Source organism: Amblyomma maculatum, unplaced genomic scaffold (assembly GCF_055883805.1).
Source record: "Amblyomma maculatum isolate TAMU_Amacu unplaced genomic scaffold, ASM5588380v1 scaffold_27, whole genome shotgun sequence".
Lineage (NCBI taxonomy): Eukaryota > Metazoa > Arthropoda > Arachnida > Ixodida > Ixodidae > Amblyomma > Amblyomma maculatum.
The window spans coordinates 250,803-539,160 of NW_028146752.1; the positions used below are offsets into that span (position 1 = coordinate 250,803).

General features: G+C 46.7%; 3 protein-coding genes, 1 long non-coding RNA gene and 2 pseudogenes across 7 annotated transcripts; 1 reads left to right on the top strand and 5 right to left on the bottom strand.

The window, feature by feature from the left end:
* Window positions 1-13,252: 13,252 nt before the first annotated feature.
* thoc7 (THO complex subunit 7) lies at window positions 13,253-48,322 on the bottom strand. The gene is made up of 6 exons (XM_084586684.1): window positions 48,081-48,322; window positions 47,845-47,968; window positions 42,222-42,349; window positions 15,969-16,055; window positions 14,102-14,296; window positions 13,253-13,616 (listed from the first exon to the last, which is right to left on the bottom strand). Exons 1-6 carry the CDS (start codon window positions 48,097-48,099, stop codon window positions 13,576-13,578), a joined length of 594 nt encoding a protein of 197 aa, XP_084442810.1. The 5' UTR covers window positions 48,100-48,322; the 3' UTR covers window positions 13,253-13,575.
* A 7,872-nt stretch (window positions 48,323-56,194) lies between these two features.
* On the bottom strand, window positions 56,195-63,507 carry LOC146170920 (uncharacterized). Of its 2 annotated transcripts, none has more exons than XR_014703062.1 (3): window positions 63,083-63,486; window positions 61,592-61,717; window positions 56,195-57,053 (listed from the first exon to the last, which is right to left on the bottom strand). It is a non-coding gene; the product is annotated as an uncharacterized LOC146170920 (long non-coding RNA). The 2 variants fall into 2 exon arrangements; XR_014703063.1 differs by lacking the exon at window positions 56,195-57,053 and adding an exon at window positions 59,080-61,140 and having other exon boundaries at window positions 63,083-63,507.
* A 5,799-nt stretch (window positions 63,508-69,306) lies between these two features.
* Raf (serine/threonine kinase raf oncogene) lies at window positions 69,307-174,546 on the bottom strand. 3 transcript variants are annotated; one of them, XM_084586672.1, is made up of 19 exons: window positions 174,372-174,546; window positions 166,918-167,019; window positions 166,005-166,167; window positions 165,838-165,914; window positions 165,085-165,188; window positions 164,427-164,532; window positions 151,203-151,366; window positions 150,351-150,597; window positions 145,582-145,621; window positions 130,327-130,527; window positions 125,407-125,549; window positions 124,125-124,242; window positions 110,896-110,980; window positions 110,058-110,234; window positions 105,147-105,193; window positions 98,319-98,437; window positions 97,423-97,554; window positions 82,908-83,042; window positions 69,307-69,687 (listed from the first exon to the last, which is right to left on the bottom strand). In XM_084586672.1, exons 1-19 carry the CDS (start codon window positions 174,477-174,479, stop codon window positions 69,508-69,510), a joined length of 2,448 nt encoding a protein of 815 aa, XP_084442798.1. In that variant the 5' UTR covers window positions 174,480-174,546; the 3' UTR covers window positions 69,307-69,507. The 3 variants fall into 3 exon arrangements, with proteins under 3 accessions (XP_084442798.1, XP_084442797.1, XP_084442799.1); XM_084586671.1 differs by having other exon boundaries at window positions 125,407-125,555; window positions 174,372-174,545; XM_084586673.1 differs by lacking the exon at window positions 130,327-130,527 and having other exon boundaries at window positions 125,407-125,555; window positions 174,372-174,545.
* Window positions 75,613-77,818, bottom strand: LOC146170922 (uncharacterized; annotated as a pseudogene).
* Window positions 174,547-177,087: 2,541 nt separating the features above from the next.
* LOC146170923 (formylglycine-generating enzyme) lies at window positions 177,088-228,445 on the bottom strand. Its single transcript, XM_084586666.1, has 9 exons — window positions 227,931-228,445; window positions 225,509-225,711; window positions 214,272-214,346; window positions 207,300-207,382; window positions 198,021-198,143; window positions 195,544-195,658; window positions 179,895-180,008; window positions 179,410-179,469; window positions 177,088-177,972 (listed from the first exon to the last, which is right to left on the bottom strand). The coding sequence occupies exons 1-9, from the start codon at window positions 228,223-228,225 to the stop codon at window positions 177,841-177,843; spliced, it is 1,200 nt and encodes a 399-aa protein (XP_084442792.1). The 5' UTR covers window positions 228,226-228,445; the 3' UTR covers window positions 177,088-177,840.
* LOC146170924 (uncharacterized) lies at window positions 198,315-205,504 on the top strand (annotated as a pseudogene).
* Window positions 228,446-288,358: the final 59,913 nt, after the last annotated feature.

Genomic DNA, 288,358 nt, shown 5'->3' on the forward strand with positions numbered 1-288,358 from the left:
CGAGCAAGAACATCTCCTCGCCCGACGGCGGCGTCAACGCACGCCCTCTCAAAGCCACCTCTCTCCCCCATGCTCTGACCCCTCCGCCACCACCTTTCCCTGGTTTCTCATAGATGTGTAGCCTGTTGCTGCACCACGCGATCGCGAAACGTTTCACAGCTTCAATAGGTGGTGTCCAAAATTTGGCTGACATTGCGTCACGGCGAGGATTTGTCACGTGAATTTCGACTTCTGGGTCGTTTATGTGGTTTGGTTTCTGCTGGCATTGCTTGCAGGCGTGCGGTTTCGACCTTTATTCTCTTGATATTTGAGCTCAATTTGCTGAGAATGCGGTATTATGCTCGGCTTCCAACTACAGCAACTCAACTAGAACGCGATACAAGATGTTCCGAGTGCTGTCGAGTTGTGAACGACGAAAACTAGTTGGCTGACCGTCAACGGCGAGCTGCACATGGAACACGAGGCTTTATTTCTAGTATTTTATCAATGGCAAGTGTTGGATAGCGCTGTGAAAGCTAAGAAGTTTTGTGAAGTAGGTTGTTTGCTCTCGTTCAAGAGCACAGAGTTCTTGCTAAGGCAACTTTGGCTATGCGCTACAGCTGTTTTCGCATGATGACGGTAGCAGCGAGCGGTCGTTCCACATGTTCAAAAGGTTCGCAAATTGTGTTGTTTGGCCTTCGCCAGTACAGCGTGATATGATATTACAAGTACTCAACAATTTTCTCCCCTACCATTTCTGCTAAATGAAAGTTCCTAGAACCGCGGTGAGTGCTTACCACTCAGCTGTCGATGTTTGTTCTCGTTGCCTGGCTAGGCCAGCGTGTCACCGTTAACAGTTGTAAGATTTAAACATTGTTGTGTATACATTGTCATGTAAGCAATTATTTGCTGATTTAACTTCAGATAACGAAACATGCTTTCACTAGCAAAAGCAGTCAGCATGAGCACGCAGAAATTGCGGAGAAATACGAGCAAGATTAATAAAGTTTCCTGCTCGTGCTGTGGCGTCTATTCTTGTCTTGTGTAGAAAGAGAGGCAGTTAGACGTTAGACTGTTGCAGGGATAAAAATTAACAGCATATTTCTATACTCTGGGTCAGAGTCATGAAATCTTGACTTAAAGATAGCAATTACATTATCCAGCTATTGTTCAACTTTCATTTTATATATGGCTCGTAGAAAAGCTGACAGCCGAGATACATGGTATAAAACCAAATTTTGCTGTTCAGGAAAGCAGTTTATAATGGCCTAGGTGCTGCTTAACGTGTGCATGCGAAAATTAAATGAATGCATCTTGTGATGCAATGCAAGGTGCTGTGCATAAATGAAGTTTATGTGCTATTTTCATTCTCTACGTGGCCTTCAGATAAAAAACAAGGTGCTGGTGACCATTGGCTATCTCAAGAAGTGCAAACTTCTGCAAGGCAGGCAGAGGCTGGCCTAGCTAGCAGCTTTTATGTCTGTAAGGGTAAGAAGCATGAATCTTGCCAAGGCAAGATTTCTGTGCTCTACATAATGCATTTTCTTACAGCTTGCTATTACTTGCCCACAGGTCTATTGAAGCTCATTTCTACAGCCTGTACTAGGCATTTTGTCACAATTTACTATTCCTCACTCCCAGCTTTGCTTGGAGGCCATTAAGCACATGCTGTGAAAAATGTGCTGCAAATGTTCTGCAGGAGAAAGTAATATGAGCAGTAATTACAGTATGAGAATGGTTTCCTATTTCCAAGAATCTTTCATGGCTGTATAATAAGTACTAGTCACTTTTACCTTTGACTATTTTTTTGTGCCCGACTGTTTCTCTCGGTGCCCGTAGCAAAGCTGTGCCAAGCATTGGTACCTTGCTTTCAATTGATGTTTTCATTATGAAAAACTACAAGACAAGTTGATTTACGCCCGACTTTTCGTATTTGACTACTTTACATTGAACACACTGCATATATAATGCGTAGATGTTATAAATTCTAACATTTCAGTATGCATGCATTAACAGCCTAGGTGCCTACTGGAAACACCTGAAAGTATACACAATCTAGTTTTTCTGTCCAATCAGACCCAAAGCACAAAGTACACAACAGCAAAATAGTTACAGGCTCTTCTCACCAGATTGTGACAAGCTCTCCAAGAGATGGGAGTTCCAATTCACATCATCTGTCTCCTCAGGAACCTGTATGAAGGGCAAGATGCTTCTGTCCGAACTGGGTATGGTCTTACTGATTGGTTTCCGATTGAGAAAGGAGTGAGACAAGGCTGCATACTGTCGCCCTGCCTATTTAACCTATATACTGAGTGCATCATGAGGAAGGCTGGTCTGGATGAGTCTTCAGCTGGAGTGAAGATTGCTGGAAAACATATCAACAACCTTAGATATGTGGATGATACCACTTTAATGGCAGAAAGTGAAGAGGAACTCAAGACACTTCTGATGCGCGTACAAGAAGAGAGTGAGGAGTTTGAGCTTAAACTGAACATTAAAAAGACAAAGATCATGGCGTCCTGCCCTATCAAGTCCTGGAGCATCAAGGGACAAGAAGTGGAAGCTGTGACAGATTTTCTCTTCTTGGGCTCCAAGATTACCCCGGAAGGAGACTGCAGCCATGAAATTAGGAGACGCCTGCTTCTGGGAAAGAGAGCCATGGCTAGCTTTGACCGCCTAGTAAAGAGCAGAGACATTAGTCTGCCAACCAAGATCCGTACAACTCGTGCTAGGGTCTTTCCAGTTGTGATGTATGGATGCGAGAGTTGGACTGTGAAGAAGGCTGACCGCAGAAGAATTGACGCGTTTGAATTGTGGTGCTGGCGGAGACTCTTGAGAGTTCCTTGGACCGCCAGAAGATCAAATCAGTCGATATTGTTGACAATAAGCCCTGACTGCTCATTGGAGGGTCAAATTCTAAAGTTAAAGCTCGGCTACTTTGGTCATCCGACATGAAGAGAGGAGTCGCTGGAGAAAGATTTGATGTTGGGAAAGGTTGAGGGTAACCGGAGAAGGGGTAGGCAGCAAACGCGATGGTTAGATGGCATGCTTGAGGCGCTGCAGATGAAGTTATGTGATGTTAGCAAGATAGTGAGAGACCGGAAAGCGTGGCGTGATATGGTCCATAGGGTCACGAATAATCGGACACGACTGAATGACTGAGCTGAACTGAACTTCCCAGCTTTAATTGGAAGAAATAATGGTTTCGCATACTGAAGTTTCTGGAGGTTTCAAAACAAAGCTTTTGTTTTAGTACTTCCCTTTTTTGACCGACATAATGCAGCAATCAGTATTAGGGAGTCAAGCATGGAAATTTCATGCATGGAGAGCTTTCACAGTTGTATGTGAATGGCACAAAATGTCCCACACACTATGCTAGTTAATTTTGTTTATGAGTGGGGTTTTCTTGCATGCACTGTAGCCTCGGCAAATGGATCTGTCTCTCCGACTGAATAGCTAAGTTACTAGTCGACCCAGGCCCTCAACAAGCATTAGTAGAGATTTTTGGCCATGTAGTCTTGGCTACATACATGTTGGGGAATGATGCATGTGAAATGAATACAGCAGTGCTAAAAATGCAACTCATACACCATGGCGTTGCAATTCCGTAATACAACTCAAGTAAAAATCAAATGCTTAAGAGAGATTTTTTTTTTCGTGATCCTCCTAATGTTTTCATTGATTGACAGTATAATGTTAACCATGATACAGTTCTTTGGCATTCTACCTCCTAAAGTTTTCAGAAAAAAAAAATAGCACATATGTAAAAAAATCAGCTGAGCTGTCAAGAGAATATGTAACTTAATATAGCAACGATTGTGCATACGTCTAAGGTTTCGAAGCACTGGTAAGTAAATCCAGATCTTCTGAAGGAATAGCAGAACAGCTGTTAGAATCGCATGTCACAAATTTATATATATTTATATATAGCGGCGCACTGAGAAGCAGCAGGAGCAGCAAAAAAAGAAGTGGAGGAAGCGAGGCGCACGCAGACTGTTCCGGGGTTTTTCTGAGCCATGTGCGTCCGTTCACCTGTATAAAAACCATTTCATCCGTTACATTTGGTGCTAGGCGCTGGGTAAAAACGCTCTGGATCCGCCAGCACCTCGTCGCAGCCGTCGTGTAGCAGGTTTGCCACCTTTATCTCCTCAACAGTACATTTCAATGGCTACCACCCGCACGACGTAGACTCATGAACAGTGACCTGAAGAGACGACGGCCTTTCCCTACCAGCAAGAGCCGCGTACGTTCCATGGTGAGCCCGAAGATGACATTGAGGAATGGCTCCGACATTACGAAAGATGCAGCAAGTACAACCGCTGGAATTCAATCGCACGTCTGTCAATGTTGTCTTCTTCCTCGCTGGCACAACCCTGACGTGGTTTGATAATCACGTAGAAATCCTGACAACCTGGGACCGATTTGTTGAAGAAATTACGAAGTCCTTTGGGGATACCCTTGCGAAGAAGGAACGCGCTGAGCATCAGCTTTCCCAGATAGCCCAGCTGCCCGGTGAGACATGCACACATTATATCGAAGAAATATTGAAACTTTGTAGCATTGTAAACCGGCAGATGTCAGAAGAAGATAAGGTAGGGCACCTTCTCAAGGGGATTGCTGAGGATGTGTAAACTTCCTTATTTCGCAGGACACCCTTGCCACAGTTGCAGATGTCTTCAAGCAGTGCCGGGCATTTCAGGCATTAAAGGCACGTCGCATAGCGCCCAAATTTGGCCGTCCTTCAAATGTGACAACTGTTGCCGGTATCGACATTCCGGAGGATGAAGACATCGCTTCTATGGTCAGGAGGATTATACACGAGGAGCTGGATATTCAGTGGCAACATACAAATTTCGATGTACCCTACCACCAGACATCGAGGTCCGTATGGGAACAACGCACGCCATGGGCTGCACAAAGTAACGGCCAACCATCTTACAACAACGGCATGGAGCGGACCCTGCAACCAACATCGCACCCTTATTTCCAGCAGCGTCCAGCCCATCCGGATGAAGTGCCTCGTGGTGCTCCTCGTCACCCTTCTGTCGCCCCATCTCGGCCTCCAAGGGATCCTGAGGTGAACTACCAGAGCCGCCAGCCACCCGTATGTTACGGCTGTGGGGGCAGCGGACATATCTTCCGCTTTTGCCCGCGTCAATTTACCCGACCCCCTGTCCAACGAGCACCGCGCTTCACGAATGGTGCCCAGTGGGAGCAGCAGCCACCCGCTACCTTCTATCGGCCCTCTTCCCCTCAACGCCATGCACGGAATGACTCCCTGTGTCCGATCGCAGCATCACTCCCCCGCCGCAGCGACAACCCCATTCGCCATCCCCACGTCGCCGTTTTGTTTCTCCACCGCTGGGAAACTAGGTGGTGCGACCGATGAAGGTAAGGTCGCCGGACGGTCAATTTCACGCATACCTCTACCTATCGTCATGCTAAAGAACTAAGTGTCAGTGTGTGTAGATAAAGTTAAAACGGATGCTTTGGTTGACGCTGGTGCCGCTGTGTCAGTTATGAGCCTTTCATTTAAGAACCGCCTTCGACAGAAAATTGTGTTTGTGTGGGACAAAAACACTACGCTTTGTGGAGTTGGGATGAAACGTTAGTTCCAGTTGGCCTGTGCTCAGTTTCAGTTGTAATTGGTGACGAGTGCTATAGGACAGAATTCATTGTATTGAGATGTGCCACGCATGACGTTATCTTGGGTGTTGACTTTTTGCGCGAGTGTGGTGCGACTTTAGACTTTAGTGCCGGTGAAATTTGTTTGCAGCCGAACATTATCCCCGCATTAGTAGATAATGTCTCGGAGTCATCAAGGAGTTCTCACCTTGAAGGAAGATGTGCTGCTGCCTGCGATGACGGCGACATTGCTCCCCGTGAAGTCATCTGAATCCTTCATGGGTAAACATTCAATAGTTGTCGAGCCAGATGTCTCGAATGAAGCGAAAAAAAATATTTTGGTGCCACGCTCCATCGTGGAGGCGGAGGATGGTCGCGCATACCTCTGGGCTGTGAACGTGTCAGAAGAGCCTGTTCGTCTTCCTTCTGGTTTGACACTCGCGAGATTTGAGAATTATGTGACTCATACCGTTGGAATTATTTCAGATTGCAGACGAGCCGCGAAAGGCAAGTCTGAATATTGTGCTGAGTTTGAGGGCATGGTCAACAAATCGCTCCCATCTAGTGAACGTCGCATTCTGCAAGACATTTTGAGAACTCATGCCCAAGTATTCGACTTTGCCCCAAATGGATCGGGTAGCCATTTCCCAGCTTCTCGGCTACAGCACAAAATTAACACCGGGAGCGCACCCCCTATTCGCCAAAAACCTCACAGAGTCTCCCCGGCAGAGCGCAAGATAATTCAAGAACAGGTGGACGAAATGCTGCACAAAGGAATCATCCGAGAATCTTCCAGTGCGGGGGCCGCACCTGTGATTCTGGTGCGAAAAAAAGACAATTCTTGGCGATTTTGTGTAGACTACCGTCGTTTGAATGCGGTAACAAAGAAAGACGTATACCCGTTACCTCGCATTGATGACGCTGTCGACTGTCTGCATTCGGCGTCATATTTCTCCTCTGTTGATTTGCGATCTGGTTATTGGCAAATTCTTCTACATCCATCCGACCATGAGAAGACTGCTTTTGTAACACCAGATGGTTTATACGAATTTATACGAATTTAATGTAATGCCCTTCGGATTATGCAACGCTGCCGCGACGTTCGAGCGATTTATGGACACTATCCTTCGTGGCCTCAAATAAGAAATATGCATGTGTTATCTTGATAATGTTATCATTTTTGGAAAGACCTTCCAAGAGCACACTGAGAGGCTCCATAAAGTTCTTGAATGCATTGGCAAAGCGGGCCTCATTTTGAATTCGAAGAAGTGCCATTTTGGAGAGTGACAAACTTTAGTTCTTGGGTTCCTGATACCATCCTCATTCCTCGAGGATGGTATCAGGCCAGATCCGCAGAAGATTGCTGCAGTACGAGACTTGAAACTCCACGCAACCTAAAAGTCTTCGGAGCTTTCTTGGCCTCTCTTCTTATTTTTGTCGCTTCATTGCTGGTTTTGCGCAACTTGACCACCCCCTTACTTCTCTACTGCACAAGGATTTGCAATTTGTGTGGACCCCAGAGTGTGAATCCTCTTTCAATTGGCTCAAGTCTTCTCTAACGTCAGCACCACTGCTGCGCCACTTCGACCTTTCTACTGTGACTGAGGTCCACACTGACGCCAGTGGCATTGGTCTTGGGGCGGTGCTTGTGCAGCTGCATAGTGGGGCTGAGCACGTTGTTGCATATGCCAGCCGCACGTTGACAAAATGTGAACAGAACTACACAGTTACCGAATTGGAGTGCCTCGCAGTTGTGTTCGCTGTGCACAAGTTCCGACCATACCTATGGACGCTATTTCACCATAGTTACTGACCACCATTCGCTATGCTGGCTCATCGGACTTCGCGATCCATCTGGTCGTCTGGCGCGCTGGGCATTACGCCTGCAAGAATACAACTTTGGTGTCGCGTACAAGAGCGGACGACATCACAGTGATGCAGACTGCTTGCCATGGCACCCATTGCCGACTTCTGTTAATGATGAAGACGGATTCGACGGGTGTTTAGCCTCAATCGCTTCGACGTTTCCTAGTATGGCGACCTTTAGACGAGAACAACGCAACGACCGGTCACTACAGCCTCTTATACAAGAGGCAGAAGGAAGAGCAGAGTCAACGCAGTTTACTATCGAAGATGGTGTTTTGTTCAAGAAGAACTACTCAGTTGACGGTGCTGCCCTCCTTTTGGTCGTCCCAAAAGGTCTCCGTGCACAAGTTTTGCATGCCATGCACGATGATATTACCTCTGGACATCTAGGCTTCTGTCGTACCCTGCACCGAATTCGCCAGCGTTTTTATTGACCACAAATTTATAAGACCACCAAGCAATACGTTGCGACATGTGAAAAATGCCAACAACTTAAGGCACGCACCACCACGCTGGCAGGACCTTTACAACCCGTCAAGCCACCTACCTCACCTTTTGAAAAGATTGGAATTGACCTGCTCGGTCCTTTTCCAAAGACTGTGGAGGGCTGCCACTGGGTTATTGTCTGTGTTGACTATCTTGCCAGATACGCGGAGACCGCTGCTCTCGCTACCGCAAAAGCTGCTGATGTTTCGTCGCTTCTTTTGCATTCCGTTATTCTTCGCCACGGCGCACCCGTGTTATTATAAGTGATCGTGGTCGGCAATTCACTGCTGATGTCGTGGAAGAGATGCTCCAACTTTGTGGTTCACACTACCGACACTCGACACCGTATCATCCGCAGACCAACGGTCTCACCTAGCGCACCAACCGCACCTTGACAATCATGTTGTCCATGTACGTCTCCTCTGACCATCGCAACTGGGATTCAGTGCTACCGTATGCGACATACGCTTATAGCACTGCAAATCATGAAGTTACCGGCTATTCTCCTTTTTATTTACTCTATGCAAAGAACTCCCCACGTTTTCTTAGACACCATCTTCCCATTTTCCCCCAACGACTATGCGTCTGTTTCACAGATACTATGCCGTGCCGAAGAAGCCCGTCGTATAGCCTGCTTACGCACACTGGCTTCTCAAAACCGCTCAAAAGAACACTACGATCTGCATCATCGTGCAGTTGCTTACTACCCTGGAGACTATGTCTGGCTTTGGACACCTATTCGCAAGCGAGGATTATATGAGAAGTTCCTCTGCAAGTATGATGGTCCCTTCGTAGTGTTGGACAAACTGAATGACGTGAATTACGTTATCACCAAAGTCACGACAAATAACCACCGATCCCGCAAGACACAAGTTGTTCATGTGGCTCGCATGAAGCGCTGCCGTCTTCGATCTACCTAATTTTCTCGAGGACGAGAAGCCAACCTGGTTAACTTCATATCATTACATAACGCAATAGCTCTTGTTCTGCAAACTTTCTCTCTCTTTGAAGAGAGAAAGTTTTTCCGGGACTCTTTGAAGAGAAGGCAATAATTGCAATTGAGAAAAATTTTGTTAAAGTGAAGAAGAAAGTTTGCAGAACAAGAGCTATTGCGTTATGTAATGATATGAAGTTAACCAGGTTGGCAAAGGGGATCAGTGAATGCAAGAAGGCCTGTTTGGATGTGTTCTTCACTATTAAGACTCATAAACCGGACTCGCCTTTCAGATGTATTGTGTCTGAACGTGATGCGTGGCAGCAGCAGATCAGCCGATATCTTCTTAAACATTTAAAAGGTTTGGAGGTTCATGATCCCTTTGCTACTAAGAATTCTTCAATTTTTTAAAAGATCAAACTAATCTTGGGTACTTTTTTTCTATTGATGTAGAGGATTTGTTCTATTCGGTGCCACATTTAGAATTGTCTGAATCGGTGCGGGAATGCATTGAAAGTAATGGGACTATAGACTTTCAGAACTCTGCTGGTGTCAATGTGGACAATTTTCTAGCCCTACTCGAGTTTTACCTTAAGTCCACTGTTGTGTCGTTTGGGTCTGATTTGTATGTGCAGAGAAGGGGCATTTGTATAGGGTCATGTGTTGCCCCAGTTCTATGTAACATCTTTTTATCCTGTGTTGACAGAGCAATTTATACATCCCTTAATGGATCAGGTTTTAAAATATTTAGATATGTTGACGATTTCTTAGTCATTGTGGATAAGGGCTCTGCAGTGAGTCTAAGTGTGGAAAGTGTGCTTTCTATTTTTAAGCTACAAGGAAAAGGGCTTACTTTTACTCATGAGCTACCGGTCGATAACAAATTGCAGTTTCTTGATTTAAATATGAAAATTTGTAATAGGGAAGTGTGTTGGAAATATTTTCCCAGGGCTAAAAAAGAGCTACTTCCATATGAATCAGCCCATTCTAAGACTATAAAAAGAGGGATAGCTTCCTTTTGTTTGGAGTCGGCCTTGTTAAAATCATGTGTACATATGGCAGAGGAAAGCTTCAATAATCAATTACAAAGGCTTCAGGTGGCTGGTTTCCCGGTTACGATTATATGTGGGGTGGCAGAGTCTTTGCTTCAGAAAATGAAAGGGAAAAGAAGATCGCCAGATAAGTTGAGAAATAAACGACCACAAGTGATTCCCTACACTGCCTCAAAAAGGTGACTGGTAGGTTTGAGGTGCCAGTTGTGTTTTCTGCCCCCAAAAAACTGGGTGGGTTATGTGCATTAATAGGGAGGGAAAAGAAAGGCCAATGCGATAAGAAGCATGCTAAGAGTTTTATTGGATGTCGAGTGGGAGTGATTTATGAGGTTCCTCTGACGTGCGGTAAAGTATATATTGGGCAAACAGGAAGATGTGTTAATGATAGAATGAGGGAACACGGGAAGTCCATAGAAAATGGCAAAGGGTCAAATTTAGCCTTGCACTGCCAAAAGTGCAAGTGTGAGCCGTTCTTTAGCAAGCTAAACATTTTAGGCAAGAGTCGGGATAAGATGGCACGCGAAATTTTAGAGGTGTATTGGATACAGAAGAAAGAAGAGAGATGCATTAGTGAAGCTTTGTTGAGTTTACGTAGAAAAGAATTTAATTTTATTGAGCAAACCTCCTGAGTAATGCAAAGAACGAGATTACTATCGGGCCTCAAGCTGTTATTCTTGGCCTATAGTTGTTATTCTTGGACACAAGTTATGTGGTGTGGATGGACATGACCTACTGGATATGCGTGGCGGTGGTGTTTAGTGTAAGACTATGTGACAATGTGGTGATATTTGCTTGTCCAGCGTGGTATGAGTTACTGGGCAAAGCAGAGGTGTGCGGTAACAAGACAGTGAGGATTTGTGACTGTAATGTTTGGAAGAGGTATATGGTCTGTGAGGAAGAAAGTGCCACTATCCCCCTGATAAAGAAGAGGAAGAAGAGAAGAAGAGGAAGATGAGATTGGTCAATACCATGTTTGGACGATGTTAAGGTCTGCGAGGAAGAGAGTGCCATTATCCCCTTGGCAAAGAAGAGGAAGATGAGAAGAAGAGGACGATGAAATGTGCCTGAGTGTAGAAGAGGAAGTGTTTTCAAATTCTACTTACAGTTGGTAGTGCGCGTGTGTTGTGTATCTTCTCCTGTGTTTGTGTTTTTTGCGCCACATATCTGAATACGAAACGTTAAATAGGGCCATAACATGTGTGCAGATCATTATGACCTTTTCTACGACCTCATTCACACTTATACAACACGTGAAGAGTCGAATTTAAGCTTGTCGATGCCGAGTTTTAAGCACAGCGCAGCAGATGCACATCTCGCAGAAAGACCCAGACGTCTGAATTACCCAGCGTGCTTTGCGGCTCGTTCAGATTGGACACCGCCTATGTGTAATTCTGATTTATTGTAAACACTTTCAAGGCGCTTTCCTTACATTCTTCATATGGCTTTCATTCTGCATTGTCCTCTTCACATGAAGACTGCACATAACGAAAACGAATGGACATTTTACAATTTCATTATATTCAGGTTTAACTGCATGTGACATATGATGGGGACTTAGAATGGGCGCAGCTAGGGATAAGGGTAATCTGCGATTCGCTGATGACATTGCCTTGCTAAGTAACCCAGGGATGAACTGCAAATAATGATTCATGTTCTAGACAGCAGTTTAAAATAGGCAGCGAATCACTGGAAGTGGTAGGCGAATATGTCTGCTTATGACAGGTAGTAACTGCAGATCCAGACCATAAAAGGGGAATAAACCAGAGAATAAGATTTGCACAAAGTGCATTTTGCGAGCACTCACAGATTATGACTAGCAGCTTACTGGTATCGCCTGACAGGAAGTATGTAAAACCTGCGTCTTACCTGTAATCACCAATGGCGCTGAAACGTGGAGACTAATCAAGAGGGCTCTGCTTTTAAGCTGAGGTCAATGCAGAAAGCTATGAAGCGCAATATGGTAGGTGTAATATTAAGAGATAGGGAGTGTGCAGAGTGGGTAAAGAGTTAATGACATCCGAGTGGAAATCAAAAAGAAGAAATGGGTATGGGCAGGACATGTAGTACGAAGAGAGTATAAATGATGGCCGCAAAGGGTAACTAAATGGATTCTAAGGGAAGGGAAGCATAGCAGCGGGAGGCAGATGGGTGAATGAAGGTAAGAAGTTTGCAGGGATCAAGTGGATGCAACTAGCACAGAACCAGGTTAAACACAGGAGTAATGAGGGAGAGGCCTTTGCCCTACAATGGGTATAATCCAGCTGATGATAATACATGATGATGATGATGATACAAAAGTATCATAAAGGAACCTACAATTGGCTTTATAATGCACAATGAACTACCTAGAAGTTATGTAAGCATAAACAGAGTTAGTACATCTACATGATGTTTAGTTTTTCCCAAGCTAACACACTTTATTACTCATTACGACAGCTACAACTTTCTCTCTATTTGTGCCAAGGATATGAAACTTAGAACATACTCTAACCAGGGGAACATAAGCTAGCCCTGAAAATATTATCGAAATGGGTGCAACAGTTCAAAAGTTGGCTCTTTAGCCTCGCATCCAACCTTAAGTACAGAACATTTTGTTTGGTTTATAAGGTTTAATGTGCCAAAAGGATTCATGATATCATGGATGCCATAGTGAATGGCTCTGGGAGAAAGGAGATTGCCTTTTAGCAACATGGCACACTTGTTATTTCTTGAAAGCCAAACTAAATGTGACTGTAGGATAAGTGGTGATACAAGTGATTACATATTAGACAACATGTGTCTGCATTGTAAAAAATGCTCCTGCACAAACCACTGGACTGTTTCGCCTGAAATGCTGCCTATAATATAACTTTTGATTGTCCACATTATTTGACAATATTGGAACTTGCCTGCATTTTCTGTTACCAGTGAAAAACTGCAGTCAGCTGCTGCAGGACTTTTTGTAGAGGCGAGCGGCGCAGCCTATTTGAAAGGCTATGCCGTCTGGCAAGCTGCAAGGCCCGCTCCTGCTCTAAACAGGACATTGGCTACCTGATAGTTTGCCAGACGGTGCAGGCATCCTGTCAAATTGGCTAGTCTACTTGCTTTAACGAAAAGTTCTGTCATAGCCAATCACAGTTTTTCACCAACTCCAGAAAATGCTGGCAAAGTCATAAGTTACATTACTTACATGAACCATGAAAACCTAACTTCTTGAGCCCTGATAACCCAGTAGTTAGTGCAGAATTTTTGAAAACCCAGACCAATAAATAGAGAACATGGTGTTACAGCAAATCACATTCCATGTACTACCATGTTTGCCTGCAAAGTATCTTGCTGACAAAGAGCATGTAACCGAAATTTTTTATTTATTTTTGCAGCTTTGGAAAGCAATGGGGTCAGCAAGTGGATGGCTTACAAGTAAAAGCATCTTCTGACGTCTCATACAGAGGCTTGTTCCCACGCAGTCATGCAGTGCACAGCCTGCATGCTGAAACTAAATCACACCAGGTGGACAAAGCGAAGCCCACTCGTGCTGTATTTATTTTCGCAATGCAAACTGCAGGTCAACTCACTTCACCATGTAGCTGTTGAAATGGCATTTAGAAAGAAAGTGGTGTACACAGTCATACTTGTGATGTGAGCCCCACAATGTCACGTGGTGTCCATGGCTTGGGATTCTGCATTCTCTTCATCTGCAAACCACAAGTGACTGGCATCAGCAAACCAGAGTGGCCCTGTGGACCTTAATAGCTGACAATGCTGGTAAGATAAACTGTCAAGGCAACATCCGAGTCAACCATAATTAAATTCAATGCTCGTCTCAAGTCCCGCCCACTAAAACCTTTCATTGATGTCATGCTGGTCACACTCAGTTTGCTATATCTTATGTACAGTTCATTATAGGAGGCATATTCCATGTGCACTATGATAAGACAGCTTCAGGTGCACAAAGCATAATTAGTTCTACCGAGGCTCAGGTTTGAAGCTGCACCGTGTCTCCTTCCAGGCGTTTGTGCAAGTTACAGCAAAGAATCGTGGTGACAATCAGCTTATTTGAAGGAACATGTTTTACACCAACAACCTATGCTTTGAAACAGTGCTTTCAAACATTCGACAATGCAGTCACTGCAGTTGCTGACAGAATGAAGAATGCCGATGAAAGTGAAGCTGGGCTTACCCTTTAGAATGCGGCCCAGCTCGTGCACCGAGCTGAGCAGCACGTGAAACTGCCGCCGCCGGTGCTCAAGGCGAGAGTCGAGGGCCTGCTGCGAATCCTGCAGTGACCGGATCTCCTTCTCGAGGCACTCAAGCTGGGCAAGCATGCCTCGCCTATCTGGCTGCGTCGCTATCACCTTGGCCAGGGCATCATACTCTGCGTGAAGAAAGAACTTTCTAGCCATGCATGGCAGATAGCCAAGCCAGCAGTGCTTCAGCGAACACTGCAGGCTTTGTCTTGCACAGTGCTGCAAATGTTTGGTCATTTTTTCTCTTCCCTATTTCTCGCTGCACTTTTATTCTCTTAAGATTTCTGAGCACCACCTTCTTTCCATGTTTGTAGCCAGCTTTACTTATTTTTGCCCTATGCACCGCGTGCTTTCTGTCACAACTCCAAGGCTTACGTAAAGTATGCTTCTCCGCACAGCTGATGAGTCTGGTGGTAAAGCCATTATTGTTACTCTTTTTGTTAAAAGAAAAATTTGCCTCGGGATCCTATTAACGTGCGTGCTGTGATGTCATTTCATCAGAAGCACATCACCACAGTCAGGCCAGGCGCACTTTACTATAACAGCCTTTTTTTTTTTTTTAATGCAGACTGTCTTTGCTATAGAGGAGAAAAATGTACACTCGTCTATGGCAGATGAACTGGGACTTAGTTTCACTGTACTATATCACAGTTTACTATGGGAAAGTTCTACTGTATAATGCGAGCATTATGTCTAAGATGGTAATTGGGAGATATGCATTCAAAAGAAAGTATTCTTTGGTGCGCATTCCCAGGTTATGAGGTCGAATGGCTCGTAAATATTGCGTTCACTCGTGAAGGCTCTTACTGGTCGTGCAGGGGATCTGGAAATAAACATTATGGTGCAAAAAATTTATTTGAGTGAGAAATCACGTGAAAAGGGGGTATTTATCATGTGGCTCTTGTGAGCACATCCAAGTGTCACAGTTGCACAGCACATGAGAGGTGTTGCAATTGCTAGCAAGCATTGTGGGAATAGGCCCAAGCACCCTCACGTTTTCCCAAGTCCTGAATCTGAAGAAAATTTCAAAATAACCACACAGGAGTGAAACGAATACAAGCCTCACATGATGTAAGAAAAGGGCATAGAGCACGCCAGAATTCAGTAAAAGATACATTCTACCCTTTTTATTATCATGGTAGCAGTTAAAGAAGAACCTGACCTTAAGAAAATGCTCAATTTTTCTGTTGTGGGGGACAGGAACCACGAATTCAAACAGGAAGAAGAAAAGAACTTCCTATTCCCTGCAATAATGTCAGACAAACTGGCCAGTAGTACTTACCTTTGTTCAACCTAGTTTTTCTTTTCAGACCGTAATTTATACAGGAGCAGTTCTTAAATTCTTTTGCCTCAAAAAACCCCAACAACCTTTAACACATAACACGGAATCCCCTTTTCACACCTGCAGTGGTGGGGGAGGGGAGGGGAGGAGGATCCTTTAAGAAATTCCAATAAATGCTTACTATTTGTCAATTTCTTTATGTTTTGATCAGTTCTGCTTGCTGAACAATTCTCGCATCCTGATTTGGCTTTCAAACCCCAGTGTTTGAATTGAGAAAGCTCTCTGCAACTGCTATCTCAAAATAAAAAAGGAGTGACAAAGCCTTAATAAAGATGATGTGGCGATTTAACAGACTTTCATCCAAATGAGATTCCTAGGCCAACTGATGCCGAGGGGAAGCAGTGCACAGTAGGAACTGGCTATTCTGGTCAGACAATGCAAGACGACAGTGTAGTGAAGTGAGCATCAGGAGCAAGCATGTGCACACAGTGCATACAGACCAATCCAAAACTGCTCACCTTGCTTGTTCTTTCGAATGCTCTTGGCCTTCTGCAATTCCAACTTGTTCTCCACAATTTTCTTCTGTGCATTAGTGATGCCAACCTCTGGGAGAGAGAGAAGACAGGGCAACCATCGGTGGCTGTGTGTTACGTGCACACCAGTCTTACTCAAATGGTAAAGTACTGCCTCTGCTAATACACACACGCACATGCAAGTCCCTAAAGCTCAAAGCTGTTGAGCTGACAAGGAAAGGGAAATAAGCGGCTCGTATTCATGAAGAAACCAAGAAGGGCAAAGGAGAATGCCCGAAGTAGAAGACTACACAGCCGCAGTCCCAGCTCGGTCACCAGAGCACTGTACACAACATGAAGTGCTTGTGGGTTCAGATGCCACTGCAGCATGTAGTTTTGAAGTGAAAGCTTCACTAAGCCAGTTTTTCGAGCTGTCAGCGTAGCACCAGTTTTCATCTTCAAGTGACCTTGACAGATACTACGTCTTTCCTTTCTTATAAACCAATTTACAATGTGGTTTCTACGTGGACATAGGCCACAAACCACCGCGGGTTCAAGCGTCGCGCGAGCCGAAGCCCCGATCAGCCGTCACCACGCGCACACTGAAACACCGCAGCGCGCACTCAACCTCCACCGGGAGGAGAGCACTTCGCTGCAAGGACACAAGCCTCCAAGTTCACAAAGGAGACGTTTATTGAAACGCCATCCTCCAGCGGCACACACATACACACATACACATATATACAAATGCACATACACACACATACTCAGTCACCGTGTCAAGGGAGCGCGCGAGGAGCAAGGCTCCCCTGCGCGCACGAAGTGACACGGAGTGCGCGCCGCAAGCACGCAAGGGCGTGCTGTGATCTCTCTCTCGCAGTGACCAAAGGGTTCCTTTGAGAGAGAGTGGGCAACCACCACAAGGTACGCCTGTCGCGGATCGTTTGATCACGATCGACAGGCTCGAGCTGCGCTCTCAGGTACGACCCGGAGTGGACGAACTCGAGTACACACTGGTCTGCGCGGACAAAGGCCGGCAAACGAGAACAGTTGCGTACGCACCTTGCGATGTCTCGGAGGGGTCTCTCTCAGAGCTCCGCTCAGATGGTCGCGCAAGCGCGGCCGTCGAAGCGGTGCCGTGTTCCCGCCAAAAGGCGCCAATGAGAACAGCCACTGGGACGCCAGGGCGGAGCTGTGGTCCGAACGACAGTGACAAGTCGTCCGAGCCCCTCTCCGCCGCCTCAGGTGGGAGAAAGGGAACGGGGAGAACAACTGGGAAGCGGGCGGCGGCCGCGCAAAGGGCAGCCGCAGCAAGCCCGAATCCCACAACAATGGAAGCGAAAGCTTCACTAGGTTGGGTATGGCAGGTAAATTAATTTAGTGTATGACACTAAATTTGCCCCTCACGTGACTTTTACCTAATTATGTGCGGGTTTCCATGATTTCGTGGTATTCACCCAAAAGTACATATACGGTGCCTTCCTTTCCCCAAAACCTAACTTAAACGGAGAGGCAGCTCTGAGTTGTGCGATGCCCGTGCACGTTAAAGGCCCAGAGGTGGTCAATTTACTCCCTAGCCTTCCACTACGAGTCCTCTTTATCTCCACCTCCACTCCCATCTTCCTTCTCTCAAGTCTCGCAGATACTGCACCTTTCTTCTTATGCACCTTTCTTCTTTTATAAACCAATGTATAATATATATAAGAAAAAATATGAAAACATGATCTTGACTTGGTTAGGTGTAGGTGTCCACAAGCCACAGATTGAAAAGCGGGTGTTAAAGAGGCAACATTCACAGCTTTTGCTCTATCACTAGGTTCAAGCCATGCTCAAACCCCCACAATTTAAGGCAATTTTGAGCCTTTCTAGGCTCATGGAACGAAATCCAGTGTGTGAGAGTTGTGCGCGGGATCTGCGCATCGGATCTGTGTGCTGATGTGGCACTTTCTAACAGTGGATGTCTGAGGAGAGAAATTAGGAATGAAAACAATTGATGGTGATTGCTAATGAATAAATGTTATACCATTGATATCGATAGAATTAATGAATAATGATGACTAACAAAATTATCATAAAATGACTACAGAATGACCAATATGTCAAACGATGACTAGTAATGGCTGCAACTGACTGGAAATGAGTAAACATGCTTAGCTGTGAGCGGTAATGACTACAATGACTAGGCATGACTAGGCATGACTACAGAACGAAGAATACAGTCGGTCCTCGTTAATATGATCCCCGTTAATATGGACGACTCTAATTATGGACAGCTTTCCTGGGGACCAATCTTTTCCATGCATTTATGTCCCGTTAACATGGAAACTCGCTGTTTGGACAAGAGACAAGGAGAAAATGCACAATTACCATTAGGGCCCATGTTTTTTGGTCGCATAATATGGCCAGTCATGAAAAGCAAATCTTTTACACTGCTTCAAAAATATTTCTCTTCTAAATTTTGTTGACAGACACCACATGAATGTAGTGCCAATGATTGATTGCACATTTTGCTTATGGCTTCGTATTTTACACTGTGAATTTGCGCAGTCAATGCACATTACAATTTTTTTGTGTTGCGTGAATTCACTTGACAGCAGCTTGCGCCTTGTAGAAAGTTGGATTCAGCAACTTTTAGCCTACTGAATGCTGATACATAGCAGGGGTTCGTAGAAGATGAAAAGTAGAAGTCAAGTAATTTATTAATGAAATGCCATGGAGAACAATATGTGAATGCACTGCATCATAATGCCTTCAACTGCATCGCACTTGAAGCATAACGGTGACACGGATAATGTTCTTGTAGCTCCTAATGCCAACTTCGCTAGCCTACATTATGCTCTAAAGCAGATCTTATTCTCAGCCTTTTTTTTTTTTTTTTAGAAAAAATATTTATTCGTTATTACGAATGACTCGCTTTGTGGACAGTATTATGCAGAAACCAAGGCGTCCATATTGTGAGCCTTCATGATCTTCTTTCATTTGTACATACCATCGTCATCGTTCCGCAGTGCCGGCTCCGGCATGCTCCTGGGTTCGTGTTCAGATTAAAAACGCTAGATAAGGCATCGCTGGCCTTGCCGTCTTGACCTATCCTTCTTTCACAAGTGGTGGAGGTGAAATTCGATCCCCTTGCTGCCTTGGGCCCTGGCTCTCGCTGAAGCTACATTCCGGTCACCGTTTGGCAACTGCCACCATCGTTACATCTACAGAGAGTACCCACGAACAGGCCGGACCCTCTACCTCGGCTGCACTACCCCCTCCGACTGTGCCCACATGACAACGCGATCCGCCGCTGCTTGCTGGTCATCGCGATGATGTCGATGACTGGCTCAACACCTATGAACGCTGCGCAGTGCCTACAACCGGTGGGACGATGCTCTAAAATTTCTCAATGTTTCTTTCTATCTCATTGAGGTTGCCAGAAACTGGTTTATTAATCGCGAACCCCGCACCATTAACTGGACCACATTCAAACAGCAGTTGCGCCAATACTTCGCCAACTCGGCAGTTCGGACTGAGAAGAACAAGCTCGCTTCCCACCTTCAAGGTCCTGATGAGTCATATGCATCTTACATAGAGGCCATACTTGCACTTTGCCGACGTAGTATTAGTCTCATCATGCCGGAACCTGATAGAGTACACCACGTCTTGAAAGGAATCAATTCCATGGCTTATAACACCCTAGATGCCCAGAATCCTTCAATTGTCGATTCCAATATTACGACCTGCCAATGCCTCGACCAGCTGCAGTCCTCCCGATTGCAGCCCGCAAACGCTACTGGCCCGACCTATGCTGATCTCGATCAGCGGGCACTTATTCGAGCCATCATCTGCGAGGAGCTCCAGGCCCTCAAGCCTGTCTGTCGACACGGGTGCGATCATTCTTCCGTAACTTCTAATGACGCCGATCTCCGCAGCATCATCAAAGAAGAGCTGGCAACAATCACCCAACCTATGGCATCTGACTCTCCTGCACCCCGCCCAGTACTGACTTACGCGCACGTCGCAGAATGGTCCTTTGGTTCCCCCGCCCCCACCTGCACCAACCTACAGTCACGTCAATGCAATGGCGATGGCTCAAGCTGCACCACCCTATTACGCACCTTGGCACCCCTCCCGACTAGTTTGTCATCACTGTGGCATTAGAGGACATATTGTAGCCGAAGAAGACAAAGTGCGAGCGTTCGGTGAAGAAAGAAGACGCTGATGCGGGCGATCCTTTCGGTGTTCTGGTGTCGCCGTCGCCGTAGCACTGGTTTCTGTTGCTGCCCTGCTTACCTGCGGTCGCTTACATCGTCCCGTCCTTTGGCTAGGACGTGACATTCGGTGGAAGTGCGGGGTACGAATCCCATGCAGCGCAGCCCTACATGTAATTCGAGCCTGGTCTTAAGCCCAGGCCGTCGAATTTTCTTAGAATCTGCTGCAGTACCTGAAAGCCGCGCTAGTCAACGTCAACAAGGCCAAGCTCCGGAGTTCGGACTCTTGCCCAAGGGGAAGACCGCCAGGGCTCACGTCAACATGGCCTTCCAGTCGCAGCAAACCGACAGTGCGGCTGCTGCGCGGATCATCTACGTGACGGTGACACCAAAGACTGTCACCCCGTTTCGTGGTGATGGCCTGGATGATGTTGAAGACTGGGTTCAACATTACGAACGGGTTGCGCGCCACAACGGGTGGACCCCCGAACAGTGCCTTCAGAATATCTACTTCTCTCAAGAGGCAACAGCACGCTACTAGTTCAAGAACCAGGCTTCGTTGACCTCTTGGGAACTCTGTATGAACGAATTGGTGCGCACGTTTGCCAACCAGCACCGGCGACAGCACGCCGAAGCTCTCCTTCACGCTCTCAGGGCCCTGCAGAAAGTGTGAGAAGCTTTGTAGAGGTCGTGCTGCGCCTAAGTGCTCGCACCGACCCACAGACTACTGAGGAAAAAGAAGTGCGCGCCTTGATGTGGGGCTTCCGAAACGAGATCTTTGGCGGATTTATATGCGATCCGCCGATTACAGTAGCCAGTTTTGTGGCCGAAGCAACTAACATTGAGTGCACATTGGCCATAAGAACAAACCACTATCAGCGGCTGGACACTTACACGTCTTGAGCCTTGCCTAGTCTGGCCATAGTGGTGCTGGCCTACCGACATCCGCGAAATCATTCGAGAAGTCGAGCGCGAAAAGCGCCGGAAGTTTTTCCCAGCTTTTGAGCAGCCTTCACCACTATCCATAGCTACGGCCGTTCATGAGGAAGTGCGACAGGCACTCACACTGGAAGCTATCTCTACTGGGCTAATGGTTGCTGCTCCAGAACAACAGCCGGCTGAAGGTTATGCTGCCATTCTCCGCCGGCCTCCGCCCGTACCTCACCAGTACCAACGGACTGCGGATTCTGGGCCTCGACGCCGTGAATTCCTGGCGCAGTATGACATATACTCGAAGCCGCAGAGACAACGAAAAGCCGACATCTGGACAACTATGGAGAACGGCCGACCGTTGTGTTTCCACTGTGGTGAACCTGACCACATGTACCGCCGCTGCCCATACTGAGATCTCGGCCTGCGAGGATTCAGCCGGAGCGACAGGCTACCTCGTTACGGTGAACAACCCCGAGAAATCCAGGAGTATCTTCGAGGCACTTCATCCCCGATGTGAACAGATGACAGTGAATATCTTCGATGCTCTTCATCGCCGATACAAACCGGTGACCGTGTATCCCGCTCGCACTCGCCACGCCGCCCTCCCATGCCTCCTTACGGGTCTCGCCGTGAGAGCTTGTCCTCTTCCTCATCGGGAAAACTGAGTGTGGCGACGCCTGGAGGTGGCGTTGCCGAATTCGACCTAAAGAGCCTCCACGTACGTTTGACATCACGAAAAACGGCACACGCGGAAGCGAAAATGGTTTGGCGGCCTCTAGTAATGTAGGCGTTATTATCGATGACCACGCGGTCACTGCACTCGTTGACACTGGCGCCGATTACTCGGTGTTCAGCGGAAAGTTATGTCGCCGACTTCGCAAGGTGACCACCCAGTGGGATGGACCTCCGATACAAACCGCAGGAGGTCACCTCGTTGTTCCAGTTGGAAAATGCACCGCACACGTCGAAATTCACGGTGAGACATTTCCCGCCAAATTTGTGATCTTAGAGAATTGCTCCAATGATGTTATTCTTGGAATGGACTTTCTTCGTAAATATGGCGCAGTCATCGATGTAGGGCAGAATAGTTGACCCTGCAAGCACGTTCTTCATCGCCGAGGTTTCGTAGAGCCACCCCAGTTGCACTTAAAGTTGATGCCGAGCATGTTAGCTTGCCACCGCTCTCGACAGTATTTCTACCTGTTCAAGCCTAGACCCCTGCATGTGGCGAAGGCCTCCTGGAAGAAGTGTACAAATGTTGCGTTCGAAGGGAATTGGTGTTGCGAGAGGAATAGCCGATGTACAGGGAGGACGTGCCAACATCTTGGTGACAAACTTTAGGAACGAGCCGCAGCACGTGACAAAAGGGGCAGTTATAGCCCATATAGAAGAGATAAGTGACGCTTGTGAGGCTGTTGTGCTGCGTGAGAGGGATATTCCGCCAGAACCACACGAGGAAGAAAAACCCTTGCAACTGAACATCGAGGAAAAACTTGAGTCTTCCAGACACGCGAATTACTCGAACTTTTGCATCGTTACCGCGATTATTTTTCAACGACATCCAGGGTTCGCCAGACGCCCATCGCGAAATATAGAATTATTGTCGATGGCGCGGCCCACCCGATTCACCACCTGCCGTACCGAGTTTCTCTGAAGGAAAGAGAAGCAATACAGGACCACGTGCGGGAAATGCTACATGACGATGTCATCCAGCCTTCAAACAGTCCGTGGGCCGCACCTGTGGTGCTGGTAAAAAGATAAGATGGGACGCTTCGGTTCTGTGTGGACTACAGGCGACTCAACAAGGTGAAAAAGAAGGATGTATATCTACTGCCGCGAATCGACGACACCCTCGATCGGCTTCGTCACGCCCGCTATTTTTTGTCTATCGATTTGAAAAGTGGATACTGGCAGATCGAAGTGGATGAGCGAGACAGAGAGGATTGCGTTTATAACACCGGATGGCCTTTATGAGTTCAAAATGATGCCGTTTGGATTATGTACAGTGCCCGCGACATTTCAACGCGTCATGGACACTGTGCTCGCCGGACTGAGGTGGCAGACGTGTCTAGTTTATCTGGATGACATTGTCTTTTCAAGCACCTTCGTTGACCATCTTGTGCGCCTCGAAGCTGTTCTTCGTGCTATACGGAACACCGGACTCACGCTCAAGCCTTCGAAATATCGATTCGCGTATGGTGAGCTGAAGTTTCTTGGGCATATCATCATCATCAGCCTGATTATACCCACTGCAGGGCGAAGGTCTCTCCCATATTTTTCCACTTAACCCGGTTCTGTGCTAGCTGCATCCACATGACCCCTGCAAACTTCTTAATCTCATCCGCCCACCTAACTTTCTGCCGCCCCCTGCTACGCATAGTTAGCCACAGAGGCGTAAAACCAGATCCCGAGAAAACAGCGGTCGAGGCGTCCTTCCCGGCGCCGTCAGACAAGAAAACTGTCAGAAGCTTTCTTGGTCTCTGTGCTTACTTCAGACGTTTCGTTCGCAACTTCGCGCAGATCGCAGCGCCACTTATCCACCTTACGAAAGACAGTGTCAACTTTGTGTGGAACGAAGAACAAGATTTAGCATTCAGGCAACTAAAGCAAGCCCTTTTATCACCACCTATATTAGGCCAATTCGATCAAAATGCCGACACTGAACTGCACACAGACGCCAGCAACAAAGGACTAGGGGCAGTGCTCGTACAATTCCAGGATGGAGCTGAGCGGGCTATTGCGTAAGCAAGCTGAACTCTTTCCAAGGCGGAAGGCACTCAACAACAGAAAAAGAGTGCCTCGCCGTCAAGTTTCGGCCCTATCTGTACGGCCGCCCGTTTAGTGTGGTCACCGACCACCATTCGCTGTGCTGGCTAGCCAATCTTAAGGATCGTGCGGGCCGGCTGGCGAGGTGGAGCCTTCGGCTACAGGAGTACGAAGTCATGATCGTACATAAATCCGGAAGAAGACGTGATGATGCTGACTGTTTGTCTGGAGCACCCGTGGGACCGTCGTCAGGAGGCGCTGAGGATGAAGACAACTTCCTTGGGGCCTTGAATCCGGAAGATATGGCAGATCGGCAACAACATGATCCACAGCTTTGTCAACTGATGGCGTATCTCGCAGGAGACGAAGGCGGGGCACCTCGGGTTTTCCTGCGTATTCTCCCTGCATTTAAGATCCGGAATGGTGTCTTGTACAAGAAGAATTTCGACAGCAGCCAGAGATCCTGGCTTCTTGTTGTGCCGGAAGACCTACGCAGCGAGGTCACTGAAGTGTGCCACGACGATCCCACCGCTGGTCATCTAGGATACAGTCGAACGCTTTCGCATATTCAAGAAAAATATTACTGGCCAAAACTCGCAAAGTATGTGCGTCAATATACAAGGACCTGTCGCGAGTGCCAAAGGCGAAGAACACTTCCTACTCGACCGCCGGGCCTTCTCCAGCCAATTGAACCACTGAGTGCTCCGTTTCATACCATTGGACAGACTATCTAAAGCGCTACGCGAAGTCCCGCGCACTTCCGTTGGGGACGGCTGCCGAGGCAGCGAACTTTTTCATCGAGAGCATTGTCCTCCGGCACGGTGCTCCAGCAGTGCTGATTACTGACCGTGGCGCCGCGTTTGTGGCACAACTCACTCAGGAGATCTTGCATCCAAGCTGCACCAGCCACTGTCGAACGACAGCGTATCATCCGCAAACTAATGGACTAACGGAGAGGTTCAACAGAACTATAGCCGTCGACCATCAGAACCATAGAACGTCGACCATCAGAACTGGGACGAGGTACTGCCCTATGTCACGTTCGCTTATAATACCGTAGTCCAGGAGACCACCCGTATGTCCCCTTTCCAGCTAGTGCATGCAAGGCAAGTCACTACCATGCTTGACGCAATGCTGCCTCCCGCACCACCAGACGGCGTAGCTGATGATGCTCGGCTAGTATGCGAACGTGCAGAGAAAGCTCGGCAACTAGCCAGACTCTACATATGCCAGCAACAGCGTGCCGATGCTCGTCACTACAATCTCCGGAGACGTGACGTCAATTTCCGTCCTGCAGACAAGGTCTGGGTGTGGACACCGGTTCGCCGCCGAGGGCTTTCAGAAAAACACATGAAGTGGTATTTCGGGCCGTACACAGTTGTTCGTCGCATCAGTGAATTGAATTATGAAATGCTGCCCTGTGCAACGCAGCCGTCGTCACACCATTCCTCGTGTCCTGAAATTGTGCACGTAGTGCAGCTTAAGCCGTATTACCAGCGATCACAGAGAACCTCTCCTTTTAATAGCAAACGTTCCGAGACCGTGTGCGCTTCTGCGCAGCAGTTAATTCAGTTTGTGCTTAGCATCGGGACGATGATGCTTGTTTTCGGAGGGAGGCAGTGTAGCCGAAGAAAGCAAAGTGCAAGCGTTCGGTGAAGAACAAAGACGCTGATGCGGGCAATCCTTTCGGTGTTCTGGTGTCGCCGCCGCTGTCGCGCTGGTTCCTGTTGCTGCTCTGCTGACCAGAGGGTTGCTTTCATCGTCCCGTCCTTTGGCTAGGACGTGACAATATATCCCGCTTCTGTCGTCGCCGCCTTCAGAACGAGCGCCATGGTTACGATACCTTTGAAAGTGACATGCCTTCAACTTCATATTATCGACGCCGGTTTATTTCAAGCCTACCTCGACAATCCTCCCCACCTCCAGACTCCTCGTCTGAGCCTCGTGAGAGCCATGTATCCCGACGCCGTTCCCCATCCCCATACCGCCACTCAGTTTCCCCTCTCCGACCCGCAACAACTCTCCCTGTCCGCCATCCAGAAAACTAAGTGTTGCAGTTTTCAGAGGTCAAACTGCACTCTGCGAACTTACTAAAAGTCCTTCTGATCGCCTGTATAATGTGATTTCTGTTTTTGCTGAAGGATTACCTCCTGTAAAAGCTGATACAGGGGCTGCAATTTCTGTCATTCACGCTGATTTGTGCTATAGTTTGCGAAAAGTGACGACACCATATGATGGGCCTGAACTCCGTGGAGCCAATGACGTACCTTTGTGCCCTTCAGCGAAGTGCAACGTACGAGTTGTTATCGACAGTGTCCGCCATCATGTGCAGCTTGCTGCGCTCTCACCTTGTGCGCAACTGATGATTTTTGGATGGGATTTTTTGTCAACTGCTTCGGCGTTAATTTCTTGTGGCGACTGTGTTATCCATATGACAGACAGTGATTTTTCATCTGACTTTTCTGAACGATATCACCCCTCGTTGCCGCCGCTGATACTGTTTTGCCTCCTTAATGCGAAAAACTACTTACTGTTGTTTCTGACCACATCACTGACGGGGACATACTCATCGCACCATCTTATCGTCATCTTGCACGCGGCATCACCTTTCTGTCTAGTCTTGTCCGGTTCCGCAACGGCTCAGCGACAGTAGCGGCCACTAACACTTCACGTGAATCCCTCGTGCTCCCAAAAGGCACTTCTCTCCCTTGCATGATGAATGTTCAACCTTTGTCCCTGATGGTGCTCACCGCCCTTCTGCCTCACCATCGTGTTTCGTCAGACGTCTCTCTTTCTGTTTTCGCAAAGACTATTAATCTTAACCTCACACCAAACCAACGCCAAGAACTGCTGACATTGCTTCGACACCACCAAGCCATTTTTGATCCACTTCCCCACCATTGGGACGGACTAGTGTGGTGCACCATCGCATCATTACTGAAGGTAACTCTATCGTTCACCCAACGGCATTATCGGGTTTCCTTCTCTGAACTAAGTAATTGAAGAAAATGTAAATGACATGCTCCGTCACAATATTGTTCATCCCTCAAGAAGTCCATGGTCCTCCCCAGTAGTGCTAGTTAAAAAAAAGAACGGCTCGGTATGCTTTTGTGTTGATTACCGCTCACTCAACAAAATTACCCGCAAAGATGTATACCCAATGCCGCAAATTGATGACGCTCTTGACTCTCTCCAAGGTGCCGAATATTTCTGAACTTTGGACCTCCGCTCAGGTTATTGGCAAATACCTATGCACGAGGACGCAAAGAAAAAACCGCTTTCGCAACTCCCGATGACCTTTACGAATTTAATGTTATGCCTTTCGGACTTTGTAACGCACCAGCAACATTTGAAAGAATGATTGAAACTGTACTTCGTGGCCTAAAATGGAGAACTTGTTTATGTTACTTGGACGACATTGTTATCTTTTCGTCAACTTTTAATGACCATCTCACGCGCCTGAATGAAGCCCTCAGTATCTTGCTTCAGCGGGCCTTCAGCTCAACATCAAGAAGTTCCACTTCGCACAGAAGGAAATTAAAATATTGGGACATCTGGTCAACCATGATGGCATTCGTCCAGACCCTGAAAAAATCATCGCAGTCTTGAACTTTGCTCGTCCACAATGGACTGCAGATTTGCGCAGTTTCCTTGGCCTAACGTCTTATTTCCAGCCTTTTGTAACGCATTTTGCAACTATTGCTGCTCCACTTCATGCACTACTTAAAGCACGCAGCCCTTTCGTATGGACTGAACAGTGCAAAGCTGCTTTTAATGACGTAAAGCACGCCCTTACATCAGACCTGTTCTTGGCCACTTCAGTGACTGCGCTCCAACCATCCTGCACACTGATGCCAGTGGTCACGGTCTTGGCGCTGCAGCGCGATGCAACTTTGCATGAGAAAGTGATTGCCTTCACCAGTCGGACTATGACTCCACCTGAGAAAAACTACACCATTACTGAGCAGGAGTGTCTTGAGTGCGTCTGGGCTGTTTAAAAATTTCGCCCTTACCTATACGGTCGGCACTTCACAATTGTGACCGATCATCATGGCTGTCTTCACTCAAAAATTTGACAGGCCGACTTCACCGTTGGATTCTACGCCTGCAAGAATACCATTTCGATGTCACTTATAAATCGGGTCACCAACACCAAGATGCCAATGCTCTTTCTCCCTGTCCACTTTCGGAATCAGCTTGCGGTTTTTCATCCCAATGCATTTCCACCTCTGACGACAGCGGACCATCTCTTTCCCCAACATATATCACAACAGTTTCTTTTGACGACTCTGAGAACAAATATGCTCTCCTTTCGCAGCAATTAGCCGATGCCTACTGCCATCCCCTTATCGACCGCCTTATCGGCGCTTCGGACCCACCCAATGCTCGCCTTCGCCGACAGCTTCGCAATTTCAAGCTCGAAGATGCAATCCTACGCTGCTTGGATTGCCCTGATGGAACTCGCTGGATCCCAGTCGTGCCGCGTGTGCTTTGCCCACATATACTGGCGGCTCTCCACAATAATGCTACTGCAGGTCACCTTGGTTTTGACAATACCTACGACTGCATGAAAAAAACTATTCTTTTGGCCCGGCCTATCTTCCAGCATTGCCAAATACATCGCCTCTTGCCCTCTGTGCCAACGTCACAAACGGTCGGTTTCTTCGCCCGCTGGCCTACTACAACCTCTTCCCTGTCCCGCCACTCCATTCGACGTAGTCGGCATCGACTTATATGGTCCACTGCCTCTCTTCGATGGGGGCAACCGTTGGGTTAAAACAGCTGTCGACCACCTCACACGCTACACTGAGACAGCCCTTGTACCGAATGGTTCCGCTCAAGAAGTAGCAAATTTCTTTTTGCGATCAATTGTATTGTGCCATGGCTCTCCTCGGGTGCTCCTAAGTGACTGCGGGACGGCTTTCTTTTTCTTACTTTACTTTACTTTACTTACTTATCTACTTACTCACTTACCTACTTACTCACTTCACTCACTCACTCACTCTCACTCACTCACTCTTACTTATTTATTTATTTATACCTCAAATGCCCCTGCTGGGGTATTACATGAGGGGTGGGCTGTTACAGTTCATTGGCGAGTCTTTCAATGAATGCTTTGAAGTGTGCTGGATGAGCGAGATGAACTGCGTCGGCAGGAAGGCGATTCCAGTCCTTTGCTGTCTGGACGAAAAAAGCATTTAGTTGTGCAGTGGTATTTGCGGATGGCGGGTATACTACTTTATTGTGATTAAGTCGATGGGATACGCGGTAACAAGGCATGATGGCACAGTTTCCTAGTGATGAATGGTAAAATTTATGAAAAAGGCACAGCCGGGCTATTTTGCGGCGTGATTGGAGGGAAAGGAGATTAGATTTTGTCTTCAAATCAGTAACACTTGAGTGATATGAGTAGTCTGAATGAATGAACCTTGCTGCACGATTTTGGATGGATTCGAGGATGAGGGAAAGGTTAGGCTGGTGAGGGTCCCAAACTGCGCAAGCGTATTCCAGTTTGGGACGGACGAGTGTTAAATAGGTCAGCAGTTTGACAGAAGGAGGTGAAAGTTGCAAGTTACGGCGTAAAAACCAAACGTGCGATTGGCGTCTTTAGCAATGTTAGAGACGTGAGTAGACCAAGTGAGGGAACGGGTAATGGTTACACCAAGATATTTATAAGAGTCAACTGCGGAAATTTGAGAGCCAAATATATAATACGAAGGTGAAGGAAAGGACTGTCTACGGTGGAATGTAATTAATGACGTCTTATTTGTGTTTAGGGACATGAGCCATTTGCTACACCAGGATTCGATGTAATACAAGTCGTTCTGTAACAGTTTAGTATCGTTGCTGTTAGCGATAGGTCGATATATTACGCAGTCATCCGCAAATAGTCGTATGTTAGAAGTTATATCAGTAGCAAGGTCATTAATATAGATTAGGAAAAGTAATGGACCGAGCACAGTACCTTGTGGCACTCCAGAGGTGACAGAGCTTAAAGGTGAGAAAAATTAATTAGCGTGTACAAACTGCTTACGGTTAGTGAGGAAGTGTTCTATACAAGTTAGAATGAGTGGGTCAAGGTTCAAACGTGAAAGTTTAAGTAGAAGCCGTCTGTGGGGAACTTTGTCAAAAGCTTTCTCAAAATCCAAGAACAATGCATCAACTGGTATGTTGTCATCTAGGTTAGAACTAATGTCATTAATAAATAGAGCTAACTGTGTGTCACATGACATTCCTTTACGAAAACCGTGTTGGTTAGGGTGAAAAAAATTTACAGATATAAGAAAATTTGCGATGTGTGTGTAGATAACATGCTCCATTAACTTTGAACAAATGCTTGTGAGGGATATGGGACGATAGCTGTGGCGTGAAGATGGCAAACCTTTTTTAGGAACTGGAATCACCTTGCCTACCCTCCAGTTTTGTGGCAACACTCCAGATGATAACGATTGCTGAAAGATATGTGGTTAGGTCGTCCGTCTCGGCTGCGGGAGGTGGTTCGTTCGAAACCCGCCACCGGACACCCACCGGTAAAAATGGGTACAAGCGTCCCCCGGCCTGGCGCCCGGCTCTCACAGGGGTGTGCGCTTGGAAGAGGCTCCGCAAACCCCGCTGCGCTCCTTCTGGGGCAAAACAGTTTCGAACACTTTAGCCTACAAAGGTGGTTCGAGTTACCGTGTTTCACTAGGTTCAAAACTGAAAACGAGTCGTGTCCTGCACACGCGAAAACTCAGAAGAGCCTTGTTTCAAGTGCGAAACGCTTTAAGCCAGTGTGTCGAAAGACGTAAAGGTTCACTGTCACTGATGAAGTTCACTTCTCAGAGATCACTGCAGTCCCATGGCAAGTCTGGATTTCCGGCCTGTCTGACTTTGCGAGAAAAAAAAAGGGCCACATAATGGGCTGTTGCCGCGCAAGGCGGACTTATTGTTGTCCGATGGCGGAACGAATCACTGCCACATCGGCGCAACTATTTGGGCCGTGGCACCTTTTCCCAAGCATTTCACCCCAGAAGAGCCGAGCACCAGGCCGGGGGAAAGCTTGTACCCATTTAAAAACCGGTGGGTAACCGGCGGCACCGGGGATCGAACCCAGTACCTCCCGAATGCGAGGCGGATGCTCTACCGGTTACTCTCCACTTTTCCTCGTTTATGGCCGTCCTCCCACTACAATTCTCGACACTTCCTTCTTCTCTACGCCTGACTTCTTATCTTGTGTGGCCAGATGCCGCCATCTTGCCCGCCTCAACACAGCAGCGTGCCAGGAAGACCGCAAGAGTCGCTACGATTCTACGCATCGCGTGGTCTCTTTTCACCCTGGTGACGAAGTACTACTTTATACACCACTGCGCACCCCTGGCCTTAGTGACAAATTCCATCACCGCTACTTTGGTCCCTATGAGGTCATCAGCCAAACTTCCCCAATGAACTACAAAGTCACGCCTGTTGATCTCCCAGCCGATCTACGCCACCGTGGAACTGAAATTGTTCATGTTTCTCGCTTGAAACCATTTGTGCACCGCGGTACATCGGTTAGATAGGAGTGGCCAGGCTGGCCGCTTCCCCCCCAGGCTGATTGTGTGAGCCTTCCATGGATCTTCTTTCATTTGTACATACCATCGTCATCGTTCCGCGGTGCCAGCTCTGGCACGCGTCTGGGTTTGTGTTCGGACTAAAAACGCTAGACAAGGCATCACTGGCCTTGTCGTCTCTACCTAGCCTTCTTTCATAATATTAACGAGGCACATCTGCGAATGCGAAACAACAACTTGTAATGGCCGTAACTAACTGAAAACGAGTAAACATGCTTAGCTATAAATGGTAATGACTAGGCATGACTCGGCATGACTAAAGAACGACCATTACAAGTCGGCTTTTGACATACTGGTCCAATATGTCAAAGGACGACTTGTAATGGTCTTAACTGACATCAAATAAGTAAACATGCTTAGCTACGAGTAGTAATGACTACAATGACTAGGCATGACTCAGCACGACTACAGAACGACCAGTACGTCAAACGACAATTTTAATGGCCGCAACTAACTGGAAATGAGCAAATATGCTTAGCTACGAGTGGTAATTGGTCTGCTGACGTTGAACTGAGACAGTTGTCAGCTGTAAGAAGTTGACTGTGCTACACTAAAAAACACCAGTGCTTCACCAGTTGAGACACCGGAGGCTGTTCTCGGAATCTCGGACAAGTTAAAGTCTATTAAATCGCGCTGCGATGACGCAGAAAACCGGTTGCGCCGTTCTAATCTACTTTTCTTTGACCTACCGGACACCTCTGACGAAACCTGGTCATCCGCGGAGACTAAAGTAATAAACTTATGCTCGGAAACCCTTGGTGTGACAGTGGAGCCGTCTCAAATAGAGCACGCACATCGCCTCGGGAAGCATCAGGAAGGTAAATGCAGACCTATTATCGTAAAATTTGCCCTGTTCAAAGACAAACAGCACATTCTGGAAAAGGGGCCCAAAATCAAGAATACAGATTATGCTGTACAAGAAGATTTTTTGATAAGGACACAGATAGCTAGGAAACACCTACTTGATTTTGCAAAGTCACAGAACGCCTCGTATAAACTTAACGTCGACAAACTGCACGTTGGTGACAACACCTACGTATTCAATGCAGTATCTGGGAATGTCGTATGATCCAAAAGATAGCTCGCACGAGAAAAGGTGACTGGTACAATCGATCTTTCTAACTCTTCACGTCGTAAACACTCGCCATTACAATTACATTTATCATGCACTAATATTCGTAGTCTGCTACCAAAACGTGTCGAACTAACTTCGTATCTGGAGAACAGTGAGTGTGACATTTTAGCATTAACTGAAACTTGGCTTAAACCTGATATTTCTGACACTGAAGTACTGCCCGATACTAACGACTACGTAGCCTACCGCAAAGATAGAGAAAACAAAAGGGGAGGAGGTGTCTAATAGCCATCAGGAAGCGTGTAGTACACCAACTAGTTAATTGAACCAGTCCTCTTGAGATTATTTGGATTTGCATCAAATCATCACTTGTTCATTCAATAATAGGTGCATGCTACAGACTGCCAGAGAGCTCCGATGTTTTCATTTCTCAGTTGCGCGATAGCCTCAGTGGCATACGAACCAAATTTCCTAAAGCAAATATATTTCTAATGGGTGACTTTATTTACCCGGATATTGACTGGTCTAACCTCACCTCTAGCTCTCGCTGCTCTAAAGAATTCATTTATTTAATTTTGGATTTTTCCCTAACTCAGTTAGTAAACCAACCCACACGCGGAACTAATATTCTCGACCTAGTTCTGATGTCATGCTCTGAGAACTCAAGCACCATTTATACTAGTGAGGGATTCAGTGATCATCAGATTCTTAATTTTACAGTTAGCATACCATCACAAGTGTGGCACCTCAAATCAAAGCTCATCTTCAACTATAAAAAAGCTGATTGCATCTGACACTCGAAAACTAGCTTATCAGACGTTTGTCCGCCCACAGCTTGAATTTGCTTCGCCCATTTGGTCACCTCACCAAAAGCATCTAACACACAGTCCTGAATCTATACAGAACCGTGCTGCACGCTTCATCGCTCGTGATTTTAACCGTCATTCCAGCGTCACTAACATCAAGTTATCGCATTCACTTGCGTCTTTAGAATCACGTCGCACTTCGTTGCTTATTTCATAAAATGGTTTTCAGTCCTCACAGCCATCTCGTACATCACATCGTCACCACAATCATAGCAGCTTTGCGCGTATTTTTGGTCGTACTAAAACGTTTAACATGTCTGCCCTTCCGCGTGCCATAAGTCATTGGAACAGCCTTCCTGACGATGTTACCAGTCAAACCCGAATATAACGAACTCGGATAGAGCGAATTATGTTTTATATCGAACACTCGAATTTCCGCTAGCATTATGCATATAAAATGTATTTTTTATAACGAACTACACATCGGATATAGTGAACTCAGCGCGCGCGATCGGTCGCCAAACGCCCGCCAACGGGCGGGCCTTTGTGCCGGCTCCGAGTTCTCTCCGGGCAGCCCACGCTGCCGGGCCGCAATACTTCTAGCGCATGCCGTTGTCAGATGGGAGGGGGATTGGCGACGGCTCCGTTCCCCAAGGTCTCACACAGCGCATACGTCATCACGCGCCCGCTAGGGTGCTTCTGCTGCTTCTGCGCCGATGCCACGCTTCCGTAAAACGCAGGAGGGGCTCTCTACAGCAGCTTCCACGAGGGACCCTCCTGTACGCATGCGCGGCCGTCGCCCGGAGTAGCGTGAGTAGCCTTTAAAATCCGCGCCATCGGCCAGCCTCTCTTTGCAGCACTCCTATTCGGCAGCTGCCTACCATGTGATCAAAGACGTTCGAGCAGCTCCGGACCTATTGCGCTTCGAGAAAGAAGCAACACCGGCCAGAACTGGTTTCAAGTTTGGGCGAAGGGAAGGCAGCCTCCGAACAACGAACGCGTCAGTGGCGAACTTTCCCGCATCCTCGGAGCTTTCTTTGTTCGCGTTTGCAAGTCGTGCTGCTGCTATTCTCACGATTCCGGACGTGCCTACGTTGCTGCTGGCTTGCATTCCGGCGCTACATCCTGCAAGATGACGACGAAGCAGCGGCGTGCCCTACCGCTTTCCGACAAGCTGGAGACAATTCCCCGCGGCCTGACGTTGCCGCGCATTTCAAGATTCCGCGGAGCACGTTAAGCACCATTTTGAAAAACCAGTCGGCCATCAGAGGCAATGCACAGGAACGACCAAATGGTGACAGCTTTCGCCACCGCAAGCCGGCTTACGACCAAGTAGAGAAAGCGCTGTACCGATGGTTCTTGGACGTTCGCGCGCGAAATCTGCCGGTCTCTGGCCCCATACTACAACAGAAGGCAAAAGATTTTGCCTTCGTCCTGGACGTCGAGGGGTTTACAGCGGGCAGTGGTTGGCTCCAACGATTTAAAGACCGCTACTCCATCACCGGGAAGGTGGTTGCAGGTGAAAGCCAAGCAGTGGACGCTGAGAGTGCTGAAAAGTGGGTGCAAGACGTGTGGCGTGCTGTCACGGAGAGATACGAACCGTGCAATATTTTTAACACCGACGAGACTGCCTTGTTTTGGCAACTGCTGCCGAGCAGAACCTTGGCGCTAAAGAATGAGAAGTGCCATGGCGGCAAATTGAATAAGGCCTGAGTCACCGTTCTTCTCACGACAAACATGGACGGTTCATCAAAGCTGCGGCCGCTTGTCATAGGCAAGTTCAAGTCTCCTATGTGCCTGCGAGGATGCACTTCACTCCCAGTCACATACAACTCAAATTCTAAGGCCTGGATGACCAGAACGTTGTTCGAAGCGTGGCTGCGTGGCTGGGACGAGGAACTTGCAACGAGCGGGCGAAAGATTTGCCTCCTCCTCGATAACTGTTCTGCGCACCACTGCGGCGTCACGCTCAAGAACATCGAGCTTTGTTTCCTGCCACCGAACGCAACAGCGGTTTTGCAGCCCCTCGATCAGGGGATCATCCGCGCTTTCAAGCTGGGCTACAGGAAACGCGTCGTTGAGCGGCTGTTGGTGAAATTGCGGGTTAACGACGAGCTCAAGATTAATTTGCTGGCAGCAATAGAAATGATTAACCGTGCCTGGCAAGACGTGACGCAATCCACAATCCGCAACTGCTTCCACCATGCTGGACTATGTCAAGAGGATGCAGAAGCTGCTAGTGAAGCGCGCACTGTGCAAGATGACAGCGATGTTGCCACGCTGTGGGAAGAACTCGCTGATGTTCCGGACGCTGTGCCCGAAGAAGTTGCCCTGGAGGATTTTCTCACTGTTGACGGCAACGTAGCCGTGACAGCGAGCCCGTTGGACTCGGAAATTGTTGCCGACATGCTGGCATCTGGTGCGAACGAGGAGACCTAGGAGCCGCCGCCGGAGGACGATCGCCCTCGCCCGGCATTGCACGAAGCCCTCGCTGCTACCGATCTGCTGCGCCGATACTGCTCCGGAATACAGGGAAGCGGACTGGAGTTTGTGGAAATGATGTCGCGTGTGGAAAGTGCGATTCTCGCTGATGGAGTTAAATGCAGTGTTCAGGCGAAGATCACTGCCTACTGCAAATAAGTGAGCATTTATCTGCAATAAATTTCTTTTGTAGATTCATGGTGAGCGGCACGGTTTTTCTTTAGTTAGTGCGTTTCCGCTGCGCTGTCTGGACATCGTGTATAACGAATTTGGTACTGAAGTTCGTTATAAATGGGTTTGGTTATAGCGAAATACTTTATATAGCAAACAAATTGCGTTGAATTACGCAGTTCGTTATAACCGGGTTTGACTGTAACACCAGAAATCCTGCCACGTTTCGAATATGATAACCACGATCCTCACCTAATGCCATGCTTTTGTGTGCTCTTACGGAAAATCACTTTTACTACTGTCTAATATGAACAAAATTATGCTCTTTTAAACACAGTGCCGGATTGTGTTCCTTTCCCTGTTACCACATTTTGAACGTTGTATGGTTATTCTATATTGTATAATAATAACCAATGTATCACTTGTGTTTTTATCTTAAAGGGAGGGACAAAAAGCAGGGAAAGATTTAGTGTATTCTGCTCAGTACTTCTTGCTAACTATTGCATAACGCTTCTCTCAAATCATTGTTTTGCTCTGTTTATAACTTCATGTATGTACCGCCCCACTCACACAATGCTCCCATGTTGAAGGGGCCTGTGAGTAACTTGAATAAATAAATAATGACTAGGCATGACTCAGCATGACTAGGAACAGACGGAGAATGACTACAGAGGAAGAGGCAAATGATGAGAGGTAAATCATAGGAGAGGAAGGGCAGGCTTTCGCCATTCTCCTCTTAAAGGCCCACTGTTCACCCTCCGGTCGAAAATATTTTCTTCCCCGGTGACTGTGAGACTTCGCCCCCAGAACACAAGGCCGCAAAATGTTTTTGAAAAGAGTAACTAATAGCGCAGTTACAGCCACCGCAATCACCCGATTCTGTCGTGTTTCTCTCCTTCCGTTCCCTCGCAAAGGTGTTTTACTCTCCTGCCCGGTCGTCCTTCCGCAAGACAAATTCCCCTTCCTCCTCCGTGTTTGGCAAGAGGTGGGGCGTGGCACTCTGCGTGTGCGAAAAAAACAAAAAAAACAGGCGAGGGGTAGGCGTGCTGCTGGATTCAGTCTGGGCGAGGCAAGGGACAAGCGCGCACGAGCGGTAGACACCCATCCTTCACAGACAGCGAGATGGACCAATGGATGTCGTGCTCGAGAAATACGTTACAGCTGCGGCTCGACGGGCCAGCGCAGGGAACGGGAAAGCTGGCTTCCCGAAGGAGAGAATGAGAGAGCTTTGATTTGTATTTTCGTTGCTTTGCGGCGCGCGTCACTGTAGCATTTTGCACAGACTATCTTCGGTACCTGATCGAAACACTGGGCTCCTTTGATTAAAAGGTCCTTCCCTGGACAGTGGCCCTTTAAGAGATATCTAAGAGACCCTCCTATCTTTTTGCTGTATGAGTGTACTTAACGGCTACATTTTCAGGATTCTTTTTTTGTAAGCTTTGTTTGTCCATCCAGGTCTCTTTCCCTAAGGTAGCTGAATGACATCAAAATTCCTAGTGTTGCCTATTTCCTGCGAAGTTTAGTCCACGGTAGTGTCAATCTAAGCTGTGCTAACTACGCAAGGCGTTATAATATCACCTGCAATAACAATGCTGTGAAGGCTGCCTGTGCGTTATAAATGTAACAGTTGTACTGGAAATCTGGCAAAGGTTCCAACGTGTGCCCATTGGTGGTATGTGGAGTGCAGCTCTGCAGCTCATGTAAGAATCGCCATAAGGGTACCAGATGGCTGAGCTAAGCACATGACTGCCCTGCACTTACATTCTGCAAATTTCACTCACCAACAATGTTGCTATGACCTGAGGCAATGGCATTGACATAGACGGAACTTCCTTTATGCACTACGCCAATGTCAACATGATACATCACATGAGGATATTGGACATTCCGCTTGTCATTTGTGGGGACTTTAATGTCAACCCAAAGCAACTGAGGCAGTTACTGTAGCTTTAAAACAATATTTTGGAGTCCATGCACTAACTTCTCAAGTCCCGACTACAAAATACCCTGCCAAAGCTGTCACAAGAAGTGGCGCTTGCATATGCTATGGCTGTGCAGGATATGTTGGCCTGACTAGCGTGAATTATACGTCATACTTCAACTACCACATGCCTTTACTCGCTGCCATCACTGACAATGCAAAATGAACGCAAAAATAAAGCTAAATTTCCACAAAACCCGCTGTTTGTTTATGAATACAAAACAATGAGACGAGTCACTGCACAGTGGGGAAGTCTACATGGATTACACTGCTACTCTCCTTCAGCTACTAAGCTCTGAAAAGATTACATTAGTAATTTCATCAAAGACATGTAGAACAACTTATTTATACTTTCCGCAGTTTTGGTGATTATTGACCTTCTTCATACACACAACCTTTTCTAAGTTTTTTTGCATTCGAGTAAGTGAAGTGGTTACGGGTACATAACAACAGTAGATATTTTCAGCAGGTACATTATCATGCCATAAAGTAAGCCACAGTACTGTGAGCAGGGTGAAGAAGTGGTTACGGGTACATAACAACAGTAGATGTTTTCAGCAGGTACATTATGATGCCATAAAGTAAGCCACAGCACTGTGAGCAGGGTGAAGGACTCTCCCATTTTCCTCCAATTAACCCGGTCTTGAGCTAGACTCATCCACGTGACCCCTGCAAACTTTTTAATCTCATCCACTCGCCTGATTTTCTGCCGCCCCCTGCTACGCATTCCTTCCCTTATAATCCAGTTGGTTACTATTAGTGGCTCTCTCCCCACTACATGTCCTGCCCGTGCCCATTTCTTCTTGCTGATTTCGACTACCTCTACTTCTCTGACCCACTCCTGAGTAAATCTGGCCCCTCTGCTTTCTAAATCTGTGCAACACATAGTTGGTGACCCAGGACAGCCCTGAAATGCACCCACAACTAGCACTTTGCAGCCCTACCCTTGCCATGGACCTACTGCAAAATGAATGGCATCAAACTGTGCACTAGGACCTGCACCAACTACCAATATTGCCTTTCTGCCTTTACAGCCCCATATATGCTTCACACAAACGAAGGCCCAGCTCTACGTCGACTCAGATTTGCCACCTCCTCTTGATCAAGAGAAAGTTGCCTGAAGCAAGATACACCTTCTCTCACCAGATGACCACCTGTTCAATGGACAGAAGGAAGAATTCTTAAAAAATGTTTTTCAATACCTCTCATCATTACCCTGCTGCCAGCAATACGTCACCTCCTTGGGCAGCAGACATGAAACGGCTCTAAGCTCTTGGCTTATAAGTAACTCCTCCTCAGACTCACTCACATGCCCTCAGAACTGCACCAGTGGCTGTGATGGACCGGCTCCTTGGTTGCTTCTCTACTCTGGGGGCTGCCATCATTTTCAGTGCTAAGTTCACTGGATGTTCCATGCTTGTCTATGGCGAGTTCTAGTCTGCTTCATGTTGCTTTGATGAAGTTATGCTTCACATAGTCTGTTCAGTTATGCAGAACTGCCTGGAGGAATCGTGCCCAAGGAGTAAGATATACTTCGCTGGTAAGAGGAGTTCAGTTCTGGTATGCGAGAGTTGGACTGTGAAAAAGGCTGACCGCCGAAGAATTGACGCGTTTGAATTGTGGTGCTGGCGAAGACTCTTAAGAGTTCCTTGGACTGCCAGAAGATCAAATCAGTCGATATTGTCGACCATAAACCCTGACTGCTCATTGGAGGGTCAAATTCTAAAGTTAAAGCTCAGCTACTTTGGTCATCTGATGAGAAGAGAGGAGTCGCTGGAGAAAGATTTGATGTTGGGAAAGGTTGAGGGTCGCCGGAGAAGGGGTAGGCAGCGAACGCGATGGTTAGATGGCATTCTCGAGGCATTGCAGATGAAGCTATGTGATGTTAAGAAGATAGTGAGAGACCGGAAAGCGTGGCGTGACATGGTCCATAGAGTCACGAAGAGTCGGACACGACTGAACGCCTGAACTGAACTGAACTGATATTGCAAAAACCTTGGCAGGGCCAAATGACACTTGGATTTGACAGAGGTGCTGACACAGCCACTAAGTACTGCAAAAACCGTATAATACAGTTTTTCCCAATTTTATCACATCAGATTTCCACCTCGTATTATATGTGGATCACAAAAAATTTCTGCCTAAATTTGCAGTTTCGGTCTTGTTATTATTCAGTCCTCTCAGCGTCAGGATCAGGCTTCCAGTAGGGTGCCTCGATGCAGCGCCGTTGTTCCCTAGATTCCAGCTAGAGGAGGAGTCATCTAGCAGTGACGTTGGTTGACTACGAAATATTACAGTGCAAAGAACGGGACGAAACACGAACACGGGCACTGCGCCCATGTCCATGCTTCTTCCTTCCGTGCTTCGTCCCATTCACTGCGCCGTTATATTTCGTTATGCAGCACCAACTAGCCCGGCATCTTCCACTTGTTGGTTGACTGTTGGCTTGCGATGCACACATGACCAGAAGAAGGTCGATCGCACTTCGCGTGATGTAGCAATGACGAAAGAAGCACTCAGCATTTTGCAGCAGTCCTCTCCCGGGCATGCTAGACATGTCCTACAGCCGAATCTTGGATGCTTGACTAGCATTTCTGAGGTCGCGTTTTTAAGAAATGCAGGTTAACAAACACATTTAAAGGTGCTGAAGACGGGTTTCTATGGCAAGGTTTCTCTAGCAAAGGACTATCGGCAGACAATATGCCCGACGACAACAATCTCGAAAACACCGAACCTGAAAACACTTCTGGGGCGCACACATTGCATGCCTGCGCGCAGTGCTAGACGCGAACAAGAGGACGCGAACAAGAGGACGCGAACAAGAGCTAAAGTGGTGCATGCTAACTGGCAGCTCGTGTAGTGCCGTTCCGCATCCAAGCTGTCTTGGTTTACAACAATAAGAGGTCCATGTGGCTTCCAAGACTTCTGGGACAAATGTGAGATGTACTCCTCATGAAATTCTCTGGTTAAGCATATTGGTGCAAGAAGGGAAGCGAACCAGCACAGGAAGTGTGTGGTACTATTCAACACCTTGCACTGAGTAGCATTGGATGCAAAAGCGCACAGTGCATATGTCATGTGCAGCAATAGCGAAATGTAGTGCAAATAAATACTTTTGCTGAACTTTCTTCGCTCACATTATATGCGGATGAAAACTTTTTTCCCCGTTCTCGCTCTCCTGAAATTACACCTCATATTATATGCAGGTCTGTATTGTACAGGGATTTTTACATTCCAACCACACCGCTGCTTGGTCAGTTCCAGGTTTTGTGGTGCAGGTGCTTCCTACCCTACTTGCATGGTTGTGGATGCCGTCCACTTCATAGCCCTGCACTAGTGCGTCGCCCGTTTTTCTGCTTTGGTGACCGCATTTACCTATGCAGATATATTTCACATCTGCTCTTTGTTTTTTCTTTTGCTTTTCATGAGCAGCCTTCCAGTAGTTTCAGCACTAAATTGGGGAAACAGTAAAATATGTAAGATTTAATGTCCAGCCTCTGCCTATGGGCTAACAGAGAGACCGTAATGGATAAGCATATTTTGGGGCCACTAAGGGTTAAAGTGCACTGACCCCTTAGAGTGCACATATAATATGCATTACATTTGGTACCGACTGCCATTGTGCAACAGCAAATGGAGCCGTCACCGATACCTCTGTTTTTCCCTCGGGAATAACAACAGCCCTGTGAGTTGCATTCACCACAGCCATAGCTGTGTGTGCCATCTGATCGAGTCAACTGTGACTATGTTCTGAACTCCTGTCTTATCTCCCTTGCCAATGTTGGCAATATTTTAGCATTTGTCCTCCTCACTCCTGCCAACACCCACCTAGTGCTCGCACAAGCTCTGTCTCTGGTGGCTGCGACAGCATCATGCCCGTCATCAGCCTATGAGATCAGTCGCTGACCTTGTACCCAGACTGCCAACCGTCTTGACTCACGATATCAGGCAGTGGATGATCCATGGATATTTTCTACTTTATCGCTCTGCGTGTACCGCAACATTGTGGCAACTCTCGTTTGCTGCAATGTAGACAAGCACAGCACATCGAACTTGCATCGGCTACCCAATGGTCTTGCACAGGCTCACTTATCTGAACTCCACAAGGACTAGAAAAAAAATAATAAATGTGCATTTGTCCCAAAGTTCTTGCATCCATATTTATCCCAGAACTTACTGAATGCCCCTCAAGTTGTCTCATGCTCATTCTACAACAGAAGGCAAAATATTTCTATTCATTACTTAAAATGAACTAGCTCACCAATTTCACTGTACAGCTGCTCATAGTTTTTCATCTCTGCATCGTTCATGGCCAAGACATGCTGGGACTTGGCAATGGAGAACTCACACTGGGCCAGCGTCATCAGCATGCGCTCGTACACCATCCGGCTGCAAGGTTGGAATTTGAACACACATTCAAGGTGTGCCTACCAAAAATAGAAGGATACAAATCAGCTTGCGTGCTTTAGAAGCAGAGAGAGCAACCACACTAAACTTTTGAACAGTATGGACTCAGTCATGTAGGAGACATACACAAACGTAGGGCATCAACCTTTAAAACAAGCTGCAAACGAGTGGATTCTGAGACAGTCTGAAGGCAGACAGCTTTTAATGGGATGCTGCTCATTCTGCTAACATGTGTTCCTAAAACAGTCACTCACTTTAACTGGTCGTGATCTGGCATAAACAAGATTAGCCAACAAATACTCATCACAAAGTTGACCCATAGCTATGCCTAAGCTTAGTGGAAACTCTTACAGAAATGCACCAGTTTGATCTGTTTAGTGAACGAATGCCAGCACAGTAATATCATACAAAGGTTATTTTTAGGCCATTCTTGCTGCACTTCTCCCATTTTTCCTCATCTATCACACAAGTCAACAAGCACAGTGTGAAGGGCAGTTACAGCAAAGAACATTCCTCAGAATAAAGAAACAAAATAAAGGTGGGCACCCTTGACTCAGCATAAAATCATCCCTCAGAACACATATGGCAACAAAATCAGTGATGCAAGAACCATTTTCAGTGGGGAGCTGGGAAAAAACTTTTTGTTTCTTTTATTCACTTATTGCTTAATTACTTGAAAAGTACTCCCCCTATGTCCTTTCTTGCATTTTATCAACGATACCAGCAAGCAAGTTATGCCGCCGTTTCACATGATGCGATTCTCGCCGCAGCAGTGTGCGATTTCAGCCGCACAGCGACAGAAGGGCCCGCCGCTCCCATCGCAGAGCGGCTGCGACAGACTTCCAACATGTTGGTCGCATGCCACTCCTGTCGCAGCGATCGTTGCGAACGAGACGGTCGCCAGCCTACGGAATTCAGCCCGATGTGACTGTTGTACGTAGTTGCGTACAATGTCTATTTTGCATAAAGTGGTTTATATTTTGATAAAAAACAAATTAAATACTACATTTAATCTTATGCGTGTTCTATCTTTATTGTTGGTAAAATATGATGATGCTGCTGCTCGTGCCGCACCGACAGAAATCGCTGGTGCCACAAGCATGTGAAAGGGCTGTTGCGATTTGCGCCGCAACGACACTGCGACTAGACCGAAATTTTTCGTGCGCGTCGCATCGTGTGAAACAGCCTTTAGTGTAGTACCCGCCCCAGCCTGTTTCTTCTATAGCTGAAACTGCTGTTTTAAAAAAACCAAAATGATGGCAAGCAATTCTTACCAGGATACTTTCTTGGGCGAGTTGGTACTTATTCATTATTAATATAAACAGCGCGAACACGAAGACAAAGGACAAGATACACGAAAGCTACAGTACAAGCGCTGACTCACAACTAAGCCTAAGCCCTTTACTCCAAGGCCCAGAAAAAACAAACACGAAGAAAACGAAACGGTCACATGAAACAACCCCTGGGTTCACCTACTGCATAAAAAAGTTACTTTAAAAAATCACTTAAAAAAGACACCTCTTTGCTTGAAAGAGCAAGAGAAGTCTTGCTGACACACTTATTGTCCGTTGAAATAAAATATGCTTCCACTACCTCTCTCGTTATCTTCTCTTTGTGGCAATATAAAATCCTAACACTGTCAAATTTAGGAGTGCACTTCTTCTCTTTCTTCATTATTTCACATGACTGGCAATGTGATACCAGAAACGTTTTGTCCTTTCCACTTTCCAAGTTGTTCCGGTGTTCCTGTAGTCTCTTATTAATACATCGTCCTGTTTGTCCTATATAACTGGCTCCACAAGAGAGTGAAGCCTGTACACAACACCTGTCTTGCATCCAGCATATGGGTTCCTATGTTTCACCCCACATTCTTGCTTCTTCGCTTCTCTTTCCCTTTGAATAGCCGGGCAGATCCTCTTCATCTTGAGCGGGGTGGTCAATGTGACGTCAACATTATATCTCTTGCCTACATTTTTGAGGCCATGCGAAATTCTGTGCACATACGGTACTACTGCAACTTTCCTCTTCCTCTCACCCATGCTGGGCAGGGATTTCAGTCTGTGCGTTCTTTTAAGGCTCTTCAGTACCCGGCAACTGGCCTCAATTATAACTGAATCCCGATCATCATGTTTGTTGGGAATACAACCCGAGATCGATGAAGCCGTTGCTGAGCTCCAATTCGGGACATTCCAAATTAGTGAAGAATGGGATGATCAACACATGCTTATTAAATGCGTTGAAGAAATCTTGTTACCACGGCATGGGCAAGAGTTTTGAAAGACAAGTGACAAGAATTGCAAAGGCCGGTTATCGGGATTCAGTTATAATTGAGGCCAGTTGCCGGGTACTGAAGAGCCTTAAAAGAACGCACAGACTGAAATCCCTGCCCAGCATGGGTGAGAGGAAGAGGAAGGTTGCAGTAGTACCGTATGTGCACAGAATTTCGCATGGCCTCAAAAATGCAGGCAAGAGATATAATGTTGACGTCGCATTGACCGCCCCGCTTAAGATGAAGAGGATCTGCCCGGCTATTCAAAGGGAAAGAGAAGCGAAGAAGCAAGAATGTGGGGTGAAACATAGACACCTATATGTTGGATGCAAGACAGGTGTTGTGTATAGGCTTCCACTCTCTTGTGGAGCCAGTTATATAGGACAAACAGGACGGTGTATTAATAAGAGACTACAGGAACACCGGAACAACTTGGAAAGTGGAAAGGACAAAACGTTTCTGGTATCACATTGCCAGTCATGTGAAATAATGAAGAAGGAGAAGAAGAAGTGCACTCCTAAGTTTGACAGTGTTAGGATTTTATATCGCCACAAAGAGAAGATAACGAGAGAGATAGTGGAAGCATATTTTATTTCAACGGACAATAAGTGTGTCAGCAAGACTTCTCTTGCTCTTTCAAGCAAAGAGATGTCTTTTTTAAGTGATTTTTTTAAGTGATTTTTTTAAGTAATTTTTTTTACGCAGTAGGTGAACCCAGGGGTTGTTTCACATGACCGTTTCGTTTTCTTCGTGTTTGTTTTTTCTGGGCCTTGGAGTAAAGGGCTTAGGCTTAGTTGTGAGTCAGCACTTGTTCTGTGGCTTTCGTGTATCTTGTCCTTTGTCTTCGTGTTCGCGCTGTTTATATTAATAATGAATAAGCAATTCTTGCCTGTTATCGTGTTATGTGGGTGTCATCAACATAAAATTGCCTACATCGTGGTTCCAGTGTCCCTAAACAAAATTATTGGTTTGGTTCGGTTTACGGGGTTCAACGCCTCAAAACAACCCAGGCTATAAGGGGCATAGGTCCGCACCATGAGGAGGGCCTCACTAAAACTCACAACCAGTGACACTTACCTCCACTCACACCCATGGGCCCGCTCATGCTCACATCCCCTTACTCACACTCATTGCTGTTCGCACTCTAATCCACACACTTGCATCCACTCACTCGCACTCATCGCCACTCCCTCTTGCATTCACACTCATGTCCACTTATACTTGCACTCACGGCCACTCCCACTTGCACTCACGGGTGCGAGTGTGAATTAGGCAATATGAGTGCGCCGACCTATGATGAGGGGTGCCGTAGTGAAGGGCTCTGGGTAATTACGGCATTTGAAGTTCTTTAATCTGCACTGACATCACGCAGTACATGGGCAGCTTGCACTCGCCTCTCATAAAAAGCAACTGCAGCAGCCAGTTTTTGAACTCAGGTTTTCGCCTAAGTAGTCTAAGCACCCTAACTGCCAATTCGTAGTGAGAGCTACACTGGGCTGCCAGTCAAGCATTTTGCGTTGGCCAGGAGAGGCCAGTTGTACACATGCGCCGTTACCATGGAAACCAGAGAGGAGCAGGAGGTGTGGTGCGTGCTTCGCCATCGCCACACGCCCACTCTACCGTCGGAGCCGCGTGTGACGTCACGCGGATGAGCAGTAGTGTGCATGCGCCGATATCATAGTAACCATAGTCCCACAGGTGCACCACATGCTTCGCCACATGCTTCGCCACCGCCTCGCTGCTCTATTACCCGAACCGCGTGTCGCTCACGCAGCATTGCGATGAAAAGCAGAGATGAAATGGGTGGCTGTATCACAACATTTAACATGGATGCAGAGAATGAGAGTCTAGCCTCTGCTAAATGGTGGTATAGACAAGAGAAGATTAACTATTCTGATCCTGAGGCTGCCTGGCACTTGGCAACTCAACAAAGAGAGAATGAGCAAAAAAAGAGGGAAGAGAGCAGCATAGACACCCGAACAGAGAGGAATGGCTTGCCAAACAGATGCCAGACTGCCGAGTGTAATAGACGGCGCATAGCTACTGAGATGGAACCTATGGAAGACATCAGTCAACAGGAACCGACAGAAGAGGACGTGAAGGGTGACAAAAATAGATTTTGTCGGAAATTTCAGGTAATAATGGCCATCACCTTCGTAGCTGAAAAAGCAGATTTTCACCAGGCCCTGTCTAATGCTTTGACTACTGTTTAGACTCTGGGATGTAGTAATGAGGTATCCATATGTCATCAACTCTCACCAATCGATGTCAAAGGCCCTGCGAGCTGCAAGCAATGACTGATAAACATTACCTAGAAATGCTTGCCCCACGCAGTTTTGGTTGATCGTCTCATCATGGAGATACCTTCTGCTAATTTACATTAAGAATATTTTGCATTCTAGCAAGGTGCCTAGTTTCAGCTACTGCGCAAACTTTCACTTGGCTGTTTTCCATAAAAATATGTTGAATATTTAACATGATATCACGTGTCGTGACCACCATGGGACATGAACAACATAGTTCATTTTGAGTTAAGTTCACTACATTTAAATTTTCAACATGCTTAGTAAATGGTCTTCAGTGATTATGCAGAGTCCACACAAACTTCACTAAAACTGACTTCAAGTTGGCCAGTCATCCAATGTTAATTCTGAGCATTGTGCGAAATTCATCATTTTCGCGAGAATCACCGCACAGCTCATTTCAAATGGGTGCCACAAAATTACCAACAGTCGGTGTTGTCAAATTATACAGGTACAGACACATGTACCTACGTGCGCACACACGCGCACGCACACACGCACGCGCGCGCGCGCACACACACACACACACACACACACACGCACGCACGCACGCACGCACGCACGCGCGCGCGCACACACACACACACACACACACACACACACACACACACACACACACACACACACACACACACACACACACACACACACACACACACACACACACACACACACACACACACACACACAGAGAGGCTAAGTTTCATCTTTGCATCCTTAGTTTCTAGTTTGTGGTACCGATCCTGCATGCTTACATACGAACGAACATGAACAGTATATACTGCTTTGAAACTGTTTACGGGGATTACTCAGCAAAAGAAAAGTCGCCTGAAAGCTGATTGCAAGGTAATAAGCGGTTCCATTTCCTACTGCTAACCTATATCTGAGCAGTCAGTTGCACGTACTTCTCTTCCTCGGTGTCGTCGTCGGTCATGCACCACTTGAGGAACACCTTGAGCAGCATGTTGAGCCTTCTGTCGTCGCCCATACCGTCTCCATCAATCAACAATTTCCTGCGGATAATCTCATCTGCAAACCGCGAAGGAGTCATGTCACGCCAAGTCTCTCTTACGACACAAGCACTACCGAGCAGCAACACTCAAACTGAAACACGCTGTACTCAAGGTGGTCAGGCGCCTACCTTCAGACACAGGAACCATGGCAGGGTCCCCGAGCTTTCTAACGCTTTGCGCCAGCGCAGGTGCTATGATTCCCGTGCTATGATTCCCGAATCCAACAGGACGCGATATATTAATCAGGTATTCAACAGCTTTGTTTCTATATGAGCAGAGCTAACAGCGAAATTAAAGGCGATATACAAGGCAATACTCTTTCGAAAACAACGCCATCAATCGATTCCGAAACAGATTGCGAAATGGATTGCCTTGGATTCCACATTGATTCCATCGGATGCCACGATGAATGGATGGATAGAATATAGAAGCGTCCCCTTTGAAACGGGGTGGCAGCAGTAGCTATCATTGTTTTAGATTAGTTAACTATACCATAATTCTAGTTATTAAATTTTTGTTTGTACATTACTAACATTATGTCACTTCTTTGCTTTTGGCCACCGATTTACCAGTCGTTTTTTGCTAGCTACCACCGCCGGTTTATTCACCCGGCCACATGGTATCCATGTGATACATGGTAGAAGAACATAGACCGTGTGTGATATCTCTAAGGCTGTGGCTAAAGGTACGTCCGACGGACCCGATCAATGGTCTTAAAGGTACGTCCGACGGACCCGGTGCGTTTTTCTTCGGGATCCGTCCGACGGATCCGGGAAATATTTTTCAGAGGTACGGCGGACGGACCCGATCGGTAGGGATCTTCCGACGGACCCAACGCATTTTTCTCCCATGTGGGCCTTGGGATCCGTCGGGAAAGCCGGATGGATCCGAGACCCCCAGATACCCCAGATGTGGTTGTAGTTGTAGCAACAACATGGTAGCCATATGTAGCCAAATCGAAGTTGGTATGAGGTGTACGTGCGAGGTGCAAGAAGTATGTACTACATGGTGCATGCGTGAAATGTGAAATTACAAATAGTACAGTGGCAAGAATAGTGCCTAGAATGGGTGATATACTACGTGATGGCATGATGATAGGTTTACGTGAGTTGGACCGCGGCAGGGTGGCAAGCACGACCAGAGCGCAAGCGCATGTAATCGCGGTGTTGACGGCCAGCCCGCGGCCCGCACGCCCGCTCATTTGGTCCTCGTTATTATGTGGATTAACGTCTTCGACGGTCGTTATGTAATTATGTAGTTTTGATTCTTCAAAGTTTCCTCACTTCCATCTGTGATGAGATGCGTCACGTAACGCATCGCTTTCTGCTCGCATTGAGGTCAAGCTCTACGTAGTACAAGCGGCGCTGAAAAAGCTGGGCACCGCCGGCGTGTCTCTAGCCCAAGCATCGCGTCATTCGTGTTTGTTGTACAACTGGAGGTGTGGTTTGTGCTTACCGTGAGATGCTGTGATTGCGGATTACGTCCTACTAGAGTGCTGTGTGAGACTACGAAGAGTGCTGTGATGAGTGCGCCGATGTCCGGACGGACATCAGTGTGTCCGTTTATGATCGGCGATGTTGCACGTGCATGTCAGTGTTTATTAGGTGCAGTGGTAATTTATTTACACGCGCTGTGCAACAATCAGACGAAAATAAGTCATCGACAATTTGTTAGCCTGTACTACAGAGCTCAAAACTCGGAAAATGGGAATGCACATGATGCAGTTTTCGCATGTTGGAGTGGACCGAAAAATAAGTCCCAGCCCACACCGCCGGGATGCGCATTACTACAGGTAAAATGGTTCAGGTTTCTGTAAAATAGCTGCCTGGCACAGCACCTTTCTAAATGTTCAGGCTTTGTACTATTGTTGAAGGCCACTTTATCATTAATAAAGGAACGAATATGCTTTATGTGTTAATGACTAGTGCTTTTTCAACATATTATGTTCATTTTTTTTTTTCGTTTTTCCTTAGTTTCCTTTGTTTTTCATGCTAGACAAACACAAATAGTATACTTTTAAACTTGTCAGTCCAAAGCTGAACATGAATATCTGCCATGCATGTGACAGCTTTAATGCTAGAAAGGTTGACGTGTATAGCATGCACGTAGACGCTGCGACATCTTAGTGGCACGTTCCGCTACTTGCCCCAAGGTCGTGATGTTTAATACCAGTGATGGCAGTCGCACTTTGGTGCAGGTGAAATGCAAATGCTTCTTGTTGATTTCACCGCGCTAACACATTGAACGACAGAAAAGACAAACACCACGGAGCGCGACTGGTCTTTTCTGTCGTTCAATGTGTTAGCGCGGTGAAACCAACATGAATAACCAACTAGGCCCAATTCTCGCCATTTTAGCAAATGCTTCTGTTTTCTGCAAGATGTCAATGCAAAGTACAAAGCCCGGGCAGTCAAATTAGTCTGGAGCTCTCCACTACGGTATTCTTCATAGCTACATATGTCCCTTTAGGATGTGAAACCCTACATGCCACAGGTAGGCTGCATTGTTTTTTAGATTTTGTAACCTCTCATCTATGTTTTGCAACATTTGGCTAATTTTAGTTCCCAAACAGTTGCTAAAGATGAAACCGAAGCAGTTCTTGGCATGGTTTGCTGCTTAGATTAATTTGCTAATTGCAGTTCTTTGAAACTTGCATCAATGCTGGACAGTTCAGATAGCAAGTAGTTGAATTACAGAAATGATGTGGATCATGCATTTCAGTTCTGACAAGTGGAAAGTAACGGTCCCCTCCTTGCATGCATAGGTGCCTTTAGACAAATACATACTCGGGTGTGTGATTGTGACGCATATCAAGGGTCAACAGAAGGCCATGTGGAGCCAGTGTGATATTCTTCATGAAGGCTAAAGTAAAATTGTACAACAGCTGCTGTACCATGCAGAAAAAAATTGATCATTTAGTGTATGATTAACTGACCATGAATAGCATCTTACTCAGAGTATGATGTGATATATATCTGGTTTAGCATCCCAAAATAACTACGGCTATGAGGAACACAATAGTTGAGGGCTCCGGTATAATTTCGACCATCCGGGGTCCTTTTACATGCACTGACACCTCACGGTGCATGACGGCCTATTGTTTCGCCTCTATTGAAATGCCCCTGCTGTGGCTGGAACCAAATCTGCATCTTTGGGTTCAGCAGCCAAGCACTCTAACTACTGAGCCAGCACAACGGGGCCAAGTATCAAAATTTATGCCATTACATTTCTTTCTAGCCTGTGGTTTTCTTCACAGAACTAATGTATACAAGGAAAAGTAAACAGCAAGAAAACACTAGTTTTATTGCACATTATATTCACATTTCAGCAAACATTCTCTAGGAAAAAATTTCTCATAATGTTTTCATGGAAACCATGAACAAAACAAAACAATGCACTTACTTCACTCGAATTATTAATGGGCAAGGTTGTATCTATGCTACCACACTGCACTTATCACAAAACCACAAGCCCCATCTGCTTTGGCCAATCACTTGATGAAACTAACGGAGACAGATGTCGCACACCACAGACTGGTCGTCTCGCAACATATCTCTGCATATGTTGCATTTCAATTTCATGCCTTTCCACTTAGTTTCAACTGTTGCCAGCATTACTAGTCATCCATCTTTTCTGAAATTCCTTTTTACGCTGTTGGGATCAGCATCCTTGTTAACGATGGTCTCTGGCATTTTGGATGCTATCATTTTCACATCTTCCTCATCTGGAAGAACGAAGGAAGAAAGGAAGGAGCAGACAAAAAATTAGGGAGACTCCTAATCTCCACCTGTAAGGGTATGGTGTGCCAGCGTTAATGGTTCTTGTCTGCAGATCCCACTGTGGATTCTCGTTAATTTACATGCCCTTTGCTACAAACATTATTACTAATTCCTTAATTCATGTCTCTGTTATCTCAGATATACTCATTAGCATACGGTCGTAGGCTGCCCTGTTAGGTGATAGACAGCCTGGCATAGACTTCTGTAAGCCTCAACCTTTCTTAATTGGAGCTGAAACGTTGAAGCTGAAATATTTCAAATATAACTTTTTAAGCTTGGCTTAACAGCTCCTGCCATGTCGTGTGGCCTCGTGACATTTGGCTCGTGGCACTTTTGGCTTGTGCACAGGGGTCATCTGTTAAATACTGGTTAACATGCATGAAAAATACATTTTCACACAAACTGGTGGCAAATGGTCAAGTGGTGCACTGCAGATTCTGAAATGTATACCTATATTCATGCAAGGATCGCATCATCACATAACATGGTCAAGAGTTCTATCAGTACCTGTAGTTACATAGCATTTCAATGCCCATTAAAGGACCACCTCAGACAATGGTTGTTGTTATCTCAAGACCTGTTCTAACAGCATACTGACGCCATTCCACTGAGCGATGGACATGTATATGCATACCCTAGATAGCTCATGATTGTGGATCTCATTTATTTCTATGACTTCCAAGGAGTTCCTGTCGTCAGAAACTTTATGAAATCGGGACAGTAGTCTTGAAAGGTGATGAAAAGAAATAACCAGGTTACCTTGACGCAATGCTAAATTACAGAGGGTGAATATGCTGCATGAAGATACCAAGAAGCTTGTACAAAGAAAAGTGAGAGTGAAATGGCAGGATTTTTGAAACATTGAAATAAACTACAAACTATACTTGTCAAACCTGTCATTAAGGAATGGAAATCATGCAGTAATCAAAAACACAATATGGAGGACATTTTAGGTCATCTTCACAAAACACATACCCAAACCTCACACACAGCTTCATACTTATGAAAGAGGACAAACCAATATGCAAGGAGTGTGGAGATGAACTAACAATAAAGCATATCTTACACGTGCGCCAGAGTCGAGAAAAGAGGAAACATTTTGTACAATTTGCAACAGATCGCTTTCCATCCCAGCATGATGCTAGGAGAGACGTGCAAATTTCCTGCATTTTTGGTTTCCTAAAATGTTCCTAAACAAGCTACATCCCAAAGAACATTTGTCATTACACACAAAATAAATACATTAAACCTTGTTCTTGGTGCATGGCAGCATTAGTCGCTTAGACACCATAAAAATCAACACAATGCTGTAAGGTATACCTTGGTTAGCTATGTTATATGAGACAAGCTCTCGGCCTGGTGTGGTCCTTATTCACGTGACAGCGCTGTCATGAGGGTCTATGTCGTAGCGATCGGAAAGTGACCTATTCCAATAATTTTACAAACTGAAGGTGATTGTACAGATTTCTAAAGACTGGAGTGCTCAACTGTTTTATCAACGTCCGCCTGCTTTGACAGCCTGGAGTGAAACTGTTGAAGAGAATACATTTTTGAACATTTAACGCGTTTCTGAAGGCGTTGCTTTCAATTACGGGGCCAACAAAAAGCAGGTAAATGTCAAACGCCGCCTAGATAGACTTTCTAGCAAGACAGCGGTGTAGCGTGGAAAATCGCTCCGCCGATCCATCGCTGGCGCCGCTGACTTGAAAGGCGAACTGTTCAAACTTATATAGCTACTGACCACACCTGAAACACTGAATTGCGCATGATCAAGGCAGAATTTCTCGAACACTGAGCACTGGTAGCTATCGATTTCACGCCCAATATTGTGAAAATCTGTCCTCTCTTCGATCATTGATACGTCCACGGTTGAACATTTATGCGCCTCGGGGTAGGCCAGCCGTGGGAACATGGATGCGTGGTTGTAGCAACGATCACTTGCATGGCACACTCTGCAAAATTCCAAGAGTCAGCTTCTTCAACGAAATGTGCAGCGCACATTTTCTACCGCGTACCTAAGTCCGGCGATGCATGCATATCCATCCCGATCGTTTCAAAGCTGCGCGGCCGTTCAGTCGGGTCACGCTAACCTCGAGCATGCGGGGGTTTAAACTACATGTACGCAAACTTCAACGACAAGAAAAAGATGCAGCCTAAGCACTTTAGTCTAGTCTTCCCCTATATACCAAAGAACATTGCTGTTCACATGGAATTCGGATCATTCACGCTTCCGGCTTTCCGGTTGTGCACTCTTGCGGTGCGGTGCAGTAGGTCTTCGCCTCGACGAGTCGATGTGCAGGCCTCTAGTACATTCGGCATATGTCTTCTGCCACGGCTCTGAGGTAGAATTTGAACGAAGAATTTAGCTAAAAACATCCTGTTTCCTCGGTCTGCATGTGAGGAACGAGCACAATGCCATTTCACATACATACTTTGGACTGCCGAATGTTCAGCTGCACGGCGAGGTGTGTGTGTGTTGTGCCGGCGCTAGATCTTCGGAGGTCGATGCAGGACCTAAGACAGCGTAAATGCTAGGAATAGCTCGCTCGCATTACGGGCAGATCGAGGTGATAGTTTAGTGCGAAGCGAAAGCTGCTCGTGAATGTGCGTATCTCGATGCCAGCTAATGGAGCTGGTGCAGTACGTAGCATATCGCCTGCGGCTATGTGCTTGACAGCGATGTTTGCCGTACACAACCCTAAGTGAAGACCGTGATCTATGTTAGAACGGATGCACTCTTCGTAGCACCTCATCGAGAGTCATAGAGGATGAGATCCATTCACGCGTAGCAAGCGGAATGTGGCCGCGTTCGACGTGCATATAGCCATGAGCCTGTATATCGACGTCCGCCGTATCTTTACGAGAATCGAATGGATACGTCGGACGTACCTTTAGACACTTCGTATCTCTAAACCCCAGAGCGCCGTGCCCTGGAGAGCTTTAGGAACAGTGACTGCGCCTGCATCAACTTCCGGATGGATACCATTACATTCGAGTATAATATTAATACTATGGTCAATTGTTTCACTGGAGTTATCACATACAGCACATGCGTCATCTTCATTGTTAAATTTCCTTTTGTAACTGCGACGCGTTCTAAGGCACCCTGATCTAGCTTCAAAAAGTAGGGCACTGCCTCTTGAGTTATCAAAGAAAGATCCTTCCTGATCTGCCTTTTCCACTTTCCACACTCTGTTTCTTTTCCAACGATTTTATCCAATTTTTACCTTCTGTGTTTTTCACCTGTTGCATCTCTATGACCTGTTGCTTAACGCTCTTTACTTCTCCGTCTTTGTGACTAGCATACTTACTAACTAGTTTCTTTTCCTCCATTGTGAGTCAACGCATTTTAAGTATAGATATCTAAATACTTTAGCTGCCCATCTGTTACTGTCCAATTTCCTCAGGCGTTCCTCATATAATATCTGCTAGCCTCGGACATAATATTTTGGGCCTAATTTAGGCAGTGGCTATTTTCACTATAGTGAACTAGAATACAGGGTGTTGCACAATTAGACCCGCGCTGTAGAATGCTTCTCCCAGCTAAACCGCGGAATCCTTGCAGTTCAGATTTCGCACAGAAATCGCATTTTGTCGCTAGTATTTTTTAATACTAAATTTGTTTGTGGTACTTGCCTGATTCGATCAGAAGAAGTAAAATATTCCCATCGCCTGCGGCGGCGGCGACGCCAGACGAACCGCTGCCCCAGCGATGGGACTGGTGGCGCCACCTCATGCTGCTAACAACAACTCTGTAGCAGGAAAAGAGGGGGCGAGCGTTTCTAGCAGAAGGTTTGAGTTGTTGTAAGCAGCATGAGGTGGCGCCACCAGTCCCATCACTGGGGCAGCGGTTCGTCTGGCGTCGCCGCCGCCGCAGGCGATGGGAATATTTTACTTCTTCTGATCGAATCAGGCAAGTACCACAAACAAATTTAGTATTAACAAATACTAGCGACAAAATGTGATTTCTGTGCGAAATCTGAACTGCAAGGATTCCGCGGTTTAGCTGGGAGAAGCATTCTACAGCGCGGGTCTAATTGTGCAACACCCTGTACTTTCTAGTGGCGCGAACGACGACGCTCGGACACACCGATTTTCATTGACGGCGCCAGATAGCGCCACTGCAACATCTACTAGTCGACTTTTCAATGCTTTCTTGCAATAGTGCGACATAGTACCGATGTTTTTGTGCGCCTATTCAGTAAAAGTAGTGATTTTTTTCCCTATGCCGACGTATGTGGACCTCCACCCATGATAGAAGGCGTTTCATTCGACATTATTCGGGTTTTCGCCGTTGCACTAGGGTGAAAGCGCTCTTATTTCGCTGGCGTCTGCTACAGCTCATGCGGGACGAGTTATCGCGCACTGTAAATCGTTACGGCACATTTATTTGTACGGGACGGGTATTTTTCTGAGTCCTGCAGAGCCCGCTTTATTACAGAGCCAACTCAACTGTCCCCAGACGGCCATAGACGTCCGACGGTCGACCGACGGACGTCCGTTTTCGGACCTTCGGACATCCGACGGAAGTCCGGTTACGTTCGATATACGTACAGCGGACGTCCGTCGGACTATCGTTCGTGGATCCGGATCGCGTCCCACGGACGTCCGACGGGCAGCCGGAGGCGGACATTCGGACTTTTCCCGGAACATGCTTGCAGGGCCCGCTATTGGTGTAAAAACTTGCCAATAACATTCGTGTAAAGCTCAGCAAGCATGTGCTATGGAAATTTCAGTCACATACTAGTGCTCAATGCCTTTGTCGTGAGAGTAAAGCAGACAATAGAATATGCAACAGGTTCAAGTTTCCTGTTGTCTGCTTTACTTTCACACACAAAGCACCGAACAGTAGTGTGCAATTAAAACTTCCATCAAAGAGGCACATATGCTAGCTGAGCTTTACACAAATGCACCATTCCTGAAAACATGCTAAGAGCATAGGCATACCAGCATGCGAGGTTGTAAAAAAGGCATTTTTTTTTGCTTTATTGCAAAAACTGCATGCATAAATAGTCTACACTAAAAAAATATCGATGTTAAGGAATGGCATGGTAAAATGCAGGCCAACTGGAGTATTAAGAATCTACTTGAATAATTTTTTTTAATTATCCTTGGCCGTGACAGCTCTTCCCTTGGGGAGGTGGCGGAGGAAAAGGTGTTTATTGAAACCTAACATTCGGAATTAGCGAGGAGATGATCGAGTTCTCTGTGGGCGGCCTCCGCAGGCCGGGATTCCAGGAGCAGTTACTATCCTGTGCATTTGCTCGATCAGCTGTTGCTGGTCTTTCAGGCCTAAGATGGAAAGAGCAGGTTGGGCTCCTCCTGCAATAGAAGGGAAAATGAAATTCAAGTTATCTGTGCTGAACTTTGATTACACATCTCCAAGGGCAACTGCCAGTTTCTCTCAATTGCTTTTTCCAGATGGCACTGTACGCATGCATCTCCATTCAGAACTGTCACATACTATATAGAAAGGTCATATAACTGCAGCAAAACCCATGCAGAATAACAAAAGATACAAACGTAGTTTGACCAGAACCTGGCATTCAGTATTTTAATGTTTTTACGTTGTCTCTTTGAACATACCACTCTGACCATGGCATGTTATGCTTGCTGCTATGCGCCCTCAGTAATGCCCAGACATGGAGTGCCCATGCAGAGAAACTAAGCATAAAGGATGCTGTATATGAACATAAAGCACAGCCAGAGCATTGCAGTATTACACAGGTACGCATTGGCGGCAGACACCTGCATTTTGAGCGGTTTAACAGGCAGATTTCTAAAGTCATTGTTCCTGCTCTGAAAAGAAGTGATCAATAATAACATCATTTAAAATTGTTACCTTTTTGTTCTGTAAACTGCACATTTCGCTGGTTTCCATGTACTCTCTACCGAAGACATTCCCTGGGCGTGTCAGGGGTATATCGACATCAACATCTAGGCTACAAGCGTCTAGAAAGCGTCTCCTTAGAGCAGCTGCGACGAAGTAACTTATCTGATAACATGCAAGCTGCTGCAGCAGAATAAAGATAGACATTTGACATGTGGCTAAAGCCCAATGTGGAAGCATAGCCCGCCGCAGTGATTGCGCAGTGTTCATGCTTCTACAAGAGTTAAAAGTAAAGTTATTTGTTTACCCACAGCGCTATATGTGACATTACAATAGCAAGGCTTATAGTTACACAAAACACAAAAAACTGACAACCACAAGCTCCTGATGTATTACCGGCAGCATGCAGCATGGATGTTAGTTACTGAAATATGGTTGCATAATTCTGGCAACCAGCTGTGCATGTATGTCATGGATTTCTCAACTACGCACAACAAATTACAAAAAAATAATGGTATTTATAAATGCAGCCAGCTGTTCACAAGAAACACTAGCTTTTTATGGGGAAGGTAGTGGGCGCCAAAGAAACTGCCCCTGTAAAGGCGCCTAATTTGCCCCTATGTAATATCGGGGACAAGTGTGTGGACTACACAAACTGCAATCAAAGCACATAACTTTTACATCGACCAGGAAACTCGGACCATACTTGTCGATGTGAAAGTTGAACGTTAGTTCTTTCATGTGTGCAAGAGAAATAAGGTCACAATTCGTTTACATCGCGATTCTAGTCCAAAATCTAGACATACTGTCCAGAGAATTTCGCCCCCGCAGTATAAGCCACCACTTGGGTAAGAGATTAGTAAAAGAAGTGTATAAAAGACATTAGTGCTGTTGGACAGCTATAGCTATAAAAATGGTATTGACATTGGAGTACTGCCTTAAGGCGGGGCCTAGGGCATTACAAAAGCAAGAGTTAGTGTCCGCTGGTCCTCACTTGAACGAACAAAAAGAGGGGGGGGGGGGAAGAAATTTACCTCAACTACATGTTTTGAGTGACACCAAGCCGCAGTTAGTATTAAAGATATCACACAGTTTTGTGGAAGATTTGGGAGCGCTTTGCTGCTTTCTTACAGGATTGGACAAAAGAGCTCACCATCTTCAGAAAGGCATGTTATATAGAAATGAAAATAGTGAATTTACTGCATCTGGCAACAACAACTTGCACACAGAGAGGAAGGTGAACTGAAAATTTTATACATGAATGTACATATTTACAACAGGTGAAACAATGACCATGATCTATGCTGAAGAGGAAAGAGATCAAAATCTAGCTCAGAACGAGTTCTCCAGGCCGCGGGGCCGTTTCATTAACTTCGGGACTCCGCCCACATTTCTCATCCCCAATGACAACGAACTCACACATGACTGGCTAACAAACATTTTGGCATGTCTTTCCACTTCCATAAGTTCTTCACCCTCTCCCTAATACAAGCAATGCAAAAGGGACAACAAATTCGTTTCACAACAAACGGAATTTAGAGAATGGACCTCGAAATGATTGGCTCACTAGGTCACATGCCAACTCTCTCCCCTAGGAAAAGAAAAGAAAAAAAATTAGAACCCATCAAAACGGTGTCCCACGTGCGCAACCATTGCCCAAAGCTTGCATCCTTGGCGGCTCCTTTTACAGGGCAATTATTGCAATTATTGGCGTCCGAGTCAGCACCATTGCGGAACACATCAGAAGAGCCAACCCACATCCTCCCGCTCCTCATCATACCGTCACTGTTACACACTTGCCCTTTTTCAACGCCGCCATCTCCCACCATTGTTGACATCCAGGGTTGGAATCCTCAGCGAGACCCCACTCAGCTCGCCTGCACTGAATAATTGTCACTTTTATGGGCTCCCCAACAAGGAAGAGGGCCTTACACCCTTCAACCTGACAGTGTTTTTTCTTTGAACGATAAGCAGTTCTTCAAAAAGAGGTGCTCGTTTCAAAGCTGTGCTGCCTCCGGGTGATGGGTCCAGTCAGCGTACTAAGGACCCCTTAGTACGCTTAGTACTAAGGACCCCTTAGTTGTATACTGTTCGTAAAGCTCCTTAAATAAAAATGAGCCCCCTACATGACACAGCAACGAGAACAAACTGCCTGTCCCCGCGTCTTCGAGTGCGACAGCAAAGTCCTCGGAAGAGGGGACTTCTTTCCCTCTCTGCCTATGTTTCCGTTAAGCACTGTAGCTGCTGTAGCTGCCTCTCTGTGCGCGTCTCTCCGCCTCCTGTCCGAGGGCAAGTGGGAGACGGCCGCAGCTGGGCATTGAACAGGTGACCCAAAAAGAGCAGACTAATAATGGTGCCTAGCATACCCACCGATCCCTTACAGAAATCATTAAAGAAATGAAAGCAACACATCAGATAACGCTACAATGTTTCTAAGTGCAAAGTCGACAACTCCAAGTCATATAAATATATGTACATCTCCGCACATTAACTAGACAGAAACAGTGCAGAGTAAACTAATAATTCAGTGTCTAGCAACACTATTAAAAGGGGATAAAGGCCACGGGGGGCTACAATTATTAGTACCGTTTTGCCTTTAAACTACAATAACATACTTGTTGCAAGCTTAAAATCAAAGATTCACACCTGTCCCACCCACAGCAATGGAGCACACATCTCACTCAAGTCTGCAGAGAAAGAGCAAGCTAGACTATTGCAGACGCACCCTTGGTTATTTTTCTGGCATTTCTGAGGGTGAAGAATCTGACTTGTCAGTAGCATGTATATGAATAAGAATCCTACGACAGTAAATGCATCAGATTTTCTGGAGTGGCTTTTCTTTGCTGACCACATATGAGGTGAGCTATAATTTATCCAACTTGGCCTAGGTTTATTCTATGAATAACAAAGCTATAACAGGTACACAGTCGTCCACTCAGGCTGAACATGCGAGTGCGTGGCATGCACTTTTTGAGATGCATCGCAGCTGCACACCGTAGCGAAGAGGCAGACAGCGTGAAGTACCAGCCTATAGTCCCTCTACCACCACTGGGGTCCCAAACTAGGGACCCCTTGTTTTTGTCAGGACAGGCCCCCTCAGGGTCAGCTAGTGAGTAACCTCCTGTATTTGTATCTGATGGAAATGTTTTCCACCACCACACACAATATGCAGCTGCGCATCATAGCAGATGTGAAGCAACAGCTCCTGGTCCTTCTATGCATAAGCCACTTTGCCTTGATGCATGCCTGCGCACCATAGTAAAGAGGCAGACGACATGACGCTGCAGCTCATGGTACCTTTACACATGAGCCCCCCATTGTACTTCGATACGCACCATAGCAAATATACACACTACGCCACACAGCTGCTCCTGGTCCCTCTATGCATAAGCCATTTTGCCTCAATACGCACCTGCGTACCTGAGCGAAGAGGCAGACGTGAAGCTGCAGCTCCTGGGCCCTCCATGCACAAGCCACTTAGCATCAATGCACGGCTGTGCACTGTAGTAAAGAGGCGAAGGACGTTAAGCAGCAGCTCCTGGTCCCTCTACACATCAGCCATTTTGCCTCGATGCGCATCTGCACACCGTAACAAACAGCCAGATGTGACAAAGAAGCTCCTGGTTTCTCTACACATAAACCACTTTGCCTCAATGCACGTCTGCATACCGGAGCAAAGAGGCAGATGATGTGAAGCTGGAGCGGCTGGTCCCTCTACGCACAAGCCACTTAGCCTTGATGCATGGCTGTGACGGATGCATTGCTATTTTGCAAACTGCATGCCACACATTCCCATTCAAGCTAAGAGTGGACGACTGGGTCCAATGACAAAAAGTAACATGGTGGACAATGTAAAAAGAATTTGCTGCATAAAGTTTGTTGAAACCAGTTCTACATCCTACATGTAAACAAGCTAAAACCTTAATGTCGAAGGGATGTCCTGTGTGTTTAAAATCATCACGCTCAAACAACTTCAACACTGACAATCATGATTCAATATTAATAATATAGATAATGATACAATACTCACATTTAGCCATACCAAAGAAATGAGAATGCAAAGGGATGTTGCTGTTTTTCCCCCGTGGATGACAGTTTTCCATGTTCAAAGTGCTGCTTCCTGTTGGCCTACGAAATCGGCTACAGCAAATGGCATCTGAAAAATTTTTGGAAGCCTCATGCTAGTCTTCAATGAGAAAAGCATTGCCATACAGAAGCAGAACACAAATACTTTTACAACACACTAAAAGCACCAACTGCGGTGCTGTTTTTAGGATGACTAGGTAGAGGTTTTGCTGTAGCAAGCCAAATGTTAGCCTTCAATAAGGAAAGCATTCCCATACAGAAACAGAACACAAAAACTTTTACAACACATTAAAAGCATCAATTGCACAAATGCTTGTAAGATGACCAGGCACAGGTTTCTGCTATAGCCCACATCATGTGACCAGCGGTTATCAGAAGCCTTGTATGTGAGCATGATGCCCTAGATTCAATTTATGGCTATCACTGTATTAACAAGCATGGGTTTAAAGCTACTTTAATATGATAATCTAAGAACATGGTAAGAGCTTTCAGTGCGAGACATAAGCTCAGTATCATGCACTATAAGGTACTGCATGGCTCTAGTGTAGCTTTGGCATTATCTCGCTGTCAATAATGCAGTGAAGTTCTGAGGAGCCTTTGAATATCTGTAAGGACAAAGCAACAACAATTTTGTTTTCATCTCACTTTTGCTCAACTCTTTTTTTTTTTTTTGAGCCCGCGGCTTGCATGGCCTCCCAGTATGCCTGTTTTGCATAAAAGAAGGCGTTGCAGGCACCAGAGCTCACAGCCCAACTGTATCGCGGCGGCGGTATGTCAAATTCGTGCCAGAACAGCGCAGAACAACGGGTCAAGAAAAAGACAAGTGCTGACTTTTTTTTTTTCTCTCATCTCCTTGTCCGGTTGTTCTGCGCGGTTCGGTCCCACATGCATAACCAACATGCGCAAGGTGCTGTCCTGGTTTGTCAAAGCTGAAAGAGAGTACTAAACCTTTAGTTATTTAGTAGCTACAGCCGTTCCTTCTAGAAACTGTAGTTGCCGTAAAGCTCGAGAGAGAAAGATCAGCGGCTGTCCATTAAAAAAAAAAAAAAAAAAAAAAAAAAAAAACTCGCGACGTTTTCACAAGTGTAGGCATGTCGCACGATAGGCTCGAGGAGTGCAAAAGTTTTCTCGTATAGTTTTTACAACTCAGCACGTTGCGCATGGTTAACAAATTAACTCCTTTAAAGCTCGGGCAGGCAATCAGAGACAGAGAAGTTGCGCGGCTTACTGGCGCAGCGTCCAGTAATGCCGAAAAGATGGCCCTCAGACTTGAGGCTGCACTTTAGTTAGTCGGCGCGGAGCCATCCTGTCAGACTCGCCTAAAACACTCGACCGTTCGGCTGCTGTACAGAGCTGTTTCCTTACCCAAAAGCTCACCACTATCGGTGCATCGAAAAGTTCCACTAAAGAAACAAAAGTTCGGTGAAATACTTACTTTGGAATCGGCGGGTGAACAAAGTGTGCCAGTCGCACCAAGCCACAGCAAAAACAATGCTAGCAGTGCATTACAGCCGTAGGTATTTGTAACTGCGCAGAAAATGCAGAACACGCAAACGTGAAGCCATCTTCCATGACTAAACTTCAACTTGTCAGGTGGATTGGATTGGCTCATTTCAGATTTTTTTTGAGGATAGGTTCGGTTTCGTTCTTTTTGAGCTTGCTGCTTGCTGCGTCTATTCAGCCACTGATTAAAATTTCACCGAAGCATCATGATAGAAACATGTTTAATGGTCATTTCACTTTTAATCAAAAATTTTTGATGGAAGAATTCAACAATGAAACATGCGGAAAATAAAAAAAAAACTGTTTAATGGAAACGCTTTTTATCGCATCGATTCGCTCTGGCATCATATAATGCAGACTTGACGGCATTACTGATTTATACGCAGTTCAGACGAGCACGACGACTACAAACTATATCATAGCTGTGTAAAAACAAATCCAGTGGCGGACGTACGGCGGCTGTCCGCTGGGCGAACGGATTCGACCATCCGCTTTCGTACGTACGCCGGAATTCCGGCGGACGTCCGAAATCGGCCGCCGAGTTGCGGCCGAGTTCGGTTGTCCGTCGGACGTCAGTGGCCCGTCTGGGTCAGCAGCAGACTGGTAGCAGAGTGGCCAGGCATCGTGCGCACGTACGGGTTCTCGCATCTCTCCATGCCACGCCGCAGTAACATCTTCTTTAGCCAATAATAATGATTATATTACACTGCGCTATTCGGTATCCACTGGTAACCAGGAATGCTCATTTTAGCTTGATATCTGCTTAGCGTTAGGAAATTTGCCAACTGGTAAAGTGAGGAGCAGCTTCAGGCTGTTACATTTTTTTTTTTTGACGTCATGAAAAAAAAAAAAAAAAGAAATCAATCCAGCGATATTCTGTGGCGTCACCATTACTTTCTGTTCACAGCAACAATATCTGTTATAAATAATCGCTGTAAGCCAGGTGCTAATTAAAATCCTTTCATCATCTTATATGCATAACACATATCCCAGTCAAAAATAGTCAATGGGTCCAATTGGGAATTTCCCAATGGAAATGAATGGGTCAAAAACCAATTGTGTTTTCGCCACTCATTGGCCTGACCATTTGATATGAATTGGTGCTCCCAATTGAAAATAATAGGTCGCCCATGAAGTCCAAATGGTTCATCAATTGAACTCAAATGGCATACCCATTGAGCCCAAATAGTTTGAACTCACATCGCTGAAAAAAAAAAAAAAAGAATGGAAATGCAATTTCAATGTTTTGTGTCCAGAAGTTATAGGGGAGCCGACTTCTATACAAGTGGAATGAAATTACAATTTTTTACAGAAATATATGAGACAAGCAAGCATTACACACACAGAACTAATACAGAATCAATGTATATATCCACAGGTTGCAGACTTATATATTCCATTCTTTGAACAGTGCTGCTGGGACCAGTGACACATTTTTGTTATTCAGAGTTAACTTATTTAATTATGCGTGCACTTAGCGTGAACATGATATAATCAATTAATAAGATTAAGCGGCATATACTTTTTATAAGAACTTAAATTTTTCACTGTTGTCTCTTAATAGAGGCATGTATATCTGTGCACATCTCAGTCAAGGATATCACTGACTTGACTTTCACAATTGGGAATGTTTGCTTAGGACCAATTAGAACCAATGGGAAGCCCAATTCGTTTCAAATGGGCGTCCCAATTGGGAGCGAAGGAATCCGAATTTGGATTGAAGTAACCCATTGGGCTTCCCAATGGGTTTATTCAATCCCAATTGGGACCCCCAAATGGTTTCTTCATTCCCAATTGGGAGTCATGAAACCAACTGGGCGTCCCAATTGGGAGTGAGGAAACCAACTGGGCTTCCCAATTGGGAGTGGAGAAACCATTTGGGTTGGACAGTACCCATTGGACAAACCATTTGGGATTGGCAGAACCAATTCAATCTGACTGGTCTTCCCAATTGGACCCATTGATTTTTTTTGACTAGGATGAAATGTATTTCAGGATACAATGACTACATCACCTATTTGGTGAGCTTTGCTTTGCTAATCCTTGTGGAATACAATGTGATAAAATTTATGCGGTCTTGTAGGCAAAGTATATTGAGCTGGTGCTCTATATACATTTTCCTACACATCAACCATGATGTTCAACAGCTTTTGTGGTTCCAGTGGACAATACTTGCAGTAGACACGATAGCAAGTGGGGAAGAGGGAATGAGTGGTTATATTTTAGACATTGTCTTTTATGCAACAGCTGGACTGGAGGCTGCTTTTTAGGCTTGTGGCAGTCCAGAAGGCAATGCCTGTTTGTCCCTGGTTATCACCGACGTGGAGTCCGTGGTCACCTCTAGCACCTTCAGTGGAGACTTTTTGTGAGGAAGGCCAATATAGATCTGTGACAAGGAGTCGGAGTCCCCACAGGTTGTCTTTTTAGAATCAGATTTATGAGTTGACCTCTAGGATGTTGAAGATTGGTGCAGTCACTGGCCACTTAGTGGAGAGCTTACACCCGGGTGAAAATCATAACTGAAGCAACTGGTTTATGGAACAACTCCCACTCAGCTTGATCTGGGCTAAGGGTCAGTGGTGGTGCCGAGTACTATTATTCTCTTAAACTTCTTAAAACTTTAGGGAGCACCAGTTAACACGCTGACTGGGAGTGCAACATAAATGAGTTCAGTAACCAATATGTAAAATGCAAATTACTTTTTTTGTGAGGGAATGAATAGTGTAGTATCACAATAAGATACTGTCAGCAGCAAGCATGTCAAGAAAGGTTGGATGAATGGGCCGTCTCTGTATATTTATTTTCGCTTACTTTAACAACAAAACGTTTGCCTGCTACATACGCATCTACTATGTTGCCCAGCTGAAGACTTCTGCTGGTGTAGTTTTGTTGGTGCTGCGAGAAAATAAATTCTATTTTGCAATCGAGGATGCAACGTCAACTTCAGTGTTACTTTTCCATTACAAAGATTCCAAGCTTCGCGCTAAGGTTACGCCAATTCATGGCCCTCGACACAAACCCATTTACATTACCAGAGCCCTGGTAAACAGGGCAATAGTGCTCTGTATTTAATTATTCGTTCTCTAGAATACTATCCTTAACGCAAAATCATTATGTGCCCTGTTAGCACAAGAGCCAGTGGCAGCAGCATTGGCATCCAGGGCTCAAAAATCAGTCAAAAATCATGAGTACACTTCCGACAGGAGGTAGCTGGCAGGCGACATGGCCAGGCACCGACTGTTCAGCAGGTTATGTGCTGTCACGAGACCACACATCACGGCTAAATTTGCAGGCGCTGCCAAGTGGGATGGAAATGTACATATCAGGACCACTGGATCCCAAGCAAGCCACACCATTTTATGTGGCTGCACGTGTGCAAGTTCGCATGGCTTGGGCAGCATACAACATGGTCCTCTTGCTGAGCATGCCAATGGCAGATTATCCACATCAGTCCGACTATCTACTGGAGGGTGAAGGCCTCTCCCATACTGCTCCCGGTCCTATGCTTGCTGCATCCACTTGACCCCTGCAAATTCCTTAATCTAATCCTATTCGCCCACCTTACTTTCTGCCGCTCCCTGCTACGTTTCCTTCCCTTGGAATTCAATCTCTTACTCTTGGCAGCCATCAGTTATCCTCTCTTCGCACTACATGTCCTGCCAGTTTCTTTTTGGTTTCAACCAGAATGTCATTACCTCATTAGTTCTCCGACCCACTCTGCACACTTCCTATATCTCTTACTATTTTCAGTTTCATAGCTCTCAGCACTGTCCTCAACTTAAGTAGAACCATTTTCGTTAGCCTCCACTTCCCTCTTGAGCGTTAGTGGCGAGCATGACAATGGCCTCTCCCATATCCCTCTTATCAGCACTGTCCTCCGCCAGATGAGGCCATCCTGTCTGCACCCTCACAATGCAGTAACAATAAAGCTCATTCAGACTACCTGAAGATGCAGAAACAAGGGGCATATCGTCGGTCACTAACTGTCCTTATATTCGCCTACTGCTTCCAGTGTTTCGCTTCCCAACATAAAGTGCTGTTCCTTCCTGAGGCTGTTGAACATTATCATAGTTTTCTGCATATTGATTTTTCAGCCTATCTTTCTGCTTTTCCTGTCCAGGTCATTAATCACTCTTTGCAATTTGTTCCTCTAAGTTACTTAACAAGGAAGTGTCATCAGCAAATAGCAGATTAGTCGCGTATTCTCCATCCACCTTTATCCCTAACTGCTCTTATTTCAAGTCTGAATACTTTCTAGGTAATCTGTGAACAGTAATGGGGAGATCGTGTCTCCTTGCATAACGCCTTTCTTTATGGGAATTTCAACATGCTCTTATGGAGAACTATGGTTGCTGTTTAGCTACTATAGACGTCTTCCGGTACTTTCACATACGACTCATCCGCACCCTGATTTTGCAATGCCTTTAGCAGGTGGTAGTAGCAAGTGACATGGCCAAGCACTAATTTGAAGGCGGCAGCACGACTTTAAAGTCAGGTGTACAGCTTGTACAAGCATTACGAATAGCCATGATTGTGCACCAAAGAATGGCTTAGCTTTTCTTCAAAGTAACATACCGCTTTCGCATCCTCACCTAGCTGGTCTTAAGGGTTGCCGCCAAATGTTGTATTGTTTTTATGCGACATATATTTAGACACATCTAGCTTGCTCGTCTTCTTTAAGGGGAAGTTCTTAGAACAAAATACTGAAGTAAAACTTGTTGCTGGGCTAGTTGGTTCAAGATCGTACGGGAGAAAAGTAAGCGCAAAAAAAAGATGAACACAAGAGTCCCGTCTCCTCACTTGTGTTTGTCTTTTTTTGCGCTTACTTTTCTTGGTACAAACCTCTGTTCAGACGAACCCATTTTCTGGTCCCTTTTTACTTGTATGTATGCCATACACATGAAATAAATCAAAACGAGTCTACTGTATACTGTTTGTTTTAGTGCTTGAGATGGATTCTCCATTTCCCTCATGAACCTGTGTAGCTAAGTCCATGACAGCAGTGCTGCAAACAAGCATCACACATGTCAACTCTGTATGCAAAGGATAACAGCTGTTCTGCAGTTAAAACAGCCGGATGTTGCTTTTTTTTTTCTTGTAGTAACAGAATTCATAATAATGACCATTTTACACAACACAAAGAAATACCGCAATCTGGACAGCACAGAAAATTCAGACATAACAGTGGTCCAGCTTTCCTTTGTTTTGCTTTTTTTCTCCTTTATTACATCTCTTTCCCACAGATCCTTCAGGAGCAGTTCCATAAGAGAACAGGCGCCCTAACATCACAGAAGTTTTCTCTGCTTTATTAGCCACACATTCGTGCCAAACTTCCGCATTACGAACTTCTGGCCAGGCAGGAACCCAGGTGAAATTTATTTTCACTCTTCAACTTTAAGGTCATCAATTTCTCCATCAAAACAGCAAACAAATTTGTTGCAATAACGAACTGCTTTGACAAGAATGCTTCTCTGCCTACTCGTCCTAAAAACAAGCACAACGCAGAATGCCATGGGATGAATGAGACAACAAAATGGAAAAATGTACAGTACGCATCCCTGGATGACACAAATCGTTAAAAGTAGTGGTCCTTTTTCCCCCTCCTTGACTCTCGGAGAGCTTTCAGAAGTCTTTTTTTTCCTCTTTTGTTGCTGTCATCATCTTTCCTTCCCTCAATTTCCCAACCCAGAGTCTCTTGTTATGTTACAACATTCACTGTACACTGATCACAGAGCTAAGTGCCGTGCTCCATTGCACCAATTGTGGGAACATCTTGGCACAAACCAGCGCAAAGCTTCCTGGACTTGTGCCGTTGCCAACCTTCCTCGTCCCTCATGGAAAGACTGGCTTCCCAAGAAAAGCGAGATGCTAAGGACGCCGTAATGCAAGCACCATTCACGGCCACTTCATAGCACACACTCGGCACTGTTCCACGTGGTCATTCATTGCGCTGCTGCAAACCGTGTCCTGCAGACTTTTCACATGTTGCGGCACACTGAGATGGCAGTCAGTTAGAGAGCAGGTCCAGTGAAATGCCACCACTTCACACACAGAGCTGCTGCTGCATATTCACCACGCCTCTGCTTTGCTTCCCTCTTGAAAACCACCAAGGTTTCCTTCCTATCATGCTATACATGTCACACAACGAGGAAAAAAAAAAAAAAAAAAAAAAAAAGGATAAAAGCAGGGAAGCAGGGTGGGAGTCAACAGCAGAGGTGGCTGGTTGTCGCAGGCAGCTGGTGGTGCCGACTTGGGTCAATTCGGCTTCCTCTCTATGTGACACAGAATGAACAATGTGTCCCTGCAGAAGAATCCCAGGAGCATTTGCATTTTGTTGTGCTTCCACGTTGGCAGCGCTCAAAAATTGCCCGTGGTGGAGAAGAATGGAAATGCGCCAAACTGGCTGGGCGTCTTGGGCGAGGCGCATACGTAGAGGAAGTCTTCCGACTGCAGATGCGTCCGGTTCAGCGTTGGCTCCGAGGTGCTCTGGTGGATCTTGGGTAGTGACCGCATCAAGGATTCCAGAGAGGCCAACATCTGAAGGGGAGGAAAAGACAGAGTAACCAACCTTAAGTGAATGTGTACAGCATTTAAAAATGAAAATGCCACCGTCCTTTATTTCCTTTTTGCTTAGAATAGCAGAACAATCCTCACGCCTTTCCAGCCTATTTGCAATGCAAAAAGACAAGAACTACACAGTGCTGCACTTGCAGAGTATTGTGCCTTTTTCCTAGTGGCTCGTCCCTTCATTCTCTCAAGCATTCCAACCTACGAACTCCAGATCCATTCGTGCCAGATAAATCACGATAGTAGTGGACAGTGATCGGAAAACTGCAGTACCAACTCACCATCTTAGTTAGTGGATTCATAGCCAGTTGCTGTATCACAGCATGACATAATGACACAAGTAGTCTTGCACTTTTGATTCTAGATCCAAGAAATTTCAATAGTGTTCAAAGCACGTCAATATATTTGGCTTATACAAGGCACAAAGGCACAAAGGTGCACTTACGTCCGTTTTGGCAATCATCAAAATGAAGGCACTTGTCAAATGATTGACAAGCACATTAAAGAGAGACATTTCTGATACTTCAAACAGTAAAACTGAACAAGGTTAAATGGGGTATGCCTCAGTTTGCAGATGAGGCAACGTTTCGACAAGTGGTCTTGTCTTCGTCTGGGCATAGCGATCATCACTGGCAGGGTTTAAATACGCTCTTGCTTCCGAAGAAGAAAAGCTGGGGAGGAGAGGATGGGTGAGAAGAAAGTGGGTCATGAAGTGAAAGAAAAAAAAAAATCTTCAGTATATATTTATTAGCCTAGAACCAGGGATTCTGTGGCCTGCAAAAGAAGTAAAAGCGGCAGTACCAGGAAAAACTACATACTGGGTAGGTGATTAGTCACCACTTAAGGGGGTTTGGTGCAGATACACCTTAGAAAGGGACAGGCTATGCAAAGGGCCCTGATAAGGCATATATCTAGGGGGACAATTCTTAAAAGGTAGGGGGGAGGGGGGGAGTACAAAGTCACAAGATAACCGCACAGTGAACCACAACGGAAAAAAAAAAAAAGAGTAATCTTAAGTATGTATCCCAACCTGGAACTAGAGATCCTGTGGCCTGCAAAAGAAGTAAAAGTGGCAGTACCTGGAAAAAACCCACAGTACCTGGTAGATGATTAGTCACCACTTAGGCTGGTTTGGTGGAGATACACCTAACAAAGGGACAGGATTTGTGAAGGGCCCTGATAAGGCATATATCTATGGGGGACAATTCTTAAAACTTTCTGCAAAGGTGGGGGGAGAGAAGTACAAAGTCACAGGATAATAACCGCACAGGGAACCCCAAATATGATGAAAAATAAAAAAAAAAAAATAAAAAAAAATTGCTTGAGGACAAATTCAAGCAACAAGTGATAAGGAGGAAATGTGTTTAGAGGAACGTGTAAGGTTTTGCTATTGCGGAAGGGAATAGAGTGTACATGCGTTGTGAATAAACTACAATTAACGCTATGTGTGATTGTTTTCCCGAATAGTTACGATGCAGAGGGAATATACATAAGGGATTCTAACGTTCCCTTAGATATATTCCTGCTGGTTCCAATGTTCTAAATTTATAAATTAGATATGCCTCTCTATATTTTCTGTCCCTTGCCGATTTAAAGCCTGACTGGAGAATATATAATTTAATTTCTTCGAACTTATGGTCTTTCTGATTGAAATGCTAGGAAACAGCTTTTGGAAGGTTTTTGCTTGGTGGGAGTAATGTTCAACAGCCTCGGAAAAGGACAACAGTTTAAAATAGGTAGCGAGGCACTGCAATTGGCAAGAGAATACGTCTGCTAAGGTCAGGTAATGGTCGCATATCAGGAAAACGAAAGGGAAATTACTACGAGAAAGATTTAGCTAGTGTGTATTTAACAAGCATTCTCAGATCATGAATAGTAGCTTACCAGTATCCCCCAAGAGAAAAGTACCGGTACTCACCTATGGGGGCAGAAACGTAGTCTTAAAGGAGTACAGACACGTATATTTTCTGTTTCAATATTTTTGCTTTAATGGATCTTCCATGGTCTAAAACAGAGAGACTGTGACCCGAAAAGCCCCAGCACAGCTCAGTTAATTAGTTATCGGGGCATTTATCTGGGCCATTTTCGGTTTTGATCTCTCCAAGCGTGAGCCCATGATGACATCAAAGATGCGAGAACGCCACACGACCGCCCCCTACTGGCAAGACTGGCGATGACTAGGGAGCCTACATGCACATGTACGTTCCCTAGCGATGACGTGAGCACAGAATATAATGACGCGTATAGGTAGTGTTTGTCGTCTGCTTGCGATTGCACTTGCAAGAAAATATCTTTGTCGAGCGGCGCTTCAACGTAGCTTCGGATCATCAACGCTATTTCCCCCGATAACATTGCCGACATTGCCAGGCGCATGCATTTAGACCTGTTCGCCAGCGACGAAAGCTTGGTCGGTTGGCATGTGGGAATGCCAGCTGGTAAGACATGTTGAACAAAGGAAGATGCTGCTCCTTCAGCCCTGTTTGCCAGCGCTGTCAGCCAAGCATGCGACAAAAAACTGCTTTAGTAGATATAGTTACCAGCAATCAGCCACAGTCATCGTAGCTACAGACCTGCTACACCGCGCAGCTACATTGCACAGCTCCTGTTCTCACGCACCACTTAGTCCCAACGCAGTAAGCCTGCGTGCCGCCGTCCAAGCAAATGGTGCCATCTGGCACCGTCAATGTAATCTTTACTGTCGCCCATTTATCGCAGATCGCTGCTTTTTGTGTACATAATGACCCCCTCTCGAAAACATTCAATAAAAAATAAATTTACGAGGATTGTTAAGCCATTACTGGGGTGCTGGCAGAAGTGATTACAACAATACAAAGTGAGCTATTTTCACTCAGCCTACCCTGCTACCTCCGCTGCTGAAGGCGTCGCGTAAATCAAGAATATATTTTCAGAATGAGTTGTGCTGCCCAGTAAAGCGGTGTGAAAGTCCAGCGCTTACAGCAATAGCATAAGGCCCCTTGATACATTACGCTAAGGAATAGAAAAATTACAGACCAATTAGCTTACTGTCTGTTACGTATAAGGTACAGTCGAACCCGGATATATCGAACTCAAAGGGGATCGCGAAATAGTTCGATATATCGATAATTCGATATACAGAAATCGGCTTGTGACAGCACTTACGATGCGAAAAAAAAAAAACGATACCGCCTTTGTCGCGTAATCAACCCACTCGCATAATATACCCACCCTCTACTTTTGCACCCGGGAATTTAAAAAAAGAGAAGAAGAAGAAAAATAGAAAAAAAATTAAGGCCAGCTCGCTCACATGCGAGCGATCTCAGCGACGATGCGGCAGCGACAGAGTGAAAATTTCCAAACTTGGAACTGCGTCCCTCTCACCGCTCGAGCCACCGCGGCAGCTCAAAACAAGGTTTCTGTGTCGCCGCGGCAGAAATCAGAAATCGCGAGCGTTTTCGCTTGCATGAAGATGGCACGCGTCACTCCGTTTCGGTCCTCTCATCCACTCATTTCTTGGCAGCGTGCCAAGATGGCTTGATGGCTGTGATGGCTTGATTGCACAAGCCTGGTTTCGATTTACCACGCCACGCTTGGAGCGGGCATCATGATCGCAGCAGCTGACCGTGTGCTTTTGTTGATTCATACATGCAAGGATAAACGACTCCCGCCAAAAAAAAAAAGCCCTGCCGCTTTTTAACGTCTGCAGCTGCCATATCTTACGCTAAGCCGCGCGTACAGCACACTGAGAAAAATGAATGACTCTCAAAAAAAAAAAAAAAAAAAAAAAAAAAGAGAGAGAGAGAGAGCCACGTCAGCCGCCGCGCGCAGGGGGTTCACAACACACGCTAAAGTGTCCGACGTCTGTCTGAAAACGGGCTGAGCTGGCTTGGCGCATGCGTAGCGCGTGCTGAAGGAAAGAGATAGCTCGGCAAAAGAATGGGCACACCCACGCACATGACTTGCAAATGTGCTGGCACGTGGGAAACGATAACTCCAGATGCGCGTGCCTTTGGGGAATGGGCGTGGCGGCTGTCGCCGAACTGTCCCCTCAATTCCTTCCACGCGCGGCTTGCAAACGTCACGCGGCAAACGGCCAAGGGCGATGCGATCGTCTTTGGGAAGGCCCACTTTCCAGTGCGTGGTGCGGAGTTCGATATATTGAACGACCGGTGAAATTGAGTTCGATATATGACGCGGCTTTCCTATACTTTTACATGGGATTTTCAAGGGGATATTCCGCGACTTCGATATAACCAAAATTCGATATATCCGGGTTCGACTGTACTTTTCAAAGTAGTCACTAACAGAATCAGGGCAACTTAGGCTGCAACCAACCAAAAGATCAAGCAGGTTTTCGGAAAGGGTACTATACTATCGATCATATCCTTACCATCAACCAAGTGACAGAAAAATGCTAGGAATATAGCCAGCCCTTATACATAGCATTCATTGATTATGAAAAAGCACTTGACTCAGTAGAAACCTCGGAGGTCATACAGGCATTGAGAAATCAGGGTGTAGACGAGTCGTACGTGAAAGTGCTGGAAGATATATATAGAAGGTGAACAGCAACCATAGTTCTGCATAAAGAAAGTAACAGAATTCCTATACAGAAAGGTGTTAGGCAAGCAGACACAATCTCCCCAGTACTATTCACAGCTTGCTTAGAAGAAGTATTCAGAGACTTGGAATGGGAGCTGTTAGGGATAAGAGTAGATGGAGAATACGTCAGTAATCTGCGATTTGCTGATGACATTGCCTTGCTAAGTAACTCAGGGGATCAATTGCAAAGAATGATTGATGAGTTAGACAGGAAAAGTAAAAACGTAGGCTTGAAAATCAATATGCAGAAGACCAAAGTAACGTTTAATAGCCTAGAGAAATAACAGCAGTTTATGTTAGGTAGCGAAGCACTGGAAGTAGTAGGCAAATATGTCTATTTAGGACAAGCAGTAACCGCAGATCCAGACCATGAAAGGGAAATAACAAGGAGAATAAGACTGGGATGGAGCGGATTCGGCAAGTACTCCCAGATTATGACTAGCAGCTTACCGGTATCGCTCAAGAGGAATGTATACAACAGTTGCATCTTACCTGTACTTACCTATGGGGCTGAAACGTGGAAGCTAACAAAGAGGGTTCTACTTAAGTTGAGGGCAACGCAGAGGGCTATGGAAAGAAAAATGGTGGGGATAACGTTAAGAGATAGGAAACGGGCAGAGTGGGTGGGAGAAATAATTCAAGTCACTGACATTCTAGTGGAAATCAAAAAGGAATGGGCATGGGCAGGACATGTAGCGTGAAGAAAGTATAGGATAACCGATGGTCACCTAGGGCAACAAACTTGATTCCAAGGGAAGAAAAGCGTAGCAGGGTGCGGCAGAAAATTAGGTGGGCGGATGAGGTTAAGAAGTTCACAAGGGTCAAGTGGATGCAGCTCACACAGGACCAGGTTAATTGGAGGAATATGGGCGAGGCCTTCGCCCTGCAGTGGGTATAGTCAGGATGAGGAGGATGATGATGATCATGATGCATTAGCTCGTTTCGAAGTGCCGTCTGCTGCCGCTTCAATGCGAAACCGGCAAGGCCCAGCGACGTCTAAGACAGGCAGTTTTTGACTATATGTCAGTCACCATGTACACCAGGTTCAAGCAGTAAAAGTCCAGCCAGGGTTCGTACAGATTCGAAACAGGCGAATTCACGGATATTCAAGGAATTTCAAGGCCCAGTTGGAGTATTTTCAAAGACTCAACACAATGCTACATGCAGCAGTTTTCAACACCAGGTACCACTTTTACTGAACAAAATCGAAAAAGATACATTTCAAGGAAAAGCTTGTATTGCACTAAGCCTACATTGTACTAAGCCAACATAATAAAGCCAGTATTGCACTAAGCCAATATAATTAAAAAATGTTCAGTCTTGAAAAACACCCTGCAATGCATTGCACCAATGGCGAAGAGCAATCCATTCTGCAAAACTGCTAATGGCAACCTCAGGGAGCTCCTGCCGCTTTTCCTGAATCTTCTCGTTGAGGTTACACAGTTCCTGTCTTGCTTCGTGCAGCCTTCCTCGATCTGACAATGTACTTCAGATCATTAGCTGCCTCTGCCTTTTCAGCATACGTATCTCTGAAGCCTGGAGGTCAGCTATTGTTGCCTCAAGTTTCTTTTTTTTTTTTTTTTTATCACATCGATCTCTTCGTCGATGCAGTGCCTCTTTGATTCTCTGAGATTATCACACTGCTTCTTCTTTACTGCCTCCAGGTGTGCAGCATACTGCTGCTGGGAAGCTATAGGGACGTTAAGAACGCCCCCTGCCTTTTCCACAGTGTCGCATACAATACGTTGCGAAATACACGAGAGGTCCTTCAGGTTTTCTACGGCAACCTGGCGGCTCACACTAAACCCACGCTCCAAAGTGGCCTGCCCGTGGGTGAGCACAAGAAAAAGCTTAGCAACTTTCCAGAGTTCCCCATATGATGAATTAAACTTCATCAGCTCAGACAAGAACTCGTCTAGCCTGTTTACGTTCTTTTCAAACATTCGCAGGTTATGCATCTCTTGCTGAAGGAACTCAGTGTGCTTCCCCTGTCCTCCCTCTTTGGTGCTCAGACATTCTGCCTGCTATAATGAGGGCATCCAACACTCTTCTGAAGCTGGCCAGGCACTCATCCAATTTAGTACACATTTGTCGAGGGTTCAGAGAGGACAAACTCCTAACGATTGAGAATCTCAGTGGGCTTCTTTTAAGCACCTTCTTTGTCACACTGATCAAGAAGTGTTTACATTCCGTGCGGAACTGGAACACATCCTTCTGGCTTGCTTTAGTTTTCCTGACAGTCTGTTCAGTGGCATGGCCTACATCCACCTTTTCAAGCGAAGTGTGGCTCTCGGTGCTTTCAGTGTCCACCGTCAGGAGACCAGTTAACTCCTTTTGCTGAAGACAAAACCGAGCACTTAAGGAACTTCGTCAGTAGCTTCCTGACTACAGTTTCCAAGTCCCTTGCAAGAAAGAACACCATGGACTGATCCGTTTGGTATTCAGTGAGGAATGACTTGAGGGTCATGACCGCACCTGGTGCAAATTGAAGCTTTGCTAGCAGCAATACATCACTGGCAAACTCACACAAGTTGTGAAATGATCCACATTTTGGGGGGCTTACTTCCTTCTTCTTTGCAGCTGCAATAAACTTCTTAATATCACACCACAATAGCAAGGCTCTCTCTATCACAGGGACATTCTCCAACCACCGGTGTGCAACAAAGCTCAGGGGAAAAGTCTCCTGACCGTTAACTGCTGAGAGATCTTCCCTGTTTGCAAGAGAATCATTAAAAAGCACGCTCAGACAGGAGAGCAGACAGTCAACTAGCCACTCGCTGTAACACCTGCTCTGTAGGCGTTGTGCATGGTGCGGAGGTCACAGGAGGCCAGACATTGAACTTGGTATGCTTGATGCCGGTGCTCTTGGAAATTTTTGAGTAACCAAGGCTGACATTGGGACCATCCATTGAAATCTGAATAATTTTCTCAAAAGGGAAAGGCTCCAGCATACTCAGCAGCTTTCCTTGGATGTCCTCGGATGTCAAGTGCTCCATAAACACCAAGGTATAGTACCTCGTTGCCACCTTCTAAGACGAATTCCAAAACCGGAGATGAACATCTATTTGTTTCTGCTGGAGATAGTCGTTCATGGACTCGTCGAAGAGCACCACGTAGTAATCACAATCTTTTATCTCCTGCTGCAAAGCAAATAAAAAGAAGGGCCCCAGACCATGGCATGTCACGTAGGCACATTTTTTCTCTCTGCAACAAAACGCTTTGGCCACGTCCCAGTCCGGGAACTAACATACGCTGGAATAGCTGGCCTGCTTCCAATGATGACCGATAGGAGAAATGGGACGTGACAATCCTCAAAGTCCACAGAATCTCTGCGTTCGTCACCAGCTCGTGTGCCTTGCAAGCATCGTCTAGCTTTCCCGACTGCGAAGGAGGCGGGACGGCTGACTATTGGCTCGTACTGGAACTAAATAATTTTGCATCGAGCTGTTGGCTGCAATTTTCAACAAACACCAGCATGCTTGGCACTCTTCATATGGCTCTTTAACACCGACTGGCCCATGCTGGTGATATCGAAGGTCTTGCTGCAAGGCTTGCATCTTGCGCAGTGCTCTCTGATAGTATTTGGTGCAATCCAGTCTTTGTAAGCGTCGTTGTGAAGCCACGCGCCCTGAAATTTGCATTTCTCAGGCATTTTCTTTGCAGTCGCAAGCTTCAGCCGCAATAAGTCGGGTGCAGAACCGAAGTAAAAAAGCAATGTCGTCAACCACCATAACAAAGTGCCAAAGTCGGATTGGATTGCATCGGCTCAAGTTGGCTTCAGAGAGAGTGGCTCCAATGTGGCTAACCGTCGCGCAAAGTTGGCTATATTAGCACAAATTGATTTTTTACACCTGAGACGCAGATACTGAAACACAATATTGAAAACACAAATATTTTACCCGCATTTTTTTTCTCTGATTATTAACCATTTGCATGCAGTACGCTAGGAATTCGAGGATTTTCAAGGAGTAGCAAAAATTTCAGGATTTTCAAAGGCCTTGAAAACGAAATTTTCAAATTCAAGGGTTTTCAAGGTTTTCAAGGACCTGTGACCACCCTGCCAGCATAGAATGAAACGAGTAAATTTCAAATCCTGCTTCCCCTGGAGCCCGATATATAAGTGTGTATGTGCGTGCTCACAAAGTATACCTAATCTTTGTGTCTGTAAAACACTTCGACCACAGAATTGATGCCAGGTTAACTAATTGTAACATGCACCAACGCAGACAGCGTGAAAGGCGACCGAGTCAATCGAGCAGAAGCGCAGAACTTTCCAAGGGTGCGCAATATTCAGACACGGCGAGCTACCCTGTGTCATCACTTTTTTGCTCTGATGACTCTATGTCAGTATTTGATGATGTCACGTTGTTTACACGCGTACACGTTTTCGTCACAGCGATGTCACTGTCGATAGGTTTTGAAAAATGGGGCCTTTGACTGGCTTGTAGTTAAAATCAGATTAAAATATCTTTGCGGCAACATAAGAGGTTGGGATTATTTGGGGAGCATCTTTATATAATCAGGAAGACAATCCTATTCCTTCTGGCGCTTCGAAAATTGGTGTCTATACTCCTTTAACGTAAAGGGTTCAATTAACTAACTGAGGCCAACGCAGAATGCTATGGAATGAAAAATGTCAAGTGGGTTAATCAACAGGAAGCGTGCAAGGCAGGTCAGGGAACAAACGTGGTAATAAGATTCTGGTTGAAATGAGCAAGCATGGGCAGGACGTGTAATGCGAATAGCAAGGTAACAGCTGCTCCCTAAGGTTAACAGACTGGATTCCAAGTGAAGGCAAGCGTAACAGGGGGCAGCAGAAAGTTAGAGGGATGAGTTTAGGAAGTTTTCAGTGATCAAATGGATGCAGCTGGCACATGCCATGGTTAATTGGAGAGATATGGGCGAGGCCTATGCCCTGCTATGGGCACAGTCAGGCTGGTGATGACTTTGAAATGTGATGAGTAGTGCTAATTTGCATTAAGACTGCAGGCGATGAGTCATGGCTATGCGTAATGTTTGTACACGCTTCACAGCTCATAGTATGCAGTGCTGAGTTATGCTACTTTTCATTACAGCTGCGAATCGTGAATGATGACGATGACTACAAGTGATGACTATATTAGCTTCCTTGTGGTTTGTGGGGTTTAACGTACCAAAGCAACTCAGGCTATGAGAGACGCCACAGTGGAGGGCTCCGGAAATTTCGACCACCTGGGGTTCTTAAATGTGCACTGACATCGCACAGCACATGGGTGCCTAGCTTTTTACTTCAGCTGAAAAGCAGCCACAGAGGCCAGGATTCAATCCCGCATCCTTGGGTACAGTAGTAGAGCGTCCTAACCCCTGCGCCACCCCGGAAAGGTCGATGATGACTATATGTAATGTTTATACAGGCTGTACACCTCAAATTATGCTACTTTTTAAAGAGATGGGGGATGCTATGTTGCATTATGAGTCGAGAGTATGTAATATTTGCGTATGCTCCACATCTCCTAGTATAAGGATACAACGCGACAGTATTTCACACACACACACACACACACACAATGTATTACACTAATTTATGTTTCAAATTTTCCTCTTTCTATTTTTGATGCACCAATACTCAGCATTAGCATACATCGCGTTTCCATTCTGAGTGTTTTGAAACCTTTGAACCCCATTTTTCTAATTTTTAATTATTTAAGTTATGTCACTGATCTATGACACAGACTGAATTTTCATATTAGCATCATCAATCATTAGATTTTAATTCTGAGCATTTGACACATTTGAACACCCTTTTAATTTTAATTTTATAATTATTTCAACTGAATAACTGTTCAAATACACACTCTAATGCTCCTTAACTAGCACAATCATGCACTGGTTTTACATCGTGAGCATTTTTACACCTTTGAACACCCTTTTTCATTTTTTTTTTTCATTTCTATAATTCAATTAATTGCACTTTCCTAATCCATTGTTTATCACACACCAATCAAACATTAAGCACTAGAACCACAAATTACCATATAATTTTTTATGCAACCCCCGATTATTTCCCACACTCGAAGCAGACTACTACTACGCCGACTGAATGAGCTGTACAAACTGTCATTTAATATCCACTGCAGTGCACAGCTAAAGTTTCAGGTAGTGAGCTGCTTAGAAAAAAAATTCAGACCGCCGCAATGTACGAGCGCAACTCTCTCGTGTATGCAAAGCGCCAAGGCGGGTCAGTTGGGAACCAAACTAGTTCCGTTAGTCAACTGGCAACATGAGGGCGGCGGCAAGTGCCCCTTCAGAAACTGGCACCACCCTAAGCCGGGCGCTCCGACGCAACATGTAAGCTCCTTAGCATAAAGATACATGCAGCTCCTCGCTCGGCAGAGGCTGACGCTGCAGTAGCGCTGCGCTATTACCAAACATTTTACCACTTCTATAAATATAAATATCTAAAACACTTTTAAGATAGCTTCCCTTACAATCAATCCTTAATCTCGTTTTTGTTTTACGTTGTCCATTTGAGCCGTCACACGAAAACTGCATGTAACAAAAACCTGGATGTGCAGAAAAATCTCGGACATACTACAATTTCGTTATAACTAAGTTTAACTGTATATCCCATGCAACCTTCTTGAAAATATCATGACTCAAGAATAATTAGTCCTTGTCCGAGGTTGCAACCCCTCTGCCAAAAATGATCAATGCGTTTACAAACATAGTGGGGCGCTCATGGATGCTGCAGCTGTTTGGAGGTATAAAATGGGGTCAGTACCTATAGAAATAAATAAATAAAGCGTTCAAATCGCATCATTCTGTAAAGTGAAGCCCTATAACCGACCGTGAAAAGACGAAACATCATTTCAAAGACATGCGTTTAAAACATCCGGATATATGAGTAACTTATTGCTGGCGGTACAGGGCAGCAGCATGTCCAACGAGAACACATATAAGTAAAACTTTCTGAATATGTTTTTAGGTTTCACACACCCACGCAGGCAGCTACTCATTATCAAGTGGGGAACATTTTGGAGAAGCATGTGACAATGTTGTATTGAAGCAATCTTTTTAAACTATTACCATAAATGCTCTCACAAGTTACTCTACCCACTTGATGTTCCTCTGAATCGTCCAGTAGTAGAACATGCTGCTGCATACAGTACATATGCTCTCCTATAGAGTTGTTCCTTTGAATCGTTCACGATTCTCGTGTAATAGAACATGCTGCTGCATACAGTACATATACTCTCCTACAGAGTTGTTCAAACGACTCCCCGGACGGTAGTAAATGAAAACTTCAGGGTAATTCCAGGGCAACCTAAATACTTGATTGATGCTAGGGTAATCAACTAAAATACAGCATGAAAGAATGTGGACAAAGAAACACATACCAGCACAGGACAGGTGCTGATTACTACCTCAGCTAACCTTGTTTTTTTTTTTAATCTGCACAGGTAACGATGCTATGTTTCAGTTTTGCTGTCTTTTCTTGTTCGATCATCTCAAAAGCCTTTTTCCAATCAAGCCACATGGTTTAGTGTGTATGGTATCTACCACACCTGGTTTACGAAAAATAAATAATTGGTCGTCAAGGCCTGTCGTCCTGTGCTGGTGTGTGTTCCTTTATCCCTGTTCTTTCGCGCTGTTATTCCTTAATTAGCTATTAACCAACCAGCCCAGACAAAAAGTCCTGATGCTATGCAAAATGGTTACTATACAGTGGCTGAGGGTAGTTTTTTGATAAGGAACTTTACCCCAGCAGCCTTTGACTCTGGCACCTAAGGGTGCTGTGTTTGCAAACAGAATCTAGGAGCAGACACCAAGTTATAGTGCTGTTCGAGGACCGACTGCAATACAAAGGGTCTCAACAACAATATTTGTGCCAACATACGTAGCAGCATGTTGGACCACCTGAAAAGCTTGCTCAATATGGAGAACACCCAAAAAGTAGTGCGCTTTCCGGTGGTGTGCTTGACTCAGAATTTACCTTTACCACGGTGTTTCTAAAAAGACAGCTTCGAAATGCAATAGCACACTTTGTTGCACTCGCTTTCCAAAGTACTCTTTCATTCTCTTTACATGAGCCATGCTCCCACTCACGGTGGTCAATAACCCCCACATGCATACTCCCTGAACCCCATTTAATCTGGCATGTTCAATGATAGGATGTGCTAAGCTTTTTTTCACAAAAGGAAGGCCCCGCAGGCTACCTGTGAAGTACAAAATATACTTTTGAAAACCTCTGCTTAGTACATGTACTCCTAGGGGTGTCCGCCCTATTTTACGTCCCTGGTGGCATTACCGTCATAATCAGCGTCTGTCTATAAAGCAGTATTCACACGCGGGCGATGAAATCCTCCCTAAGCAAGGCACACACATCAAGCATCTGAGAGACCATGCAGGGTTGCAGCCTCCGGTTCTGTTCTAGTGGTAGAGACAGGTACTGTTTCCTTAGCCGCCAGCACAACTGGCCACTGCATTTACGCGCATAATAATGACTGCCATGACCCCCGTCACTATGATGCTGTGACTAATGACAAAGGACAAAACGAAGGCCAAATGGGACAGCTCATCACAATACATTGCCTCTCGAGTGTGCAGGCTGGCAGTGCGTGCCTCCCTACCTGTCGGAAAAGCGGGCGCTCTTCCCGATTAAACTTGATGCAGTCCTCAGTGAACCGGATAAGTGCCTTGGGCGTGTCCTTGCGTGCTATGCTGAGGTCAGGTCGCAGCAGGCCATGCCCCACCATGAACAGGATCTGCATCATGTGTCGGCCATGCAAGTGAAGAAGAAGCCCCTTATGTTGAGGAGGGATGCACAAGCACAGTCAAAGAAAGTGGACAAGCCGTTTGGTACACGGATGATTCCGTATACAAAAATGGGAAGCGAGAACCTTACCTGCAACCTAGGAGTGAGGGATCAGTGCACCCATGCTAGTGAGACACTTTTTGGCAGCGACATGTTGTCCGCCACAACACTGCTCGCTAGGCGCACTTATGCCTAGCCTTTTTTGCAATCATAAGATGTCTAACCCTGTTGCCAATACGCTACAAATAGAATAACGAATATAATGGCTTCAGCAGCATAGCACGCCACGTGAGGGCCACTGCTAGGCTTCAAATTAGGTTGATCCCCCTGCATGAATGCAATGCAGTGTGCAAGCCATCTTCAAGCACACCCCTTGCCATGCAGTTTCACAGCACTAAAGCTGCTAGCCAGTCTCTGTGTGCAACAAGAACGATCGCAGCGAGGGGCACATTTCGATATATCAAACTGAAAAACATGCTGTTCGATGTACAGTCAAACCCCTCGACAATGAAATTCTCTCTGCAATAAAATATTTTCAAAACTCTGGTGAGTGCTCATAGGAATATAGTCAAACCCGGATATTTCGAATTTTGGTTATATCGAACTGACGGAATATCCCTTTGAAAATCTCATGTAAAACTATAGGAGCGCTGCGTCGTATATAGAACTCCAATTTCACTGGTTATTCGATATATTGAACTCTGCACCATGTAATGGATCACCTTTGGCCATTTGCCGCGTGACGTTTTCAACCACGCGCAGAAGGAATGAGAGAATGCGGTGACGGCTTGTCTAGAGCAACGCCGCGCCCTTTCCCCAAAAGTGCACGCATCTGCGGTGATAGTTTGCAGTGCGTCAGCACGTGACGCTTGCAAGCCATGCGCGTGAAGGAACCAGAGGGAACCGGTTTGGCAACAGCCGGTACGGAGCAGACACAGCCAATGCAGCCGTGGTGTTCATGAGAGGGGAAACAACGTGACAGAACAAAACGCAAGGGTGCGTTTTTTATTCTGCGATTCTTTTACCTCTTCCTCTCTCTTTCCCGGTCTTCGTCCACAGCAGCACGCACTACGCATGTACCGACAAGCCAGCTCAGCCCGTGGCAGACAGAATGTCGGATGCTTTCTCCAGTGTGCGTTGTGAATCCTTTGTGCATGGCGGGTGACGTGTGTCATGCTGAACATGCAGCATAGCACAAGTTATAGTATGATGGCTGCGGACTTAAGAAGTGGCAGTTAAATTTTTTTCGCGCGAGTCTTTTATTCTTGTGGTCGTCGTGCTGAATGTGCGCTGCTATCGCAGCTGCGGACGTTAAGGAGTGGCAATTTTCGTTTTAGTTTTTATTTTGTGAGAGTCGTCCATCTTTGTCGTTGTGCTGAACATGCGCACCATAGCGTAAGCTATGGTGGTTGCGAACGTTAAGCAGCGGCAGAATTTTTTTATTACTTTTTTTTTTTTTTTTGCGAATCATCCATTTTTGTCGTCGTACGGTGTAGTGTACGCTATGGCGGACATTATAAGTGGCAGAATTGCTTTTTTTTTTCTTTTCGTTTTTAAGTCGTCCATTCTTATCGCCGTGTTGAACCTGCGGAGTAGTGTAAGCTATGGCGGCTGCGGAAGAAGCGGCAGATTTGTTTTCTTTTTCTTTTTTTGAGTCTTTCATCCCTGTCAGCGTGTTGAACGTGCGGCGTAGCGCTGTGGACGTTAAGAAGCAGCAGCAGATTCCGTCCATCCTTGCATCTATGAATCAACGAAAGCACGCAGTCAATTGCGATAATGAAATCGACCTTTTGCACTGTTCGCTTCAAATGGCATTTGCAGCTATCACGCTTTCCATTGATTTTTTGGCAGTGGACTCTGGCAGTCCCAAGCAGGGTGTAATAAATCCACAGTTCCTACAGATTCAAAAGGGGCAAATTAAGGATATTCAACGAATTTCAAGGCCCAGTCGGAGTATTTTCAAGGACTGAACACAATGCTACATGCAGTAGTTTTCAATATCAGGTACCAATTTTACTGAACAAAATCGAAAGAGAAACATTTCAAGGAACAGCTTGTATTGCGCTAAGCCAACAAGACGAAACATTTAATAATTATATTGGCTTAGTGCAATACTGGATTTAATTAAAAATGTTCCGTCTTGAAAAACACCCTGCAATGCATTGCACCGATGTCGAAGAGCAATCTATTCTGCAAAACTGCTAATGGCAATTTCAGGGCAGCTCCTGCCACTTTTCCTGAATCTTCTCGTTGAGGCTACACAGTTCCCCAGTCTTGCTTCGTGCAGCCTTCCTCAGACTAGTGGATGTGACAATGTACCTCAGATCATCAGCTGCCTCTGCCTTTTCACCATACGTATCTGCTGAAGCCCGAAGGTCAGCTTTTGTTGCCTTGAGTTTTTTTTCATCGCGTCGATCTCTTCGTCGATGCAGCGCCTCTTTGATTCACTGACATCATCACGTTGCTTTTTTTTTTTGTTACTGCCTCCAGGTGTGCAGTATACTGCTGCCGGGCAGCTGATTCGCACTTTTCAGCACCTATAGGTGGCACGGTTGTATCACTGTCATGGAGAGCGCAGGGGTGATTGAGGTTTCACAGAAGCGCGCACGTATGAGGAAGCGTGCAGCTCCTGGCCCGGCTGTGCACCTTGAGACGATTTTTGTCACTGGTACATGAAACGCGGAACTGTGTCGTGAGGAATGAGGCAGCATTTACCACATGCGGCGACAATCATTGGCGATTCGTCGAGCGATGACGCCAACGCCCGTCATTTCTGCTGGTGCACACCGCACTATGCGGCTGTACCCGGCGACAGAGCGTTGTGTTTTCAGCGTTGCTCTGTTACCGCCGCCACGTAGTCCGCTATAGGAGAGTAAAGTTAAGCTAGTATCCAGTTTCTAAATGCTGAACAGCATGAAATATAACACTGATGAAAGTGTTTCTAACGCATCGTGCGTCAAAAAAAAAAAAAAAAAAGTGAAGACGAAGAAGTCACACTGCAGCGTTGCACTGCTACACTGTGATGCAGACTCGCATAGCAAGCAAGGACTTTTTCCAGCTCCTTTCGAAAATTAAAACTATCTAGCCACACTAGCCTTTTTTTTTTTTTTTACCACCCTACCAAGCTTTTACTGAATTGCCTGGATGCGCTCATATATGCAAGGATCAGATGAAGTTAGCATCTGCAGGTTCTTCGCTGAAACTGGACTAGGAAACAAACAAACAAACAAACAAACAAAAAACGAACGGAAGTTGGGTACTCCAAGGCCTTCTGCGATTGGCTTATAAAATGTTCCCGACACAATACAGAGCCACCTGCCCTTGGTGCGATGCCACACCTACACTTTATCATATCACGTGGGAATGCGAACGCAACAAAGCATTCCACCAACACGAAAACCCGAGTGCGGAGCAATGGGAGAGTCGGCTCACCAGCAGCGAGCTCGCGACCCAAAGGGCCTTAGTGCAGCACGCGACTGATGCAGCACGACTCAGTGGAGCCTTGGAATAGGGGCCCACCCTTGCTGACGAGAAGTCTCAAGTCGCCAGCGCCAGAGCAGACGACGGAGACTTCACAACCGCGAAGCCCTTAAAATATTCAATAAAGTTTTCACTCACTCACTCCTCGTGAGCTGCTTCAGGGTGACATCGAAACTTTCTAAAAATCCAGAACCTGAGCGACAGCGAAAAGCGGCAATGCTTCGCTGTCGCTGTGTCTACAAACAAGCGCGCTGAAGGCCCCACTCGACACGGTGACCATGGAGATCTGCCGTAAAAGAAATGCATAAAGGCAACGATGGCATAGTTTTTCTTTACGCGCGTGCAACATTTTCGGTACTGCAACTCACGTTGTATACCCTGTACGTGCACAGTGCGTACGCTTGAAATGCGGCAGGTGTAAACAAACAAGGCCAATTTAGCCGTTTGAATGATTTACCACTGTCGTACAAATAGCGAATGCCCGTGCAACATTTAAGCATGTTTTTCAACGGTCGTACATGCGCTTTAAAGACACGGACTAACAAGAAACACGACATGTTTGTCCATTGCGCAAGTATGACCAACTGGAATGGAACAACTCGCCCAAGCCAAACTATTAGTTAACGCGTTTTTCTTTCTTTTTTTTTTTTTTTTGCAGGCATGTACCTGTATTGAAATACATATAATAATAATATAGACATGATTTCAGCCAAAGCATATTCAAGTCATTCTGGCTCACTTGGGCAAACACACACCTCTGAAATATTCACATTCTCATTACCAACTTCATTACCATTCATTCAATGAAACCACTTGCCGCCCTCTGAACACTTTTCTGATTGTCTTGCATTGTATATTTAAGAGAAAATGCATTACTACTAAGAAGAAAGATCTCAGATTACTCCAGCAAAAATGTTCTTTCTTGCAGTGCTCACTGCATACAACCTTGCAGTCAGTCACTTTCTTCCCGATTCGCATCTTCAAGGTCTAAAGCGATTTCAGTTTTTTATCCTCGGGGAAGTTGTACAGGCTTGCTTAACCTGAAATTGCACAATTAGTGCACTGTGGAACACTACATATACGACTGCTTTTCGTGGTAGCATGCCCATCCTGCAAATGGTTGTGCCTACACACCCTGCACTGCAAACGCCGATCACTTGTGGGGCGCTTCCGAGAAAAGCCACGTGATGGCGCCAGCGTCGCTGAAGAGTCAAAATACAGCAGTCCTTTGGTCTTTCGTAATAGGGACATTAAGAACGCCCCCTGCTTTGTCCACAGCGTCGCATACAATATGTTACAAAATATAAGAGGTCCTTCAGGTTTTCTACAGCAACCTGGCGGTTCACACTAAACCGCTCCACAGTGGCCTGCCCGTGGCTGAGCACAAGCAAAAGCTTGACAACTTTCTAGAGTTCCCCATATGATGAATTAAACTTCATCAGCTCAGACAAGAACTCGTCTAACCTGTTTACATTCTTCTCAAACATTCGTAGGTTATACATCTTTTTCTGCAGGAACTCAGTGTACTCCCCTAGTACAGTGTCTCTTTGGTGCTCAGACATTCTGCCTTCTGTAATAAGGGCATCCAACTCTCCTCTGAAGCCGGCGAGGTACTCATCTGGTTTAGTACACATTTGTCGTAGGAGAGAGGACAAACTTTTAATGATTGAGAATCTTAGTGGACTTCTCTTAAGCACCTTCTCTGTCACACTGATCAAGAAGGATTTGCATTCCATGTGGAACTGGAACACGTCCTTCTGGCTTGCTTTAGTTTTCCTGACAGTCTGTTCAGCAGCATGGCCTGTATCCACCTATTCAAGTGGGGTGTGATTCTCAGTGCTTTCAATGTCCACCGTCAGCAGACCAGAGACTCCTATAGTTGAAGACAAGACAGAGCACTTCAGAAACTTTGTCAGTAGCTTCCTGACTACTGTTTCCAAGTCCCTTGCCAGAAAGAACACCATGGGCTGATCCGTTTGATACTAAGAGAGGAATGGTTTGAGGGTTATGGCCACAGCCAGTGCAAATTGAAGCTTTGCTAGCAGTAAGACATCACTGGCAAACTCGCACAAGTTGTGAAATGATCCATATTTTGGAAGCTTACTTCCTTCTTCCTTGCAGCTGCGATAAACGTCTTAATATCACACCACAATAGCAAAGCTCTCTCTATCACAGGGCTCCAACCACCGGTGGGCAACAAAGTTCAGGGGAAAAGTCTCCTGACCGGTAACTGCTGAGAGATCTTCCCTGCTTGCAAGAGAATCATGGAAAAGTACGCTCAGACTGGAGAGCAGACAGTCAACTACCCACTCACTTGCTGTAACACCTACCCTGTAGGCGTTGTGCATGGTGTGGAGGTCACAGGAGGCCAGCCATTAACTTGGTATGCTTGATGCCGGTGCTCTTGGAAATTCTTGAGTAACTAAGGTTAACATTAGGACCATCCATTGAAATCTGAAGAATTTTCTCAAGAGGAAAAGGCTCAAGCGCACTCCGCAGCTTTCCTTGGATGTCCTCGGATTTCCTCGGATGTCGAGTGCCCCATAAACACCAAGGTATAGTACCTCATTGCCACCTTGTGAGATTAGTTCTAAAACCGGATGTGAACATCAAATTGTTTCCGCTGGAGATAGTCGTTCATGGACTCGTTGAAGAGTACCACGTAGTAATCACAATCTTTTATCTCCTGCTGCAAAGCAGATAAAAAGAAGGGCCTCAGACCATGGCATGCCACTTAGGCACATTTTTCTCTCCACAAGAAAATGCTTTGGCCACGTCACTGTCTGGGAACATACGCTGGAATAGCTGGCCTGCTTAGGATGATGACTGATAGGAGAAATGCATGTGACAATCTACAAAGTTCACAGAATCTCTGCATTCGTCACCAGCACGTGTGCCTCGCAAGCATCGTCTAGCTTTCCCGAGGCGGGACGGCTGACTGTTGGCTCGTACTTGGAACTAAATACTTTCGCACCAAGCTAGTGGATGCAATCTTCAAGACAGCATGCTTAGCACTCTTCATATGGCTCTTTAACGCTGACTCGCCCATGGCGATGACATCGAAGGTTTTGCTGCAAGGCGTCGTATCTGGTGCAATTCAGTCTGTGTAATCGTCGTTGTGAAGCCATGCGCCTTGAAATTTGCATTTCCCAGGCATTTTCTTTGCAGTCGGAAGCTTCAGCCGCAACAAGTCGGTTGCAGAACCTTTTGCCGTCAACTACGATAACAAAGCGTCAAAATCAAATCGGAGACTGAATCGGCTGAAGGAGTGACTCCAATGTAGCTAACCATCGCGCTTCAGAGCCAAGTGGTTCCAATGTGGCTAACTGTCGCGCAACACTGGCTATATTATCACAAACTAATATTTTACGCCTGAATCACAGATATTGAAACACGATATTGAAAATACAAGTATTTTAAACTAAAACTGTCTACATTTACTCTAGGGCAAATTTCACTGCGTTCAATCAGGCTCTAGAAGTTTTTCTGGACCACTTCATTCATAGATAGAGCGATCGGTAAATGCGATCGGCGATCATTCATAGAGCGATCGGTAAATGAGAATTGGGTGCTGTTTAAAAGCAAACTTCATGAGTTAATTGATTTGTACATTCCTCATAAAACAATTTTGACCAACCGACACGCACCGTGGTACAACCAGACACTAAAACGCCTCGGCAACAAAAAGAGAAGGCTATTATCCAAAATTAAACACTCAAAAACACATGAGCTGTGCTCAGCGCTAAAAGTAACTGTTAGGGCTTATAAAAATGCCTTGAAAGAAGCGAAACATAATTTTTTTAATTTCACACTGCCATCGTTTCTGTTAAATAATCCGAAAAAGATTGAACCATTACACACGAGCCAGGCCAGTCAGCAATATCGCTTGTTGATTCTAAGTCTAACCCCATTCCTGTGAGCAACTGCGCTAACGTTCTGAATCAGACCTTTGCTGAAGCATTTTCACGCGACCATAGTTCCCCTCTTCCTGTTTACAAAAGTTCTTCTGAATTTCCGATGGATCCCATTAGATTTGACTATGATGGGTTATTTAGTATAATTGAGCATTTGAAACTGTCTTCTTCTTGTGGGCCCGATTACATCAATACCAAAGTACTAAAAAACACTAAAACTTATTCCTCGATTATATTGTCTGAGATATTCGAACAGTCACTACAACATGGAATTTTGCATGACGACTGGAAAATAGGCAGCGTAGTTCCACTCCATAAATCAGGCGACAAGCATGCGGCTAACAACTATCGACCAATATCTCTAACTTCTGTATCTTGCAAAATCACGGAACACGTCATTTTTTTCGCCTCTTCAACATGGTTTTAGAAAACATTTTTCATGTGAAACACAGTTAGTGGCATTCGTAAATGATATACATTCTTCACTTGACATTGGGTATGAAATTTACTGCATATATTTAGATTTTTGTCGTGCTTTCGATAAGTGTCTCACAGGCTACTTCTTTATAAATTGAGCATGCTTAATAGTGACAACAACTTACTAAAATGGATTGAATGCTTTTTAACTAATCGCTCGCAGTTTGTTCACGCTAATGGCTACCTCTCCTCGTCAGTCCTTGTAATTTCAGATGTCCTGCAAGGATCTGTGCTTGGCCCTCTTTTATTTCTGATTTACATAAACGATCTGCCTAACAACAATAAATCAACAGTCAGACTTTTTGCCGATGATTGTGTCATATATCGCTCAGTAAAAACTACTAATAATCTAAGTGTGCTTCAAGCTGACCTCGATGCTGTTTCTGACTGGTGCTTTGCACAGAATATAACACTTAACACGACTAAATGCGAAGTAATATGCGTTTCTCGTCGCGGCATTTATAGTCCCATTTCATATAACCTTAAAGGCGCATCATTAACATCAGTAAAATCATATAAATATCTTGGCGTTATTGTCGCATCAAACCTAACTTGGAATGAGCACATTATTTCCATTATCACAAATGCTAACCGCATGCTAGGCTATATTAAACGTAATTTTTCTATGGCACCATCATCTGTGAAACTACTACTTTATAAATCACTCGTTCGTTCAAAACTGGAGTATGCTGCGTCAGTGTGGGAACCCCACACAGATTTATTAACTAATGCTCTAGAGTCCCTTCAAAATCGCACTGCAAGTTTCATTCTCGGTGACTATGGGTGATTGTCAAGTGTAACACTCATGAAGCGCACATTGTCATTAGAACCTTTGTCGTGATACAGAAAAATCTCCCGCTTGTGCCTTTTCTTTAAAATGTGTCACAATAATCTAACGCTGAAAAATTCACTTATAACGTCACTGGCATACATCTCATCACGCATCGATAACTCTTGTAAAGTAGGAATACCTCATTTTTGAACTGCATTTTATCAATATTCATTTTTACCCAAAACAGCAACGGAGTGGAACTGCCTGCCTGAAACGCTGGTGCTTGCTGACAAAGTCGATGAATTTAAAAGAAAGCTGTGTGTACTGTGCAGCAACGATTGATAGTAATGTTTATTTTAGTTCCATTGTTTTATAGGTTAAGTTGTGCACTTCGGCCTTCCAGTGATCATGTTGTGCGTTGTACGCGACTTCTTATCTGCTTCCCTTTTTTTTTATCGAGTGTTGCTGTTTGTATGCGATATCGTGTGCGTCATTGTTTTTTTTTTTTCCACCCTTTCCTGTATTTATGCATTCAATAATTTGCAACCTGTATAATTTGTTTTGTTTGCTGTTATTATTTTATTGTGTGAATTCTGCATTGCAAACATCATTTGCCTTCATAACCTACAATGCCATGTACCCATGTTCTTTCCTCCCCTCCTTTTATTTTTTTTTTGTCAAGTGCCACTCCCCTCTATAATGCCCACCGGGCAAAGAGGGTAACTGAAATAAATGAATATATAAACCGAGTTTTTTTCTGATTAATAGCCATTTGCATGCACTAGGCTAGGAATTCAAGGACTTCCATCATCATCATCATCAGCCTGACTATACCCACTGCAGGGCGAAGACCTCTCCCATATTTCTCCAATTAACCCGGTTCTGTGCTAGCTGCATCCACTTGACCCCTGAGAACTTCTTAACCTCATATGCCCACCTAACCTTCTGCCTTCATTAACACTTCTTTTTGGGCGAGTTGGTTCATTTTTGGAAAACTTTGATAGAGTGCAAACACACACAACCACTAAGGACAAGAGACGAGACACAAGCGCCGTGTCTTGTGTCTCGTCTCTTGTCCTTAGTGGTCGTGTGTTTGCGCTCTATCAAAGAAAACCTTCTGCCGCCCCCTGCTACGCTTTCCTTCCCTTGGAATCCAGTTTGTTACCGTAAGCGACCATCGGTTATCCTCTCTTCGCACTACATGTCCTGCCCATGCCCATTTCTTCTTCTTAATTTCCACTAGAATGTCAGTAACTTGAGTTATTTCTCGACCCACCCTGCATGCTTCCTATCATTTAATGTTACCCCTACCATTTTTCGCTCCATAGCCCTCTGAGTTGTCCTCGACTCAAGGACTTTCAAGAAGCAGCAAAAATTCCAGGATTTTCAAGGGCCTTGAAAACGAAAATTTCAAATTCAGGGGCTTTCAAAGACTTCAAGGTCTTCAAGAACGTGTGCCCTCCCTAGATAAATCGAGCCAGGCTTGTGCAATCAAGCCATCACGGGCACTCTACCATGTTCGCTCCCCGCCACTGCAGGAGCTAACATCGAAAGTATAATCAGAAGATAAACACGTCATGACATTACTGCTACGCAGCACCTTGCCAATAAATGAGCTGTGGATGCAACGGCCGAAACGAAGGAATGTGCCACTGACTATGCTTTCTTTTTTTAAAATTCTCAGCGGCAAAACTGGAGGGTGGGTTCATTTGCGAGTGAGTTGATTATGCAACAAATACGGTATCATATTTTACGATCGCAAGCAGCATCTCAAGCCAATTTCTATATATCGAATAATCGTTAAATCGAACTATTTTGCGATTCCCTTCGAGTTCGATACATCGGAGTTCGACTGTAAATACATTTCACATCTCTCGGCAATAAAACCTTTTTGCACAGCAATGCCGCAATAACGAAATTTGCTGCAACACTGGTCCGCATGTAATGTGCCAGACTAAGGCTCACAGTGCCCAAAAAAAGTTAAAATGCATTTCCTCTGCACTCAAATTGCTTAAACTTATGCCGCTTGCCTGGCTGTTGCCACTTTTGTTTACAAAAATCGGTGATGGAGTTGACGTCTTTCGGGAGGGTATTTCTACAGGTCCTCCGTGCACAATCATGCGACATGGGACATGGGTAACATAGCTATATGCGTCACATGCACGTGCCTTATGGAGTCCTTTTTCTCTCTCTCTCTTTTTTTTTTTTTAGGCCGTGAACAGGAGCCAGGCGCTCATCATGTAGATGCTGCTGGGAAACGAGCTCGCCGTGGACCTTTCCAGCCTGAAAGTCGTACTGCCGTCCATGTTCGCAGTCCCTCCCATGCACTACAGACAAGTGGATGGCGACAAGTTCATCAACATCGCCGTGCTGGCGCGATGTAGAGCACAGTAAGCACCAATTCTGTGCGTTCAGTTTTTTGCTTTCATTTCTTCTGTTTCGGTAGTTCGCACCCCGCTAACTCGTATGGGAAGCGATTCGGGACCGAAGCATCTTGGGAGATTTCTTTCCTTGAGTGAGTGCGCTACTCACTGAAAAGGCGTGATCCGTGAAAATGTAGAGTAAGTGCCGATTGTGTGCGCTAAAAATTTTTTTGCGTTTCTTTTTCTTCCGATGGCTAGCGGGGTAGCTGGTATGAGAAGTAACGCAGTGAGTTGTGAGTGTGCTCTCCACAGCGCGCAGGATTATGGGTTTGCTTTCTGCATTGTAATGAAAATGTGCAAGCGTATTGAATGTATGCGGTGATGCAAATATATATTGATCGCATGCAGTGCCTGTGAGTGAGTTATTTGTGTGCATGCCCACATATGCACAATGCATGCCCACACACAAGCAGCTTTGTAATGGAAAAAAAAACTGCCAAGACTGTTTGCATCCTCTAAAGGGTGCATTGACGTTTAGATTAAGCTGTGATATTATACAAGATGTGGCTTAGCTATAGATGGACAATTTTCCGTCACTATAATTTTTTCCCATAACGGGCTTAAGGTACAAAAATGGCTCATTGAGCACAGTCATAACACGCTGCGCACAGAAGCAAACAAATCTTTAGCGCCCCCTCCGCTGCCGCTCAGGCCACCGCAGCCCATATGTCACTGTTCAGACAGTAAGGGACCCACATTTGAAACCGTAAACTTTGAACAGCTATAATAGTGCTAGTATTTGTTATACAGTTAAATCTCACTACGAGAGACACTGTTACAAGAGACACTTGGCTATAAGAGACATTTGAAAACTGTTTGGCTGGTTTCCTATGTTTTCCTATGTCTGCCATGTTAACAACATTGCATACAAGAGACATGGTTACAAGCGACACTCGGTTACTAAGGACAACTTTTGCAGGTCCCTGGAGTAAATTCTTCACTATTTAGAATGTAGGTGAAGAGTGCCGACTTGTACATGATGCACTCCAGACTCACTTAGCTAAATTCTGCTCCATATCAGCATCCTTTTTGTTGTATATGTCAGGAGCTGAGAAGGAGCGCTTCCCAATGATTGGAAAGCCAAAACGACCCCGTTGTTTCAGCCACTGGCATTGCATTACTGTCACTTACGAAGCAAATCAAAATGGATGAATGACATCCAGCATTTTTAACTCCTCGCTGTTTAAAATTTAATCACAAGGTGAAAGCTCAAAATCCTGATGTCTTTCTCTTTGCAGACAATGCTTCTTGCAGCACCAAAGTTTTCGTGCTCAAAGCCACCTCTTTGCAGACAATGCTTCTTGCAGCACCAAAGTTTTCGTGCTCAAAGCCACCAGTTATTTTTTTCACTCCAAACTCCACACCCTACCTTCTACCAATAGACAAAGGAATTATTATGCACTCAGTCAAGTTGCTGTACAAAACAAGGTTGGTAGAACGCCTGTTTCTCGACAGGCAGCAAGACTGCACTATAGTAATTGATGTGAAGTTTGCTGTTCATGTGATTTCAGGTGTCTGGAATGGCCTGAGAATTGAAGCCGTGAAAAACCATTTCAGACAAGCAGGCTTTTAATGTGGTTACATGATGTAAGAGGGCCCATATATGGATACTGTGGAAAGCTGCCTTGATGATGAAGCTTGGGCGAGCATCCAAAAGACTGCTGAGGTACCAGAATCTTTTGAGGAATTCGTATTTGCAGATGTGGATCTTGTGTGCTCCCAAAGAGCTTACAGACTGTGCAATTCTCGCACAAGTAAATGGCACATGTGCCATAGAGGATGACTACGAGGACATTTTAGAGGAAATGTGTCAGCATCTGAGGGTGACAAGCAAGTAAGAGTGCTTCAAAGGCATTAAAGCAATAGGAAAGCTTGCAAAGTGAAGTGCTTTACCTCCAGAATTTGGGAAGGAATACACTCTGCACAGATTTTCTGTTCTTGGGCGCCAAGATTACCTCGGAAGGAGACTGCAGCCATGAAATTAGGAGACGCCTGCTTCTGGGAAAGAGAGCAATGGTTAGCCTTGACCGCCTAGTAAAGAGCAGAGACATTAGTCTGCCAACCAAGATCCGTATAACCCGTGCTATGGTCTTTCCAGTTGTGATGTATGGATGCGAGAGTTGGACTGTGAAAAAGGCTGACCGCCGAAGAATTGACGCGTTTGAATTGTGGTGCTGGCGAAGACTCTTAAGAGTTCCTTGGACTGCCAGAAGATCAAATCAGTCGATATTGTCGACCATAAACCCTGACTGCTCATTAGAGGGTCAAATTCTAAAGTTAAAGCTCAGCTACTTTGGTCATCTGATGAGAAGAGAGGAGTCGCTGGAGAAAGATTTGATGTTGGGAAAGGTTGAGGGTCGCCGGAGAAGGGGTAGGCAGCGAACGCAATGGTTAGATGGCATTCTCGAGGCATTGCAGATGAAGCTATGTGATGTTAAGAAGATAGTGAGAGACCGGAAAGCGTGGCGTGACATGGTCCATAGGGTCACGAAGAGTCGGACACGACTGAACGCCTGAACTGAACTGAACACTCTGCACTCACAAAAATACATACTTGTATGAATAACTTCTTTAAGCTTTCCTGAACAATTTCCTGTTAATGCGAGTAAATGCATCTATATGCTGATGTGCAGTAAGCTGATCAAAATGGTGCTTTTAGAGTTTTTGGTTACAAGAGACCTTGCTTACTACAGACATCTTTTTCGGGTCCCTTGAGTGTCTCTTGTAACGAGGTTTTATAATAAAAAAAGTACTCTAAACATTGTATTCGTTTTGCTTCCCAGTACTTAGCAAATTGTCCATGCGAATGTTTTGTAGTGCAGTCATTTTTTCATTGTTCCCGCTAACTATGAACAATTAATTTGAACAATTAATTTCATTTATCTTTTGAACTGATTGGCCAATTGGAAAAATAGTTACATATTTGAAATCAGTGCAAGAAACTGAATCAGAATACCAGGTTTGATCAAATTTGGTCAAAATGAGGAAAAATAGCTCTAAGAGCCCTCAGGAACCTGCTTGTTGGTTGCTGAGGCCACTCACTTGCTAGACCCCAAAATGCCCATGTATCGGTTTGGCCTCCTCACCGATGCATCTGGGATTCCTTGAAATAACTACACAGAAGAAAGCTTCATTCGAGGAACGTGCAGAGCATCACTAAACCGGGAGTGTGTTCTTCCCACCAAATGTTCCACTCATTATGTCAGGACAAGCAAGAAGCCTTCCCAGAGCACAGGACTGCAGGGCTCAGTGACGGCACCCTACCTGGTCCTTGTTGTTGATGTGCGCGTAGGGGAGCTGCCCCGTGATGAGCTCGTAGAGGACAATGCCAAAGGCGTACACATCTGACTGGAACGAGTATGGATTTGGATCCTTCATGCGGATCACCTCCGGGGCCTGCACAGCACACCAGTCAAGTAAAAGGCACATGTTAGGGTGGGCGCCCAAAGTGAAATAAAAACAGACTGCCCAGCCCTCACTGCCTGAAGCATAATGGACTAGGAGGCAGAAAAATAGTTTTCTCAAACTGATTATTCACTGTTACCTAAGCACAGACATCAACAGACCACTCTGCCTTTTCTTACTGTGTCTCATTCCTGCGCTATTTCATACTTACTCTAAGAAAATAGAAATCCTCATTATGCTCTGCAAGAAAAAAAACAAAACAAAAAAAAAAAAACTACAACAGGAAGTAACAACCATAAACCAGCTACTCTGAACACCAGCAGCACAAAGAGAAAAAAATAATGACTGGGACGCTTAAGGCTTAAGAGTGGAATGTAACACGAACAGAAGAAGCGTCTCACATTGGTGAGGGAGAAGCAATGTTCTTGCGATTTAATTTTTTTTCCCCCAGAACAGGTTGTGGATCCAATTTACTGCCACTGCTCTCGGCCAAGTCAGATGTCCAGTACATGGCCACATCACCTGCCAAATGCAAATTCGGCCAAGTGATGTGGTCTAGTGATGTCGTACACCAAGCCAACTGCTGAGTGTATGACCATGTCATGCAACCCTGTGACATCATTAACCTCTTGACCAATTAGGGCATTGCATGACACCATTAAAACCTCGTAAGCTCTGTTCAACTGTACGCTGATGTTAAGTGCAGAAAAAAAAAAAAAAGACAACAAAAAACAATAAAAAAGAGGGCAACTGACCATCCAGAGGATGGACCCCGTTGGCTGGCTGAATGGCTGGGAGCCGCTCCACCTGGCCTTCACGGTGGCCAAGCCAAAGTCCCCTATCTTCACAGTCAGATCGTCGTGCAGGAATATGTCTGAGCACAACTCAGTCAAGGCTGCCAACAGTTCGTTGAGAAACGTACCCCGTTGAATAACATCTTCCCAAAGGCCCCACACTGAATTAAATTCTCACATTCCTTCTGGATGACCAACCGTGTTTAATCTTAACCAAGGCTCCACTGTTCCTCTAAGTGGATATTCACTTCACCCCGTCTCTGCGTCTAATTTACCTCCCATTCATACACACGTGTTCAGTATCCAGTACAGTCCACACATTTCCTCTTCTGGCTATGCAGCCAAGGCTACAGGGGCAGAGCTTTTGTCACAGTGTTACTACACCAAGTTGTTCTGGCATATCTGGCCCCTGTAACAATTTCAGTTCAGCTTTTACATGAAATAATAGTTTTTGAGCTGTTAATGATGCAAAGATGTGTTTCTTCACACCACTAGAGACCTAAGTAATGCAAATTTACTGTTAATAAATATGCCATGTATGTAACCGAAACAAGCGTGCAGCGAGACTGTGCAGAAACCGGCGCAGCAGACGCAGCCGACATATAATATGCGAGATTTCCAACAAATGGCGCAGGCAATGCATTGCACAGTGTACTCTTCTTAAAGTGCACCACACTAACGTTGCACAGGCCTGTGTTGTAGTATCATCATCACCAGCCTGACTATACCCACTGCGGGGCGAAGGCCTCTCCCATATTTCTCCAATTAATCCAGTTCTGTGCTAGCTGCATCCACTTGACCCCATGCATTCTTAACCTCATCCGCCCACCTAACTTTCTGCCGCCCCCTGCTACACTTTCCTTCCCTTGGAATCCAGTTTGTTACCCCAAGCGACCATCGGTTATCCACTCTTCGCACTACATGTCCTGCCCATGCCCATTTCTTCTTCTTGATTTCCACTAGAATGTCAGTAGCTTGAGTTATTTCTCTGACCCACTCTGCACGCTTCCTATCTCTTAATGTTACCCCTACCATTTTTCGTTCCATAGCCCTCAGGGTTGTCCTCAACTTAAGTAGAACTCTTTTGGTTAGCCTCCACGGTTCAGCCCCATAGGTGAGTACAGGTAAGATGCAACTGTTGTATACTTTCCTCTTGAGCGATACCGGTAAGCTGCTAGTCATAATCTGTGAGTGCTTGCCAAATGCGCTCCATCCCAATAAACATATTCGCCTACTACTTCCAGTACTTTGCTACCTAATGTAAACTGCTGTTCTTTCCCGAGGCTGTTGAACATTACCTTAGTCTTCTGCAGATTGATTTTCAAGCCTACCTTTCTACTTTTCCTGTCTAGGTCATCAATCATTATTTGCAGTTCATCCCCCGAGTTGCTTAGCAAGGCAATGTCATCAACAAATCACAGATTACTGAGGTGTTCTCCATCTACCCTTATCCCTAACTGCTCCCATTCCACGTCTCTGAATACTTCATTTAAGCAAGTTGTGAATAGTACTGGGGAGATTGTGTCTCCTTGCCCAACACCTGTCTTTATGGGAATTTTGTTACTTCCTTTATGCAGAACTATGGTTGCTGTGCAGCCACTATATATATCTTCCAGCACTTTCACGTACGGCTCGTCTACCCCCCGATTTCGCAATGCCTGCATAACCGCCGAGGTTTCACCTCTTTTTCGTAAATCAATGAATGCTATGTATAAGGGCTGGTTATATTCAGAGCATTTTTCTATCACCTGATTGTCGGTATGGATATGATCGATAATAGAGTACCATTTCTGAAAACCTGCTTGATCCTTTGCTTGGTTGCAGTCTAAGGTAGTCCTGATTCTATTAGAGATTACCTTAGTAAATACCTTATACGTAACATCAGTAATTTTTAAAATCCTTAGCGTCCCCTTTCTTATGAATGAGGATAATGTTTGCATTCTTCCATGGTTCCGGTACCGTCGATGACACCAGGCACTGCGTATACAGGGTGGCCAGCTTTTCTAGCACGATATCCCCCGTCCTTCGACAAATCTGCAGTTATCTGATCCTCTCCAGCTGATTTCCCCCTTTTCATAGTTTCTAGTGCTTTCTTGACCTCGTCCTTCGTCACTGGTGGAACGTCGTGACTGTTTTTCCCTACTGCCAATCTCATTACTGTCCTGAATATTTTGGCTGCTGTAGAGATCTGTATAGAACTCCTCGGCTACTTGACTATCTTGTCCATATTCGAGATGACGCTGCCCGCCTTGTCCCTTAGCGCATACATCTGGTTTTTGCCTATGCCCAATTTCTTCTTTACCGCTTTAAGACTTCCCCTGTTCTTTACAGCATGCTCAATTTTCTACATGTTATACTTCCTTATATCAGCCACCTTGCGCTTATTGATTAGCTTTGATATCTCGGCCAATTCAATCTGGTCTGTTGGATTTGAAGCTTTCATACTCTGCCGTTTCTTAATCAAATCTTTCGTCTCCTTAGACAGCTTACCGGTATCCCCTCCAACTATCCTACCGCCTATTTCTACCACACACTCAGTAATGATATCTCTAAAATTATTGTTCATTGCTTCTAGGGTAATGTCGCCATCCTCAGTTAGAGCTGAATATCTATTCTGTAGCGAGATCCTGAATTCTTCTGCTCTCCCCCTCACTGCTAATTCGTTGATGGGTTTCTTTCTTACTAATCTGTTGCATTCCTTCTTCAGATTTAGGCTAATTCGGGACCTCACTATCCTGTGGTCACTGCATCACACTTTCCCGATTACGTCTACATCTTGCATAAAGGCAGGGGTTGAACACATTATGAAGTCAATTTCATTTTTAGTCTCCCCGTTAGGACTTCTCCATGTCTAGTTCCGGTTCTTCTGTTTACTGAAGAAGGTTCGGCTCTGCAAACTCAACTAGTAACTCCCTCCTGCTGTTCCTAGAACCAATGCCATAGTTACCTACTGTCTGGTCTCCTGCCTGCTTTTTCCCTACCTTGGCATTGAAGTCGCCCATTAGTACAGTCTACTGCGTTTTTGCTTTTCGCATTGCCCATTCTACATCTTCGTAGAAGCTTTCAACTGCCTGGTCATCATAACTACATGTAGGTGCATAGGCCTATACAACCTTCAGTTTATACCGCTTATTAAGCCTAATTACGATGCCTGCCACCCTCTCATTAATACTATAGAATTCATCTATATTACCCGCTATATCCTTATTGACAAGGAAACCTAGTCCTAGTTCTCGCCTCTCTGGTAAACCTCGATAACACAGTACAGTCGACTCCACTTATAACAATATTCAAGTGCCACGAAATTTCCAATAATATCACCGATAATTGTTATAAACGGTTTGCCCGAAAAAAGCATAACAACTGCAGCGAGGGGTCACGGACAGCAAGTGACATGCGAGCTCTGCCGAGACATCGTTTTGGTGGCCCCGAAAAGGGTCTTGTAAAAAATAAGAGAAGGTTGCCGTGGCTGCCGCTCAGCTTGAGAAATCCCGAAGTAACACTGGGGTGAAGAGAGAGAGCGAGACGAAACTTTTATTTAAAAGCAGAGGAAATTGGGGCATGCAGGCCCTTGGGGTGAAATCGCCACAAGCATCTCACCACATACATCTCACTGGCTTGCACGAGAAAACCCCCTGTCCGCTAACCTTGAGTGCCTCACGTGAAGCGCGTCGATATCCTTCTCCATGGCATCTAGGTACACCACGTAGTGCAGCGGAAGGTCCCTCGCGAAAACAAAGCCCCAGAGGGACTGAATCAACTGCAGGGCCTTTTGCGAGAACAACACTGAGGCAGCCTGCCCTACCGCGTCATCGTCGCTGTCATTGCCGTCACTCTCATTGTCAGGTGCCTTGTCGAACGTGTTTGCGCCCACTGTCAAGCGAAGACTTTTCTTTGTCAAACTTCTCAGCGGAGCGGATGATCGTCGACACCATCGGTTACGATAGAGCATACTCCTTCATGATACAGCACTTCATCCCCAAATCGACAGCAGTCATCTTCAAATCGATAGCAGTGCGCTTTCTTTTCACCGGCAACGTCGTCCGATAATCAGCGGATGGATCAGCCATCTTCCGTTTCGGCGGCGATTCAAACGAGACGGCGAAACCGCATGGCCAGGAATGACTTCGGTGGAATCAACTTGCACGAACAACCAAATGCGTTTGCAGAACTGCGCAAAATGAGGGGCGAGCGGGCAAGTAGTGAGCAGATCAGCGGATCAGCGCTGTCGGTGCATTGGCGAAGTCCATTCGTGTTTCGGAGGGTGGCGCAGCACAGAGCTATGGGCGCAGTCTATTTGTGTTCTGAGGGGTGGAAGGGCAGCGGGAAAAAGGTGCACGTGGCTTACAATGCGGAGAAGGCCAGAAAACAGGTTCTATTGTATGAACGCTTGGCAGGGAGGGTGCAGCAGCTGGAATTTCTTTTTTTTTTTTTCTTTCCAAGAGTTTCGCATTCCACTACCTTTTGGTACGAGAACTCAGGAGCCAGACTTCACTGTTATAATCGATAATGTGGCAGGGGGGCATTGTAGTAAGCGGGTTATTTTACCCTAGAAAACATACAAAAGTGGACAGTACAGCAGGTTTTCATTGTTGTATTGTTAAAACCGGTATACAGTCGACGACCGATTTTTCGGACACCCAATTTTTCGGACATTTTCTCGGCCCCAGGACATACCTTATAAAGTCAATGTATTACGCTGCTCCAAATTTTGGACACTCTAAGTAGGGCTATTCAATTTTTCGGACATTCCAAGCGTCAGCCGGGCCAACTGCCACACATTTTGAGTGGTGTCACCGCCATCTTTTTTGTTTACTTTTTCCATTGATAGCCTCGAAACCGATGCCGGTCTTGCTTGGCGCTCCTCAGCTAAACTGATGATGAATCAAGGCTACATTATTTGCCTAGCAGCTTCCGTTTCCGGCACATCGCTGCTCTCCACCGGAGTGCTTTCTTTTCTTTTTTTTCTTTTAGCATGATCGCTTCGACTGCCAGTTCCTCTGTGTGTTTGCCGAGCGTAGCGAATAGGCTAAGCCACGGTCTTGCTGATGCAAGAACTATGTTCTGTCGCTACTGTGGCCCGCATTTAATTGAATCGGCTTCAGTTCTTCTAGAAGCTGTTTCCGGATTTTATAAAATGTTTCCCCCCCCCCCCCGTGCAACGCGGCAGCGAGAAGGCATTCAACGGAGTTGGTGTTGTGATCCAGTGGTTGGTAGCGGTGGTGGTGTGCCTCGACAGTGGGAAAACCTACTCTGTCGATTTGCTTGGAGCACTTAGTATGCTCGCTGATGCGTGGAAGTCGATAGCACCCACAACGCTGTGCAACTGCTTCCGCCACGTGGAATTTGTGCTGAATGACGAGTCGGCTGCCTTGGACGAGGAGAGCGTTGTCGAGCAGCTGTGCTCGCTGATGCGTGGAAGTCGATAGCACCCACAACGCTGTGCAACTGCTTCCGCCACGTGGAATTTGTGCTGAATGACGAGTCGGCTGCCTTGGACGAGGAGAGCGTTGTCGAGCAGCTGTCAGGCAGTGAGCAGCTTATTCACGACTTCGCACTGCTCGTGTCGAAATTCCATCGGCTGTCTCGTTTTCGGAGTTCACAGACGTGGACCACGAGTTGGAACTGTGCTCTGGGCTCACAGATGCAGAAATTATTCGCCAAGTGCTTGTGGAGTCTGAGAGCGATGACGACGATGACTCACCTGCAGCAGTGCAGCCGACGCAAGCTGAGCTGATGCAAGCGTAATTCAGGCGGACCTGTTAGCAGGAAATGGAGCGTGGTGCAGAAAAGCATTCAAGACTTTTTCCGGCCTCAAAGTGAAGAATAGGCAATAAATGGAGCTTTTTTGGTGCACATTTGTTTTTTCGGACATTTTTGTGGTTCGTTGAGAGTCCGAAAAATCGGTCGTCGACTGTAGTTATAAGTGGACTCGACTGTACATGCCCATCCTTCAGTACAGTATATGCCTCATTTGGCCTCCTAACCTCACTAAGCCCTCTGACATCCCATTTCATACCCTCTAGTTCCTCTAAGCTAGTTTCACTAGCTAGGGTTCTAGCGTTAAACGTTGTCAGGGCCAGTTTCCAATGGCGGCCTGTCCAGCGGGTCCAGGAATTCTCAGCACCCTCTGCTGTGTCACAGGTCTGATCGCCGCCGTGGTCAGTTGTTCCGCAGCCGCTGGTGACTAAGGGCCGGGGTTTTATGGAACTAATCATGAGAGATTGCAGCCAATTACTGCACCAAGGTGGCCAATTCCTGGTCAGGTGAGGGAGTGCGTTGCCGGAGGTGTTCACCAGCATCAGCTCACACCCCAAACCTGTTTATGCAATTCCATCGACACGCGGATTTTTTAAATTATTTTTTTATCCGGTATAGAATTGCGTGTCACTGGGATTTGAACCCCGGTCCTCTTGCATGCGAGGCAGATGTTCTACCGCAACGCCACCGCTGCACACCTACGCCACTGCTGCACACTATACACAGTATAATCACAGTATAATCTGCACAGTATAATTTTGAGGTATTAATAATGTGAACTTTCGGTAATGGTATAATATTCCAGGGCATGATCCATGAAATTCATGAACTATATTCTGCTTTGGCTTTAGCTGCATAGCCAGAAAAAGTTGTCATTAGGTCCCATAGCATACTGCACTTCTGACCACCAGCACTTTCACCACAGTGTTGCCAAGAGCCCCATGTGCCTGCTACAATGTGGCACCAAAGGGGCTGCATGGTAGCACTCGCAAACTCCTCATCACACAGTCCAGCAGATGAAAAGGATACTGTTTGATTTAAGATCCCTATGAATGATGTTTTTGGCATGCAGGTAGCTGAAAATGAAGAGAGAGGAAAAACGTCAGCGAACAGGATGCAAATATGGACAGATACCTGCAAAAACAATTTTCAGTATAAAATCAGTCGAGCACACTTTTAATTACTAGAGGACGAAGCTTTAGCACATATCATCAGAAGGAGTGGGCAGGTCGATATGTGTGCAGCTCAGCAGTGACTCAGCAGAGATTTAGTGCATTTCCAACAGATTGCGCTTTTCTGCTTAGACAAGGAAATGATGTGAGCACACTTTAATGAAGGGGACAGCTGGTGCCTTCACATCTTGCACGTGCCGGTCACAGGCACCGGTGTTACTACAAATCACTGCGGGGACTGTTTTGGCCTGGCTACAAGCGAAGAGATCGGAGGCAGAACAAATAAGTCAAACCCGAATATAACGAACTCGGATAGAGCGAATTATGTTTTATATCGAACACTCGAATTTCCGCTAGAATTATGCATAATTTTTTATAACGAACTACACATAGGATAAAGCGAACTCAGCGCGCGCGATCGGTCGCCAAACGCTCGCCAACGGGCGGGCCTTTGTGCCGGCTCCAAGTACTCTCCGGGCAGCCCACGCTGCCTGGCCGCAATACTTCTAGCGCATGCCGTGGTCAGATGGGAGGGGGATTGGCGATGGCTGCGTTCCCCAAGGTCTCACACAGCGCATACGTCGTCACGCGCCCGCTAGGGTGCTTCTGCGCAGATTCCGCGTTGTCTCCAGGCGGCCTCGGCCCGTGCCGCGCTTCCGTAAAATGCAGGAGGAGCTCTTTACAGCAGCTTCCACGAGGGACCCTCCTGTACGTACGCGCGGCCGTCGCCCAGAGTAGCGTGAGTAGCCTTTAAAATCCGCGCCATCGGCCAGCCTCTCTTTGCAGAGCTCCTATTCGGCAGATGCCTACCATGTGATCAAAGACGTGCGAGCAGCTCCGGACCTATTGCGCTTCGAGAAAGAAGAAACACCGGCCAGAACTGGTTTCAGGTTTGGGCGAAGGGAAGGGGAGAATCTTCGAAGGGAAGGCAGCCTCCGAACAACGAACGCATCAGTGGTGCACTTTCCCGCATCCTCGGAGCTTTCTTTGTTTGCGTTTGCAAGTCGTGCTGCTGCTATCCTCACGATTCCAAACGTGCCTACGTTGCAGCTGACTTGCATTCCGGCGCTACATCCTGCAAGATGACGACGAAGCCGCGGCGTGCCCTACTGCTTTCCGACAAGCTTGAGGGCCGCGAAAAAAAGTCTGACGTTGCCGCGCATTTCAAAATTCCGCGGAGCGTGCTAAGCACCATTTTAAAAAACCAGTCGGCCATCAGAGGCAATGCACAGGAACGACCAAATGGTGACGGCTTTTGCCAGCGCAAGCCGGTTTACGACCAAATAGAAAAAGCGCTGTACCAATGGTTCTTGGACGTTCGCGCGCGAAATCTGCCTGTCTCTGGCCCCATGCTGCAACAGAAGGCAAAAACTTTTGAATTCGTCCTGGACGTCGAGGGGTTTACGACGGGCAGTGGTTAGCTCCAACGATTTAAAGACCGCTACTCTATCACCGGAAAGGTGGTTGCAGGTGAAAGCCAAGCAGTGAACGCTGAGAGTGCTGAGAAGTGGGTGCAAGACGTGTGGCTGTCACTGAGAGATACAAACCGTGCAATAATTTTAACACCGACGAGACTGCCTTGTTTGGGCAACTGCTGCCGAGCAGAACCTTGGCGGTAAAAAATGAGAATTGCCATGGCGGTAAATTGAATAAGGCCCGAGTCACCGTTCTTCTCACGACAAACATGGACGGTTCATCAAAGCTGCGGCCGCTTGTCATAGGTAAGTTCAAGTCACCTATGTGCCTGCGAGGATGCACTTCACTCCCAGTCACATACAGACATTCTAAGGCCTGGATGACCAGAACGTTGTTCGAAGCGTGGCTGCGTGGCTGGGACGAGGAACTTGCAACGAGCAGGCGCAAGATTTGCCTCCTCCTCGATAACTGTTCTGCGCACCACTGCGGCGTCACGCTCAAGAACATCGAGCTTTGTTTCCTGCCACCGAACGCAACAGCGGTTTTGCAGCCCCTCGATCAGGGGATCATCTGCGCTTTCAAGCTGGGCTACAGGAAATGCGTCGTTGAGTGGCTGTTGGTGAAATTACGGGTTGACGACGAGCTCAAGATTAATTTGCTGGCCGCAATAGAAATGATTACCCAGGCCTGGCAAGACGTGACGCAATCCACAATCCGCAACTGCTTCCCCCATGCTGGACTATGTCGAGAGGATGCAGAAGCTGCTAGTGAAGGGCGCACTGTGCAAAATGACAGCGATGTTGCCACGCTGTGGGAAGAACTCGCTGATGCTCCGGACGCTGTGCCCGAAGAAGTTGCCCTGAAGGATTTTCTCACTGTTGACGACAACGTAGCCGTGATAGCGAGCCCGTTGGACTCAGAAATTGTTGCCGACATGCTGGCATCTGGTGCAAACGAGGAGACCGAGGAACCGCCGCCGGAAGACGATCGCCCTCGCCTGACGTTGCACGAAGCCCTCGCTGCTACCGACCTGCTGTGCCAATACTGCGCCGGAACACAGGGAAGCGGACTGGAGTTCGTGGAAATGTCGCGTGTGGAAAGTGCGATTCTCGCTGGTGGAGTTAAACACAGTGTTCAGGCGAAGATCACTGCCTACTGCAAATAAGTGAGCATTTATCTGCACTAAATTTCTTTTGTAGATTCATGGTGAGCGGCACGGTTTTTCTCTAGTTAGTGCGTTTTCGCTGCGCTGTTCTGAACATCGTGTATAACGAATTTGGTACTGTGAAGTTCGTCATAAACGGGTTCAGTTATAGTGAAATACTTTTTATAGCGAACAAATCGCGTTGAATTATGCAGTTCATTATAACCGGGTTTGACTCAGCCATTATGACACTGTCATGCAAATCTCGTACTTTCCAGTCTACAGCAATTTTCTATTCATCGTTGCCAGGAACGTGTCACGGTGGACCACCACAAACACCAGGAAAAGGTGTACGAAAGCTACATGCTGCTTCTGTCCTGCCCAGACTTCATACCAACAAGCCCAAACCAAACTCTATAAAGAACAGGAATGTGCTGCGTTTAGTATGTATGGTGACAGTGGTGGATCACAACAACAGCCAAGTCTATTCTGGACACTTCTAAGGGAATTAGATCCCTGTACACAGCTTCAGTGCACAACAACGCTTTCCCTTCACAGCGTCCAGCTTGAAGCGCAGGGTGGAGAGCATTATCTTGAGAGACGTGCGCTGCGCTTGAGAGACGTGCGCACGTGAGGACGAAGGTGCCAACCTCGTCAGCTATGCTATCCGGCCGATGGGGTATGAGCTAGCAGGAGGGGAGCCTCTACCCTTGGAACAGTTCAAGCGGTACTGAAACAGGCACCGAAATCCTCCCTTAAGCAAGCACCCATCACTCATTCAATACCAATTCCATTTTTGCTCAAACGGTGGGCAGAAGGATGGTTTGGCTGGCCAGCATGAACAATCCTCGTCTCTCTGGGGGATATGGCACGAGGACTGTCCAGATGCCAGTGGCTGTCCGGTGCGCAGCGTGTCTCAAGGCATGTGCAGGGATTGCCATGAGTGGCGCTTGGTGGTCCTTGTAGTTTGTGAGTACGCGTCAGGAAGAAAAACGCATGGAAGTTTTGGAATACTGTCGGGTTGGACAACCACACCTAGCCTAACCCTCTATCCTTTCAGCACAGCATTTGGACTGACTGTGTATGAGACATTGCCCCACCCTAATTTCCTGTGCTTACTGCTTTTTTTCTGCTTGCTCCTTCAGCTTCGTATTATTTTGCTTTGTGTGCTTTCTATCGCTAAACTTCTGTCTTGCTTGCAGTGTATCGTAGAGTAGAAAATAAACAATAGCCGTCAGAAATATGCTTGCGAACAACAATATCCCTCTCAGTGGCTCCCTGCTATCCCAACCTGTGTGAACTGAGTGTCTGGGAACGGGGCAGAGTTTTGCTGGCCGGTTATGGTGCCTTCTCTCGTCATGACTCCGTGCTGGGATCCCCTGTCTGAATACTGCTTTACGTGAGTGTGGTACACCACTGAGTAGATATGATCTGCTACTGTCACATTCATGTTACTGTGGCTACCAAGACCATAACTGCCAACTTGGCAAGATCAAAAATCTTTTATTTGCACTGAGGGGGGAGTATGGGGGGGGGCATGCTCAAGACGTAGTGTCCAATGAGTGCCAATCGAAACACAAGCAGTAACAGCATGCATAAAAGGCGACACCTAGAGACATCTGCACGCTGCGCCGCCGAGTGATCTCGTATACCTCCGCTGCCGTTTTCTCTCAGCGTCATCAGCGCACCATTTTAGTTCAATGTGCAACCATTATTATCCCCTTTACACGCAATTCTGTCAAAGACCGCTGTTGGTTGTAATGGTTCCGAAAGATGAGCTATTCTGTCAAAGACCGCTGTTGGTTGTAATGGTTCCGAAAGATGAGCTATCACGCCATCGGTGGGCGTAGCGCAACATGGTAACTGAGACACATGGCCGAGCGCATGACAGGAGGAATAACCCTTCACTGCCAAGTGCGCTAAGAGGCCACTCTTTAGTCGAAGGTGAGGCCCCGAACTTCTACATCTACTGGGGCTGGGCACTGCTGCAAGCCAAATTAGGCGCTTACAAGTCAAACTGACACAGCCTTCCTGTGCAAGAAGAGACCAATTATCGGAAGATTTAGGGCAATGATAGTGCTATCGGAAAGTTCGGTCAAAAACTGGAAGTCTTCCGGGCAAATCGGAAGGGTTGGCAGGTATGTAAGACTAATCTGATTCTGAAGAATGTCAGGGAGAAAGAGGGAGAGAGGACGGGGCAAGACTTACTCCATGCCCTGTGCTGTCTGACGGGCGATGTCGATGACCTGCAGCATTTCAAATTTGGACTCGAGCACATGCAGGTGCTTGTACAGACTGGAACCCTCACACCACTGCGTCACTATGGTCAGCTGTGGTTTGGACACACACCCCATGAATAAGATGATGCTCACATGCCGTGTTTTCCTGCAAAAGAGAAACGAAAATCAAGGACATGAGAAAAAAAAACAACAACAAAAAAGTCCTCCACTCAGTGACCTGCTGATGGCTTTCCTGTGTGCAATGCAAACCCCATACAGCACCAGCGACTGCACACGTGCCCCTGGTAACTCACACAATGACAGCAAACTAAAGAGCTTCCCCAGCACCATGTGCATAGCAACGGGTGGCAAGCCAAGTGCAGCTATAGCTAAAGAGCTTCCCCAGCACCACGTGCATAGCAACGGATGGCAAGCCAAGTGCAGCTATAGCTAAAGAGCTTCCCCAGCACCACGTGCATAGCAACGGATGGCAAGCCAAGTGCAGCTATAGCAGCAGCAGTAAAAAAACAAGGAGCCAATGTGGTGCCTTGCATTTGCAGTTCTTTTTGCGCCAGCGTAAAGCTAGGTGAAAACAACACTCTTTAAAAGTGAAGCTGTGGATAATGGATGACTGTCCTAATGTCTTCAAAGTGTGTTCACTAGAGGCCCCTGTGGCTTTGATGAGCCCAACTTCATCAAATCAACTTCAATCATCATCACCAGACAGCACTAGAATAAAGCAGCTCCAAATTATTTCCTTCAACATTACAGCTGGAATAAGAGTGAACTAGCACTACCCTTTCTTGATACAGAGAATCAGTTCTCACCTAAGAACGGAGACTTCATTTTTGAAGGCCTGCAGCTGTGCTGGCGTTGGATTTGTCACGTTCAGCTTTTTTAAAGCCACGTGCCCTGCAAAAAGGAAAAAGGTGCGAGTTGGACTCTACAGGCATGTCAGTGGCACAAGTGAGGAATAGTAAATTATCAGGTTTGGTTTGCTTTAGTTATGGGGTTTAATGTCCCAAAGTGACTCGGGCTATGAGGGACATCATAGTGGACGACTCCGGAAATTCCGAACACCTGGGGCTCTGGGACCCTGGTCTTAAGACAATATTATTTATTTACTTGTAGATTTTGATAAAAGTTGCACCATTTATGCAGCTTTTTGTGCTGATTTCAAATATGCACATAAATTTTATGTAAACCATGTCGTTTGAAGATAATAAACACTTTATGTTCTTTGTTTGGAGGTGAGCTGTCAGTAAAACTACAGGAGTTACAATAAAAACTGACATATCAAATCAATTTAGAACATACAGAGAACGCAAAAATCAAGATTGAATGTCCTGGTCCCATTTTAACCAAAGTTACAGCTTGTCAAATTTCAGAGACCAAAAAGCCACCTGGACACTCCAGAAAACATGCAATTTCTAAAAACTTTCCTCATTAAATACCACAAATTCATTTATATTTTTGCACTGTACATGAGTTTACTTTTCTGGTGAAAAAGGAATTATAGCAATATCATAAGTAGAACCAGAAATATCACCCCTCCAAACATGTACCGTCCTCAATATTTTGATTTTGAGAAATTGATGAAAAACGTGTTGATAAATTTTTGAAGCACCAAAGCTAACAGTAACTCATTAAAGTGGGTCCTGACTAGCTTCTGATATCAATGCATCATTTACCATCGATATAATTTGCCCTCAAAGAATGGTATTTCCCGCCAACGAAACGCATGGTCCGGAGGCCGCCACCAAGACGAGTATGTTTGCATCGTGACTTCCGCAAAAGTTTGTGCCAAGTTCTGGCGCGCTATCGCCATTCTCATGTTCATGCTGTAAACTCAGTCAGCCTGCAACTAGTGATAAGCGACCATTGCTCGTCTTGCACCGCGTAGCATTCAGAAGAAAGTTTATTTCGACGGGATTTGGGATTTTGTCTATGTTCCGCGTGTCGCGGGACGCTGCTCCGCGGCTGCCGCTGCGGCTGGTCGCGGCACTGCTGCCTCGCAGGGCGATCTATCCCGGCATTGAAAGCTGCACTTGCTCATCTGCACCATCACAATTCCGTACGCGGCAGGTCATGCCACTCCTCGCTGCAGCACTGAGCACGACCAGCCGGTCAGTAGCATAGCCATGCTACACCGTTATCAGGCCATCGCGGACTCGACGCAGAGTGTCGGCGCTTCGTCCTTGATTGCAGATAATCAGATACGGCGTTGCATCGTCCCCAGTGCGTTTATCTCCTCTCACTACTTTTCTTACGCTAATAACGAAGCGTGAATCTTAATATTGCGCATTTCACGTTGTGGTTACGATGAGGGAACGGCGCTAGGCCGACTAGGCCTAAAGGAGAGACCTTTTCAAAATGGCGCCGGACCGCGAGCAGTCGTTGCAGCCAGCCAAACAAAGCTCGCCATTTTGCTTACGTGCGGTGGAAGACCAATAGCAGGGCGTGTTTCATGCGATTTTGTTCCTTTGTTTTCTGCGTCGGTGGGTTCGCTCATGGTCGCCAACCGTGATATAGGAATGGCCTGAATCGCGATCTGTAGAACAGCACCAAGATTATGCCCGTGGATTGCATATTTCTCGAACTGCGGCAGATCAAAATTCGGCGCGATTTGATCTAAGGGCCACACGCGCAGATTCTTGTCTTTGGAACGTTGTAACGCGCAAATTAGGTGCTATTTTTCAACGAAACTTCGGGGGTAGCCGCAGAAAGATCTCAGGATCGCGAAAACGATAAGATTGAAAATCCGATTTTTTGACCGATTTTCGGCTGCAAAGACCCGGGCCCCCCTTTAACATGCAATGACATCGCACAGCACACGGACAGCTTGCTTTTCGCCTCTATCGAAAAGCAGGTGCTATAGCCGGATTCAATCCCGCCTACTTGGGAGCTGAGCGCCCTAACCAGTCATGCACAGTTTGTGTATTGGTACAGTGCAGTCCACTTATAACGATAGCAGATTTAGCGATATATCGCTTATAAAGATTAAATTCTTGAGATTTATCATTTTATTGCAAAAGCAATACTGCTTGCACTTTCTGCCATTGATGGTCGTGGTGCCTCCTCACACAGCTGCGCGCCATGTGACCGTGTGACATCACGACAGACCGAGAGACAAGGCCCCGGCTCGCGCCATCAATGGCGGAGGTGACGCTTCACAAGAGCCGGAGCGGTGACGTCACGCCGTTGCCACGTGACCGTGTGACATCACGACAGACTGAGAGACGAGGACCCAGCTAGCACCATCGATGGTGGAGGTGAGGCTTCACAGGCCGGCTGTGCCACTGCCGAGAGAAAGCGCTTGCTAGAGCAGGATAAAACGGGGGGCTGCAGCTGCGCTCCTCTCAGTGCGCTATGTCGAATGATGTGTACAAGGCAAGGCTGGAACGAACTGCTACAGCCAAGCAACGGCGCCGTGCTGAAGGAACAGACAAAGAGCGGGAAGAACGGCGAGCTAAACACCGTGTGTATGTATCAGCCTGGTGAGCACACCGGTCAAGATCGCTTGATAGGGAACGGCCAAGTGAAACTTTGGAGACAAGTTTCATGGACGCTCTTAAAGGGGTCATGCAATGCCTAAAATGGGGTAAAGCAAATCGGTCGAGAGATAGGTACTCCTCACAAGTCAATTCACCGCAAGAAGTTTTTAGGTACTAGCTTCATTAACACCAGAGATATCGGCGATTAAAAATGGAGCTCCTCCTTGCTCCCCTCAACTCAACACTCAGAGACACCAGAAAAAAACGAAGGAAACACCTCGGGAACTCCGCCCCGCTAGCCCCGCCCACGAAGCATCATCGGGTGACGCTTGGTTCTCAGACTTCCGGTCGTCGCACCTGTTTTCCCCGAGCGTCGCCCATGCATTCACGGTCTCTGCCTTTCCCATCCCGTCTGCATTTGCATAGCTTTCAACCTTGTCTGCTGTCTTCCTCGGCCGCCGGTTTCTTCAGTTTCTTGACCTCTCAGGATTGTGTGCGACAGCAGCCCGAACGACTCCGGTGGTTCGCGAGCGCATACCTGCAGGTGGGAAGCTGCTGTCCACACATACTGGCGGCCGCCGCGGAGGGAGCACTTTTCTTCATATCCCTGTCCCATTCAGCACAAATTAGTGTGCACTCCTGCCGAGCATGGCTTTCTACAAGACCGCTTTCTTCTCTCGCGCTGCCTGGGTCAGTCTTTTTGGTACCGTCTTCTGCGGTTTGACCAACGGCGGCCGGTGACCCCTCGCGGAGTTGATGCGATAGCATCGACTCTGCATGGATGCTGGCAGACGATCGAGCGTGCGAGTTGCCCGCGTGCAAACATATGTCGTCGTCGCTTTTAGTCCGGAGCTGCTTTCATTATGGTCCGCGAGAGGCATCTCTTGTGCATAACGAATGGAATGTATACGTGTACCTATCACTGACGAGAGCACGGATTGATGATCGCTACAGAGTTTGGATATCAGATGACAGGTGAGCACGAATTATTCGTCCGCGAATCTTAAAATTGAGATTAACAAAAAGGATGGTGTAGTGTCTTTTTTTTTTGACGTCCTCTCGCACATTGTTTAGGAAGTGCCAATGCATAACGTGCACGCGTTTTATCTCATGTGTACGTATCGTCCGAGCCAGAATCGACGGCGCAAAGCATCAGCAAAGCAGCTCGGCAGCGCAGGTTGACACTGATTTTCGCAGTGACCAGCAAGAATCGCGCACATGAGCATGCGAGCGGCTACGATAGAGACGCAGCGAAGCGGGCAATTCCAAAACGGCGTCCGCCGTGGCTTCGACACAAATAAACAAGGCCTAGCGACGACCAGGGAGCAGCGCACGATCGGAGTGCCGTCGGCCGCAGCGCCCGCGGACGGCATCTCTGCGGTAACCTGGTGACATCCGGTGCTGCACATAAGCGGTGCGAATTTGTGTATTTTCGCGATGAAGCCGAGGACAGACCTTTTTTGACGCACGTTTCATTTATACGAAGGTTGATGCTGCCTTTTTAATCGGTACAATGTTGAATCGGACCATCTCGTGCTCTCATCGCACTGCTGCACTGACGCGCACTTTCAGTCGGACGCACATAGTTCAAGAAGTGCCAATGCGTAACGTGCACGCGTGTTTTATCGCATGTGTACGCATCAGCCGAGCCAGAAACAACAGCGCAAAACATGAGCAAAGCAGCTCGCAACATGCAGTTTGGAAGCGCAGGTTGTCACCGCTTTCCGAAGCTACATGCAAGAATCGAACACAGGAGCACGCGAGCGACTACACTAGAGACGCAGCGAAGCGGACGATTCTAAAACGCCGTCCGCCATGGCTGCGATGCAAAAGAAACAAGGCCTAGCGACGAGCAGGGAGCAGCACACGACCGGAGTGGCGTCGGCCGCAGTGCCCGCGCCTGGCGACATCAGGTGCTGCACTTAAGGGGGGACGCGGGGATCAGATCGCGAAAATCGCGTAAAAAATCGATTTTTGGAAACCACGCGTTTCGGTATTTACAACGCCTAATCTACGTTGTATCAAAATGGTTTGGTTGAAAACACAATAAAAGTGCCTGAAAAAAAATAATTTGTCAGTGCACAGGGCGAAAAAGCAGCTTTAAATCGTGGTTCGCGGAGCCATATCTCGTTTTTCCCGCCACCGAGCGCCACCATCTTGGTATCGTTCGAAAGCTCAGTGTTTCACCGTGCCGTTCGTGAATTCTTCAGTCGTCGCCATCTTGTAACAATCACACAAACACAAAAGAAGCGTGGGTCTGCCGGGGGTGGATCACGCGGGCCCTTCGATGAAAGCGCGCCTCCGATTCGTTGCCGTGTTGAAAGGCCTGGTGATCCAGCCATCCAACAGCCCCTGGGCGGCACCAGTCGTTTTGGTGAAGAAAGACGGCACATTTTGCTTCTGCGTTGATTATCGCCGCTTGAATGGCATAACTCATAACTAGGAAGGATGTCTACCCGCTTCCCCGCATCGACAACACTCTGGACCGGTTCTGTACCGCTAAGTACTTCTCGTCGATGGACCTGAAGAGCGGCTACTGGCAAAATGAGGTCGACGAAAGAGACCGCGAGAAGACGGCGTTCATAACATCGGACGGCCTCTTCAAATTCAAGGTAATGCCATTTGGCTTGTGCTTCGCACCAGCCACATTTCAACGGGTAATGGACACTGTCCTGGATGGCTTAAAGTGGCAGATTTGTTTGGTATACTTGGACGACGTCATCGTGTTCTCGTCAAACTTTGAAGACCATCTAAGAAGGCTTCGAACAGTACTTGACGCAATCAAATCCTCAGGTTTAAAGTTGAAAGCAGAGAAATGTCACTTCGTCTGCAACGAGATGTTGTTTCTTGGTCATATTGTTACGTATATGCCACTAAAGAGGACGACGATGGACTACACAGTGATAGACGAAGCTGAAGAAATGGTTGGTGCTTGCCTGAATACCTACGTCTCTTATCACCTGTTGTGGTTTCCTCTGTTGTGGTACTAGCCTTCTGCCACGTATCATCTTGGTGGAGGTGAATCAAGATCCCCGTATGAGCCGATTACCTCATTTACGCTGCCAAGAGGTGGATTTGCAAAGCGGCCGCTATCTACCTGGGATCACAACCACATCTCAAACAGCCACGATGACATCCGAAGCAGCTTCTATCACCGCGGAAACATCGCCTCAGCCAGTTGTTCTAACGAAAATTTACCACCCTCCCATCTTTAATGGCGACGACAACCCAGACGTTGACGATTGGCTAGATGAGTATGAGCGCTGCAACCGGAATAACCACTAGGACGCCACCATCATGCTCGCTAACATCATATTTTATTTGGCGGGAACAACTCAAACATGGTTTCAAAACCACGAACAAGAGCTCGTTACCTGGGATATCTGCAAACGAAAGCTTAAAAACTTGTTCGGGAAACCAATTGGACGCGCTCTGGTTGCAAAAACGGAACTTTCTTCTCGTGTTCAATCCCCCACGGAGTCCTACCTCGCCTACATTCAGGACATGCTTGCGTTGTGTCGCAAGATTAACACCTCCATGCCGGAAAGTGACAAGGTAGGGCATATCCTCAAGGGTATCACGGATGATGCGTTCCACATCCTATTCTGCACGTATTGCTCTACCGTCGACTCAGTGCTTGAAGTCTGCCGAAAATTCAAGCAGGCTAAACAAAGACGTCTCGTACATCGCTTTGAGCGTCTTTCGAACACGGCGGCTACCTCCTCCTGCGATGACCTGGCCCCTTTGCACCAACCCTCCCAACCCACGACCATGACTCGGATCGTCCGGAGAAAACTTGAGTCCCTAACTGGATCCTGCCACGTATCAATACTGTCAGCAAGGAAGGAGTTCGGCCCAACCCACAGAAAACAGCTGCTATCGCACAGTTTCCACAGCCAGGCGACAAGAAAGCTGTGCACTGATTCCTTGGGTTGTGCGCTTATTATAGACGATTTGTCAGAAACTTTTCGCGCATCACCGAACCATTGACGCAGCTTACAAAGGCAGACATGCCATTTCAATGCGAAGCACCACAAGCAGAAGCCTTCGAGGAACTTAAGCGCTGTCTACAGACCGTTCCTGTGCTAGGCCACTTCGATGAGAACGCTGAGACTGAAATATATATACCAACACGAGCAGTCTGGGCCTAGGCGCCGTTCTCATTCAGAAGAATGCCGGCCAGGAGAAAGTAATCGCCTATGCTAGCAGGTCCCTCTCGAAAGCTGAAGCGAATTACTCGGCCACCGAGAAGGAGTGCCAGGCGATCATCTGGGCCACTTCAAAGTTCCGCCCGTACATATACGGCCAACCATTCAAGGTGGTAAGCGATCATCACGCGCTTTGCTGGCTGGCAAATTTGAAGGACCCCTCCGGCCACCTTGCCCGATGGAGCCTAAGTCTTCAAGAATTCGACATTACAGTCGTCTACAAGTCAGGCCGCACGCACTCCGATGCAGACTGTTTATCCCGAGCCCCCGTTGATGCGCCGGCGAAAGAAGACGACGAAGACACCTTTTTGGCACCGGTAAGCGCCAGCAGTTTCGCAGAAGAACAGCAATCAGACCCTGAGCTGAAAGCGCTAGCCAAATACTTAGAAGAAAAGACCGCTTGCCCTCCTGCTGTGTTCAGGCGACATTTATCATTGTTCGCGTAGAGCAATGGCCTTCTCGTAAAGAAGAACTTCGCACCCACCAGGACCGCGCAGCTTCTTCTTGTGCCTAAAAACCTCCGGCAGGAAATTCTGCAGGCGTTGCACGATGAGCACACAGCAGGCCATCTCGGGTTCTCACGCATGTTGCGTCGAATCCAAGAGAAGTACTACTGGCCGCGACTGCCTGCCGAAGTTGCCCACTACGTGAAGACGTGTCGTGAGTGCCAACGACGCAAGACGCCGATCAGACCAGCAGGACTACTAAACCTGATTCTGCCCCCAGACCTGCTCTTTCAACAAATTGGGATGGATCTCCTCGGCCTCTTTCCAGCTTCGTCTATGGGTAACAAGTGGATCATCGTGGCGACTCACTACCTTACTCGTTACGCCGAAGCAAAAGCACTGCCCATTGGTACCGTGGCAGAAGTTGCCAAATTTTTTGTCAAGCGAATTCTCTTGTGACACAGCGCCCCAGAAGTGCTCATGACAGACAGGGGAATGGCGTTTACGGCAGAGTTGACGCAAGCCATCCCGGAATACAGTCACACAAGCCATCGATGAACAACTGCGTACCATCCCTAGACCAATGGCCTTACGGAGCGCCTGAACAAAACGATCGCGGACATGATCGCCATGTATGTCGAAGCTGAACACAACGCCTGGGATGCCATCTTGCCGTACGTGATCTTCGAGTATAACACGGCAGTCCAGGAGACGACCAGAACGACCCCATTCAAGCTTGTATACGGCAAGCAACCCATGACGACGCTCGACGCAATGCTGCCGCACGTAACCAACGAGGACAACGTTGACGTCGCTGCCTACCTGCAACTTTGGCGGTGCTGCCCTTGACCAGCCGTCGCCGAACTGTCCCCTCTCATTCCTTCTGCGCATGGCTTGAAAACGTCAAGCAGCAAATGGCAGAGGATGATGCGATCGTCTTTGGGGAAGGCACACTTTCCAGTGCGTGGTGCGGAGTTCGATATATTGAACGACAGTGAAATTGAGTTCAATATATGACGCGGCCTTCCTATACTTTTACATGGGATTTTTAAAGGGATATCCCCGAGTTCGATATTGCCACAAAATCTTCAAAACTTTATTTGTTGTTTTTTTAACAGCCGCCAGCATGCGGGCTTATCACTGTGATCCTGGCACGCGTATCAATTCTGTATCCTGTGTTTGTCCATGCTCCTTGTCGCGAACGATGCGCCAAGATCTGTCTCGAAGATTCCGATCACTTGCGTATGTTTTTACAATGTTCCAGGTTGTGCTAGTAGCAGTTTGCGACATTATCTAGATTGTTCTGAGCAACCGTTAAATTGAGCCTTGACGAGTATGACGGGCATTCTTTGTTCGACGATCGACGAGCATGTTTGTTGCTGTCGCCGCCGCTGAGTTGCTTAGTTCTTTTGCGGGCACAAGTCAGCCCAATAAAGACTTATTTCAGTACCATCACGCCTGTGTCTTCTTTTGGTGTCTACGGCCTCCTCACCACTATGTGACAATATAACCAAAATTCGATATATCCGGGTTTGACTGTATTTCAAGAAAGAAGACAAAGTAAGTGATGTCATAAAAACAAGATGCTGCGACTTGTGGGCGCCACCTTGAAACCCTGGGATGGCTAGTTGCGAATTCAAACAAACAAAAAATTTCGGCATTTCTGAGTATCTGAACAAAATGAGAATTACTTGAAATAACTAAACTCTGGTGCGAAACAACGAGTACCCAAAAAGTTGAGATAATTCTAAAACCATCTTCAGGAATCAGCAAGTCATAACGAGAAAAATCATCAGAAAAAGCCTCATCACACTGTTTGTAGTAGTTTCAGTCAATTTAATGCAGCTGTCCTACCCTGATGAGGTAAACCCGGCTGCAGAACACGTGAGCCTGCTCCAATTCTCAATGTACTGAAGGGTCTACATTGAATTCTGGAAGCGTGGTGGCATAAAATCGGATCGATAGCCTGGAGGAGCACAATCTGCACACATCACAGGTGTGTGTAATTTATATTGTTTATTTATTTATTTTTGGTTATTTGGGCTTTTTGGGCTGGTACAGGGTGAGTTAAATAACACGTTCAGGGGTGGAAGCGGGCTCTGGAGAGCAAGCACGAGAGCAGAAAAAGTCTAATGTTTTGGCACAGCGAAATTCCGATTTTGGAGCATGTTAGGAGAAATTTATGGGCTACTTTGGAGCAGTTTGGATTAGGCTGACGTCATTAAGCGTATCTTTCTGTTCACAGCTACAGTACCATATTTATTCGAATCTAAGCCGATAGTTCTTACTGAAATTCCAAATACGAAACTGAGGTGTCAGCTTAGATTCGAGCATGTGGCTGCACAGTCACCATCGCCATCGCGGTATTGCGCATGTGACTAGCGTTGGTATGTGGGTAAGGCCTACAGCAATTGCTAGCGTGTCCGTGGACTCTCCGTGCGGATCTTTCGATTCGTGAACTTCGTTTTCCGACGCGATGACGCCAACAAATAAGCGGTGTCATTATACCGCTGCTTTCAGGCGGAAAGTTGTGCTGCGCGACAGAAAGCTCGTCCAACCTTCAAGCACAGGGCGTGGACGAAACAAATATCTGCCGCTGGCGAAAAGAAGGGACCAGTTGTTCAACTGTGTTGCAACCCGAATGGCATTTTCCGAACCCCGCAGAGGCCGTCACCATGTGGTGGAAGAAGCCGCTAAGTTTGTTAAGACGCAGAAGGCTAGATCACTTCCTGTTACTACAGAAGTTATTCAGGCGAAGGCAAGCGAGGTCACGAAAGCATGAGGCATCCCGCGCACTACTTTCAAGGCAAGCAGAGGCTGGCTTCAAAGGTTTATGAAGCGGTTTGGTTTCAGCCTGCGGCGACGAACGTCAGTGTGCCAGAAGCTGCCCGGAGATTTTGAAGAGAAATTAATTTCTTTTCAACGGTATGTAATAAAGAAGAGACTTGAAAAAGGGTATAGACTTGGGCAAATTGGAAATGCCGACCAGAGCCCAGTTTACTTCGATATGCACCTGGCGTACACAGTGGCCGAGAAGGGGTCCAAAGAAGTAAAAAGGCGTACTATGGGGCACAAGAAGGAACGTTCCACAGTAATGCTTTGCTGTACTGCCGATGGACGGAAGATGCCATCGTATATGATCTTCAAGCAAAAGACTCTTCCTGCGAAAGAAGTGTTTCCAAAAAACGTCATCGTTCGTGTGCACGAAAACGGATAGATGACCGCGAAGAATGGATTAGGCTTGTGTGGCAACGTCGACCAGGTGCATTGTTGTGTCGGGACTCCCTCCTGGTCTTAGACTCGTACAGTGGACACTTGACAGATGGTGAGAAGGCTGCACTCTCAAGAGGTGGGACAGATGTGGCTATAATACCTGGCGGCATGACCAGTCAGCTTCAGCCACTCGATGTCGCCATCAACAAGCCCTTTAAATCTAGAGTGCACAAGTACTACACTGATTGGCTGACTGAACAAGATCACGAGCTCCCTCCAACAGGTCGCATTAATGCGCATCGCTCAGTCAAGTGGCCAAATGGGTTGCAGCAGCATGGGAAGATATTCCCGCGGAGATGATCGTGCGGTCATTTTGTAGTGCCACATTTCAAACGCGCTGGACAGTACCGAAGACAGCGCGCTGTAGGGATGACGACAGTGTTAAGGAAGCTTCCAGCGAGGAAGACGACGACAAGTGATCAGTCGGCCTTCATTTGAATAAATGTCTTCCTTATTCTGGGTGGTCTCTTTCTGTCAGCTTGCAATCGCGGCCGGCTTAGATTCGAGCAAATACGGTAAGTTCTATTTGATTTAGCCTAGTTGCAGTTTTCAAATGTACTCGAAAAAAGTGCCAAAAACAATTTGCATTATGACCCAAGTGAAAATGACAAGTTTATTCCAGCACTTTGACACAGTTGGGAAGATTGTTCCAAAACCGTTAAAACCTCTTTGCCCCTTCCGCAAAGTTACTCTGTGGTACTTTGCACAAACCGGCCCATCGCACAGTGACGCTCACAGTGCGGTAAAATTGTGCATGACCAGACCATCCCAAAATAAAAGTGACGACCCAAGGAGCGTCCGATGCGCACGTCCAATCGCAGCCGCGGGATTGCATGAAGCAAATCCAAATCTATGCGAATGAGCTTTGTTTTGGAAATGGACTGACGTCATACCTACTAAAGTGCGCTCAATGTGCACAAGCCCAACTTACATGCAATTCAGGTTCGGGGTGGCCTATTTCGGTGATCACTGGTGGAGCATGTCATACCTCAACATGCCATCAGCGGCCAGTGCGTTTGCCGAATGTGACCCGTCGTTTACATATCTACTCTGCTGCACACAGGCGAACAGCTACGATCGGCAGCTGGGACACAGTTCAGAATGGTGTGCCGTAGCTAATTACACTCGTTTTTCGTATTTGTATTCCTTTTACATGGGCATCGGTTGGAACCACGCTGCTAGTTTAAATTATCCCAAGTTTTTAATTAACGGTGGTTGAAATAAAGAGAGCTTACTTTTGCACAAAGGCAATTTAATTTAGCCCCCAAAATGCATAAAAACTAATTTTGTATCCCACTGGCCAGGATTATTTAGGAGTGCAATGACTAAGATTTTTGCTCCAGTTCATGAAAGAAAAATAGATGAATGACAGCTACTACAAACAGCAGTGGAATCAATGTTAAATCTCGTTACAAGAGACACGGTTACAAGAGACACTCGGTTATAAGAGACATTTGAAAATGGTTTGGTTGGTTTTCCTACGTCTGCCATGTTAACATTGTATACAAGAGACATGGTTACAAGAGACACTCGGTTACTAAGGATAACTTTTTTCAGGTCCCTGGAGTAAATTCTTCGCTATTTACAAGAGACACAACCCAGGTGTGCTCATGCAATGCATCTGGAACGTACCAACTCATACATGATGCACTTCAGATTCCCTTAGCTAAATTCTGTTCCATATCAAAGTCCTTTTTATTGTGTATGTCAGGAACTGAGGAGTGCTTCCCTATGATTGGAAAGTCCGGCATCGCATTACTGTTACCTACGAAGCAAATCAAAATGCATGAATGACATCCAGCATTTTTAACTCCTGACTGTTAAAATTTGATCACAAGATGAAAGCTTAGAATCCTGATGCCTTTCTCTTTGTGAATCATCTGAGGGTGATGAGCCTGTAAGCATCTGAGGGTGACGAGCATGTAAGAGTGCCTCAAAGGTATTAGAGCAACAGGAAGGCTTGCAAAGTGAAGTGCTTTACCTCCAGAATTTGGGAAGGAATACACTCTGCACTCATAAAAGTACATACTAGTAGGAATAACTTCTTTAAGCTTTCCTGAACAATTTCCTGTTAATGCATGTGAATGCATTTATATACTGATGTGCAGTAAGCTGATCAACACAGTGATTTTAGAAGTTTTGGTTACAAGAGACCTTGCTTACAAGAGACATGCTTTTCGGGTCCCTTGAGTGTCTCTTATAACGAGGTTTTACAGCTGCTATTAATTTTAATTCAGAAAAGCTCGTTCCACCAGTCTTTCATGAAAGGCTCGACGACGACAGCTTCAGAACAAATACCTCGAGTGAATCAAATTGTCCTCCTTTTGTAGAGAGAGCTCAGTGTTGCTCTATTGAAGATAATACTTGGCTAAATTTGGCGTTGTATACTTGCAGTGGTCAAATATTGCTTAAACTGCCGTTTAGGCACAGCTTGGCGCAACACTTCCAACCCTGCATGCTGGTAGCAGCACAAACATTACAAAAAAAAAACAAGAACTTCAGTGCAAAACACAAGCTAACACCAGACTTACATGAACACAACTTGCTTCAATACTTTTCTCACAGTTTATTCTCCAACAGCAAGTACCAGCTCAAGTCACAAGTCTGCACAGGAATTAGTGTGAGTAAAACATACCGTGCCAGTGTCCCCTGTAGACGGTTCCAAAGGATCCCGAGCCTATCCGTGGTCCCGTGAGTATTTCATCAGGCATGATCTCCCAGTCTTCGATGGACTCTCGTGCGGGCTTCTGTTGCTACAACACCACACGCAATAATGGCTGCTACAGTCTTGCACAATTTAAAGCGACACACATGGCAAAAAAAGCAAATTTTCTTTAAAACTTGCTACTTTGTCTACTCCAAAGGCAAGCTTAAGCGTCCTCATCACTGCTTCACCTATGCACTGCGTTTAAAAGAGAAATTCATTAAGCTAACTTAGAACTAAAATCTTTATTACTCAATATTGGAAAGATTTGGAAAGATGGAATCAAGCCCCATAAAAGTTTTCATCCACCTAGTATTAGTATTATTAGGAAAAATATTTTCTCGGAGCATGTTTCCTTGAACCCAATATTTCCAAAGACGAAGTAGACTCCAAGCAACAAAGTGATCACTCATTAACATTCCCTTTAGCACAAAAACGCTGGCTTAAAAAGAAAAATATGCAGCTCTCTCAAAACTTTGAAAATTCAATAATTCACTAGGTCTGTCTGTATCAAAGTACTACAGCTGATTTTAGGTTTATGTTAAGAGAGAAGAGAACCCTTGGTTACCTTCGAATTAGATAGCATGCAAAAATTCACTCAGTGGAGCATGTTTAATATGAAAAAATTTACTAGCCCTCAAAATGAACAGTTTATAGGGATAAACACACACATCTTTATTATTTATGCAACAGCAATTTTGATACAAAACCTTTGCTTCATTAAAAATAGCACTACATGTTTCAGCCTAGGAGAATGGAAAGTTAGGAAAGTTTGCTGCATTCCACTACGGCAAAATGCAATGTACAGAAGGAATAAAGAGCACCTATGGTGTACTGTACTGTGCATTGTTGATCATATTTTATGGATGTTGAATGCAACCAAATTATTAAATTCTGCACCAAATTTTTGGCTTAGCACAGTGCTGTCGAGACTGGACTATACAAAGGACAAAGGTTACCGAAAAAAAAGCTGCAGGAGTTAAGTACACTACAGAGTTACAAGTTGAACACAGTACAACAGCTGGAATACCAGATGCAAAATTTTAACAGCATGGGCAGAACAGCACCGAGTCCATAAATGACAGCATCTTCACACCAGTGTGCACTGGTGTGCAATTCTATCATTGTGTAATATTGTCGCAGATGCCTCACGGGATACAAGAGCTCAGGATGCGCCTAAACCTGATGCCAGAGAAACCAATGCTCCACTTACCGTTATGACCTTTTTGGAGCTCTCATCGGCTGACCGAGCGCGTGGCCGGCATGTCTTGTGGGCACTGGTGGGCGAGCCCTGGGCGCTCTGTGTCCGTGTTGGGCTCCCGCTAGGACTCGACGAGCTCTGAGGAGGAGCTAGGCCTGTTCCTGCCGCACAGCAGTGGGACATTAGTCACAAGAGGCTGAGGCACCCAATTACTTTCTTAAACAATGCAAGAAAAAATGCCCAGTGGCTGCTCACAGAGCAATGCATCCATGACAAGAGAAGATGCAAAATGAGAAACAAACACGTGAACATTTTTTCCCCCTTTGAGTATGCCTCGTGTTTAAAGCAAGCCTTATGAAGAAGGAAACCAAGTTGAGCAGTATGCCTCACTGCTCAACTTGGTTTCCTTCTTCATAAGGCTTGCAGTTGCGAGTTAGCGCTAGTCCATGTCTTCCTTCCGTCCTTCGTGTACTTTTTCGCACTATTTTCCGTCATGTTCATAAGGCTTTTCATACGATCAGTGTTCTTAATGTGTAGCTCAGCATTGCAGTAGGCTGGCCACAACTAGAACGCAGGCATACGGCCCTCCAAATGGCTACACCACCTGCACAAAGTGCGCATGCACCATGACTGGCACACCTCATTAGAGGGACCAGCACACCCTACCACCTGACTGCTAAGCTCACATCACTGTGGCCATTTACTTGAGAATGAAGACGATTGCTATCTGCTTTTGCTGCATCTGTAAAGCACAGCAGAGCCTCGCTGACATAATCATACGATTGCACAGTTCACACACTCAAAATTGTGAGTGGTAAAAATGTCCCATATATCCAGATATTAAAAACTGCACAAAAAAAAACACGACTATACAGAAAGCACAAATATGTTTCGCGCTTATGAGGGTCAACAAAACAAGGAACTAACACTAATGAATTGTGCACTAGGACGTGACAAAGATAATAATTGGTGTTTAAAACGCTGGTGAGTCCGGATGTGTCCATCTAAGAATCCTTAGATGGGCACATCTGGACTAACGAAACAAATCCCCTTGGAAGTTCTGTGCTTTGTGTGTGCATCTTCTTGTCCTGCCTTCTTCACACACTTTTGAATTTACTGAATCTGTGAACCAACTAGCCTACCTTAATGTCTTCTTCAGTACATGTCCCAATTAATTGCACTGTTCACTGGGAAGTGGACATTTTGCCCAATATATTGAACTTAGGTTTCGAACCAGTAATCTTATGCAGAGCATTCATTCTCATAAAACCATCATTGGCCAACATTTATTGGCACCTTCCATGCAGCATTGATGATATTGGATCATTCAAATTGCCAAAATAACATTCCAGAAAAATTATTTGCAGAATGGTGGCACTCGCTGTGTTGATGCACCTGTCAAAGAAGGAAGTATTATTCCTGGAATTTTCACATACTTCCAAACTACATAACTTTGTCGAATTTAATAACAAAGCAATTGCAAAAGATTTCTAATTTAAACTCTACAAGCGTTCACTTGAAATATTTTCCTATACTCCTTTTTAAATTTTTGTCCAATACAGTAGAACCCCTTTATAGTAAGGTCACTGGGACCAGTAAAAATCTTTACTATATCAGTTGTTAGTGATGACATGCTGAACATGCTGTTTAGAACACTCGCAAGATACCGTTAATCTTATCGTCTCTCTGTGCTATTTCATTTTTCTCACTTGAAAGGTTCTTTTCTTTTTGTTTACATATTGTGGAAGCACCTGTTTAGCATGAATGAAACATGAATACGAATACAGCGGAATTTGATTTCAGATAAAACACAAAGCACTGCATGAGCACGGCATCATCTTAGTGCTGCACAGTGTTGCAAATGTTTGGCCAATTCTTTTTCTTTTTTTTTTTCGCTGCACTTATACTCTTTCTTTTACTTTTAAACGGAACAACTGCCTTCTTTCCATGTTTGTAGTAAGCTTTACATTTCCCCTTCACTGCGCTGTATGCTTAGCCTCATGGCTCTAAGGTAAAGTTGGCTTCTTCTCAACGTCGCTGAGCCTAATGGAAGCCATAAAAAAAAAAAAAAAAAAAAAAGACATTTGCCTCGCGATTTTCGGCAATGCGTGTGCGGCGATGTCATTGTCAAAAATCTTCGCCGGGAGGAGACGCACTTTACTGCAACCTATTTTTACCAAAAATGCCGTAACTACAGAAGAGGAAAAATGGAAGATGAACTGGGACTTCAGCTATATTAGAGTTTACTACAGCGGGGTTCTACTGTATACGGGACACTGCATTTCACTTGACCAATGAGTGTTAGGGAAATACATTGAACACAAACCATGAGTATTGTCAAGAAAATGTTTAACACTTTGCTCCTTTGTAATCCCACAGACTTATTCTAAAAGCATAAGGAAAAACTGACATCAAATGCGTCCTGGATCTCGGGAGAATACAGATGATGGCTGATAATTTGGCCCCTGATTTACTGGTGACTGCTGCAGCACCAACTCCAATTGCCAGCAGGTGCTCATTAAGAGTGTGGTTGTGCCATTAGGGAAAGCACCACTTGCAGGGGGCACACCTTGCTGCTCAATGTATGAAACATTCCAAGAAACAAGAGTGCAAAAAACAGCAGCACAATTAGCGCTCTCGTCCACAGCCAATGTGGCCACTGCTTGGCACCTGTGCAGCACCACAAGTGTTGGTGCTTTACCACTTTTTCGCAGCATGTGCAGCTATTCATGTCTCACTTGGGTGCTTTAGTAATCCTGCTAAACAGCAGAGGCACCCAAACTTGAGATACAACAGAAGAAGTGGCCCTAAAACATTTTCTAGGTGAAGGCATTATCCACGCTCAAAGGCATTGTTGGAGCTTGGAAGTACCCGGAATGAAGGCACATTTCCTGAATGCACAGTTTTTCTCCTTATTTTCCTCTGATTATTTTCTAGCAGCAGTGTTTGCATGCAAAAGGATGCAGCACAACACATTTCATGACATTGGGGGGCAAGAATTGCACTGAGGAGACACCCAAATACACCACTCCTATAGACACCCTTGGGCTAAAATTGCACCAGGGCATTTTTCCCATCCCTGGTTACATTCGATTCGGAAGAACCCTCCAAGTTTCTTTACTCACCACAATGAAAAGGTCTGGCATTCTAGCTGTATGGCAACCTTTGCCATACCACAGTGACAACAGGAATGCCAGCCAGCTGCCCACATGAGCAGCAGTGGGGCAGGTACCACACAGTCTGCAATTTTGTTTGGGGGGTGCATTGTACTGAGATGTTTGCAACAGCTTTTCATAACATTTAATGGTGCGCTCTGCTGCTTGTATGCACCTACTTTCTCTCCATTCCAATCCACTGACATGCCGCAGGAAAGCGACATCACGAGTTCATTCAGCATTCTGCACTTTACTTTATGACTGTATATTCATTATTTGTTGTAGGCATTAATCACTGCATTAACAAATACACATCTTGCTCAATAGTGCATCCACAGATAGAAAAATATGCAGCATACTTCGGCTGTCAAATTTAAGCCTCCTGATGCATTGCCTAGTGAAAATGATTTGATGTTCATGCATATATGAGAAATATTTTATTTTTAGAATGCTAATAAACACAGCAAACACTTTTATTTCGTTATATGTACAATGCAGTTTCAACACAGAAGCGCTACCATATTATTTTGTCTGCTACTGTAGCACATGACCTTGTGTTTTGTTTATGGACGAATACAACAAGATTCTGATGTGTTATACACTGGTGAGGGTTTATTAAAATGAAACTTCAGTCATACATTGAGAAGCCAGCTGTTAGAAAAGGTGTTCACAATGAGGCCTTAAACGAAAGCACAAACTATGCCTATAATTAGTTCCATATTATTAAGCTGTGCTTCCCAGCAGCAGCTTTATTTTGCTACATGACTAAAAAAAGAATATTACAATTTGTTGTAGAATGCACATTTTCTGGCTGCTTGAATACAGCATGAATTTTTAACCAGTATCGAATAGCAACACAAATGTTGCTTCTGCTCACCTAAGCAATACAAAAGCTGTCCATTGGTCTAAAGTGTGCAAGACGTTTCCAGAAAGGTATAAAAATACTTTTATGACTTCGAACACCATGAATAAGTAATTATTTTATTCATAATTAGAGCAATTGCATCATATTTCAGAAAAGCTCCAGTCAGAACTGTACAGCTTGGGCGTAAGTGCTCCTGCGCCCACTGTGCTCTGATCGGCCAATGTTACATGCCATACTCTCTGGCACCGTTTGTTACATTGCCCAATCTTTTAAAACACTATGATGAAGCTTACACAATTTTAAAGCAAAACAACTAGAACTGTGACTAACACTTTTCTGTGTTGATTACATGACTTGCTCTTGCAGCTAAATTACCAAAGGAACAAGTACCATAAGTGCTGCCTTAAAATAATAAAAAAAAGCAAGAGAGGACACAATGATGTGATTTGCCAGGAAAGGTGAATGATCCACAGTACCTCTGCAGAAATTAAGTTAGTATTAGATCAGCGTCCTCACTACAGTCATTTCTGTTTGCTTCTTATTTCAGCAGCTGCTACCCATTCAAGAACTCGCTAAGCTGCCTGCCTGGCAACTTTGTGAAGAGAAAAGCTCCTTCTGCTCTTATACAGAAACGACACACACCACTGACTTAAGTTTCCAAAAATGCCATAAAATATGAGATTGTGCATCGTTGGTCCCTATCACAGTGCTTAAAAGAAACTGGTGCTTTGAAGAATCTGCATGCCTCTCCTTGTAAGCACATCTACCTCTGCCCTTTAGCTGCTCCACTGGGCAACGACGAAGATGGCCTCCCGCGCTGGAATAAATCTGAGAACACCCGTGACACTATGTCCATAAAGCAGCCCTGTTGTTGCACTGAAAACGGCCCAGGGTGTGTTATGCACCACGCACCTCCAGCAGCCGATGCCCCCTGCGGCACCCTCTGTGAGGCGTACGCAAAGGCGTGTCTCTTGGAGGAGCTCCCCGATGGGTGGGGCAGGGTCAGGTGGTGGGACGACGCGGGGGTTGTTCCGCGGGGCGGTGGGGAGTAGGATGACGACAGGGACGGGAAGCCATTGCACCAAAAGCTGCGCACTGCCTGCGGCGACGACTCTGCCAGGGGAAGGACACATGCAGGCAGCAGGCAACAATAGTCATCACATGCACACATACAGGGGGCGCCCACTGCTCATGCCAGGGAAGAGGGCAGGCAACTGCACTGCCGCCACAGAAAATGTGCGGAATGCATAACACTATAGCCCAAATGACTTCACTGAAGACAAAACCAATAAAATACAGCTCTATTTAGTAAATACTCCTGAAGTCCAAATCACAAATATAAAAAAATGCTAAGGTAAAGGGGAAAAAGAAAGCAAAATACTCGAGTTCTTCTAGTGCACCAATCATGCACTGCAAAAAATGTAGGCCTTCTACCTAGGTCCACTTCACTGAGACTCTCCAAAGCAAATTGAGCCTGTAATTATGGTAACTCCCATGCTGCAGCACTACAACAGCACAAGAAATACAGCTAAGAGGAAAGGAGCCGTTGTTCTGACAACACAGCTGCTACTAATGCCCTGGCAAGTCTTTGTGTAGTGCCCCTGCATCTCTTAGAAAACACCAACTGGCAGCACCAAAATCAAGTTCAGTATGGAGTTGGTATACAGGGCATTGGAAAAGGGCACCCAGTGTGGCATGCTAGCATGGACCTCCTCTTTGATTAGTAGTAAGGATTGCAATACACAACCACATGGGTGGTCAAATTTCACACTTGGGCAGCACCAGCTATCTTTGACGGACAGCACAGATTTGAATGGTTTTACCGCCTCTTCAGTTACTTTCACCCAAATGTTGTTACTTTGTTTCTGACAATTGTTCGAAGGTAGCTAAAGAGGCGATAAAATTACTCAAATCTGTTAAAGTTCTGTCTGTGCTGGTGCTGCCCAAGTGTGACATGATTTGACCACCTATATGCTAAATGTAACTAGCAGACCAAGATAATCAAGTTGATAGTAGTGTTCGTTTTGTTGTGTCATCTTCCCTTCTCTTTTGCAGTGTCTTCTTTACACAAGTACGAATTTCAAAGAAAGCACACATGCAAATTTCAGGTTGTACACGTGGCAATGAGCCACTGCTCCCTTTCCTCCCAGACCAGGCATGCATGCACAAGAAGGCACACCACCAAAAAACAACCACTACGCAGCAAGGCTCACTACGCATGGCAAACACACTGTGTGGTCAGCCAACATTCTGATGCCTGGGGCCAGCAGAGCAGCATGGGCCAGGCAATTTTGGATAGCCATGCTTAAAGGCAACAAGAAAAGGATCAGGTGGTGTGGGCACATCCTCGAGAAAGCTAGCTGAAATAGACATCAGTTTCCTTCAGCCCTGAGTCATGAATGCAAAAACATGTATACCGTATTTACAAGATTGTAAGTCGACCCCTTTTTTTAAAATTCAAAAATCCGAAGTTACGGGGTCAACTTACAATCAAAACTAAAGTGCGGCACTTTTAACAAGAGCAAGACAAAAATCACATCAGAGAGGCTACGGCAAATGTGCTTGCTCTACAGCTTTAAGCGCAACATTCAGTTACTCTGCGTGCTTCTAGGGAAGCATTTTTCTTTAACTTTACTGCGCAGCGCAAACTGTGCCTTTGGGAGTTTCGATAGTTTATAGAAGAGTCACTATTTGAATCTCGATGACCCTCGCTTTTTGCACGCCAGTCGCGTCTGGTCATGTGACACGGTGGCGCTTCGAGGCAGTTGATGGAAGAGCCCACATCGATCATTCATTGAGTTTGTGCGTTTGTACTTTTGACCTTACGACTAGCCACATGCTTTATCATGAGTTCTCCAGTCCAAAAAGCATTTGGCGCTCGTTCTGCGCAGCGTTTAAGGAGGCGGCCAACATTTATGCCGAAGAAACAACTGCGCTGTGGGACGCAAGTTCGAAGCTTATAAATGGGTTATACGGGAGTGGCTGTGGCAGCAAGACAAAATTTTCAACTGCGATCAAGGGATACAGTTGGTATGCTATCCAGAGCTGGAGGTTAAGCTTACAGCGTATATCGCCGAAATACCGTGATTTGAAGTGGAGATGAGTAGTAGATCCAGGCAATAAATTTTTGTTGTCAAAAGCATCTACTGGTATGTTTTTTTTTTTTTTTCCGGGACATGCTATTTGAGGGGAGTCGACTTACGATCGTGTAAATACGGTATCTGAAAGGTAATATAAGCACACGACCATAGCTGCTCTGAGGTGCAGTCAGAGCCTCGTAAAAAATACCATCTAAACCCGTTGAGCACTCCGCAACGTGCACTGTTACTAGTAAAAGATAGCATATATAAAAAGAATGGCACATTTTATGCTTGCAAGCTCATGGACCTCAAACTGAAACCTTTAAATACGTACCTACACCGAGAGCTCAAACGTAAAGCTGACAATTGGCTGTTTCGACCACATTGTTCACAAGTTCCCAATAGTAAAGGCCTCTGAATATAGTCGAACCTGAGTATAATGAAATCGGACAAAGCAAATTATGCCCAAACCCTCGAAGTTCTTCTGACCTTATGTATGTAAAATGCATTTTTGTATAACTAAATATTAGATAAAGCGAATCGCGAAACAGTCGATTTTTGGAAGATTATATATTCCGGTAGTATGTCTTATAAACTACCATTTCTGTAATTATCAATGCCCAACTCGGCATAGAAATACTTGAAATTAATATATAACAAGCGGCAGCAGCCGCGGAGCAGCGAGCAAGCGCAGAAAATTCCCAAACTTTGGGCGCACGCTATTCCTCTCCCGCTGAACTGAGCGCTGCCATCTTGGTCTTGTTTTGTTTGTGAATTCTTGCGCTTTCTTCTGCCACCCTCAGCGGCGGCGGCGGCGGCCCGGTCAAGGCGTGGCTTGCTTCGAATTGGGAGCCTTGTGGTGGCTTTCGAGTTTCCTGTGCTCGAATTCAAGGCTGCGATTGGGCAAAGCGCGCTCTGCGAGAACGCGGGAGATCCTCCGGCTACCTCCCCGCGTCGTCTGCTCCGGCTCTTTGCTGTCGTTGTTGGCTGTCTTTGTACTTCGTGCGTTCTGTTCACCTTTAGCCATTTTTGCTATCTCCGGATTTACAATCTCTTGTCGTGCCCTCTGAACGGTTTCGTGCAACGTGTTAAACGTTGCATGGTCACTCACTATGCCTCGAGATGCGACACGCGTTCAATGTAGGCTTGGCTAGTGTTTCTTTCTTTTTTTTTTTTTTTTTTTTCGTTTCGGCGCTTATGCCTCGGGAAGATAACTCGGGAAGTCACTTGCCGCGTTTGGGCCGCTCGTCGTTCCTCCGGCGAAATGCTGCGGGGGAATCGGGAATGCCGATTGTCGCGGCTTGCAGAGCACAGCATCAACGGATCTCAGCATGTGGAAAGTGGTCTGCGGCACGAAGGCGTTCGCTGTAGCCGATCGGCTAGTCGCACAGATGTTTGTTGTAGCAGAGACGGAGCGCCATAGCCCTACTGTATATTTTGCCGGTCGCACCGGACTTGTTCGGGATAAGTGAGTGTTCGCCTTAAGTGGGGCTGTTATAAGTGGGCTCGACTGTACTTGAATAAATTTTTGAGGGCAAAGCAAGCCCATGTATTCAAAATATATGTCTGGGATAGGTCATAATTAATTTGATTAATCAACATGTCTAATTGATAAGAAAAAACCAGTGCTATGCTACCACTTGTCAGCAAGGAAAGATAGAAAAAGGGTTTTGTCTTGCCCTGAGGAACCTATCTAGAAATCGGCATGACAAATTGCACAATGCCAGTGCCTTTCGCAATTTCTCGAGGCGCAATATAAAGGACCTATTCGAACCAATTTGATATGCTTCTGTAACTTGAGAACTAGCATGCACAATTCTATGAAACTTGGTGGCTTTTCATTTGTTAATGTCATGAGCCTGTCCTGAAAATTCCATCATGATAACTTGAGAAACAAAGTTATTGTTCTCTCAACCTTTGAGAGCCGTTTTCTCAGAATCAATTCTTTGCACGGTGTGGCTGTCACACCTCAAGAACCGCTTATTGAATTTTCATGAGGTGTTTTTGTTACATACCTAAGTAAATTTCTGAGGGCAAGACAATTCATTTTTTCAAAATATTTCGTGTGCAATTAGGGACAGTCAATTAAAATATCATTAAGTCAAGTGTAAATTTTAACACTAAATTTGGGGCTGTACTAAAATTTTTCAGAAATGAAATTTGGAAAAAGGGAATTGTGTTGCCCTGGGGAAACTATCCAGGAATGACCATAACGAATTCCACACTGCTAGCACATTTTGCAAATTCTCCAGGCCTGCCCCTAGGGGCCCATGTAAACTATCTTGATATACTCCTCTAACTTGAGAACCGATGAGCCCAGCTCCATGAAACTTGGTAGTTCTTCAAATGCGTGTACTATGAGCATACCCTGAAAGTTTAACTGAAATATCTCAAGAAATAAAGTTGATGTTCAAGGGTAGCCTCCCCCCTAAGCACGCACGATTGGTCACCAAACGCCCTCCAATGCGCTTCTGAGCTCCGTGTAGCCCCCCTGGGCTGCTGTGCTACCTGCCAGTGCAACAACAACACTGTTGTTGCAACTGTAGGAAGAATGAAAGAAAATGTACAGGCCTGCCAAAGCAGGACCGGGAGCGGCTTTTAAATTTTGCGCCTTCTGCCAGCTTCGCTCTGTAGTGTTCCTATTTGGTAGCTGGTATGTGAAAGCAGCTCCAGACCTGTCTCGCCTAGAATGACGGGAGAAGGCAAAGTCAGCATTTTCCGCGCCTCATAGCCGGTTTTTCTTCCATGCTTTTTTGTGTTTGCATGTTTCTCTGTGCGCTGCTGTGCTGCTCATATGACTTTGGCTGTAGCTATGTTGTCGACGTTTCTGCAATATGATGATGAAGCAGTGGCAAACTCTGCCGCTTTCCGACAAGCCTGAGATATAGTCGAACCCGGATATATCGAACTCGAAGGGGATCGCGAAATAGTTTGATATATCGATAATTTGATATACAAAAATCGGCTTGAGACACCACTTGCTATTGTGAAAAATGATACTGCATTGTCGCGTAATCAACCCACTTGCATAATACCCCCTCTACCCCCCCCCCCCCAATTTAAAAAAAAAAAAAAAAAAAAAAAAAATGTGGTGGCAGAGAGCAACTTGGCAGAGTGCCCGTGATGGCTTGATTGCACAAGCCCGATTCAATTTATTTCGCCGCGCTAGGGGCGGCCGCAGTCCACTGCCACAAAATTATTGGAAAGCGTGATAGCTGCAAATATCGTTTGAAGCGAACAATGCTAAAAGTGTCATGATCGCAGCTGACCACCTGCTTTCGTTGATTCATAGACGTGAGAATAAACGACTCTCGCATAAAAATTAAAAAAAAGAAAAGGCCTGCCGTTCTTTAACGTCCGCAGCCGCCGTGGCTTACGCTGCGCCGCGAGTTCAGCACAAGTAACGACGACTCTCGCAAAATAAAAAAAAAAAAGAAAAAGATTGCAGCTTCTCTATGTCCGCAGCCGTCATAGCACACGCTACGCCACACGTTCAGCATGGCAGCAAGGTTGAATGACTCCCGCAAAAAATAAAAAATAAAAATAAAATAAAAAAGAACTGCCATTTCTTAGTGTCCGCAGACGCCGTAGATTAAGCATGCGCAGCACGATGACACGAGACGCGCATTGCGCGTCAGCCGTCGCGCAGAGCGTTCACAACACACACTGGAAAAAACATCTGCCACAGGCTGAGCTGGCTTGTCCGCGCATGCGTAGTGCGTGCTGCTGCGAATGAAGACAGGGAAAGAGAGAGGAAGGGGAGAGAAAGCTCGGCAGAAGAGTGGGCACACCCTCGCGCTTCGCTCTATCGCGTCTTTCCCCTCTCCCAAACACCGCGGCTGCATTGGCTTCCTCTCACGCACATGGCTTGCAAACGTCACGTGCTGGCGCGCGGCAGCGATCACAGCAGATGCGGGCGCCTTTGTGGAAAGTGCGTGGCGCTGCCCTAGACAAGCCATCGCCGAACTGTGCCCTCTTATTCCTTCCGCACGTGGCTTAAAAATGTCTCGCGGCATACAGCCGAGGGTGATACGATCGTCTTTGGGGAAGGCGCACTGTCCAATGCATGGCGCGGAGTTCGATATATTGAACGACCGGTGAAATTGAGTTCGATATACGATGCAGCTTTCCTATACTTTTACATGGGATTTTTAAGGGGATATTCCGTGAGTTCGATATAACTGAAATTCGAATGATCTGGGTTCGACTGTAATTCATTACATCGATTGTGGCGGTCGGACATTGCAGCGCATTTTAAAATTGCAAGGAGCACGTTGAACCCCATCCTGAAAAACAAGTCTGCCATCAGAGACAATGCACATGACTGCCGAAAGGCTGATGGCTGTCGCCTCCGCAAACCGGCTTACGACAAAGCAGAGAAAACCCTATATGTCTTCGAACGAAATCTGCCAGCCTCTGGCCCTATGAAGCAAAACAAGGCAAAAGATTTTGCCTGCATCCCGGACGTCGGGGGTTTACGGTGGGAAGTGGTTGACCGCAACTCTATCAATGGAAATGTGGTAGCAGGTGAGAGCCGTGGATGCAGGAGGCGCCGAGAAGTGGGTGCAGGACATACGGTGTAGTGTGAAGGAGAGGTACGAGCCATGCAACAATTTTTGTATGTACGAGACTGTCTTGTTTTGGCAGCTACTGCCAAGTAGAACATTGGCACTCAAAAATGAGAAGTGCCATTGAGGCAAAATAAATAAGGCCCCTAGTCACTGTTCTTACGACGAACATGGACAGGTCTGTAAAGTGCAAGACCTGCCTCCTGCTCGACAACTGCTCTGCACACCATAGTGGCGTCTCGCTCAAAGACATTGACCTCTGCTTCTTGCCAACGAACGCCACAGTGATTTTACAGCCCCTCGATCAAGAAATCATGTGGGCGTTCAAGCAGAGTCAAGCGTTCAAGCACGTCGTTGAGCGCCTGTTGAGGAAAGTGCGGGTGAATGATGAGCTAAAGATAAATTTGCTAGGCACAATCGAAACGATCAACCGTGCCTGGTAGGATGTGACTAGAGACACAATTCGCAACTGTTTCCCCCATGGTGGATTATGTCAGGAAGGTGCGGAAGTTGTGAGTGCAGTGCAAGGCGACAGTGATAGTGCCACGCTTTGGGAACAACTCGGCAATACTACGGATGCTCTGCCAGAAAGAGTTGCCTCCGAGGACTCTTTGACAGTTGACGACAATGTTGCTGTGACAGCGAGCCCACTGGACTGATATTGTTGCAGACGTGTTGGCATCTGGTACCCGTGTCACCGACGAGCCGCCAACAGAAAACGATTGTCCTCGCCTAACGCTGCAAGAAGCCCTTTCTGCTATTGAATTGCTGCGGCGATACTGCGCCAAAACACAGGGAAGTGGGGTGGAGTTCGTCGAGACGATGTCGAATGTCAAGAACGCTGTTCTCCTTGATGGTGCCAAATGCAGTGTTCAGGCAAAAATCACTGCCTAATGCAAGTAGATGTAGATTTCTCTGCAATAATTATTTTTTGAGTAATTACTCATGGTGATTGGCATAATATTTCATTCGTTAATGCGATTTCCATCAACTTTTTTAAACAAACGAATTTGATGCTGAAGCTCATAATAAACGGGTTCGATTAGAGCGAACTACTTTGTATATCGAACAAATTGCGTCAAATCCTGCTGTTCGTTACAACTGTGACTGTAACCAGCAACCAGGTGTACTTTTAATAAAAATTGAAAATAAAATAAAATAATAACAAAAGACGCACTTTTGATAAAGATCTCACTGCTCCAGGTTTCAGTTAATCACTTTAGCGTGTAGGTGAATGAACTCAGCAGATACTAAGCTTAAGAAGAAAAAAAAGGACCATCTACCTAGCTTAACCTCTTAATATAGCCCGAGCTTGCTTCCAGTGCACAGACTAACATGGCTTCAAAGCCCCCCAGTTGTCCTGCCTGAGCTCCACACAGGACTCATGGATGGCACAACATCGGTGCAAGCAGCAGCCAGTCTAGCTGCAGGGGAACTTGCAAAATACGAGGGATGTATGCAGAGACAGACTACAGTCCACTAAATCAACAAATGCTGCAAGATGCCTATTAGACCACTACTTATTACAAACAAAAAAGTACAAGGCAGTTGATGAGGGTCTCAACCGGAAATCCAACTCACAATGTCACAAATGAACACCCTCACACAGCAGTTTGACGCACTTCAACCTGATTGGCACCATGTGCCGTATCGCACTAGCTTGCCAAACTTTAGCAGATAATATGAAACTTAAGTAATCAAAATTGACTTAGTGTGTACTCGAACTTCTGGCATTAAAAATCTGAGTCTCTGGATGGCCAACATCAATTTGAAGCACACAAGAATTAGAGCAGCTGCGCTGAGGACAAATGCCTGCCATCGCTTCTCCTTAAATCCTTGCAGTGAAAGGAGGTACCACGGTATAATCCAGTGGTTCCCAGCCACAGATGTGTCGCGGACACTTGCAGTAATGGGGTAGATGAAGGGTGCGTTGCGTACATTGTCAAACAAAAGTGCTGCACCACTTCAATCTGGACAGCTTGTCAATACATAGTATAGTCATGCTTAAATAAAGTTGTATATCTGCAGCCATATTCATTTTGTTTCTATATTTGCTTTTCAAATGCAAGTCTGCAAAAAGCATGCTCATTTGCATATGCTGTAGAAAACTGCAACAAATGCTTTAAAGCCATCTCACGGAGAAATCAAAACACTCCTGCAGTCCCCAACCAGAATGTCTCAAGGCTGGCAGTGGTAAACACTGCCTTCATTACTGTGTTGTTCATAAGTCTATCAACGCATTTTTAACACCAACATGTTTATGTCCAAAGCAAAGCAAGCTATGCCAGTTCAAAAGGAGCCACAAGTCTTGGGCAGATTCTGAGAACTACTTGATGCAGCACCTTAAGGGACACTGCTCTTTGTGGACAAAAATTGGTAAATAGGGTCGGATTTCCATTTCCCAATCCTGGAATTTTTCCACAGCTATCTGCAGATTTTGGTCCAAAAATAGCGCTTAATCCGCATAATATAGTGTAGCCCAAGGTAGCAAACCTGCATGCATGGCCCATTAAATTGAGGTCTAACTTAGGTTGATAAATACAGTCGAACCCGGATATATCGAACTCGAAGGGGATCGAGAAATAGTTCGATATATCGATAATTCGATATACAAAAATCGGCTTGTGACGGCCCTTACGATGTGAAAAAACGATACCGTATTTGTCACGTAATCAACCCACTCGCACAATGAACCCACCCTCCACTTTTGCACCCGAGAATTTGAAAAAAAAAAAAAAGTGTTAAGGCCAGCTCGCTCACATGCAAGCGATTCAGCGATCTCAGCGACGAGCGGCAGCGACAGAGCGAAAATTTTCAAACTTGTTGGAACTGCGTCCCTCTCGCCGCTCGAGCCACCGCGGCAGCTCCAAACAAGGTTTCTGTGTCGCCGCGGCGGCAAAAATCGCGAGCATTTTTGCTTGCATGTCGATGGCGCGCATCAGTCCGTTTTGGTCGTCTCATCCACAGCTCATTGGCAGCGTGCCAAGATGCTTGCGCAGCGATAACGTCAGGGCGCGTTTATCTTTTCATAGCTCCTGCGGTGGCGGGGAGCGAACTTGGCAGAGTGTCCGTGATGGCTTGATTGCACAAGCCTGGTTCGATTTATCACGCCTCATGATCGCAGCAGCTGACGCGTGCTTTCGTTGATTCATACATGCAAAGATAAACGACTCCCGAAAAAAAAAAAAAAAACACCTGCTGCTTTTTAACGTCCGAACAGCACAACAATAAAAAAAGAGTGACCCGGAAAAAAAAAAAAAAAAAAAACCGGAGCGAGAGCTGTCGCTTTTTAAAGTCCGCAGGCGCTATAGCCACGTCAGCCGCCGCGCGCAGAGGGTTGAGTTCGCAACAAACGCTGCAGAAAACATCCGACGCCTGTCTGAAAATGGGCTGAGCTGGCTTGGCGCATGCGTAGCGCGTGCTGAAGGAGAGAGATAGCTCGGCAAAAGGATGGGCACACCCACGCACATGGCTTGCAAACGTCATGTGTTGGCGCACGGGAAACGATAATTGCAGATGCGCGCCTTTGGGGAATGGGCGCGGCGCTGCCCAGACCAGCCGTCGCCGAACTGTCCCCTCTCATTCCTTCCGCGCGTGGCTTGAAAACGTCACGCGGCAAACGGCCAAGGGGGATGCGATCGTCTTTGGGGAAGGCACATTTTCCAGTGCGTGGTGTGGAGTTCGATACATCGAACGACCGGTGAAATTAAGTTCGATATATGACGCGGCTTTCCTATACTTTTACATGGGATTTTCAAGGGGATATTCCGTGAGTTCGATATAACCAAAATTCGATATATCCGGGTTCGACTGTACAGTTGAATCCCGCCACAACGAATACCGCCACAACGAAATTTCCGCGACAACGAATAATTTTTTATTCCCCGCGAGTATCCTATAAGAATTAATGGCCTAAATTTCTCTGCACAACGAACCATTTTTGCAGAGCGTTTCCGCTTCAACGAAATTTTCGCGTTCAAAATCGAAACCGAAACTAGTTTTATTGGCGAGAAGTCCAAGTCAAATCCAAAGCCACATTAAGCATGAAATCACGTGATTGCAGTTCCGCCATTTTGGCTTTGTGTCGTGGTCGCGTTGTTCACTCGCTGCCTTTCTCTTCGACAACGACGAGTTTTCATCCGCAGGACACGATGGCAACGCAAGTGAAAAAACGCAAAACTCTTTCCCTTGAGCAAAAAGCTCAAATAATCGCCCAAGCAGAAAGCGGAAGGAAGAAAGCGGCAATTGCTGAAGACTTCGGAATTCCTGCAAGTTCGCTGTCAACGATTCTAGGCAATAAGGACAGCGTGAGAATGGCACTTGCTTCAGGCACATCCTCGAAGCACAAAAAGGTGACGCGGCCCCTCCATGAAGAGTTGGACAAAGCAGTGCATGCGTGGTTTGTGGAAGCACGAGCCAGCAACGTCCCCCTGTCCGGAAGCATCGTCCAGCAGAAAGCCTTGAACTATGCATGCCTACTTGGCATTGATGATTTTAAAGCCAGCATTGGCTGGCTAAACCGTTTCAAGGCCCGCCATAACATCGTTGGAAAAGTGTTGTGCGGCGAGTCAATGTCAGCAGACGTGGACGGAGCAGCTGCTTGGAAGGCGAGTAACATGGCCGGAATTTTAAGCAACTTCGCGCCTGCAGACATTTACAACGCCGACGAGACCGGGCTATTCTACGAGATGTTGCCGGCTAGGACGCTCGACTTCAAGGGGCAGCGCTGTCACGGCGGCAAACACAGCAAAAAACGCATCACAGTGCTGCTTTGCACAAACATGGATGGCTCGGACAAGCGTCCGCCGTTAGTCATAGGCAAAAGTGCCAAGCCGCGCTGTTTTAAGGGAACTCGTAGCCTACCTGTGCAGTACAAGGCGAACAACAAGTCATGGATGACCCGCGCTATTTTCACCGAGTGGATGATGGCATTCGACCGCGACATGAAGCGGCAGGGCCGTAAAGTTTGCTTGCTTTTGGACAATTGTTCAGCGCATCACTCCGACGAAGTCAAGCTCACTAACACGGAGCTGAGGTTTTTCCCTCCCAATTGCACGTCTGTCTTACAGCCTCTCGATCAGGGCGTGATTCTTAGCCTGAAGCGCGCTTACCGCGGGAGGTTAATTCAGCGGCTGCTTTTTAACACTGAAACCGGCCGAGACACGAAGGTGGACTTGTACGTGGCACTGCAGATTATGTCTGCTGCCTGGAGCACACTGGGGCGCTCAGTAATTGTGAACTGTTTCAGGCACGCCGGATTTGCCGAAGGTCGACCCGTACACTCTGCTGGCCTAACACCAGGCGTTACAGACGACGACGAAGAGGCGTCACCGGCTCCGGGGATCGCGGCCGCCTGGAAAACGCTGGGAGAAATAGGAACCGTGCCGCCTAATCTCGAGCTCGACGAATACATCGGCGCTGACGCTTGTGTTGTTGTTCACGAAGATGTGAGTGATGAGCAGATCATAAAAGCTGCCCGGAATGATAAGGACTCTTCCGATGAAGAAGACGACGACGTACAGGAAGCGCCGGCTGCGGCAACCGCCGTACAGGTGATGGACGCTTTTGATGTCATCAGGAATTTCGTTGCTGTCCGAGACGACGATGTTGCAATGGGTTTGCTGACCGAGTGCGAAAATCGCGTGACGGCGTTGCTCGCCGTGAAGCGTAAGCAAACCAAGCTTACAGATTTTTGGCATTAAACGCCTTTGCTGCTGCTTGGGCAATTCTTTCTGCGTTTCACGTCAAATTTTTGCGATAACGAAGTTCCGCGAGAACGAATTTTTTTTCGTGCACCGTGAATTTCGTTATAGCGGGATTCAACTGTATGTAATTCACCACCATAACTCAGCTCGCGTTTGAAAGATGTGATTCAGGCTATTTGCGACCACAAATGAGCAAGCCCTTGAAGCAGAAAACAAAGGTACAAAATTGCATAAAACATGCTTCCACTGGGCTCTGCAAGCATGTGACCAAAATGGCAACTCTTGGTTGACTGCCAAGTGCTTGTGACCGGACGCTAGTTTGAGATGGCCGCACTGTTAGGCTGACGTTTGTCGTAATGACTATAAAGTGAAACATAATATATTTAGATTCACGCATAGTTACTGGCCTAAAGATCAAATAAAGGTAGAGATTTGAGGTGCACCAGGAATGTGGCATTGCCGCATCATGTTACCTGCAAGCAGAGACGAAGGGCCAACACTCATGATAGCCTGATCATGGTGAGGCTGGCAGTGCTTGGAATGACAGCGAGAAGCGCACATAATCTCCTCAAGGAGATAATTGTAACTGTGCATATGATAAAGCGATGCCTAAACAGCTTTCATGATAAATCAAGTCATCCAGCAAAGGTGGTGGCTGAGCAGTTCACTCTTAGCACCTTATGTCAACCAGGTGGGACTGCACAGCCCACAATCACTGATGCCAGTCAAAAACCAGAATATGTGATATGTGGGGAACTGGAGATATGCGGTTGGGGAAAGTGCGAGAAAGAGGGAAAGGTGGTGACAAAGACCAACTGAGGTGATCTTATGCGGATTGCTGCAGCAGTTTTAAAGCAGGGCCCGAACTGGAAATGAAAAACGATGCAGTTACAGTCGAGTCCACTTATAACGATACCAGTTTTAACAATATATCGGTTACAACAATGAAAAGCTGCTGCACCGTCCACTTTTGTATGCTTTCCATGGTAAAATAACCCGCTTAATACAATGCCCCCATGCCGCATTATCGGTTATACATAACAATGAAGTCTGGCCCCTGAGTGCTCATGCCAAAAGGTAATGGAATGCGAAAAAAAAAAAAAAAAAAAAAATTCCAGCTGCTGCACCCTCCCTGCCACACACTCATACAATAGAACCTGTTTTCTGTCCTTCTCCACACTGCCAGCTTCGCGCGCCTTTCTCCCGCTGCTCTTCCACTCCTTCGAACACAAATGGGCTGCGCCCATAGCTCTACGCCGCGCCACCCTCCGAAACACGAATGGACTTCGCAAATGCGCCAACAGCTATGCCGACAGCGCTGATCTGCCCGCTCGCCCATCATTCTGAAGACAGTTCTGCTGGTTCTGCCAACGGATTTGGTTGTTCGTGCAAGTTGATTGCGTCGAGGTCGTGGTTTCTCTGTCTGGTTTGAATCGCCACCGAAACGGAAGATGGCTGATCCACCCGCTGATTATCGGACGTTGCCGGTGAAAGGAAAGCGCACGGCTATCGATTTGGAGAGGAAGTGCAGTATCGTGAAGGACTACAAAGAGGGTAAGAAAATGTGTGACTTGGTTAAGAAGTATGCACTATCGCAACCGACAGTGTCGACGATCATCCGCTCTGCTGAGAAGTTCGACAAAAAAAAGTCCTCACTTGACAGTGGTTGCAAATGCATTCGACAAGGTGCCTATAAGGAAATGGAGGAGGCCCTCTACGAGTGGTTTCTTGGTGCCTGTGCCCAGAACTTGCCTATCACCGGGCTGATTCTGGCCACAAAGGCAAAGCAGTTTGCCCTGCTAATTAACAATGTGTACTTCCAGCCAGGTGGCAGCTTTTAAATAAAAGTTTTGTCCCTCTCTCTTTACCCCACCATTACTTCGGGATTTCTCAAGCTGAGAGGCAGCCGTAGCAACCTTCTCGTATTTTTTACAAGGCCACCAAAACGGTGCCACCAAAACGGTGCCTCCAAAACGGTGCCTCGACAGAGCTCGCATGTCACTTGCCGTCTGTGACCCCTCTTTGCAGTTGTTATGCTCTCTTTCATACAAACAGTTTATAACAATTATCGGTTATAACAATAAAATTTTTGTGGCACTCGAATATTTTTATAAGTGGACTCGACTGTATTTATTCATTTTTTCAAGGATGGGTTTTGTGGACCCCGAAAATGGCTTAGCGGATCCCAGGGGTTTGGAGTTCCCAGGTCCCCATTTGCGAACCATTGGATTAATTAATCCCCAGTGTAGCTCTGCCTCCTGGCAAGAAGCAAAGGGAGATGCTAAGGAAAGGAGGGAATCGAGTTGGCCCTTCATGAGCCAGCTGCTAGCCAGAGTTATCACTATGTATGATCACAAAAACTTCGCGCTTTGGGATGACATGAAAATGGTCGGAGCTTCCATAAGCGTGGCAGGCAAAAGTCTCCATGTAACGAATTTTTGTCACTAGCAACCCAGCCCTCAATCTCAGTAAGCATCACTATGTTTCTCCATTCTACAGCCTTGAAACCAGTTTGGAGCACAGAAGAGATTGAACTTCACCGTATGGTTTAAGTGGCAAATACTTTTACGGAACCAGCTGCTGCAAGGAACAGTTCAGGCTAGTCTACTTCTATTCCTCTCACTCTTGGTTTCCACGAGATTTTAGGAAAAAGAGAAGCCCAAAAGCATGGTTCGATGGTTGATGGTGGCAGCGTCACAGAATGATCATATGACTGGTGGTCTTCAGTTAAAGTGCGCTGCCAAAAACAGTGGTGCACCAACAAGCTAGTACATAGGTCAAGGTAAGAAGCTTGAGGAAGAAGGGTGCACTTACCTGCTGACGAGTTGTGCGACCTGTAGCGGCTAGCAAAGTCCTGCCGACAGAAAAAAAAGGAATACCAGATTGGAAAAAAAAAAAAAAAGAAGAAACTTGCTCACTTCCTGAACTACAGAACATCCTCAGTGTGCGGAATAGGCACCACCATCACTAAGAAGCTGCCTCCTCATCCCGAGTGACTGAGTAACAAAAACGTAGAGAATTTTTGTTAAAATTCTAAATCGTGCAAAAGCAGTGCTGCACAGGTTCTCCTCTTCTGTTGCCTAGCTTTTTGTATGTTGGCTGACATGAAATACACGTCGCCATTTAAACCTCTGCTTTCACTGATTGGCTGGGCAACTACTGCGCCATATTGCGGGACTTGCTGCTGCCTCAGCAATGCATTGCTATGCAGTCGTTGACCAATTACAGCTGCTCAACCCAGCAAGGCAAGATTTTGCTCAGAGTAGTAACCTCAGGATTAGTGCTTTTGCACCAAAATCACACCTTTGCGGCCATTCGGGCAGTCACTACAAAGAAAGTCAGACACAACAATGCCAGTAACTATGAGACGTTTACATGTGTCAAAATATTATATCATGGTTCCAAGATGCTGCTAATGGCCGTACAGCGTAGTGCTTTTGGGACCCAAGCTCTACTACTCTGGGTGCAGCATCGAATTTCGCCAAATGACCTTGAATGAAGACAGACACTACTCCTCCCTTTCCCAAAAGCCTACTTAAACAATAATATAGAAAGAATCATGGAATCGAAAGATGCTATCATGTCTGCTCTCAAGGAAAAGTTTGATTCAAATCTTTACAACCTTGCACAACAGAGGCTTCACTCATATGAAAGCCAGGAGCAATTTTCTGTGGCTCTGCAGTTGTTACAACAAGTAGTTCTCACATATCTGGCCTCAGTTACGGATTCGGCTTTACTCGAAATAATATTTTTCGAGCGCCATTGATGCAGAAGTGTTGCGTTACACCACTAAGTGACGCAAATTAATTGTTAATGAATATCCCATGCTGTGTATGTTGCTGAAACAAAGTGCATTGCAAAAGTGTACAGAAAATGGTGGGTAGATGGAGCAGCCGACACATTTTTTACGGGATTCCCAACAGATGGCCAATGCTAAAAGGGCGCACGTACAACCGAAGACACACAGAAGAGGAGCGCTCCTGTCGGTGTTGTCTTCTGTGTGTCTTTGCTTGTATGTGTACCATTATTCAATGAAGGGGGGAACCAGCCTGCCCGGACAATTATCGGGACGCGGCTGACGAGGGCACTTTTCACTGGTGCCTGCAGCGCCCTCCTGCAAAGCTGCGGTCACCTATAGCCACAGAAAGTTGTGCCTGAGCATAAGTTTAAGCCATGGCTTAAACCTCTACTACAATTTTTCAAATCTGCAGAATGCCCATGATATTCAATAAATTTATTAATAACACTACCTAGCAGAAAATAGCTACGTTCCAGTTTAACGAATGAAAAAATATCCACAAAACCATGTATTACACCATATTTGCAAGGGTAAACGGGTTACGCCTCAGTTCGCAGATGAGCCAACGTTTCGACAAGTGGACTTGTCTTCGTCTGGGCATAGCGATCATCACTGGCAGGGGTTTAAATACGCTTTTGCTTCTGAAGAAGAAAAGCTGGGGAGGGGAAAGTAGGTGTGAAGGAGTGGGGAGGAGAGGATGGGTGAGAAGAAAGTGGGTCATGAAGTGAAAGAAAAAAAAAAAAAAAAATCTTCAGTATGTATTTATTAGCCTGGAACCAGGGATTCTGTGGCCTGCAAAAGAAGTAAAAGCGGCAGCACCAGGAAAAACTACATACTGGGTAGGTGATTAGTCACCACTTAAGGGGGTTTGGTGCAGATACACCTTAGAAAGGGACAGGCTATGCAAGGGGCCCTGATAAGGCATATATCTAGGGGGACAATTCTTAAAAGGTAGGGGGGAGGGGGGGAGTACAAAGTCACAAGATAATAACCGCATAGTGAACCACAACTGAAAAAAATAAAAAAAAAAAAAATAATTTTAAGTATATATCTCAACCTGGAACCAGAGATCCTGTGGCCTGCAAAAGAAGTAAAAGCGGCAGTACCAGGAAAAACCACAGCACAGGGTAGATGATTAGTCACCACTTAGGCAGGTTTGTACTTACTGTCTCTTTGTACTTAGGTTCCAAGGGACAGGCTTTGGGAAGGGCCCTGATAAGGCATATATCTAAGGGGGACAATTCTTAAAACTTTCTACAAAGGTGAGAGGGGGAGTACAAAGTCACAGAATAATAACCGCACAGGGAACCACTACTGACATAAAAATAATAATAATAATAAAAAAAAGTTTGAGGACAAATTCAAGCAATAAGTGATAAGGAGGAAATGTGTTTAGAGGGACATGTAAGGTCATGCTATTGCGGAAGGGAATAGTGTACATATGTTGTGAATAAACTGTACAATTTATGCTATGTGGGATTGTTTTCCCGAATAGTTATGATGCAGAGGGAATATACCTAAAGGATCCTAACGTTCCCTTAGACGTATTTATTCCTGCTGGTTCCAATGTTCTAAATTTATGAATTAGATATGCCTCTCTATATTTTCTGTCCCTGACTAGAGAATATAAAATTTTCTTGGAACTTATGATCTTTCTGATCTCTAGAATGTTCCTTCTGTCAAACAGAGCATCGGAGAGACAACCAATGGGCAGACGCAGGCAAAAACCTCCCGAAAGCAGTTTCCCAGCATTTTCCTTCTTATCACACATCGCAAAGCCTGTCCCTTTGTATCTGCACCGCCTTCTACCTGGTACTGCCGCTTTTACTTCTTTTGCAGGCCACAGAATCCCTGGTTCCAGGCTGATAAATACATACTCAAGATTTTTTTTTTTCACTTCATGACACACTTTCTTCTCACCCATCCTCTACTCCCCACTCCTTCAAACCTACTTTCTTTGTACCCACTTTCCCCTCCCCAGCTTTTCTTCTTCGGAAGCAAAAGCGTATTTAAACCCCTGCCAGTGATGATCGCTTTGCCCAGACGAAGACAAGTCCACTTGTCGAAACGTTGGCTCATGCGAACTGAGGCGTACCCCATTTACCCTTGTTCAGTTCTTCATACCCTGCAAACCATCTTCTTCCTTTCGTTCTACCTGGACCATATTTGCAAGTCGTTCTGCCCGAAAAATGCACAGCACCTAGTGCAACTTGTTTGTTTGTTTTGTGGGGTTTAACATCCCAAAGCGACTGAGGCTATGTGCAACACCTCATAAACAAGATCTCAAGGAGACACGCTCCAGAGCTAAAATTTTGGTTATATTAGCACAAGGTATCCGCAAGTTTCACAGCTAAGAAAATTCTGCCTGCTCGTTTTGAATATGTTGTCAATTTCTCAATAACTTGCTTGGTTCACCAATTTTTACAAATTATGCATGTGAAATAATATATAAAGGGATATTTTTGAGCACCTCTCTGCCATCAGTACAAAAGACAGCACTGAAAATTTGCTCATTTTGCTCATGTCCAAAATGCCATGAAAGTGTGTCATGCACAAATGCTTCCATTGAAGGGACATAGGTGAAATAATACAGCAACAAGAATAAGTGCAAGAATGTCATGCACAAGCACTGAAAGTGCATGAAGACTTCCTTAATTTAAATTTTATTGGGTGATATGAAGTGATATTCTTGAAATACCGTTAGAAAAATGGGTCTCTTGCGCCACCACTACTGTGCAGCAAGGTTCCCCTTGCAGCACATGACAGCCCTCTGTCAGTGGTGGAACTACTTTTGTATCACGTGGTTTAAAGGGTGATGCAGTTTCTAATTTCATTTAAAGCGAAAGTTTTACTGGCCTACTCAGCAAATTTCCCCGTCATCGGAAAAGACCAGAACTGCACATGCACTGTTGCTATGGCAACCAGCTGCACTGGACTCCCGCATGGTCACGTGACTAGCCATGCAGTGGAATATAAGCCAGAGCGTGCACGCTTGCTAGGCAGACATGTCGTGGAGAAGGACGGGGAGCCTATGTATAGTGCACCTTTGAAGGTTGAGAGAAGCCACTTTAGATGACATGGCAGTCTTTTCCGCCTGCAACAACTCCTCTATTGGGGTTGGCGGTATTGCAAATAAATTGGTTGGCGTGACAACAAAGAAATGAGAACGGCAAACACTGCTTTCGCTCGCATAACCTAGCGTAGCCATGTTAATCGAGCGTTAAGCGGTTCAGCGCTGCAGTAGTGAAAAATTGGGAAATGCAGCTACTGTAATTTGTTCCTGCCACGAAAGTGGCTCAATTCTGCTCATTTTTCAGCTGCGTTTACAGCCTTGCTAAGACTTTCCGTGACTTTACAAGTGCTCATTAACTCACTAGTCAGGGTAAACATGCAAGCAAGCAACCCCGTCATTACTTATCCTTGCTACCAGCAGAACAAAACATGACATCAGTGCCTTGAGAAAGGTTGTGATAAATGACGACACAGACTTGCATAGTTTCTGAGTTAAGCATGAAATGACTGCAGTTTACACCATGCTGCTTCAAACTTTCACACTCTGCAGCCATTCTAGAAGTCTCACTGAACCTTGACCCTATAACGGAAATAAAGCAATAGAAACCAGGCACACCTTAACTACACAACTGACGTCAGCTTATCAATGCTGGCTGCTGCAGAAGAACGGAGGTGATGGTGGAAATCAACAATCATTACGCAGCTAGATGCAAAGCACCAAGCATTCCATGGTAGAATTTGCCAGAGGTGCTGATGAAGGTGTCGTACGCACCTCGGCTGAGAAATCGGAGCCTGAGACCAGGTTGTAGCAGACATTGGGCGCTGACGTGGAGCGTTCTCGCTGTCCCAAAGGGGGTGGGTGGGAGCGGGGCACACTCAGAGGGGCACTCGTAGGGGACAGGGGAAGGTCACCACCACTGCCCCCTCCTCCGCCCGGGGGTGGCATGAATGGCGGGTACATGCTGCTGGCACCGGCATCATACTGGGGACCCCCAACCATGTCAGGCATGGCCAGCAGGCTGCATGATGGTGGAGAAGGAAACATCCAGGCAACACTTTTTTTTGTGGTAGTCAGAATGTTGATAACCCACCCTTGACTATTAATAAATCAATATTACTTCAAGTTGCACATCCATTCTGTCAAAAGGATAATAAACTTGAGCTTGGCTCTCCTTTACGGCTAGCTTGTTGGCAGCTAGTTTGGTTTTAATCACACCATACTGTCTTTTCCTTTCTCTTGACCTTTTTGGTTGTTCTGAACCTGCCACTTCTCCTGTTTTCTTTTTTAGTTCGAAGCTTTACATGCCTTCACCAATTCCTCTTTAGCACATATGAACACTGCACCTAGGCAGTAATAAGACAGCAACGTTTGTAGACAAGGCCAATTGGCGAAGTGTGCAGCAGTGGATAGGCCAAAACGAACGCTAGTAGCCGATCTTTAATAAGACCACAGCGGTCCATGCCTGGCCGGCGACAATTTGGGCCCACCCCTTCCAGAAATGCTGCAAAACAGCAACCAGTGCGGTCTGTTCCATTACCCCAACGGGTGTCTTCCCTACCACACGTGCTTACTCTATGGCTAGACAGTGCTCTGGCCAGAGGAGAAAATGCAGGCCTGACTCACTGTTTGTAGTAGTCGCTCTCGACACGCAGTGGCTGGCAGAGCTTTGGTACACTAGAGGCACAGCGCTGGTGGAAGCGGTAGCCGCACGTCTGGCACCGGAATCCATGAAACAGCAGCTTGCGACAGCATTCGCAGAATGCCAGTGAGAAGAACGTCTTCCGCACCTGCACACCACACCACAAAGTCAAGGTGGGGAACACTCCCAATAAAGCAGAGCCGTCCTTTTCTAGGATTTTCTTATAAAACAGCGCATGGACACGGGACTTAGAAGAAGGAAAAGACACACATGGCACTGACCTTGTAACTGAATTTATTGTCTTATAAGGCAGGAATCAAGCATGCGTGAATGCGCCTTGTCAGAAATGTACTTGTCATGTAATTAAAAATGTCTCGTATCTGCACGTGTGATTATCTCCCCCCCCCCCCCCCCTTTCCATTTAACATGCCCATTTGCTCAGAAGATAAGGGTACTGATTGCTGGTTGACACAGTGGTTTCACTTGCTCACGATATGGTTTGCTTCCATACCATACACTACAATAAGACGTCAAAACCGCAGCTCTCAGTCAGATGGCGGACGTCAGCAATAAATTGGCGTCACATTCATGCTGAATTCGCGTGAAGAAGTTGCAGCTTGAAGATATTTCATTGACTTCGGGGGTGGAGTAGCTTTGCAGGTGCTTGGCGATATTGCTGTACTCCAGCCGGTCCACCGGTGTGGGGTGGCAGTGCCCCCACAGCGCTGCCGGGTAACGTAGCTACAAGCAAGGTTCGCTGCTCGGCCGAACCCGTGATACCATGCACCTTAAAGTATACTTTCCACTGTATCTGCTAAGTTTCCCAACCCCATTTGTTTCGATAAAATTCGGGGACGGTTGGCAGGCATCAATAACACCGGCAGTGCCGTGAGCTCACTCCAGCCATTGGATTTGGTCTGACCCTCGTCGCCACTGTTGTGTCAAGACACGCACACACACTCAGTGAAAAACCGGAAAAAAGAGCAGGGTTTATTCTATGAACTGCGCTTTTATAGCCCGCACTCGCTATACCACTGTACGACATCATCCGCACGGTTGACATTTATTATCGTAACGTTTTCATGACCACAGTCACTATGCAGAATCTAATATTGAAAACAATTTCTTAATCTAACGCTGAACTTTAACCTGCACCAAGTAATTAATTACATGCCCAATAAGAGGAAGCAATATTCTCTGACAGCCTCCCTCATCCATACCAAAGGTATTTACCACTTTACCAGGAATTAGCGACTGTAACCTACTACACATTCAATCTCCAACAAAGATGGCTATAACGAAATACAAAAGGGCTGATTTTGATGCTACCAATTATGCACTATCAAAATTTCACAGCTCTCTCCTGGAATCTAATCAACGTCATTTGGTGAACGCTAACTGCAAGCCATTTAAAACCATTTTGCTAACCTTGAAAAATGCCCACATTCCATCCTTTGTTATAAAATCTGATTCGAATAAAGAATGGTTAAATAAGAACTTAAAAAGGATTGTTAAGAGAAGAAAAAAAAATCTTTACCGAGAGTAATTTGCATGATGGACCTACAGCACGGGGAAGGTATCTCTAAAGCACAAAAGAAGAGCCCCGAAATGATCCAAACTTTTTTTAAAAATCCTCACAGATAGACTAAACTTGGTGCTATGCTTAAGATCCTTATTCAAAGCAACAATCAAGCCAGTGGAAAACTTCAAGTTCACCTCGCCAAAAGAAAGCTCCCCAGGTGAAATCAAGCCTCAAAACAATCAGTTCAGTTCAGTCGTGTCCGACTCTTCGTGACCCTATGGACCATGTCACGCCACGCTTTCCGGTCTCTCATTATCTTCCTAACATCACACAACTTCATCTGCAGTGCCTCGAGGATGCCATCTAACCATCGCGTTCACTGCCTACCCCTTCTCCGGCGACCCTCAACTTTTCCCAACATCAAATCTTTCTCCAGCGACTCCTCTCTTCTAATCAGATGACCAAAGTAGCTGAGCTTTAACTTTAGAATTTGACCCTCCAATGAGCAGTCAGGGTTTATGGTTGACAATATCGACTGATTTGATCTTCTGGCAGTCCAAGGAACTCTCAAGAGTCTTCGCCAGCACCACAATTCAAACGCGTCAATTCTTCGGCGGTCAGCCTTTTTCACAGTCTAACTCTCGCATCCATACATAACAACTGGAAAGACCATAACACGAGTTATACGGATCTTGGTTGGCAGACTAATGTCTCTGCTCTTTACTAGGCAGTCAAGGCTAACCATTGCTCTCTTTCCCAGAAGCAGGCGTCTCCTAATTTCATGGCTGCAGTCTCCTTCAGAGGTAATATTGGAGCCCAAGAACAGAGAATCTGTCACAGCTTCCACTTCTTGTCCATTGATGCTCCAGGACTTGATAGGGCAAGACGCCATGATCTTTGTCTTTTTAATGTTCAGTTTAAGCCCAAACTACTCGCTCTCTTCTTGTACGCGCATCAGAAGTCTCTTGAGTTCCACTTCACTTTCTGCCATTAAAGTGGTATCATCCGCATATCTAAGGTTGTTGGTACATTTTCCAGCAATCTTCACTCCAGCTGAAGACTCGTCCAGACCAGCCTTCCTTATGATGCACTCTGCATATAGGTTAAATAGGCAGGGCGACAGTATGCAGCCTTGCCTCACTCCTTTCTCGATCGGAAACCAATCAGTAAGACCATGCCCAGTTCTGACTGTGGCCTCATGCCCTTCATACAGGTTCCTGAGGAGACAGATGAGGTGAATTGGAACTCCCATCTCTTGGAGAGCTTGCCACAATCTGTTGTGATCTACGCAGTCAAACGCTTTCACATAGTCAATAAGGCAGAAGTAGATGGGTTTCTGGAACTCTCTTGCTTTTTCCATGATCCAGCGAAGGTTGGCAATTTGGTCTCTAGTTCCTCTGCCCTTGCGAAACCCAGCTTGCACGTCCGGAAGCTCCCGATCCACATACTGCTGCAGCCTACCTTGGAGGATTTTCAACATCACCTTGCTAGCATGCGAAATAAGCGCGATCGTGCGGTAGTTGGAACAATCTTTGGCACTGCCATTCTTTGGAATGGGGATGTAAACTGACCTCCTCCAATCCTGTGGCCACTGCAGGGTTGTCCAAATCTTGTGACATAATGTATGCAGAATGTTAACAGCGTCATGGTTGAGGTTTTGAAGCAACTCAGCTGGAATGCCATCAGTTACGCTAGCTTTGTTCTTAGCAAGGCTGGCTAAGGCCCATTCAACTTCACTCTTCAGGATGCCCGGCTCGAGATCAGTAATCACAACCGTCTTATGTTGGGTTTGCACATTCGGGTCCTTCTTGTACAGTTCTGTGTATTCCTGCCACCTCTTCTTTATCTCTGAGGCTTCAGTGGGGTCCTTGCCTCGTTTGTCCATTATCACGCCCAGCTTAGCACAGAAGCTTCCTTTGATATCTTTGATTGTCTTATACAGAGCTCTTGTGTTCCTTAATTGGCTATTGTCCTCAACTGTTTGGCACTGTATGTTCAGGAAGGCATTCTTATCTCTCCTTGCTATTTTCTGAAAATCGGCATTGAGAACCTTGTATCTTTCTCTTTCCCCCATAACTTTTGCCATTCTCCTTTCTTCAGCTATTTGCAAAGCCTCTTCAGACAAACAGTTTGCTTTCTTGCATTTCTTTTGCTTTGGAACTACCTTAGTAGCAACTTCTTGTATTATATCACGAACATCAGTCCACATCTCTTCGGGCTCTCTGTCTTCTAGATCTAATTCTTGAAATCGATTCCTCACTTCCACAGCATATTCTAATGGAATTTGATCCAGATCATACCTGAAAGGCCTTCTAGTTTTCTGCGTTTTCCACAATCGAAGCTTAATTTTGGCAGCAAGAAGCTGATGATCGGTGCCACAATCGGCCCCAGGCCTTGTTTTTACTGCTTGTATAGCGCTTCTCCATCTCTGCCGGCAAAGAATATAATCGATCTGATTCCTGTACACACCGTCCGGTGAAGTCCATGTGTACAGGCGCCTCTTGTGCTGTTGAAAATGAGTATTCGCTATGGTCAGGTTGTTTTCTTGACAAACCTCTACTAGCCTCTGCCCAGCTTCATTTGGCTCGCCAAGACCGAACTTGCCTACAATTCCGGATATTTCTTCACTCCCGACCTTAGCATTCCAGTCTCCTATGAGAAAAACGACGTCTGATGATGGGGTGTGGTCTAAAAGGCATTGTAGGTCCGCATAAAATCTCTCAACGTCAGCTTCTTCAGCAGTAGTGGTCGGTGCATAGGCTTGGATAACTTATGTTGAAAGGGTGACCTTGGATCCGAAGTGAAATCATTCGGTCGTTTTTGGGGTTGTACCCTAGCACTGCTTTGCCCATTCTTCTCTTTACTATGAGAGCGACCCCATTCCTTCTTTTAGATTCGTGCCCAGAATAAAAGACATAATGGTCGCCGGAGTTAAATTGTCCCATTCCGGTCCACTTGAGCTCGCTGATACCCAAGATATCAATGTTCAATCTGTCCATTTCTCGCTTGACAACATCCAGTTTACCTTGCGTCATAGATCTTACGTTCCATGTTGCTATGTGATATATCTCCTTGCAACATCGGACTTTCCGGTCGCTTCCCGACACATCCACAACTGAGCGTCCTTGTGGCTTTAGCCCAGCCGCTTCATTCGTCCTGGAGCTACTAGGAATCGCCCTTTGTTCATCCCCAGTAACATGTGGGACGCCTTCCAACCTGGGGGGCTCATCTTCCGGCGCTATATCATTAATGGTATTGTGACTGGCCATAGGGTTTTCTTGGCAGGAAATACTGGAGTGGGTTGCCATTACCTTCTCCAGTGAATCATATTTTGTCAGAACTCTCTGCCGTGACCTGTCTATCTTGGGTGGCCCTACACAGCAGAGCTAACGACTTCATCGAGTTTCGCAAGCACCTCCGCCACGACAAGGCAGTGATCCATGAAGGGGCTCAAAACAATGCTGATTTGTTTTTTCGAGGTGACAGAAGTCGTCCATTCGGAGTTTGTTCTCCAGGGTCAGACTGTTAGCCAGACTTTCTACTTGGAAGTTTTGAAAAGATTGCGCAACAGTGTGCGGTGGAAACGGCCTCATTTTTGGCAGTCACGTGACTGGCTTCTGCATCATGACAATGCCCCTGCTCACACAGCCTTGTCTGCACGACAATATTTGGCCAAAAATTGTATGACCCCGGTTCCTCACCCCCCCATACTCACCGGACCTCGCCCCGTATGACTTTTTTTTTGTTTCCCAGAACGAAAGAAACACATGAAAGAAAAACATTTTGGTGACGTTGCGGAGGCAAAGAAAAAAAAACGACGTAGGCGCCGTCAAGAATCACAAAAGATGAATTTAAATAATGCTTTGAAAAGTGGAATAAAAGTGTATTGGTGCAAGTGGAAAGTACTTTGAAGGAGATTGAAGGTTTGGGCTTAAAATTTGAATAAATAGTTTCAATAGAAAAAAAGTTCGGGTGCCCCCTCGTAGCCTCTGCTAAACAGAGGTTTTTTTCAGTAGACTTACATTCTATCCTCCAAACAAACCCTAATAAATTCTGGCACATTCTCTCCCCTAAATCCCGATCCAATTGAATTGAGCTTTTAGATGCTGACTGTGAACCAATAGACAGTAATGAGTGTGCCCTGCTACCAGCTACAATCTTTCTCCAGTCGTCTCAATGCCTCAAGGCACTGTCATTTTGGCAGGGATAGCCAATTTAATCAGCTCCCACAACGCTTCATTATCCGTTGGCTCAGATCATATTAATTGTAAACTTCTCAAAAATACCACTTCTGTCTCAAATCAGATATTGCACCTGATATTTACCCTATCCTTAGAATCGAGAGAACTCCCTGATGACTGGAAGATCACAGAAATCATACCTATCCTCAAAAAGAAGGTGACAGCACCAAGTACATCCAACTGCCCTAAATTGCTAACCAGCATTTCTTCGAAACTACTCGAGATGTTATATCGTCCAATCTAATGAGCCATCTGGATTCAATAAATTTCTTCTATCTACACCAACATGGCTTTCTAAAACACTACTCATGCAAAACCTAGCTGGTTGAATTCACTCATGACATCCTCCACTTTATGATCAATAATCTTCAAATCGTCACCATTTTTTCAGATTTTTGTAAGGCCTTTGACCATGTCCATACTCGCAGCTGCTCACTAAACTCTCTTCCCTAGGCATAAATAACTCAATAACCTGGATCAATGGATTTCTTAACGGGCGCATGCATTTCACCCAGGGTTCGTACGGATTCAAAACAGGCATATTAAAGGATATTCAAGAAATTTCAAGGCCCAGTTAGAGTATCTTCAAGGACTCAATACAATGCTACAGCAGCAGTTTTCAATAACAGGTACCAATTTTACTGAAAAAAAATCGAAAAGAAACATTTCAAGGAACAGCTTGTATTACACTAAGCCAACATAATTTAAAAAAACGTTCCGTCTTGAAAAACACCCCGCAATGCACTCTGCAAAACTGCTCATGGCAACTTCAGGGCAGCTCCTGCCGCCTTTCCCGAATCTTCTCGTTGAGGCTGCAAGTTACTCAGTCTTGCTTCGTGTAGCCTTCCTTGGACTATTGGATCTGACAATATACTTCAGATCATTAGCTGCCTCTACCTTTTCAGCATATGTATCTGCTGAAGCCTGGAGTATTGTTGCCTCGAGTCTCTTTTTCTTTCTTTTTCTTTCATCCCGTCTCTCTCTCTTCGTCGATTGATTCCCTTTTTGATTCCCTGACATCATCACATTGCTTCTGTTTTACTGCCTCCAGGTGTGCAGCATACTGCTGCCGGGCAACTGATACAGCAATCCTTAAATGTTTCGTAATAGGGACGTTAAGAACGCCCCCTGCCTTGTCCACAGCGTCGCATACAATACGTTGCGAAATATACGAGGTCCTTCAGGTTTTCTACGACAACCTGGCGGTTCACACTAAATCCTCGCTCCACAGTGGCCTGCCCGTGGCTGAGCACAAGCAAAAGCTTGACAACTTTCCAGCCCCATATGATGAATTAAACTGCATCAGCTCAGACAAGAACTCGTCCCAACCTGTTTACATTCTTCTCTAACATTCGCAGGTTATGCATCTCTTCCTGCAGGAACCCAGAGTGCTCCCCCTGTACGGTGTCTCTTTGGTGCTCAGACATTCTGCCTTCTGTAATGAGGGCATCCAACACTCTCCTGAAGCCGGCGAGGTACTCATCTGTTTTAGTACACATTTGTCGTAGGAGATAGCACAAACTCCTAACGACTGGGAATCTCAGTGGACTTCTCTTAAGCACCTTCTCTGTCACACTGATCAAGAAGGGTTTGCATTCAATGTGGAACTAGAACACGTCCTTCTGGCTTGCTTTAGTTTTCCTGACAGTCTGTTCAGCGGCATGGCCTACATCCACCTTTTCAAGTGGGGTGTGATTCTCGGTGCTTTCAATGTCCACCATCAGCAAACCAGAGACTCCTTTTGCTGAAGACAAGACAGAGCACTTCAGAAACTTTGTCAGTAGCTTCCTGACTACTGTTTCCAAGTCCCTTGCAAGAAAGAACACCACGGGCTGATCCTTTTGATACTTGGTGAGGAATGGCTTCAGGCCATACCCAGTGCAAATTGAAGCTTTGCTAGAGTAAGACATCACTGGCAAACTTGCAAAAGTTGTGAAATGATCCATATCTTGGAAGCTTACTTCCTTCTTCCTTGCAGCTGCGATAAACTTTTTAATATTACGCCACAATAGAAAGGCTCTCTCTATGACAGGGACATTCTCCAACCACCGGTGGGCATCAAAGTTCAGGGGAAAAGTCTCCTGACCGATAACTACTGAGAAGTCTTCATTCCTTGCAGGAGAACGATGGAAAAGTACGCTCAGACCGGACAGCAGAGAGTCAACTCCCCACTTACTTGCTGTAACACCTGCCCTGTAGGCGTTGTGCATGGTGTGGAGGCCACAGGCCAGTTCCCAATGTCCAGACATTGAATATGGTATGCTTGATGCCGGTGCTCTTGGAAAACATTGGGACCATCCATTGAAATGCATTGAATTGGTGCAGCGGTGGCGTAGCGGTAGAACATCTGCCTCGCATGCAAAAGGGTTGGGGTTCAAATCCCGGTGCCGCGCAATTCTCCACCGGACAAAAAAAAAAAAAAAAAAAAAAAAAAATCCATGTGTCGATGGAATTGCATAAACAGGTTCGGGGTGCTAACTGATGCCGGTGAACACGAACACACTTTTGCACCAGAACAGGAGTTGGCTAACCTGGTGCAGTAATTGGTCACAACCTTTCATGATTCCATAAAACCCCGGCCCTCAGTCACCAGCGGCTGCGGTACAACTGACCACGGTGGTGGTCAGACCTGTGATGCAGCAGGGGCTGCTAAGAATACCTGGCTCCGCTGGACAGGCCGCCATTGGAAACTGACCCTGGCAACGTTTAACGCTAGAACCCCAGCTAGTGAAGCTAGTTTAGCAGTGCTGTTAGCAGTGCTGTTAGAGGGACTAGAGGGTATGAAATGGGATGTCAAAGGGCTTAGTGAGGTAAAAGAGGCCGAATGAGAAATATGCCGTACTGGGGCATGTACTGTGTTATCGAGGCTTCCCAGAAAGGCGACAACTAGTAGTAGGTTTCTTTGTCAATAAGCATATAGCGGGTAATATAAATGAATTTATAGTATTAATGAGAGGGTGGCAGGCATCATAATTAGGCTTAATAAGCGGTATAAACTGAAGGTTGTACAGGCTTATGCACCTACATGTAGTTATGATGACCAGGCAGTTGAAAGCTTCTACGAAAATGTAGAATTGGTAATGCGAAAAGTAAAGACGCAGTATACTGTACTAATGGGCGACTTCAATGCCAAGGTAGGAAAACAGCAGGCAAGAGACCAGGCAATAGGGGACTATGGCATTGGTTCTAGGAATAGCAGGGGGGCGTTACTAGTTGAGCTTGGAGGGCGCAATAACTTAAGAATCATGAATACCTTCTTCAGCAAACGGAAGAACCGGAAATGGCCATGGAAAAGTCCTAACGGGGAGACTAAAAATGAAATTGACTTCATAATGTGCTCAACCCCCGCCGTTATGCAAGATGTAGAGGCAATCGGGAAAGTGCGATGCAGTGACCATAGGATGGTGAGGTCCCAAATTTGCCTAAATCTGAAGAAGGAACGCAATAGGTTCGTAAGAAAGAAACCCATCAATGAATTAGCGGTGAGGGGGAGGGCAGAAGAGTTCAGGATCTCACTACAGAATAGATATTCAGCTCTAACCGAGGATGGCGACATTACCCTAGAAGCAATTAACAATAATTTCAGAGATATTACTGAGTGCGCAGTAGGAGTAGGCGGTAGGATAGTTAGAGAGGATACCGGTAAGCTGTCTAAGGAGACGAAAGATTTGATTAAGAAATGCCAGAGCATGAAAGCTTCCAATCCAACACACCAGATCGAATTGGCCGAGATATCAAAGCTAATCAATAAGCGCAAGGTGGCCAATATAAGGAAGTATAACATGGAGAAAATTGAGCATGCTGTAAAGAACAGAGGAAGCCTTGAAGTGGTAAAGAAGAAATTGGGCATAGGCAAAACCCAGATGTTTGTGATAAGGGACAAGGCGGGCAACATTATCACGAATATGGAGAAGATAGTCAAAGTAGACAAGGAGTTCTATACAGATCTCTACAGTAGCCAAAGTAGTCAGGACTGTAATGAGATTGGCTTTAGTGAAAACAGTCAGACGTTCCACCAGTGACGAAGGACGAGGTCAAGAAAGCATTAGAAACTATGAAAAAGGGGAAATCAGCTGGAGAGGATCAGATAATTACAGATTTGCTGAAGGACAGGGGGGATATCGTGGTAGAAAAACTGGCCACCCTGTATACGCAGTGCCTGGTGTCATCGACGGTACTGGAACCATGGGAGAATGTAAACATAATCCTCATTCATAAGAAAGGGGACTCTAAGGACCTTAAAATTTACAGACCAATCAGCTTACTGTCTGTTACGTATAAGATATTTACTAAGGTAATCTCTAATAGAATCAAGACAACCTTAGACAGCAACCAAGCAATGGATCAAGCAGGTTTTTGGAAACGGTACTCTACCATCGATCATATCCATACCATCAATAAGGTGATAGAAAAATGCTCGGAATATAACCAGCCCTTGTAAATAGCATTCATTGATTACGAAAAAGCATTTGACTCAGCTGAAACCTCGGCGGTGATGCAGGCATTGCGAAATCAGGGGGTAGACGAGTGTATGTGAAAGTGCTGGAAGATATATATAGTGGCTGCACAGCAACCATAGTTCTGCATAAAGAAAGTAACAAAATTCCCATAAAGAAAGGTGTTAGGCAAGGAGACAATCTCTCCAGTACTATTCACAGCTTGCTTAGAGGAAGTATTCAGAGACTTGGAATGGGAGCAGTTAGGGATAAGGGTAGATGGAGAATACCAGAATACCTCAGTAATCTATGATTTGCTGACGACGTTGCCTTGCTAAGCAACTCGGGTGATGAACTGCAAATAATGATTGATGACCTAGACAGGAAAAGTAGAAAGGTAGGCTTGAAAATCGATATGCAGAAGACTAAGATAATGTTCAACAGCCTCGGGAAGGAACAGAAGTTTACATTAGGTAGCAAAGTACTGGAAGTAGTAGGCGAATATGTCTACTTAGGACAGGTAGTAACTGCAGATCCGGACCATGAAAAGGAAATAACAAGAAGAATAAGATTGGGATGGAGCGCATTTGGCAAGCACTCGCAGATTATGACTAGCAGCTTACCTGTATCGCTCAAGAGGAAAGTATACAACAGCTGCATCTTACCTGTACTCACCTATGGGGCTTAAGTACGAAGAGGGTTCTACTTAAGTTGAGGACAACCCAGAGGGCTATGGAACGAAAAATGGTAGGGGTAACATAAAGAGATAGGAAGCGTGCACAGTGGGTCAGAGAAATAACTCAAGTTACCGACATTCTAGTGGAAATTAAGAAGAAGAAATGGGCATGGGCAGGATATGTAGTGCGAAGAGAGGATAACTGATGGTCGCTTAGGGTAACAAACTGGATTCCAAGGGAAGGAAAGCGTAGCAGGGGCGGCAGAAAGTTAGGTAGGCGGATGAGGTTAAGAAGTTCGCAGGGGTCAAGTGGATGCAGCTAGCACAGAACTGGGTAAATAAGCCATAGCTGTGGATGTCACTGCTTGTGGAACCGTACGAAAGCACTTGATACGTACGTTCGCTGTTTGTTCTGTGGACACAAAAATGGCCGACTGCGCCTCAATTACCCACAATGCATCGTGCACAGCACGCCAATGATTACCTCCTATTAGCCATGAGTAGAGCTCTATTCCCCGACGCCATAATTTTCTGAAATGCCTCCCCAGTGATATAGTTTCATGCGAAAATCGCAAATCATTTCCTGTTAAAACTCACTACTCACTTCCAGAACATTTAAATATCTCAGCAGTCTAACCATGAATCGTACCCTGCCCCTAACTATACCATTCTACTGCAAGTGAATTTGTCTGTATTTCCGTACTGCCGTGTTTTATTAACCCTTGATGACCTGTATTTCGCTTTTCTTTTATAGTTATACTGTGTTCATTGTGCCAGCCTTCATTGTGACCCTCCTTATACAATGACCTCCAGAGCCTTTAAAGGTCCCCTGAAAGGGGTCACAAAGAAGGGTAAACAACGCCATAACACTGATAGTTATTGAACCACCCATCATTCTCCTGCAAAAATTTTCGATCTAGCTTCTGCAACACCAGAGATATCGGCGATTAAAAATGACCCTTCCAATTTTCCCTCTCAACTCGTACGCCGAAGGGAGCCATAAAAAAACAAAGAATATAAGCAAGTTCAAAGCTCCGCCCAGACATACACTTCGACGAACATCCGGTTGACGCGGGCTCGCTCGCTGGCGTACTCGCGCCAACCCGTCCTCGCTCGCACACGCCTGAGGAGTTCACCAGTTCGCGCAGCGACGGTTAGTGTAACCGCGAACCCGTGGTTATCCTATGTTACACGGCGGACCAAACCATGGTTGCACCACTAACCGCGGTTACCGCAAACCGAGCTTGACGACTTCGGTTGGCATCGTTAACCGAGGTTATGACGGCGTCTGTTGACGGAAGCTACTCGTCGGCGCCCGAGTGCGCGAAACGTACGAGCGGGTCTGCTTCACAAAACAGCACGGTCAAGCACCGCACGATGGCAGCACCTCCTCGACCGCCGTAAACACCGCCGCTGTGGCCCCTCCTCCCGCATACCGTTCGCGAACGGTATGCGGGAGGAGGGGCCACAGCGGCGGTGTTTACGGCGGTCGAGGAGGTGCTGCCATCGTGCGGTGCTTGACCGTGCTGTTGACGCCTCGTCGGACGACACTCCGATACTCCTGAAACCACGTTATATAAATAAGATATTTGTAAATGTAGCTTCGTTCTGCCGATCCCTGCGTCGCTTCGGTTGTTGCATTTAATGGGCAATGGCCACCTAACCGATAAGGGCGGTGAGCTGTGTAACAGCCCGCACAGAGTTCGAGCAGCGCACGAGCAGACGACTTTCGCAGCTACCGGAAGTGTGTCCGTGACGTCATGGTTGCAGTGACCGCAGCGAATGGCAGCTTCTAGCAAGCCTTGCCAGTCAACCGACCCGTGACGTCACGGGACTAGGAAATAGTTCCATGCGACACCGCCAAGCGACATTCTCTCTGCCCGCGAATTTCAAAAAACGCTGTTTTTAAAAATTAATAATAAATCGCTGGCTTTGTTCCAAGGAGTTATACTTTCCGTTAATGCTCAAAAGGATGTGTTCTACACACTGAACACGTTTATCAGTGGTTTCTTGGGGGCTGTTTCCGTGGACCTTTAAGGATCAAATGAATGAAATGTGTTGTATGTGGGACCGTATCGGTGCTGCGGCTCAAGCGCTTTGTTCTGTCATGAAGCTGCCTTTCTCGTAAAATAATGGCAAAGCAAAAGCTCTTTTTTCGGCAAAGATGACTGTCACACTGCTGATGCCACATTCAAGATTCTGGGCAGAGGCCAAGGCAATGCATTTTTCAAAATACATGCATTCAGCTCCCAGGCTTCCAAGGATGAAACACGACAATGGGCCCCATCGCTAAGAGATGCATTCACATCAGGCGTGTTGCTGGATCAACTTACGAAGTTGTGTGAGATGCTTGTGGTTACAGGGAACTTCTCTTTGATCTCCACCTGGATGTCGTCATCTTCCAGGTTGCTTACATCCTCATTCCAGTCCACGACCGCTCTGCAGAACACAGGACGAGGCAGCTTTAGGCAATACCAGGTACACGCAAAAGCGGCTGCTGAAAGAAAACAACTCACAACTTTCTTAGTAAATGCCCCTTTTGTGACTCTAGAGGAATGCTGTTATTTGTCAGGCAGGAAAAGACCCACTTAATGTTTGAATTTAAAAATAATCCCACAACTGGGTTCAAACCCACGACGCAAAGTGTGAAAACGATTTGTGTCACTGTGTGGAGCAGAACACCCTTGGGACCTGCACTCAATAAGAGTGCTGATGCACCACAGTCGGATTTATCCTCAATGCTAGTTTTGATGGCTTCAATATGCTAAATGTGTTTACTCTAATCCAAAGCCCCTCACACATAAAATTTTTCCAGCGGACAGAGGCGGGTTTCTCTGGAGAGCTTTCCCATAATGTCCCTGAAATCTATTTTACGAATGCATTCTGTTCTGCTGCTGCTTGGGTTTCTGGAGGATAGATAGTAGAAGCAAGTGCTGAGTGACCTTCTAGAAAACTTTTTCTTCTTCCCATCGCCTCTGGAGATTGCCTCACCTGGTGCTGCACTTGAACACGACACACATCTCGGTGGTGAGCTTCCGCCGCTTCATCGCCTTAGACAGTGCCTCCATCACTGTCTGGCCAGGCCGCACTTGAACCTGCCATCGTTGAAAAAAGGGCACACACCATGTGTCTCTCTCCACGCACAAAATCCTCCATTCACAACTGCACTTTGGCAATAGTTCCCTGTTGACTACATTGAAAAGCTCCGAAAGAGACAAACTGAAATAACACTCTGCTCCCCCCTTGGTTCTGACTATAATGCAAGGTCTATATTTACTGAAGCGTTATTTGATGCCTCTGACAAATGTCTCTAAGATTCTAAATCTATGAATTTTAACATTTTCCACAAGAAAAAGTTGGGGCCCATTAATGATAATAAACTTTGAAGCACCTGGTATTCGCATTATGCAGCTTAACACTGCCTACCTGAAACATTTGATATTACAGCATTACGATTAAGACCTTTAAAAGTCAAGTTATTTACATCATCATCAGCCTGACTATACCCACTACAGGGCAGAGGCCTCTCCCATATTTCTACAATTAACCCTGTCCTGTGCTAGCTGCATGCACTTGACCCCTGTGTTCTTAACCTCATTTGCCCCTCTAACTTTCTGCCGTCCCCTGCAAGTTATTTACACCCACATGCAAATTTGTGTCACTGAGCAGAGTACCGTTGCACAGCCATGATAACCAAACATTTTTCTGGTTTGCCTTTTTTGTGACAAGCAGGGCCATGCTTACGGTTGTTCGCTGCTGGTTAGGTAGGAATGCCCGTACAACTGACTTCATGGGAGATTTTGGCACTTCCTTTGCATCCCCTGTAAGAATCGGGAGGAAAACAGATTAGCCACACCACAGCATGAAGTACACTGATGACCTTGTGCTGCCTGCATAGCAGCCACACTCACCTACGGCGGCCTGCGCTGCCAGCGGGGTGGGTCTTGAGGCATCCTCAGTGTCGGTGTCCCCATGGTCGGGTGAACAGTTGCCGTTCATGGTGCAGATGCGATCCAGCAAGGTCTGCTCCCGCATCTGGAACTCATTCAGGCGCCCCGTCAGGTCCTGGTACTCCTGCGTGGCCACAGAGACAACACGCCGTCAGATATACTACCACCACTTATCTCAAGAACAACATCATGCTGAAGTCTCCCAGGGTCAAGGACTGCAGGCATGATTATCAACGCACATGAAGCAATGCTGCTCAGCAGTTAAGGAAGCGGTTGTCCTCTGAAGACTACACATACAATCTTGTAGCAACTGCATGCCTGAAGACAGCTAAAGGTAAAGGAAAGAATACGAAAACCACACACACCAGACTAGGTAAGCTGCCCCACTGTGAGGGAGACAGCATGCATAGTCGACTGCCACTGACATCACTCTGCCATAGTCAGAGCCAAACTGCAGCCCTCCACTATACTTGATTCTTATAGCGCTGACGAAACACCACAGGAAGAAAGACACAAAAGGACAGAAGCGCATCTTCCAACTTTAATTAAAGTTGGAAAAAATAAAGTTGGAAGATGCGCTTCTGTCCTTTTGTGTCTTTCTTCCTGTGGTGTTTCGTCAGCGCTATAAGAATCAAGATCATGTACCAACTAACCCGTCAAAAAGTCCTGCTCCACTATACTCAAACAATAACCCCAATGGAGAAAGTTTGGAGAAAAGAGAAAAGAAATCCTGAATTTCAATCAGATACCTATTGAAAATACAAATGCATCTGATATTTTACCAGCACAATGTATTAACTTGCTACATGTGACAACAGAGTTACTAAGAACTGTCAAGAACTGTGTCCACAAATGGTCGGAAAAGTTGGCTCACCAGTATGTACATTGATGGGGGGTGCTGGTAGGCCGAGAACTTGGCATTAAGAGCTTCCAGGTTTTCTTTCGTTAGGCGAATCATGCTGCGAATGTTCCTCAACTGCAGAAGAAACAGGCCGAAGGAGAAAGGGATGAGTATGGACATTTCATGCTAAAAAAAACAACAAAAAAAACATCCTACGTTTATGACAGTCACAAGCAACAGCCATGACTATTTATGACTACCTGATATCCAATCTGAGCTGAGAACAAACATCTCTAGTTCAGTTATGGCATAAAAACTCACTGAGGCAAGTAAGATGGCAAGTGTTGCGATTGCAGGAACCAAAACCATTTAACCTTCTTGAACCTATAAGATGCAACCAATATAAAATATCCAAGCAAGACAACTATTTGGCCGCGGTGCTTTTCTAACATTTCCATAGCAAATCGAACAACCTTGTATGCAATTTGTCGAAAGTATCGGATAGTGCGCACAGAAAATTATTCTGAATGAATAAAATATGTTCCCGAGTTTCCGAATACCTTTTCGAATTAGCATTAGTATGCTGCAACTATCTTCTTAAAGTCTGTTCCAAAAGCAGGGCCCATAACGATGCATCACACAGTGTTGGCGTGGTCATTGTCAACAGGATGAGAACTTCAGCACTGTGACGCAGTTCTTTAATTTACAAAATTCAAAATGTTCATACTTGGTCTCCAAGACCGTGCAACATAGTTCAGGCAGGTTCATAAAATTGTGTTGATGGGCCCAATCTCAAGACCATACCTCAAAAAGCTTTCTTCCCTACTTAGCAACGTGGCACTTTTTCAACATTACCGTCATTAACAAAAGATAGTTTTAGGCATGTGTTAATATATGCCCATTCCATACTGCATGCCAAAATCAGCATTGTGCTTTTTGACAACTACAGCTTCCTTCATAATATAACCTATTGAACCAGCGAAAGACGCAGAAACACAAGAAGTAGACGGGGTGCTGTTAGATTCATACCAACTGGCATGTTAAAGCTTGTTTTGCCCAATTCTTGTTTTGTACAAATGTCCTCACGCGCCGATATTTGCAAAAATATTCTCTTAGAGTTTTAGCATAACTACTGACAATGAATAACCAACTCGCCCAGCAACATCATTGGTTAGAATCCCTCCCTAGATGCATGATAAATGGGAAGCGAAATGGCATAAAATCACCCGAGAGGTTGCACATAGCTCAGTTGCATCCCAATTCTGGCATGAAAAAGAGGGCACCACATGAAGGTCGAGCAAACGGCACACCAGAGGGCGGCCCTCTTAGAGCGGCATCTTTGTGCATACCATCATCCCCTTCGCTGCTGTGTTGCCTTTGTGGGCTCTATCAAATGTTGACAACGACTGACTGACCCACACAGACACCATGTAAGCTAGCAAAGCAATACCTCAAGTGCTTGACCTTCAGCAAAATTCGTACTCCACTGCAAGCCATGCCAAGACACATTTTGATTAAAAACTTAATTCAGCGTAGATTCCACTGCTCCCCACAGAACTGGCCAAAACAGTAAGAGCAGGGGCACCTCACTAAACACTGGTAGTGGCCTCAGCATCAAAAATGCCATGTGCAGTGTGTGGTCAAATGCTAACCAACCGCACAATTCGTTTCAGCTATAACTCCCCTGCAATACAACATTTGAAGACAACATGCAAACTTCCCATGACAGTGCCAAGTGCTGTGAGCCTGAAAGGCTTGCACCAACTGTCCTCGTGTACGTTAAAGCACTTTTCCCACTGTCAGTTTTACTATAGCAGCTGTTTGCTGGCATTGTAAGACAGCCGAAGCTTCGACGTTGTCCAACGTATGCTTCAGAGTTTATTCACTAGTTGCTGCAAACACATGTCACTCCCAGGTCACTGAGCCTATGTTAACATGAAAACCACAAAGGACAATAGACCTTGACACAAGGACACAAAGATATAAAATTGAATGCAAACAAGCACATGAAAACAATGACGGCTGTGCATACCTGCACCATGAAAACACGACGTGAGCAGCATCAAGGCGCACCTCTGCACAACACTGGTCAGGGTAGAGGTGGTTCCATAGTGGCGTTAACAAAAGTAGTATTCAATCCCATTCGATTTTCAAAAAGGAGGGGTTGTCCTCCAATTCTTCTTTATCATATCCAATACCTTCTGCTTTATGACGCTGACACAACCAATGCAGAGTGAACCGATTTCAATGCTACAAAGAGTTCCCACAAGTAAGCAACAACTGCACTGCCAGATGACCTCACTTGGTGATCTCAGTAATATTCCTGTATGCTTAATTTGCGAAAGCTGCACTTGCACACGCTTCCATCCTTTGAGACCTTGGAACTAACTTCCACTTGAAGGGGAATGATAGTGCACATTAACGTGGAGCACAAAACAAGCAAGCCGGAGGCATGCCACTTCCTGTCAATCAGTATTCATCAGTTTGCTTTTACCTTCAGGGTTGCACAGGCATTTCAGAGGGGAGTTGGTAAAAGACAAAAAAATATATATGTATATGCTGCATAAATGTATATATTGCAGCTACAAGATTTCATGTATACAGTGTTATACGCGCTTTTTCGAACAATGTGGTTGTGTTGGTTAAAGAAGTGCACATAAAGTTGCTTGCATGTGCATGCACAATGATGCAAACAATGCCTGGTTTGAACATAGCCAGCACCAGGAGTTCCTGTTCCAACAGTGAACTATTGAGAAAATAGTTTTAGTGAAGTAGTTGAGAGATGTTTGCATTATTCCTCAATTAGTAATATAAAGCACTAACACCCAACATCACGTAGGCAGTTTCAGGTGGCTACCAAGTCAAGGGCTTTGGAGATACCTAATCTCAAGTGAGCCCGTAAAGGTTTAGCCACAGTTGCACACCAAACTTGATCGCTGTCTTTATTTGACACTGACCTCTAGTCAATCACCATCACTGCTGACAGTCCTGCACTAACACAAAAATCAGCCTGCTAGTTTGACCAGGAGCAGCTAAATAAAAAAAAAAAAATCTATAACTAGCGTTCACAGCTTTTGCGGTTACAGCTGCTGCCCTGGATATGACATTGTAACACTTGTGCATTTTAAGCAGGCAACTGCCAAGTAGCTTTAGTGTGAAAGCCCTCCATCCACCCTCTCGACTGTGTGATGCCTATACTTCGCCTCACAAGATATGCGCAGCACTGTAAAAGGCAGAGGAGCCTTTGCAATTGTGCTCCTAAGTGCCTCTCGCCCCTGCGCACTATAATAGAGAATTGTGCTCCTACTGTCACCCCAGTGCCTCAATGAACTTATCACAGTACTGATTTAAACTTCTATTAACGTACCCAAGCTCTGTTTCCAAAGCATTCAAGGATCTAATGTGCTGAAAAACATAATTGAGCTCATACAGAAAAGAATAAAGCCTGCATTTAAAGAATAGTATGCATAAAAATAAAAAAGCAACTTTAAAAGATTGTAAAATGCCAATAAATACTTCAATGTCCACTGAAAAGCCCCATGAAAAACCGTGCACGTTCTAAATAGAAGTTACATTACATTAATGAATACATATTTGCAGATCAGTTACAGATAGCGCAGGCTGTTATAATATGTAGCTGATGCTGGGGTTAAACTTACCTTTAGTACCTCAGTACTCCGTCCACTTGACCCCAGCAAACTTCTTAACCTCACCCGCCCGCCTAACTCTCTGCCACCCCCTGCTACGCTTTTCTTCCCTTGGATCCAATTTGCTACTCTTAGCGGTTATCCTTTCTTCTACACGCCAATAATGCCCATTTCTTCTTTTCGATTTTAACTATGGAAAGCCACATGACTAAAAGTAGCCAACAGTGAAAGAATAATGCAAGAAGGCAAGAACTAGAAATGGAAAGAATCCAGTGTGTTCATGAATCAATCAACTGAACATAAGTGCTTCAAAACAAATGAGCATCACTTCCAAAACAATGTCAGCAATGATGACCAAAATAGTGGCATAGTCTTGTGGACATTGCCTGGTAGTAAAACTAAGCCTGAAGTTTATGTTTTGGCAAAAATTTTAATTTTAAATAGGCGAAGAAAGTGAGACCAGAGCTGACCACCGTGTTGTGCTATGTTAGCCTGGAGTGGATGCAGTGAGTACAATACATATGAGTTAAGATGAAAGCCTTTCTAGGCTCATGGAACAAAATCCCATGCACGAGATCTGTCATATTCCGCGAGATTAGTTCTTGTCTAGCGTTCCTGCCATCTGCAATCCCACACTTGAACGCACGCCAAGGAATGCCACGCAACAGGAGCGATATGGTGTACCGCCCAAACTCCCACTTGCCAGAGAAAGTGTGACAGATACTTAAACCAATTATAATTAAATGTAGCATTGCAACGAACGCCCATAACAGGCAAACGATGAGAGGCAAATGATAGGAGAGGAAGGATATATGCTGTCACCATTCAAGAGACATCTGAGAGACACTCGAATTTTTTTTAACCAGGAAACTGCTGATCTGGGCTAGTTGGTACACTACTATCCTTGTTCCTTTGTGCTAAGTGCAAATATGTGGGTATTTTCATTGGATGCCACACCCCCACAACAAAACAAAGTGCACATGGAATCTAAACCACATCGAGTCGAATACAGCTGTGTAAATATTGTATACTTAACATAGCTGAAGTTGGCGATAAACCTTAGACTAAGACAAGTGACACATCCAATGAAAGATAGGCACTGTTTTTCATTGTATGAGTCACTTCTTGCCTTAGTCTAACTTCAGCTACATTACGCAGTACCAACTATCCCTGCAGCACCGACTTTCCTTGAGCGCTGAGCCACTGCAGCAAGTGCTTTTGCTCATTATGTCCATCCCACCTTAACCAGCAAAGTAAACATTCAAACCAAGAAAAATAAATTAAGCATGTAGCCAACAAAGCTTTAAAAGAACATTTTTATTTTTTCTATGGGGAGGTGGGATGCAAACTTGTCCAACTGCAGCACACACTAACATGTGTGCAACTTCTTTTTCGTTTAACTTGGCCTACTGTTGAGATATAATGTCTTGCAAATGGCTGGAGCTTATAGTTCGAACTCCTTGCGACTGGCCAATTTTAACCCAGGAGTGCAAAATTAACACAAAAAAGAACTGTTTACAAAGCATGCTCAAGCTTCCTGTAAGTGCCAGTATAGGTCCGGAACAAATGTGCATTTGCTTTCTTTTTTTTCATAAATCAGCATCTTCAAAATCCCTAAAACGGCCTCTATTGTGCACATTATCAGTTCAGCTAGCAGCAACAGGTCAAAATAAAGAACCTGAAATCATAGCATAGTCGTGATGTGGAGGTATTGGAACCTGACAAAAATCATATGCCTGAAACATTGAAAGTATCCTCTGCAGAGTAGATGGACACACTGGAATTTTCTGAGCAGAAACTGGGCCGCTCGCTTGTTCACAGTGCACCCGTCCATGTCTTTCAACTGCTAAAATTTTCATCATGACTAACATATAAGATACAAAAGAGAATGAAATACTGCCTGATCCGTGACATGGTCTAAGCAAACACCTGTGGAGACAAAGGTCCCTCTACCTACAGCATGAAATGGGCAGTGTCAGGACAAGCAGCTCGAGCATTTTTTCACAGATGGACGAGCAGAAATACAAGGCATGATATCAGGCAGCTCTTTACTGCCAGCTTCAGGAAGGGCATACTAAATGGACACAAGTCTACTATACTGATATGCCATTAGCCTTCATACACAAGGGTACCCTTACCCCAGCGGCCACCCACCAAACAATTGCAATAAGGGATGGAGCTGCTAACATGAACAGGAGACAATCACCAGTGTCCATATCCTTCTAATGAAAACTTGCATTGCACGACTCAATCCACAACGGTTGCCGCCGAAACAAAACAATCAAGCCTGACGAGCTGGCTGAAAGAAGTTTAATATCTGTTCACTATCGGTTGCTGTGTGTGTGGGGGGGGGGGGGGGGGGGGGGGGGGATTTTGTGCAGGCTTGCTGATCGCCAATGTTATATTGGAGAAAGGAAGCTCCGATTGTGAACGACTTGCCGCTATTCAAACGTTATGGCACTGCGAAAGAACAATGCACTGACGCGCGACATTGAAAAGGTGTGACGAACGTGTGCAAGGTACACACGCAGGTAACCAGCCTCTGATGCAAACATTGCGCCATTGCCAATCAAATGGACGCGCACAGTTTCACACTGGTCTTGGCCTCAGCATCGCCAGCAAAACATGAGAAGAGCAATTTTAAGAACCGCGAGAATGCACGTGCGAGGGTACTAACAATTTTCGGGAGGTGCTGCTAGCAAGTGGTTCAGAACGAGACCCACTGGCCCGACAAAAGAGAAAAATGCCTGAACTGACGGCCGTTTGGGTGACAGCACCGCGCCTCGCAAGGTCGCCTGTCCTGGGCGCGCGCAAGTGGCAGCGCCAGAAGCGCGATGGAATTCGGCTGCAGCAATGGGTGAACCGGGGGAGCCAAAAAAAAAGAAAAAGAAATAATCATCCCCGCAGGATACGAAAGAACGACTGCAATGCTCGAGACGAAATATAAGGGTCAAGATCGAGGAATTGGGCGAAGGCCGACACACATAGGGTCAAGAAGCCCCGCACAGAAGGCGCGCCGAGCAGCGGCTTCGGCCCCTTGAGCACCTCGTAACAGCCGGAAGGCTCAGCTGGCTGTGGAGGCCCAGCCGAGACGCGGAGATTTCCTGGTGCTAGCTGGTAAACAAACGCCTCGCTGCGCGTTGCGCTGCAGCCGGCTGCCTGGCGAGCGCAAACGCACGCACAAACACGGTCTGTGGACCTTTGCAGACAGTATACGTGACAAAGGCATTTCGGTCTGCGCTCGGCTGCATAGAGCCCCTGGCAAGCCCGACTTCGTCTCGGTGTTCCAGCCCTCTGTTTGATTGGGGCCCTTCATCTTGACGGCTCGCCGAGTTACCTCCGCGAGTGATACGATATGATCATCGTGGAAGGGGGAGCGAAGGGGGGAGGCAGCGATCAGCCTCCAAGTGTGCAGACGCAAGACGCCTGGAACGCACCAACCGGCCGTGCACCCGGTTGTGCGCGGCACCACCGTGTAAAGTCACAGTAGCAAGCCCATGCGCCAAAACACACGGGGCTCCAGCAGTAGCAACGGCAGCACAGCATCGGGCAGCACGAAAGGCTGTGACATGCGCGCTTCCAGTGGTCGCTGCCTTTGTCACGTCGCTGGCGGACGTGGATGCAGCGCTCGCCGCCGAAGAGGCCCGGCAAAGTGCGGAGACGACTTGGGCCGCCTATGTGCACGGGTGATCACGGTTCGAGCGGGCCCAAGTCGTGGACGCGAGCCCTCCGAAGGCGCCCTGTGTGTCGCCGATCAAGCGCTCGCTGGGTCGACGCGCTGCGTCCGGGCTCCGCGCTTGCCGATGCTCGCCAGAGCAGAGATATGTGCAAACAGCCTACCTCGCCCGACAGTGCAACCCTGTCGTCTTGTTCGTAGCTTGCAGGCGGCGAGTTCAGTCCCAAAGGTGGGACCGAACCGTTGTATGGTTGCTCCGGGACCACGGCCATCTTAGCTCGCACAAATAGCCAAATGGCCCTTGGGTCACGTGACCGTACGGTGCTGCCAGCCGATCCCCCTGCGGCTGCTCTGGCTGCGGCTGGGCGGCTGCTGCAGTTATGAGCGGAGGGAATCGTGTTGGGGGCCTCACAGAAGGAACTCGTGGGGACTGCATGGGACTGTCGTGCCGCTCTAGCGCGAGTGGGCGCCTGCTTGTACCCATTACCGGTGGTGTTTCTTTTTCGTGTCTCCTGAATCTATGCTCGGAGTTTACTCGGAAGCTACGGTGGCATGTGCAATGCGCAACGCTGGAGTACGGAGCGGCCGTTTACTGACTGCGCGTTGGCAAGCTTGGTTGGGAAAGTTGCATGATTTTCGACACCTTGGGTCTCGATTCTTGCGTTGCACCGGGAGGACTCAACGTCCTGCGCTTTCTGCATTTTCGTCTATGGTCGCAGAGAAATTGCTTAAGCTTTGGTGCCTTCGGAAATGGAGCTTTTTATTTGTTTGTTTGTGTGTGTGTGTGTGTGTGTGTGTGTGTGTGTGTGTGTGTGTGTGTGTGATTTGTGCTGTAATAAATTAGTAAGGCTTTGTATGTACCATACGTAGTAAGTTCCATAGAACAAGTCCATATATGCACTGCTAGAATTACCATGATGATCGAGGCTACTTCGACAGAGACAGCTAGCACCATTTTATTAATCTTGAGCTGGTGGATATGCGAAAATATTCATGGACCTGTTTATTTTTGATGCAAAAATAAACTTTCAACTTCAACCTTTGTGATCTTAGCGTGGATAATCGACACAGAAACGCATAACCTTGCAGGTTTTTCTCTCAGAAAGCCTCTTTCCCCTTTAATTGTCGAAGTCAAGCACCTTGTAATGCTGACAGCAAGAAAACCGCATGAACCTGCATTACATATGTCAATTTAGCAATGGAAAGCTTGCGTTGTGACATGCAGACGCATTCTAAAATGTGTTACCATGCTGAGTTCATGAGGTAAACTGCCAAGTGCAAATATTGACAAGTGTTGTGCGTGAAAAAAAACAAGCTTTATTTACAAATGGGCTGGAATAAAGCATGCAAGAACAGCAGTACGCGATAAATTTCTCTGCTAGTTACGCAGACCTACTGTTAACACAGAATGGCAAATAAAAACATGGCTTGCAATCTAGAGGGCAAAAACGAATGTGTCGTCTATTTCAAGAAGGCAGAGCAGACCAGGGACTTGGGTGTGCACTCTCTGATTGCGTGGCGACATGTCATGGCACCATAACACTCAAATTGGTGAACAGTAGGTAAGCATAGTGTTCACAATACGCTCAGTGCAGTGCCCGTTTTGTTCAAACACTAAACACAGTCGAAACCACTAACAAGAGTTGTTATAGAGCTAGCTTGTTATCATCTGCAGAAGCCATGGGAAAATGTGCTAAAGAACAGGACTAGGGCAATCTTGTTCTGTGTGTCCTTGTGTTTTTTAGTGCATTTACGCATGAATTCAAACCAGAAGTGAAACAGCAACACTGAAGGCAATAGTACTGTGTATACTACAAAAAAAAAAAAAAAAGGCAGCAGCTGATATCCTTGTGGTATCTAAGGCACTTTGCATCTGTTTCCACCTACAGGTAAAATGACAGCTCACCAGTTGCACTCCAAGTAGACAATGCAGATTATTTTGTGATTGCAGAACACACTGGTGGAAAACAAAAGCAGTAGTAGCACCAGAGTAAATCTCCTCAAGTTACAAGCAATTTCATCTGCATATTTGCATATTTGTAGGCTCAAAGGTGCCAGCTCTTTGAAAAGGAGAGTTGGTACCAGTTTGCAGCTCACGCCTGGCCCTTGTCTCAGTGTCTCAGTGGTGTCAACAGGAGTGGGTAGAAAAAAACTACATGAAAATGTTCATGCATCTCATGGGCTTGCTAAGAGGATCAAGCAATATATTGTGATTCATTGGTGATGTGCCAATGTGTCTGCCTTTGAACAAAGCATAGGATACTGCACTCCGATTATCGAAAATGCACAAAATGAACAACAAAATGGTCAGAAGAAAAAAGAATTATGAATTATGCTGGCCCCGTGGCTGCCCACTGCACAGCATGTATGTGGCTGCCATGCCTCTGGGCATCAGTTATGGTTTGTGAGAAGTAGCCACTGAGCAGGAGACATGCCAAAACTACTGCTATCGTACAATGTTTAAAATCTAAAGTCAGAGCAACTTGCGCACAACCAAGGTTTTTGCATGGTTTCTTCACAATGTGCATCTGTGATCAACCAAGAAAACAGGCTCTTTAAAGGTACCATTATTGCGTGTGCCCAAACTTCTGGGCCTTCTCACTTTTCAGTGGAGCACGACATCCTACCTGTGCTGGACTGGAACCAGCAAGAATAAAAAACATTAGGTACACTACATAGAAACAAACAGGCATTGAAACTAAATAAAGGCAAGAATAACTTTGGGGACAGTGCGTAAAACTGCACTTTCAAGTGTGTACGAGAGCTGGGCACATAGATGCAACATGCTGAACTTAAAACTAAAGCTATTAACGGATGACAGCCGACGGTAAGGCACCTAAGCAGAATAATAACTTGTGAGACATTTCAAATCATTGTGGGTGCCTCATTCTCTGTCCTTGATTGGTGCACTATAAGTTAAGCACTAACAAAAAACAGCTGATCTAGTGCAGTTGCAATTTGTCCTGGATGCCTCGCTTGGATCTGTGCAGCAGGAAAGCTCTTGGCACCATTCTATGATACAACATTAAGGCTAAAGAACAGCAAGAACTAGCTGTTCCATTGTGAGGTATGTAGCGAATTTCCTTCCCGGTATGGCTCAGCAAGTTGTTCAACTGTGCCCAATACTCAGAGACATAAGCAGGATGGAGTGTAATCAAGCCATGTACCGATTGATAATTTTTTTTTCTCTGCCCTGGTCACATATAAAATGGACGCTTACTACTTATTGATTTGATCCTGTGCACTCTCGGTTGACTATGGAATGCATATTGCAACCGCGCAAAGTGACAGGGACGAAGAGAAGAAAGCATAAGACAACGCAGACAGGGCTTTCTTCTCTTCATCCTTGTCACTTCGCACGATTGCAATACGCATTCCATAGTCAACTACTAACTAGCCCGCCTTCGCCTGTTGAATGCGCTCTTAGTTTTACAGTAGCATAAACGTTAAAGGCATATGTACTGAATATTCAGATGTCCTCCCTCGTTAAGTCACTCTTAGCCCAAGAGTTTGATGTGCACATGTGCTTCTAGTTGGTGCCTTTCCCCACCTCCACCTCAAGTCTTGACGCACATTCATGTAAGGTCTTGGAGCAGATCACAAGGCTGCTCTTCCAGGTATGTACGGAGGCTGTCACAGCTCTTCCCGGTGGAGCATGGCATCCTGGGGTGGCCTGTCAGCACCGCAGCGGATTCCCACATTGTAGGCACTCGTATCGGGTGTGTTCTGGCTCCTCGCTGCACAGCGGTAGCGGTAACAGTATGCCTGCAAACAGGGCCAGTGTAGAGGTTTATAACGAAAGAGCAGGGTGGGCTACTTGAAGGGAACAAAATGTAGCGTACCAAGACGGAGGAAGAAGACACACACAGCGCTGCATTTTGTTCCCTTCAATCTACACTTCTGAAAAGTGGGCTAGTTGCACGTTTCTTTTTTTTTTTTTTACTAAACCACCAAGTTTGATAGCGCTCTGCCACAAAGCAGTTTATATCCACCAATTTGAATAGTTCTGGCGACAGGGACAAATAACACATCACAGAACAGTTTTGCAGTCGATCTATTTAAGCATTCACAACTCGACCAAAAAGAAGCACAGTAGAATGTCGACGATACAAATCTGACAGCATGTCACCCTAAATTTGTATCCTCCAGCAAAGCAAACAAAATCCGTATGCAGGAAGTGCATTCACTGAGATCTGTCCACAATTTGTCGGATTTATTTTTCGTCACCCTCCTGGCACCTGCTGTGCCAGTGGCATTTGCAATGTCAGTGATGTGTACTTGATACACATATGTGTGGTTGTGGCATCTGTAGTGGTGCAGGACTGTGTTTCAACACAAAAACTTTCACACACTGTATGCACTATGCTTCGGGTAGGGAGTTCTCATCATCCCAAAATTTGTATCAAGCATGATTGCATCATCAAAATTCTATTGTACACTGCATATTCATTCATATGGGTACTGTGTGTGGCATGCACAATGCACCAGGAAAGTGGTAAACGAAACAGAGAAACCGGCCATGCACACACAATGCACACCAATGTCAAAGAGTGCCATAAGTTAGGGGAACTTCTGCACCAGATGAGGAGCAGAAATTTATCATTTCACTCTTTTTATTTAAACAGTGGAAATGCCACTGCCATCAAGTCGGGGAGAAATTCCCATGCTTTCCAACCATCGCCCAGTGACCACAGTTTTGCTGATTTCCACTACATGTGGCACCACACTGTCACCCTAATTTTCTGCCCTTTATCTTTGCCATGCACTGCACATCCTCTTCCTCTTGATCAAAGACTGCGTAGAAGTTAGGAAGACACAATTACAGCTGGGATGCCCAGCCGTGCATTTCCATACTTGAAGTGGGCGCAGTCAGTGAACCCTAGCACGTCATCAACAGGCTGGATTTACGCACAAAGCTGCTTGCCGATTTTCTGATTTCAAGCTGCTTGGTTACTAGTGCAGCCCTCTTTGATAAGAAGCCAGAGTAAAAGGCAAAATCTGCCATTCCTGACACTGCACAGTATTGCCATCATGTTCGTCGATGCCAGGTGCAATGAAACATTTTCTTTTGCCAGGCACAAGTGGCTCCAAATTAGAAAGCAGAATGTGATGGGCTGCTGCCATGAATGTTCTCGCCCACAGCTTCAGTTGCTAAGGCTCATTAGCTTGAGCTCATGTGCCGTTCGTGAGCATGCAACTTGCCTTGTGGCACATGAAGGAGCCACCCTTCTTGACCTTGTCAGTGCCACTTGGGGGTCCCATCTGCAGAGTGGTAAGGATGCCATGAGAAGCGCAAAATATGACCACAAGAGGCCTGACCAAGTAGCAAGGACCACACAGAATTACTAGCACTGCAATTACAATTTCACAGGTGTAGGCAGGGAAGAGAGAGCAAAGGCCTCTTTCAACAATAGTGCTGTAATGAAAATGAGAGAAGCGACTTTAAGAAAACGTTTAACCACAAAACAACTCACTCGGTACCTTGTCTAATTCCCAACAGAGTCGGTAATGTACCACACCTTCATGCATTCTGTGGTAGGTTCAGCAGGCGGCACGTGGATGATTGAACCATTATTTAAATGCTTTTTTTCTTTTTTGCCACAAGGATGACCACTGGTTTTAAAATAGTGTTCAACCATAATAGTAGAGTTCACTAACCAACTCTCCTAACAAGCCACTTTGCCTACCGGGTTGTCCTTGGGCTCCTTAGTGTGGCGGGTGGCCCACCAGTCGTTGGTCCATTCCCAGACATTGCCAATGATATTCTTCAGGCCAAACTTTGTCGCCGGGAAGGAAGTCACCTGGGAACATGGTGGCCAAGCATGTAAAGGACAGTGCACAGCCACCACATGTAGCGGTATAAATGCACAGAATCGGAGATAAATAACATTGGACGCTGCATATACTACTAAAAATTGTTAAAGCTGTTATTGTCTAAAATTTGGCTGAATTTCCTTAGCGTTTCTTTCACAGCACAATTTTTATTTTTGTGAATGTTTTTTGAATGTTTTTCCTATAGATGGATCACTAGCCTTTCTTGGTGATATGATGGCATATTTTTACAGGGCAGCAACCCAACGAACACAAGGAACAGAGAAATGATGTCTGATGACCATGAGATGATATTAATAAATCCCAGCGGGCCTCGTGTGAGCGCTCCTGCTCGTGCTACCGCCCGCTTCTTCGTCATCTGTAACAATGCCCTGGGCCACCAATGATCGTCCCGATCGTGGAGGAGGAAGTTTGTTGATGTCGATGAGATTCATGGCATGACGATCGGCGTGACTGGGAAGTCTAAAGAAGAAGAGGAAGAAGACAACGACTTGCCGCCGTGATGATTCCGCGATGAAACCTGGTCCAGGATGCTTTCGGGCTACAGGTCGCCAAAATCCGATAGCCGAAGCCTAGGCATACAACGCGTAGCATGGGCGGGGGATGTCCTCATATGCGGTGCATCTTGGGTCGGTAGGGTCTTCTGCTCAGTGTCTCGGCAGTGGGGTCATCAGGTCAGTTGGGTTTCTCGTAGTGTCCTGTGGTAGTGTGGGTGGCGTCTCAGGTCGGTGGGATAATTCGGTCTCTCCTTCTTCGTGTCTAGTGGTCGGGCAGGGGGACGGGGTGGAGGAACAACAAGGTCGTGTCGGGTCCGGCAGGCTGGGGAACAGCCAGGCAATGCGCTCCGCTGCTGACGGCACAAGCAGACGCAGGGCGCCGAAGTTCGGGCTAGGATGACAAGTGGTGATGACATAGCGTGCACCTCCAGCCAAAATGTTACGGGGCGGGAAGCCAATGAACACAGAACAGAGAGAAGATAGCCGGTGACTATGAGATCATTTTAACGAATCCCAGCGGGCCTAGCGCGAGTGCTCCTGCCTATGCCAGCTTCTTCCTCGTCTGTAACAATATTCCTGAGTAATCAAAAGTCACTTTGAGTTTACCTCGACTCTATGTCAGCCTGAGTACTTGATTTACTAGCGGTTATTAATAACTACTAAGGTATTTATAGCAGTGCTTAACTGCATAACGAGATGCTGTTGCCAATACAGAAAAAGTAGGAAAGAGCAATTGAGTGATAGTACCACTGCTTGACAAAGATACAAGTGGGAGTTGATTTCTAAAATGTGGGTTGGTGAATTGCCCTATTGGCGTGCCTACAACAGTAGTTGTCTTGGTGGCATGATAACTTTCGCGACACTTGTGCATGGTGTTACATGCAATGATGACATCTGCCTCACCAAGTAATTGCCCTAGGTAGGGGATGATGGCAGCTAGGCTTGCTTGAGCAGGGATGACGAGAGGGAGCCTCGCATGTAAGGTAGCAAAGCAACACCTCTTCTCACTATGCCCTGCTTCTGCACTTTGCTATTTCTTTCCTATGACTGTACATGGCTGGATTCTACTTTATTACCAGTGCCTTTCTTTAGTCAAAGCCCGATTTTTGTGGAGGTTAGATTACATTAAGATTGGAAGATGCTTGCAAACAAATCTTTGCTTTTGGAATAATGGAAAAAGATGACATAATGGCTGTAAATTACATTAAAGTATCATGTAGCCAAACTTATTTTTCTTTTACGTACACTCGTATAGCCATAAAACAAATGCAAGTGATGATTCCACTGGTTCTTCAAGGCTAAAACATAAACGACAGACATTTCCACTCAACTCTAGCCTTGAAAGTATACTTTGTACTAGCCAGATGAGTCGGAATTTAAAGATGCTTCTTAAGGAATCAAAACAGTGGTTTTATAATGAGATGCTCACAAAATTTGTTTGCGAGTCTAATTAATTCTGCCATCACATCAGCCCATCAACTCCTAAGCACCCTGCTGAAATAGGCGTCTCTCATAGCCTTAGCTGCTTTGGGACGTTAAACCCCTTAAATCAAGCCAAACCAAACTGCTGAAATAGAGAACTCCCAGAAGTGTGCTGATTATTTTCATTTCTATTTTTTTTTTATCTGTAAGCATTTATAATAATAGCCTGCTGCTTCACATGAAGATGAAATCCAAAGGCCTTAGATTTCTGCTATACTGACACGAAGAAGAGCCATGGTATCCCTAAAAAGTTTTTGTACAGGCACGCCGAATGGACCTCTGAATACCTGACAAATATCTTTCAGTCACCTATTCGTAGCGAATGCTTTTCATCTGTATGTAGAAAAACAAAGGTTACACTGGACCATAAAGGCAGAAGTACTTCTGTTAAAGGGACAGACCAAAATATGTAGTGGGATTATGCAGAAATGAAAAGATCTTGCCTCAAATGGTGTAGATTGAGCATCACAGTATCGAAGAAATGAGGGTTTATAATTTTAGTTTGGCACTGAAAGTCATATGAAAATGGCTGATGTCGCCTCTTGCAGTGAAGCACTGTAATTATCAGTGTAGTAAACTCTGTTGCCATATCTTGGAAAAATGTCACTGTGATATGAGCACAGTGCTCTTTATTCTTTGAAGAGTGCTCACTTTGTTTTATCATATTTTGCACTATCTCCATCAGCAAAAACCAGCCTTCTTTTATATTGCTTATGACGTGATTTTACATTTTTTACTAGATGGCGCCATAGTGTTCGGAGTTTCGTGGATGAAGCAGTGGACTTCTATTGATATGTTCCTGTGCCGTATGGGTGTGGAAACTTGGCACTACTGTGTACTCAAATGGTGGTAAAATTCTATTAGTTTTTGGTTATCACTTTGCCGATGCGCAATTGTAATTGCGGTGGCTACTCACGACTTCCAGCACTGCACTTCATAAAAACAGGTGCACGCATTGATCGAAAAATTTTTGGCAAAATTTTTAACAATGTTTCTAGCAAAACCGCTATGGAACTGATCACCAGAGTCAGGAAGCGTTGCAGTGCGCCGAAAAATTGATGCTTAGAGGGCAGTGTTCTGTCCCTTTAATAATTATCACTACATTTCTCTCGGTGGTACAGCTGCTAAATTACTTGAACACATCGTGTTCAAGCACCTATTTCTGTCAGCATGGTACCCTATTGTACAATATAAATCTAGAGTGCAAAAAGCAACCACACACAGACAGACTAACGACACAGCACAAGAACTGCTTTTTGTGCTCTAACTTTATAATGTACAATTATGCACTGGCCCAGGAAGAAGTTATACTGGTACCCTCCGTCCGCATGGCTTCCAAAAAGCACTTTCAGTAGCAACCCAATCCAACCTCGCAGAAACAGCAAATGGCCAAACAGACATTATACACCTTGAGTTTTTGAAAGATAAAGTGTCGCATGAAAACTTTTCATAGAAGGCTAATGCAATCTTCAAAAATCAAATGCTCACAAAGTGGTTTTTCTCGTATATATTACGAGACAATATTGTCTCGTAAACCAGTGCTGCCAAGGTGTTGTGCCGGCAGCCAGCGGCACTGAGGTGGCTGGGTGGACATCCAGATGGTGCACAGGACTAGACGAGGTGCCCATGTGTTTGTGCATTAGGGCTAGGAGCAATGGACAACCACCATGCTGACCGCATGTAGCTGGGGTTAATAAACGTTTTCTTTAAAAATGTAGCAACTGGCGATGAAGATTAACCGAGCGTCGACCGTGATGTCCAAGTTGGAGCAGTTTGCAGGTGAAGAGCATGAATAGGTGGAGTACGTGGAGATCCTTGAACAGCATTTCATCACCAACAGTATCCCGGAGGATAAGAAGTGTGTCATGTTTCTTAGCTCGTGTGGAAAGCCGACATACTCACTGCTTCGTTGCTTACTGGCACCCCGACGGCCAAATGACGTTCCGCTCACCATGAGCATCCAGGTGTTAACCAACCATTATGCGCCTAAACCATCAGTGATCGTGCAATGCTATCATTTTCACTGCCAGACTCAATGGGATGGCGAACCAGAGCTGGAGCTGATGCTGGACCGCACAGTCGCACTAGCATGGAAGCTGCCGTTTCGGGCGCAAAAATGACCGGTCAGGTGGATGGAGGTGAACGTTCACTGCGTGTCGAAAAGCGGCGGCCAATGATTGTCATCGCTGCGGCGAAAGGCACTATGAGCAATCTTGCAGGTTCAGGAATTTACTGTGTTTTGCTTGCCAGAAGAAAGGTCATGTAGCAAAAAAATGCTAGAGCGGACAGGCACCTGGGACAAGTCTGCGAGGCGCGCAACAGAACAGGCAGCAAGGAGCAGGACCGGCCGGATATCTACTTCCCTATGGGGTGATGGCCGTAGACCCGGTAGATACGCCACCCAACGACAAGAACGGAGAAACGGACGTCGGTAATGTGTGGTTACTTGTGGTTACTGCAGAGTAGACCAGCGAACACCGCCGTCAGGCCACAGCCAGACATTGGAATGTCCTGGAGCCGAGAGTCCCACCTATTTGCGCTATGGTTATCATCAATAGTCAGTCGATACACATGGAAGTTGACACAGGAGCAGTCCACTTGGTGATGAATGAAGTGGAATTCACGAGATGGAGAAATCTGACCTCAAGCTAAGACGCTGCTTTGGACACCAGTCGGTGGTTGCAGGGAAAGCTTCAATGCTTGCCAAGTTTGGAGGAAAGGTTGCACAACTGCCAATGTTCATCATCAGAGGTGGTTCACGGGCCCTATTAGGCAGAAACTGGTCAAAAGCTTGTGGCATGCCACTTGAGAGCTTGCTAAACATTAACGCTGTTGAAGATATGTAGGACTGGATAGGTTGGTTCCCCAATGTGTTCGCAGAAGGCCTCTGACAGCTTTCTGGAGTGAAAGCCAAGATAAAAGTACCCGAGGATGCACAGCCACGGTTCTTCAGGCTACAGCCAGTACCTTTTGCTCTGCAAAACATGGTGACCCAGGAGCTACAAAGGCTGCAGAGAAAAGATATTATCAGACCAGTGCGGACATCAGAACGGGCGGCACCGTTGGTTCCCGTTTTGAAGTAGGATGGGAAAGTTAGGCTATGTGGAGACTTCAAGGTCACAGTGAACCGGACAGCAGATATTGAGACATATCCTGTGCCACGGGACGAGGAAATCAATGCAGCTGGCAGGAGGCAAGCTGTTCTCGAAGTTGGACCTTCGGGACGCATACCAAAAAGTGGAGCTGGATGAGGATTATAAGAAGTATGTGACTATTAATACCCAGCAGGGACTGTTTCAGTACAACCGACTGCCATTTGGGGTGGCATTAGCACCGGCTATTTTCCAATGCGAAATGAAAAGTTTGCTTCGCGGTTGCCAAAATACTGTCATATCTTCGATGATATACTGGTTGCTAGGGTGTTGGCAGAGGACTACAGTAAGAATGTGGAGGAAGTGTTGTAACGACTAAGTGATGCAGGTTTGAAGTTGAAGGCCCAGAAACATGTATTCGCAGCAGCAAGTGTGGCGTACCTGGGTTATTGTCATCGACAAGGATGGTCTGCACTCATCAACAGAGAAAGCTGAAGCCATTGTTCGAGTGCTGGTACCCACTGGTGCACATGATTTGCAGAGCGTCCTGGGTCTGTTTAACTTTTACCGGAGGTTCCTACCTCAGTTGTCAACAGTGCTACACTCCCTGCTCCAATTGCTTAAGAAATCAGTGCCATGGCATTGAGGCATTGAGATATCAGCAAGCAGTTGCTGATATCTGGAAGTGTGTTAGCTTATTATGACCAAGGTTGCCCTTGTTGCTGTGCTGCAATGCGTCGCCATATGAGATGTAGGGCCCTGCTCCACGCATGAGGCAGCGCAGCGCGCCAGCCACATTTGAAGTGCGCGCCACTTCCCGGCACTCCCTGTGCATTTTCCCACTTCCCCTTTCCTTTCCTACTGATGGGGAAACTGCTCCCACTCGGACACCATAAAATGAGGCGCGCCGGTGTCTCGCTCTTCCGACCTGACAACGAAACTGGTCCCACTCGGACACCATAAAATGAGGCGCGCCGGTGTCTCGCTCTTCCGACCTGACAACGGCACGACCCCCTGACCTCCCAATCTGCCTGCCCCTGAGTGAAGTTTGCTATAAAGTGCGCACTGCCATCATTTTGAAGTAATGGTAGTGTAGTACATTCTTTAGAATCCATTCCAAAAAATAGCTACTAACACACTCATCTTGCTTGAGAAATTGGCTGGTGGTGACAGCTATATTTCTTTACTGCCTTGTAAGAGCTGTTTTGGTGAGAATGCTGCTCTTTGATTAGAGCACAGTGCCTTGTAAAGGTGAACTGCTTTCAGTAACCTTTTACAGTGAGAACAATTTTGTTTTAAATGTTCCTGTTGTACATCAAATGGAACACACAATGCACACAATTCCTGTGAAATTAAGTGGCATGCAATACACGTGCTCTCCATTGTACATGAACTGTGAGCAACGAGTGTCGCATCTTTGGCTAGGTGTGCACAAGATGAATGCAGCTGCGAGGGTGACCCTGTTAACCCCCTAGCGGAATTGGATGAGCTAAGCTAGTGAAAAGCAGGTTGTCATTTCTCGTATACGAATTCAGCTAAGCGCGTTTTGTGGTGCTGCGTGTCTAGTTTGTAGATCGTATGGCTCGTTCCAACAAATTTTTATTTGGCAGACCAATGATGTTTTGGGTGCGATGAGGCCATCCTGGCTCAGTCTGAGGCAGACTGTTGTCTTGTCTTTCCTTTCATGTGGTGGATATCAATTGGTAGTGCAAAGATTAGGTTTAGTTTTAAACCACTCCTTTTGATGAGTCTGGAAAAGCTCAAGAAGTTGGCACATATTCAGCTCCGAGTAAGCATAAAATAGGAGGAAACATGAATGTTGCGTGTGAAACACTCCTTTGACGAATCTTTTGGAAAGCGCAGCTAGTGCGAGCTGCGAAATCACACAACTGCCTGCAGCTGTTTGCAGCATAGAATAAGATGGTCAAGATCAGATGTTTAAGTTGCTGCAAGGCCTCGTAGCAATAACAAGCTGAAACGCCATGACTGGTTGCACCATACTAAGCCTGCGCATACCTAATTTGCGCATGAAAGCGCCAAAGGACCGCGACCTGCAACGAGAAACAGATGTGAGGTTGCAGTTGGCATGCCGCGTCATCCTTCCTACCAAAATGACACGTGTTCATCACAGGCATTCAATGCAACGTACCACATCCAAGGCCCAATGAGAACCAATTCATTGCGCCGCAACTACTGCATTCCAACCGGCTGCTTGAGCTTTGCTTAAGCGACTTACGTGAGGTGGATGAAACTGCAAGCAACTCGTCTCGATGCTTGCAGCACAAACCAGCAAGGCGAATCGCAAACAGCACCACAGACAGCAGATTGATGATTGATACTGGCGCGGTGAGACTCTTACAAAGTCCATGGGCATCCCCAGTGGTTCTAGCACCAAAGAAAGATGATTCAGTCAGGCAGTGTGTTGATTATCGAAAGCTCGACTCACTGACGCCTATGGTTGCGTACCCTTTCCAGTCAGTCGAGGCTGTGATGTACGTGTTGGGGAACGCAAGGTTCTTCGCAGTCCTGGATGCAAGCGTAGGGTACCTACAGATTGAGGTGGCGGAAGGTGACATTCAGAAAACCGCATTCACCTGTCACAGCAGGCTCTTCGAATTTACTCGACTCCCGTTTGGTTTGTCTAATGCCTCGAGCATGTTCATGCGATTGATGGATATCGTGCTGGGCGATGCAAGGTTCAACTACGCGATGGCATACCTCGACGATGTTGTGATATTCTCACAGTTGTTCGAAGAGCACCTCATTCACCTGAATTCCGTTCTTGGAAGAATGAGGCGTGCGGGTACAACGATCAACCCAAAGAAAGTGCAGTTGGTATCAAAGAGAGTGAACCTCTCAGGCTCTGTGGTTGATGAGGGCACTTGGAGACCGAGCCATGACAAACTGCAGGCAATTCTGAACTACCCCTGCCCAATGGACGTGAAAAGCTTGCTGAGATTTTTGGGAATAGTTGCTTTCTACAGGCAATTCATCCCTCGTTGTTTGGAGCTCGCAAGGCTGTTGAACATGCTGTTGTGTAAAGGCTCGAAGTGAGTCTGGGCAAGGAACAGAATGATGTATTTGTTGCCTTGGCTCGCTCGATCGCGAATACCACTAGTTTGCGCCTCCCTGACCTGAACAAGCAGTTTTTCTCACAGACAGATGCTAGTGATGCCGGTGTTGGAGCTGTTTTGTTGCAGGAACACGAGGGCAAGCTGCGCCTTGTCACGTTCGCTAGCCGCACGCTCACATTGGCGGAGCGGAATTACTTCGTGATCGAAAAGGAATGCTTGGCGATAATGCTCGCATTCAAAATGCAATTAGACAGAGTGGTTTTTACCGTGCAGACACATCACCAGGCACTTTTGTGGTTAAAGAGGCTGAAAAACCCCGCAGGCAGACTCGCGAGATGGGTACTGATGTTGCAACGTTACGCGTATGCCATTGAGTACCGCCGGGGCAGCATGAATAAGGTGGCAGACGCTTTATTGTGTGCACCGTGGAAAGCTGGCAGAAGCGCATCAGAGGCACAGTCCAGCACTGCTGAAAGTGGCGTCGCCACTATTGGAAAGGAGGAGAGGGCAGACGCAATTGTCGCGCCCAGCTTAGTTAAAGAGAGAAAAGAGGCAGACAGGGGTCCTGCGCTCTGCTGAGAGAGAGAAGGCGCAGCTACTGGTGGTGGCGACTGCTCACCTGCTAAGAAGCGAGGCAAAAAGAAATCTGTCTTGGAAAGTAGCGGTCAGTAGGGAAGAGCTGATTGAGCCCCAGACAGCAGACGGTCTATGCCAGCGGTCTATGACAGAGCTTGCGAGTACTGCAGCTTGCACCGGGAACGCTGAGGGCAAGTACAACGCGTATCTGCTGGGTGATGATGGCTTACTGTTCCACTACATCCCCCAACTTGACGAGGAAGAGGCGATTACATCTCCTTTCCAAGTCGTGGTCCCGATAAAGTTGCGGAAACAATTCCTCCGGTACTTTCATGACTCAGCGCTGGCAGGCCATGGCAGCGGCAGTAAAACTTACAAGTTATGCCGTGTCGCAACCTGGCCAGGTATGAGAAAGGATGTTCTGGGTTACGCCCGTACATGTCCTATTTGCCAGGTAGCCAAGCTTCGAATGGGGAAGCCCGTTGGCATGATGAAGCCGGTAGTTAGCAACTACCCGTGGCAAGTGGTCGTGTGTGATATCATGGGACCCCTCCCTCGATCCATGCGCGGAAACCAATATATCCTGGTAATAACGGACCACTTTTCCAAGTGGGTTGAGGTATTCCCCCTTAGGGAGCTTGTGTCAGAAAGAATTTGGGAGAAACTGTTGGAGATCTACACTGGTTTTGGTTTCCCTTCCGACCTGATTACAGACAATGCTTCGTATTTCACAAGCAATGTCTTTGTAAATTCCTGTCGGGCGCTTCAAATCCGCCACAGGAAAACGAGTTCCTATCACACTCAGAGCAACATAAACGAGAGTGAATCGGAATGTTAAGAGTATGGTGGTCGCTGATTGGGATGCCCGGTTGTCTGAACTGGCATTCGCCACTAGAACAACTGTGAACAGGTCGGTGGATTTGACACCCGCTTACTTGAATTTTGCGCGCGGCTCGTGAAAACATCGATGTCGCGCGCATGGAGCAGGCAGATCAGTACAACAAAGGTTGTCGTCACGTCATTTTCAACACGGGCGACTTGGTACTGAAAACAACGCTCCCGCTTAGTAACGCAGCGCGTGGTTTTGCCGCGTCACTAGCGCACAAGCAGGTTGAACCGTTCGAAGTTACTGCACAGACTACGCCGCTCACCTACCAGCTGCAGTTGTTAACGAGCGGTGAAACCGCCGGTTCGGTGCACGTCACAGACTTGAAGGCTTACCACCTTTGCAATGACGATAACTGCGAAGCGGTGGAAGCTCAAGGCGATGCAGCGATCTCCTCCCAAGTAAGGCGTACAGGTAGCAACCCGGTTCCGCAACCGACACTATAACCTTAGTGCAGGTAGTGCACTACTTCATCTAACGTCTTTGCTTCTTTCAGAATGCATTGTGATAAGAATTTGCAGCTGCCAGAGGAACACCATCGCTGGGGCGAGAAACCGCATCCAGCGCATGGTTCAAGGAGGGGCCACTTAAATGGGGGGCACCCCCCAGTTTGTCGTGGCCCCATGACCAGTGGGGTCATGCTGGCCGTCTTCAAAGAGGCTGGATTCGGAGCCCACTGCCCAGGCCTGGAGTACGGGCCTCAGGGAGCCAGGTGTGCCCGGGGCGGAAACGCCTGCTGAAAAGGGGTCCCGGTGAATCCAGCACAGCACCACGTGGAAAGGGGTCAACAGCGATGTGGAGGAGCAGCTCCGGGCCACTGCCAGGCGTATCCGCGGCCGAGCCCAGCTGCGCTCTGATCCCGAGGTCACACTGCTGCCAGTCGCTGCCAGAGAGGGACCAGCCAGAACAGTCCCTCCATGCCTGCTGCTTCTTTGTCGCCTGACGGACCAGCTGAGCGGGCATCTCGCCAGAGCAAGGCGACAAGCCTGCCTATTGAACGCCGACCCTGGCTCGGACATGCCCCGGCTGTTGCCGGACTCCGGGTTGGACATTGAGGGGGGGGGGGGGGGGTATGTGGGGCCCTGCTCTATGCACGAGGCAGGGGCAGCGCGCCAGCCATATTTGAAGGGCGCGCCAGTTCTCAGCACTCACTGTGCATTGCCTCACTGCCCCTCTCCTCTCCCGCCAATGGGGAAACCGGTTCCCGCCCGGACCCCATAAAACGAGGTGTGCCGACGTCTTGCTACCTCTTCGCTTTCCTGCTGCCCGCTTCCTGGCTGCTCTTCCGACCTGACAACGGCACGACCTCTTGACCCTCCGATGTGCCTGACAGACCTGCAAGCCCCTGAGTGAAATAAAGATGTTTACTTCAAGGCCCACTGTGTGTGTTATGACATTGGAGTTCTACTGGCACATCGGCTGCAGTCCGGAGAGGAGAAGCCAATAGCCTTTGCTTCTCGGCGACTAACAGCTGCTGAGAATTAGTCAGTTGGATTAAGAGGCACTTGCACTTGTTTTTGGTGCGTAGTTCCATCAGTTTTTGTGGGGAAGGCACTTGAAATTTTCACCAACCACGAGCCTTTATTGGTACTGTTTGGACATGAGAACCGCATTCCACTTCAAAGTTCACCGAGAGTGTTGCGATAGGCCCTGATGCTGAGTGGCTATAACTACCGGTTGTGCTTCAGACCAGGGGCGAGCTTGGAAAATGATGATGCTTTGAGTCGCCTGCCACTTGCTAAGGCGCCACCAGAGGAACCCAGGTTTCCGGACGTCTTCATGTTGGAAGGTGCATACCAACAGGTCCTCTCAGCCTCTGCTGTGGAGGCAGCAACTGATCATGACCCCGTGTTGGCCCCCCTGCGTAGTGTGTTGCGGTCGGGAGGGCGCTTGCCACCTGGACAGGAGTTTTGGCCTTTTATCGCGAAAGCAATACTGCTAGCACTTTTCTGCCGTCGGTGGAGGTCGTTCCTTCGCTACTACGTGACAGCGTGACGTCACGGCCAGAGGAGAGCAGGGGCCCCAAGTCGTCTCTTCGGCCGCAGTGTAGCCGTAGTCGCTCCTTTGCTCGGCGCGGCGGCTACCACGTGACGGCCTTCTCGGCCCGCCGTGTGGGGGCGCTTGCTAGGAGAGGATAAACTGGGTGCTGCAGGAGCGCTCCGCTTGGTCATGTCTGAGGAGTTGTACAAAGCATCGCTGGAGCGATGTGCTGCGCGCAAACGCCAATACCGCGCCGAGGAGACAGATGAAGAAAGGCAAGAGCCACAGAATAGGGAGCCCGGCAACGTTCTACAAGTTCAGTGAGCGAGAGTAGCTTTATGGACTCTCTGAATGCCGAAGAATCATCTATGAGTAGTGCAGAGCGATATAATTACCATAGAAGAAAGCGCCGTGTAGAAGAGCCACCGGACCGGAGAGAAGAATGGCTTGCTAAAAGAAGAAAGACGTATGCAGAGAAGAGCAGAACGTTGTGGTGAACCGAGGAGGCGACATTATGGCTCAACGACTGGAAGAACAAGAGATGAGAGTCGGCGAGTTTGAGTCTGCTATGCGGGAGTTTGAGAAACGTTTCACGAACAATCCGTTTTTACCTTCGAGGCGTTCGTTGGCCATGTTTGGCGGTAAGTAGCCTCGCTGAAGAACATGAGGCGCCCGTATCGACTTCGAATTTTAGCGGCCTTCCCTACCAAGAGTCACTACTTTACGGACCACCAAATCGTGTTCATTGGAATAAACAAACAGTAGAAACCGTGTTGTGTCCAGAGTAAATCATTTAGTTGCACAAAAGGCGAAGCCATGCCAAACCACCAGCAGAGCCAAGCGCAGCCAGGGAGGTATTGCTTTCGCAATCACTAAGGCTTAACCAGAGTTAAGCCACAGCTAATTTTTCCAAACCAAGGCGAAGCCATGCCAAACCACCAGCAGAGCCAAGCGCAGCCAGGGAGGTATTGCTTTCGCAATCACTAAGGCTTAACCAGAGCTAAGCCACAGCTAATTTTTCCAAACCGAATGAAGGTTTGGTTTGGTTTGTTTGGTTTGTGGGGTTTAACGTCCCAAAGCAACTAAGGCTATGAGAGACGCCGTAGTGGAGGACTCCGGAAATTTCGACCACCTGGGGTTCTTTAACGTGCACTGACATCGCACAGCACACGGGCGCCTTGCTTTTCACCTCCATCGAAAAGCTGCCGCCGAGGCCGGGATTCGATCCCGCAACCTTGGGAACAGTAGTCGAGCGCCGTAACCACTGCGCCACCCCGGCGGGGCCGAATGAAGGAGTTCTCTGTGATGGAAAGCTGTGTGTTACAGGGAAATTGGATGGTAGTACCTGAGCTGCTACGGGCAGCTGTGCTGGATCTGCTGCATGAGTGTCATCCGCGCGTTGAAAAAATGAAGTTAGTGGCCCACAGTCATGTGTGGTGGCCAGGGACTGATGCGGACATCACTATGAAAGTGGGCCGGTGCACAGTTTTTAAGGTGCATTATAAGGCTTCCAAGGCAATTCAAATGGCACCAAGGTCGTTCCCGGAGAGAGAGTGGCCCCGATTACACGTATATTTTCGGGGACCTTTTTAAGGCGTGTACGTTCTAGTACTTGTGGATGCATGCTCAAAGTGGGTAGAGGTGGTTTGGGTATCGTCGCCATTGGCAGAGACAACAATTGTATGCTTACACACTATCTTTGCCAGCCATGGATTGCCTGATGTTGTGGTGAGCGACAATGGTCCAGCATTCGCAAGCGCACAGTACAAGGCATTCCTGGCTAAGAATGGTGTACGGCCTATCCTGATTCCACCATACCATCCTATATCAAATGGGGCCACAGAGCGGGTTGTACAAACCATAAAGAACAATGAGGGGAGTTTGAGTGTTGAGGATATTGCTAACATACTGAACGACACCTCATGCCCTCACTGGTCGTTCCCTTGCAGAACTGCTCATGGGTCGGCGTTTGAAGACTGCAGCAGACCTGCTGCAGCCAGACTTGGACACCAGAGTGGGCCTGCGGCATCTACAGCAAAAATTGCGTAGCGATGCTGAAGCCAGGAGGAAGCCAGTGCCCATGGCTGGGGACACGTTTTGGGCCAGGAATTTTAGACCAGGGCCTAGATGGGTACCAGCAATCGCCACAACATCAACCAGTTCGTCATCAAGCGAGGTAGTACTGGAGGATGGCACGGTGTGCCACCACCGTAGAGACCACCTGCGGCTCGGAGGCACAGAAGAGGGGTCAGAAGTGAACCGCGGTGACGGACAACTTACCCAAGGACCAGAAAAGGACTGCTGTGACAAGCACCCAATGCCAGTTTCCACACAGCAGTAGTTAGGTGAGGCAGATGGAACAACTCCAGTGGGAAGTGAGGCACAACAGCGTGTGCTGGCCACAGTGGAACCAAACATCACGATTCCTGCTACCCCCTCACCTGCTGGTGAGCCCACCATATTACAAACACCAGCGTGTCGACAGTCTCCACAGTTCGCCATCCCCGTAGTTTCAGTTTGGGGCATAAGGAGTGTTGTGGCAGTAACCAGCGCTGCCAAGATGTGTCGGTAACCAGCGGCACTGAGGTGATTGGGTGGACAACCAGATGGTATGCAGGACTTGGACTGGATGAGGTGCCCATGTGTTTGTGCATTAGGGCTAGGAGCTATGGACAACTGCATGCTGACAGCATGTAGTTGGGGTTAATAAATGTCTTCATTAAATATGCAACAACAATAATTAATGGTTAAAGGTTATCAGACTAAAATTCTTCCTGTGTCTTGTAGAATGATACGACATAGTGCCTTAGGTCCACTTCTATTTCTTTAATTTTTATTAGTGACCGATAAAATAACACTCACATTCCATTAAGACTTTTTGCTCGAGGTCTCTCATAGCTTGGGTCGCTTTGGCACGTTAAACCCCATAAATCAACCAAGACTTTTTGCTGATAACTGCGAGTTGTATGGTAAAATAAATACAAGAAATGATCAGACTGCATTATATTCAAACCTTCACAGAATAGCAAAATGGTGTGATAACCGGCAGACGGAGTTAAACTTGAAGTCTGTGCTCATGTCAGTAACCAGAAACAAGCATTGAAAACATCTTTAAAGCTTCTAAACCACTATGGTACCATAAACTCACTATGTACACTGCAACTCCAAAGGTAATGTGCCTGGCATACAAGACGCTAGTTAGACCAGTAACTGAATATATTCCAAAACAGGATCCTCACACTGCTAGAAACCAAAACCAGGTATGAAAGATTGAAAACCCTTCAATAATTTATTAACAGTTCTCTTCAAAAAGAACGAGTCAGATTACTTTGAAATCAAAATGAATAAAACATCAGGGCATTATCCAGACTAAAAGTTCATACCATTTTCAACCATACAAAATGAGTGCTTATGTTTAGTTACTTCCCGCAAAGCTGCAAAGATTGGAACACTCTTCCATACGCTGCTGTATTTTTGTCTGCATCATTAACTGGATATACTTGCAGCACTGAGACAGGTTGGAGTATGGCTCAGAGAGGTAGGGTTATTCTGGGGTTACTGAAGCAAGCTGTTGTTTTGGTTTTTGATGCTATGTATTCTGTTTGGTTCACGTGTGTGTTTAGAGGCCGTCCTCTTTTAGCCATTGTATACCAGTGTTTTTCAGCATGTGTCTGTTCTTGCACTACAAATTTTATGGCTGATATTTGATTCCTTTTATTTTTTACACTCCTTTAAAGCTCCTTTTGAGTTCCTCAGTAACAATAAATGAATAAACGAAATGAAAAAAAAAAAAAGTAGTGAAACTTTTAGAATGAAATCAGTGAAAAAAATTAAAGAGGTTCTCTGGTTGCCCGCACCTCCGACCGTTTTTAACAACCAACAAAGTTGGCAGAAGCAGCCAGTGTGGTTAAGCTTACAGGTGCAGTGCCACGGTAGCCATCTTCAGCTGTGTTGGTGACTGGAAATTGGCCCTCCCAGATGTTAGCACGAGTTTTGCCATGGGGAGTCCAGTTGTTGCCCCAGGGGAATAGCCTGTGGTGCAAGAAGGTGGCCCCACTTGTGAGAGAACTCAAAATGAAAAGTTTTACCTGCAAGCATCTCTGCATTGTTACCACGCCTTGATCACCAGTCATCAATGCTTTATATCGCCCATTTTGACACGTTGAAATCATTTCTCATGCACCTAGTGCCACCCAGTGGTTAGTTTAGGCTAAATGAGTGCGCTGTTGGGCGAGTTGGTCAGGCATATCTTCAAGGTATACTGCGCACACACAAAACAAGGACGAGAAGGGTACACCCTCCCCCCCAAAAAAAGCGCAGACCTGTGACTGAAATTCATAAGATGTGTTTCCTTCCATATGAATTTCAGTCGCGAGTCTGCGCTTGTTGGTGTACCCTTCTCGTCCTTGTTTTGTGCGTGCGCAGTATACCTTGAAGATAGGTTAGTTTAGGCACTGCACTTGTAGGACCAGTTTAAATTTTTCCACTCTGGTGACGTTCTGATTTTTGATGGATCTTTTGAAAACTAGCATGCATGAGCTGTTACAAAAGGGGGAATGGCGGCCATGCTTGGAAAAGACAAAGAAATCCTGTTACTCGTGGTAATGCAGCATAACATCAAATTTTTGTAATCAAAAGACTTCCAGCAAGTCAAATATTGAATCATATTGCTCGCTTTGTTATCTGACAGTGTTGAGAGGTGATAATTACTCGAAAATAGTGCTAGCTATTCACTAGTGAGCACCGACTCAGAGTCCGGGTGGCTTGATTCCACGAAAATACATTCCTGAAGGTCAGCCACATGTCCAACATGTTTACCCGGCCTTTACAGCCCACTTGCAGCGATTTTGGTTTGTTGCCTCATGAAAACCAGGAACTGCTTTACCTCATGGCACGAGAAATGAGGCTGTTTCCACCTGCAGTTTTGTAGCGAACGTTACACTGCGCTAGGTATTCAAGCCGTCGGCAAGGCACCGTGTTACTGTGGCACCGTGGAAGACGAAGAAGGAAAAGAAGACAGAAGAAAAACAAGACGAAGAATACAAAGAAGAATGCCACAGTTAATGCTTTTGCTCCACAATTGGTTCAGTAGCGTTGAACCCTTCTCTTTCTTTTTTTTCTGTAGCTGAAGAGGCGCTGTACAGATAGTTTACTCTTTTTTTTATACAGTGTTCCAGTGTTTTCGTGTATATTCTTACAAAGTTCGTCATTGATCTTCAAAATGTGTATTCTAAACTTCCTTTGTTCATAATACGTCTGTAGATATTGTGCCTTTTCTTCTTATTTTTATCAACTTGCCACAAAATGGCAATTTTGAGTAGAAGTGTAGCAAAAGAACAAAGTCAAAATTGATGAAACTGTCATAAAGAGATCTGCCTCCCACAATGATCACCCAGTCAAAATCCAGAATGAGGAAAGACTATAAGTGCTTTCCCGATACAAGAATTCAATACAGGTCATCATGCAATTTTTTTTTTATAGTACTTCCCAGTGGATTTCACCAAAGAAACTTTGGGACAGCACAGTGTATGTGGGACAGGAATAGTGTAGATTTTGTAGAAATACTGGGGATAGCATTTACCTGAGTGCAGTCAAATGGTTCCAAAGAAAAGCTATGCATCTATCTCAGAAACGTCTCAGTGCTTCGACTGCGAGGCCTCTAAGAAAGCTAAACAGCTAATGTATACAGCCTAATGGCTATGCTAAGGTGGATGGCTGGGTAAGAGGATATACTGTTCTAATGCTGCCAGCATGTCCATGCTTGATGTGACAGTGTGCTAGCCAATAGGAACTGGCAACAATTTTGCTATTTTGCACCTTCATTATTACTGCATTTTCCCTGTCAAACTATGGTTTCAATAGAGTGTCTTTATCTTCCTTTTCCACTTTGATAGAGGAAATAAATTTGCACAACTGTGAGATTACAACACTAGAGCTGTAACAATATAGAGTGCGCATTCATGCTGAAAAGCAATAGCACATGCTAGCCACAGCACATGAGTGTAGTGCATCGCATTTACATGCACTACACAGAGTATGTGTACTGCAGTGGATCTGAAACTGGGTTCGGTGGAAGCCCCTTGGACCACTTTTTGTTTGTGAGCATCTAAATATTGAATGCATGCATGCCTCAGCCCTCCCTCTGTTTAACTCACTTTATTTTGGGATGGACCAGAAGACTGTTTATATATTTAAGTGGCCGTGGATATATATGCTCCTTTTTGAATGCACATCAGGTAGGAAGGAGCTGAAATTCAGGCATGCAGTTTCCTAACACCTCTTGATGGCCACGAGGCCTTCCCTAAAGCTAGAAAGATTCACAGGCCCTGCTTTAGTGCCAATGAAGCCAGTTATCAGTGAGGCTGAGACAGCAGCATGGCATCAGTGGCGGCACCTGTCCTTAAGGCCAGTCCTGCAGGCGTACTCCCACTCGGCTTCAGTGAGGAGGCGCTTCCCCGACCACTTGCAGAAGGCGACGGCATCATTCCACGACACATGCACCACGGGGTGGTCTATGCTGGGGTCACATGCAAAAAGAGAGAGACAAAGCAAAGCCAGCCCTGGTCATCAGGCTGTTTCATGTCCAAGCACAAGAGACATCTAACTACCTAATACAGTAATGGACAAGCTAAACTGACATCATAGAATGGCGACCAGAAACTACTGGAGAATGTGAACCAACAGTAACATGGGCACCGGCACAAGAAAGCGAATGAGCCAACTAGTGCTAGGAGAGCTGAAGGGTATGCCGCACCTTGTCGTATCATTTGTACAACCTGTGTGTGATCACATTCCATTACCACAACCATTTTGTTAGTCTGCCTATGGCTGTAGTGGCCACAGTTGAGCCACTTCAGTGGCTCAAAATCGTGGCAGCTGCAAGTGACACCAATACAAGGCAACATTTTTAACAAAGTGAAGGCTGCTCTTAAGAGCGGATGCAAGGACAAAAGTGAGAATTTATTTCAACTTAGTGACAGTTTTTTCGATAAACGATGCTGGCAAGACCAAGGTGGCAGTTTGAATAAACCCAAAGTTGGAATTAAGTGAGTTTGAATCTACAACAGCCCACTGTACTGATGCCTGTTGACCATGACACAAGGACAGGCATAGTCTTGGGAGTGGAATGCACAGAAATGAAAAATTTTGAGCACAGAATGTAAGCCGCAATGAAAGATGTCCATGTAGGCAGTGATCTGTCAATCAGGCTAGCAGAAATCTACCTGCAAAATCGCATGGAAACATTTGAAAAATTGATTTCAAGGAAAATGGAAAACTACCGCACTTCTTGGTGGATATCTGAACCACACCATGAGGAAAGGCATGAATTCATGGTGGGAGTGAATTAAGAGAATGGGGTGCCGTAGTGGAGGGCTTGGAATAATGTCCACTGACATCCATTTCTGTTTTGCTTCCAAGGGTTCAAACACGAGTCCTCCAGCTGAGCAACCTAACTACTGAGCCACTGCAGGATGAAGGCCCAGTTTCACTGAAGGGATGCAACTTCAAAAGAGGGCCCTGCTAAAAGCCTGGAGTGATAAGGAATGACATTTCCTGACTTGCAAGTTCTCCATCTATTGCACCCACTGTGGGACATATGTCAGGCAACTGAAATCCTCTCGGCAAAAAAACTGTAACATGTGCCACTTCTAGGAGCTTCTTAGTGCAGGCATTTTATGACCAGCGCATTTATGAGGTTATCTTAATAATTTAAATCTAAAGTAAACCTTGTGAAGTATAACCTGACATCATTGGGGCATTAAAGAGAAAAATGAAGTGGGCTTGCATCGATAGAATGCCAGTTCCTGGTCACAAAAAAGGCACTTTTACTGAAAATAGCTGTTACAAGGTAGTAAAGAGGAAGAACAAGAATACAGGTGTTGCCGCCACAGCAGAAACGGCCAAGACTCGCAGCTACAAATCATGTGACGCGCAAGGGATCCCGGAGGCTGACAAATGCAAATTATGTTGACCGTTTGAATGCGGTAGTCAGTTTGTCTCGAATATGATAACATGCTTTTATCACACATAAACAACAGTGAAAAGACGAAAAGACAACGTAAATGTTGCAAGGCAAATATAAAAATATACCCATTTCGTCTGCTTGTCGGTAGATGCCGCTAGTCTCTCAGCTAACACGGCGCTACAGGCGTCCACTTCAGTTTCGATTATGTTCCGGCTCAGGCATTTCATCCCTGCTCGGATAGTTTAGTTTGGGCCTGCGGCCAAATCAAACTATATGAGCTCGGAGCAGCAGATGCGCCTACCCTAAGTGCGCATCGAATGAAGATCATGACTCGGCACGCACCTGCGAAGTATTCTCTGCTCCCCGCGCGACAGCAATCATGGAGTCTCCTCTTGCATCATAGTGTGCGTCATCCTACCCTACTACATAGTAGGAGAAAACAGTTTGAATTCGATCGGCGGGAACAAAAAAAAAACTCAACTTCTTATCGCAATATCTCAGCAATAATTCGATTTTCTGCAGCCGGATATGCGGCGACAGTGTCATCAAATGCCGTTTATTAGATTTTCATAGCATATTTGGGTGTCTTTAGTGTTCCTTTAAGTAAATTCTTCACCACTATGTAGCACTGCCCAGGCCTGTTTGCAATTGTTTTATGCAATTTATTCATGACTGGTGGCGTAGCGGTAGAACATCCGTCTCGCATGCAAGAGGATCGGGGTTGAAATCCCGGTGCCGTGCAATTTTCCACCGAATTAAAAAAAAAAAAACCGTGTCGATGGAATTGCATAAACAGGTTTGGGGTGCGACCTGTTGCCGGTGAACACTTCCGGCAACACACTCCCTCACCAGAACAAGAGTTGGCCACCCTGGTGCAGTAATTGGCCGCAACCTCTCATGATAAGCTCCATAAAACCTTGGGCCTCAGTCACCAGCGGCTGCGGAGCAACTGACCACGGCGGCGGTCAGATTTGTGACGCACCAGGGGGTACTAAGAATTCCTGGCTCCGCTTGGACAGGCCTCCATTGGAAACTGACCCTGGCAACGTTTAACGCTAGAACCCTAGCTAGTGAAGCTAGTTTAGCAGTGCTGTTAGAGGAACTAGAGGGTATGAAATGGGATGTCAAAGGGCTTTGTAAACTAAAGGAGGCCGAATGAGGCATTTACTGTACTGAAGGATGGGCATGTGCTGTGTTATCGAGGTTTACCAGAGAGGCGACAACTAGGAGTAGGTTTTCTTGTCAATAAGTATATAGCGGGTAATATAGATGAATTCCATAGTATTAATGAGAGGGTGGCAGGCATCGTAATTAGGCTTAATAAGCGGTATACAATGAAGGTTGTAGTGGCCTATGCACCTACATGTAGTTATGATGACCAGGCCGTTGAAAGCTTCTACGAAGATATAGAATCAGCTATGTGAAACGTAAAGATGCAATATACTGTGCTAATGGGGGACTTAAATGCGAAGGTAGGGAAAAAGCACGCAGGAGACCAGGCAGTAGGCGACTATGACATTGGTTCTAGGAATATTGCAGAGTGCAATAACTTAAGAATCATGAATACCTTCTTCAGAAAACGGAAGAACTGGAAATGGACATGGAAAAGTCCCTAACGGAAGACTAAAAATGAAATTGACTTCATAATGTGTTCAACCCCAGCCATTATGCAAGATGTAGAGGTAATCGGGAAAGTGCGATGCAGTGACCACAGGATGATGAAGTCCCGAATTAGCCGAAATCTGAAGAAGGAACGCAACAGATTAGTAAGAAAGAAACCCATCAACGAATTAGCGGTGAGGGGGAGGTCAGAAGAGTTCAGGATCTCGCTACAGAATAGATATTCAGCTCTAACCGAGGATGGCGACATTACCTTAGAAGCAATGAACAATAATTTCAGAGATATCATTACTGAGTGCGCTGTAGGAGTAGGCGGTAGGATAGTTAGAGAGGATACCGGTAAGCTGTCTAAGGAGACGAAAGATTTGATTAAGAAATGCCAGAGCATGAAAGCTTCCAATCCAACACACCAGATCGAATTGGCCGAGATATCAAAGCTAATCAATAAGCGCAAGGTGGCCGATATAAGGAAGTATAACATGGAGAAAATTGAGCAAGCTGTAAAGAACGGGGGAAGCCTTAAAGCGGTAAATAAGAAATTGGGCATAGGCAAAAACCAAATGTATGCGATAAGGGACAAGGTGGGCAACGTAATCACGAATATGGACAAGATAGTCAAAGTAGCCGAGGAGTTCTATACAGATCTCTACAGTAGCCAAAGCAGTCAGGACCGTAATGAGATTGGCGGTAGAGAAAAACAGCCAGACGTTCCACCAGTCACAAAGGACGAGGTCAAGAAAGCATTAGAAACTATGAAAAAGGGGGAATCAGCTGGAGAGGATCAGATAATTACAGATTTGCTGAAGGACAGGTAGAAAAACTGGCCACCCTGTATACGCAGCGCCTGGTGTCATCGACGGTACTGGAACCATGGGAGAATGTAAACATTATCCTCATTTATAAGAAAGGGGACTCTAAGGACCTTAAAAATTACAGACCAATCAGCTTACTGTCTGTTACGTATAAGGTATTTACTAAGGTAATCTCTAATAGAATCAAGACAACCTTAGACAGCAACCAAGCAATGGATCAAGCAGGTTTTTGGAAACGGTACTCTACCATCGATCATATCCATACCATCAATAAGGTGATAGAAAAATGCTCGGAATATAACCAGCCCTTGTAGATAGCATTCATTAATTACGAAAAAGCATTTGACTCAGCTGAAACCTCGGCGGTGATGCAGGCATTGCGAAATCAGGGGGTAGACGAGCTGTATGTGAAAGTGCTGGAAGATATATATAGTGGCTGCACAGCAACCATAATTCAGCATAAAGAAAATAACAAAATTCCCATAAAGAAAGGTTTTAGGCAAGGAGACACGATCTCCCCAGTACTATTCACAGCTTGCTTAGAGGAAGTATTCAGAGACTTGGAATGGGAGCAGTTAGGGATAAGGGTAGATGGAGAATACCTCAGTATTCTGTGATGAACTGCAAATAATGATTGATGACCTAGACAGGAAAAGTAGAAAGGTAGGCTTGAAAATCAATATGCAGAAGACTAAAGTAATGTTCAGCAGCCTCGGGAAGGAACAGCAGTTTACATTAGGTAGCGAATTACTGGAAGTAGTAGGCAAATATGTCTGCTTAGGACAGGTAGTAACCGCAGATCCGGACCATGAGAAGGAAATAAGAAGAAGAATAAAATTGGGATGGAGCGCATTCGCCAACCACTCGCAGATTATGACTAGCAGCTTACTGGTATCGCTCAAGAGGAAAGTATACAACAGTTGCATCTTACCTGTACTCACCTATGGGGCTGAAACGTGGAGGCTAACCAAGAGGGTTCTACTTAAGTTGAGGACTACCCAGAGGGCTATGGAACGAAAAATGGTAGGGGTAACATTAAGAGATAGGAAGCGTGCAGAGTGGGTCAGAGAATTAACTCAAGTTACTGACATTCTAGTGGAAATTAAGAAGAAGAGATGGGCATGGGCAGGACATGTAGTGCGAAGAGAGGATAACCGATGGTCGCTTAGGGTAATAAACTGGATTCCAAGGAAAGAAAAGCGTAGCAGGGGGCGGCAGAAAGTTAGGTGGGCGGATGAGGCTAAGAAGTTCGCAGGGGTCAAGTGGATGCAGCTAGCAAAGAACAGAGTTAAGTGGAGAAATATGGGAGAGGCCTTCGGCCTGCAGTGGGTATAGTCAGGCTGATGATGATGATGATGATTCATGACTGGCAAAGTGGATAGACTACAGGTTTTCCCTCTGAATTTAATCCTAGTGCAAGCGGAAATAATCTGAGCGCCGACTGATATAATCTAAGCGCCATGTAATTTAATTCGAATGCCAAGCATTTAATCATAGCGCCAGCATATTTAATCCAAGCGCCAACTCGAATAATGTCCGCGCCAACCAATTTAATCCGAGTGCCAGCGCAATTAATACAAGCGCCAGCGAATTTAATCCGGGTGCCAACCAATTTAATCCACATGTAAAAAATGAATGTGGTGGAGGGATCCAAAGCATGAAACATGAATTCCAGAAATAAATAGAAATTGAGATCACATTCCAGACCATGCGACGAGTAAGCGAAGCATTAGCTTATGGGATGACTTTCGTCAATATTATGACAAACGCACAATTTCGGCACTGAAATACTGAAGGGTCCCAGAGCTATGGCTTACTGGCTCTATATTCCAAGAGGACAATATATCCCACAAATGTGCGCAATGCTGATTACAGAATATATACAGAATTAAAATGTCTTCGATGAAACACAATTATTTTAGCACACAATTGAAAAACGTTTTAATCAACCGTATCTAATTTAGCTATATGTAATTTCATCAGCCAAACATTACACAGCCAATGCCAAAAAGTTCCAAAGCAGACGGCAAGTTTTCCTACTCCGTTTACTCGGTGCCGAATTGTCGTCTGTTTTTGCGCTATGCTAGGAGAATGGATGAAAGCACAGACACGTGAATGCACTATTAGAAATAGGTGTACTTTCTTTTGCAAGAAATAGAAATGTTTTCTCAAGAGCATAAAACAAAAACTGCTAGAAACGCAGAAGACAAGAGATTTCAAAGCAGGCGGCAATCTTCGCGCCTCCGTTGTGTGTGCCGCGTTGTCTTCTGCATTTGCACGAAGGAGTAGAGCCGGACGGTGGTGGTGCGTACTCGTATATTATAGGCAGGTGGTAGTCAATGTGTTTTCATTAATTTTGCATGAATTTAACGCGCATTATTTTCTTCCATGGAAGCTGATGAGCAGTGCCCTGACATCCTAATCGGGCACCGAAAACGGGGACCGCCGTTCAAGCCTCCAGGTGCACCAAAAAGAAAGAACAGCAAAGTCTCCGAGCATGACAGGGACAGAATTCTCGAAGTGTCGAGGCGTGGAGGAGATGTGAAAAAATTGGCAGACACGCTGGGCATCAATTTAAAGACGGCGAGATCCATTGCAGCGAGCAATAGAGAAGCGTTGAAGAAAGGCGGACCATCGAAGAAATTCGGAAATGAGGTAGTAACGGCTCTAAAGAATATTGTGGATAACAACCCTGCTTTCACGCTAAAGCAAATAAAGCAAGCAGTGGAAGAATTGCCGGGAATCGCCATCAGCACAAGTAGCATTGATCGCCTACTGGATTCGCACGGTTACGCTATGAAGTTGATGACTCAGAGGCCGATTGACCGCAACAGAGACGACGTGAAACGCAGCCGCAAAACATATGCGCAATGGTTGCAGTGTGAAGGACCTCGCTTGTGCAGGTTTTACATCGATGAGACCAACTATTACATATAGTGTTCAAGGAGCTTCGGCCGTGCAGTGAAGGAACAGCCTGCGGTGCAGACGATGACTGACACCAAAGGAGCAAACCTTAACATTCTCGCCTGCATGTCCGCAAATGGTGTCATTCATTGGACGGCCGTAGACAAGGTTCACTGGGTCGTTTTCAATGAATTTTTGAGCGACATATCAGCCCGTGTTGAAAGTGAAGAACCTGGTTCTGAAGCGGTTTTTATTTTTGACAACGCTCCAGCTCACAGCTGTGCGGAACAGGCAAGCCTGGCCAGTCAGACGCACTCGATCAAGCGGCTGCCTCCTTACAGTCTATTTTTCAACCCTATAGAGGAAGTCTTTTCGAAATTCAAGTCGGAAGTCAAAGCTTTCCTCAGCGAGTGGAGAGACCTGGTGCTAATCACTCCTCCCGGAATGACTAAAAAGGACCATCGGCGCAGTTTGTTGCTCGACGCTGCCCGACACTCTATGCAGCAAATACAAAGGGTAGAGTGTGCTGCTTTTGACCGTCATAACTTTTCTTTTATACGGGCAGCTTTGCATTAACACAATATGTGAGACGTTCTGAGTTATACTTAGACCTGCCTAATGTCTCCTAGAAAATAAAATTGCATTTCAGTCGGCTACTTCTGTGCTTGTACGTGCTTATAGTTTGTTGGCAACCTACGCTGCTAGGATTGCCGCCCAGGCAAATTAAGTACTGCTGCTAAGGTGACCATAGTGAGAAGCCAGTAGCTATTCCTGGCCTCGGTTGTAAGCTCCGCTGTACATAGTTTCATTCACTCTACCGTGTCGCGGCCAGACTGAAAGCAGGGGCGCGCTCTCTCTTTCCGTGGTAGCGTTACTGCAAGTCTTCACGCCGAAACCAACTGTGTGTTACACTGATCCTTTTCTGCTAGTGGTGTTAACTCATGATTAGAAACCCAAATATATTTCTGCACCGGTTGCAATTTCTAAAAACAGCCGGCTGTTGTGTGAAGACCGCACTTGCCATCAGCATGCAGATTCAGTGCATAAGACAACCCATGATAAGCAGTGCTTAACCAAACAATTAGAAGATGACAGGTATATTTATTCACTTGCCATGCGTCTAAGCTAAAAGCTGGGAGAGACGTGTCACAAACCGCATTTTTTTTTCAGCTGCACATATGGTTCTTGGTTGTTGCAAAAATATAACAACAAAGCGAAATAGTGCATGCAGATGTGACGCTTACTCGTCGCATGGTCTGGAATGTGATCTCAATCACTATTTATTTCTGGAATTCATGTTTTGTGCTTTGGAGCCCTCCACCACATTCATTTTTCACATGGGGATTAAATTGGTTGGCACCCGGATTAAATTCGCTGGCGCTTGTATTAATTGCGTTGGCACTCGGATTAAATTGGTTGGCGCGGACATTATTCGAGTTGGCGCTTGGATTAAATATGCTGGCGCTATGATTAAATACTTGGCACTCGAATTATATTGCATGGCGCTTAGATTATATCAGTCGGCGCTCAGATTATTTCCGATGGTGCTAGGATTAAATTCAGAGGGAAAACCTGTAGTAGTGCTGCAGGCAAGACCTAGAGCTCTACTGCTAATGTGCTACCAGCAAACAAGGAGAGTGGTATAATACGGCATATATATTTCACATCAGATGCAATCAAACAGGACAAAATGCAGAGGTAGGACAGGCTGTATCTGATTAATGCAGCTTTGGACATGGCATTCAACAATGTCCAAAGCTGCATTTTATGCTTAACACACCAGCATGCAAAAGTAAGCACAAACAAGTACTGCGGTGCATGATGAGGCCACACAATCTAATGAGACTCATAAGCTTCCAAATGTAAGCAGATAAAATGTGAAGCAAAAAGAGATTAGGTCTCGATGACCAAAACCAAACGTTGTAGGCAGAAGACCATGCAGCAACTATGACAGTTCCACGAAAACAGCTAGGCAGGAGAGGAACTGTATTTCTTTATTCAGTGTGAAAACAGATGCTAATGCAATTCATCTTTTCCAATCAGTAAACCACTGATGCCTGAAAGAGACCCGTTTCCAGTTAATCTTTAAGGAGTGCTTGAAGAGCAGTGCCGGATAACCACTATCGTGAAGAAAGTCCATCTTCAGCAGCCATGCCTTAACGGGGGCGCAAAAAAGCCACCTTTTAGGATTTCGGAGAAAGACAAACAACCCCCAGTGGTCAAAGCCATTGAGGAGCACTCAGCTGTATAGTCTCATTTTATTCCCACTTGTCATGCAAATATGACAGTTCTGCACTTACCTGAATGCTCAGGATTATCAAATTCAAACTTATTTCAGATCATTTCAACACTGTCTGTGAATGGCATGTACCGATTGCGGATGTGGCTGTCTGGGCCCTCAGGGTGCCGCCAGTCGGCTCCTTTCACTGGCAGCCACCAGGGTGCTGCAGCCACCTGCAGATTCCCATGGCACTCAACATGGCAGAGGCTGGCACTCGTGATAGTCACTAGCATTGCTCATCACAAATTGAAATAAAAAGAGAGTGAAAGGATAGCAGCACACAAGCGCGATGGGTTGAGGCATGGTGCAGGTACTGAACAACATTGCTAGGCTTTACTGCGTCAAGCACTGTTCAGAAAGGGACACTGACAGTACTGACAAAGTAGACCAAAACATTTTTCACGCTATCACCAAATTCATGCTTTTCTAAATATCGACCAAATGTGCCACTATTCCCTCATAAGCTTTTTATAATATTAAAGTGTTATAAGCAATTTCTTTTTTTTGCAATATAGTGAAGCTGTTGGTTGCCTTTAAGCTTCAACAGCCCTCATACTCCACGTATATGAGATGCTATTCAAAGCCCAAATTGCACCCATGGCAATGAAAGTGCAAAGCAAGACTGCTGGAAGTCGGCATATGCACGGCAGGGCCAATTTCAAAAATATAGATGGATGCAAGCGAAATAGAGGAAATTTGCACACGGCACAGTCTGAAATTCCAGCCATGCCTCTCATGCTTCTTCAAAGTGTTTTTGGGGCACCCCTGGCACAGTGCTCTTCTTATTATTTTGCCCATGTTCTAGTCACTACCATTGGGAGTGAAAGGCCTCACTGCCTGGCTCGCCTGGATGAAAGGAGATCACGTTCACCAAGACGATGTATTGGATGAGGACTGCAGCAGCCACTGCTTATATGAGGCCAATCCTTTAGTGAAGTGTGCATACACAGAAAACACTGCTCAGTGCTAGTGGTATGATGGATGCTCGCAATACCACTGGTCGCACAGAGCAATAACAACTATGACTATCGGTCCGGCTGACACAGCAGCTCCGTAATAGCAAAAGGTGAAGAGTGGAGGTCCTTTCACTGTAATCTGAGCATAAGCCAAAAGCTTTCCGCTGAATCAAGAAGAAAGCGAAGAGTGTCAAGCTGAAGTTATCATGCCACTAGTGCTAGATGGCAACAAAGCCAGGACATTGTTTCTCTGTAGCACCTTTAGATGAGAAAACATTTAGCCATTTTATTTAACCATCTTTCAGGCCACCTTCTGATGCTCCATATTTTAATTACTGTGTTATAAACAGAACCTCTTGGTTCAGTTATTACACTCCAGTTATACAGCCTGTTCACCAGCGTTCTTAAAAGGCAACAATCATCTAGTAAATCCAGTGAATTCTAAAACATTCCAGGCAAACACACGTATAATGGGCTTATAGGTGTAAGAGCATGTTACCGTCTTACATCTATAATCCTTTAGCTAGGAATTTTCTTGCAATAAACCTAAGAACTTTTTTTTGGCAGTGCTGTTTATTTGCACTTGAATTATATCTACTCAGAGATTTGATTGCATGAGGGCAACCTTTGAGTTGACATTCTAATTGAGTGCATGAGTGTGCTTGAAATGCACTTGTGAAGAGGAGGCCTCTCCTTTCCATCTTGAACTAGGAATGCAGTTCAGGTGGCAAATACCTTTCGCTATTTGTGCTTCACTTCTGTGCAATGACATTCTATACAATGACCCTGCCATCTGGGGCACAAACTCTGAAGCGCATCTTACCTTTGCCTACACTGACCACCATGCCAGTGACATCTGTTTTGCATTTCTGATCAAGCGCACAGCACTAAGTTGAGTAACTCAGGCAAAAGCTTTTACATGCAGGTTTTTCTTTTTCTGCTCATCCAAGCTGTGCACACGCATAGTTCTAGGTTAAGGACCCAGCAGTGCAGATGTGAATGCTACAGACCAACTGCTTCAATTTCTTTTATGCAATGTTAAAAAGAAGACCTGCGTCATTGTGAAATATTTGCATTAGTCATCTCTCCGAACAGATGGAATTATGTGCTTGGTAGTTCTGGGGCCACCTCCCCATCTGGGGTTTGAGGGCCATTCTGAGGGAGTACAAAGTGAGTTGAAAATTTCAGATGCACTCAGGCTTAATTACCAGCACAAGTAGCTTTTCCAACATATTACATTTAGGAATTTTTGAAAACATTACCATAAACACCAGATATATCCCAGAACACCAGAAATAGACATCCATAAAGATATGAGCAAAGGCGTTGTGTGGCAAAAACAACAGTGAGGCATTCCTGTTCCGTGACAGTATAATTGCGCTTTGGCTTACTAAGGGAACGCCATGACGTGCTCCTTGCTGTCGCAGCGCTGGACAAGAACCGCGCCAATTCCAACACCACTTGCGTCGGTATGCACTTCTGTGGGTGCTGAAGGATCGAAGTGGCAGAGCACAGGCTGCGATGTGAGCAGAAATTTCAGGTGGCAGAAAGCGAAGTCGCACTCAGGTGTCCACTCGAAAGCTACATCTTTACATCTTTATGAAGTAGGCTTGTCAGGGGGTGTGCGATATCAGCAAATCGGTGAATAAAACGACGAAAGTATGAACACAAACCCAGGAAACTCGGTAGTTCTTTGGTGGACTGGTGTGGCTTGGAAGAGGCGATCACTGCTGTATTCGCGGGATCAGGTCTGACGCTGTCTTTATCGACGAGATGTCCGAGACTAGGGCTTGGCATGCTCCAAAACGACACTTCTTTGAGTTCAGCACAAGGCCAGCTTTGTGCATACAGTCAAGCACAAGAGCTAAACAGTTATTGTGCACGCTGAACGTCTTCCCGAAAATCACGACATCGTCCAAGTAACGCATACACACCTCCTATTTTAAACTGCGGAGTACCGTGTTCATGAATCATTCGAAGGTGGCGGGTGCATTACAGAGGCTGAATGGCATCACATTGAATTTAAAAAGGCCATCGGGTGTAATAAATGCAGTTTTCTCTTTTTCCGCCACATGGATAGGTATTTGCCAATAGCTCGGTCTGAGGTCAACGGTGCAAAAGTAGAAGGCAGAAAAAAAAGACAATCAATGGCATCGTCTATACGGGGCAGAGGGTACGTGTCTTTTCTAGTGACCATATTTAGACGACTGTAGTCAACACAAAAACGCCATGTGCCATCCTCCTTCCTGACAAGAATCACGGGGGCAGCCCAAGGACTCGACGAATCTTGGATAATAGCCTTCGTTAACATCTCCTTCACTTGTTCATTTATTACCTTTTGTTAGACAGTGACACTCTGTAGGGTTTTTGTTGAATCGGATGCGAGGGGCCAGTGCCAATCCTGTGTAGAATACATGAAGCAGGAATTAAAAATGGGCCGCCGGGTTGGGAAAAGTAAAAAAAGGAGGAGTGTCGCCCTAGAATGGCCGGCAGTGCACAGCACTCCTTCGTTGAGAGTGAGGGGTCAATCATACGATGCAATCGCGATTCATTTTAGATCAACAAGATTTGTCAGGCTAATTGGTTCATATTGAAATTGTGTTAACTGCGTGAAAAAGTAGGACAACAGGAAGAAACACATATGACACTTAGAAGTGCAGACTGTCAACTTTATTCTTCAAAGAAATTCAAGGCTTATTTAAATGCTCTCTGCTATGCGCAAAATCATTTGCCATCCACGTGAACACAAGATAAACACTATATTTCCGCAATCAGCAAGAAAGATACTAAACCATGAAAAGACACACATGAGGCAAACTCTAGGCCGGCCCACAATCACAAAGGTAATCTAGCTCCGCTAAGCTATCAAGGGAACACTTGGCTAAGCCAAGATAACAACAGACATCTCTGGACGAAAAGATTGAATTCAAAATTTCGAAAACACCACCGCGCAAACCGTGGATCAGCATATGAAAGCCACGGCAAAAGGAGCACCGTAACAAACGCCACCGCACAAACCGTGGATCAGCATATAAAAGCCACGGCAAAAGGAGCACCGTAACAAACGCCATGGCATAACCAAACCTGAAAAAGAACTCCCAAAATGTGCATCAGCACTTGAAGATTATGTCAAATACAGGAACCGTGAAAAACACTAGTCTTAAACAAAACCTGAAAAACATTGCATAAAAAGTTCATTAGCTCTTAAAAGCTGCGTCAAGTTATAAGAAACAATAACTTGCCTTATAACTTATAACTTATAAGCCTTGCATTTCCTTGAAGAATAAAGTTGACAGCCTGCACATCTAAGTGTCGTATGTATTTCTTCCTGTTGTCCTACTTTTTCGTGCAGTTAACACAATTTCATCTTTGATATCAGTCACTGCTTTGTGTATGTTGACGCCATACACAAAGCTAACGTTATTGCTTTGTGTATGGCGTCGGTAATCAAGTCAACAGATATTGGTGGGTTGTTACTGCAGGATGCAAGTTTCAAACCTGTGGGAAGAATGACAGGTTCGGTAGAGCAATTCACTGCCCAGATTGCAGTGCGGCCTTTGGCGACAGACACCATGGCATGAGGAATCAAGACATTTTTCTTGATGCAGGTGAGGTGCACCGGTTCTAAAGTCGCTTCAGACATGTCGAGGGTGGCGTCGCAGCAGGAAACCTGTACACATGCAGCCGACAATGGAGGCACATCAGTATCTTCAGAACCGTTGTGTGTTCGGAATCAAAACACACATCTCTACACGAGCCTTCCATCAGACCAGGGGTAACAAATTTGCCGTCGCTAAGCACACCAGTTTGGCAGTCGACAATGGCACCACACATCTTCAAAAAGTCGAGCCCAAGGATGATGTCATGCGTTGATTGGGCGAGCACTGCCATTTCCACACCGAACACCTAACCACCCAAAGAAACTTTAACACTGCACACTCCAACTGCAAGCAATGGTTCGCCACTCACACTACAAAACTAAACACTTCCATCCCACTTAAATAACACTTTTTAAATGCAGCATTCATTATGGATATGGTGGCCCCGGTATCAACTAAAGCCATCCCAGGTACACCATCAACTAAAACGTGGACTTTGTTCTGTAACATCAGCACAGGCAGGGGTATTTCTTCTAGCAGTGAACGTCCAGCGACCTCACCCCCATCGGTCGCGCTGGCTAGTTCGGCGCCGGAGCAATAGAGAACGGCGCACGTGGGAAGCTGGAGGTGGTGTCATGCTTCTGTTCGGTACCAATGAAATATCCTGCAAAGGTGCTTGCCATGGGTCCCTAGAATTGGGGGTAGCACAAACGACGAGAAGAGAGAGGATTGTAACCCTGCTGCTCAGGGTAGTTCATAGAGTTGTAATCGTAATGTGATGATTGACGGCAAGAACATGGTTTTGAGATGTGGCCAGGTTGGCTGCAGCGATGGCACACAGGAGGTTGAGGAAAAGGTGGCGCGGGCAAGTAGCCGCCACTGAAAGCGTCACATCAACTGTTGTCATACCGGTTATGTGTTGGCTGGTAGTAGCGGGTCCGTTGCCTTGGGGGTGCCCTCGGTATGTTGCTCTGCCGCAGCTGCTGCGGTCCCCGATATTCATCGAAGTCCGCTGGATTAACGAAGTCCGCTGCATTAAAGGCGGTCGTAGGAGGCGGACGCGACGGATGTGACGGGAAGAGGGCTGAGGAGCCCCAAGCTAGTTCTAGCGCCCGGCTCACTTTTTCGTGAATGATCTGACAGATCGTGGAGGCCAGATTGCCAGGTCAGTAGCGGTCACTGACGTCACACCAGCCAAACGTCCGAACTTGGGTGTTATCCGACATATTTTCAGTGTCTCGAACGTGCGGCAATGATGGATCACGTCAGCCACTGAGTCAAGGTTTTATTTGCTGATAAGGAAATTATAGATATCTTCGGTAAACCCTTAAGGATGGCCAACTTTGTCATCTTCAGTCATGCGAGCAGAGACAAGCTTGCACAGCTTCAAGGCTTCCTCGACATACTTGGTGCATGTTTCCCCAGGAAGCTGAGCTCTTTGAGAGAGCGCTTGTTCAGCTCGCTTCTTCATATCTGAATCTCTAAAGCACTTTTTTATCTCTTCTACAAAGTGTTCCCAGGTGGCGAAAGTGTCCTCGTGGTTGTCATACCACACTAGGGCTGTGTCGTTAAGCGCGAAGACCACGTTAGCTAGCTGGGCGGAAGAGTCCCGCTTATTGTAACGGCTCACCCGCTGGTAGTGAGTCGACCACTCATCCACGTCTTCACTGGATGAGCCTGTGAATGAACACGGCTTCTGGTGATGCTGCCATGAGCTGCTAGGCACAAATCTTAGAGTGTCGCTGTCAGCAGACATCGTAGGCACAGATGGCGGCAGGCAAGCAAGACGGCGACTTCGGTATGGTTCAAGCTGGGAATTCATCTTCGGGGTTTCTGGTGAATGTCTTCGCAGCACCACCAGCATGAACCGCTTCTTCGTCGCCGTCATTTGCTCTTATCTCCATTTCTGGGCGTCACAATATATGGAGACGAAAGGTGTGAGGCATGCCTCCAAACCCCCCCAAAAAACAAAACAAAAAGCTGGCTAAACTAGGCAATGGTCTTATTACCCTTTGATTGTCGAATATTTTGAAAATTTTTTTAAAAAAAAAGAAAAGCTCACCCCCAGTGTCGAATTTTTTTAAACGCTATGCATTTAGCGCAGCACTCGTACGGCAAAAACGCCACGGAACAGAAAGCGGCCACAGTACCTGTATGGCAAAAACAGTCAAAGAGTTAAATAATCCGTGTGATGAGATAGCAGCTTGATAGTCCCTATGCTCTCGCTCCAGCACAGCCTTCCTAACATGATCCGCCCAAGACACAAAGCAGCTCCAAAAATTTAAAGTCCTCCATTCAATACAAAAAGGGGTGACAATCAGCGTGGCTCACTGTGATTCAATAAAAATTACAGCCTCGAACTAAAATTGTTAACAATTATGCAATGACTGAAGTTACCGAGCTTGTATTGATGGGTAAATGCACACAATGGCATTATGCGTCCTACTGAACACACAGTAGTGTCAGAAGTGCATGCCTGTCCACATAATTGGTAAAGTGATCCTCACCGCTTGTGTGATCCCCTTTTTGGTTTCTTCACTGATGGCACTGTCAAGCACAAAGGAATCACCAAAGGTTTCAGCCTGAAAAATCAGGTTTCCCACGTCAGGTTCATGCACCATTGAAACATCACGATTAAACAGGGCAATAAAGCATGCTCAACAGTTGCAATAGCAGATACTGCAGGTGCAGACATTTTCTGAGTTGTGAGGTTTTCAGTAGATGTCAGAGGTTGAAATTATTCCTAATATGGGCACAGAAACAGATAAATGGATGAATCAGATATAAACTACAACAAATAATTATTAAATCTGCTCTGACAACAATATGCTGCATCACGCCAGTAAATACCAGCCTGAAACACAAATGTCACAATTGAGTCTATGTCTTGTGGATACTGACTTTGCTGCAAGAAGCAATCTACAGCAGCTTTCCTTTTTTACTTGTATACTTGTGCATATACTGCTACCGCATGCTAAGTAACACAAAATGTAGTTGCATTTGAGGCAACTGGGAACAGTTCCATATCAGAATTTTTCTTTTGCAAAAATATATTTGCCTATTTGGAACAGTGAAGAGACATGCAGATGCAAGAATTTTGGCTCGCATAAATTTTTATCTTCTTGAGAACAGTAACATGCAGGGCTAATTAGTGATAAACAAAGCAATGTGGAGCAATCAATCATTTTGGCATGTATTAATGTGGCACAAATCACTAAAGGCCCTGTTCTTCAGAAAATTCGGCACTGGCACTGTCATGTTGAGTGTAAAATCACAGGCGTTCCACTGAAAGGTGGTAATTAGTAGGTGTGACAAGAAGGGCTGTGTAATGTCATGCCGTCCACATGGCATGGTTGTACTGCTGGCAGAAGCTGCTAGCTCGGGTGACTTCCTCGAGGTGGGAGGCGGAAGTTAGGCACGCCATGCAGGAAAGTTTGGTTAAAGCGGGGCTTTACATTGTCACGTGGTAGTGACCAGGGTCGATGACACAAATGAAGAGTCGGTGATTGCACTGAAGAAACTCTTTATTGGGCTGACTTGTGCCCGCAAAAGAACTGAGCAACTCGGCGGCGGCGATAGCAACAAACGTGCTCGTCGATTGTCGAACAAAGAATGCCCGTCACACTCGTCAACGCTCAATTTAAAGGCTGCTCAGAACAATCTAGATAGCGTCGCAAACTGCTACTAGCACAACCTGGAACATTGTAGAAACATACGCAAGTGATTGGAATCTTCGAGACAGAACTCGGCGCATCGTTCGCGACAAAGAAAATGATAACGCGTCATATCGCGACAACGAGTATGAACAAACACGGGATACAGAATTGATACGCGTGCCAGAATCACAGTGATAAAGCCGCATGCCGGTGGCTGTTAAAAAAAACAAATACAATTTTGAAGGTTTCGCGGCATTACTCCCCCCTTAAGAAAACATCGCCTCGATGTTCCAAAATAAACAAAGCAACTGAAATAGAAACATTACAAAGTTTAAACACCACGGATTTATTAACGCGGGTAATAAGGCTCAACTCTGCCGTAAACACTGTTCCCCTGTCCGTGATGAGCACTTCTGGGGCACCGTGCCGCAAGAGAACTTGTTCGACAAAACATTTGGCAACTTCTGCCGCGGTACCATTGGGCAGTGCTTTTGCTTCGGCGTAACGGGTAAGGTAGTCAGTGGCCACGACGATCCACTTGTTACCCATAGACGAAGCTGGAAAGAGGCCGAGGAGATCCATCCCAATTTGTTGAATGGGTAGGTCTGGGGGCGGAATCAGGTTTAGCTAGTCCTGCTGGTCTGATAGGCGATGTCTTGCGTCGTTGGCACTCACGACACGTCTTCACGTAGTGGGCAACTTCGGCAGGCAGTCGCGGCCAGTAATACTTCTCCTGGATTCGACGCAACGTGCGTGCAAATACGAGATGGCCTGCGGTGGGCTCCCATCATGCAACGCTTGCAGAATTCCTTGCCGGAGGTTTTTAGGCACTACAAGAAGTTGCGCAGTCCTGTTGGGTGCGAAGTTCTTCTTCACGAGGAGGCCATTGCTTAACACGAACGAAGATAAATGTCTGAATACACCAGGAGGGGAAGCGGTCTTTCTTTATAAGTAATCGGCTAGCGCTTTCAGCTCACGGTCTGATCGCTGCTGTTATGTGAAACTGCTGGCGCTTACCGGTTCCAAAAAGGCGTCGTCATCATCGTCCTTTGAAGGAGCGTCGACGGGAGCGCGTGATAGGCAGTCTGTGTCAAAATGCTTCCGGCCCGACTTATAGACTACAGTCAAGTCAAATTCTGAAGTCGTAGGCTCCATCTGGCAAGGCGGCTGGAGGGATCTTTCAAATTAGCCAGCCAGCAGGGCGAGTGATGGTCGCTTACTACCTTGAATGGTCGGCCGTATAGGTATCGACAAAACTTAGAAGTGGCCCAGATGATCGCGAGGCACTCCTTCTAGGTCGTCGAGTAATTGACTTCGGCTTTTGTGAGGGACCTGCTAGCATAGGCGATTACTTTCTCCTGTCCGGCACTCTTCTGGAGGAGAACGGCTCCTAGGCCCATACTGCTCGCGTCGGTGTGAATTTCGGTCTCGGTGTTTTCATCGAAGTGGCCAAGTATAGGATGGCACTGCAGGCGGCGCTTGAATTCGTCAAAGGCCTTGCGGCGCTTCCCATTTAAAAGGTACGTCAGCCTTTGTAAGCTGCGTCAACGGTTCGGTGATGTGCGAAAAATTTCGGACTAATCGTCGATAATAAGCGCACAACCCAAGGAATCGGCGCACAGCTTTCTTGTCGACAGGCGGTGGGAATTGTGTGATTTGTGTGGTGGGTCTGGGCGAACACCATCCTTGCTAGTAATGTGACCTAGGAACCGCAGTTCTTCGTAGGCAAAGTGGCACTTCTCTGCTTTTAGCGTTAGTCCCGATGACATGATGGTTTCCAGCACCTTCTGCAGTCATTTTAGGTAGTCCTCAAAGTTTGACGAGAAGACAACAACGTCGTCCAAATATACCAAACAAATCTGTCACTTCAAGCCTGCCAGGACTGTGTCCATTACTCGTTGAAACATGGCTGGTGCGGAGCAGAGGCCAAATGGCATCACCTTGAACTCAAAAAGGCCGTCCAGTGTGATAAATGCGGTCTTCTTGCTATCTCTTTCGTCGACCTCAATTTGCCAATATCTGCTCTTTAGGTCCATCGATGAGAAGTACCTTGCATTGCAGAGCTGGTCGAGAGTGTTGTCGATGCAGGGAAGCGGGTAGACATGCTTCTTAGTTATGCTATTCAAGCGACGGTAATCAATGCAGAAGCGAAGTGTGCCGTCTTTCTTCTTCACCAAAACGACTGGTGCCGCCCAGGAGCTGTTCGATTGGTGGATTACATCATCACGCAGCATTTCCTCAACTTGATTGCGTATGGCCTGGCGTTCTCGCGGCGATACACGATAGGGGCTTTGGCGCAGAGGTCGGGCGTGTTCGTTCGTTATAATGCGGTGCTTGGCCAGTGGTGTTTGTCACACCTTCGATGATGACGAGAAGCACTCCCTGTAGCTTCGAAGAAGACTGTGAATCTGGTCTTTCCTGTTGTGGGACAATGCCGGGTTGATGACAAATGTGGGCTGACGGAATTGGTCCAGTGCGTCTTCCAGTGGTTGGTCGTGGAGAGCGAATACGTCTTTGAGGTCCGATAATTCATCGAAAAAAGCGATTGTCATGCCCTTGTTGAAATGCCGGTATTCTTTGGTGAAGTTTGTTACCAGCACCTGAGCTTGTCATCTCCGGAATTTCGCGATGCCTTTTGTGATGCCGACACCTCGTTCAAGAGCAATAGAATATTTTCTTTGACGATGCCTTCAGCGGTTTTGATGTCTGCGCTACCTACGCTGACTGTGAAGCTTGATCGGGGCAGCACGGTCAATTCTCCATCGAGGAAGTTTAGAGCGACATGTTGCGGCGAAATCGTCGTAGCAGGTATGGCTTTGTCTGCAGAGAGCTTGATGAGCTTGGATTGGAGGTCGATGATAGCCCTATGTTCATTTAGGAAGTCCATGCCTAAAATCACGTCTCGGGAGCACTGCTGCAAGACCACAAAGCTGGTGGGGTAAGTACACCCATTTACTGTTATTCTTGTAGTGCATCGCCCCATAGAGTAATCAGGCTGCCACCTGCGGTGCGAATTAGCAGGCCATCCCAAGCGGTGGCAACTTTCCTGAGCTGAGAGGCTAACAGTTCACTGATGACTGAATAGTCAGCTCCGGTGTCTACTAGGGCAGTGACTCTGCGACCGTCGACGTCAACTTAAAGGTCGCTTATTAACGTCCTCGCAATGCATGTGGGCATTGGTGTCTGATCTCGGCTCCGTCGTTTCTTCAGGTCATGGCCGGGGCATACCATTATTTCGCTGGCCAGCAGTATCGGCTTGCACTCTGGTCGTGTTGTCACCGATGTCGTCGTGTGCAGCGCCAATGAAATGGCTGCGTCATCGTTAGTGGACATCGGCGGCGGAGGATTTCGTCTTTACGCCATTGAGCAACCTCACCTCCAAAGGTTGCTGCCTTTAGTTTCCCCTACGGGGGCTAGGAGACCGTCCTTGCAAGTAACCGTGGCCTGGCGATGCAAATTGGGCATTGTACAGCGATGGGAAGCGTGACAGACACCTTGGCGACGAGTGCTCTCCGCTGCGCAGGAAGTCGTTGATTTCCTGTGGTCGCTCACCAAGATGGGGTCGTTGGGCGTCGACAGCGAAACCACGGAGGCCGATCCGTCTGTATGGGCAGTGACGGAGGATGTGTCCTGCCTCACCACAATGGAAGCAGAGAGGTCGATTCTTAGATGTCCTCCAGGCGTCGCATTTACTGGGACTTGGAGATCGTTGGTAGACTTGGCAAGCGGGGGTCAAGGGGTGGCTTTCGGGGGCAGGATGGTAGCGATGAGAGCTCGGGAGGTCGCGTCTGCTTGAGAGGTCGTGTCGGGGTGCAGGACGACGTAATGTAGCAGCATAGTTCATCGCTGCTGATTCATGCATTGGAGCCTTTGTAGTCGTCACTTGAGGAACGCCCAGTGCCTGCTGGACTTCTTGACGTACGACGTTTGCGAGCGTCGCCACCTGGGGTTGTTGTGATGATGGCAGCAATCGGCGGAGCTCCTCTCGCACGATCTCCCGGATGAGGTCCCGAAGGTTCTCTCCGCTTGCAGATGCGCTGGGGTAGTGACTTGAGTACTCCGGTTGAAGTGGTCGCTCGTAGTGGCGCATCCGGGTGTTCAATGTCTTCTCGATGATAGACACTTCCGTTTCAAATTCCGCCGCGGTTTTTGGCGGATTTCGGACAAGACCTGCAAAAAGCGATTCTTTAATGCCTTGCATTAAAAATTTGACTCTCTCACCTTCGGTCATGTTAGGGTCGGCACGGCGAAAGAGGCGCTTCATCTCCTCAACGTACGCCAGGACAGGCTCGTTAGAGAGTTGAAGTCTTGACTGAAGTAGGGCCTGGGCTCTTTCCTTTCAGACGAAGTTTGAAAAGGCAGTCAAAAACGCTTCCTTGAAAATCTCCCAATCCTTCATAGCGGCCTCATGATTTTTTGAACCAAACTCGGGCATGTCCTTGAAAAACAAAGTAGACGTGCCTGAGTTTCGCGGAATCGTTCCAGCTGTTGAATTCTGCCACATGGTTGAAAAGGTCCATCCAGCCTTCCGCATCTTCACTGGGCAATCCTTGGAAGATGGGGGGGCTCCCTGGGCTGCACGAACACGACCGGTGCTGTTGACTGGGCCATTTCCAAAGTTGATGCCTTCCGGAGTCGAACAGGGTCAGGCAGCAAACAGTGTTCGGGTTGTAGGCCTTGGAGTCGGCGACTGGTTCGGTGGCCTGTTGGCTTGTCCTCCAGGGTAACAGGAACAAGGCTGAGGTCTTCGCTTGAAGGATCAAGGGCAGCACCTCCACCAGATGTCATGTGGTGGTGACCAGGGTCGATGACACAAATGAAGAGTCGGCGATTGCACTGAAGGAAATGTTTATTGGGCTGACTTGCGCCCGCAAAATAACTAAGCAACTCGGCGGCGGCGATAGCAACAAACGTGCTTGTCGATTGTCGAAAAAAGAATGCCCGTCACATTCATCAACGCTCAATTTAAAGGCTGTTCAGAACAATCTAGATAGCGTTGCAAACTGCTACTAGCAAAACCTGGAACATTGTAGAAACATACGCAAGTGATCGGAATCTTCAAGACAGATCTCGGCGCATCGTTCACAAAAAAGAAAATGATAACGCGTCGTATCGTGACAAGGAGTATGAATAAACATGGGATACAGAATTGCTATGCGTGCCAAAATCACAGTGATAAGGCCGCATGCCGGCAGCTGTTAAAAAACAACAAATACAATTTTGAAGGTTTCGCGGCAACATTTATCTCAGTGGACTTCCACATAATGCATTAGTTTACAACTGCATGCTAATGATTGTATATCCAAACAAGGATCTGAAAGGGGAGCTAATAATGCTGTTGCATCAGGCCCTTGAACCTAACTGCACAAAATTAGTAGCGTCAACATCCACATTTCAGCATGTCATTTTATACGCAAGTCTTTGTTGCACCCCTTTTAGGCTGCTTCAATTTATGCAACTAGGTCATACAATTACCACTCAATATCATGTTGCTATCATGTTAGCCTTGCTTAGTGCACTACTGGTTAATGCAGCAAACTCAAGTGAAAGGTGTATGGGCCACACTTGCAGGACTGTCACAATTCCCCGAGTAAACAGCACACTACATGTCTATGTATTTGAGCATAAAAAACCAAAATGGAGTGCCTCCTAAGGCAATGGAGCACAGCAGGAAGATTGATTTTGGTGACACTCCGAGTCATGAGTGTGGTGGCTTGCTTTTCACAGAAACCGCAACCCTTCTGTGCAGTGATTTCAGCAGAAAACCATGCATGTAAGCAGTCCCTGCCTGAGGAAATAAATGCTACATTTCAAATATAACTGGAACCTAAAAGAACAAACCAGAAAATGGTTTAATAATTTCTTTGTGTCACCATGCTGGCGTAATGTCATGTCGCTCTTTTGAAGCAAGACATGCCACAATTCTCTGAAATGCTTTGTTGACTAGAATCGCGATGTAAGCTGTAATTTGATAATTGTTGGTTGTGTTTGTTTCTACTGCCTAGGCTTCTTATTTCACCTTCATGGGAGTTGGCAAGGAGGTGCAAAAGCCACCCCACCTCCCTCGAGCCATACCAGCCCTTGCCACTCCCTTCTCCCAAACCCCTCCTTCCCTCATGCTTCCATATTTTCACGCTGACATCGGTGGCAAGTAACTTTCTGGAATAATTATTCCAACAACAATGTAAAACAGTGTGTGCAGAAAGGGTGGGGGCCTCCCCCTAGGACAAATCCAGCTGATGCCCATGCCCAACCTCATATAACAAATCGCTTAGCTTTGAGTTGCTTGTGTGGCATTTCCCTCTATGCCATCACTATCGCATGATGGTAAACTTCTAGAGTGACCTGATCAAGCACTAAGCCCACAGGTGAGGGAGAACAGGTTCACTTGAAAGCATTTTTGCACAAATTTTCCTTGCATAATGTATCGATAGTGGAAGCACATAATCGACAAAAACGGAGTCTGAACAATGCACCTCCAGGAACAAAAATTAAACAAGAATAAAAATGAGAGCACTGCTTAATTCACTTCTTGTTTGCTCATTTAAATGGGCCTTATATACGCCTTATACGCATCATCCGACATACCGTAAGGCTGCGTCCCAACTACTGTGAGGAGCTGAGCCACAGCCCCATTTATCCTCCTAGCGTGACGTCCCAAACAGTGAGCGCCCTCTCTCGGCTGCGACACAGCGCTGTGTATGGACTTGCCGCCACCATCCGATGGCACAAGCTGGGGCCCCGTCTCGTCACACGGTCACGTGAAAATGGCGTGACGTCATCGCTGCGGCTCGTGTAAGGACTCACCGCCACCATCCGATGGCGCGAGCTGGGGCCCCGTCTCTCGGTCTGGTGTTACATCACACGGTTATGTGAAAGGTCAAGTATGGAGGCGCCACGACACGCCAAAGGCTCGAAGTGCTAGCAGTATTGCTTTCGCAATAACAACAAAACTTCATGTTGACCTATATGCTCACATAAGTGCACTGCATGCTGCATAGCTGTTAGGAGGCATTACGTTCCACATGGTCGAATGCACAACGATGAAAATTTGGTACATCATGCAAAGACCTCTTCTCTATGAGTATCTGGCCTTTAACGTAAAAAGGCACACACTCAATGCATAACTAAATGTAAGCAAGTCTTGCAGCTGGATTAATTAGTTTCGACCTATTTAATGGAAAATACTAGCATCAATTCTTCAGACAAGTACAAACAGTGAGGGGAAAAAAGCAGAGGTGCTAAGGAGTTCATTTATGTGTTGCTTTAGTTGGCGGAAGATGCATTTTGTGCCATGTAAGTTTTCAACTTTTTCATGAGGCAAATAGGATTTGATGTAAAATTTCTGACTTGATAGGGGGTCACTGCGATACCCTTAAAGGCCCACTGTCCACCCTCCGGTCGAAAATATTTTCTTCCGCGGTAACTGTGAGACTTCGCCCCTAGAACGCAAGGCCGCAAAATGTTTTTGAAAAGAGTAACTAATAACGCAGTTACAGCCACCACAATCACCCGATTCTGTCATGCTTCTCTCCTTCCGTTCCCTCGCAAAGGTTTTTCACTCTCCTGCCCGAGGTCGTCTAGCCTCCGCAAGACAAATTCCTCTTCTTCCTCCGTGTTTGGCGGGAGGTGGGGCGTGGCACTCCGCGGGCGCGGGCAGAAAAAAAAAAAAAGACGGCCGAGGCAGCGCGCGCCGCTGGATTCAGTCTGGCCGTGGCGAGGGAAAAGCGCGCAGCGAGCGGTAGACACCCATCCTTCTCCCGTCAGTCAGCGAGACGGACCAATTGACGTCGTTCCCGGTACGTACGTCATTATCGTGGCCCGTCGGGCCAGCGCAGGAAACGGGGAAGCTGGCTTCCCAACGGAGAGCATGAGAGAGCTTTGAATTGCATTTTCGATGCTTTGCGGCGCGCGTGTCACTGTAGCATTTTGCACAGACTATCTCCGGTACCTGATCGAAACACTGGGCTCCTTTGCTTAAAAGGGCCTTCCCTGGACAGTGGCCCTTTAAGTGCAACCTTGAAAGCACTGAACCTGCCCATGCACAATCTACCACTAACATTGTTTATAATAATTAGGCAGAGCCTTCTGAAACTAATCTCCATTTCAGTAACCAGTTCTTGTTTCTCCTTTACAGCTGTCTAAAAAACAGGCATGGCACTTTGCTATCATTTGTAATACCATATGCACACTGAGTAAATGATCAGAAATGCTTTGAACTATTGCATGCAAACTAACTCTATAGCACTTACTAAATCTGTTCAAAAGAAAACAGTATAAATGTCTCCAACATTAGCTTGTACTTACAAAAATATGTCAAAAATTATCACAGTACTGTACAGCCATATTCCAACATAAAGTATCAGCTGCCAGAGAGGATTCCTGTGAGATCACTCACTGCAAAATGTAACCTTAGAGGCAAAACTATTTCTAAAGTTTCACCTTTATGTCAGCAGGTGATAAAATGATTTCAAATTTTTCAATGATTTCGTGCATGTGCATGCATTTCTTAGATATTCGTTGTTTCGCGGTGTTCTGGGGCACAGAAGGATGTGCTGTCTTAGGTTTCAGAAGTTAACATAAATTAATCTGCCATTTAGTGTATGCTTCTGCACAAAAGCTGCAATGCTGAAAGGATGCATGGTCACGAGCCTTACCCAACATTTTCAGTGCTTTTAGCATTGTAGTATTGTAGCACGCAGCCTTCCTGGGAAGAATGCTGTGCGGTTCATATGCTTTCAAATTGAGACTGTCACGCCAAGCTCGGTTTACGTTAACGGACTGATCTCCGATGAGCAGGTTCAGTTATCAAAGCTGAACAAGAAAAAAGCAAAATTTGTTCGTGTAATTCAATGGCGTGTCAGAAAAAAAAAGGAATAATCAGTGAAAAAGAAAAGGCAGACTGATATATTGCACATATTGACACACTGTGCAAGCTGGTCTTTATGAATGCTGCCATCAGCACACTGCGAGAGCAAAACAGTGTGTGCAGGTTATGCACCTATCACGGTGTCATATTAAGAGCTTATGAAGGATAAGCTAAAACACTTTTACGGTTAACACAGAAAGCAAATGTATTTTGCTAGACAAATTTGTCACAAAAACTCTCAAGATTCTCTCCCTACACTAGCCTCCTTCTGCTACGAGAGCCTACGTTCGATTTAAAAGACACATAAATTGCCCAAAAAGGCAAGAAACATTTTGGTCTCTATGCGCAAGCATAAATAAAGGGCAGAATATAGTCTTTGATTTCCACCCACTATTTTGCCCTTTTGGAACGGCATTTAGATGTGAATGTTAGCCACAGATTCTCTTTTTGCAGTCTATCAAAAACAATGCACTCTGAGCAGGGAAATGTGCAGTGCAAAAGGTTCTAATTAACTTCCTGCTCTCTTCTCCTTACATACATACAAAAGTGCATATTGAGCAAAGTGGCAGGCTTCTTGCAGCCTGACTTTTCCATTACTCACGTACACAAGCACACATGCTACATTTTCTTTTTTTCTGCTCAAACACTTCAAAAAGCTGCACACTTTTCAGGCTGTCACTCACAGACTGTGCCACAGAACCCCCTTTATTGTTCAACAGCAGGACAGCGGCTCGCCAGGCTCCCATCACAACAGTCGCATCTGTGTGCATGACACATAGGCTAAGTCAATGCAACACTCCACAGTCCTGACCGAGAGAAACGAAACCGTGCTTCATTCCACAGTGCTGCTGAGTCGGCTTTCCAAGTGACATGAGCCGAACCTGCACTCCCGGTTCCTCAAGGTAAGGGGCAGACCATGCATTGTTTTGAACTGTTCCCACTGTAATCGCGAGCATGTACAAAAGCACCTTTGTGTCAACCTAACAACTGATGGACAATGGCTGGCTGCTGTGCAGCCCCCCACAGAGCATCTGCCAGCAGCAAATAAAAGGCCACCCACATTTAGAGTTCAATGCTTCACATCAGATTTTGCAGTGATACATGCAATGACTAATGACTTATTGTATTCATCCATTTGTTAACAATGTATATCGCAATGCAGCATGTATCACTCAAATAAGTAAAGCAGATGTTGCTGCTGTTGCTGCAAGACACATACCTCAGTCTTGTGACCAGTGGCATTCACAAAGCGCTCGAATTCAGCATTGCTGACTTCGTGCACATCGATGTAAAAGTCATTCACATGGACAGGCCTTGCAGGGTTCTCACCATCAGCTACAAACACAGGCTTGTCTGTTCCCATTTCGAACTTTCCACCACGCACAAAGACCATCTGGTTGGTTCTTGGGTACTCTGTGACACCTGGGCACAATTGGAATAAAACCATGACAGCAAACTGGCACTAAACAATTTGCGCTGCAGTTGAATGTCAGTACATGGCTGGTGTTCTGCTCACTGGTGGCAGTGTCTGTATGTGCATATGTAACATATCGTCAGCTAGGGGTTATATTTAGAACATATTTGGAACTGTTTGCAATAAACCACACAGAACCACCTCAAATCAGGACCACAAAAGAAATGCAAGAAATAAATTTAAGATGGATGCATCATTTTTTTTTTAAGGTAGCTCTGGTATGGCTCCAGGGGGCGTGCATTTTTGTCGGCTTATTTTGCAATTGGAAGAACTTAAAAAGGACTAAAATAATGTGTTTATATATCTACACTCAAAACTGGAATTAATCAAACCCAATATAATGAAGCTCCTGATTTAATGAAAGCCCCCCACAGATTCCAATGCTTCGACTAACTTGAAATAAAGAAACTATTTTGTGACCTGTTACAATTTATTGAGCCTTATTTTTAAAAAATCAAAGCGAGAAATGTCAATTTTGATCTGTTTCGTAGACAAGGCTCCAAAATTTATTGATCGCGAGCCAATGGAAACATCGTTGAATGCCTTACTCTCGTTTTCACCAAGCTACTTCATCCAAAACAACAAATAAATCTGGACTGACTTCACCTTAAAGCAGGCGATGTGGTAGATTCTCTTTATATCCTGTGGCAGTTTGCTAGAACACACCAGAGTATGGAGAAAGACTTCTCTGCTGGGAGGTAAATTGGTAGTTCTCTAGAGCTCTTCTTGTAGGAAAAAAAGTTTTGTTTCTTCATATGTGGTGTCGGTTGTTTTTGCGGGCTGCCATTTCATTCTCGGTGCAATTACGCTTTGGATGACGCTGTTGCTTTCTTGTGCTGCTACGAATACATCAAACGAAGAGACCGACAAATGCTTCACTCATGTTAACAAAGTTCCCATTTTAACAAAATATTTTTGGCTCCGCTCAACTTCGTTACACAGAGTTTTAACTAATTTCTATGACATGAATGTGTCAGAAGGGGTATAACCAAGACAGAAAGAGCAAGGTCGAGTAACAGTTTGGACACATGACGGCCTTATGAAAATTGTATGGCTAATCAGCTAGGACAGAGGAAGCACGTTTTATATAACTTTCACATGTTTCCGAAACAAGATTACAGTAATGAGAAAGCTTTGCACCATAGTGGACAATAATTTGTGATTGACAGGATAGAATACTCAACAATATGTTTTCAAGTAGTCCCAAGTTAAGGTGAGCTAGGCCAAGCCAAAATAGCTGCAATGGAGACGTTCGAGAGGTTATCAAGATCAAACATAAAGCACTTGCACAAGAATGTAAAAAAAGGTAACTGATGAGGTGTTCAGGTGAGAAAACCTTTAGTAACTTTTGCTTTTAAGTGATGAGTTCACTTCATACGAAAAGTGTAGTAGTTGAAATATCTCAAATTAAAAGTAGTGCTTGCACGTAGATAATGCGAAGCAAAACACTGCCACAGCAAAACTGCAGCAGGTATTTTAAGAGGGAAAGCTGTAAGGCTAGCTGGGTGTGTTTCTCTGTGTTCTGTACTCGTCCTGTTACGCGCTGCAAAAACCGATGCAGCAGATATGGCTTGTGGTATCTTCCAGTGCTCTGATATGGGCTAATTGAGTTTACAGAACTGGGAAAACTGACACGTAGTACCAGTAATTTCCCTACACACCCTATTTCCTTATGAAGGCCCGCCTTCAATTTTTTTCTTCTGCAAAGACGATTACTGCTTCTCCAAGCTCAACATGCCCTCCCATCACCCTCCCTAGAATAAGACATCGCCCCCTTTATTTGCGGTACCTAGAAAAACCCGTGCGCGGTGCTCTCTTTTGCTGACCAATACATGAAGCTAAGCGTATCTGCGATATCTTAGTTTGGTTGATCCAGAATGGGCACAATAGCATGCTGCACTAATTGACCCTTTTTCGGACGAAAACATAGATCGCCTCTTCGAACTTCATACAAAGTGGGGCAGCAAACGATACGACGATTTTGCCAGCTACGATGCGAAGTTCGGAATCTGGAACGTGCGGCGTGAACACGACTGAAAAAAAGCAGTAGGGTTCCAAATAGAGGGGCTTCCCATGAACTTCTCGTTCGGTCATCAAATTTTAATTGGTGCCCCAGCAAAGTATGCGAGTATGATGCACACGCGAGCCTTTCTTTATCGTCACCCACCACTGTTTCCGGAGTCCTCATCTTCGACTTCGACTCTTGACTCTTGATCGTTATCGGTGTCGGAAGATTTGTCCGGTCTCTCCCGCTTCAAGGAGCTGCAACCGCACGAGGACGAACCGCTTTCGTCAGAGTGCTCGTTAGCGCCGTTTTCAGACGGCTTTTCGGCGACTTTCGAACTTGCAGCGGGACACACCGACGAGTCCGACGCGGTGACGCCTTCGTCGCACAACACCGAGGCCAGCGACGAAAACGCGAAGACCACAAACGTTACTCGCATCACAGCGCGCCCAGTCATCGCGGTCACTGAATTCCTCACCGAAAAAAACGAGTCCCGCTTTAACAGGCGCCACACACGTCCGGTCGTACAGGTGCGCTGTCACGGGGTGCTCAGGGTAACAACCGAGTGCAAAAAACTGTCGTCCGCAGGACGTTATCCAACAGCTGTCGTAGACCGATGCAATCAGCCATGGCTTTGGGGTCTTTGGTATCTATGGCACTTAAGTAAACGAAAACACCTGTGCCACCATACCTGTGCGGAAACGGATTGGCTCGGCTTCGCCGCTACAATGTAAAAAAATAACAACAACAACAAAAACTTAAATGTTAAAACATTTTTTTTTTACTTTGGGTTACTAAATAGTGAATTCCAATTGCAGAGCTGAAGCACTTCCAGGGCAACGTTTTCTGTTCTTTTTGGAGAAATCCTACGTCACTGGCACTCGCTACCCTCGCCTTGCCCTCGCAACAGGTTTTTTTTTTTATTTTTATTTTTTCCTCCTGCGTGTCTCATGCGTGTGTGACGATTCGGTCATTCGGTGGCATGAGTGGGAAAGTGCGCGCAAGTGGCAGGAAGCGCATGATTTTCACATCTGCAGAGGTGCAGCGTCAAGGGATGAAAACTTCTTGATGACCAGCAAGCTTGCACAGTTCATATTGAGTACAAATCAAGAACAGCATATGTACTCGCTGCCAAGGCAACACAAGATGGTGCTCCATGTGTCAGTTGCAAGTACTTAAAGCGCTTTTTAAGCTGTAGTCACGCCTGAAAAGGCGTCAAGGAACGAACAACCAAAATAATGGTTCGCGATGCCGCGGTCCCATTGCCAAGAATAGTTGCAAGCGTGCTCAAAAAAAAAAAAAAAAAAAAAAAAAAACCTTCTGCCAGAAACGTTCGCCCCCTTTTGTCCTGCTATAGAGTTGTTGTAAGCAGCATGAGGTGGCGCCACCAGTCCCATCGCTGGGGCAGCGGTTCGTCTGGCGTCGCCGCCGCCGCAGGCGATGGGAACATCTGACTTCTTCTGATCGAATCAGGCAAGTACCCCAAACAAATTTAGTATTAAAAAATACTAGCGACAAAATGTGATTTGTGTGCGAAATTTGAACAGCAAGGATTCCGCGGTTTAGCTGGGAGAAGCATTCTACATCGCGCCTCTAATCCTGCAACACGCTGTATATATATATATATATATATATATATATATATATATATATATATATATATATATATATATATATATATATATATATATATATATATATAGACCTCCTTCATGTTTGCAAACAAACAAGAAGATCGAGGTGGCGCTGCTCTCGTCAGCGATCCCACGGTAGGCAAAAAGCACCACCGCGGCCGCGGCACTGTGGCTAAGCTTGCCAAGGCCGTGTGATCTGTAGGCGCCTTCTTGGCAGACGAAATCACCATGTGCTAGTATTTCGTGAGCCTCAGCGGTGAAGACAAATACGATACATTGAAACGTACACGGCGTGCAGCGTACGCACCCGCACGCCGTACCGGTGGAGATTGGGTTCAAGACGCCCAAGAGAAGCGTTGCTGCCAGCCAGAGAAAATGACCGACGTTGACATCTATTCGCTGTTTTCTCCCAGAAAATTAGGCGCGGAACGTATAGAGAATTACAAAGCTTCGGATGCTTACAACTACTTTGAGTCGAGTAAGCTGACGGTGATTTTTCTCGCCATAAATTGCGCGCGCAAACCGCGTACGAAATAGTCCGCTCGAAGCACCATTGCGTTATCGGATGATTCTTCACACCGAGCGGCAAATGAGCGTTCTTGATAAGCACGAAGCACCTCGATTGCGTCGAGTGGCTGTATGGTTAGGATGATTTAGGTCAGCACGGCAACAGTAGCCTTGACACCGCAAGGATTTGCGTACCAATTCGTTGAAATCACAAAGCGGCGCTTCTTTGATATCTGCTCTGTTCGTGGGCGGCTGTCGTCGTTAATGCTAGCAATTTTATCCCGGGTAGTCACGCTTAAAGCTTCCATTACCATTACGAGCTGCAGCGGCCGCTGTGGTCCGTGGGTTCCGGCAAAATCGTCCCAGGAAAAAATGGTCCCGGAAAAAAATGGCCCCAGATAAAACGTCCCCAAACAGATGGAATCAAACGTACTGCAAAGTCGAGCTTTCGCCTTGCCTGGTGCTTGGCTTATCAGCGATGAATAGCGCTCATTCTAATCAACTTTTACTGTTCTTATCTTACATCTGCGTTTGTGATTTTAGCTTGAACATTATTTATATCTTTAATCCCGCCGTTTTATTATTTTTTTTTTTCACGTTTTGTAGTTCTGTTTACTAAAGGCGTAGACTGAGTTTCCTCGTGTCTATAGCCGCAGTAATGTATGCTACAGTGATTCTTTCTACCCGTCCGCTTGAAATTTGCAAAACATGGTACTGATGCTATGCGTTTACAAAAAAAAAATCATTATGGCGCCGAAATTTGTGCGGTCGAGGACAAGCACGTCTCTCGAATGTGTAATATTACCCGGGTGATTAGACCTATAATAAAGAGAGATATTTCCCAGCTTGGAAACTGACAGCTTATGCACTGCATAATACTCGCTGGATGTTATATAGTGGTGGGGTTCTTTTTTTTTTTTTCGCAATGCTTTCTCGCCAAGCCTTCTCCAGTTCCTGTAAATGTGTAAAGCACCCAGATGACCCAGTGCCCCGACAATGGTTATATCTATTCTAAAAAAAAAGGCATCCAATAAGATGTTCAGTTTTTTTGCGAAGTGAGTTCCGGGCAGATTTTCAATCAATTTCTTCGGTAACATTTTTTCCTAGGAGCCGCTTCCTGAGGGGACCTTTCTGCACGTTTTTTCCGGGGCCGTATATTCCACGGACCTTCTTTTTCGGGGCTGTATTTTCTGGGGACCTCTTTTCTGGGGTCGTTTTTACTTTCACCCGTGGTTCCGTAGTTAAGGCGGCCCAGTTCGGTCTCGGCCACTGTGGCCGCGTTAATGTAGGATAAGCCCTCCCAACTCGCATTCACAATCAACCGCTGTGAATACAAATAAAAGCACTCAGCATAAATAAAAAAATGCAGCTCCAACCCAATTGATTAGTATAGCTGCCAACGTGAAGTGGGAATGTTCATCAGGAAGTAGATTAAAATAATTTGACGTGAACGTGGCCAAGGTTATGCAACATATATATACCACGGATCGAGGAGTGCAACACTGATCTCTCGCGTAGCAGCTCACTGCGCATACATACAATTACCAAAGTAAAAAAAAAAAAACAGGCTTGAGGAACAGTTTACATAGGTAAAACATCTATGCATGCTCCAACAAAGAAACAAGCCTACGCATTATAACATATATATGACGTCCTCGTCTACATATGTTACCTGCGCACCCGCACCCGCGCCCGCACCGGCACTAAAACAGTACCAAGATCCCATCACGCGTCGTAAGAAGGCCAAACCCGAGTTATTCGCGACCTTTAATCTAATCCGGTAGACCGCTCTGGCGTAAAGGTGAATAAGCTCCAGCTTAGCCGTGACGAAGTGTTTGCCGCATATTCGATGAGCAGGCATCGGTAGCCAGCCTTGGCGCTTCACCGCGGCGGCCCACCACTGTTTACGGCGACCATCGTAGGGCAAGAAACCTGTGCAAGCTTACTAAACTTCCTCTAGTGTGCCTTTCAGCACATGTCATAGCGACGCGATAAGTCGGCATGGTGCTCTGCATTTCCCGGCAGCAGCAAGCCATCGCGTAATCACGGTAGGCAAAGCGACAGAAGTGTTGTTTTGCCTACCAGGCGAAAGTCACTAACGACGACAGCGCCACCGCATTTTCGTGACGTAGCCGGAGTGAAGGAGGTCTATATATATATATATATATATATATATATATATATATATATATATATATATATATATATATATATATATATATATATATATATTATATTAACAGTACAGAAGAAGATGAAGCTTACAACACAAGTGAAAAAGAAAGACGTTGGAAAAAGACTCTCGTGCCGGACGTGCTGCCGTTGACTACAGTGTTCTAGAATATTGTTACAGTGCTAGGTGGATTCATGGTAGAAGAGCAAATGGTAGCGTAACTCCCATAGAAGCCTGCGTGTCGACTCTGAGCGAGGCTTTAGTTTCCCAGCGCTCCCTGCGAACTGTGAGGCACAACAAACGCGTGCCGTTGCTTGTGACGTCACAGTAACGTACTTTTGGCGGGGAATTTGATTGTCTTTTTACTTAACGAAAAACAAGGCCAACAACGACGGAGGCAGAACGATGCTCGGATAAGGCAGAAAAATGGACACCGTAACTGTTCAGCCAACTTTACTTGACATGGATTTCTACTGTCAAGTTTTACGTTAACTGAAATGTTACGGCATCTTTAACCACCTTATCATAGCATCGTTCTGCCTCCGTCGTCGTTAGCCTAGTCTTTCGTCGCGCGTCATGTAAACGCCTTCTGGGGCTTATTTCTTCGGGTACGTTTGTGAACAAGGGCCTTCAAGTGAATTCGGCAAGCACATGGATAGAACCACATGGCTTAAGGGCATAAATGAGTGAAGCTGCGCTGCACAGAAAGCCAGGCTTTATTAATTCACGATTACTTACATAGACGCTTCACGACAATGAAATCTAAGTGTAGGAGAGCGACCACCGCTCATTCGTCACGGTCTTCATGAAATCCTCGTGATAACAAAATGACCTGAGCGTAGGTCTCCAAACGAGACGCGGTGAGATTATAAAAGGGTAAAAGATCTTGCTAACAAACAAAGTATACATATCAGCGTCAAAGAACAACAAAAACAAACGAACGGAATAACGCTAGCGCTAGAACGCCAACCTGTAAGAGCTTAGGTAAGCAATTCATATTGGGATTGCTAGTATTTAGAAGTTAATGCGCCTGAGAAGTGAAAATATCTACGATATAGCTTCGCTCCAATAAATCTTGCCCTGTTCATGATTCCCATATTTTACTCGCGCTTCATTTGCCACTGAAATTTAGGAGTCAATGTGAGGTTACAAATTTACAACTTAAGCATTTAACATGTTCATGAGAAAGATCCCATTGACAATAGGAACATCACTGTAATAACAGCTAAAGCACGTTCAGCGAACGTTGGTGCGGTAATACGACGCAGTAAGCAAAACACGCAGCAAGGGGAGCGGAACAGAAGGCTTTGAGCAATGCGACACGCTTCTTGGGGGCAATAAAATCTCACCTTCACCGCTCAATTAAAACATGCAGCGATACGCCGCTCATGCAGACGTGTATCCGTAAAACAAGCCACCACTTTTGCGATGTGCCTGGGAGGCCGAGCCGCCGAGCTGTGACGCAGCATTGTCCCATCGTCCGGAAATGCGCACATGCAGCGGCAATCAGTTTCTCATCGAGCACAGACAGTCTTCGCCTTGCAGTAAAGCTCTACCAAAACCAGCAGAATGAAATACTGACTGTTTGTTACAGATAACCCACTCTGTACGCAGCACGCAACGATGAACATTGAACAGGGGCCGACGACGCACCCATTCCGCGGATAAAAAAAGCTTTGGTCTGAACAGTCTGAACCATATCTGAGCGTGTGAGCTTTGGGCAACTACGGCCGAGAGAGGCCGTTAGAAACAAGTTAAAATATTATTAAAAAGGTGACACGTTTTTTCTTACGCAAGAAACAAAAAACTGCATTCATTCCTGAGCTCGAATATTATGTTTACTTTCTAGTTCTTTGCGGTTCTGGCAGATCTTATTTTCTGTGCGCTAGTAATTTGCCTCACAGTTCGCAGGAGCCCTCATCATCGAGTTGATGCCGCTGGCAGTAGGCAGCTGCACGCGTTTTCTTCCGAGTTGCGCGACCAGTTGTACATTGACCTTGGTGGATTCACACTATATTCACACGGCGGACCAAATCGCGAATCACGCTCACGATTCGCTGTGACGTGGCCCTACGTCAGTGATTTCCGCTGCGAGTCCTTTTCACAATTCGGACCCTTCACAGACAAGACATTTTTTATTTATTTATTTCTCTCGCGGAACGCTTCCCAGCCCATGTCCCAGCTATGCTCCCGGTGCCCAAGCATAGACAACGTAACATATACATTGCACTAAAACGCTGCAGCAGGAAAGCGAGAAGCGGCTTCAAACGACTGACGGCAGTCGTTCCTATTTTGGAGTCGAACTAGCCTGTTTTTGCCTTCATTCGCAATACATGGTTTTCACAGAAAGCGATACCGAATGCGTGGGTTTTGTGGCTGCACAGAGCAGTCGCTTGCACTGCAGAGTATATACCTGCGTAGTATACACCACATCGAGCGGAACAGTCACCACAACAATACTTTGGCAAAACGGCGCAGCAGCAGTAGCTGCAGGCCGCCGTACCCGCGCATTTCACCCACCGTCCACGCATCGTCCATAGTAGGCTACCCTCGATAACGGTGCGCCAGAACAAGGCTCGGCTACAGTGAACTGTAGCTCGGCTATCGCGCAGTGCTCTGGGAGAAAGAGTGAGTCCGCTCTGTCGTCTGCTATTCTCTCCCACCGTGTGAATGCTCGCCGCGGATGGGCGGACCCCGGATCAGAGGTCACGTGACCGATCGCTTCGCTTCGTCGTGTGAATCCACCACCGTCGTAACAATTTTTTTTGGTGGTCAGGTACTGGGTGCGACTACCCTCAAGACGCATCCTCAACCGCTGGAGCTTCGTCGGAGCCGTCGCCTCGCTGGTCTCCCACCCTCTTCAGGAAAAATTAAGAATGCAGCAGACTACCGAGCAGCCCCGAACATCAACACGGGACCTTCTACCCCGTCTCGCGATGTGCCGCCGACCACCACGAATGCGACGCTACCGTTTCGCGAGCCTCGTTCCTTTGCCCGCCAAGCAGGGGAAGATATTGATGACTGGCTCACCCATTATGAACATGTGAGCCGCTATAACCGCTGGGATTCAGTGGCTAAACTAGCCAATGTTGTCTTTTTTTTTGACGCTAACCGCCTTGATGTGGTATGAGAACCACAAGGACGCCCTGACAACTCGGGAAAGTTTTGTCGAAGCAATCAGGGAATGTTTCGGGGACCTAGCTGCAAAGGAAACAGGCCGAGCAGACACTTGCCCAAAGGGCCCAGGCAGCCGGGGAAACTTGCACCACCTACATAGAGGCCATAAGTTGTGCAAGACCGTCGACAGTAGGATGACTGAAGACGATAAAGTAGGCCATCTGCTCAAGGGCATTGGGAACCCAACCTCAAGTTTTGCTGCGCGACTGCAGCGCGCGCTCCTCCGCAAGCGGCAAAATTTTGAAGCATTGGTTGGGCGCGGCGCTGATACGGCGCTTGAACGAATGTGTTCTGGCGGCTTCGTGTGCTGCTCGCGTCGCTCGCGTTACCAAGGGGTTTTAGCGTTACCTCTCTGTGAGTGCCCGCGCCGGCCCGCCACCGTGGCTTCACAGGCATGCAAACTGGTGTCACAGCTGAGTTTAAAACATAGCTGGAGTGGTTCCGCGACGCTCGAAATGTGGGGAAGTGTATTGTTGTGTGGTTGGCTGTCGCAACAGATCGCCTGTAGACTTTCGTGTCTTTGCGGCTTCTGCACGCGGAAGCAGCTCGCTTTACTCGCGCTCGCGTTCTTTGTCGCTCGCGTTGTTGAAAGCTGCTTGCGCGCGCGCGCACACTGACCGCAGTCGCTTTGCGCGCGCTTGGATTTCCGTGCTGAAAGAAAGCTGTCTTGCGCGCGCTCCTGCTTCTACTTTTCAAACTCGCGCTTGGACGAAGTGGTGTTTAAAGCGAGTGTGCAGCAATGTTCACGCTTCGATGTGGTTTTAAGAAAATAGCCGACAGCGGTGGCTATTTTTGCAGCGCAAATGTCAAAAAGGGAGAGCTGTTAGTCAGCCATGTGCAAATCTGTTGAGCAGCTTGGAGAAGGTCAGCGACCACATCGTCTACGACGTGGGATTAGAGGCAAGTATTTCATTTTTATTATACCCCTTTCATTAAGGCCCAGATGCTCTCTAAAGAGGGCTTCGGATTTTTGCCGCTGGCTTTGCCCCATTGTTGCGCCTGGTTTGTGCAGGACTCATCTTCGTGGGAGTTTATGAAACAGCACACAGCAGCAACATGCTTGCAGCGCCCCTGAATTCCTGCCTTGCAGGTACACTTAGCACGGGAAATCGCAAGCTGGCGCTTTTCAGGGCAAGTTCATGCTAGCTGCAAAGAAACATGTCACATAACAGAGGCCGTTTGGTTCATTCCGAACCCACGACGTAAGGAGCAAAACTAAAATAATAGAACAAGCTAGGATATGCTGCCTCGCAACTCATGCTCAGACGCAGAGTGTTTCTTCTTTAGAAAGCCGACACTGAAGCTCTAAGGCAGGATATATAAAAATGACCTGTAAGCAAGGATACAATTAAGTGAACATGTTCGTTTAGTTTTGTAGTGTTTAACGTACACCTCAGCGCGACAAGGCTACGAGGAGCGCTGTATTGGAGACCTGTAAAAATTTCACCCCCCCTCCTCCCTTTCGTGGTTATTTAAACGGGCACTTATATTTCTAAAGACCTCCTTGCAGTTCGTCTCCAGCGAGCGGCGGCCGGGATCAAACCCGCGTCGCCACGACCAGCAGTCCATAGCTAACACGTGAGCCACCGCGGCGGGGCGAGTGATTGAATAAAACAGTTATATACCAATATAAAAGCTATAGGAACAATTAATAACCACATAGCGAAAATTTGTTTTTCTAGATATTGTCCAGAACTGCCTCATTTACTCTGTAGAATTGAAATTACTCGATCAATTGCGGGACCAGTTATTAGGAGCTGAATGCGATTCACGAAAATTATAACGCGAAAATATCTCGTTTGGAAGAGCCGAAGGTGAATGAAAGAAGAAGTGTCTTCCTGCTAAGGTGGCTTCATCGCTCCTCTGAAAATTCTTGTCGTCCTTGTAAGTGCCTGTCCTTTCTCCAGAGAAGTGGATCCTCTACTTCCGAGGAAGCTCCAGACGTCATCTCAGCGTCAGGTTGCGAGAACTCCAGCGCATGCTACCCATGCATGAATGCAGCTCAGGTCGGCACGGAGGCTAGGCCTAGTGCTGCCGCTGCCACGCTGGCAGAAGTAGCTTCGTCGGAGTTGCTCGCTGCAACTACTGCCCTGCCATCGACACTTCAAACTGACCATCGGCCTCAGGTCCAGCTTGGTGCTCCTGGTTCTTCAGCACCAGCGCCCATTCAGCTTTCCCAAAATGCACAACAGCCCGTAAGTGACCTGTTCTCTGGGCGGAGCACGGCTATGGCCACCCAGTTAACACGCCGAAATGGGCATCCAACAGGGCGACATGAGGAGCCGTGCTCTCCAATGGACTTATGGACTTATCGGCACCACCATCCGTGTCAACGAGCACCCGTGCCCCTCACAAGCGTCCTTTGGAAGATAATCAACCGATTTCGTCGTCGGCAAGTGGTGGCTATCAACGAAAGCGCTCCTAACTATCGAAAACCAGGTTGCACCTACACCGGGATCGACCTCTTATAAAGTGGCGATTAAATCTCTAGGCATCAAAAGCCTTACCGATATACCAAACAGGATCATCCAGGCCAACTTGAATGCGTGTCTCGGAACCAGAGGTTTTCGGGGCTTCACGGCAAGGAAGAAGTCAAACACTATAGCTGTGTGGCTTCCGACACTTACTGCGCTGGAACGTATCCAAACGCTTGGTTGTATTTCAGTCACAAGTGATATCTCAGTGCCTGTGCAAGTGTATCTAGTTGAAGGCTCCGACTTGCAGCGTTGCGTCGTTTACAACGTCGACATAAACAAAGATCAAGCCAACCTTCAAGGTAAGCTGTACTGCCCAACGCACCGAGTCATACAGGCCCGACACATAGGGAAGGGGCGTTCCTGCATGATCACCTTGAAAGGCCCTCCGACACTCCCAGCCTGTCTGTACTACTACGGCTGCATATTAAGGCCACGGCTGTATAAACCGAGTGTGGTTCACTGCTACAACTGTTTCCGGGCAGGGCACATGCGCAAATCTTGCCCTTTTGCTACTGCCGATGAAGGTGCGTCTGAAGGAAAAGTTACGTACCGATGCGGCCTCTGAAAATCGGACGACCACGAGATAACATCTCCAAGTTGTCCGACAAAGCAAAAGGCAACGCCGAAGGCTCGTCTTCGAAACGCTAAGCATTGGCCAAGAGAAGACATGAAACCAGTGCAGACATCCAATCGCTTTGCAGCTCTCCAGTGGGATGATGAGTGGCCAGAGCTTCCTGAGCCCGCTTCGAATGCACCTCCAGCTAAGATAGTCTAACGATACGGTGCTCAAGAAAGCCGTCGACAACAGCCAATACAGCAGCGTACTGATCTACCAGACGACGATATGACTGTACTGGATGAGCAAATAAATCGTCTCTTAGCAGAGGTCTCTAAGCTCCGACAACACCGCGAAATGCTTGCTCGACGTCGGCGAGCTGCAGAAGTAACCGCCAAATCCAGCAATTTTCCAGCACCGCCGCCTTCCTCCCGCGCAACAGGGCCGTTTGCTGCCTTTTCCCAGTGTACCACAACGCCCAATGATAACTCTGCAACATCGCTGCTCCGCTATATGGTCAACCAGTTGTCCAACCTGACATCTGTTATACTGCAGCGCTTGGACTAGCACACGAAAATGGCTAAATCCGGTCGTCCTGGTGTACTACAGTGAACTGTAGAGGCATTTCCACGAAGGTGGCGGAGCTCAAGACCCGCTTGCGATTTAACAAGCTTCGGGTGGGGGCTATGCGACTTCAGGAAACGAACGCCTTGCCATCAATTCCGGGCTTCAGCGGCTAAGTGTCTCCTTCAATGACCGACCGTCGCGTGCAGACTGCTTCTCCTCCGGGAAAGGCGGCGGTATATGTTCAAACGCGTATTCCTCTATGTGCGCCTTTCTCTCTAAAACTGGTGCACATCATACCAAGATGTAGTAGCAGTTGCTGTGAGATTTCTGAAAGGAACTGTTGTCCTCGTTTCATATTACGTTCGACCAGCTGGAGGCGCCCCTTCTCGTATTAATCTTGGCTAGTTATTAAGTGTTCGTCGGCAATACCCCGGGTGTCCCAATTTTAGTCGGAGGCGACTTTAACGCCCCTCACCCGGATTGGGGGTATTCGACTGCAAGCCCTCGTGGTAGGCGTGTGCGGGACGCCTTCACTAATGCCCTGTTTGTTCTGCTTACTCATCCTGGGACAGCAACACGGCCTGTGCGTCACATACGTAGTGCTGCCTATGCTCCAGACTTGACGTGGTGGTTGGGCGCGGGAACTCCCTCATGGCACATGGAGCCAGACTGCTGGGGAAGTAATCACCACCCTATCATCATCCGTATCCACCCCTCCCGTCTCCGCCCTTTACGCCACAAATGCTCTGTGATCAACTGGGACAGCTTTCGCTCATGTCTCGACAGCATGTCTCCAGATTCGCCGTCACTCCTTGTTGACCGTATACAAAGAGCACTAAACAGTGCTACGACTACTACCTGGATTGATGTAGGTCGACCGGCACCAGATCTTGGCCTGCCTAACTTGTGGGCAGCCCGCCGTCAAGCTGAGCTGGCTGCTACGCGAGACCCTACTTCGGGACAGGCACGTACACGTCTGAAGTATCTTACTGCGAAGGCTCGGAGATATGAACGCGATCTCTCGCGACGCCAGTGGCATGCACGGTGTGAACAACTCTCTGATATATCATCGAATGCCTCACTCTGGCGAACGTTTCATGCAATGGAACGCGGTCGTCGTTCTACTGACGCAGAAGCAACAGCATGCTTTGCGGCTAATCCGCCGGGCGATATCGCCAAGGAAGCTGGTCGAAAATTTCTTCCAACTTACGATATACTGCCTCCTTCAGCTGCAAATCTTAATTTGGCAGGTATCCCTGCAGTCGCATGGAAACTACCATCTGCTGCCGACGCAGATGGAATTGCGAGCCCCTTTTCGATGTCTGAGCTGCGGGCTGCAATTGACGATGCGAAACGGAAAACAGCGCCCGGCCTGGACAAAATTCAGTATGAGGCTTACAAGAACCTCAGTACTGCTGCACTTCCTGAACTACTAGACACCATAAATAAAGTGTGGCGTGATGGTGTCGTAACCGATAGCTGGAAAACCGCTGTCGTGATCCCTATTCCCAAACCTGGGAAGCCTCCAACAGACCTCGCCAACTTACGACCATTCTCCTTAACATCAACGCTTTGCAAGCTTGCAGAGAAAATGCTAGCCACGCGGCTTTCTTGGTGGCTTGAACAGCGCGGTTTTTATCACCCTGCTCAAATTGGATTTCGTCCATACGTAGGTACAGAGGACGGGTTGGCTGTCTTGGCATCAGCAGTTCTATCATCTACCCGCAGCCGCAATGTACGTACCATATTAGCAATGGACGTTGAAAAGGCATATGACATCAGTCATGCTGCAATCCTGAATGCCATTGACATGCTTCATCTTCCTCCGAGAGTACGCACTTTTGTCGCATCCTTTTTGGACGGAAGAAAATTTGCAATACGCCTCAGTGGTGACACAGTTGGTTCGTTCGTTTCACTACGTGGCGTGCCCCAGGGATCAGTATTGTCTCCGACGTTGTTCAATATTACTTTCATCCCATTGACGTGGCGCTTACATGATATCCCTGAAATCAAGTTTTTACAATACGCAGATGATATCACGGTATAGAGCACTCACCATGATCTTCTCACTCAAGAGGCCGCCCTTCAGTCAGCATTAGACGTCACCTCTGATTACGCACCCTCCATTGGCCTTCAACTTTCTGTGTGTAAAACTTCATACACGTCAGTCGCCAACCGCTGGGGACGCCGTAAACTTACCTCAAATCCAATTCGTCTCTCTCTATCAGGCACCCCAATACAAGAAAGTTCGAGCCTGAAAATTCTGGGCTTAACAATTCACCAATCAGGATAAGCGACTGCTTAGCTTTCTCAGGCAAAAAGCAAGCACTTCAAACTAAGAGTTTAATAAGAAGAATAAGTTTAATAAGAAGGGTTAGGTGGAGAAATATGGGAGAGGCCTTCGCCCTGCAGTGGGTATAGTCAGGCTGATGATGATGATGATGATGCACCTAAAACGGGTGGCGCTGGCTCGTCTGTTGCATGTCAGTTAGTGAGGGCGGTTCGGCAGCCACGTATTGTTTATCAGGCCCAGTTCCAGCATCTTACAAGAGCACAATGGGATCGCCTTGAAGCCATAAATCGAGAAGATATGATGACCATAACATGCCTTCCACGAATCACACCGGTCGTAGCGTTACAGGAGAATGCGCAGCTCAACACCATCGATGAACTGGAGCAGCAGCGCCGTGATGCTCGCAGACTCAAGGCCACTTTGTCACATTCACGCAAGCACTGAGGGCGTATGCAACGTCTCACATTATTCTTGAGCCACCTGCGCCAGTTCTTCCTTTCTGGAAATTTGTACAGTTAGGAAACAACAAGCCAACTGATATCCGCAGACCAACGTCTGCCAACTCGGCATCGTTGCTTCGCCAGAAATTTGAAGAGCAAGATACTCACCTGCTTCAAGATTCTATAGTAATGTACGTGGATGGAAGCCTGCAAGGCTGTGAAGTCAAAATGGCAATCTACTGTCTACGGAGACCTAGCCTGAATCAGACCACTACGTTTCAGCTTTTGGAACCACTTACATCTTTCTGCGGTGCAGCGGTGGCGTAGCGGTAGAACATCCGCCTCGCATGCAGGAGGACCGGGGCTCAAATCCCGGTGCCGCGCAATTCTCCACCGGATGAAAAAAAAAAAAAATCCGCGTGTCGATGGAATTGCATAAACAGGTTTGGGGTGCGACCTGATGCCGATGAACACCCCCGGCAACGCACTCCCTCACCAGAACAGGAGTTGGCCACCCTGGTGCAGTAATTGGCCACAACCTCCTATGATAAGCTCCATAAAACCCCGGCCCTCAGTCACCAGCGGCTGCGGAACAACTGACCACGGCGGCGGTCAGACCTGTGCCGCAGCAGGGGGTGCTAAGAAAGCCTGGCTCCGCTGGACAGGCCGCCATTGGAAACTGACCCTGGCAACGTTTAATGCTAGAACCCTAGCTAGTGAAGCTAGTTTAGTAGTGCTGTTAGAGGAACTAGAGGGCATGAAATGGGATGTCATAGGGCTTAGTGAGGTTAGGAGGCCGAATGAGGCATATACTGTACTGAAGGATGGGCATGTACTGTGTTATCGAGGTTTACCAGAGAAGCGACAACTAGGAGTAGGTTTCCTTGTCAATAAGTATATAGCAGGTAATATAGATGAATTCTATAGTGTTAATGAGAAAGTTGCAGGCATCGTAATTAGGCTCAATAAGCGGTATAAACTGAAGGTTGTACAGGCCTATGCACCTACATGTAATTATGCTGACCAGGCAGTTGAAAGCTTCTATGAAGATGTAGAATCGGCAATGCGAAAAGTAAAGACGCAGTATACTGTACTAATGGGCGACTTCAATGCCAAGGTAGGGAAAAGACAGGCAGGAGACAAGGCAGTAGGTGACTATGGCATTGGCTCTAGGAATAGCAGGGGGGAGTTACTAGTTGAGTTTGCAGAGCGCAATAACTTACGAATCATGAATACCTTCTTCAGCAAACGGAAGAACCGGAAATGGACATGGAAAAATTCTAACGGAGAGAATAAAAATGAAATCGACTTCATAATGTGTCCTACCCCCGCCATTGTGCAGGATGTAGAGCTAATCGGGAAAGTGCGATGCAGTGACCACAGGATGGTGAGGTCCCAAATTAGCCTAAATCTGAAGAAGGAACGCAACAGACTAGTAAGAAAGAAACCCATCAACGAATTAGCGGTGAGAGGGAGGGCAGAAGAGTTTTGGATCTCGCTACAGAATAGGTATTCAGCTCTAACTGAGGATGGCGACATTACCCTAGAGGCAAAGAGCAATAATTTCAGAGATATCATTACTGAGTGCGCGGTAGAAGTAGGCGGTAGGATAGTTAGAGAGGATACCGGTAAGCTGTCTAAGGAGACGAAAGATTTGATTAAGAAACGCCAGAGTATGAAAGCTTCCAATCCAACAGAACAGATCGAATTCGCCGAGATATCAAAGCTAATCAATAAGCGTAAGGTGGCCGATATAAGGAAGTATAACATGGAGAAAATTGAGCATGCTGTAAAGAACGGGGGAAGCCTTAAAGCGGTAAAGAAGAAATTGGGCATAGGCAAAAACCAGATGTATGCGATAAGGGACAAAGCAGGCAACATCATCACTAATATGGACAAGATAGTCAAAATAGCCTAGGAGTTCTATACAGATCTCTACAGTAGCCAAAGTAGTCAGGACCGTAATGAGATTGGCGGTAGGGAAAAACAGTCAGACGTTCCACCAGTGACGAAGGACGAGGTCAAGAAAGCACTAGAAACTATGAAAAGGGGGAAATCAGCTGGAGAGGATCAGATAACTACAGATTTGCTGAAGGAAGGGGGGGGGGGGATATCGTGCTAGAAAAACTGGCCACCCTGTATACGCAGTGCCTGGTGTCATCGACGGTACTGGAACCATGGAAGAATGCAAACATTATCCTCATTCAGAAGAAAGGGGACTCTAAGGACCTTAAAAATTACAGACCAATCAGCTTACTGTCTGTTACGTATAAGGTATTTACTAAGGTAATCGCTAATAGAATCAGGACAACCTTAGACTGCAATCAAGCAAAGGATCAAGCAGGGTTTCGGAAACGGTACTCTACTATCGATCATATTCATACCATCAATCAGGTGATAGAAAAATGCTCGGAATATATCAGCCCTTATACATAGCATTCATTGATTACGAAAAAGCATTTGACTCAGTTGAAACCTCGGCGGTGATGCAGGCATTGCAAAACCAGGGGGTAAACTAGCTGTACGTGAAAGTGTTGAAAGATAAATATAGTGGCTGCACAGCAACCATAGTTCTGCATAAAGAAAGTAACAAAATTCCCATAAAGAAAGGTGTTAGGCAAGGAGACACAATCTCTCCAGTACTATTCACAGCTTGTTTAGAGGAAGTATTCAGAGACTTGGAATGGGAGCAGTTAGGGATAAGGGTAGATGGAGAATACCTCAGTAATCTGCGTTTTGCTGATGACATTGCCTTGCTAAGCAACTCGGGGGATGAACTGCAAATAATGATTGATGACCTAGACAGAAAAAGTAGAAAGGTAGGCTTGACAATCAATATGCAGAATACTAAGGTAATGTTCAACAGCCTCGGGAAGGAACAGCAGTTTACATTAGGTAGCGAAATACTGGAAGTAGTAGGCGAATATGTCTACTTAGGACAGGTAGTAACCGCAGATCCGGACCATGAAAAGGAAATAACAAGAAGAATAAGATTGGGATGGAGCGCATTTGGCAAGCACTCGAAGATTATGACTAGCAACTTACCGGTATCGCTCAAGAGGAAAGTATACAACAGTTGCATCTTGCCTGTACTCACCTATGGGGCTGAAACGTGGAGGCTAACCAAGAGAGTTCTACTTAAGTTGAGGACAACTCAGAGGGCTATGGAACGAAAAATGGTAGGGGTAACATTAAGAGATAGAAAGCGTGCAGAGTGGGTCAGAGAAATAACTCAAGTTACCGACATTCTAGTGGAAATTAAGAAGAAGAATTGGACATGGGCAGGACATGTAGTGCGAAGAGAGGATAACCGATGGTCGCTGAGGGTAAAAAACTGGATTCCAAGGGAAGGAAAGCGTAGCAGGGGGCGGCAGAAAGTTAGGTGGGCGGATGAGATTTAGAAGTTCGCAGGGGTCAAGTGGATGCAGCTAGCACAGAACCGGGTTGAGTGGAGAAATATGAGAGAGGCCTTCGCCCTGCAGTGGGTATAATCAGGCTGATGATGATGATGACGATGATGACATCTTTCTGCGCTGAGCTCGTGGCAGTTCAGGAGGCCCATAACCATGCTCCCTACAGCCCACGTTGTCATCCGCACTGACGCACTTCAAGCAGTACGTCTGCTCCGACGTGTCAGCCGCTGCCCTAAAATATGCCAAGACATCCACCAGCTTGCGGCGCGCACCCCACAGTCAATACGCATTGAGTGGGTCCCACGGGATCTGCCGCCTTTCCAAAGTGAAGCTGACTTAGCAACCCGCCTCGTGAACCAAGACGCATCAACCCCACGGCTCCTCGAAGTGGACGACGCTACCCTCCTTTTGTCAAGAAAGGATCACCTCCGGCGCCGCACACGTGCACTTATCCCTCCGTGTGCGATATCCCTTCCCCGCGGTCTCACCCGTGCAGAGGAGGTTGCGCTTAGGAGGATCCGGGTCGGTGTTGCCCTTGCACCAGCTGTCGCTAGGACGTGGTCATACTTCCAGCACTTATATCCCCGCCCAGGGTATCCGATCTGTAAAAACGAAGATATTGAGGCCGACATCCACCACTTGCTGTGGGACTGCCCAGCACTCAAACTAACCCGAATCCGGCACCTGAGCATAGCAGGCCTTACAGCAACCAATCCTGCTTCATACGTCACTTGGACGCAGGGACCTCATCATCGCTCACTTCTGGACTTCATAACATCAGCCAACCTTTCTCCATTCATTTAATCATTTATTCATCCTTCATCTCGTACCCTACTGATGCCCTGAGGCAATAAATATCGATTAAAAAAATTTCGTTTGAAGCAGAAGGGTTGATGTTTCTTTGTATAGTACATGTGAATGCACATTCTATTCAGGTGGAAGCTACGTATAAAATGTTCTGGGTATGCAATTGCGCGACAATAGCCATCAAAATTAACACATCGGCATGTACAGAAAAGCGCGCCTAAGATGCGAAGGAACCCACCTATCTTTTATTAAGTTCATAGGCACAACTAGATTACATCTGCAAGCCCTTCAGATATTAAAGCAAACAGCGCATCGAACTGTTGCATGCGCCTTACAAATCTGGGCCTTAATGAAATTAAATATTTGCTTCAAATCCCACGTCGTACGCGATGTGGTCGCTGACTTGCGACACACACTTAGCCTACTCGATAACAGCTTATCTTCTATAATGTTCTCAACAGAATGCACATGCCTGACTAAAAGCTCTCCCTTTTTGACATTTGTGCTGCGAAAATAGCCACCGCTGTCGGCTATTTTCTTAAAACCACATCGAAGCGTGTACATTGCTGCACACTCGCTTCAAAGACCACTTCGTCCAAGCGCGAGTTTGAAAAGTAGAAGCAGGAGCACGCGCGCGCGAGACCGCTTTCTTTCAGCACGGAAATCTAAGCGCGCGCAAAGCGACTAGATTGCGATCAGGGAGCACGCGCGCACCAGCAGCTTTCAACAACGCGAGCGACAAAGAACGCGAGCGCGCGCAAAGCGAGTTGCTTCCGTGTGCAGAAACCACAAAGACACGAAAGTCTACCGGCGAGCTAGTCACTCTGCCCTGACCAATTACATGGCGTTGGCCGGAGAGGGCGCTGTTGGATGGATGGATGGATGGAATATAGGAGCGTCCCCTTTGAAACGGGGTGGTAGCAGTAGCTATCATGCTCATTTTTCTCCCTATATCTTAATTATTGATTTAGAATGGTTAACTAAACCACCATTCTATTTATTAAGTTTTGTTCCTACAATACTAACATTATGTCACTTCTCTGCTTTTAAGCCACCAATCTTCCAGTCGTTTTTTGCTAGTTTCCACCGCCGGTTTATTCACCCGGCCACTGTTATCTCTAAAGCCCAGAGAATCAGGAACAGTGATTGCGCCTGCACCAACTTCCGGATGGATACCATTACATTCGAGTATAATATGGTCAATTGTTTCACTGGCGCCCGCAGCGCCACCCTGCGATGCTTGGGTCCCCTATTGCGGAAGATGTCTACCACTTCCTCATTGCCAAGGAAAACTTGAGTTAGGTCTCTGACGTTATCCGGCACTGCCGAACATTCGAGGCCCTAAAGACTCGCCGCATTACACCGAAATTTGGACGGCTCGCAAATGTAACTACAGTGGCTAGTTTTGAAGAATCGCCATCTCAAAGCCTCCTGTGCGCCATCCGTGAAATTGTTCGAGATGAGATGTCACGACGTCAGCAGCTTTCCCGGCCAAATGGCTTCGGAGGGGACGTACATGCTCTTCCAACATATGGGGGTGCGTGCTCGCCGATATCCGCGAATGTCACCGACTTTGCCTGCCGCGAACACCTATACACTCCGCGACCAAGGCCGGAAGAGAGTTACCAACAATTCTCTTGACATCAGCGTAGAGATCCTCTCCCTTTCTCCAGTCGTACATCGCGCCAATCGCCGGACAGCTACATCGTCCTCCGGGACGATATTCGTCGCTGCCTACCGTGCAGGAACCTGCTTACACGCCACTTTTTGACCGACCTCTTCCGGTTTGCTACCGGTGTGGTGTCGCGGGTCACATTTCCCGCTACTGCAATCGGCGCGCATCCTTCAGGAATCCCCCGACGGCATCGAACCGACGCACCGTCCAGCCCTACATCGACAGCTATCGGCCAGAACATCCCTCCCGGAGGGGCCGTTTTCAAAACGAAGAGCTCCGCAGCCATTCGCCAGCGTCTGACCGTGGTGTGACGCCACCTCCGTCATTTCGTGTGCGCCGCTCTCCGCCACGGCGGCGATCTCCGCTACCAAAGACGGAAAACTAGCCAGCGCGGCCAATGGAGGTGAGGTTGCTGGACAATGTGCGCTGCTACCTATTATTCCTCCGTCTGTGTGCATGTTAAAGAACAAGGTCAATGTGATTGTTGATGGTTTGCCAACGATGGCGTTGGTAGACACTGGTGCTACAGTAATTCAGTAATGAGTTTAGATTTTAAGAAACTTTTGAAGAACAAAGTTACGTTTCTTTGGGACAAAACTGCAAATTTTTATGGAGTAAGTGGAGAGTTATTGTATCCGGTTGGGGTATGCAGCGTTAAAGTTTCTTTGGGGGGCACAGCATTTCCGGCGGAGTTTGCAGTACTCCCCGATCTACACACGACGTAATCTTGGGAATTGACTTCCTGCGTATGCGCGGCGCTACAGTTGATTGTCGAACAGGAGAGCTAAGTGTTAGTGGTTCTCTTCCTCGTGAACTTTTGGAAGAGACGTCAAATTATGAAGACGTTTTGTGTGTGTGTGATGAAGTCGTCATACCGCCACATTCTGCAGTGTGTCAGTGTGTGTCCGTGTCCTGCTCTCGTGGCTACTGTGGCGCCTCTTAATTTACAGTGCGTAAAGGAAAATGCGTTAGTGCCGCATTGTTTGGTTCACGTGAAAGAGGGCCGCACCGGACTGTGGACTACAAATTGCTCATCGCAACCAGTTATTTTTCCAGCGGGCTCCAAACTAGCTTCATGTAGCGCAACCCTCCTGAATTGTGTAGCTGTCGTTATTCCTTCCCTAGGCAACCCCGCTACTAACTCACCTGCTGACGAAAAGCTTCTTCCGATGATCAGCGCATCGTTGAACAACTCACAACGAGAGATATTGAAGAACCTCTTGTCCCAGCACCTATCCGTCTTTGATTTCGCGCAGTCCGACGGCTCGCAACGTTTCCCGCTGTCGCGCGCACGCCACAGGATTGACACGGGATCTCCCGATCCGATCCGTCAAATGCCGTACCGTGTGTCGCCATCAGAGCGTAAGATCATCACCGAGCAAGTCCAAGACATGTTGAACAGGGGCGTAATACAGGAATCCTCCAGTCCTTGGGCTGCTCCCGCGATATTGGTAAAGAAAAAAGACGGAACATGGAGGTTCCGCATTGACTATCGTCGCCTCAACTCCATCGCTAAAAAGGATGTGTATCCTCTCCCGCGCATCGACGATGCCACAGATTGCCCTTTCTGCGCGTCCTATTTTTCTTCAGTTGATTTGCGAGCGGGATATTGGCAGATTCCGATGGACCCTGCTGACAAGGAAAAAACTGCATTTGTTACGCCGGACGGCCTATTTAAATTTAACGTGATGCCCTTCGGCCTATGTGATGCGCCGGCCACATTTGAAAGATTTATGGACACAATACTTCGTGGCCTCAAGTGGGAAATCTGCATGTGCTATTTAGACGATGTTGTTATTTTTGGCCGGACTATTACCGAACATAACACGCGACTCGCTGCTGTTTTAGATTGCCTACAGAAGACTGGCCTTGTCCTAAATTCCAAAAAGTGCCGTTTTGGTGAACGTCAAGCGCTGGTACTCGGGCACCTCGTCGACCGCGATGGAGTTCGGCCAGATCCACAGAAGACTGCAGCAGTTGATGCATTCCAACGACCACAGACTCAAAAGGAGCTCCGCGGTTTTCTGGGGCTGTGTGCCTACTTTCGACGGTTCATCCCAAGGTTTGCCGACGCCGCCTACCCTCTGACGTCCCTTCTACAAAAGGACGTCCCTTTCGACTGGACCTCAGATTGTGACGCGTCTTTCCGCCAACTAAAATTTCTGCTTACGGCACATCCCATACTACGGCACTTCAACCCCTCCGCTCCAACTAAAGTCCATACTGATGCAAGTGGGATTGGTGTTGGAGCTGTGCTTGTACAACGTTCGGCAACAGGCGAGCATGTAATTGCGTATGCAAGTCGTTCCCTCAGCAAACCTGAGCGTGACCACACTGTTACGGAGCAGGAGTGTCTCGCTGTAGTTTTCGCTGTTCAGCGGTTTCGGTGCTACCTATATGGACGCCATTTCACGGTTGTGACGGACCATCATGCCCTGTGTTGGCTCGTCAACCTTCGTGATCCATCTGGTCGTCTGGCACGCTGGGCCCTTCGTCTGCAGGAGTAAGACTTCACTGTTTCGTACAAGAGTGGCCGCAAACACGCCGATGCAGACTGTCTTTCACGTCTTCCTCTTCCTACGACGAATGTGACTCTGATGATTTTGATCATTACATCGCCTCCGTCGTGCCCGAGTTTCCCGACGCCTTGGCTCTGCGGACTGCGTAAGAGGTCGACATAAGCCTCGAGCCACTGCTTGCGGAGGCGCGGGATTCCACTGCTTCCAGCCCATTTTGTCTTCGTGATGGCATTTTGTACAAAAAGGCTTACTCAAGCACCGGCACGAATTTTCTGCTTGTGGTTCCCGAGAGCTACCGCTCTTGCATCTTGCGTGCCATGCACGACGACCCCACTTCCGGTCACCTGGGCTCTGCACGAACGCTCCATCGTGCCCGCGACCGCTTTTATTGGCCAAAGATGCGCCAGACGACCGAGCGATATGTGGCGAGCTGCACTGAGTGCCAACGACACACTCGTCCTACGTCCACGTCACAGCTAGGGCCTGCTGCATCCTGTGACTCCACCACGTGGCGCATTTGAGAAAATCGGAATCGACCTTATGGGTCCCTTCCCGGTGTCATCCAACAGAAATCGTTGGATCGTGGTTTGTGCCGACTATCTCACCCGCTACTGCGAAACGGCAGCTCTTCATTCAGACACCGCTCACCACGTGTCCCTGTTCTTGCTCCGTTCTGTGATCTTCCGCCATGGATCTCCGCGAGTGAGCATCAGTGATCGAGGTCGCCAGTTTATGGCAGATGTTGTGGAAGAGCTTCTTCGTTTGTGTGCGTCGCATTTTCGGCATTCCACACCATATCACCCTCAAACCAACGGCTTGACGGAGCGCACAAACCGCACACTCACAAACATGCTATATATGTACATCGCATCTGACCACAAGAATTGGGATACTATACTGCCGTTTATAACGTTTGCATTCAACACTGCAACACATGAGACGACTGGTTACAGCCCGTTCTTCCTGCTATATGCCCATCCTCCTCGGTATTGTCTAGACACCATTCTTCCTTACTCCGTCCATGACGAACCGTGCATCGCGGAAACTCTTTGTCGAGCCGAATAAGCTCGCCGTCTCGCCCGTTTACGAATTCTCGCTTCGCAAGAGCGTTCAAAAGCTCGGTACGACAGCCGGCATAACCATGTGTCTTACACCCCTGGAGACAGTGTGGCCTTGGCGACCTCTCTGAAAGCGTGGTTTAGCCCAGAAAATGTTGGCGCATTACGCTGGCCCTTACGTTGTGCTTGAACGCGTCAGTGAAGTGAACTACCAAATAGCACGTATGACAGCCAGTGGTCGTCGTTCAGTCAGAACCGAAGTTGCCCATGTCGCCCGGATGAAGCCGTGTCTTCGTCTGCCCAGAGGGAAAAATGTAACAGTACAGAAGAAGATGAAGCTTACAACACAAGTGAAAGAGAAAGACGTTGGAGAAAGACTCTCGTGCCGGAAGCGCTGCCATTGACCAGCTGAGCTCCCTGCCCTATTGTCTTGTTGTCCAGCGCTCCGACGTCTTACCCCCGTCGTAACAATATATATATATATATATATATATATATATATATATATATATATATATATATATATATATATATAGGAAGCAGTAATTACGAAGCATGTTGAAAAAATGAATGGTTTATTGCAAAAAACTCACGCTAAAAAAAAAACAAATTGGCTTTATTTCATGCCGGAAATGAGTTTGTTAACACTTCTAGGCTCAATATTTTAATTGATGGAGCAGCCTTGGAGAAGAGAGAGAGAGAGAACAACTTTTATTTAAAATGCCTGCAGAATCGGTTAGGCTCCCTCCACGCAGGGAGGACGAGCTTTTACCGCGACGCGGCCACTACGTCAGTCTCGTGCGTTGTGCTCCTTGAGGTCTTGTTACGTCCCTCGCTACTTCCGCGGGTTCGAGAGGGCCGCCGCCCCCTTCTTGGGGGTGCTGCCCCCCCTCTCCTCGGTTTCGCTCGGTCGCTGCCTCTCTAGAGCTGCCGAGACCTGCTGGACGGCCTTGAGTTGTGTCTCTTGATCACAGCTCCTCGTTGCAGCCTCTAGCTGCGGCGGGATCGTCGTCTTCTCGCTGGCTTCGCGCGGATTTACTCTACAGTCCCAAAGGATGTGAGCCGCGGTGGCGACAGAATCAATAAAATATTTTGGCATTACAATTGATAACCACGTAAACTTTAAAGAACACATTACAAATGTGTGTCTGAAACTTGCTTCTGCTTCAGCTTGTTATATTCCTTTTTTGAACACGAATATATTTCTGCACCCGTATATTAATAATGGTTTACTTTACCATATTTCATTCCCACCTAATCTACTGCAGCGAGTCATGGGCATTCACATTTAAAACATACTTAGGTCCCATCATTCGTCATTAAAAAAGAGCTGTACGTATAATGACCTTCTCGCACTGGCACTCATCTACACCTTATTGTTCTCAGAGCTTCATATACTTCCTTTTACTCTCGCTTCAGAAATGAAAGTGTGTTGTGCAGTAAATGCCATTCTCCTGAATGTTCACCCTTTAGATTCTTAATTGGGTGTTGGGTGTAACAAAGAATTAGATTCTTTATTACACCCTACAAGAACACCACAAATGCAAACAACATAAACTTTAACCTTCCTATCACAAGACAGTTTTACGACCAGCACCTAATAAAGTGTGTCGGTGTAAAAGTACTGAAATTAAAATGGCAAATAACCTTTTATTTTCTATCAAAATATTTTATTTTGACAGAACTCTAGCATTATATCCCAAAATAAAATGGATTACAAATGCTTCCATTTCTGGTGCTACCAAATGTGTATGTCTTCAGTTCAGTTCAGTCGTGTCCGACTCTTCGTGACCCTATGGACCATATCACGCCACGCTTTACGATCTGTCATTATCTTCCTAACATCACATAACTTTATCTGCAGTTTCTAGACGATGCCATTTAACCATCGCGTTCGCTGCCTACCCCGTTTCCGGTAACCCTCAACCTTTCCCAACATCAAAGCTCTCTCCAGCGACTCCTCTTTTCTCATCAGATGACCAAAGTAGCTGAGCTTTAACTTTAGAATTTGACCCTCCAATGAGCAGTCAGGGTTTATGGTCGACGATATCGACTGATTTGATCTTCTGGCAGTCCAAGGAACTCTCAAGAGTCTCCGCCAGCATCACGATTCAAACACTTCAATTCTTCGGCGGTCAGCCTTTTTCACAGTCCAACTCTCGCATCTATACATCACAAGTGAAAAGACAATAGTACGAGTTATACGGATCTTGGTTGGCAGACTAATGTATCTGCTCTTAACTAGGCGGTTAAGGCCAACCATGGCTCTCTTTCCTAAAAGCAGGCGTCTCCTAATTTCATGGCTGCAGTGACCTTCCGGGGTAATCTTGGAGCCCAAGAAGAGAAAATCTGTCACAGCTTCCACTTATTGTCCCTTGATGCTCCAGGACTTGATAGGGCAATACGCCATGATCTTTGTGTTTTTAATGTTCAGTTTAAGCCCGAAATTCTCACTCTCTTCTTGTAGGCGCATCAGAAGTCTCTTGAGTTCCACTTCACTTTCTGCCATTAAAGTGGTATCATCCGCATGTCTAAGGTTGTTGATATGTTTTCCAGCAATCTTCACTCCAGCTGAAGACTCGTCCAGACCGGCCTTCCTCATGATGCACTCAGCATCATAGGTTAAATTGGCAGGGCGACAGTATGCAGCCTTGTCTCACTCCTTTCTCAATCGGAAACCAATCAGTGAGACCATGTCCAGTTCTAACTGTGGCCTCTTGCCCTTCACACAGGTTTCTTAGGAGATAGGTGAGGTGAATTAGAACTCCCATCTCTTGGTGAGCTTGCCACAATCTGTTGTGATCTACGCAGTCAAACGCTTTCGCATAATCAATAAAGCTGACGTAGATGGGCTTCTGGAACCCTCTTGCTTTTTACATGATCGAGCGAAGGTTGGTAATCTGGTCTCTAGTTCCTCTTCCCTTGCGAAACCGAGCTTGCACGTCCGGAAGCTCCCTATCCACATACTGCTGCAGCCTACCTTGGAGGATTTTCAACATCACCTTGCTAGCATGCGAAATAAGCGCGATTGTGCAGTAGTTGGAACAATCTTTGGCAAGGACAAGCTGTCGGGCTAGTTGGTCTTTCATAGTTTTTGCAGCGCGTAGCCGGGCAAGGACAAAGCGCCTGTGCGTCTTACATGTACCTCCGTCTTTGTCCTTGTCTGGCTACGCGCTTCAAAAACTATTTAATATTTGGCAGTGCCTTGTTTGGAATAGGTATGTAAACTGACCTCCTCCAAACCTGTGGCCACTGCAGGGTTGTCCAAATTTGTTGAATAAGTTAAACAGAATGTTAACAGCGTCGTCGTTAAGGTTTTGAAGCAAATCGGCTGGAATGCCATCAATTCCGCTAGCTTTGTTCCTTACAAGGCTGGCTAAGGCCCATTCAACTTCACTCTTCAGGATGCCCGTCTCGAGACCAGTGATCGCAACCGTCTTATGTTGGGTTTGCACATCCGGGTCCTTCTTGTACAGTTCTTCTGTGTATTCTCGCCACCTTTTCTTTATCTCTGACGCTTCAGTGAGGTCCCTGCCTCGTGTGTCCTTTATCACTCCCAGCGTATACCACAGAAGCTTCCTTTGATATCTTTGATTTTCTTATACAGAGCTCTTGTGTTCTTCAATTGGCTGTTGTTCTCAACTGCTTGGCACTGTGTGTTCAGGAAGGCAATCTTATCTCTCCTTACTATTCTCTGAAAATCCGCATTCAGAAGCTTGTATCTTTCTCTTTCACCCATAACTTTTGCCATCCTCGTTTCCTCAGCTATTTGCAAAGCCTATTCAGACAACCAGTTTGCTTTCTTGCAATTCTTTTTCTTTGGAACTACCTTAGTAGCAACTTCTTGTATTATATCACGAACATCAGCCCACAACTCTTTAGACTCTCGCTCTTCTAGATCTAATTCTTGAAATCGATTCCTCACTTCCACCGCATATTCTGATGGAATTTGATCCAGATCATACCTGAAAGGCCTTCTAGTTTTCTGCGTTTTCCTCAATCGAAGCTTAAATTTGGCAACAAGAAGCTGATGATCGGTGCCCATGTCTTGTTTTTACTGCTTGTATAGCGCTTCTTCGTCTCTGCCGGCAAAGGATATAATCAATCTGATTCCTGTACAGACCGTCCGGTCAAGTCCATGTGTACAGGCGCCTCTTGTGCTGTTGAAAATGAGTATTCGCTATGGTCAGGTTGTTTTCTTGACAAAACTCTACTAGCCTCTGCCCAGCTTCATATGGGTCACCAAGACCGAACTTGCCCGTAATTCCGGATATTTCTTCACTGCCCATCTTAGCATTCCAGTCTCCTATAAGCAAAATGACGTCTGATGATGGAGTGCAGTCTAAAAGGCATTGCAGGCCAGCATAAAATCTCTCAACATCAGCTTCTTCAGCAGTAGTGGTTGGTGCAAAGATTTGGATAACTGTTATGTTGAAAGGGTGACTTTGGAATCGATGTAAACTCATTCGGTCGTTTTGGGGGTTGTACCCTAGCGCTGCTTTGCCCATTCTTCTGTTTACTATGAGAGCGACCTCATTCCTTCTCCTGGATTCGTGCCCACAGTAAAAGGCATAATGGTCGTCGGAATTGAATTCTGCCATTCCGATCCACTTGAGCTCGCTGATACCCAAGATAGTAATGCTCAATGTGTCCATTTCTCGCTTGACATCCAGTTTACATACCTTGCGTCGTAGATCTTACATTCCATGTTGCTATGTGATAAATCTCCTTACAACATAAGACTTTCCTGTCGCTCCCAGACACGTCCACTGCTGAGCGTCCTTTTGGATTTAGCCCAGCCGCTTCATTCGTCCTGGAGCTACTAGGAATCGACCTTTGTTCATCCCCAGTAACATGTGACGCCTTCCAACCTGGGGGGCTCATCTTCCGGTGCCCTATCATTAATGCTCTTGTGACTGGCCATAGGGTTTTCTTGGTAGAAAATACTGGAGTGGGTTGCCATTACTTGTATTCCATATTCCGTGACCTCTCAGTTATGCAAGGTGCATAAAATAATTTATGTATGTGCATGTCTGCTTTTAATTTCTATGCTGTTATGTGTGTTATGTTTTTATACTTTACTTTCTGTGCTCATTAATTGTTACATTGGCGTGTGTATAATAAGCCTGAAAACATTTGTTACATGTCCTTTAGCATGTCTCCATCTGCCGTACGTGTATATGTACAGCCTCGTCCACTTCTAGCTAGAACACGGTCACTGCTTTTAAAGCAACATTGCATCCGACCCGGCCACGCAGTAATCTAAAGTGGCTGGCCATGTGAAGCAGCACATCCGTGTTTCTGTGTGCTTGCATCGCTTTGCATCGATATCTGCCTGCGTCAGATACAATGTTGCTTTAAAAGCAGTGACCGTGTTCTAGCTAGAAGTGGACGACCCTGTACATATGTATGTATGTATGTATGTATGTATGTATGTATGTATGTATGTATGTATGTATGTATGTATGTATGTATGTATGTATGTATGTATGTATGTATGTATGTATGTATGTATGTATGTATGTATGTATGTATGTATGTATGTATGTATGTATGTATGTATGTATGTATGTATGTATATATGTATGTATGTATGTATGTATGTATGTATGTATGTATGTATGTATGTATGTATGTATGTATGTATGTATGTATGTATGTATGTATGTATGTATGTATGTATGTATGTATGTATGTATGTATGTATGTATGTATGCATGCATGTATGTATGTATGTATGTATGTATGTATGTATGTATGTATGTATGTATGTATGTATGTATGTACGGGCCTAAACTAGCTTCGGCTACTGGCCCAACATTTTTTGCGATTTGTACATTTTATTGAAATTAATGATATATATATATATATATATATATATATATATATATATATATATATATATAGTTGTGGTGTACCATGCTGGCATTCAGCAAGTGAAGAAAGAAGTGTCTGGGTGTGTGGACGAAGGCGACGCTCAGTGTTGAGTTGTGCGGCTGAGCGGTTGTCACCCGTTAATAATTAGGGGGATTTTAACGATGCGCCCTTAACGGTGCGCACACTCCCAGACACCTTTAGAGTGAGTGGGGGTTGCTGTTCCGGTCACAAAGGAGATGCCCTCGACCTGCGTGGCAAGCTCAGCCGGAATTCAACTACCTTGTAGTCACAGAAGGAGGTGGCCGTTTGGTGCCCAGCTGTCGCCGGTTCAAGCCAGAGTAAGGTTCGGAGTCAGAAGTAACAAACAAAACAAACTTTATACACAGCAAGAGACGATACACAGGAATACACAAACACTAAAATTGCACAGACGAGAGGTTCACAGAAAAACAAACGCTAAGCATACAATTACAGAGGTATTCAATAACACAGATAATTTACAATAGATCAAACACGAGAGAGTCACAAAAACAAACACAAAATTGTTCATCGGGCACTGTTGCAGTCCGACGCCTCGAGAGTCACGATGTGGCCGCCATGCAAGATGAGCGCCACTCCCTCGCAGGTCCGTGGGCTTGCCAGCAGCGGGTGATCCCCGGGAGTCCAGCTGAGGTACTTGCGAACACGCCGCAATCGCTGACTGACTGACTGACTGCACAAGCAGCGCAGCCTCAATAAATAGGGCGCGCTGCATCTGTCTGTTAAGGCGCGCTAAAGCTAGCGTGCACACACACTTAGCTTCGCTGGTTAGATCGCTCCCTTCTCCTCCCGCCGAGCCGCGCGTCGTCATTGGCTAGGTCCCATAGAATGTTCTGGGGTTTTCTGGCATATTCCAGACTGATGAGAAAGAGGGCGACGGCGACGCGTACAAAGCAATGCGCCCTCTCGCGCGGGGAAGGAGGTTTTTCTCCAACTTTTACATGCGGCGCCGCGTGGGCCTCGCGCCGCGCCGGCTTAATCAAAATGTGCGCCGATTTCGTGACAGCGGTGCCCAGTGATTTCAGAATGGTGTTACCATCGGTGCGTGATTTCCTCTCGTAACATATCTTTGGTGGAGGTGTTGGGTGCGTCATCGCCATCCTCGCCTTGGAGCATCGACACCATCTGTATGCCGGGATCATCAACCGAGGGCCCAGGGACATCGTCGAGCAGCTTCGCTCCAGCCCTTCAAGCCCAGACCTGACCAACTACCACCGCCCAGCCCCCAGCCCGGATCTGAAGACAAGGATAACAGGCAGACCAATCAGAACCGAGACGAAGGACCCGAGGGAACCGATGGACACGAACACGCAACCCCCGCCCAAGCTGCCGGACGTGACCTCGAGCCATCGGTCCCATGGACTCTGGTGACGGATGGTTGACAGCTCCAGGAGAGGCGGATCACCCACGCATCAGACATCGTACATTTTATTGTCCTCTTCCTAAGTCCTAAGTCCTCTTCCTAGTCGGTAGATCAGTTCATAGTCGTACTGTGCGAGGAGCAAATTCCATCGAAGCATCCTCAGTGAAAGTACACTAAGTATTGGACGACTGTGATGCAGCAGACCCAGCAGAGGCTTGTGGTCCGTGTCTGCCATAAAGGTATTGATGAAACTTCTTGACGCCGGAAATGACAGCCAGAGCTTCTAGGTCTGTCTGAGAATAGTTCCTTTAGGTCGAGCTGAGAGTACGGGAACCGAAGACAATAGGAGATTCGTGTCCGGTAGTGTCCTCGTGACTAAGGACAAATCCTTATGCCCTAGGCAGATGCCTCGCAGGCAAGCATGAGCGGCTTGTGCACGTCGTAATGGACTAAGATATCGGATGTCTGTATGAGCTCCTTGGCACGCTTGAAAGTGTCTGTCTGAGAATAGTTCCTTTAGGTCGAGCTGAGAGTACGGGAACTGAAGGCAATAGGAGATTCGTGTCCGGTAGTGTCCTCGTGACTAAGGACAAATCCTTATGCCCTAGGTAGATGCCTCGCAGGCAAGCATGAGCGGCTTGTGCACGTCGTAATGGACTAAGATATCGGATGTCTTTATGAGCTCCTTGGCGCGCTTGAAAGCGTCTGCTTCTTCTTGGCGCCATCTCCACATCCGATCCTTTGCAAGCAGGCGGTATAAAGGCTCGAGGGTGTGAGCTGCACCGTGCAAGAATCTGTTGTAGAAGTTTAGCCGTCCGAGAAAAGACTGAAGTCGCTGCTTGTTCTTTGGGCTGGGAGCTTCTTTAAGTGCTTTGACCTTTTCTTCAGTCGGATGAATACCGGCGGCGTCGATGCGGTATCCAAGGAAGGTTACTTCCGGCGTGCCGAAAGTGCATTTCTCTCGGCTCAGACGAATGTTGTCGTCCCTTATGCGTTTCAGCACAGCTCGTAAGCATCCTGACCTCCCACTATAATATCGTCCAGGTACACGTGGACTCCAGGTAGTCCCAAGAGGAGCTCTTCCATGTAGCGCTGAAATATGGCTACAGCGGACGACACCCCGAACTGAACGCGAGTAACTTTGAACAGTCTCCGGTGCGTATTTACTGTTAGGAGATCGGCTGTGTCATCGTCCACGGCAAGCTGCTGATAGGCTTGACTGAGGTCTAGTTGTGAAAATACAGTGTGTTGTGGGCGCCACTGACGACAGCGCCCCAAGCGGCAAAGCATAACGACAACGGAATTGGAAGCAGAGCGACAACAGGCGTCATTACCTGATGTATAAATAAACAGTTTTGCTTGTTATACCGGCTACGTTTACCATATGGTGGCAGCGGCGGGATAACCAACGCAGCATGACACCCAGAAGGACAGCGAGCCCAACTAAGCGGCCGCAGCGTCATGCCAGACACTCGCGGCGCGAACGAAGAGCGCGCGAGCGGCACTCCGAGAATGACGTTCTACCCGCTCGCCGTGGAACTGCCGACAAAGCTCGATTTCCGCAAGCCCGAAGATTGGAAACGGTGGCACCGCAGGTGGGAACGCTATCGACTCATCTCCGGTCTGACAGGACAGGACGAGACGACGCAAATCAACACATTACTCTACGCCATAGGCGAAGAAGCGGAGGACGTGCTCGCTGCTTTGAAACTGGCAGACGAACATATGGCATACTCCGGCATCATACTCCATCGTGGTGAGTGCTTTTGAAAAGCATTTCCTACCTCGAAAGAATGTCATCTATGAGAGAGCGTGATTTAACTCTCGGAAACAAGAGGAACATGAAAACGTCGACGCATTTACGACTGAACTGTTCAAGATGGCCGAAAGTTGCGATTACGGAACTCTCAGAGACGAACTGATTCGGGACAGGCTCGTGGTCGGCTTGCGAGACGTAGAACTCAGCGAGAGCCTGCAGCTTGACGCAGAACTCACTCTCGAAAAAGCAATCACAGCTGCCCGCAATTCAGACAGCGTGAAACTTCAACGCAAGGAAATTCGCTCCATTGAACAGCCAGCTCTCGACATGGGAGATGTTCGCGGCCAGACAAACGTCAAAACTCGCGAAGGTGCCTTTCAAGTCGCGCCCTCAACGTACACACGAGACGGGAGACGAATGCTGCAAGTGGTGTGGTGGTGTGCGTGACCACACGAAGACACAGTGTCCCGCGATAGACAAGACGTGCAACCAGTGTGGGAAAAAAGGCCGCTACGCCCGCGTCTGCATGTCTAAGCCGAAGGACGAGACCTCGAGTATCCGACAACGACCAAAAGATCTCGGAGAGCTATATCTAGGCGAAATCAAAGTGGGGGTGAACACGCCGTGGAGGATTACTGCTACTGTGAACAACTTGCCTTTTACCTTCAAGGTCGACACCGGCGCGGATGTGACTGCAATCGCACACAACCAGTACGATAGAACCGTCATGGGACCCATCAAGTCAACGCAACAGCTGTTGGTAGGCCCAGGCAAGACAGCAATAGCCACTGTTGGCTACATCGATGCAACAGTCACCTGGCGCAACAATGAAGTCCAAGAAGCAGTCTTCGTCATGAAAGGATTAAAAGAACCGCTGCTCAGTCGGCCAGGTATAGAATCACTTGGGATTCTACAGTGCCCTCTTGAGCTAGACCTCTAAAAGACGAACTGATTCGGGAAAGGCTCGTGGTCGGCTTGCGAGACGTAAAACTCAGCGAGAGCCTGCAGCTTGACGCAGAACTCACTTTCGAAAAACCAATCACAGCTGCCCGCAATTCAGAGAGTGTGAAACTTCAACACAAGAAAATTCGCTCTATCGAACAGCCAGCTCTCGACATGGGAGAAGTTCGCGGCCAGACAAACGTCAAAGCTCGCCTAATGTCCCCAACTTCTTGGCGTCATACTCAAAGCTAACGTCTGGGCTTGGAGTCATGAAGACTGAGTACAGTATCAAAGCAAAAAAAGAATACAGAGCCATACGCAGTCAGTTATCTTAGGCGCGTGCCTCCTTCACTGCTTCCACTTGTGAAGAAAGAACTAGAAAGGATGGAAGACTTGGGAGTCATCAAGAAGATCGAGTGAGCAACCGAGTGGTGTTTTCCAATGGTGGTCGCACGAAAAAAGAACAATGAGCTGCCCATCTGCGTGGACTATGGTCAACTCAACCAACAAATAATACGCGAACGTGTGACGAGTGTCTTGCAAAATTAGCTGGTGCAACAGTTTTCAGCCGCCTAGATGCACGAGCAGGGTACTGGCAGGTGCCACTGTCCAAGGACTCTCGCGAATACACAACCTTTATCACACCAGTTGGCAGGTTCTAGTTCCTGAGACTTCCCTTCGGAATCTCCACAGCGCCAGAGTTCTACCAACGAGAAATGATCCGTGTGCTCGAAGGACTAGATGATCTACAAGATGACATCATTGTCTCAGGGAAGACAACTGAGGAACATGACACCAACCTACTGCTGGTGCTGAGGAAGCTGGAAGATGAAGGTGTTACTCTCAACATCGACAAGTGCTCCTTTCGACAAACAGAAGTAACATTCTTAGGACACGTCGTAAACTCAACCCGTCGTCGTCCTTTTCCGGGTCGTCAGCGCCGACCCGGAAAAGGTGAGGGCAATAGTCCAGCTCGACCCATGTCATGTGTCAGAAGTCAGGTCTTTGTTGGGCTCTGCAAACCACCTAGAGAAATTTCTTCCAGAGCTAGCAGACTTTAGGAAAGCTCTCAGAGACTTGCTCCACCAAGACGCCGACTGGCACTGGGGCCCAGATCAGCAGCAGAGTTCTGAAAAAACTAAAGTAAGCTTTAAGCAGGACGCCGATTCTTACTCACTACGATGCTCAGTCGCCTCACACAGTGTCTGTGGATGCTTCCTCATACGGTCTTGGGGCTGTACTTCTACAGCAGTCGCACGAAAAGCTCCTACCTGTGGCATATGCATCATGCTCCCTTACGGATACAGAACAAAGATATGCCCAAATCGAAAAGGAGGCACTGGCAATCACATGTGCTTGCGAATATTTCCGCAAATACCTGCTGGGATCAACCTTTCACGTGGAAACAGACCACAAACCGCTAATACCACTGCTGACGACTAAACGACTTGACGAGCTGAGTCCTCGCCTTCAACGTTTCAGGATGCGCCTTTTGGAGTACGACTACACCACGTCCCGCACTCCCGGCAAAAAGCTGTACACAGCTGACCTTCTGTCCCGGAAGCCATCTGGGGAACCAGCTGACAAAGAAAGAACTCTCGAGAGTGCAGTACGCGAGTTTGAAGAATTAGCACATGAACAGCTCCCTGCTTCAAACCAAAGCTGGACAGAATCAGGGCAAGCATCCAGTCAGACTAAACACTTTCCAGGGTGGCTACCTTCTGCACTACATCATGGCCAACTGTGCATGGGCTGTCACCTGACCTGAAAAGGTACGTCGAGGTGGCTAGTGAGATTTCGCTCGTTGATGGTCTGCTATTCAAAGGCGACAGAATAATCATCCCGCCAGACATCAGAGTAGAGGTTCTGGAAAAACTCCATGCAGGCCACTTGGGCACAACGAGGTGCCGAGCGAGGGCAAGAGAATGCATATGGTGGCCAGGCATAGGCAAGCAAATTGAAGACTACGTGGAAAAGTGTCCAACTTGCAGAGAGCACAGAAAGCCAGAAACAGAACCCGTGCTTCAAACCCCATTGCCAGCACACCCTTGAGACACAGTCGGCATGGATCTCTTCACGCTGGAGGGGAAAGAGTATGTTGTAGGACAGCTACAAAAAACATAGCCCTAATCTTGGAGCCAATGTTTGCACGGTACGGTGTTCCACGGACAATACGCACAGACAACGGGCCGCAGTTCACTTCCACAGAGTTCAAAGAACTAGTGCATCACTGGGGAGCCACACACGCAACCTCAAGCCCTTACTACCCGCAGAGCAACGGTATGGCTGAGAGGGCTGTGCAGACAGCAAAGTAGCTTTTGAGGAAGTCTTCCAACATACACGAAGAGCTGCTTGCCTACAGAGCCACATCCAGCGTGGAAGGGTTTTCACCAGGAGAACTCTTAATGGGTCGTCGTCTGAACACCACAGTACCAACCACTTCGAAGCTGCTAGCCCCGAAGTGGGACGACAGCGAATTCAGACAAAATAATGAAGCCTACAGAGCTCGCGCAAAACGATCCTACGACACCCGGCACAAGGTACGGAGCCGAGAGCGCTTACCACCAGGCACAGCGGTGCGCATCCTTGCTGGAGCTGCATCACACGGCGTGGTAAAACAGCCAACATCAGAACCAAGGTCCTACGTTGTACAAACCGACAGAGGACAAGCAAGACGTACAGCAAGACACCTGCAACCGTTGCAGGACACGAGCATCACAAGAAGTGGACGTGTTTGTAAGCGGCCAGAACACCTGGACCTGTGAGATCAAACCTTTCAAGAAAGGGGGGTGTTGTGGGCGCCACTGACGACAGCGCCCCAAGCGGCACGCTAACCAGGCGGACCGCCGGGAGATCCCGGCATGGGCGACCGCGCGAAGCAGAGCGAAAACGGGCGTCATTACCTTATGTATAAATAAACAGTTTTGCTTGTTATACCGGCTACGTCTACCACACAGTGCATCCAGCAAGGTTCGAAAAAAGCTGATCGATGGTTGGAAGAGGATACGTTTCCATTTTGATTGCTTGGTTAACGGTGCTTTTGTAATCACCATACAGTCTGATCTTGCTGTTATTCTTAACGACGCAGACTACCGGCGTCGCCCATCTGGAGGATCGCACGGGCTGGTAGACGCCTTCCTGTACGAGAACGTCGATGGCTTCGTCCACTCTGGGCGGTAGAGCCACCGGAACTTGACGTGCTTTCATGAAGATAGGAGTGATTTCAGCCTTGAGCTCGATGCGAACGGATTGTCCCTTGCTCTTCCCTAGTCCTTCAGCGAAGACTTCTGGGTATTCAGAGACGGCGTTCAACAAGGTTAGCGGAACTTCGATTTGAGACGCGTGATTTATTCCGCAGAGTGAAATGCCCAACGCCGAAAAGCAGTCTCTCCCTAACAGCTTGGTGCCATTTCCTCGGACAACGAGAAGGTGTAGGCGAGCGCTTTTCGTTCTGTATGAGACAGTGATTTCTAATGATCCCGCAATCTCTAAGCATTCCCTTGAATAAGATGATGATGATGGATTTTAATGGCGCAAGGGCGACTCAGGCCAAAGAGCGCAGCTGTAGAGAAGATGGCTTTAGGTCTTGCATTGACAGCCGAAGTTTCTGCATGGTGTTCTCGCTGATGATGCTGCAGGCGGCCCCGGAATCAACTTCCATAGTCAGAGGCCTACTGTTTATCAGGACGTCCACGCAGACTGCCGGAGGAGTGACGTTGTTGGCACTACCCGTAGACTTGCGGTTTTGAATTTCGCGATGAAAACTGACCGAAGTCATAGAATTTACGTCTTGAGCCGGATCAGCTGATTGCAAGATTTAGTGGTTGCGTCCACGAGAGTGCTCGTTTTTGCGGGAAAACTCCTTTCGATGCTGAACAGGCTTGGAAGCTTTTTCTTTTGCTGCCTTTTTCCTGCAAGCCTCCTCGAGGTGTCCTTTGGTTCCGCAGTAGTGACAGATGGCGCAATGGTAGGAGCAAGTACGAGCGTCATGCTCGCCGGTGCAACGCCAACATTGCAGACTCGAAGGATGGTTGGCTGGCTTTACGTCCGGGTGCTTGGGGTTCCTTTGCAATTAATGCGTTTCCGAGGGGACCCTCAAGCAGCAAACCTCTTCTGTCTTGGACGCCGCTTCCTCTGCAGCACGTGCCAGTAGGATGGCATTTGAGAGTTTTAGATCCGGTTCAGCCAGGAGACGTCTTTGAATGAGCTCTTCACGCAGGCCACAGACTAGGCGGTCGCAAAGACGTCGATCCAGCAAATCCGCGAACTCACAGTGGCGGGCCAAGAGTCGAAGAGCGGCGAGATAATCCGGTACCGATTCGCTAGGGTGCTGGTCTCGCTTGTTGAAGCGGAAGCGTTCCATAGTCACGGAAGGTATCCCGATGAAGTGGTGTCGAGCTTGGAAACGATTTCTGAGAAAAGAACCTCCGAAGATGCCTTGGGTGCGCAGAGCGAACGAAGCAGGGTATACGCGTCGACACCGCATACACTGCAAAGGAAAGCCCGTTTCTTCTCATCGGACTGGATGCCGTGGGCTTGAAAGTAGAACTCGAGGCGTAGAACTGGCCAGGACGAAGGCTTGGCGGGCGATAATTCTCCGATCGTGGCCGAAGGCAGAAGCGCTGCCATGTCGACGGCTGTGCAAGGCTGGAGCGGATCCAGGAGCTTTGCCTGAGGCGGTCAGTATTTACTATATGGTCAATTGTTTCACTGGAGTTACCACGAACAGCCCATGCGTCATCTTCATTGTTAAATTTCTTTTTGCAGTTGCATATTCTGAGGCACCCTGACTAGCTTCAAAATTAGGGCACTGCCACTTGAGTTTGTAAAGAAAGCTTCCTTCTTGATCTGCCTTTTCCACTTTAGGTATAATTCCGCACTCTGTTTCTTTTCCATCAAATTTATCTAATTTTTATCTTCTGTGTTTTTCACCTGTTGCTTAAAGCTTTTTATTTCTTCGTCCTTCTGACCAGAATACTTACTGGTTAGTTTCCTAGTTGTTTCCTCCATTGTGAGTCAACGCTTATTAGGTACAGGTACTATTTAAATACTTTTTAAATAAATAAAGATCATGGCGTCTTGCCCCATCAAGTCCTGGAGCATCAAGGGACAAGAAGTGGAAGCTGTAACAGATTTTCTCTTCTTGGGCTCCAAGAGAACTCCGGAAGGAGACTGCAACCATGAAATTAGGAGACGCCTACTTCTGGGAAAGAGAGCCATGGCTAGCCTTGACCGCCTAGTAAAGGGCAGATACATTAGTCTGCTAACCAAGATCCGTATAACTCGTGCTATTGTCTTTTCAGTTGTGATGTATAGATGCGAGAGTTGGACTGTGAAGAAGGCTGACCGCCGAAGAATTGACGCGTTTGAATTGTGGTGCTGGCGGAGAATCTTGAGAGTTCCTTGGACGGTCAGAAGATCAAATCAGTCGATATTGTCGACCATAAACCCTGACTGCTCATTGGAGGGTCAAATTCTAAAGTTAAAGCTCAGCTACTTTGGTCATCTGATGAGAAGAGAGGAGTCGCTGGAGAAAGGTTTGATGTTGGGAAAGCTTGAGGGTCACCGGAGAAGGGGTAGGCAGCGAACGCGATGGTTAGATGGCATTCTAGATGCGCTGCAGATGAAGTTATGTGATGTTAGGAAGATAGTGAGAGACCGGAAAGCGTGGCGTGATATTGTCACGACTCAAGCCACAGGGAGCCGCCAAGGTACACGGTACCGTGAAGGTAAGACTCGAGAGTCAGGCTTGCTTCTACCTCCGATGACGGTGTCCAGCACCAGTGCGCCGCTCGAGACAACCACCGCTTCGTCGTCGTCGGCACCAAGCAAGGCGGCCACGCGGCGCTAGGCACGTGGCATTATTCCCCCGCCCCCCCCCCCCCCCCCCGCGAAAGGGAAACATCGTCCCGATGTTAAGGTGAGAAGAGAAAAAAATTAGGGGTGAGGATAACTGTACAATAAGTCAAGGTCTCACTGCAGCGTGAAGGTTATAAAGCGCGACGTTGACACAGCGCTCAGTCACGTGAAAAGTACGTGCACAATTTCAGGTCGCTGACGCCGAACACTGACGGTTACACTTCCATCAGGAACAACTTCGTAGTTAACACTGTTTAAGCGGCGCAGCACTTTATAGGGTCCGAAATACCGGTGTAGCAGTTTTTCACACAAGCCTTTGTGGCGCACGGGGGTCCACACCCACAATTGGTCCCCTGCTTCGAAGTGGACTTCCCTGTGCCGAGGGTAATAGTATCGAGCGTCGGTGACATGCTGCTCCTTGATGTGCAAGCGGGCCAGCTGGCGGGCTTGCTCGGCCTGTTCCGAGAAATGGACGGCATCGGGTTCGACCGCTTCATCCCCGCACGGGAGCATTGCGTCCAACATCGTGCGGGCCTCCCTGCCATATATGAGATGGAATGGCGTAAACGGCGTGGTTTCCTGCAGCGCCGTATTGTAGGCGAAGGTGACATACGGCAGGATCTCGTCCCACATTTTATGTTCAACGTCAACGTATATTGAAATCATGTCCGCTAACGTTTTGTTGAGTCGTTCCGTTAAGCCATTTGCTTGTGGGTGATAGGCTGTTTTGCGATGATCGGTATGGCTGAGAATTAAGGTGTCCCGCAGTAGCCGAGCTGTAAATGCCTTGCCTCGGTCAGTAATAATGGTGGACGGTGCACCGTGTCTAAGCACAATTTCATTCAAAAAGAAGTGAGCGACTTTCCCGGCAGTACCTCGGGCAAGGGCCTTTTCTTCAGCGTAGCGTGTCAGGTAGTCTGTGGCGACTACGATCCACTTATTTCCGTTCGAGGATGAAGGAAATGAGCCTAAAAGGTCCATGCCCACTTGCTCGAATGGTGTGAGGGGTGGTTCAATAGATTGCAACATGTCGGATGGCTTGAGCGCGGGTTTTTTTCGCCGCTGGCATTGTCGACCAGTCTGGACGTAACGTTTACCGCTCGGAGTAAGATGTAGCCAGTAATAGTTCTGCTGGACTCGGTTTAGAGTGCGTGTAAAGCCAAGGTGACCGGAAGTTGGTTCGTCGTGGCAGGCCAGGAGGATTTCGTCAAGGGTCCTTTAAGTTTTTCAGCCAACACAACGAGTGATGGTCAGTGATCACTCGAAACGGTCGGCCATAAAGTTACGGGGGGGGGGAACTTGGCAGCGGCCCATACTACCACCAAACATTCTTTTTCGGTGGCACAATAGTTGGACTCAGCTCGTGAAAGTGCATGACTGGCGTAGGCAATTACTTTGTCGACCCCGTCTTGGTGCTGAACTAGAACGGCACCAAGGCCGACGTTGCTCGCATCCGTGTGTAGCTCCGTGTCGGCATCGTCGTCAAAATGTGCCAGGATCGGGGGTGACTGGAGCCGGCGTCGTAACTCGTCGAAAGCCATCTGCTGCTCGGCGCCCCAGAAAAATGATGCGTCATCTCGGGTCAGTAGTGTCAGAGGTTGGCCATCTGTGCAGTTTTTAATGAAGCGGCGATAATAGGAGCACAGCCCTAAAAACCGTCGGACTGCTTTTTTTTGGGTGGGAATGGGAAAGGCAGCAACGGCAGCAAGTTTCTCGGGGTCCGCTCGGATGTCGTCAGCACTGACATTGTGCCCAAGGAACTTCAATTCGGTGAACCCGAAGTGACCCTTTTGAGGATTGAGAGAAAGGTTGGTAGACTGAACAGCTTCGAGAACAGCTCTAAGGCGGCGTAGGTGTTCCGTGAACGACGGCGAAAGGATTATCACGTCGTCGACATAAACAAGGCATGTCTGCCCCTTCAGACTTGTGAGCACAGTGTCCATCATCCACTGGAAGGTGGCAGGAGCGCAGCAGAGCCCGAGTGGGAGGACGCGGAATTCATAGAGCCTATCAGGTGTCACGAAGGCAGTTTTTTCACGGTCCCTCTCATCAACTTCGATTTGCCAATAACCACTCCTGAGGTCAATCGAGGAGAAGTACTTGGCTCGGCGAAGTCAGTCGAGAGAGTCGTCGATCCGTGGCAGCGGATAGACATCCTTCTTTGTCATACTGTTAAGCTTCCGGTAGTCAACGCAGAAGCGCAGTGTTCCGTCTTTCTTTTTGACGAGGACGACCGGGGACGACCATAGGCTGCTTGACGGTTGAATGACGCCATCGGCAAGCATCTCTTTGACTTGCTGTTGGATAGCTTCTCTTTCCCGAGGAGACACACGATAGGGCTGTTGATGGATAGGTCGAGTACCTTCATGCGTGATAATCCGGTGTTTAATGACCGACGTTTGCTGCACTTTAGACGAAGACGTGAAACACGCATGAAACTCCAGCAATAGATCCTAGAGTTGCCTCTTTTCAGTGGAGGAAAAGCTAGAATTGATGTCCACCACGTGTACGGCATCATCCGGTTCGGTGCTAGGCGTAGCTTCCTGGGAAGCAAAACATTCGGCGATTTCATGCACATGGTCAACGTAAGCGATCGCAGTGCCACAGAACAGATGTCGATGTTCATTGGAGAAATTGGTGACGAGCGCCTTCGTCTCTCTGCCACGAAAGAAACAAAGACCTCTTTGCCACAGAAACTCCCACGGCGAGTGAGAGGGATACATTAGGCTCAACAAACCGGAGGCCGTGATGTGACTCGTCACAGGTAACTCTGGCGAGGATGCTGGCGCGTGGTGGCACTGTGAGGCTATCATTGGCGACTCGCAGCGTGGAGTGGGACTCACGGTACTCATGCTTTTTGATGGCTAGTTTAGAGGAAAACGTCACCAAGCGATTCAGGAGATCTATAGTGGCACCGTGCTCACGAAGGAAGTCGATACCAAGAATAACATCGCGAGAGCATTCGCGTAGAACAAGAAACGTTGCGGCAAATGTGTAGGCTCGCACCGTAACCCGAGCCGTACACATACCCAGTGGTGTCACTACATGTCCGCCTGCCATACGTATGTCTGGTCTGTTCCATGGCGTCATCACTTTTCTCAGCGTCCTTGTAAGCCGCCCGCTAAGGATAGAATAATCGGCTCCCGTATCAACTAAAGCACTGACCTCCTTCGTGTCGATGATAACAGGGATGTCCAGGGAGACCCGGTCCCGACCAGGGCCTGTCGACGTCGGTTCGGAGTGAAGCGAGCGGTGCGGCGGCGGAAGCTGGGCGGCAGTTGTGTGGTCTGCGTCGGGACCATTCAGTCGACACGGTGATGATAACTGGTCGGCGATGCGGACGACGTCGAGGAGATCTGGTCTGTGCGGCAAAAATTGAACGGGAATTCGGCGTTCGACGTCGGGGCGAATCGAGCGGTGCGGCGGTGGAAGCTTTGCGGCGAATTGGTTTGCGGCGGCCTCGCCCCCAAAAGTCGCCGGAGCTAGTTTTCCCGACGAGGCCTCGAGGAACCAAGGTGTGCGGCGGTATAACGTGGCCCAGAGGGCGAAGAGCGGCGTGGCGAAGGCGATCGCGATTCACGACGAGGAGAATGCGGCGGACTAGCTGGCGGGTGACGTACTCGGCGATGTCCTGAGGCCGTTGACCAGGTCGTGGAGAGGGCTGTCGGGAGCAAATCCTCTCAGGCCCATCTGGCGATAAGGGCACTTCCGGTAGAGATGACCAGCCTCTCCACAATGGTAGCATAGAGGGCGGTTATCTGCAGCGCGCCAGATATCAGTCTTTTGGGGCGCCTGGCGCCGAACTGCCCAGAGGGGCGGCGGTTCCGCAGCGTGTACAGCGACCTTGGGTGGATTGTAAGGAGAAGGAGTTGGAAGCAGAGCTGGGCGGCGTGTGACATCAGCATAAGTAATCGGCTACGTGAGGCCCGGATGCGGCGGTTGAACGACTGCACTTATCGGTGGCGTAAGTGCGTTCTGGACCTCTTCACGGATGACTCTGGCCAGAGAAGCCGGACCTGGGGCAAATGTCCCATGAAGTTGCTGCAGCTCCTCGCGAACTACGGTGCGAATGAGGTCGCGAAGGGAGCTCAGGTCTGCCCCGGGATTGTAGTCGGCGCCATCAGTCGGCGGTCGTACGGAGAGGGAATTCAGTGGCCGAGCATACTGACTGCATCGCTGCTCTAGCAGTTTCTCCATAGTCACAGCTTCAGCCAGAAACGCCGCGACGGTGGTGGGCGGGTTCCGCACAAGGCCGGAAAAAACTGATCTTTGACGCTGTGCATCAGGTGCCGCACCTTTGTCGCTTCACTCATGGACGGGTCGGCGCAATTGCAAAGGCGCATGACGTCTTCAACGTACATTGCGACCCCTTCGTTCTGACACAGAACTCGAGAGGTCAGGGCACGCTCAGCGTTCTCCCGGCGGTCACTGTTGGCGTACGTACCGAGGAGCTGGCTTCGGAAGGCTGCTTACATATAGAATGTGGCCTCACGGTTCTCGAACCACGTTCGAGCAGCGTCTTCAAGATTGAAGTAGATGTTTCGCATTGTTGCAGCGTCGTCCCAGCCGTTAAACGTCGCGACTCTTTCGTAGTGAGCTAGCCAGTCCTCGGCGTCTTCGAACTACTCACCGTGAAATGGCTTAGGGGTACGTGGGGTCTGAAGGATAAGACAGGACGAAAGAGTGGAAGGGATAGTCGTGGTATGCGCGGCCGGTGTTGTTGCCATAGCTAGGGTGGAAGCTAGGGGCTCTTCATCAAGAGGGAAGGTCTCGAGCAGCCGGCTTGCGCGATGAACTGGAGTGGTCACGGTAGGCGGCCACTTTGTGTCTTCCGCAGGAGAAGGGATCATCAATGGCACCTCCACCAGTGTCAGGACTCAAGCCACAGGGTGCCGTCAAGGTACACGGTACCGTGAAGGTAAGACCCGAGAGTCAGGCTTGCTTCTAGCTCCGATGACGGTGTCCAGCACCAGTGCGCCGCTCGAGCCAACCACCGCTTCATCGTCGTCGGCACCAAGCTCGGCAGCCGCGCGGCACTAGGCACGTGGAAATAAGATCCATAGGGGCACGAAGAGTCAGACACGACTGAACGACTGAACTGAACTGATTTAAATACTTTAGCTGCCCATCTGTTACTGTCAAATTTCCTCAGGCGTTCCTCATATAATATTTTACTCTGAGCTTTCCGTACTTCAAAAGATGCTCAGCCCATATCTTCCTGTACCGCCTGATTCGTGGTTTTGCCGTGGGCACCTAGTGCTAATTGTCCGATGGCTCTCTGATTTATTTCTGATGTCGACTGTACCTCTGGTTTTAGGCACAAAACCGCATTCCCGAAAGTAAGCCCGAGAACCATAATTCCTTTCCAAATACCCCTCAATACCTCATACCTGTTGCATTCCCACAATGCCCTATGCTTCATTATCCCGGCATTTCTTCGCCCTTTGGCCTTAAGTGATTGCTCATGCTTTTTCTTGTGGAATTCTGACCAGTTTGCGAACTGCCGCTTAAAATCCCCGGACCCTAACCTGAAGCTCCGGCTTCTACCTGGCCTACCCCAGTGTGAAGAAACTTTGCTGTGCCGCCTGTGGGTTGGTGTAGCATTTACAAACTCTTATTCTTTTGTGATAGGTATGGCAAATAGCCCCGTATGCACAAACTTCGGGTGCGACGAGACTATAGGCCACATTTTTTGTGAGTGCCCCATATACAGCGAGGAAAGACAGTGCCTATGCCGTGCGCGGGAGCGTCTAGATGGACGCCCACTAACTGAAATTAAGATCCTAGGTCCCTGGCCACGGCGATCGTCTGCAGTGAAGGCTTCCCAGGCACTGCTCCGCTTTATGAAAAGCACAGGACTGATCGAAAGGCTATAATGTTTTTATGTTACGTGATATTACTGTGACACGATGTGATGTGACATGTCTGTGATGTAACTGTACTGTCATCACCCATCCCTCTCTCACCCACAACTTTTATTCCCATCTACCCCTCTCCCCCAGTGCAGAGTAGCAAACCTGTTCCTTTACCGGTTAACCTCCCTGCCTTTCCTCCTCATCTTCCTCCTCCTCCTCATGCTTTACAAAGTATACCAATCCTTCGTTTACCCATACCCCGACATATTTATATTCTGCAACTCTAGGTATTTCATGGCCTTGTATTTTAAGACCCTGATCAGTTGAACCTTTGAAAATCGTCAGACCCGACTTAACTGCGCAAAAACTGAAGCCTAGAGCGTCCATTCAGTCTCCGCAATACTTAACTAGAGTTTGCTATTCTTCCAGACTCTCAGCTAGCAGCACAATATCGTCTGCATACATCAAACCGGGGAGGCGCTGCTCTACCGCCTTTTCACCTAATCTATATGACAGGTTAAAACGTCGGTTACTGTCTTGTATCCTCCGTTCCAGGTTTATCATATAAAGCATGGGCAGCTGCGGTGATAGAGGACAACCTTGTCTTAATCTTTTGCATACCTTGACAGCTTCCGTACTTTTTATCCATTCCCATGCAATTTCTACTTAGTTATCCCGGTATATTTCCTGTTGGAACTCTTGTCTCATAACCGATACCTTTTTATTTTATTATGTTCCCCATGAGGTCCTTGTTTACGTTGTCGTACGCCCCGTTCATGTACAGGAAGGCCAAATGCAAAGGTGTATTTTCCACTCTATATTTCGATGCATTGGGTAAGCACGAACAGGCTATCATGTAAGCGCCTACCATTTCTAAAGCCGTTCTGAAGTTCTTAGAGTATCGTGTTACTTTCTGCTTATGCTTGCACCTTTAATTTCACCGCTTGCATGGCCGACCTGTACATAACAGATGTTGTGGTATTCGGCCTGTAAGATTTTATTGTGCATCCTGTCTCCTTTCTCTTTATAAATCAAATTCATTTTACTCTGCCGCCAGCTGTCCGGAATTTGCTTATTCGTTATGACTGTTTCCAAAGCTTTTAACAACGTTTCCTTACTTCTTGGATCAAGTTCATTAAACAGCTTGATCAGAATTCCGTCTATTCCTGTAAATGTGTTTTTAGGAATATTGTTTTTCTGCATTTTTCCAGTTTAGATTGGCCAGTTCTAAGCTACTTTGTATTCTGCTATCTTGTGTTGCTTCCTGATTTGCGGAGATTACCCTATCATCGCTCTTAAATGACCCGGCTATAACTGATGTGATGTAGTTCACTGCGTTGTCTCCCTTTAAGAAAGCACTAGAAACTATGAAAAGGGGGAAATCAGCTGGAGAGGATCAGATAACTACAGATTTGCTGAAGGACGGGGGGGATATCGTGCTAGAAAAACTGGCCACCCTGTATACGCAGTGCCTGGTGTCATCGACGGTACCGGAACCATGGAAGAATGCAAACATTATCCTCATTCACAAGAAAGGGGACTCTAAGGACCTTAAAAATTACAGACCAATCAGCTTACTGTCTGTTACGTATAAGGTATTTACTAAGGTAATCGCTAATAGAATCAGGACAACCTTAGACTGCAATCAAGCAAAGGATCAAGCAGGGTTTCGGAAACGGTACTCTACTATCGATCATATCCATACCATCAATCAGGTGATAGAAAAATGCTCGGAATATAACCAGCCCTTATACATAACATTCATTGATTACGAAAAAGCATTTGACTCAGTTGAAACCTCGGCGGTGATGCAGGCATTGCGAAATCAGGGGGTAGACGAGCCGTACGTGAAAGTGCTGGAAGATATATATAGTGGCTGCACAGCAACCATAGTTCTGCATAAAGAAAGTAACAAAATTCCCATAAAGAAAGGTGTTAGGCAAGGAGACACAATCTCCCCAGTACTATTCACAGCTTGTTTAGAGGAAGTATTCAGAGACTTGGAATGGGAGCAGTTAGGGATAAGGGTAGATGGAGAATACCTCAGTAATCTGCGATTTGCTGATGACATTGCCTTGCTAAGCAACGCGGGGGATGAACTGCAAATAATGATTGATGACCTAGACAGAAAAAGTAGAAAGGTAGGCTTGAAAATCAATATGCAGAAGACTAAGGTAATGTTCAACAGCCTCGGGAAGGAACAGCAGTTTACGTTAGGTAGCGAAATATTGGAAGTAGTAGGCGAATATGTCTACTTAGGACAGGTAGTAGCCGCAGATCCGGACCATGAAAAGGAAATAACAAGAAGAATAAGATTGGCATGGAGCGCATTTGGCAAGCACTCGCAGATTATGACTAGCAGCTTACCGGTATCGCTCAAGAGGAAAGTATACAACAGTTGCGTCTTGCCTGTACTCACCTATGGGGCTGAAACGTGGAGGCTAACCAAGAGAGTTCTATTTAAGTTGAGGACAACCCAGAGGGCTATGGAACGAAAAATGGTAGGGGTAACATTAAGAGATAGAAAGCGTGCAGAGTGGGTCAGAGAAATAACTCAAGTTACCGACATTCTAGTGGAAATTAAGAAGAAGAAATGGACATGGGCAGGACATGTAGTGCGAAGAGAGGATAACCGATGGTCGCTGAGGGTAACAAACTGGATTCCAAGGGAAGGAAAGCGTAGCAGGGGGCGGCAGAAAGTTAGGTGGGCGGATGAGGTTAAGCAGTTCCCAGGGTTCAAGTGGATGCAGCTAGCACAGAACCGGGTTAAGTGGAGAAATATGGGAGAGGCCTTCGCCCTGCAGTGGGTATAATCAGGCTGATGATGATGATGAAACAATTTCCCTCCTTATCTTGAATCCGGTCCTCTTTCTTTGATTTTTTTTACCTAGCCAGCTTATATGGTTCAAGAATTTTCTTGGTCAGCCTCTAGAGGCATCGTGTATGTCAGCCATCCAGCAATCGGTGGACTGCTTTATTTTACTTTAGACGAGGGCCTGTACATCGTTTTTTTTTGTCGATATGATTCCCATTTTTGGTCGATTTCCTCCTGAGATACCTGTGCTTTCTTTGCCTCTGGATGTTCCCTTGGAGCAGCCTGCCGTTGTTCAATGGCTTCACTGATTTCCTTATTCCACCAGCTCTCTGGCGTCCTCTTTCCATTCCAGCGGTTTGCTACTTTAACCTCCTTAATTTTCCTCCTTATGAGTAGTTCTAATTGTTCATAATCCCAGTCTTCCCTTGGGCTTTTCTCTATTGCTTCCTCTATGTCTGCTGCTATCTGCTCTATTTGATCGTCGCTTAATTTTGCGTTTATTTTTTATCGAAGTTCCATTTCTCTTTTTATCAAGGACCCCATCTGCAGACTAATGCATTTATGATCCCTACACTCCCCTTCTTCGTCTATTTACATTTTCGGGACCTTGCTATAAATTTCTTGCGACATTAGACAGCAGTCAATGGTCGTCTGCCTGTTGCGGAATTCCCACGTGATTTGTCCTTCGCATTTTGTTTCTCTGTTTACTATAACTAGGTCGTGTCGCTCACAGAAATCTAGCATTAGCTTCCCGTTACAATCCGTGTATCCATCTAGATTGTCAATGTGGCCGCTCATGTCCCCCAGCAGAATAATATCGGCCCGTTCTCCAAACTGGCTACGGCAAGTGCCATCTGGTGATAACAGACACAGGCACAAAACCTGGCGTACGCTCTCTTGAAACGCACCGATGACACAGCGCGTTATTACAGAGTGTGTCACATCCCTTTCCTCTTTAGCATCGATGCCGTACCGTCGCAATGGACGACGTTGGCGAGTGGAACGCCGGAGCGGATGCGACGTCTCTGGCTGAGGAGGTCCCTGGACGGGGCTAGACGTATCCGGGAGAGCGAACGAGGGGTAGACATTCTGGTCTGTGACCCGGGACTCAGAACGGCACGCTTTGCGAACGTGGTTCCTATGTGACGTCGGTGCACAGCTCCGTCTGCAGTCCGCAGCTCATACATGACGTGACTATGCGCCGCACAACGCGAGCCGGGCAACACTCAGGCCCTGACCGGAAGGTCCGCACGTACACACATTCACCCGACTGGAAACCTTGTGGTGGCAGCAGCAGTAAGCATCTGGAGTCTCTCTCATCAGGGTGAAGGCTTGATAAGGCGGTCTTGAATTTTCGGCCCAACATGACTTCGGCTGGCGATTTACCGGTCTCTGAGTGCGGCGTAGAGTGTGGTTTGAACAGAAACCGAGAAACCTTGCATGACACGCCTCCCTGTTTCTGTTTCCGTAATGCACACTGCAGCTCACGGATCATACGCTCCGCCCTTCCGTTGCTTGCCGGGTGGTACTGAGCTGTATACATGTAGCGTATACCATTTAGGTTCAGGAAAGACTGCATTTATCTACTTGCAAAAGATGTGCCATTATCTGACACGACCAAGTCTGGTAGTCCATATGCTGGAAGCATTTTTCGCAACTTCTCGATTACAGTACACGATTGCAGAGACGGCATCACTTCGATTTCCACCCAGTTCGACAGGGCACACGCTGCCCTGTTTCGGTTTCCGTAATGCACACGGCAGCTCACGGATCATACGCTCCGCCCTTCCGATGCTTGCCGGGTGGTACGGAGCTGTATACATGTAGCGTATACCATTTAGGTTCAGGAAAGACTGCATTTATCTACCTGCAAAAGATGTGCCATTATCTGACACGACCAAGTCTGGTAGTCCGCATGCTGGAAGCATTTTTCGCAACTTCTCGATTACAGTACACGATTGCAGAGACCACATCACTTCGATTTCCACCCAGTTCGACAGGGCACACGCTGCCCTGTTTCGGTTTCCGTTGTGCCCACTGCAGCTCACGGATCATACGCTCCGCCCTTCCGTTGCTTGCCGGGTGGTACGGAGCTGTATACATGTAGCGTATACTATTTAGGTTCAGGAAAGACTGCATTTATCTACTTGCAAAAGATGTGCCATTACCTGATACGACCAAGTCTGGTAGTCCATATGCTGGAAGCATTTTCCGCAAATTCTCGATTACAGTACACGATTGCAGAGACGGCATCACTTCGATTTCCACCCAGTTCAACAGGGCACACGCTGCCCTGTTTCGGTTTCCGTAATGCACACGGCAGCTCACGGATCATACGCTCCGCCCTTCCGTTGCTTGCCGGATTGTACGGAGCTGTATACATGTAGCGTATACCATTTAGGTTCAGGAAAGACTACATTTATCTACTTGCAAAAGATGTGCCATTATCTGACACGACCAAGTCTGGTAGTCCATATGCTGGAAGCATTTTTCGCAACTTCTCGATTACAGTACACGATTGCAGAGACGGCATCACTTCGATTTCCACCCAGTTCGACAGGGCACACGCTGCCCTGTTTCGGTTTCCGTAATGCACACGGCAGCTCACGGATCATACGCTCCGCCCTTCCGTTGCTTGCCGGGTGGTACGGAGCTGTATACATGTAGCGTATACCATTTAGGTTCAGGAAAGACTGCATTTATCTACCTGCAAAAGATGTGCCATTATCTAACACAACCAAGTCTGGTAGTCCATATGCTGGAAGCATTTTTCGCAACTTCTCGATTACAGTACACGATTGCAGAGACGGCATCACTTCGATTTCCACCCAGTTCGACAGGGCACAGGCTGCCCTGTTTCGGTTTCCGTAATGCCCACTGCAGCTCACGGATCATACGCTCCGCCCTTCCGTTGCTTGCCGGGTGGTACGGAGCTGTATACATGTAGCGTATACCATTTAGGTTCAGGAAAGACTGCATTTATCTACTTGCAAAAGATGTGCCATTATCTGACACGACCAAGTCTGGTAGTCCATATGCTGGAAGCATTTTTCGCAACTTCTCGATTACAGTACACGATTGCAGAGACGGCATCACTTCGATTTCCACCCAGTTCGACAGGGCACACGCTGCCCTGTTTCGGTTTCCGTAATGCACACGGCAGCTCACGGATCATACGTTCCGCCCTTCCGTTGCTTGCCGGGTGGTACGGAGCTGCATACATGTAGCGTATACCATTTAGGTTCAGGAAAGACTGCATTTATCTCCCTGCAAAAGATGTGCCATTATCTGACACGACCAAGTCTGGTAGTCCATATGCTGGAAGCATTTTTCGCAACTTCTCGATTACAGTACACGATTGCAGAGACGGCATCACTTCGATTTCCACCCAGTTCGACAGGGCACACGCTGCCCTGTTTCGGTTTCCGTAATGCCCACTGCAGCTCACGGATCATACGCTCCGCCCTTCCGTTGCTTGCCGGGTGGTACGGAGCTGTATACATGTAGCGTACACCATTTAGGTTCAGGAAAGACTGCATTTATCTACTTGCAAAAGATGTGCCATTATCTGACACGACCAAGTCTGGTAGTCCATATGCTGGAAGCATTTTTCGCAACTTCTCGATTACAGTACACGATTGCAGAGACGGCATCACTTCGATTTCTACCCAGTTCCACAGGGCACACGCTGCCCTGTTTCGGTTTCCGTAATGCACACGGCAGCTCACGGATCATACGCTTTGTCCTTCCGTTGCTTGCCAGGTGGTACGGAGCTGTATACATGTAGCGTATACCATTTAGGTTCAGGAAAGACTGCATTTATCTACTTGCAAAAGATGTGCCATTATCTGACACGACCAAGTCTGGTAGTCCATATGCTGGAAGCATTTTTCGCAAATTCTCGATTACAGTACACGATTGCAGTGACCACATCACTTCGATTTCCACCCAGTTCGACAGGGCACACGCTGCCCTGTTTCGGTTTCCGTAATGCCCACTGCAGCTCACGGATCATACGCTCCGCCCTTCCGTTGCTTGCCGGGTGGTACGGAGCTGTATACATGTAGCGTATACCATTTAGGTTCAGGAAAGACTGCATTTATCTACTTGTAAAAGATGTGCTATTATCTGACACGACCAAGTCTGGTAGTCCATATGCTGGAAGCATTTTTCGCAACTTCTCGATTACAGTACACGATTGCAGAGACGGCATCACTTCGATTTCCACCCAGTTCGACAGGGGACACGCTGCCCTGTTTCGGTTTCCGTAATGCACACGGCAGCTCACGGATCATACGCTCCGCCCTTCCGTTGCTTGCCGGGTGGTACGGAGCTGTATACATGTAGCGTATACCATTTAGGTTCAGGAAAGACTGCATTTATCTACCTGCAAAAGATGTGCCATTATCTGACACGACCAAGTCTGGTAGTCCGCATGCTGGAAGCATTTTTCGCAACTTCTCGATTACAGTACACGATTGCAGAGACCACATCACTTCGATTTCCACCCAGTTCGACAGGGCACACGCTGCCCTGTTTCGGTTTCCGTTATGCCCACTGCAGCTCACGGATCATACGCTCCGCCCTTCCGTTGCTTGCCGGGTGGTACGGAGCTGTATACATGTAGCGTATACCATTTAGGTTCAGGAAAGACTGCATTTATCTACCTGCAAAAGATGTGCCATTATCTAACACAACCAAGTCTGGTAGTCCATATGCTGGAAGCATTTTTCGCAACTTCTCGATTACAGTACATGATTGCAGAGACGGCATCACTTCGATTTCCACCCAGTTCGACAGGGCACACGCTGCCCGGTTTCGTTTTCCGTAATGCCCACTGCAGCTCACGGATCATACGCTCCGCCCTTCCGTTGCTTGCCGGGTGGTACGGAGCTGTATACATGTAGCGTATACCATTTAGGTTCAGGAAAGACTGCATTTATCTACTTGCAAAAGATGTGCCATTATCTGACACGACCAAGTCTGGTAGTCCATATGCTGGAAGCATTTTTCGCAACTTCTCGATTACAGTACACGATTGCAGAGACGGCATCACTTCGATTTCCACCCAGTTCGACAGGGCACACGCTGCCCTGTTTCGGTTTCCGTAACGCACACGGCAGCTCACGGATCATACGTTCCGCCCTTCCGTTGCTTGCCGGGTGGTACGGAGCTGTATACATGTAGCGTATACCATTTAGGTTCAGGAAAGACTGCATTTATCTCCCTGCAAAAGATGTGCCATTATCTGACACGACCAAGTCTGGTAGTCCATATGCTGGAAGCATTTTTCGCAACTGCTCGATTACAGTACACGATTGCAGAGACGGCATCACTTCGATTTCCACCCAGTTCGACAGGGCACACGCTGCCCTGTTTCGGTTTCCGTAATGCCCACTGCAGCTTACGGATCATACGCTCCGCCCTTCCGTTGCTTGCCGGGTGGTACGGAGCTGTATACATGTAGCGTACACCATTTAGGTTCAGGAAAGACTGCATTTATCTACTTGCAAAAGATGTGCCATTATCTGACACGACCAAGTCTGGTAGTCCATATGCTGGAAGCATTTTTCGCAACTTCTCGATTACAGTACACGATTGCAGAGACGGCATCACTTCGATTTCTACCCAGTTCCACAGGGCACACGCTGCACTGTTTCGGTTTCCGTAATGCATACGGCAGCTCACGGATCATACGCTTTGCCCTTCCGTTGCTTGCCAGGTGGTACGGAGCTGTATACATGTAGCGTATACCATTTAGGTTCAGGAAAGACTGCATTTATCTACTTGCAAAAGATGTGCCATTATCTGACACGACCAAGTCTGGTAGTCCATATGCTGGAAGCATTTTTCGCAAATTCTCGATTACAGTACACGATTGCAGTGACCACATCACTTCGATTTCCACCCAGAGGGCACACGCTGCCCTGTTTCGGTTTCCGTAATGCCAACTGCAGCTCACGGATCATACGCTCCGCCCTTCCGTTGCTTGCCGGGTGGTACGGAGCTGTATACATGTAGCGTATACCATTTAGGTTCAGGAAAGACTGCATTTATCTACTTGCAAAAGATGTGCCATTATCTGACACGACCAAGTCTGGTAGTCCATATGCTGGAAGCATTTTTCGCAACTTCTAGATTACAGTACACGATTGCAGAGACGGCATCACTTCGATTTCCACCCAGTTTGACAGGGCACACGCTGCCCTGTTTCGGTTTCCGTAATTCACACGGCAGCTCACGGATCATACGCTTTGCCCTTCCGTTGCTTGCCAGGTGGTACGGAGCTGTATACATGTAGCGTATACCATTTAGGTTCAGGAAAGACTGCATTTATCTACTTGCAAAAGATGTGCCATTATCTGATACCGCCAAGTATGGTAGTCCATATGCTGGAAGCATTTTCCGCAAATTCTCGATTACAGCACACGATTGCAGAGACGGCATCACTTCGATTTCCACCCAGTTCAACAAGGCACACGCTGCCCTGTTTCGGTTTCCGTAATGCACACGGCAGCTCACGGATCATACGCTCCGCCCTTCCGTTGCTTGCCGGATGGTACGGAGCTGTATACATGTAGCGTATACCATTTAGGTTCAGGAAAGACTACATTTATCTACTTGCAAAAGATGTGCCATTATCTGACACGACCAAGTCTGGTAGTCCATATGCTGGAAGCATTTTTCGCAACTTCTCGATTACAGAACACGATTGCAGAGACGGCATCACTTCGATTTCCACCCAGTTCGACAGGGCACACGCTGCCCTGTTTCGGTTTCCGTAATGCACACGGCAGCTCAGGGATCATACGCTCCGCCCTTCCGTTGCTTGCCGGGTGGTACGGAGCTGTATACATGTAGCGTATACCATTTAGGTTCAGGAAAGACTGCATTTATCTACCTGCAAAAGATGTGCCATTATCTAACACAACCAAGTCTGGTAGTCCATATGCTGGAAGCATTTTTCGCAACTTCTCGATTACAGTACACGATTGCAGAGACGGCATCACCTCGATTTCCACCCAGTTCGACAGGGCACACGCTGCCCTGTTTCGGTTTCCGTAATGCACACGGCAGCTCACGGATCATACGCTCCGCCCTTCCGTTGCTTGCCGGGTGGTACGGAGCTGTATACATGTAGCGTATACCATTTAGGTTCAGGAAAGACTGCATTTATCTACCTGCAAAAGATGTGCCATTATCTAACACAACCAAGTCTGGTAGTCCATATGCTGGAAGCATTTTTCGCAACTTCTCGATTACAGTACACGATTGCAGAGACGGCATCACTTCGATTTCCACCCAGTTCGACAGGGCACACGCTGCCCTGTTTCGGTTTCCGTAATGCACACGGCAGCTCACGGATCATACGCTCCGCCCTTCCGTTGCTTGCCGGGTGGTACGGAGCTGTATACATGTAGCGTATACCATTTAGGTTCAGGAAAGACTGCAATTATCTCCCTGCAAAAGATGTGCCATTATCTGACACGACCAAGTCTGGTAGTCCATATGCTGGAAGCATTTTTCGCAACTGCTCGATTACAGTACACGATTGCAGAGACGGCATCACTTCGATTTCCACCCAGTTCGACAGGGCACACGCTGCCCTGTTTCGGTTTCCGTAATGCCCACTGCAGCTCAGGGATCATACGTTCCGCCCTTCCGTTGCTTGCCGGGTGGTACGGAGCTGTATACATGTAGCGTACACCATTTAGGTTCAGGAAAGACTGCATTTATCTACTTGCAAAAGATGTGCCATTATCTGACACGACCAAGTCTGGTAGTCGATATGCTGGAAGCATTTTTCGCAACTTCTCGATTACAGTACATGATTGCAGAGACGGCATCACTTCGATTTCTACCCAGTTCGACAGGGCACACGCTGCCCTGTTTCGGTTTCCGTAAAGCACACGGCAGCTCACGGATCATACGCTTTGCCCTTCCGTTGCTTGCCAGGTGGTACGGAGCTGTATACATGAAGCGTATACCATTTAGGTTCAGGAAAGACTGCATTTATCTACTTGCAAAAGATGTGCCATTATCTGACACGACCAAGTCTGGTAGTCCGTATGCTGGAAGCATTTTTCGTAAATTCTCGATTACAGTACACGATTGCAGAGACGGCATCACTTCGATTTCCACCCAGTTCGACAGTGCACACGCTGCCCTGTTTCGGTTTCCGTAATGCACACGGCAACTGACGGATCATACGCTCCACCTTTCCGTTGCTTGCCGGGTGGTACGGAGCTGTATACATGTAGCGTATACCATTTAGGTTCAGGAAAGAGTGCATTTATCTACTTGCAAAAGATATGCCATTATCTGACACGACCAAGTCTGGTAGTCCATATGCTGGAAGCATTTTTCGCAACTTCTTGATTACAGTACACGATTGCAGAGACGGCATCACTTCGATTTCCATCCAGTTCAACAGGGCACACGCTGCCCTGTTTCGGTTTCCGTAATGCACACGGCAGCTCACTGATCATACGCTCCGCCCTTCCGTTGCTTGCCGGATGGTACGGAGCTGTATACATGTAGCGTATACCATTTAGGTTCAGGTAAGACTACATTTATCTACTTGCAAAAGATGTGCCATTATCTGACACGACCAAGTCTGGTAGTCCATATGCTGGAAGCATTTTTCGCAACTTCTCGATTACAGTACACGATTGAGAGACGGCATCACTTCGATTTCCACCTAGTTCGACAGGGTACACGCTGCCCTGTTTCGGTTTCCGTAATGCCTACTGCAGCTCACGGATCATACGCTCCGCCCTTCCGTTGCTTGCCGGGTGGTACGGAGCTGTATACATGTAGCGTATACCATTTAGGTTCAGGAAAGACTGCATTTATCTACTTGCAAAAGATGTGCCATTATCTGACACGACCAAGTCTGGTAGTCCATATGCTGGAAGCATTTTTCGCAACTTCTCGATTACAGTACACGATTGCAGAGACGGCATGACTTCGATTTCCACCCAGTTCGACAGGGCACACGCTGCCCTGTTTCGGTTTCTGTAATGCACACGGCAGCTCACGGATCATACGCTTTGCCCTTCCGTTGCTTGCCAGGTGGTACGGAGCTGTATACATGTAGCATATACCATTTAGGTTCAGGAAAGACTGCATTTATCTGCTTGCAAAAGATAGGCCGTTATCTGACACGACCAAGTCTGGTAGTCCATATGCTGGGAGCATTTTTCGCAACTTCTCGATTACAGTACACGATTGCAGAGACGGCATCACTTCGATTTCCACCCAGTTCGACAGGGCACACGCTGCCCTGTTTCGGTTTCCGTAATGCCCACTGCAGCTCACGGATCATACGCTCCGCCCTTCCGTTGCTTGCCGGGTGGTACGGAGCTGTATACATGTAGCGTATACCATTTAGGTTCAGGAAAGACTGCATTTATCTACTTGCAAAAGATGTGCCATTATCTGACACGACCAAGTCTGGTAGTCCATATGCTGGAAGCATTTTTCGCAACTTCTCGATTACAGTACACGATTGCAGAGACGGCGTCACTTCGATTTCCACCCAGTTCGACAGGGCACACGCTGCCCTGTTTCGGTTTCCGTAATGCACACGTCAGCTGACGGATCATACGCTCCGCCCTTCCGTTGCTTGCTGGGTGGTACGGAGCTGTATACATGTAGCGTATACCATTTAGGTTCAGGAAACTGCATTTATCTACTTGCAAAAGATGTGCCATTATCTGACACGACCAAGTCTGGTAGTCCATATGCTGGAAGCATTTTTCGCAACTTCTCGATTACAGTACACGATTGCAGAGACGGCGTCACTTCGATTTCCACCCAGTTCGACAGGGCAGACGCTGCCCTGTTTCGGTTTCCGTAATGCACACGTCAGTTCACGGATCATACGCTCTGCCCTTCCGTTGCTTGCCAGGTGGTACGGATCTGTATACATGTAGCGTATACCATTTAGGTTCAGCAAGGACTGCATTTATCTACTTGCAAAAGATGTGCCATTATCTGACACGACCAAGTCTGGTAGTCCATATGCTGGAAGCATTTTTCGCAAATTCTCGATTACAGTACACGATTGCAGAGACGGCATCACTTCGATTTCCACCAAATTGGACAGGGCACACGCTGCCCTGTTTCGGTTTCCGTAATGCACACGGCAGCTCACGGATCATACGCTCCGCCCTTCCGTTGCTTGCCAGGTGGTACGGAGCTGTATACATGTAGCGTATACCATTTAGGTTCAGGAAAGAGTGCATTTATCTACTTGCAAAAGATGTGCCATTATCTGACACGACCAAGTCTGGTAGTCCATATGCTGGAAGCATTTTTCGCAACTTCTCGATTACAGTACACGATTGCAGAGACGGCATCACTTCGATTTCCACCCAGTTCGACAGGGCACACGCTGCCCTGTTTCGGTTTCCGTAATGCCCACTGCAGCTCACGGATCATACGCTCCGCCCTTCCGTTGCTTGCCGGGTGGTACGGAGCTGTATACATGTAGCGTATACCATTTAGGTTCAGGAAAGACTGCATTTATCTACTTGCAAAAGATGTGCCATTATCTGACACGACCAAGTCTGGTAGTCCATATGCTGGAAGCATTTTTCGCAACTTCTCGATTACAGTACACGATTGCAGAGACGGCATGACTTCGATTTCCACCCAGTTCGACAGGGCACACGCTGCCCTGTTTCGGTTTCTGTAATGCACACGGCAGCTCACGGATCATACGCTTTGCCCTTCCGTTGCTTGCCAGGTGGTACGGAGCTGTATACATGTAGCATATACCATTTAGGTTCAGGAAAGACTGCATTTATCTGCTTGCAAAAGATATGCCGTTATCTGACACGACCAAGGCTGGTAGTCCATATGCTGGGAGCATTTTTCGCAACTTCTCGATTACAGTACACGATTGCAGAGACGGCATCACTTCGATTTCCACCCAGTTCGACAGGGCACACGCTGCCCTGTTTCGGTTTCCGTAATGCCCACTGCAGCTCACGGATCATACGCTCCGCCCTTCCGTTGCTTGCCGGGTGGTACGGAGCTGTATACATGTAGCGAATACCATTTAGGTTCAGGAAAGACTGCATTTATCTACTTGCAAAAGATGTGTAATTATCTGACACGACCAAGTCTGGTAGTCCATATGCTGGAAGCATTTTTCGCAACTTCTCGATTACAGTACACGATTGCAGAGACGGCGTCACTTCGATTTCCACCCAGTTCGACAGGGCACACGCTGCCCTGTTTCGGTTTCCGTAATGCACACGTCAGCTCACGGATCATACGCTCCGCCCTTCCGTTGCTTGCCGGGTGGTACGGAGCTGTATACATGTAGCGTATACCATTTAGGTTCAGGAAAGACTGCATTTATCTACTTGCAAAAGATGTGCCATTATCTGACACGACCGAGTCTGGTAGTCCATATGCTGGAAGCATTTTTCGCAACTTCTCGATTACAGTACACGATTGCAGAGACGGCGTCACTTCGATTTCCACCCAGTTCGACAGGGCAGACGCTGCCCTGTTTCGGTTTCCGTAATGCACACGTCAGTTCACGGATCATACGCTCTGCCCTTCCGTTGCTTGCCAGGTGGTACGGATCTGTATACATGTAGCGTATACCATTTAGGTTCAGCAAAGACTGCATTTATCTACTTGCAAAAGATGTGCCATTATCTGACACGACCAAGTCTGGTAGTCCATATGCTGGAAGCATTTTTCGCAAATTCTCGATTACAGTACACGATTGCAGAGACGGCATCACTTCGATTTCCACCCAGTTCGACAGGGCACACGCTGCCCTGTTTCGGTTTCCGTAATGCACACGGCAGCTCACGGATCATACGCTCCGCCCTTCCGTTGCTTGCCAGGTGGTACGGAGCTGTATACATGTAGCGTATACCATTTAGGTTCAGGAAAGAGTGCATTTATCTACTTGCAAAAGATGTGCCATTATCTGACACGACCAAGTCTGGTAGTCCATATGCTGGAAGCATTTTTCGCAACTTCTCGATTACAGTACACGATTGCAGAGACGGCATCACTTCGATTTCCACCCAGTTCGACAGGGCACACGCTGCCCTGTTTCGGTTTCCGTAATGCCCACTGCAGCTCACGGATCATACGCTCCGCCCTTCCGTTGCTTGCCGGGTGGTACGGAGCTGTATACATGTAGCGTATACCATTTAGGTTCAGGAAAGACTGCATTTATCTACTTGCAAAAGATGTGCCATTATCTGACACGACCAAGTCTGGTAGTCCATATGCTGGAAGCATTTTTCGCAACTTCTCGATTACAGTACACGATTGCAGAGACGGCATCACTTCGATTTCCACCCAGTTCGACAGGGCACACGCTGCCCTGTTTCGGTTTCCGTAATGCCCACTGCAGCTCACGGATCATACGCTCCGCCCTTCCGTTGCTTGCCGGGTGGTACGGAGCTGTATACATGTAGCGTATACCATTTAGGTTCAGGAAAGACTGCATTTATCTACTTGCAAAAGATGTGCCATTATCTGACACGACCAAGTCTGGTAGTCCATATGCTGGAAGCATTTTTCGCAACTTCTCGATTACAGTACACGATTGCAGAGACGGCATCACTTCGATTTCCACCCAGTTCGACAGGGCACACGCTGCCCTGTTTCGGTTTCCGTAATGCACACGGCAGCTCACGGATCATACGCTCCGCCCTTCCGTTGCTTGCCGGGTGGTACGGAGCTGTATACATGTAGCGTATACCATTCTGGTTCAGGAAAGACTGCATTTATCTACTTGCAAA

Excerpts from the sequence above, each read along its gene's own strand:
- thoc7 (XM_084586684.1), bottom strand. Across the intron at positions 16,056-42,221 it reads GCAGCTGTACAGTGAAATTG|AGGTTGGCATCACTAATGCA; the intron begins GTGAGCTAGTTC and ends TCTCTCTCCCAG. Across the intron at positions 14,297-15,968 it reads CATTCGAAAGAACAAGCAAG|AGTATGATGCCCTGGCCAAG; the intron begins GTGAGCAGTTTT and ends TTCTTCACGCAG.
- Raf (XM_084586671.1), bottom strand. The coding sequence starts at position 174,479 with ATGGCCGTGGTCCCGGAGCAACCATACAACGGTTCGGTCCCACCTTTG. Across the intron at positions 105,194-110,057 it reads CAGACAGCACAGGGCATGGA|CTACCTGCATGCCAAAAACA; the intron begins GTAAGTCTTGCC and ends CTTCATTTTCAG. Across the intron at positions 97,555-98,318 it reads CGGGGTCCATCCTCTGGATG|GCCCCGGAGGTGATCCGCAT; the intron begins GTCAGTTGCCCT and ends TGTGCTGTGCAG.
- LOC146170923 (XM_084586666.1), bottom strand. The coding sequence starts at position 228,225 with ATGACTGGGCGCGCTGTGATGCGAGTAACGTTTGTGGTCTTCGCGTTT. Across the intron at positions 195,659-198,020 it reads AGGACTGGCCTTAAGGACAG|GCTATTCCCCTGGGGCAACA; the intron begins GTGCCGCCACTG and ends CTTGCACCACAG. Across the intron at positions 177,973-179,409 it reads GCTCCTTCATGTGCCACAAG|GCATACTGTTACCGCTACCG; the intron begins GCAAGTTGCATG and ends CCCTGTTTGCAG.